Source organism: Peromyscus californicus, unplaced genomic scaffold, assembly GCF_007827085.1.
Source record: "Peromyscus californicus insignis strain IS unplaced genomic scaffold, ASM782708v3 Scaffold_4__1_contigs__length_199733344, whole genome shotgun sequence".
In the NCBI taxonomy this organism is placed as follows: Eukaryota; Metazoa; Chordata; class Mammalia; order Rodentia; family Cricetidae; genus Peromyscus; species Peromyscus californicus.
Genome location: NW_026294562.1, coordinates 18,354,206 through 18,619,248, shown reverse-complemented (window position 1 = coordinate 18,619,248; position 265,043 = coordinate 18,354,206). Strand labels below are relative to the sequence as shown.

The window sequence follows — 265,043 nt, the reverse complement described above, 5'->3', positions numbered from 1 at the left end:
TATGTTTAGTGTTTTGATTATAATGTGGTATAGGTATTTTCTTTTCTGATCCAATCTATTTGGTGTCCTGTAAGCTTCTTGGACCTTTATAGGCATGTCCTTCTTTAGATTGAGAAAATTTTCTTCTATGATTTTGTTAAATATCTTCTCTGGGTTTTTGAGCTGGGATTCTTCTCTTCCTATTTTTCTTAGGTTTGCTCTTTTCATAGTGTCCCAGATTTCCTGGATGTTTTGTGTTAGGAATTTTTAGTTTTAACATTTTCTTTGACCAATTAATCTATTTCCTCTATTTTGTATCTTCAACACCTGAGATTCTCTTGTTTTATATTGGTAATGCTTTGCATCTACAGTTCTTGTTCCCTTACCCAGATTTTCCATTTCCAAAATTCCCTTAGTTTGTGTTTTCTTTATTGCTTCTATTTCCATTTTCAGGTCTTGAACTGTTTCCTTCACCTGTTTGTTTTTTCTTGGCATTCTTTAAGGGATTTATTGATTTCTTCTTAATTTTTTTTGTTTGTCTTTTCCTCAATTTTTTTTTTCCGAGACAGGGTTTCTCTGTGTAGTTTTGATGCCTTTCCTGGAACTCACTCTGTAGCCCAGGCTGGCTTTGAACTCAGAGATCCACCTGCCTCTGCCTCTCGAGTACTGGGATTAAAGGTTGTGCTCCACCACCACCCGGCTTTCCTCGATTTCTTTAAGGGATTTTTTTCATTTCCTTTTTAAGGACCTCTATCATCTTCATAAAGTTGTTTTTAAGGTTGTTTTCTTGTGCTTCAGCTGCATTGGATTGTTCAGGTCTTGCTGTCATAGGATAGCTGGACTCTGGTGGTGCCATGTTGCCCTTTCTGTTATTGACTGCATTCTTACACTGGTGTTTAGGCATCTGGGTTTGGGATGATTATAGGTCTAGGTGTTGATTCCTGTGTTTGTCTTTATTGGATGGGTGTTTTGTCCCTTGGTTTGTGTTTCTTCTCTTGTCTTCTGGCCTAAGTGTCTAAGGAGTCTCATGAGTCTTCAGGTCCAGTAGGGTGTCTCCACTGGTGTTTTGGGGGCCTACAAAACCTCTGAGGTTTTGGGTGCCAATGTTGCCTTTTCCATTCCAAGTACCTGTGTGGCCTCTGGAGTTCTGGGTAACTGCTTGGCACCTGGGATTCCTAGTGTAGCATGACTTCCAGTACAGCATAAGTTTTCTGCTGGGGCTGGGTTCCCTAGATCCAGCCTGGCCTTCAGTAAAGCCAAAGTCTTCTTCCAAAGTTATAGGCCAGAATATGGAGCCCAGGGGAGGGAGTACAGTCTGGGGTTGTTGGGTGGGCTTAAAGGGGTATTAATGGGCTGTGGGTGGTGTCTTACCTGGGGTCCCTAAATCCAACCTGGCCTCCAGTAAAGCAGAAGTTGTGTGTGTTTGTGTGTGTATGTGTGTGTGTGTGTGTATGTGTGTGTTTTGATTTTTCAAGACAGGGTTTCTCTGTGCAGTAGTCCTATCTGTCCAGTACTGTCCTGGAACTTGCTTTGTAAACCAGGCTGGCCTTGAACTCACAAGAGATCCACCTGCCTCTGCCTCCCAAGGGCTGGGATTAAAGGTGTGCGTCCACCCACCCCCAGCAAAGCCAAAGTCTTTTTCTGAAGTTGTAGGCCAGAATATGGAGCTTCATGTCTATCCAGATTTTTAATCCATCAGTGGATTATTCCATTCATGAAGTCAGAGTCCTCATGGTACAGTCATTTCCCCAAAGTCTGTCAGGGGGCAACCAAGCCTGTGGGGGTCATTTCACATTCAAACCATAACATAAGGTTTGTCTTTTAGATAATTACTGATGCTCAATATTTTGTATTATTAAATCACTTCTGATAATGGTAGGTAAATATATTATTCTAAGTAATCTTTTATAGAAGGCCAAAAAGCATGATTATATTTATCTCTTTAAAATATTATTTGTCTTTATTTTGGAAAGCTTTCATTTGGAAGAAATAAATAAATGTGACTTTCCCCTCTCTAAAATCATTTCAACTTCTTAGATAGTGAATGTTTTATAGATGCTTCACCTTTACACATTTGAGAACATGATAAATCTTTGATCCAGTTAATTTTTCTAACAATTATTAATTTTGTGAAATAGCCCTCTTCCTCTCAGTCCGTATTTCATTACCTGACTATATTTTACCTTCATTGTATGTACTATCTGAAATTTATTATATAAATATTGTTTGTTACAGTCTTCTTTTAATGTTTAAGTTCCATGCAAGTAGGAACTTTCTCTTGTTCACCATGTCAAAGGGATAGATTTTTCTCTTCCCTCTTATGTTTAGTTCCTGGGGCATATAAACCAACAAAAGAATCTGTGCATAACTGTATATTCTTGTGTGTATGTTAGCAAAGAAATATAACTCAAAGAGATGCTTAGAATAGGGGCTTACATATGATTTTAATGGGTGGGGAGGAGGCTTGAGAAGGGCAACTATGGGAGAAAAAGGATTTTCCAGAAAGATAAATAGACTCTTAGGAGAATGGATAGGCCATATGATAATTTTATAATTTGTCCCTATCTTCCAAAATTATCAGAAATTAAATTGATTCTTACATTTTCAGTTAAATGAATGTATGGCTGTATTTTGTTGATATTTAGTTGAGGAGTCAAGATTGAATAGATTCCCATCTTCCCGTTCCCCTCACCATAATTTACAATTACGCTATATTGTCTTTTCTACTAAAATTTTACTTACATGCACCTATTTTCATTCACTGTGTACTACAAACTCAAAATTTCTGTGATTTTCCAGTAATATTTTTCTAAAGATGATACGATTATAAAGTATATTTTTCCACCAATTTTTTGTTTATAATATACATTCATAAGGCAATATAATAAAAAATCTTTCTGTAAAAAAATTATGATGCTGAACATCTTTCCTGCCCAATACCCTTTCCCTCAGAGAGAGAGAGAGAGAGAGAGAGAGAGAGAGAGAGCTATTGAAAAATTAAACATTAGCAGTAATTTAAATTTTTTAGTATACTTATTAATCTCAGTTGAGAGAAAGATACTAAAATTTCCTTTTTCTTCCCCGTTTTCAGGCCAAAGGCAGGATTGTGGTGATGCCAGGTATGTATCTCTGGTTTTTCTCATAACACTGAAATAAAGTGTTGGAAGAGCAAATGAGTCAAAAAAACAAAGGAGAAAGTGCCAGAATGTGGTACTTAGAGATAAAAATATATGGTTTGATTAAAATGTTTTAAGATTCGGGGGTCTCTGCTGAGATTTAAAAATAAAGAGCCTTCTAAGAGAAGTTGGCTCAAAGAGGAGCAAATTAGGAATTTTCTCCATGTTTGCATTCTCACCGTTGTAGAATGCTATGAACTTGAGTATTCATCTTGGTGAGGCAAAGCGGGGTTCAGTGCTGCTGTCCTATGATAAAACCAAATGTTAGGCAACATGCCTGAATAAAGGGACTATTCTGTCAGCTCATACAGTTGTATCAACAAACTTTAGGACATAAATCACATCTCAAAATCCAACTTCTTCATGATAAGTTCAGAAGAAAGTGGGGCTAGAAGGAACATATCTCAACATAAAAAGGCTGTATATGACAAACCTACATTTACAAAGCTCAAAGTATTTCCACTAAAATCAGTTGAGACTCAGTAATTTCAGTGAGATCACACAGCTTTTTACAGTTACCGTGGGAAAGCCCAGAATTCTACTCTAAATCTGACTTGTTGGCCTGTGTTCTTTCTGTTTTGTCTCATTCTGTTCTGCATTTTGTGTTGTGTTGGATTGTGTTTTGTTGTTGTTGTTCATTGTTTTATTGTTTTGTTTTGTGAGACAGGGTCTTGTTATGTAGCCCAGGCTGGTCAAACTTGAGATCATCCCACCTCAGCTTCATGTGCTGAGGTTAAAGACATTCACCACTATGCCCAGCTTGTTCTTTCCACTCTTAAGAGTTCAGCAGTGTGACTGTAGCACTAACAACAACCATAACAACAAAAAGCCAAGTTAATGAGTCTGAAGAAGTATATGAAAAACATAGCTTAAAGTACAAAGTACATAACTAATACTATCTTAAAATATTTGAATATATTTTCTATATCAGAATATGATGCTGAATAGTTTCATATTTATAATTACTGGTATCAGTTCAGAGTATGACTGTCATAAATATTTGGCTATGTAGTTTAAACTAAATAAGATTAGACTCGTCAGTGAAATGAAACAAGCAGTTATTCTTCGGATAAACAAGCTGGAAAGAGTTTGCTTCCTCTCATTGCCAGTACAGTCTGTACACTCTTCAAATCCTAGGCCAGAGCAAAACGTTACAGGTTCTCTGTTGAGGATAAGTTTCTGATGCTTTTGTAGCTTTTTCCTTGAACCTTTCTTGAACTTTCCATATATAAGTTAAGGGGAAAGCAATGATGAAGTGCTGAATGATTTTCCTTGTCCAGAATAGTCTTTTTAAATCCAAAGTTAGTAATGCATAGCATCGTGACATAAACCAATGGATAAGTGAGTTTCCTTTATAAGCTCTGTCCTTAAAAATTCTCCAGAGTCTGCCGGGCGGTGGTGGCGCACGCCTTTAATCCCAGCACTCGGGAGGCAGAGCCAGGCGGATCTCTGTGAGTTCGAGGCCAGCCTGGTCTCCAAAGCGAGTTCCAGGAAAGGCGCAAAGCTACACAGAGAAACCCTGTCTCGAAAAACCAAAAAAAAAAAAAAAAAAAAAAATTCTCCAGAGTCTGTAGCATAGGTCTTACTTGTTTTCTGATCCCATTTTAGCTTAGAGACAAAAATTCTTGAATCAGTGAAATTTTTAGAATGGAGATTTTATGTAGAAGAACGATTTATCTATATTTAAATTTTATGTGATATTCTGTCCCACTTAATGTATTACTTTTTCTTTGTAACAGGAGGTGGCATAACAGATAAAAATCTGCAAAGGATCCTTGAGGGTTCAGGTGCTACAGAATTCCACTGTTCTGCTCGGTCTTCTAGAGACTCAGGAATGAAGTTTCGGTACAAATACATTCTTTATATACAGGAGAGGATGAAATTAATCTTTGCTTGCTTAAATAAAAAAACTTGCCGGGTGGCGGTGGCGCATGCCTTTAATCCCAGCACTCGGGAGACAGAGGCAGGTGGATCTCTGTGAGTTCGAGGCCAGCCTGGTCTACAGAGCAAAATCCAGGACAGACAGCAAAACTACACAGAGAAACTCTGTCTTGAAAAACAAAAAATAAACAAACAAACAAACAAAAAAGAAAAAAAGAAAACTTTAGTTAATATCATTATTAAATAATGGAATGCTGTGATTAGTAAGTATTATGATTGGTTTTTCAGTTGAAAAATATTCCTAAAATGATTGTTGTTCTTCCCTAACTAAGCAGTAACTTCAGAGTATGAGTTAACCTTTATCTAGCCTTTGCTTAGTTTTGCTAGTTATAACCATTTTTAATGGGTATGTCTAGTCTGGGTCTACTAAGAGAGAGACTTAATTCAGTGGGAATGATTTCCTAATTCAAGCACTGCTGAATATAAGCACTTAATAAGTTAATTCAGCAGTAAAGGATCCAGTGAGTCAGATACTCACATGTACTCATCCTGTATGCTTTCCTTTTACAAAGTTAATAATTGGTATAAGGCAGCCTCAGTACCATTTTTATCTCTCCTACTGTAAATAGTCTTCCTTTACCTTTGCTCTCTAGTTGCAGTTGTTTTGAAATTTTATCACCATTAAGGACTTTAAACCACTGTGTTTTTTCAACACCTTAGAGGATTCCTACAATTTAATTGAATCATCTCATTTACTGGTGGGGGAGGGTTCAACATAAAAAAGGAAGACTTTATCATGTACATTTTCAGATACAAAATCCAATTTCCTGCCTGGTAGATTTAGCTACTAGATTTTTCAAGTAATTGATCAATGAAAATTGTGAGTATAGTAGTCCAGCATCTTTGACCTTCCTTTATTCTTGGGGCATGAATTAGTCTATAAAGTGAAGGAGAGTGTATTTAACAACTGATATGATTATCTATCTGTTCTTTGTTATTTCTATTGCAGAAATTCCTCTGTTGCAATGGGAGCTTCACTTGCTCATTCAGAATATTCTCTAAAGGTAACAGACGTGACAAAAGTAAGGACTTTGAATGCTATTGCAAAGGATGCCCTAGTTTAGTAAGGCTCCTCTGAGAGACATGGCTATCAGAGTGCAGGCAGAATTAGAACCTTCAGTTCTCCACGTGACCATGGAGTACCTTTCTAAGAAGGAAGAGGAATTGGAACGGCAATGCACTCATTTCCTTTGCTAGTCATTTCTGTCATCGTGGCTAAATTTGGTCTGTGCTTCTTCCTTGGAGAGAGGCTTAGTCAGTTTTCAGTGGAATTAACTGATAAACTGGCAAAGTTCAACTACAAGGTATGAAATCAGAGTTTGGGTTAGGATCAATTAGTACCACTTTTTTGCCTTTTCATTTGTAAAATAAAAATTCTTATTCTATTGTGTTATAGTCTCATATTCTTTCACTTAATATTTTCAGTAGCTTACTATGAAAGGAGATTGTTTGTTTTGCTTTTCTGTTTCTTTTAGTTTTTCTTTCTATCATGTACTCATTGGATTTGTTGCTCAGGGCAGGATGTAAAGGTTATAGTAAAATAGTCTAGTATAAAAATTCCCAGACTTGGACTTTTTTTCTTTCTCTTACATTCTGACATCCAAGTTAAGGCAGGGAGATGATGTGTCTTCCAATGTGAATTTTTAGATTTCTCTGGGCCTCCCAGTAGCCACAGTGAAAATGTGCTGACAACAACATAGGAGCCAGAAATCTGCATCTCTGTTGTAGGGGTCACGGTGCTGGGTGACATGGTGATGGCCACAGTTAAAGGCAAACCAGAACTCGAAAGAAAGTACAGCCAACAATGGGAACTGGGCAGTAAAGTCATACTGGAGCCAGGTACAGTGGTGTATGCCAGTAATTCCAACTCTAGAGAGACTGAAGCAGGAGGATGGCTTGAGTCAGGAGTTCTGGGCTGTAGTGTACTTTGTGACCATCAGGTTGCTATAGAGGGATGAACCAGTGAAGGTCAGAAAGTCATATTACTTTAAAGATAATGCAGGGATCATGGTAAATTATTTACAATAAAGGTGAGATGAAAGGTTCTGCCATTACAGGATCAGTTGCAAAGAAGTTTGCAGATTTGTGATTCAGGGATGCAGGCTGTACAGGTAGAATTGAATGATTCTGGGCATTTTGTTAAATCCCCAGACCTGGAAAGCAGGATTTAAAAGTTCCTAGAGTTAGTCAGTAATCCCAGCACTTAGGAGACTGAGGTAGAGGAATTGCCATGAGTTTGAGACCAGCCCCAGCTACAAACTGAGACCTTGTCTCAAAGATCAAATAGCAGGGCTGGAGAAATAACAGCAATTTAGAGTACTAGGTGCTCTTCCAGAGGACCCAGATTTAATTCCGAGCACCCACATAATGGCTCACAGTCATCTTTCACTAGAGTTCCAGGAGATCCAAAGCCTTCCTGTGACCTCTTTGGACACCAGGCATGCATGTGGCACACAGACTTTCATGCAGGCAAAACACCATATACATAAAATACACACAAAAAAGCAAAAACAAGTTTCAAGGACTCAGTACCATATGTGCTTTCAAAGAAATATAATTTAGTGTTTTAGCCTGACCCTCTCCCATGCTTGGACTGCCTAATCCTCAGAGATAAGAGTTGTTCTGTAGCCTCTGTTTTATTTAAATAAATTAACAAAGGATCTAAGAGGTGAAGTGAATTCCTTGAGATTTAATAACAAATCCAGGTTTTTTATAAGACCTGATCATTGGGCTCCTAACCTCCCAAGTCAAGTTGTCATCTTTAAGATGCTTTGAGTTGTTAATGTTGTACAAAGGACAACACTCCTGGGCAAATCAGACGTACTAGGGATCATATCTTATCTCATAATGTCATCAGAAGACAGCTAACTTTTTTTTTTTTTTTTTTTTGGTTTTTCGAGACAGGGTTTCTCTGTGTAGCTTTGCGCCTTTTCCTGGAACTCACTTGGTAGCCCAGGCTGGCCTCGAACTCACAGAGATGCGCCTGGCTCTGCCTCCCGAGTGCTGGGATTAAAGGCGTGCGCCACCACCCGCCTGGCAACAGCTAACTTTTTAAGCCTTAATTCCTTCATTCCTAAATATCCTAAGGAATAAAAACTAAAGCATGGTTTCTGGCTAAATGATACATTAAAGCACCAGACACTCGCCGTTTCTTTGTTTCTGCCATGTTAGCTTTCTAGTATCGGTCTTTGATAGTTGAAAGCTCTTTTGGGAGGCATAGAGTTTTGAAACCAGCACTTATTCTGTGTTCTCCACGATATGAGTATAAAAAAGAAAATAATATAAGGTAACCCTTTCCTTGGTTTTTCTACATTTTAGTCCTGTTTTAAAATACTTTTTGCCATCAGGCAGTGTGGCACAGGCCTTTAATCCCAGCACTTGGAGGCAGAGACAGGCAGATCTCTGTGAGTTCCCAGACAGCCAGGGCTACACGGAGAGACCCTGTCTTGAAAAAACAACAACAACAAAATAATAATAAATAAAATCCTTTTTGCCTTGGTCATTATATTTTGTCACAGCAATGGAAAAGTAACTAGTACAATAGGCTTCTAAGACAGGTCACTGGGAAATCTGTTTGTTTACAATAGTCTTAACAAATGATACTGGAAAAACTGAATATCCACATGCAAAAGATTGGAGCTAAGGCTTTATACCATGTACAAAAATAAAAGGAGTCCTAAACCTAAATATAAGGCCAATAGCACAAACCTTTTAGAAGAAAACAGTAGTAAGTCTGTGACCATAGATTAGGCAAAGAGCACGTGTGGCAAATGTAAAATAGGAATAAATTGGACTATATCAAAATAAAAACCTTATACTCCCAAGGATAACATCGATAAACAAATTAGGAGGACAGCCGGCACAGAGTGGGGAGGGAATCTTGACGATCGCATCTGATAGGGCATAGTAGCTAAAATACATAAAAACATTAAAACTCAGTCACGAAAACCAACCTAATTTTAAAATAGCAAATGATAAAGTTACAAATAGTTTCCATCTTTTTTAGTCACTAGGGAACTGCAAATCAAAACCACAATAAATTCCCTTTCTCTATGTACAAGGATGACTGTATTCCAAGTGCTGGCAAAGATATGGGGCAGCTAGAACCTTCAGATTCTGATAATGGGAGTGTAAAATGGTGCAGCTATTTTTGTACAACCGTCTGGGAATTCATCAGAGTGTTAAACACAGATGCAGTATGACTCAGCAATTATATACCCAAAGAACTAAAAGCATATGCGTGTCTATACAAAAACTTGATACATGAATATTCATGGTAATATTATCCTTTAGAGAATAATCATTTTACAGCTCCTAATGAAATAAGAGTTAAGGATGATCTGTGTTAATGTTGATTGGGAGATAAATTTTCTGCATGGTGCTGAAATGTTGATTTACAGATTACTAGTTATTAAAACGGAAACTTGGTCTTATATTTCACTATTTGGTTATAAACCACCATAACTCATCTATCAAACTTAAGTTACAAATAGTGGAAGACCATGGAAGGAACTACTTTTTTGCACAGGTTGGCAAATACCTGGATTGAATCAAGGAAGACCTTCTGAAGGATAGGATTTGAAGAGTTGGACACCTGGAAAGCAACTATAACAAAGTATGTAGTGATGGCCATTGGCCAAACAGAACTGAATTATGCATTTCATTATTTTATACAAATATGCACACTAACAAAATAAAGATGAATTACAGATTCAGCTCATAGGGTGACAACCATCTCAGAGTTTTTTTCAATTTTAGCCTCGACAAACGGAAAAATGACAATAGGAATGCCACCTTGTTCCCCAGTATTAGCTGGTTCTGGAAAGAAGGAGTGCTGAATTGGATATGAGGTTTATTTTTTTCTTTGGGGATTTTATTTTATTTTGTTTTAGGAGATGATAGAAGTGGTTCCCAAATTGATTGTGATGATGGTTATTATATACTTCTAAATAGGCTGAAAAATAATTTTCTCACAAAGTGATTGAATTATATATTTCAATAAAGTTGATTTTTTAAAAGAAATATGTGAGGAAGGTTTTTTTTTTTATTACATTGGACTACAACATTTCATATCTAAAACACCAAAAAGTGATAGTATCTGTCTGAAATGGAGTAAGGAATAGATAATATGTGTGAAAACACCAGTGAAAGCAAAATACTGTTTCTCATTCTCTTAATTTGTATCTCTCAGTAGTATGTTTTTGCTAAAACACAAAGAATATCCACGCCATCCTTCCCCTTAGAATGATTAAATTTAACCTTGGGTAATATCACAAAGAGTTGAACCTAGAACCACTTTCATCCCAGGCAAGCACTCTTATCACTGAGATGCGCACCAGTGTTCATCTGCTTTGTGTGTGTGTGTTGTATAGTTTTTCACATATTTATATATAACTTATTTTCTTCTTTGACAACTTCATACATGTATATAATGTACAGGTTACTCCCCTCTCCTCATCTCCTTCCCACAGTCATTTAACCTTCACCTCTTTGTAGATCTTACTTACAGTCTTGTCTTTGCTTTGTCTTGTGACTCACTGAGCTTAACCAGGAATATCTATGTGGTCATAGGTTTCAAACTATCCATTGGAGCCTGGTGGGCTCAACTTGTGGGTATGTAACTGAAGAAGATATTGCCTTTCCTCCAGAATCTACCCAGTTGTTCACCAGAAGTATGGTCCTGTGCTGTGGGATGTTCTGTATGGCAAATGTGTTGCTCTGATTGGTCAATAAATAAAACACTGATTGGCCAGTGGCTAGGCAGGAAGTATAGGTGGCACTAACAGAGAGGAGAAAAGAAAGAACAGGAAGGCAGAAGGAGTCACTGCCAGCCGCCACCAGGACAAGCAGCATGTGAAAATGCTGGTAAGCCATGAGCCGCGTGGCAGGGTATAGATTTGTGGAAATGGATTAATTTAAGCTATAAGAACAGTTAGCAAGAAGCCTGCCATGGCCATACAGTTTGTAAGCAATATAAGTCTCTGTGTTTACTTGTTTGGGTCTGACGGCTGTGGGATTGGCGGGTGACAAAGATTTGTCCTGACTGTGGGTAAGGCAGGAAAACTCTAGCTACAGTCCTGTGAATATTTCTTCTATCCATGATTGACTAATGACAGGCCCAGTTTTATGAAGGCCCAGTAGAAGCAACTTCAATTACTGTGAGATGATTGCAATAGCTGTGTGATGCCCAGAAGGTAGCACTTTATAGGCCTTCTTCCTATCTTCCAGATCTTACATTCTTTCTGTTTTCTCTACTGTGATGTTCCTTGAGGCTCAGAAAAGGTGGTATGAATTTCCTGTTTCAGACTGAGTTCTCATCCATCACTTAATACCCAATGCCTTGAGCAGCTGTGAGTCTGCCTCAGTGTAGTTCATTGCCAGGCATCGTAGTGGTCTAAGGGTATAAACATTAAATAGTTAGAAGTCAGTTTGGTGCCATGTCACTTTAGCTAAATAGTAGTTAAGTTTCCTATTAAAGTCTAAGAGCTCATCAGCTGTTTTTTGTTTTTGTTTTTTTTGTTTTTGTTTTTTTGTTTTTTTGGTTCTTGTTTTGTTTTGACTGAGTTTACAATGCCAGGCATGAATTCCCTCCTGTAGACTGGGCCTCAAATCAAAGCAGAGAAGTTAACTACTGCTCTAATAGCTGTGCCAGTTTTGTGCCTGTGGTACTTCTTGCCTGACAAGTTAGTATAATAACTAGGGTTCACAGCTAGGTAGGATCCATTGATGCCTGTTTTTGCCCCAACAGCAGCCTACATAGCAACTTTCAAGAGTCTTGGAATTTAACAATCCCAAGTCACCCGAGTAACAGTGACTACAGGCCTACATCACCAAATCTTGCAGGGACCATATTTAAATAACAACTGCAAATGTAATACATCCAATAACATACAACATTTCATTTGTGTTGTAGATCTTTTGGACTTCCTCTTGGGACTTCCAGCTCCCAAATAATTACAGCTCCCAAATAATTACAGCTCCCAAATAATTAGTTATGAAAGCTTGGCCTTAGCTTAGGCTTGTTTCTAGCTAGCTCTTACAACTTAAATTAACCAGTTTCTATTGATCTATGTTTTCCCACATGTCTCTTTACCTCTCCTCCACTCTGTACATCTGACTTCATCAGTGTCTCTCTGGCATTTCCCAAGAGCCTAAATTCTACACCTGAGTTCCTCTCTCCCCAAAAGTTCCACCTATTCTCTCCCTGCCTAGCTATTGGCTGTTCAGCTCTTTATTAAACCAATCAGATGCCTTAGCCAGGCAAGGTAAAACATAAGACATATCTTCATGCAGTGTAAACAAATACCCTGCAACACATTTGTATGAAATCTGGAATATTTTTGTCTCTGAAGCTGCCCTTGTATAATGATTTTTTTTGGTAACATTGTCAGCCATATAACTTCATTTCCCTTGCCTATAGGAGAGACCACATGACCCAAACCAGTCAGTCAGAATTCCTCATTTGTTTGTCTACATTTATTGGCCCAGAGATAGGAACATAGTACAAAAACAATCCTACCAAAGGTCCTTTTCTGGAACTATCAAAAAAGATTCCATCACCCACCCCCACCACCCAATGCCTTGCCCCATAGAATTAGTGACTATGAGACTTATTATGGTCTCATAGCCATAAATTTATGGTCATCTTTACTAGCAAATGAGAAAAGCACACAGAATCAAACTGGAAGAAACAAATATTGTAAAGACATTGTTTAAGCCTCTTGACCTGTCTCTAAATCCAGATCCATTCGTCAACTTTTCTATTAGATTTAGATTTATTAGGTTAAAAAAAATCCCAGTTTGATGTGGATCTCTGTTACTGGAAACCAAACAAAGCTTGACTAAATTACTAAGTTCCCCTCTCTTCATTGGCCGATGAGAACAGCAGAGTCAAATTTGCAGCATATGTGTAGATGGAAGCAGAAGGAGTGAATGTTGCACAAGTGACTTGTCCCTTGTTCAATCTGTTCGTTCTTTTTTCATTTGTATTTCTGTCATATTTTATGTAGTTTTAAAAACTGTTTTAAGACCCTTTCTGATATGAAACTGAATAGAGTTTGTTCCTGTATTACCTCGAGTCTGTACTAGAACAAAACTTTGCTCAGTCCTTTTCATGATGCATCAGTGCCTTAGAGAAGGCCATCTTCAGCCGCAGATTCAAGGATGAGCCTTTTAAAGGAGGAACTTGTATCATTCAACATGCCAGAAAAGTTGCTTCTACCTCTGGAAGCCCTTCTGAAAGCAGTCCTTTCTCTTAATATATGTTATATCTAGAGATGAGTCCTGAAGATACTGCAGTCATCTTACACCTGTTTAAGAGTAAAGCTGGGGGCTGGAGAGATGGCTCAGCAGTTAAGAGCACTGGCAGCCCTTCCAGAGGTCCTGAGTTCAATTCCCAGCAACCACATGGTGGCTCACAACCATCTGTAATGGGATCCAATGCCCTCTTCTGTCGTGCAGGCATACATGCAAGTAGAACACTCATATATAAAAAATACATTTTTAAAAAAGAAGCTTAAAATCAGAGAGAGAGGGGTATGAAATAGTCACTGGAATTAATTCTGTGAACTGTTACTTAGTTATAGTTACTTAGTTATATAAAACAAATTATTCAAGCCACTTTGATTTAGTCATAACCTATGCAAGGGGTCCTGAATTACTGGGGAAAAAAAAAAAAAAAAACAGTCAGATCCCAGTCTGGCTGTTGCTTCGGGCTGAGAAAACTAAAGCTATGTAATGTGTCAATAATTTGCAAGAGATAGCTTATCTTTGGAAATGCAATCTTACTAGTAAGGTAAGTCTCTTGGTTGACTTGAGTTCAAAGGCCTCAAAAGTTCGATGGAGTTTGTTGAAGCCACTCTGAGTTTAAGTCTTCTTCTCAGAGAATGTGCTTTATACCTGAGGTTGCTCAGAAGTCATGTTTCTGTGAAGCCAGGACACCATAAATCATCATGTTTGCTTATTTTGTAACTCATTCTCAAGGGTCTAATCACAAGATACTGAGGAGGTAGTCCTTTTGTCTTTGGAGGCCACAGGGAAAACAATCTCTTAAGGAAATGATGACACAGCACAGTTGTCTTTCATGTCAAAGTTACGATTTTGAGAACATTTTTTAGCCTGAATGTGTATGCCCATACTGTACCTGCTGCTCTTTAGATGCGTCCTCCATAGTAAAAGATTTAAAAATTAAATTATAAATTTTAAGGTATTTAAATAAAATATAGGCCTCATTTCAAATTCCTTAAAATTACTGATTGATAGACCTTCAAAGGTGTCTTCAAATAAAAGCTAACTACTAACAAAAGTACTTGCAGATTTTTTTCAGATTTTCTACATATATAAACGCACACAAGTATTTTGTAGGCTTAAAGATAATAGTCTAGCAAATTTTCTTGAGCCCCATAATTTGGCCATTTTTATGCTGTGAATTTGCATTACTGTCTATAATAAGTCTAGTCATCACCTATAAGAATGCATTTGATATTTTAAGATTAAACAAGTTCATAGGCATATGTCAAGGTAGTGCTTTTTGCTGGGATTTAACTTTGTCTAACAAGTATTTTACTTACCAGGTCACATTGATGATGACTTGGGGAGCTAATATTCTACAGTATTCAAATCTTATAGGCAGTATCATGCCATTTCCTTCAGTTGTCTAGTTCTCCTGAAATTAATGGTTATTAATTTCTTGCTAGGCAGTGGCTCATGCCTGTATTCCCATATACTTTGGAAACAGGCAGGAGAGTTGCTTGGACCCAGGAGTTGGAGGCTAGTCTTGGCAATATAGTGAGACCTTTTCTCAAGAAAAATTATACAATTTACTTGCACTTACAGCTAGTAAACTTATATGTTTCTCCATGATGTTATAGCTTAAAGTGCCCTCTCTGTATATTATTTATGTCAGATAAATTTTCCATCTGACTATTTCTTATCAGTATTTGTTTTAGAAATTCCCTTTTGGAAAATGATAAACTGTGTTTTCCCATTTCCTATATCACCTTCTGTTTTTCAGAACACCGATGAGCATCTTCCTTTCTCCTGAATATCTTTTCATGCTCGTCTGTCTGCTTCTGCTGTGTTGTGATTTGTCAAAAATATTTTATGGGATGGTGTGAAGGATCTAAAAAATTGTTGCTTTTCTATATCGATATCTTGCTGTCCAAAGAACACTGTATAGGACATTCCATTCTGACTTGTGTGTCAAAGGTTAAAAGCTGCTTGTAATCTCAGCCCTTACAGGAGGCTGAAGCTTGAAGATTGGAAGTCCCAGCTAGCCTGGGTTTGCAGTAAGACCTTACCTCAAACACACAACAGTCCCTCTCCCCAAAACCCACAATCTCTAAACAAAAGTATACTCTTTGAATCTACTAGGAATATGATTCTATGCCATTGATAACATTTATAATTTTATTGTTTTAATTTTGTGTGTGTGCCAGGGTGTGCCTCTACAGACCAGAGGACAACTGTGAAGTTGGTTCTCGCCTTTCACCATCCTGTGGGCTCCAGGGAAGGAACTCGGGCTTCCGGGCTCTTGTGGCGAGCACCTCTGTCCACTTGCTGGACCAACTTTTATGATTTATTAAAAGTATGAACTTAAAGACCACATAAGCTTTCATTTAGTAATTATCCTATTTGGGATGGGCTTTAAGTGTGATGAGTTCATTTATTATTTAAATATGTTCTCTGCAATTTTATCCCTTAGAAAGAATTTCACTATATTCTAGGTTTTCATAACTGAAAGGAAAATAATTTCACAGTAAAATATTAAAGTGATGTTAGTTATTACTTGTATATCTTTCTTTGATCCATAGATTTGTTTGTTGTTTTAAGTGCTGGACTTAAAACTCGGGGTCTTGCACATAGATAGGTGCTCTACCACTGAACTACACCCTAGCCCTTGGTTTCTGGATATTCTAAAACAAACAACAACAAAAAATCATTGTCACTTAGGCAGTATGAGAATAGCCAAATTGCCTTTGATGGGAGGAATTATTTTGCTATTTCATAATCATTTTTTTGATAGTCAAATTTTTTAACTTTTATGTAGGTACAAGATTACTATGGTAAATTTTAAACTATGAAGGTAAAAATAATCTTTTTACTGTTGCCATTTTACTCTGGGTGTCTGAGTATTACACAAGAAAGAAAACCTTCCTTAAATATATCTCTAATCATTAACCAAAGTGTACAATTCTTTTAGTTATCTTAGTCATTGAACTTCTGTAAATTTTTAAAGAGTTCTTTACCAACTTATTCAATTAATAACTTATTAATCAGACTTTGCTTGCTAAGTATGAATAATATAGTACATTTTTCCCTGAGTCATTATGATTAAACATTCCCTGTCACTTAATTATATCTGTGTGATTAGTTGTAGTAGTGCATCACTAAACGATGAAAAATGTGTCATAATGAAATTGCATTCTGCAGAAGTCACACAAATTAGTATTGCTCTGTCAGTGGACTATAGAACCTTATGAGACTACTATTGCTGTATACATCACTGTGTTGACTGAAACATCATGCTGTAAGGGTTTTCTATGTGCACACACTGAGCTGTTAAAAGGCTTTTTAGGAGACGCATAAGGGAAGATTTGGTGGCTTGGGCTATAGCTGGATGGTAGAGAGCTCTGGCCTAGCCTGAATAAAGTCCTAGGTTGTACCTCTACAATTAAAGAAGGAAAGAAATTAAGAAAATCCTCTTACATAAGACTAGCTTTCTGAATCCTTTATTATGTCTTACAGCCCTTTGTAGTACAGACTTTAAGTATGAGTGGTAGCTCTTAAAAGGGGGAAATTCACTAAGCTAATAAAAAACCTCTCTGATAGATTAGGAGCATTCCTAAAATTTTGCATATATTGGGCTTAGACCACACCTTCAAGGTCTAGGAGAGTTTGTAATTTAAAGAAAGCCTGCTGTTTGTCATTAGGTAAAAGAAATTGTCACACTATTTTTGTCTTTTGTGTAAATTTTATATTCATTGAATCATAAAAACTTACAGATTTTTTAGTTGAAACTTCTCCCCAAAGTAGGTATCCTTTCTTGTGTCTCCTACCTCATTTGGGAGTGGAAGACTTGTTGGTATTTCTGCCATATAGATATGTGTAGCTGAAGTTTTCTGTGGTCCTGCCCAGCCTCACAGACCCTGCAGCCACTTGTAAAATAATCACTCAGAAGTCTATATTAATTTAAACTGCTTGGCCATTAGCTCAGGCTAACTATTGACTAGCTCTTACACTTAAACTCAGCCCATTTCTGTTCATCTATATGTCACCACGTGTTTCCTGGCTTTACCTGTGTGCCATTACATGCTGCTACCCTGGACAGCAGGATGGTGTCTACCCTGACTCAGCCTTCCTCTTCCCACAATTCTCCTTGTCTGCTTATCATGCCTATACTTCCTGCCTGGCTACTGGCCAATCAGCATTTTATTTATTAACCAATCAGAGCGACACATTCACAGCATACAGAGCAGTATCCACAGCACTTCCCCTTTTTCTTTTCAAAAAGGAAGGTTTTAACTTTAACATAGTAAAATTCATATAACAAAACAACTATCAAGGGAGAATTATAGTTATATCTAGTCTATTTGTATTTGGCAAAATTAAAGAAGATATCCTAGTTATCCTATATTTGTGAGTCTAAGGTTTCATATCTACCTTATTTCTTATCATAACCAAGGAAAATTATAACTATCTTGTCTTCAACTACATCAGAGACCTCAGAAGGATATAATATTACCTAAGTAAACAGGAAATGCATTGTAAGCAACTTTCAAAACTCCAGAATGACAGAGACAGCTGCCTGCCTGGACAGTCATCCAAAGTTCCTCGGTAACATTGGGGCATGCATCTTCAGCCCATAGGTCTAGAGTCTCTCAGTTGCTTCTCTGTGTCCTATAGAATGTCTGGCAGTTTCCTCTGCGAAGCAGGAACCTGAAGGACCATCTTGCACCATCTTGCAAAGTTCAGTGGTCACCTTTCTATGGGTCCTGCATGTCCAGGCAACACAACATTTTGTCAAGCAGTCCAGGCAAGAACAGTTTCTTGCCCAAATGGCTATTTTTGCCAAGAGGAAGATAAACTCCATATGGAGTGTCTTCGATGCCCATCTTTCTCTTTGAAGTAAATCAACGCTGCCAGGAGCAGACGTGTCTCACTGTCCAGAAAGTCTAAGTTTTTAAAACATTTTAAATGCCATATTCTGTAGGTCTTTGAAGTGTTTGAAGATTACCTACCTAACTGAATTATTTCTATGTATACCTAGAAAACTTAACATGACTATAAGTTTGACTTTCATAGAAGACTAATTATTAATCTGTATTTCATAATTATCCATTACAATTTAAATGAGTTACATAAACATATACCTTAAACAAGAGTAGAAATATATATATAGTATAACAAAATCAACTCTAAATTTGTATCAATAAACTAAAATCCATAGCAATGTAAAACATTTTTAAACAAGTTGCTGCTCTTTAAAAGTAGGTTCATTAATCTACCATTTTATCCTATCATATCTATATTCTACATTTCTATACCATATCCCTCTTTCTTCTTTTAGAAAGATATTGACTATGACCAATAACAATTTGCAACCAACAATCTAAACAAAGACAAACATCCATAATCCACTTTTTGGAAATGTGGGCATAGTTTTCTAGGCTACTTCCTGCTGATAAAGGGTGTTAGTAATCTTATGGGGACACAAAGAAAATTTTAAGATTACAGTCAAGTCCTGACTGGAGTAGTCTGTGATGCTGTATTCTCTGAGCTAGTTTCTTTGAAATTGATTTTGGATGTTGGATGATCTGGGCCATGGTGTCATTGGTGACCTTTCAGGGGGTCTTGGTCAAACCTGATGTATCTTAATCTGGAACAAATCCATAGCCTCTTGCTTCCTGTGGAAAGAAAAGCAGAGCCTCCTTTCCAAAGTAACATATCCTTAGATCCAAATTTTGAAATCAAGATACCTTTAAAATAGACATATTGGTTTAATTTAGTAGCCTTTACAATCAAATGTCTTTCTGCAGTTAAAAATATCAAAGACAACACAATCCAGATTTTCTGTGTAATATCCATCTTTATATGGCTTATTTTTTTATATTACTTTTACTTCCTCTTAAATGCTTTATTTTTTAAAACTTTCTATTTCTTTATACAACTGCCTACATACATTTTTACACACATTGTAAACCATCTAAAGTCTTGTTCCACAGCCTTATTGTGTAACTATTGCTTTAAACTGCAGTGGCTAGTACTAAAGCAGAAGCCTTGGCTCCTGACCCTGCCCATTTCAGCTTCCCAACATGGTGGAGGTAATTCACCTCCATCTCTGGGCCATGTGTACCATCAACTCTCGAAGCAGTGGTTCTATGCTTTTTTTTTTTTTTTTTTGTACTAGCAAAAGCTACATCTACCACGCAGAATAGTGTGCAGCTTGGAGACACCTCTGTGTAACATGGCGTAGGTTACATCTCACTGCCCACATGAGACATGAAGGAGGAACATGATTTTGGCTCTGTTTAGAATTGGTTATTAAATATTCTCAGGTTTCAGGTGGAAACTCGAGCCGTTGGGCACAATTTGTAACTGAAGTTTTCTGTGGTCCTGCCCAGCCTCACAGACCCTGCAGCCACTTGTAAAATAATCACTCAGAAGTCTATATTAATTTAAACTGCTCAGCCATTAGCTCAGGCTAACTATTGACTAGCTCTTACACTTAAACTCAGCCCATTTCTGTTCATCTATATGTCACCACGTGTTTCCTGGCTTTACCTGTGTGCCATTACATGCTGCTCCCTGGACAGCAGGCTGGTGTCTAACCTGACTCAGCCTTCCTCTTCCCACAATTCTCCTTGTCTGCTTATCATGCCTATACTTCCTGCCTGGCTACTGGCCAATCAGCATTTTATTTATTAACCAATCAGAGCGACACATTCACAGAATTCAGAGCAATATCCACAGCAGATATGAAACATTATTCTTTGTAACTTGTTGGATGCAGAATAATTCTCTTAAGCTTTCTGGATCCCAGATTCCTAATAAAACAAGAATAAAAATATCTTCCTTTTAGAATTGTTGAAAGAAGTAAATGAAACAAAAAGGAGTGCCTAATGTAAAAATGTATTTATTGTTTAAGAAATCTATAATGGCCAGACATGATGGTGCATACTTGTTATGTCAGCACTTAGAAGGCTGAGGCAGGGGGCCATTTCTTGCTACATAGAGAGACTGTCCAAAAATCCTAGAAAAGAACATTGTAATGGTGATGACATGTTATAGATATCCATTAAATGCAAGTTCTCTTAATGCCTGCCAGCCATTGATGAAAACAGCGAAGATGGGCTGGAAAGATGGCTCAGAGGGTAAAAGTAAAACACAAGCCTCATGGCCTGAGTTCGAGCCCCAGAACGCCTAAAAGTTGTCCTCTGACCTCTGCTATATGTGTGCAGTGGCATACATATGCCCACACGCACACACATAACACACATCTCACATATGCACAGTACACATCCCTCACAAACAATAATACTAATTACAAAATGTTTTGAAACGATGAAGGTGACAAGAGCTTCTAAGAGCCTCGTAGAATACCTGTTACTTCATTATGTTAATTTCTTTGAATATGTAATTGTTCAACTAAAGATCCATGTTATCCAATCTTAAACTATTCAGAAAAGTCATGATATATTTTGTCAAATGCCTTACTGAGCTCTTGATATATGCCTGCTGGTCATTTAAATGCTCTCGAGGGTCAATGACCAGCACTAAAAAAAAAAAAACCTATAATAAGATATCAATGCAGAAAAGCTGTTTAATTATTTGGTGGTTTAAAACAACAATTCACTTTTCTTCATAATTATGTGTTCTGATTGGGTGATTCTTCTGGTTTTCTTTCCTGGGATTACCGCTGGGTCAGCATCCGCCTGGAAAGTCAACTGAGGTGGATTGTAGATGGAGTTTCTGTCCCGCCTGGTCCTGCAGCTGTTCAGTCCCAAATAGACACACAAAGGCTTATATTAATTATAAAGTCTTTGGCCTATTGCTCAGGCTTATAACTAATTAGCTCTTACACTTAAGTTAATCCAAGTTCTTGGAAATTGCCAGTCTTGTACCCCAGCCAGAGTATGAATGACCTAATCCCTCTCAATTTGACCTCTTTTCCACGGGCTATCTAATCTTTTAGTTAGGTCTTTGTCATAGTATAATATCTGAAGAAATGAAGAGAAAGTGAAAGAATTAATGAGCTCTTGGGCTTGGGCTTCATAACTTACCCAGCATCCTCCGGGCCACCTTGTCCTGATCAAAGCAAACTCAGTCACTCAAAAAATGGGAACGCAAGTTCTTCTTCTTGCTGGAAGAGTTGTGAAAATTTCGTGGCCATAATTTATCACAGCCATTCAGGCATCTCTTGACATACTCAGCTTTTTTTATCCAAATGCCATCCCTTTCATCAGAAACCAGCACCTTCTAAAGTCTAGTAGCTATTACTCTCACTTCAGTGGGACCGTCTCTGGATACCCACTTGGGTCCTTGTTGGATATCACAATGTCTGCTGAGCTTAACTGCTTCTGTTGATTACCACTGTTGTTTCCCGCTCAGGACTATGGCAAATGTAGCAAAGTCCCCAGTTTAAGGAAAAAAATGTATTTCCATTTTTGTGTTGTATTTCACTAGAAGAAAATGAAAATGATATATGCTGAATATCTTCTAAAATTTTAGACATTTTGTTTTGAAAACATTTACTATATACAAAGATGTCATTTTAATATAGAACATCCTAAATCAAGAATACCAAGACATACCTACTGACAAGGAAAACACCATACTTTAGAGGATTATGTAGAACTATTTTTGTTATCAACACAAGTGTAAACATAGTTCTGAAGTTGAATAGCAGAACTCGTTTGTAATGTCTTACTTCAATAAACAAGAATATAAGGTAGGTGTGGTGGCACTCAGGAGGCAGAGGTAGGCAGATCTCTGTGAGTTCTAGGCCAGCCTGACCTACAAAGTGAGTTCCAGGTCAGCCAAGGCTATACAGTGAGACCCTATCCCCAAAACAAAACAAAAACCAAGATATATTAAGGAATATATTAACTTGTTTTTATTATCATCAAAACAGCATGTGCTTTACATGGAGAGGGGACAATACAGAGTTGGCATAGAATTTCAGTTTTGCAAGGTAAAAAGTTCTAGAAATTGGTTAACAATGAGTCCACTTAGCACTGTTGAAGTACATACTTAGAACTGGTCATGTTGATAAATTTTGTTATGTACTTTTAAACATTATCATACAAATAATACTTAATAATTATGGAAAAATACAAACAAATAGAAAAGAAAAACTACCTATAATCCTATCAGCTAAGATAAATATTTTATTGCCTAAATTATATTTCTTGTTTCACAATGCTTTTTGCTCTTTTATATATCGTGACCTTTTCAAATAAGTTAACTTATTTATTTATTTTATTTATTTATTTATTTATTTTTTTTTTGGTTTTTCGAGACAGGGTTTCTCTGTGTAGCTTTGCGCCTGTCCTGGAACTCACTTGGTAGTCCAGGCTGGCCTCGAACTCACAGAGATCCACCTGGCTCTGCCTCCCGAGTGCTGGGATTAAAGGCGTGCGCCACCACCGCCCGGCAAGTTAACTTATTTAAACCATATTTTATGTTTGTTATATGTTCTTATTTGAAAATTCAGAAGAATGTATATTTAACATTTCTGTGAATTCTTGACAGTTCAAACAGAATTGAAGCTCCATGTGTAGAGATGTCTGTCCTTCAGTTGATGTTTTTGTAAGTAACTAAACTTGTAGTAGAATATTTTAAGGGGTGTTACTTTTGTTCATATTGCATTTGTTTAACTCTGGGAAGCTGTGTTACTGTGCCTGATGGTCTAATAAAGAGATGGCCAATAGCAAGGCAGGAGAAAGGATAGGCGGGATTGGCAGGCAGAGAGAATAAATAGAAGGAGAACTCTGGGAAGAGGGGTTGGAGATCTAAGATCAAGGAGCCAGAGGAGGAGGAGGAGGAGGACTGCAGGGACCAGCCACCCAGCTGCACAGCCAGCCAGGGAGCAAGAGTGAGATTACAGAAGTAAGAGAACAGGAAAAGCCCAGAGGCAAAAGATAGATGGGATAATTTAACATAAGGAAAGCTGGCTAGAAACTAAGCCAAGCTAAGGCCAGGCATTCATAAGTAAGAATAAGCCTCTGTGTGTGATTTATTTGGGAGCTGGGTGGTGGGCCCCCCAAAAGAGCCAAAAAACCAATAGCATAAACTCAGGAGAAGAAAAGCATGCTGGGCTCCTGACTTGCCAGCTGCACTAACACCTTTGATCGGTTCCTTCTGTATATGGCCACACTCCAGGGGCTTTGGGGAACCGGTAAGCCTCCCTGTACCTGGCGATGTACCTGCGATCCCAGCCACATGTTTATCCACTGGGATGACATCAGCAGACTTTCAGCAAAGTTAACTATTAAGTGGTTAGGATGAAAGGTCAGGAGCCCTGCCTTTAACTGGGACATGAGAATGGGAAAAGCACATTGCCCCTTAACATCTGCTTCCCTTGAGGAAAGGGTAAAGAAGAAACAACACAATCGTAGAAAAGTCTTCACTACAGGAGTGATCTGGAAGTCATTATGGAGGAGTACTGCAACTCTACTTTTTGGGTGAGAAATTACATTTATTCTCACGTTTCTTCTTCTCAAACTCATGGCCATCAGTATGAATCAGTAAATTTAGAAGTGTATTTGGCCTAAAGTTTAGTTTAAGAAAAAAAAATCCTAATTTCTCCACATGATTGAACCATCTGGGAAAGATATTACAGTTTATTCTTAAGCTGTTTGTTTGCAGGTGATTTTCTTGAACTGTCTAGCTACAGAAGCACCTTCTATCAGAAATGGTGAAAAATGCAGTATCTTCAGTCCTAGGAATGAAATTGTTATATTTCCACTTTTGTTGTAGGGTAGGAGGAAAAGGAGAAGGCGCCTGTCTGAGCCCTTTTGGAATGTACTGATGTTGATTGAGATGATAATTATGTGTTCTAGGGTGCTGTCAGCTGAGGGTATAGACTATGAATTGAGGCCAGAATCATAAATTTGGGCATTATGAGCACTGAAATAACTTTTGTCTTTTTTGAGACAAGGTCTCTCTATGTAGCTCTGCTGGCCTGGAGTGCTCTATGTAGACCAGGTTGGCCTTGAACTCACAGAGAATCCACCTGCCTCTCGAGTGCTGAGCTTAAAGGTGTGTGCCACCATCCCTGGCCCGGGATAATTTTCTAACTATTAGAAGTGTGTAGCACTGCCTTTAGAGAAGGAAGGAGCACTGGAGAAGGGCCGGTGTTTTGGAGGGGGAGGGTTAAATAAGAATAGCACAGTGTAGAGCCATGGAGAGCTGGGACTTTCAGGCCAGAGCACATTGCCAAATGGCTTGGTGGATGGAGAGTGAGATTCTAAGTGTTGCCTGCAAACCCTTTACACCATGTTCAAATATGTTAGGTGAGTTTTCAGAATTCTAAAGCTTGGGGACCTTCCATAGTGATGAGAGGAGCAGGAATGATATTGCAGACAGTCCTGAATATGTTAGGAAGAACTTGAGCCGCCAGGCCTCCATGGCCAGCACATGAAGACTATCAGAAGGTAGCAAACCATCTCTTGAGAACCTCCTCTGAGAATTAGTCAACAAATCATCTTGGCAGGCACTTTAACCTTTCCTTTAAAGCATCAGTACCAAGAGAGCTACAAAACCTTTGAAAGAATTGATGGAAAAAGAGAAATCTACCTTCTCCTGATTCCAATACAGGGACCTCGACCCAACTCCATCCCCAAAGACTCTTTCATTTATTACATGCAAAGTAAAAAACATGCTTCCTGTCCAAGAGTGCATTGTCACTCCTTCACCAAAATGTACCAGGTCCCCTTGGCTTTGATAGAAGCCTTCTCAGCCATAATAGTCTATGTCATAGTACGACTAAATATCCTGTCTATCTGCTATCTGCAGGTTAGATTATCTGCCACCAAGTAACATGCTCTTACACCTGGGAAACTATTCTCCCCTTTGGATAGAGGAATAGTCTTTCTTCTTCCTATAATTTGCTAAACATTTTAGCAAGTTTTACACAGACTAGTCAGTGTAGAAATCACTTAAAACTGCATGAAGGTACGTTTTTAGAGGTGGGATTGCCAGGAAAGGCCCTAAATGTTATTAAATGGTGACTTTGTATTAATGTAATGTATTATATTAAATGATGAGCACAAAAATACAGGTAGTTAAAAGGTAAAGCTTGCTGTAGACATGGAGTTGAATTCCAGTTGTTAGGAAGCATGTGGAGAACGCTGGGAGAATGGACATCTTTTAAAAAGTATGAATATGTGTTTAACAGTTTTTCCCTTTCGGTCCCCCAGAATTCCTCATTACTGGACAGACCAGATGCAGACCTGCCACTTTGTTTTGAACAAACTGTCCTCGTGTGGATTCCCCTGGGCTTTCTTTGGCTCTTGGCTCCTTGGCAGCTTTTCAGTGTCTATAGATCCAGAACCAAGAGGTCATCTCTAACTAAATTCTACCTTGCTAAGCAGGTACAGTAGCTCCACTATTTTCAAACTCTATTTCCTTGGTGTTGAGGTGAGGCATTTTGAGTGTGTGTGTTGGGGGCGGGGGGTTAGTGTCTTTGTCCAGTCTCTAAATGGTTTGCTGGGTAATAAATACTGTTTCAAGCAGAGCCATGCTGTAATCCTGCCCATGCCTCACCTTCCAGGCATTTGAGACGTGAACAATGGGTCACCCATCTTTAAGATGCTCTGATAAATCAGGGGGCTGTAATTCAGTTGGCACCTACCATGAGATGCAGATGAACTGTATAATGTATCTTTTGCACCAATCTAACAATCACTTATTTCCCAAAACTTAGATCTGAAATGGGTTTTTACATTTTTCTCAAGTAGTTCCCCAGTCAGGATGACCACGCAGGGTGGAAAAAAGAGGGTTAGTATGCATGGTGACAAGTCAGGGCAGGGAGTAATGTGAAGTGCATAGGCTCTAGCAGAGATCCCAGGAGGAAGGAGAGAAGGAGACCTCAGCCTGCTCCAGCAGCCGACTCAGTGAGTGGTCTTGTGATGCTGTAAAGTTTCCTTTAAATCTACCAGCTCCTTCTTTGACTGCTTCTCTTCTCTTTTTTCTTCTGTCTGTCCTCATTTTCAAAGAGGATTTTAGAAAAGCGAATTAGACTCCCTTGTTTAGCGAACTTCTATGCCTGTGGCCTATTGGAGACTGGGGCTTAAAGGCGAAGAAAGTTGGATTCATACTCTGTTTAAACATTCTGTTTAACTCGAAAGTGCACATCTCTACAGAGAAGAAAACACACACTCTTCTAGTCTACCCGTCTTAATCCAGTCTCTGGAGACCCGTTTAAAATGTGTGTTCTGGTTTTGGTCCCTATTCCAAGGGTGGCAGGCATAGCTTTAACTTCTTAAAAATGTCGGAATTGGTTCCTCCTCTCATCCGAAAGTAAAAATTCACGTTTTCTGTGAAAATCTCCCTTCCGACTTCAACTTGCTTTTCTTCTCAGCCTCTCTTCTCCCCACCTTTGGACTGTTTTGTTCTTTGACTTCCTGAGTTGGTGCTGCTCTAGTTGTTTGGTCACTAGTGTGGTGCTATCTCATCTGGACTTAGTCAGTCTGCCTGGTGCTATCTCATCTGGACTTAGTCAGTCTGCCTGGTGCTATCTCATCTGGACTTAGTCAGTCCGCTTGAGCAACATGAGACCAGCTGACTCCCCGGGTTGGTTTGTTTAAAGATTCACTTTAGTGAAGAACAAACTGAATTTTAAAACAAATAGTAATAGCTGTGGAAATGCTGAGTCGGATCCAGAGGTAGAGCAAAAACAAATGGGTTTAAACCAATAAGATATGGGGATAATTACAGAAGTATAAGCTAAAACATTGCCCAACTTGTCCTGAAAAGTTCCAGTAAGCAAGACCAAGATAAGAGAATGGAGTTATTCCAGGGTGGGAGGGTTTAGCTAAGTAAACAGAAAAAAAATCTAGTAAAAATGGCTAACTCATAATAGACAGGACTTCGGGGGGGGGATGTAATCCCTGACAGTGTTGAAAGTGAGATGTTCCATCTGTTCATGAAGTGGTAGAAGTGGCATCCTTAGTAATCAGTTGACTTAGCTACAGCACCTCATCATTCACAAAGCACCGAGAAAAAGTGGATCTTGCCTTGGGAGCCGTATTAAATATGAGTGAATAATATTCTCTTCTTTAATACCAATGAGATACATTGCCTTATAGAAAGTTGCATCTTACATACATACAAGTAATATTATATGGACTCAACAGGTTATGTTTAGGAATATAAATGTATGTACAAATACATATATGCACACAATAGTAATTAATGAAAAAAGAGGCCTTGACTTTGAAGAAGAGTTGAGAAGGGTAGATGGGAGAGTTTGGAGGGAAGAAAGGGAAGGGAGAAACATTGTAATTAAATTATAATCTCAAAAATAAACAATAACAAAAAAGGAAGTTGAGTTTTAGAAAGTTTTAAAGTCTGTCCTTGTCTGAATTCTGACAAATCAGACATCAGGATCCAAAAATATTAGGTGTTTAGTGAATCATTAAACCACCATGTGTTTTCCTGTTGCAAACTGAAGTGTGTGCATGTTTCTAATGATAAGAAGGAATATGTGGTTAATGTAGGAAGTGTGGGAACTCCAGAAAAACAGCAAGAAAATTAAATACATTGATAATATATCACTCTGATACATTCCAGGTTAATGCTGCCATATATTATCATCTATCTTTTAATGTTTTTTTAAATTTATTTTTATTTTGTATACATAGGTGTTTTGCCTGCATGTATGTCTGTGTGAGGTATTGGATCCTGGGAGTTACAGACAGTTGTAAGCTGCCATGTGGATGCTGGGAATTAAACCCGGATCCTCTGGAAGAGCAGTCTGTGCTCTTTTTTGTTCTAATTAAGAAATTTTTTTAATTCATTTTACACACCTATCACAGATCCCCCTCTTCCCTCCTCCCACCCCGCCAGCCTTCCCTGCTCCAACTCACCCCACTCCCCATTCCCTCCTACAGTAAGGTAAAACCTCCCATGGGGAGTCAGCAGAATCTGATACATTCAGTAGAGGCATGTCCAAGCCCCTCCCCCTGACTCAAGGCTCTGTGAGGTGTCCCACCATAGGTAATGGGCCCCAAAAAGTCAGCTCATGCACCAGGGATGGATCCTGATCCTACTGCCAGGGGGGCCCTTAAGCAGATCAAGCTACACAACTGTCTCGCTTATGCAGAGGGCCCCGTCCAGTCCCGTGGAGGCTCCACAGGTGTTGGTCTAAAGTTCCTGAGTTCCCACTAGCTTGGTTTGGTTGTCTCTGTAGGTTTCCCCATCATGATCTTGATGCCCCTTGTTCATAGCATCCCTCTTCTCTCTCTTTGAGTGGACTCCCGGAGCTCAGCCTGGTGTTTGGCTGTGGATCTCTGCATCTGCCTCCATCAGTTGCGGCCAGTGCTCTTAACCGCTGAGCCATCTCTCCAGCCCTATTCTTTTTTTTCAAGAGACGAAAATATACAAATCAAAAGCAAAAATTTCTTCTTCATCCTCCTACTTTGAAGTCCTGTTCTGTAGAGGCCTCAGTTATAATGATTTTGATGGTTATATCTGTATCTGCCAGTGATGTATTTGCATGTATATTTTTCATCTATCAAGTAATAAATGATGTACTTCTGCTTAGGAATTGGACATGGTGCTGTGGCAGGGGCTGGGGAGAAAGAAGTAACTGGCAGAGCTGCTATCCTCCCATGGGCGTGCAACACACACACACACACACACACACACACACACACACACACACACACACATGTGCTGAACACCAAGGTTCAGTCAAGTCTTCCAGTTCTGTCCTATCCTATTTTTTCTCATATTTCTGGTCTTTTTATTTTGGATTTTTTTCCAAAGTATTTTTTTACTTGTTACCTTCATACTTAAATTTAAATTCTACCTCCTGATGCACTTTTGGAAAACATTAGATGATTCGTGTTCTCAAATTTCTTAGATCCCTCTACAGGAGAACATTGTCAAATGAGGCTTTTAGAAAGGCCAGCTGTAAATCTCTAAATCTTTGCGTCTCTCAGGTGCTCATATGCTTAGGAAAGTCTAGCTCCACATTTTTGTTCAGCTCTGAAGAGTTTGCTATATTTTCCCTTAGAGTCTTGTGTTACTAACAATTCTTATTCCTGTGGTCCTCGCTAGATGCTTTTTATTCTTTCTAGTTTGAAATCTCATGAATCTGACTTCATACATCTTTACCTGTTCAGTGTGTCATTCAACCTAAAGACTCATAGCTTTCTTACCACTGAGAAATTTTTATGTTACTCTTTTACTTCCTTTCTTCCAACTTGGAAATTCTTTGTCTTCAGAGTTTCTTTTAGATAGATATTGAATTCTCTGATGGATTTTCCTCCCCAATTCTCTCTCTCTCTCTCTCTCTCTCTCTCTCTCTCTCTCTCTCTCTCTCTCTCTCTCTCTCTCTCAAATACTTTTTTCTCTTTTCCTCTATATGCTAGAAGATTTTTTTCAATGATTTCTTCCAGTTGTCCTAAGAATCTTTATTTTAATATTCAGCAATTGTTAAGAATTTTTCTTAATTTCTAAATATATCTTTTCTTAAAAAGCCACCTGTTTAAAAGATAGTGTCTTCTCAAATCTGTCTTAGAACATTAGTTTTAAAATTCTCTTCACTTGCTGTTTTCTGTTTGACCCCAGAATCAGTTCTTCTGTTTGACCTTGTCTGTCTTCTTTGCTTCCATTGTTTTCCACAATTTCCTAGCATCTCCCAACTTCATTTGCATTTATAAATGAAAGTCTTAGTTAACACAGACAGCTGGGTAGACCTCTTCTTTTTGTGTGTTAACCTCCACAGCTGGCCTCTCCCTGATGGGAAGCCTGATACTGAGCTCTGAGCCCTTGACAACTGTCTGGGTCCCCTCACCAGCTCCCCTTGAGGGAGAAACAGCCTAGACTGTACCTGTCTGCCCCATGTAGAGGAAGTGAAGATGAGTTTACTCTGGGTACCAGTAGTCCCACTATGTTCCAGGCCTCCCCACGACAGCATTCACGTTCTTTAGAGAGCACTTGGCTTGCTTTAGTGATTGATGTGTTCAGTGGGATCTAAGTCATGGAGTGGGCGTGTGGGAAGAAGGGAGCAGCTGGCATAACAGAACCAGTTGTGAACATGGAATGTCGGTTAAACATTTACCTTGTGTCCTGTTATCTGTCCTTTCTGGGGTAGTTTGGATCTTGAGTGTCTCCCAAAGGCCCATGTGTTAAAGGCTTAGTCATCAATGTGTGGTGTTACTGTGAGTTGGTAGAACCATTGGGGGTAATGTAAGGAGATCTGATCTTTAAAGACATGCCCTTGAAGGAGAAACAGGGATGTTGGCCCTTCCCCTAGCTTTCCTCTTTGCTTCTTATCTGTCATGATGTGATCAGACCTCTTCCACCAGGTGCTTCTATGGCATGTTCTCTGCTGCTACCAGCCCAAGTGACCACAAGCTGCAACCATGAGTTAAGATAAACTTTTCATTGTATAAGATGTTTGTCTTAGGTGTTTTATCATGGTGATGAAAAGATGACCAACAGAGCAGACTACAAAGAATATATTTGTGTCAGTTAGGGCTTCCACCGCAGCATTTCTGTTGAATTAAGTCCAGAAACAGCGACAGATGGCTGGTTGTTTTTATCAATTTTCTTGTAATGTCAGTGTATCAAGCCTCTTAAGCTAGTGTATGATTGTAAGATGGCTGCAATATCTCCATGCAAACCATCAAGTCAGTATCCAGAGGCTAATAAAGGTGTCAGGCAACTGTTGTGCATTGTTTAAAAAACATTACTGAGATTATAGTTCATGTGCTATAAAACTAACTAAGGTGTGAAATTTGATGACTTTTAGAGTATTTCCAAAATTATATGACCATCGTTACTGTCTAATTCCAGGATGATTCATCACTCTAAAACCAACCCTGAACCCAAGCTTCCTCCCGATTCCCATCTCACCCCCATCCCTGGTAACTGCTAACCTGTTTGCTGTTTATAGAATTTCCCTACTCAGGACATTTCCTATATGAAAAATCATATAATATGTAGTCTTTACTCTCTAATATTTTACTTAACAAAGTATTTTAGGTTTATCTATGTTGCAGCATGAATTAGTATTTCACGTCTTTGTAGATTTATTTTTATTATAGTAAGTACAAGGTTACTGTTCATTATTACTAGCTACTCTAGAACTTTTTCACCACCCCCAAATAGAAACTCAAGCGGTTTCTTCTTGCTGGCTATCTCCTGTCCGAGCCCCTGACAACAACAAACCTACTTCTAGTCTCTAGATGTACTTGATTTGTCAATTTCCTATATAAATGTAATTATATATCTATGTGACTTAGAATGTGTGCCCTTTTGTGTATGACTTCTTTCACACAGCATAACATTTTAAAGACGTATCCATGTTATAATGTACATCAACACATCATTCATTCTTATGACTGAAAAATATTATATGGCTAGACCACATTTTTTTTTTACCTGTTCATCAGTTGATAGACATTTGAGTTGTTTTCACTTTTGTCTATGTTAAATGATGCTGTTAGGAACATTTATATATTAGATTTTTAGTGAACAGAGGTTTCCAATTTCTTAGGTACATACTTAGAAATAGAATTACTGGGTCATCTCTTGAGGAACTTACAAAATTCCAAAACACCCATAACCTTTTATGTTCCATTAGCAATGTTGGATGTTTGTGATACTAATTTTCATCAGGACTTATTACTGTCCATCTTTTTCATTTTAGCTAGATGAGGTGATATCTTGTAGTTTTGTTGTTTTTATTAATTCTGTGTGGGTGAAAGAGAAAGTGAGTGTGTATGTACATGTGTATGCACATGTGTATGCAAGTACAGAAGCCAGAGGAGTATGTTGGGGTCTCTGCTCTGGGACTCTTTACCTCACTCCCTTGAGACAGGGTCTCTCACTCTAGTCGGAGCTAGACTGGCAACCAGAAGTCCCCACCAATCCTCCAGCTTCTCCCTCCCATCCCCACCATCAGGGATGGGGTTACAGACCCACACTGTAGCCATGGGATTTAGCATCTGTCAGCGGTGGCCACACTGTAGGCTGGAAGAAACGAGGTGTAAGGTGGATGCTGTAGGACAGGCAGAGACACCAGTGAGCTCAGCTCAGATTCAATGCTACCTTTTAAAGGTGCATTTTAAGCTTTAGTTTCTCTGCTATTTGCATCCAGACTTGCCTGTCGGCCTCCAGCCCCCAAATAATGATACGGAGACTTCTTATTAATTATGAAAGCTTGACCTTTAGCTTAGGTTTGTTCCCAGCTAGTTCTTATAACTTAAACTAACCTGCTTTTGTTAGCCTATGTTCTGCTACATGGCTTTTTTTTTCAACCTTTCCTCCATTCTGTATATCCAAGTTGGTCTGTGTCTTGCTAGTGTCTTGGTGAGCCTAGATTCATCTCCTTGAGTTCCTTTTTTCCCCTGGAAGTCCCGCCTATTTTCTCCTGCCTACGTATTGGCCATTCAGCTCTTTTTTAAACCAATCAGAAGGTGCCTTAAGCGGAGACACATCTTTCCAGTATACAAAAAGATTATCTTACAACAGCTATTGTATCTGCCACTATTAATAGTTTGTTTTTTACTTCTAAAGTACGCCTGATCTGCTGATGTCTTAGTTACATTTACTAATTGTTACCATGAAATAGCCTGAAAAAGTAACTTAAGGAAGAAAGAGTGTATTTTGTATTCACAGGTAAAATTGACCATGGCAGGGAACTCCTGGTCTCAGGAGCGTCAGGCAGCTGGTCACAGCAAATCTACAGTCACAAAGAAGAGAGTGATGATGCATGCATCTGTATCATTTGTATAAATACACATCGTATACACAAACACTTCATGGTCAAAACTAAGGCCACAGAACTTTTTCCTATATTTGTGGGAGGTGGGAGTAGAAAGGGATGTGGAAGGAGGGGAGATGAGAGTAGAAAAGGTCCTCGTGTGGAGATGGAGATACTTGTATAACTTCTCAAAACAAGCAGTAATCCCCATCGGTGCTGGGTGGGTCTCCAGTACAATGTGAATGATGTTTTAGGAGCTCATAGGACAAAAACACTGGGTGTTGGGGGTCAGGGCACCTGAGATGAAGTAATTGCAGTCTTTTGCAATATTAACTTCAAAGGTTTTGTGAGGCCGAGACCAAAGGCCCATGACCAAAGGAAAGAGTATCAAAAAGGTTGAAATGTTGAAATGGATTTTTTCAAGATGGAATCTGGTACTCACTCTGTAGCCTAGGCTGTCCTGAGACTCAGTCTTCCTTCCTCAGTTTCTGAGTGCTGAGATTACAGGCTCCTTCTAGGTTTGAATTCTCCTTTCATACTTAGTACATAACTTTCTGTTTCTGTGCAGCAAGTGGCCTCCCAGATTAACAGTTTAGAGAATAGGGGTGTGTGTGTGTGTGTGTGTGTGTGTGTGTGTGTGTGTGTGTGTGCATGTGGAGGTCGGAGGTCAACCTCTAGGGGTGTTCCTTGAGCCGTCCACCTTGCTTCTTTCAGAAACAGTCTCTCACTGGGACCTGGGGCTTACCAGCTGGACTAAGCTGTCTGTCTGAAAAGCCCCAGGGATCCTCCTGTTTCTGCCTTCCCAGAGCTGGGATTACAAGCGTGTAATATCAAGCTTTTTTTTTTTTTTTTTTAGACAGGGTCTCATTATGAATCCCTGGCTGTCCTAGAACTCACTCTGTAGACCAGGATGGCTTAAAACTCACAGAGATCCACCTACCTCTACCTCCTTGGTGCTGGGATTAAAGGGATGCACCACCATGACTGCCAATGCCTAGCTTTTCTGCATGACTACTGAGTATCAAACTCAAGTCCTCATGAATGGGTAGCAAGAACGTTACTGACTGAGCTCTCTCCCCAGCTCTCTCTCTCCATTTTTCTTTGACATATATATTTGTCTTCTATTTTTTTAAATTAAAAAGTATCGTATGTTGAACACATTCCTCCCAAGAATAAACATTTTTACCTTATATTTTCTATGGATCAGGAATTTATGAGCTAATTGCTTGACTCTATTTTAAGGTCTCTCATGAGGTTCTTGGCTAGAGGATCTGCTTCTAAGATGTTCATCCACTTGAGTGTTAGCAGAAGTCCTCGGTTTCTCAGTGGCTGTTACAAAACAGTCTCATTTCCTAATCAAGTGAACCTTTCCCTGGAGCACTTTGAACATCTTCATGACAGGGCTAGCAGGCTTCTTGAGAACTATTGCCCTGGGAATACCAAGACAGAGGGAAACCAAGACAGAGCAGCTGTGTGGCTTTCTATGACTTTTACCACTTTCTTTCTTAAGATTTTTCAAAATGTGTGTAAGTGTCTCTGCATGTACGACACACACTGCAGGTATCTTCAGAGGCCAGAAGAGGGCATCAAATCCAATGGAATTGGAGTTGCCCTTTTCATAGTTGTGAGCCATCTGTTGTGAAGAAAGGAGTAACAACAACAATAATCATTGACACATTTTTTTAAATCATCACATCAAAATACTTACCATGGCTTCTTTTGTTTTAAAACGTGTCCTCACTCCATAGCCCAGTCTGGCTTTGAACTCATGATCTTTCTCCCTCGACTTCCCATGTGCTGGGGTTACAGTTATTGTGGCACACTTTTAACTTGGTTCCTACTGAACTGTGTGTGGGTAGTTACACTGGCAATGTAACCTCGTAAGTGTGTTATTTGACTCACTGTGTACTCTTGCCCATCGCTGCAGACCATTCCATTGCGAGAGGTTCCGAGAGCCTCAACAGTAACGCGTCTTGTCTCTCCTCAGGTGCTCGTCCTGTTTCTTCTCATTGTAGCAGCCATAGACCTGGCTCTTGCACTCACAGAAGATTCTGGACAAGCCACAATTCCTCCTGTTAGATATACTAATCCAATCCTCTACATATGCACATGGGTAAGGTTCAGTACCACTTCCACCCCATTTATCTTCTCTTCACCCAGAAGCAGCTGAAATGCACTCTTTGGGTATTGAATTAAGTCCACTTTCACCTGTCTGTTACAAGAATTTACAGAGCAATATTGCTTAATTTTAAAGGAGGGAAACAAACTTCTTCTTGTTTTGAATTCTAATCTACAGAACCTTCTCCAATTTTACTCCCACATCTTGCCATCTAAGGACCACAGATGAGATCTAACTTTCATGATGTAAGATAATTTTTAAATGTTGTAAATATGATTTTTAATTGGCTGATGGATAATCAGATCACTGAGTCTAAAGCTGTGTATAAGTTTGATAACAGAAACTGCTAAACCAGGTGATACACTCCTGCAATCCCAGCGGGTGGTGTGTTCCACTCCAGCCTATCTCAAAACAGAGAGAAGAAAAAGAAAAGAAAGAAGGAAACTATTATCTCTCCTGCAGGCATATTTTATTTGGGGAGAGGAGCATATAGTATTTAAAAGAAACTATTGAATAGTTCCTATCATATTAAAAGAGGAAACTGTCACAAAACTATTTGGATTGACAAACTTTCTCAAAAAATGAGAAGCTTAGATTTTTCCGTGTTCAGTACAGTCTTGGAGCCCCCTTACCCTGCCTTCATTCAGTAACATGATCTGGCAGTTCTCCCCAGGAATCTTTGTGATCACTGCGCAGACAGTAGTGTTCTGGAGCTGGCTAATACAGCGCTGACTGGGTTGATACCCGCCCCCAACTCTTCATTTGGAAATTAAGTCTACCACAGCAGCAGGACAATCTTTACACCAGGACAATCGACCGTTGCTACAGATCATGGCTTCTCTCCCTCCAGAATAGTAATTTGCTAGAACAGCACTAGGTATAGGAACCAACATGTTTGTGTGAAATGATACAGGCAAGGCTTAGGGATTTTAAAGAAAAGTGAGTTTCTTAGACCAATATTACAGAATCAAGATGTAGTCGACCAGTACCTATTCACCAGAATCTGCCTCCTCAACCTGACTACTGCCTGCTGCTAATTTCCTGGTGTCCTGAAAAGGTTTTCATAACTCTTAAAGTAACTCCACTACAATTCAGTTGTAACATTCTGCTTTCTTGCTAACTTCTCACCAAAGTGTAGAGATGAAGTACTAGAAAGAGGATTCAATAGCATCAAGGAAGTAATGTAAATCTGACATTCATGTGTCCTCTGCCTGGCCAAATTAGCTTCAGGTCCCCTTTCTTCCGTGTTCCCTGACACTCTCCTCTTCTGTCCTTGGTGGTGACACTGTGCTTCAGAGTCTCATGTACATTTTCCTCTAGCTCCTGGTTCTGGTGATCCAACACAGCAGGCTGTGGTGCATACAGAAGAACTCATGGTTCCTGTCCCTATTCTGGATTCTCTCAATATTCTGTGGCACGTTCCAATTTCAAACTCTGATACGAGCCCTCCTGCAGGTAAGAAGAAAGGGAGGTGACGATAAGGTACTTCTGGGCATCTTCTGAGTCAAAGAAAATGGCCTCAGGTAATCTGAGTTCCAGGATAGAGTTGTATCAAAGAGTTTAATCATAAGCACTGGTGCACATGAATTGTTTAGACTGTGATTAAAAAAAAAAAAAACTCATTTTTTTTTTTTTGCCTCCTACCCTTAGGACAGCAAGTCTAACATGGCCTACTCCTGCCTGTTCTTCATCTCCTATGGGTTCCAGATCATCATCCTTATCCTTTCAGCCTTTTCAGAACAAAGTGACTTATCACATGTGAGACTAACTATATTCATTTCATATATTATTTAACTGGAGGATACCCGAGCATAAGTAGTTTGGAGATGTCTGAGTTTCATGGAGGTCTCATGAGCCCACAATAAGGGACAGATTGAATATCACTGATCCAAAAGTCTAATATCCAAAATTCCCCAAGTTTGAAGCTTTCAAAAAGACTGTACAATATTGCAAAATGGAAAAACTTCAAAACTTGAAACACGATTGGTCCCAAATTTTAGATAGTAGTATAGAATGTTTTATATATATGAAGAAACAGAGTGCTAAGTATATGGAAACACTGACTTCCATGTTCATCTGGAAATGTTCCACACAGACAGCTAATTCATATATCTATGCCGGAAAATCTGGTCTTTCAAGCCTCCAAATGCATGCTGACCAGCCAACATCAGCATAACAGCTAGACTCTAAAGCCATGTCTAGAAAAGCAGTTTCTGATTTTAGAGTCCCATAGAGTTCCTATTTCCAATTGATTCACTTTTCAACGTTTTATATTTTTCAGAATCCATCATCCACGGCTTCATTTCTGAGTAGCATTACGTTTAGTTGGTTTGACAGGTAGGCAGTGCCTGGATTATGGGTTATCTGTATCTTTATATGCTCAATTCTCTGAAAGCGAAGAAAAGCTCAGTTTTTTAAAAGTGCCTCCTGTGGCCTCCATTTTTCTTCTCTTAGAGAGTTTAGGTTAGTTTAATTCAGCCCCTTCATTGGATTGATTAGGATAAGGAGGAGAAACTGGGAGGTAATCATTTTTGGTAGCCTGAGAGTTCCATGGGAGAAACAGAAGGAGACAGCAAGACAGGAAAGGGGGGATGTGGAGGCAGGTGGTGTGGTACAGGCTTGCAGGGAAAGAAAACACAGCAGCCTGTGCTACCAGAGGGTCTAGAACAGGTATCTTTGGTCTTTGTAGTTTGTAGACCCTCTGAAAGGCTGGTGAGGTCCATAAGTGTTTTACGTACATTGAACACTGACTGTAAACACAGAATATTTAAAAAGCAAGTTTGTCGGGGTGGAGAGATGGCTCAACAGCTCAGATTCTTGCTATTCTTTCAGAGGACCTGAATTCAGTTCCCTGCACTCATATCAAGTGGCTCACTTACTACCTGTAACTCAGGCTCCAGCAGGATCTCATGCCTCCAGCATATACAGACACCTGTACACATGTACACATGCTCTCATACAGATACATACACATACACATAATGAACGCTTCAAATTAAATTATATTAAAATTAAAATAAAAAGACACATTTGTGATATAGTGTGAATATACTTTAAAATCAGTTCATTGAATTTAACCATCTAATGATAGATCTCATAAGGATCATAATTTGAAAGTAGCGATGAGTCTAGGTTAGCCATGAAAGCATCTATGGTTTCTCTTGGAAACAAAGACACCATATTCTGCTCAGATTAGGAGAAAAGGCTGGATTTCAGTTATGAGCTGTTACAAATAAAGATGTAATTAATGTTCCACTCATGTTCTCAAGCCCTGAGTTGGAGAGTCACAATCTAGAAATACAGTATGAAGGCAGCTGTGAGATTGGCTAAATTTCCTAAGGGCATCAGGGAGGTCCCTCAAGGAGATACCGGAGTGTAGAGAGAAGGAGCGAGAGCAGGAGGAGGTGACACCTTTGACTTGTGACCCAGTAGAGCCTCTCCCCTTCTCTTTTCCATGTTGTCTTCGAACACATTCTGTTGCCTCTGTGTTCTCCCCACTCTTCCGTTAGATTAAAGGGCCAGGAGATGGAGACAGCAGAGCAGTCGAGATGTCCAAAATGTCATCCCCCTCTCTCAGATCCGCAGGCTAGGTTCTGATAGAGGCGGGCTGATACAGCGCATAGGGTCTCAGCCTGGGGGTCATTCTTGTTCCAGCACTGTTCTGAAAGGTTACAAGCATCCGTTGACACTAGAAGATATCTTGGATGTTGATGAAGGGCTTCAAACCAAGTCGGTCGTAAGCAAGTTTGAAGCGTTCATGACAAAGGACCTGCAGAACGCCAAGCAGGCTCTTCAGAGGCGGCGGAAGAAGTCCCAGCGGAACCCTGATGCCGCACTACACGGTTTGGACAAGAACCAGAGTCAGAGCCAAGATGTTCTTGTCCTGGTAACTCTAACACACGTGTCTGTGTGAATGTGCTGTATGCCTCAGGCAAGAAGCAGTGTCATTTCTGACATTTTTTCGCATTTTCATACTATTCACTGCACAGTTCTTGTAATGCCTGAGTGATGGATGCATGGATGTATAATATACTGTTGTTTCTCCTTTGGGATATATTTGAAAATTTTCACAGTATAACAATGAAAATAATAATAATAATAATAATAATAATAATAACAACATTACTAGGGCTAGGGAGATGGATGGCTTAGAAGGTAAAAGCACTTTCCACATGAGCCTGGGGGCCTGACTTTGAATACCTAGAGCCTACATAAAAGCTAGACACAGTAGAATGTGCATCTATAATTCTAGGTACCTACAGGAAATGGGGAGTGGAGACAGGAAAATGTGCCGAAACTCTTAGGCCAGCTAGCCAGATTTAAGCAGCAGGGAAGGGACCCTATCTCAAATAAGGTAAGGCCAAGGCCAAGACCAACACATGAAGGTTGTCCTGACACCCAGGTGTACACTTTGGCACACCTACAACCTGTACTCCCGCACACAAACATTCTCTCTCTCTCTCTCTCTCTCTCTCTCTCTCTCTCTCTCTCTCTCTCTCTCTCTCTCCACACACACACACACACCACATACACACACACACACACACACACACACACACACACACACAATCATTACTTGAAACTGCACAGTATTAGAAGTCAGCATTAGTAGCTAACATATTGACTCATTTATTCAAACATATTTACTGAGCACAGATGTGTGTCTATTTGGGGTAATGGGTACAACAAACAAGTCTGATAGAAATCTCATCTTTAGAGAACCAGGGAAAAAAGCAGTAAGACAATCAATATGCTGAGGGAAATAAATGTGATTAATAAACTAAAAACAAGCATGGTACAGTGATTACTCAGGAAGCTCAGGCAGGAGCATCAGGTGTAGCTTAAGTTTTCCTGCCTGGCCCACAGTCAGGACAAATCTCTCTCACCTGCCAGTCCCACAGCCGCTCAGACCCGACCAAGTAAACACAGAGACTTATATTGCTTACAAACTGTATGGCCGTGGCAGGCTTCTTGCTAACTGTTCTTACAGCTTAAATTAATCCATTTCTATAAATCTATACCTTGCCACGTGGCTCGTGGCTTACCGGCATCTTCACATGCTGTTTCTCATCATGGTGGCTGGCAGTGTCTCTCTGACTCAGCCTTCCACTTCCCAGCTTTATTCTCCTTGTCCCACCTACACTTCCTGCTTGGCCACTGGCCAATCAGGGATTTATTTATTGACCAATCAGCAACACATTTGACATACAGAACATCCCACAGCAATCAGGAGCTTGAGAACAGCTAGGGTAGGATAGTGAGAGGAAGGGAAGGAAATGGGGGGTAGAGGAGAGAAGGAAGGATGATAGAGTGCTGGCTTCACATGTTGATGGCCCTGGCTTTGATTTCCAGGACCACAAACACACAGAGAAAGAGGAAGATGGTGTGTTGGAGTGGGAAGAGGAAGGGGGAGGTGTATCATCCCCAAGCACTGGAAGCTAGTAATCTGAATTGAGGTCACCAGTAGGGTCATTTTCTCCCTGAAACATGGAGGGAAGAATGATTTCTGCCTTTCCTACTTCTGTTTTGGGCTAGAAATCCTAAGCATTCCTTGGCTAGTGGGTGCATCATCCCATTCGCTGTTTCAATTGTCACCATCTTATCTCTGTCTCTTTTCCTCTTATAAGGACACCAGCCGTGCTGGATTACAGTCTAAGGACCAGTTTGCTTACACTCACACAGATCCTCTTTCCAAAGAAGGGCACATTCTAAGATCCTGAGAGTGGGACCTGGTATTACTTTGGGTTCTCTAGAGTATGAATCTCTCTCTACATATCTATCTATATATTGTGATCCCAGTGTGGCACTGAGCCTTCCTCAGGCTGAGCTTTTAAGCACAAAAACCATGCTCTGGGTTGACATACTTCAGTTAACAAGAACAGTTAGCCAGAAGTGGAAGTACAAAGGCTAAAATGTACATTTTAGAGACTTTCCCAGAACTATGGACTTGGATGAGTTAGGTCTTTGGTTCTGTTTTGGCAGGTGGTACTGCCTGCATGCTGAGTTTGAGGGACTGTATGGTACTCCCATCATAGAGACAGTTGTGCTAAGGGCTGGGGCCCTGTTACATACTGAGCTACAACTTCAGACCTTGGGTTTTTGAAACAGTCTTTTTATGTAGTTAAGGCTGGTCTTCAACTCACTGTGTAGCTCAGGCTGGCCTCAAATTAATAATCCGTAATCCTTCTGCTTTAGCCTCCTGAGTATGGGCATTCCCAGTGTCTGGGCTTGTCTTTATGATGTGTTCTCTCTAGTTTACTTGTCTGCTTTTCAACCCAAAGGCTATTATGGTGTGAGTTAGGTGGGGGAGAAAGAGGCCAGAAGGTGGGCAGCAATCAGGAGGTGAACAAAGATTACAACTGTCCGGAGAGGGTGGGGGGGTGAGGGGTGGGGGGGGTGAGGTGGGGGGGTGAGGGGAGGGCTCCTAGGCCCTGCTGGAGCCTGGAGCCGTTCAGAGCACAGTCTTATGAGGCTTACGCCGCACAATTTTGTGGACATGGTTGTCTTTGGTTTTGTACCTAGGAAGAAGCTAAAAAGAAGAAAAAGAAGTCTAGGACCACAAAAGACTATCCCAAATCCTGGCTGATCAAGTCCCTCTTCAAAACTTTCTATGTGGTGATCTTGAAATCATTTATATTGAAATTAATCCATGATATTCTTCTGTTTCTGAATCCTCAGATACTGAAGTGAGTGTCCAGGACTTGTTGTCCTGTCTGGCTGCCCCTGCTGCCCTCCCCTGCCCTGTGTCTATGTAGGCAAGAGTGGTCATTGCGTGCCTGTGTTTGAAAAGCACTCCTGTGTTTCTTCCACCTCCCAGCCTTGTGTACACGAAAAGCACAATGCCATTTTCAAGATCTAAGATGACACGTTAGCCCCTCTCTTTTCTGTGTCCCTCTCCTAAGGAGGCCACAGACTCGTTAGACTTCTTTGTTGTCAAACTGAACTAGTATGAACTGAGCCACATTTCAGAGATGGGCAGCATGCTTCAGGAGAGTGAATAAACTCATCTCTTCATAGCCAGCACCTTTTCTAGAGGTACAGGGTGCTCATGATGGGGCTTTGAATCTGCCACTGTATGGACCAGCTAGAGAGCCCTTTGCCTTGTCTGGGCATGAGCTTGCCTTGTCTAAAAATGAATTGACTGTTGCCACGCCCTGTGACAGGGCTGAAACATTACAGTAGCAGGTGTGTGAGAGAGAGAGAGAGACAGAGAGAGAGACAGAGACAGACAGAAAGGGATTTCTCTAAAGATCTATTTTTTTTTTTCATTTTTGGAGTCTCTCTATGTAGCCCAGGCTGACTGACATTAAATTCTTGGTTCTTCTCCCTTAGCCCCTGAGTTCTGGAATTGTATATCTTAGGGTTATTATTATTATTTTGATGAAATACCATGACCAAAAGCAAGTTGGGGACGAAAGAGTTTATTTGGCTCATGCTTCTAATCATACTCCAGCAGTGAAGGAAGTTGAAGCAAGAATTCAAACAGGGCAGGGATGTTGAGGCAGGAGCTGATGCAGAGGCCATCAAGGGGTGCTGCTTACTGGCTTGTTCCCCATGGCTTGCTTTCCTGTAGAACCCAGAACCACCAGCCCAGAGATGATACCACCCACAACAGGCTGGGCCTTCCCCTATCAATCACTAATTAAGAAAAATTCCCAGTCAGGCGTGGTGGCACACGCCTTTAATCCCAGCAGTTGGGAGGCAGAGGCAGGCGGATCTCTGTGAGTTCAAGCCAGCCTCGTCTACAAAGTGAGTTCCAGGATAGCCATGGCTGTCACACAGAGAAGCCCTGTCTCAAAAAGCCAAAAAATAAAAAATAAAAAAATAAATTCATAAGGCCCACCTACACCCTGATCTTATGGAAGCATTTTCTTCATTAAAGTTTGCTCCTGTCAGGTGACTTTAGCTCGTATTGGGGAAAATTTTGGTTGTTTTGTTACCTATAGAGCAAGAGTGAGGCTTTGGCTGTGCATAAGCAGAAGGAGGAGCCCTGGGACCTAATGAGTGAGTGTCACCTGGTTTGGTTTGGTTCCCGCAGATTCCTCATTGCCTTTGTGAGCGATCCTAACTCGTATGCGTGGCTTGGCTATGTCTCTGCGATCCTAATGTTTGCTGTGACGCTCATCCAGTCCTTCTGCCTCCAGTATTATTTTCAGTTGTGTTTCTTATTGGGAATGAGTGTACGGACAACGCTCATGGCTTCGGTATATAAGAAGGTAAGCAATTATGTCACGGATAGCCCAAAAAGAGAAAAGAAAAGAAAAGAATCAAACCAAAGAAAAAAACACTTAATAAATGTGAACATTTATTCCAAGATTGAGGAAACTTTAATAGAAATGAAAATTAATGTCAACACTTAGTTTTGATTAGTTATAAGGTTTCCTTAAGTCCTTCTTTGGAAATTAAAAAAATGAAGTGTGTTCATGCTACTGAGCATCCTGTGGAGAATCTAGCAAGCTGCCCAGGGTCTGCCTTCAGCCCTGAAGGCTCAGACACCATTCTCCTGCCTTTCCCGACCAAATGGAGAGCCTCAGAAAATAAGATAAAGTCGGAGAAGAAGGCGCTGAGGGTCACACTCTCAGAACCATCAACATCTCATTTGTAACCATTTTTGTTTTATTTTCTGTGCGTGGGTGTTTTATCTGTATGCACCTATGTTCACCATATGTGAGGTGAGGTGACGAGGGCATCAGATCCCCTGGAACTGGAGTTACAGACATTTGTGAGCCTCCATATGGATGGTGAGAATTGAACCCACGTCCTTAGGAAGAGCAGCCAGTGCCCTTAACCACTGAGCCATCTCTCTCTCCAGCCCCTGACCATCAGCATTTCATTCAAATACTTACTAGCATGGGTTTAAAGACCTGGTATATTTGTCCCAAATTATAATCTTAACAGTGGATTAAATTGCTGTGTGAGTCATGGCCCCATCACCCAAGAATATATTTTTTCCAGAAACTTATTTTTTGGTTCTTTCTTCTCATTGCGTTTGTTGTTTTGTTTTGGGGATGCTGCTGATCTAACTGAGTGCTACACAAGCGTGCTACCACTGAGCTACATCCCCAGCCTAGCCATCCCCTTTTCTGTCTTAGCAGCTACCAAACCTTCCTCTGCCTATTTATTTACTTACTTATTTCAACTACATTCTCTCATTACTGATCAGGTTCTGCAGGTTTGGGAGATGTTCTATTTGCTTGAGATGGTTTACATTTTTAAATTACATTTATTTGTGTGCATGTGTATGTATGTGTATATGTATGTATATGTGAGTAAATGTGTGTGAGTATGTGTGTAGATGTGGGGGTATGTGTGTGTGCATGTGTGTATAGGCATGTGTGTAGACATGTGTGTGTGTAGGTAGGTGGAGCCGAGAGAACAACTTGCAAGGGCTGGTTCTCTCCTCCCACCATGTGGGTTCTGAGGATCAAGCCCAGGTTGACGGACTTGGTAGCAAGTGTTTTTACCTCCTCAGTCATCTCCCTGGACCTGATATCAATCAAATAAAGCAACCAGGACAGTTATTCAGGACAGGCTCTCTACCTTTTTTAAAATTCTAATTTGTGGCAAGTTGACACTAAAACCAACCAATATATTGCATCTCACACTGTAGTTCAGGATGGCTTAGAACTTAGTATGTAGCCCAGTCTGGCTATTAGCTTCCAGCAATCCTCCTGCCTCAGTCTCCTGAGTGCTGAGATTACAGGTGTAAGCTACTCTAGCCAGTTCTGTAAGGCATAGTAAGGGGCAGAGGTGTGAGTATCAGTCTCCTGATCTCCCTAACGTGAAGGCAGAAAGTCTATATTGTGAGATTCAGGCGTGTAGAACTTGCCTGTGAACAGCAGAGAAAGCACGTTACTTCACATGTGTGACCTCTGCAGCTTTCCTCTCTATTCTGAAAATCCATGTCCTCCTTAATAACGCTTGCACTCTGTAAGACTGTGGCTAAATATAAGTTAGCTATATCAAAAGCCTAAAGGGGGCTGGTGAGGTGACTCAGCAGGTAAAGATGCCTGCCACCAAGCTGATGACTGAGGGACCCTTCCATTACACACACACAATAAATAAATAAAACATAATAAAAACGTTAAGTCTACAAGGCAAGAATCAACAATGCTGACTTACCCCTTCTCTTCTTCCATCTTTAATTTCCTCATTTTCTCCCATTCTCCAGGATTGAATTGTCTGTGATACCATAGTGAAATGGGTAAATGTAGACCTTGTCCTCACAGTTTACATCTGATAAATAAATAGAAAAATAAAATAACTATGATTCTTTATAATTAAGGGAAAGAAAGAGTTAACTACAGAATGGTATCGGGTACACAAAAGAGGTAACTCTTGTAAATTTGAGAGTCTGGGTTGTCATTTCGAAAGTTGCATTTAAGTTGATACCAAGGGATAGATGGGAATTTTCTGGGCAAAGCAGTGTATAGGTGGGTGGGATTTAATGAAAGTGAAAATGAGAGGCACAAGTGGTAGAAATGAGCTAACGCTGCTGTGCTAAGGTTCGGTCCCATAGAGCAGTTATGTCCGTATGGAGCCCATTCTTCTGCTGTTTTCTCATTTCCTGAGGCCCTCCTCTGCTCCCCACTGTCTTCTGTTTTATCTGCTGACCCCCAATCCTAATCTTTATCGTTAGGCACTGAGCCTGTCTAACTTGACCAGGAGGCAGTACACCGTTGGAGAAACAGTGAACTTGATGTCTGTGGATTCCCAGAAGCTAATGGATGTGACCAACTACATACACTTGGTGTGGTCAAGTGTTTTACAAATCGCCTTATCCATCTTCTTCCTGTGGAGAGAGTTGGGACCTTCAGTCTTAGCAGGTGTTGGGGTAATAGTTCTTCTAATCCCAGTGAATGCAGTACTGGCTACCAAGAACAGGAAGATTCAGGTAAAGGGATGGTCACCTGTGTGCATGCACCTCTTTAACATCTAAACTCTGCTATGCTACTAATTCTTAGAGGGAACTTGGGGAGGGAAAAGCTTATGGGAGACTTTCTACCACCCTAAATGTACTTGACTTTTTGTAACTTCCCTTTTGGCCTCCGACCACCCAGAATATAATTTTTCCCCAGCTCTGCTGAGCTTCCTTCAGAAGTGATTTTTAAAACCTTGTTCTCTATCATAGCAAAATAAAGCAACCACACTAGCCATCACCTGGGTAACCCCAACTTTCAGCTTTTGTCCTGACAGTTACTCTGCCATTACCAGGTGGTACCCTCCAAGCAGATGGTCATCCCAGGAATCGCGTATTCATTTAGTAGCAAATATTGTCTTAAAACTCTTGCATGTCTTGCCAAGAGCACAGCAAGAAGTCAGACAAGGATTCTACTCTCATGATACGGTGTTCTGCTTCCAGGGTAGAGACAGACAAAAATAATCAACTCCTGCTGAGAACTACACAGAGAACTGAGTGGAAAGTGGTAGTGGGGGGGTAGGTGTTTTCAATAGGAGGTCAAAGCAGTCCTCTGAGGTGCCGTTAAAGCCGAACTCTGAGTGACATGTCCTGACAATGAAGGTGTGAGCCTTGGGAAGAGCAGGGGAGAACTACCCGGGGATAGAGCACAGTCAGGCAAAGGCTGAAGGAGGGCAGGTAGGACGAGCTTGGCAGCTTCCAGGGTCAGAAAGAGGACAGGGACAGAAGGAACAGAACGGGAAACAGGAAGCGTTGGAGAGAAATCAGTGACATCACTGGGCACCTCAAGTTCTGGTAAAACGGCAGCCACTTCTTCCACTAGGGCCTGCCATTAGCAGCAAACCTGGGCCTTCTCTCATAGTTTTTTGCCTTTCTTTTTCTTGGCAGGTCCAAAATATGAAGTATAAAGACAAGCGGTTAAAAACCATGAATGAGATTCTCAGTGGAATTAAGGTAAAAAAAAAAAAAAAAAAAAAAAAAAAAAGCCAAGCAGAGGAAATCCTCTGGGTGCAGAGACAGAACAAGGGACTGACTCAGCTGCTGAGTGTCACATGACTGCTGATTCCTTTACCCACAAGTTTCTGTTTCCTCTTCCTGCCCCTTCCAGATACTCTTGAACCTTGATTTCTATTTATTTACCCTAAATGATTTGTCTTTACATTTTACTGTAGAAATATTTTAAAATAAATTTTTTATCTAACAATTTTATAAATAACAAAATTTGATTACACTTACACGTGCGCAGCGCGTGTGTGTGTGCACACACACACACACACCATCCCCTCTCTTATCCCCTACTACTCCCTCTGAACCCTTTCTTCTTCTAGACACACACCCCTCTAATTTTCTCTTATTAAAAAATATATAACCCACTGAGTTTAACTAGGATTATTTATATGTATGTGAGTGTAGAGTTATTTACTCAATGATGGAAATTTACCACCGGAAGAAAAATGATTCCCCTCCCCCAGGAGCCATTACCTACCTATAGCTCCTCCCCTACCCGTGGTGAGATGTTGCCAGGCTCAGTCGTAGATCATGACAGCTGTGTGAGTTCATGAGCTCAGTGTCCGTGTCGTGAACAGAAGGCCGTGTTTTGCGGTACCTTCCCATCCTCTGGCTCTGTCGCTGTTCTGGCCCATCTTCATGATGCTCCCTGGGCCTTGGGGTTGAGGGGCAGTGATTTGGAACCACTGTTTAGGGCTGAGCAGCACTCAGTGGTCACTTTTTCTTAGCTTGTTGATTAGTTGTGAGTCTCTGCAGTAACTGCCGCCTCCGGCAAAGAGAAGCTTCACTGGCCGAGGCTGAGAGCAGTGCCAGTGTGTGGGTGTGAGTGTAGCCCTAAGAAGGGCCAGTGTGTGGGTGTGAATGTAGCCCTAAGAAGGGGTTGACATGTCCATTAGCAAAACATCGGTAGTGGGTCCGCTAAGGCATGACCTCCACGGCCATTGGCTTTTTGTTTTTGTTTTGTTTGTTTTAAGAAAATATTTATTTTTATTTCTCTCTCCTTCCCTCTGTTTCTCCCTCCCTCTCCCTCTGTGTGTGTGTCTGTGTCTTGTATGTATGTATGTGTGTGTGGGGGGGGGGGGTGTGGGTGTGTCTGTGTGTGTGTGTGCATGTGATTGCAGGTGCCCATGGAGTCCAGTGGTGTCAGATCCATTGAAACTGTTCTGGTTTCTTCAAGATCAGACATTCTATCACCTCCTTGATCCATTCTGTTAGTGAAACCTTCCACAGAGCTTCTTTCTACCTGTTTTTTTTATTGCCTGAATGGAAACAATACTCTACAAAAGTGGGATGACTAGTTCACCTTGATTTGCTCAGAAATTTCCAAGCTTTAATATGGGAAGTTCTGTGTCTTGGCAAATTTATTTAGAAAGGCAAGCTAGGACAGTTTGTCAAAAAAAAAAATTAAGTGAAGTATGTGTGTGAAATGCTTTACATATAGCATGTTGTCAATAAACACAAGCTACTCTCTATAATCCAGATGTCTAGATTTACCCAAATTTTTGGTAACTTACCCTAAAATAAGGGTAGACCATATGTACTTGGTGCCCTTTCAGGCAATAATGTGAATTTTGCTGTTCTCTGACCCATTAGATCCTGAAGTATTTTGCCTGGGAACCTTCATTCAGAGACCAAGTCCATGGCCTTCGGAAGAAAGAACTCAAGAATTTGCTATTATACGGCCAGCTTCAGACTTTGATGGTATTCTTCTTGCAATTAACGCCAATCCTGGTGAGTAGAAGAGGCGTATGGACTGAGGTCACATTCTGAAAAGGGAAGTCTATTCCTAATAGATTCCAAGCACCTATCGAGTTGATCCCTAGATTCGGGGAATTTATTCCCCTTTCTCAAACTCCTATATCCCTCCAACCCCAACTCTAGTTCTGCCCTTTATGTACTGTTGGGTGATCTGGTAGCCACTAGTGAGGTTTCAGAACGTTCATTATGAATATGGTCTCCAAGAATGACTTGCATAGGAGGACTTGTCTTTATGGGGAAGCAATGTGGGTGTGGTCAAAGAGACAGAAGACCCAAGCTCTGACCTCAGCAAACCATTAATTGACTGTCACCTCGGAAGAGAGAGCTCTTCCTCTAATAGGACCAGTGTTCTTATGGGTAATCTGAAGAGATTGGGATAATCCCTAACATTCCTTCAACTCTTATATACAGTGTTCCTGAAACTTAGCGCAAAGGTGTTTGGACCATTTTAGTAGTGAATTTCTCACGGCCTTACTCTTCCTAGGTGTCTGTGATTACCTTTTCTGTTTACGTCCTGGTGGACAGCAACAACGTCTTGAATGCAGAGAAGGCTTTCACCTCCATCACCCTCTTCAATGTCCTGCGCTTTCCTCTCACCATGCTCCCCATGGTGACCTCTTCGATGCTCCAGGTACAGAAGAGCTTCACTGTTACCCGCTTACTTGCATTGTAGTGCAGATTACTAGCCTGCTGTATCTCATGTCCACCCTCTGGTAATTGTTAAATTAAAAGTTCGTCTAGTTTCTGGAGACCAGTGCATTGATCTTAGTAAAATCACAAGCTCTCTGAGCCCCAGTTTATTTGGCTCTCTTATTAAAATGTGGATAGTCATACTAACCTCATCCACTTTACAGGGAGACAGTCTGACAAAGGCGTTCAGTGCGACTGTTATGATTATGCCTGGCCAGAACCATTTTCCCAGACTAGCTTCTCTCTTGTTTTCCTACAGCTCTTGAGGTATTGACACAGCATTAGGTAAATATGGCATAAAAGAAAAGACCCTGTCTTTGCATGAACCTATGTAGTAATAAGTTTGGGAGCCTCAAGCTAACTTCAGTAAACTTGGGCCTGAGGCAATGTCTTATGCTCTGAAAATTGAACATAGTCACTGAGAACATAGTCGCCATGGACTAGACCTCAAGAGGAAGTCCAGAGGGCAGATGGCAGACTGATGACAGTACCAGAATGTTGGGGTGTGGAGCCAACCTGCATTCGTTTGAGAGGTAGCTGGGTTCAGACACCCCTGGCCATAAGAAGGACTGAGTGCAAAGAGAAGGCCTTCTGTCTTAGAGGGAATAAAGAAAGTGAGGAAACAGCACTCTCTTTTTAGATACAGTTTATTGCATACACAGCAAAAGTAAGATCAGTAAAGGTGCTCACTCCCTTCGGCTCCTTGTCACACAACGTTAACACCAAACCAAAAAGGGACTGATGGTGTTGTAGCATGGGCAGTGGGACATTCTGTTTCTGAGGTGTTGATCCATGAAGCAGCTGGATCCACAGTTGAGGTTTCATATTTCCTCAGAGGCTGGCTATCTGTGAGAAACAATCTCATGACAGCTCTCCTAGAAGATAGGAAGGACAATAAAAAACACCCAAGTGGGTGCCCCTTGGAAACCTCCCAAGTCCTTATGTTCTAGCAGTTTCAGAGTACTCTGCCAGTACTTAGACTAGCTGAAGTTTAATCTTTGGCCAGTTACTCTCTAGAGGATACTGTAGTAGACCAGCTATAATATTGGATGGATGATTCATCACGGCATAGACTCAATCAAATAGGGGCAAGACTGGGCCCTGTTATCAGAAGTAGGTAGAAGTTAGGGTTCTGTCATAGAAGAAGGTGGTAGTTTCTGAAATAAGAGCAAAGTTTGGAGAGAAATTGTCATATAGTTGAAAGCTGAGTCTATGAAGCTGAAATACTCTCTTTATATACTTCTGTCTGAGGTGTGGTGGGATGGCTTGCAGGGCTGAGGTGTGGTGGGTTGGCTTGCAGGGCTGAGGTGTGGTGGGTTGGCTTGCAGGGCTGAGGTGTGGGGGGATGGCTTGCAGGGCTGAGGTGTGGGGGGATGGCTTGCAGGGCTGAGGTGTGGGGGGATGGCTTGCAGGGCTGAGGTGTGGGGGGATGGCTTGCAGGGCTGAGGTGTGGGGGGATGGCTTGCAGGGCTGAGGTGTGGGGGGATGGCTTGCAGGGCTGAGGTGTAGGGGGATGGCTTGCAGGGCTGAGGTGTGGGGGGATGGCTTGCAGGGCTGAGGTGTGGGGGGATGGCTTGCAGGGCTGAGGTGTGGCTGAGTTTACAGCAGTGGTCAAGAGGTTCCATCTACAGCAAAGTCGTGGCTAATAACAAAGTCAGAATCTCTTTCCTGCTTGTGTTTTGTTAGTGAATTCTTTTTCTTCCCCCTAGTTTTATTTCCAGAAGGCCAACTCTTTTTCTTAATGATGTTTTTGTTTATTCTTTGATAATTTCATTCAGTAGATTTTGAGTACATCCTTTTCCTTTCCCCAGCTCCTTCCAGATTCTCGCCTATCTCCTTACCTACCCAACTTCATATTCTTCAAATTTCTCTTTAAAACAAAAACAAAACAAACAAAAAGCCAAAACAAAACAAAAAACAATGTGGGGCAGTGTTTTTAGTCCCAGCACTTAGGAGGCAGAGGCAGGCAGATCTCTGAGTTCAAGGCCAGCCTGATCTGCACAGTGAGTTCCAGGACTGCCGGGACTACACAGAGAAACTCTATCTTAAAAAACCAAACCAAACCAAATGAACCAACAAAACAACAAACAAACAAAAACTCTGGAGTCCAATTTGTGTGGGCTGTGTTACTGAGTGTTTCATTCTTAGAATCTCTGTGTCCGTCCTTCTTCTGTAGGCCAGTGTTTCTGTGGAACGGTTAGAGAAGTACTTGGGAGGGGATGACTTGGACACATCTGCCATTCGCCATGTCCGCAATTCTGGTAAACAAATTTTGAAATTATTTCCACAAGTTATTCATAGTGCTGACACCAGACTACTTATAGGCAGGAGCTTAACCACAGCAACTACTGAAAAGGAAGAGCTAGGGAATCCATCTTAAATTAATTAGGCTTGCGGGGTGGCGGTGGCACACACCTTTAATCCCAGCACTCGGGAGGCAGAGCCAGGTGGATCTCTGTGAGTTCTTCGAGGCCAGCCTGGTCTACAGAGTGAGATCCAGGACAGGAACCAAAACTACACAAAGAAACACTGTCTCCAAAAAAATTGATTAGGCTTGTATAACAAGCAGTGCATACTATGTTCTCACCTAAAGAAAAGTGCTTAGCCAGATTTCAAAGGAAAACACAGTTAGTTATTCTGAGATAAGCAGGGACTCCTGCAAGTGACCCAGAAAACAGAAGTCGGGCTGGAGTAGGGATTGGGAAGGTAGCTTGGGGGTGAAAGAACTCATGGGTTCTGAATCGGAGGCATCCATAGCCAGATGGAACAGTAGACCTGGAGTCCAAAATGGGGAGGGCTTAGATAAGAAAGTAGAACTCACAAAGAGGACTAGGTAACAGAGGGCCAAGGGTGTATGTGTGGAGTGGGGGTGCCAGGGCATCTGGAGGTCCAAAGGAATCTGAGATCAGGTTTGGGTCTCAATAGGCAGGCCACTTCCAGTCTTATCCTGGGAACTTTCCTTGCCTCCTGCTGGTGTAAGCTCAGCACCTAACCGAGGTGGTCTGGACTGATAGAAGAGACAGAGACACTGAGGGAAGGCTGACATGAGGCCTCATGGCCACATGAGGACCTACATGTAACTAAAAGAGGGCTTTTTCTCCACCTCTCAACAGATAAAGCTGTGCAGTTTTCAGACGCCTCTTTTACTTGGGACCGGGACTTGGACGCCACAATCCGGGAGTGAGTGTGTTCCCTTCCTTTATTCTAGCTTTCTTAGGACCCTCCTGCCCTACCTCATTGACAGAAGATCCTGTGCAGAGGAACACCAGAAAAGACTTTATGTTGTATTCACTTGGATGCTGGGTTGGAATATGCCCTGCAGGGATGAGCCGAGAGTAAAGGTCCTGAGCCTTTTCCCATGGTTATATTTTCCATCTGCTTTCATGCTGCGATTCTGTGTCCCTTTAGCTGTAGCTAGAGTTTTCCTGCCTGGCCCACAGTCAGGACAAATCTCTCTCACCTGCCTGTCCCACAGCCGCTCAGACCCAACCAAGTAAACACAGAGACTTACATTGCTTACAAACTGTATGGCCGTGGCAGGCTTCTTGCTAACTTTTCTTTCAGCTTAAATTAATCCATTTCCATTAATCTATACCTTGCCACATGGCTCGTGGCTTACCAGCATCTTCACATGCTGTTCGTCATCATGGCGGCTGGCAGTGTCTCTCTGACTCAGCCTTCCACTTCCCCGCTTTATTCTCCTCCTTGTCCCGCCTATACTTCCTGCCTGGCCACTGGCCAATCAGTGATTTATTTATTGACCAATCAGCAACATATTTGACATACAGAACATCCCACAGCACTAGCTGAGAATCCGTGAAGATATTTGTTCCCCCCAGATAACAGTGGAGAAAGTGCAAGTCCTGAACTTTAGAGTCTAGCTTTTCTCCCCAGACTAGATGATGGGAACTATTGCTATAGATTTCAGAGCTGTGTATGGCAGTACACACTGGCAGTCTTAGCGCCCCGGAGGTTCAAGCAAGAGGATCATGAGTTTGAGACCAGTCTGGGCCATCGGTGAGACTCTGTCTCAGGAAAAAAAGAGGTACTGTAGACTACTCCTGTCCAGCTAGTGCACTGTCGCATGTACAGTGCCTGTTAAGGCCGCCCCATTTTGGACTCCAGATTCTCTGTTCATTATGGCTATGGATGTCTTCCAGTTCATTCAGAACCTGTGTGTTCTTTCACCCCAAACAAAGAACTCCATGACTCCCCATCCTTCTCTCCTATCCTATAGCCTTGAAATGCACTCTGAGGTCGGCACCAGGATTAGTCAGAGCAGAGGCCATTGCTCTAAACCTCCCAGCCAGAGGCTTTCCTTTGTAGAGAGGAAACTGGACATGTTCACTGATGCAGTCCAGAGCAGGTTTGGAAAGACGATGTGTACGGTTCCTGATGTCCCAAGTGCTTTAGGAATTCAGTCAAACCAGTACAAAGATTTCCTGGGATTCTAGCCCAGTGTAGACCTCTCCCCATCCAGAGAAGCCAGGCCTTCAAGGTTAGGTTAGGGTTAGGTAAGAGACTTTTCTGTCAGCGAGTATCACTCATAGAATAAAGAAATCTGAGAAACATTAAGTAACAAGTTTAATTTAGAAGCAAAATCCAACTCAGTCCAGAGGAAGTGACCTTTCAAAATCACCCAACCTATCAATGTCAGAGTTGAGACCTGAACCAAATCAGGTGTCTAGGCTCCTGAGAGGGTGTTGTTCAACCTTTGGTCCTAAGAGAACCCCCCTCCTCAGGAGAACTTTTACTGTTTCAAATGCACCTTTGACACTGGCTGGTTGGATGAGTTTGATAACTAGAATTCATTCTTCAGTATCTTAGAACTTTACAATAATAATGAAGTACTCTAGGGTCTTCTATATCCATGGCAAAATTTCTAGTCTTGAGGGGGGAAATGACCTAAAAACAGATTTCATGTAGAAGTCAGAGAAGTGACTTAAACTACTACCCCCACCCACCCATTTCCTTCAGAAACATTTCTCTCTTTCAGTGTGAACCTGGATATAAAGCCAGGCCAGTTGGTGGCCGTGGTGGGCACTGTAGGCTCTGGGAAGTCCTCTTTGATAGCAGCCATGCTGGGAGAAATGGAAAACGTCCATGGGCACATCACTATCCAGGTGAGTGGAAATGTAGTAGAGAAGACTTCTGACCCCAACATGGGCCTTGGTGCTCTTTCCTCATTTGGGACAGTACACTAGTACACGAGGTCCTGGAGACATCTGGTGTGATCATGGACTATAGATTCTCTGCCTCTCCCATCTTATACAATCAGACTCTGGGTGTAGAACCTGAGAATCTGAAGTTTTAATGAGCTGTCCATGTGACTCCCATATGTTCACCAAATTATTGAAACTGTTGACTAAAGATGTCTTCCTTAACAGTATAGGCATTTTTGCTGTAAATTTCTGTGTGTGTCTGAAAACATCCCCATCTGCAAAATTGTACAATAAAAGTAAAAGGACCTAGGGAAAGGTTTTAATAGGTTACTGAAAGCTTGACTTTGTAGGACTGGAGAGATGGCTCAGCAGTTAAGAGCACTTGCTGCTTTTGCAGGGGACTGGGTTTGATTCCCAGAACCCACAGGGTGGCTCACAACTATAGACGAATTTCTAAACAGTCTTATTAAATAAGAAACACAGAGCCAAATACAGAGGTACAAGCCGTAGAGATCAGAGCAATAGCCGCCAACTAACCTTAGCTCACCACGTCACCATAGCTTCCCAAGAGAGCTTCTTCCTATCTAACCTGAACCTTTATTGCCTTCCTGTTCTGCCTTCTCATTGGCTCGAAGCCCAGCCACATCACTTCCTTGTCACTGCCTGTCTATACAGACCTCCAGGTCTCTATGATTGGTACTGGGATTAAAGGCGTGTGTCACCATGCTTGGCTGTGTCCTTGAACACACAGACACTGCCTGCCATGTGATCGGATTAAGGGCGTGTGCCACCACCACCTGACTTCTGTTTATGGCTCGCTTTGACCTCTGATCTCCAGGCAAACTTTATTTATTAACATACAAATAAAATATCACATTTCAGCACAAATAAAATATCACCACACACAACCATCTGTAACTCCAGTTCAAGGGGATCCAATACTCTCTTCTGGCTCTCTGGACATAAGACATACATGTGGTATACATACACACATGCAGGAAAAACACTTAAACACATAAAATAAAAATAAAATCTTTAATCTTTAAACAACAACAAACTTAACCAGAGTACCAACAATAAACAATAATCAAATCAGTAGTGGCTATAAAATCAACACTGGCATTTGTACCTAACATCATGATTAGTCTTGTGCCCTTACCATCCTCTGTCCCAAGTAATGGGAACTAAACCTTATACAGACCAGGCAAATCCTCTACCCTACATATTCCTGCTGTCTCTTTGCTTCAATCCTCAACCCCCACTCTTTGTGTGTGTGTGTATGTGTGTGTGTGTGTGTGTGTGTGTGTGTGTGTGTGTGTCTGTGTACTTGTGCCACAATGTGCATGTCACAGTCAGAAGATGACCTCAGATGTCTTTGTTGTTGTTTACTATGTATACCCGTTTAGCTGACCTACACATTTCCAGAAGGGATTCTACTGTCTCTGTCTCCCGGTTCCCCTTAGGAGCACTGATATCACAGACACACACTACTGTGTCCAGATTTACTTGGGTTCCTGGGATTAACCATCTCCACCATCCCCTTTTCTTGCTTTTTACTTTGAAATAGGTTGTAGCCTGTCTCAGTGTGTAGCCAAAGCCGGCCTTGCATTTGTGATCTACTGCCTCAGCCTCCTAAATAACTTTTATTACAGGCTTGTATCACAATGCCCAGCTCACCTCTTTCTTTGAGAGCTAGATCTTTAAATATATTCCCTCAAATACAATATTAAGTAAGTATGGTTTGTTGGTTTATTTGTTTGAAAACAGAGGAAAGTGATTTCATGGCATTTTCATCAACTCTCTAAACTTCTCAGAGTTAAATTTACAGGAAATTATAAGCAATTTTCAATTATTAAACCAGCCTATATGGACCACAAAGAACTTTTCAGCCTCTTCTAAAGCTTTCTTTTTATTATGAGAAAGTTTGTGCCTGATGGTTTATATTAACCTGTTTGGAAACATTGAAGAAACATTTCTTCTTCTACAGTATGCTGAGATTACTCCCTTATTTATCAGTCTCCAATGAGTCAATATATATTTTTTAAAAAACATGATCTATATATAGTAGAGACAACTTCAGATTTGACTGTCTCCTAATTCCTTTTGGGAGACGTTTTGTTGCTGACTCACAGCTCAGGTATTTCTCAACACGGGCATTGCTCAGTCTCTATCCCTTTGGTGTGTTAACTTCAGCCACATGGGTTTTCCTTCCTAAGGTGGCATCTATGCCATTTGAAAGTGTTAACATTGTATTAGTTCTAATCAAGTCATTGGATTTAACTAAAACCCTGTTCCTAGTAGCATGTACATTCCTTCTGATTTTCAGAACCAAGGGAAGAAAACGATGGTATAAAAAGCATACAGGGAGGAAGATGGTTTCATGGTAGAGCACTGGGTCTCACTTCCCAGTCAGCACATTAGTAAATACCAGATGCTTAGGGAGCCCATTGTACGGCTCTTCAGAACTAACTCTGCTTGTTCCTTGCCACTCGTGGTTCCATCCCCCATCTCTGTAAGCGTGACTGTCACATGGTTTGATCCTGTCCCGTTTAGGGCACCACAGCCTATGTCCCTCAGCAGTCCTGGATTCAGAATGGGACCATCAAAGACAACATCCTTTTTGGATCAGAATTCAATGAAAAGAAGTACCAGCAAGTTCTTGAAGCTTGTGCTCTCCTCCCAGACTTGGAAATATTGCCTGGAGGAGACATGGCTGAGATTGGAGAGAAGGTACTGGGGGCAAGGCACCTTGAAGGGTGCAGAAATAATTGAGAAAAACAGTGGGGATGGTAGTGAAAAAGTATGTGGACAAATCATGATAGTCACAAACGTGTGTGTACAGCTGCACACTTCATATAAATCATTCCAGTTTTGTTTGGTTTTTTGAGTCATGGTCTAACTGTATAGCCTTGACTAACCTGGAGCTGGCTATGTACTTCAGGCTAGCCTCAAACTCACAGAGATCCACCTGTCTCTGCTACCCAGGTCCTAGGATTAAAGGCGTGAGCTACCAGAACCAGCCTCCAACTTTTTTAACTGTGTACCTGAAAGCAAATACAAGAATTTATAATCTGAATCAAAGGTAATAAGGCAAAGGAACCAAGAGGTTAAGTTTATTATAATGGCCCAGAGTTAACTCATATCAATAAATATCTTTAATAAAAATTGATTTTACCCGGCGTGGTGCCACACACCCTTAATCCCAGCACTCGGGAGGCAGAGGCAGGCGGATCTCTGAGTTCGGGGCCAGCCTGGTCTACAGAGTGAGTTCCAGACAGCCAGGGTTATACAGAGAAACCCTAGTTTGAAAACAACAACAGAAACAACCTATTAAATAAAAAGAAAAAGTTGATTTGAATAAATATATTATATCCATTGGATAGATATACCATAATTTATTTAGAAAATTTTGATTGCTTCATGTTTAAAATATTTTAATCCTTTCTCCAGTTTTAAAAATGAGCATAACAGTCTTCTGGGGGCAAGAATCTTGAGACACTAGGAGACGGGTGAAAAAACAGCTCTAGAGTTATCTTTTCCTGTAAGTCAGAATCCATTGATTGAGCAACTAATAAGGGACAGAAACTCTGCCCTGGTGTTAGCTCTACTTTCTCACAGAGTGGAAAGTGTCAGAAGTATTAAATAAGTAAACTGCATGGTAGAAAATGGTAAGTTGGGCATGACTAATTATTTTGGGCTAAAGTTATTTGTTTGAATAGAAATTACTTATTTACATAAAGAAACATAACATTTGAAAGCCCTTAAAACCTTGTTGAGGCAAATGTCTCTCTTTTCCCCTCCTTATCAGACTGTGCGAACGGGGGACTCGGGCATGTTGCTTAATAGAAATTGTTTTCTTCTTCAGGGTATAAATCTCAGTGGCGGTCAGAAGCAGCGAGTCAGCCTGGCTAGAGCTACCTATCAAAACTCAGACATCTATATTCTGGATGACCCCCTGTCGGCTGTGGATGCTCACGTGGGGAAACACATTTTCAATAAGGTCGTGGGCCCCAATGGCCTGTTGCGTGGCAAGGTGAGAGGTTATTCAATGATAAAGGCGAAGGCCGGGGGTGGGGGAGGTAGAGGCCTGGGGGTGTTACCATACACATCTCTCAGAACAGTATTGTCCTAAAGAAGACTTTATTTATCATCTTCCTGTCAGACTGGTCTCATTAAAGTATGTCTCTTGAAGGCTCCCATTATGAAGTCATGGCCTATCCTGAAATTGGCTAATATGAGGCTTACTCTGTTGTTCTGATATTGAGTCTCTTAGTCTAATTGGGGAAAAATTTAGGCTCGTGGAGATATATATATATATATATATATATATATATATATATATATATATATATATATATTTATATTCTATGGGAAGTTTGTTGAAAAAACAAAAAAGAGCTTTAATGGTAGCCGTCACAAACTGCAGTGGAAACCTCGGAGGAATACCTATAAAGCTATGTCTTACCAAGGAACTTGGAAAAGGAACCAGGGATTTGCTCTGAGTGGAGACATAAAGGACGATATTCCCTAGCTATCTCAGTTGGGAAGACTCTAGATGCCACTGTTGGACTGTGAGGGAGAGGGCAAATACAGTGGCTTAGGTTATCTCTCGGAAGCCCATCACAGCCCCATGTGCTCTAATTCAGCTTCATTGGTGGTTGATCAGCCTTTCTGTGAGTGGAGTTCCTGTGTTAGTGATTGTCTTAGTTAGGGTTCCTATTGCTGTAAAGAGACACCAACACCATGGCAACTCTTACAAAGGAAAACATTTAACTGGGGTGGCTAGCTTACAATTCAGCCCATTATCATCATGGTGGAACATGGCAGCATGCAGGCAGACATGGTGCTGGAGAAGTAGCTGAGAGTCTTTCATCTTGCAGGCAACAGGAAGTGGCCTAGGACACTGGGCATGGCTTGAGCATATATGAGGCCTCAAAGCCTGCCTTTATAATGACACACTTCAACAAGAACACACCTACTCCAACAAAGCCACACCTCCCAATAGTGCCACTCCCTTTGGGGGCCATTTCTTTCAAACCATCACAGTAATCAATATAGGAATACAAGGTATGTCAAGTCTCTACTGCCAGGGATGCCTGGGTAAAAATAATGTTTCTTGTCCTATAGTATCCCTAACTTACTGAAAGATCTGGGCAGTTCTTTTTTGTACAGTTGATTAGCTGGTAAGTGAAAGTCTGGTAAGTGAAAAGAGACCATTAACCAGTTCTCTTTCTGTAAGGATAGGCACGGGTCCTAGGGACTCTCTTAGCTCAGTGTTGTTATTCAGGAACATGGAGGAGAGCATGTGTCCGGTAAACCTCACCGACACTATAGGAAAATAACTGTGAGTAGATCCATGACTCCAGGAGTCTCATTTCACATGTAGGGTAATGTTTAAAGATGAAATGCTGGGAAGAGAACATAGAGTAAAAGGAGCCAGGTAGTAGGCACTGCATTTGGAAGCAACGCCCCAGTGTGAATTGACACATCTGCTTGTCTCTTTACAAAGCCATCCAGGGAAGATGGTGGGCATGGACTCATCAAAATAATTCACTATTATTTTTACAGACTCGAATCTTGGTTACTCATAGCATTCACTTCCTTCCCCAAGTGGATGAGATTGTAGTTCTGGGGAACGGCACCATCTTAGAGAAAGGATCCTATCAGGATCTGCTGAGCAAGAAAGGAGTGTTTGCTAAGAATCTGAAAACATTCATGAAGCATTCAGGGCCAGAAGGAGAGGCCACAGGTATGTGAGCAAGGTTGGAACAGGATGGAACTTGGGGTCCTAGATGGAACCAGTATCTAGACCCTAAACTATTTAGCATCCAGTAAACTACATTAGGAGCATTGTTGGAGCCAACTAGGTTTCCTAGTGGTTATACTCAGCAGGTCTGGATAAAGAGGATAATTGGACCACAAGCCTGAGTATCAGGTGTTTATAAGGGTCTACACTTGGCTGTAACTAGCTAGAGGGAGTTCCTTTGACCCTTTCCTTGGCATTGTTATAAATAGACCTTTGGAATAAAGTTCTGGGCTGGGAGATAAACATTTTCAGAGGTTTAGTCCACTATCATCATGGTGGGACATGGTGGTGTGCAGGCAGACAAGGTGCTGTCACAGGAGCTGAGTCTTACATCTTGACCTTCAGGCAACAGGAAGTGGTCTGTCTCACTGGGTGTAGCTTGAGCATAGGAGACCTTAAAGACCACCCCCACAGTGACACACTTTCTCCAATAAGGCCACTGTAGCTAGAGTTTTCCTGCCTGGCCCACAGTCAGGACAAATCTCTCTCACCCGCCAGTCCCACAGCGGCTCAGACCCAACCAAGTAAACACAGAAACTTATATTGGTTACAAACTGTATGGCCTTGGCAGGCTTCTTGCTAACTGTTCTTACAGCTTAAATTAATCCATTTCCATTAATCTATACCTTGCCACGTGGTTCGTGGCTTACCAGCATCTTCACATGCTGTTTGTCATCGTGGCGGCTGGTAGTGTCTCTCTGACTCAGCCTTCCACTTCCCAGCTTTATTCTCCTCCTTGTCCTGCCTACACTTCCTGCCTAGCCAATGGCCAATCAGTGTTTTATTTATTGACTAATCAGAGCAACACATTTGCCATACGGACCATCCCACAGCAGGCCACACCTACTCCAACAAGGCCACGTCTCCCATTAGTGCCACTCCCTTTGGGGGCCATTTTCTTTTAAGCCACTACAACCCCCTTTGCTTTCTTTCAAATTCCTGGCCTCTTTTTAATTCTTGTTACATATATATATATACATACATATATATATATATATATATATGTGTGTGTATATATATATATTCCTAAATACATAAATAAAGCCTGTCTGCTCTATATAATATACATATATGTCTATAATCTCAGGTCTGACCACTTAGTATTAGATGATTGAATGGGGAGCTGTGGAAGACCGTTTCTCCCATTCTCAGCATTGCCTGTAGTTCTTTGTCTAGAGTTGAGGACCAATATCCATTGGTGGTGGTGGTCATTGGTGGTCATTGGTGGTCAGGTATTATGTAGGCAGCCATGTTCCTGAGACTTCATGGGTGTTTCTGTTCCTCTGGATCTTGCAATCTTTCTACTCCCTCTTCTGCAATAATCCTTGAGCCTTAGTTTCAGGAGTTGTGTTATAGATGTATCAATTGGAATGGGCACCACACAATCTTTTTTGTTCTCTACATTTTGATTGGTTGTGGTTTTCTCTAATGGCCTCCATCTATTATAACAAAGAAAAGCTTCTTTGATAAGGGGTAAGAACTATATTTATCTGTGGGTATAAAGATAAATATTTAGAATGCAGTTAGAGATTATGCTGGTTTAATAAAATTATGGTTGTAGGTTCTCCTGAAAGATCCATGACTTCACTAGCCCCAGGTGGATAGGTTTCCAGTACCCTCTTCTAGTTCCCTCTTATTGAATGGGCCTTAAGGCCAGTAAGAGAGCTGTTGGTGACGGCCAAAGGTGTACAAGCCACTGCTGCACCCTTAGGGTTATCATGCTGTGCTGATCATTGGTGTGTTTCATAGTCATCATAGCTGGGTAGGACTATTGGTTGCTTCCCTCCCTCGTAAGCTCACATGATGCCTTTTGGTGTCATGAAAGCCAGTCTTCAGGCAATTATCCTGGGATGGGGCTCTTGGGGGAGTGCTAAACCCACTTTGTCTCCTGAAGTGGCTGCTTGGCTACTAGTTTTCTTATCTATCATGATTCCTATGATTGGTTTAGGAGCTATATCAGGAGAGAGAGTTGGAAATGGAACACATTAAAATACTGCAAGGTTTTCAATTACCAAGATTCAGTCATTTAAAAAAAAAAAAGAGTTTTGAATTGTAATTGTGGCCAACCTCTGGTTGATTTCAGAGTCTTGACAGAGTTGTGTTTGGCACCTCCTCCCTGCCCCCGCCCCCACCCCCGCCCCCGCCCCTAGCGCTCTCATTATCAAGGAGGAGCAGATTTCTGGAGATCTTTGCTTCACTATTTCCACTGGTGCCCATGCTGTATTTTATATCTTATTTCATTTCATTTTCAAGTCTTTTGTAAGTCTTTCAGTTAATAAAAGTATGTTGAACTACTTGAATTTTAAGATTAGTGTTTATAATTCATATGACTCTCTTTAGTTGATTCCGTGGATGGTGACTGCTGTTTATTCCTGTATCTCTAGAAGGTTTTTCTTCTCCTAAGGAACTCAGAAAGCTCAGGAGGTTTTCTTCTCCTTTAGACCATTCTCTTCCAATGGGTTATTAACCCATCCCTTTTTTAGTCTAGCATTCTCAATGAGAATATGTACTAATAACTGATATTGATGGGGTTAAATATTCTAACCTGTGAATATATCTGAGCTCCCTTGATCAACAAGATACAGGACAGCTTTTCTCTCCTTCTTCATAGTGTTAGGCGTCCTGTGTTATTCCCTAACTTCTAACATGTCTCCTTAGTCAATGATGACAGTGAGGAAGATGATGATGAGTGTGGGCTGATGCCAACTATGGAGGAAATCCCTGAGGATGCAGCTTCCTTGACCATGAAAAGAGAAAACAGCCTTCGCCGAACACTGAGCCGCAGGTAGCCTGTGTATTCTGTTGGCAACTCTTACAGCTTCTTTAGTCCTTCTTGATCTTTCTTTTTTCTGTGTGGACCTTTCCCGAGAGAATCCATCTCATGAACACTCTCAGCTCTTTGTGGTTGGGGTGGGTGGGGGAAGGGCTATGGATGTGGCAGGTCACCTGAGGACACTTTGATGTCGCAGAGTGATTGTGACACCTGCTGTAAGACCTTTGGAAAGTGTCTACATGCTCAGGGTCTTTTGCCTTCTCTACCTCAGCTCCAGGTCCAGTGGCAGGCACAGGAAGTCCCTCAAAAACTCCTTGAAAATTAAGAATGTGAATGCCTTGAAGGAGAAGGAAGAACTAGTAAAAGGACAAAAACTAATTAAGAAGGAATTTGTGGAAACCGGGAAGGTAAACACCACACAGAAAGCTCTGCTTGAAGCGAAAGAGAGCTTGGAACTAAAGGACGTATCTACTGGGGCAACGTGTTCCGTTCCTTTGCAAATCTCCAAATTTATTATTTAAATGAGAACAGAACAAAGGCTTTCTAGATATCATGTCTCAGGGTGGGAGAGACGGCTTAGCAGTCAAGAACATTGGCTGTTCTTCCGAAGGTCCTGAGTTCAGTTCCAAGCACCCACATGGCAGCTCACAATCTGATGCTCTCTTGTGTGCCAGCATACATCCAGAGAAAGCACCTGTATACATAAAGAATAAATCTTTAGAAGGAAGGGGGAGGAAGGAAGGAGGAAGAAATAAAGAGAGAGAAAGAAAGAGAGAGAGAGAGAGAGAGAGAGAGAGAGAGAGAGAGAGAGAGAGAGAGAGAGAGAAAGAAAGCCATCTCTATGAAGGATGAATGTCTGATTCTACTCTGATGTGTGGAAAACAATGAAACTGCTTTGAAGGGCAACTGTAGGCACTAGGAGGCACTAATATATCAAACCCAAGCACACAACTCAAATTAATGAAACTCAAAACCACAAATCCCAAGGTCTTAGTAAATTCTGGCCTTTCTCAGTCTGTTTTATGCATTTTGTTCATCACATTTAAATGCTTATTAATAATCTGGTGACTGTTTACCTTGTGTTGTACTTAGCATTGACATATTCTGGCCAAGTGCAGAAAGGGTGATCACAGACTATTAAATTTTGCCACCCACTTTTCCAGAAGATGCTACTTCTTGACTGAGTTAGCCAAAACACCATAACCAAAAGCAACTTGTGGGGGAAAGGGTTCATTTTATCTTGCACTCCCAGGTAATAGTCCATCACTGAGGGAAGTCAAGGCAGGAACTCAAGAAGGGGAGAAATCTGGAGGCAGGAACTCAAGCAGAAGCCATGGAGGAAGTTTGCTGACTGGCTTGTGCTTCATGGCTTGCTCAGTCTGCTTTCTTATAGCACTCAGCACTATCAGCCCAGGGGTAGCACCACCCACAATGACCTGAGCCCTCCTACATCAATGGTCAACCAAAAAAAAAAAAAATACACAAGCTCCTCTGCAGGCCAATCTGGTAGGGGCATTTTCTCAATTGAGGTTCCCCTTTCCAGAATGATTCTAGCTCTATGTCTAGTAAAAAAAAAAAGAAGACAAACAAACAAACAACAACAACAACAACAAAAACTAGCCAGCAGAGTCCTCCTTATGGTTAGTTTTCTATAATTTCTTGCCCAAAGACCTGAGGGGTATTGATTCGGTCTTTGCAGGTAAAGTTCTCCATCTACCTGAAATATCTACAATCAATAGGATGGTGTTCAATAGCCTTCATCATCTTTTCCTATGCATTAAATTCTGTTGCTTTTATTGGATCTAATCTCTGGCTGAGTGCTTGGACCAGTGACTCTCAAAACTTCAATGGCACCGACTACCCAGCTTCTCAGAGAGACATGAGAATTGGCGTCTTTGGAGCTCTGGGATTGGCACAAGGTATGTCTATCTGATGGCTAGGATAGACCTCTTTATGGACCTTGTACATTTCCTACAACTGAGACAAGAATTTGCTCTTGTCTCCTAGGCACGTGTCTTCAGGGGTCTGTGACATGGGGCTGACGACACTGGTTCTCTTTCTAGGTATCTTTGTGCTTTCGGCGACTATCTGGAGTGTGTACGCTTGCAACCATTCATCAAAAACTTTGCACAAGCAACTCTTAACCAACATCCTTCGAGCACCCATGAGTTTTTTTGACACAACTCCCACAGGCCGGATTGTGAACAGATTTGCTGGTGTAAGTATCTCAACACCCTGGGTGCTTAGATGCTGAGGGTCTTTCTGATTTTGATAAGAGAGTCCTCACCCAACCCAACTCTGCAGTTTGGGCTCTTTGTCTACTTAGCATGCAAATATTTCTGGGGTACTTCCTGTGAGGTCTCAAGAATCCTAGAGGTGAACATCTCTGGCCTTTCAGGAGCTCACCATCTAGTTTGTTGTTGTTGTTTGAGACAGGGTCTCTCTGTGTAACAGTCCTACCTGTCCTGGATCTTGCTCTGTAGACCAAGCTGACCTCAAACTCACAGAGATCCTCCTGTCTCTGCCTCCCGAGTGCTGGGATTAAAGGTGTGTGCCACCACCGCCTGGCAGCTCACCATTTAGTGAAGGAGAAATCAAAGAAAAGAAGGATCATGATATGTCTAAAAAGAGCAATAGCATGTATGGAGATGTTCTGGGGGTACAAAGGAATGACAGAAACAGAGTACTAATTCAACCTGGATGGCCAGGATGGGAAATGTCAGAAAAGGTGAGACTTGAGTTAAATCACTAAAGTAAGAGAAATGGGATGGTAGTGGGGGAGGGGTGGGCAGTAGAAGCAGGGTGAGGAGGATTATTCTACCAAAAAGCATATGTAAAAACATATTCGCTGCTCTTAACAGTTAATGAAAGGAACTGCAGGAAAGATCTTTCCTTAACCTGTCTCCATTCCTACAACTTCTGCCTGTGGTGCTTTGAGAAGCACTGAGATGGGTCTGAGTTTTGGACTGGGACATCTGTGTGGTAAAGGTCTTCAAACATTGTTTCCATCTGCGGAGGCTCTGGGACCACATGCATTCGATCATTCATTTCCTACCATCAGTCGAGTACTTTCAGTGAGCCTAGTACCATTAGATGGGAAGATGGCTCCTTCCATGGGCTAGACCTCATTCACTGGTTATTTTAAATGCATCAGAAATGGAAGTTTCGGGAATAGAGGCAGAAGCCAGGCAATTCTGAGTGATTCTGAATTCTGTCAGCAAAGCTTTCAGCTCTCTGCTTATGGAGGAAAAACGAATTTTATAAGCTATACAAATAGCTCTGGGTGATTGTTTGATCTTGCATCAGATATATACAGGGTGCATCATCGCCTACAGTGAGGATCTGGGGACAGCGCAATTGCTTTGAAAGTAGACAGGTAACCGTTCCCATTTCTCCTCTTCCTAAAGGGTAGAAATAATGAACATGTCATTGGAGACCACTTACATAGGCTGTCTGCTAGTTAGTTGAAAGTATAGAATGCATACTTTTGGATTAAGATATTTCTCAGAAGAGGGGCTGGAGAGATGGCTCAGAAGTTAAGAGCACTGGCTGCTCTTCCAAAGGTCCTGAGTTCAATTCCCAGCAACCACATGTTGGCTCACAACCATCTGTAATGAGATCTGGTGCCCTCTTCTGGCCTGCAGGGATACAGGCAGACAGAGCACTGTATACATAATTAATAAATAAAATTGTTAAAAAAAAAGATATTTCTCAGAAGAATTTTATAAACGTTGTAGTCTTTCTAATGTCATTATACGTATGGTCCATCTTCTGGGAAAGGACACAGAGGTCTTCTTGGGAGTTAGTTGGGCTACAATCAGACTTGCTGACTGCTTCTACATGGAAGATAAAACTCATAATCATTTGTAAATTTTGTTGGAGAGGTGGCTCATGCCTATGAGGAAGTTTGGTGTGGGGTCTTCTAGAAATGTGACTGAGTCCTTAAGAGAAGAGAGAGTAGATGAGGGGAAAAAAGGTGTGCTAGGTAGGGATCAAAAGTAATCTTCACAGAACTGACAGCTAGTGAGCATTTGGTTTTCCTGCCAGCCCTGGGTGTAGTTCACATCTGCATGTTGATGTAACTTGGGAGAGGTAGATTAGACTCAGAAATCATGCTCAATTCAGAACTCTTCTGGGAGGCATCCTTGGCAAAATTTGGGGAATTTCTGAAATAATTTGGACTTGTCTTAGTGCTCACATATTTCTAACATATAGAATTAACATAATCCTCCAGGAAGGTTGGGTGGGCAAGGGCAACCCAAGATATAAGCTAGGCTTTCTGAGAGTGCTCCAAATCATCCACCCATCTGTTAATTTTCCCAATTTATTTCACATGACATAAGACAGTGTGGCAGTTAAACCCATCTTTCATCTTGAGTTCCTTGGTTGGGACAATGACAAGACAGGAGACACATTTAGTCCCTTTTTCATCTCCCCTTGAAACAACTTCCCAGTACATGATGGTTCCTTAAGTAACGGTGGAGACAAAGCTTGGGGGCCAGAGTTTAACTAACTGTATTCAAGGCCTGTTAATGTGCTGGACTCTCTCCTGGGCATTTACTAGAACCACAAGCTGTAACGAGTTGGTTTGGTTATGGGGGTTTCTCTGAATAGCTCTAGTAGTTTACAATGCATGGTTTAATGAAGATGAAGGAGAAGAGTGAAAATCCACCAAATCTACTGAAAAAGCTGAAGACTATTGCCACATATATTTGGAAGAATTGGAAAGATAAGGAATTCACAGAAATGTGATTAATTATTGGGCTGATCAGTATAATCTATTACAAGTGGATGGCTTGAGGAGGTTAAATGACAAAGGCCTAAATAACAACAACAACCAAAGTCACACATTCCAGGCTGGAAGCAGGAAGATGAGCCATGTCTTAGGAGTCCATTGGTTCACCTTCTCTCCTTCAATCACCAGGACATTTCTACTGTGGATGACATACTCCCCCAGACTCTGCGAAGCTGGGTTATGTGCTTTCTGGGCATAATTAGCACTCTGGTGATGATCTGCATGCCCACTCCGATCTTCGCTGTCATCATCATTCCTCTTGGCATTATTTATGTGTCTGTTCAGGTAAGTCTGGATATGGTTAGGTCTCCCTTCCTCTCTGCTTTTGAGATCTCTGAGACTCTTCTTTTGTGTTTACTCTTGGTCACTCTTCTCCAACATCCTTGCTATGCCCAGGAAAGCACAGGGACTATCCAAAGCTCAATTGTCAGTATCAGTTGGTGTGTGGGTCACAGCATATGTCACTCCAGAGAGCGTGAGTAGAAGACGTGTTTGGATTCAAGACCGTTTTGAGGGGTAGGAATATAGCTCAGTGGCAGAGCACTTGCCTAGCACTGAGAGGAAGGAGGGAAGGAGAAAGTGGGGGAGGGGGATGGGTTCAGGAGATGGGAGAGGGAGGGAGGGAGAGGGAGCGGGAGGGAGAGGGAGAGAGGGAGAGAGGGAGAGGGAGAGATTACTCTGTAAATGTTCACAGTTCCATAAGGTCCCCTGTCTTAGGGTTGTACTGCTGTGATAAACACCATGACCAAAACAACTTGGGGAGGAAAGAGTTTATTTCAGCTTACAATTCCCAGGTCACATCCATCACACTGAGGGAAGTCAGGACAGGAAATAAAACAAATGGGGCAGGAACCTGGAGGAGGGGACTGAAGCAGCCCTTCTAGCTTGTTCCTGGAGGCTTGCCCAGCTGCTTTCTTAGACGTCGAGGACCACCCGCTTAGGAGTGGTGCCAGCCACAGTAGGTAGGGCCCTTCTGCATCAATCATAAATCAGGAAAATGCCCTACTGACTTGCCCACAGGGTAATCTTATGGAGGCGTTTTCACAATTAAGATTCCCTCTTCCCAGATATGTTTGGGTTTGTGTCAAGTTGACAAAAAACAACCAGCACCCCACAAGAAAAACAACCAAAACACCCCCACATGAAAAACCAAACAACCACCACACCTGCACAAGGGTTAGGTCATTTCCAGAGAATGCATGGGGCTGCTGCTGCTTTTGTCTTTGAAAGGGATAACTCCCTGGGGATGTCCCTATGCAGGGGTTGGATCTCTTCACTTTAAGGCATATCTAGTTTCATTGACAAGTCTGTGAGTGTTTTAAGTTTAAACTCAACAGTCTTCCCAGAAGATTGGAATAAGTAGAAGGCTCCTCATGCCCACAATAAAAATTGATGAGAAAAAGGAAGCTATAAAGAGAATGCTTTCCTGCAAGTTGCCTTTATTCTTTAAAATAAAATCATTTTATTTGGTGTGTGTGTGTGTGTGTGTGTGTGTGTGTGTGTGTGTGTGTGTGTGTGTAAGGATGATAAATGGCGCTGGTGGTGGCACTAGTTACTGGCGGAAAAGTCACGAGCCACAGCCACAACTACCTAGTTACAGAGAGCTTTATTGGGAGGAAGAGGGGAGAGGAGAGAGGAGAGCCAGGCCTGGAGAGAGAGAAAAATGGTGGGGTGAGGGGAGAGGGGAACAGAGCAGAGAGAGCAGAGGGAGCATGGGGGCTGCATCTGGCTTTTAAGGCGTAGATTGTGTGACTACACCGCGCACACATAGTCATCAACACCCACTGATGACGTAAGATGCAAGACCGGAGCTGCGCATGTGCAGTCATGTAGCTGGAGTGAGGGCAGAATTCTAAGAGTGTGTCCAAGTGCACAGCACATGTGTGGAAGTCAGATGGCAGCTCTGAGGAGTCAGTTTTCTTCTTCCTTTTATGTGAATTCTGGGGATTAAACTCTGGTTGTCAAGTTTGCATGAGAAGAGCCTTTACCTGCTGAGCCTCTCACCAGCCCCCAGTTGCCTTTGTGATAACCCTAGAGGAACTCTGCAGTATGGTTGTATGGCCTTGTACCTGTGGTAAGAGAGTACCTCTTGTGCCTGGGTAGAGTTTTGCAGGTACACTTCCATGTCTACAGCAGCCTTTTAACTCTTCATAACAAATCAACAAGTAAGGCGGGGTTATGTGAAGAAACTCGGAGACATAGTATTTTGCACTCTGATTCTCAAATGCTCTGCTTTTCCTTACACTTCAGCAAGTTCTTGCAGCTTCCATTAGCGCCATGAACCTGTTCACCATTCCTGTCATCGTGATTTGCCTACATTCTCTTACAACCAGTCCAGTTCTTACACCCTCAACATTCTGCATACCTTCGGGACTGTCTTTAACAGCACACCATGGAGGCACAGTTTTGGTCACTCCAGTGGTCAATCTCCATTTTAATTCAAACTTCAGCATTCTCTACTATTTTTAAGAGTTTTATTTATCTTATTTTATGTGGATGCATGTTTTGCCTGAATTGTATGCATGTACACCAGCTGTATGTCTGGTGCCCACAGAACTGGAGTTACAGATGGTTGTGAAACACCATATGGGTGCTAGGAACCGAACCCAGGACCTCTGCAAAAAACGACAAGTTTTCTTAACTACTGAGCCATCTCTTCCCTACCTTATATACTCATTGGGTCCCAGCATCTTTTACAAAATCATCTTGGTGACCATTTCTGTAGCCAGTACAGAAACTTCCATATGGGTAACATATGATGGTCTAAGGAGAGAGATGGGTCTGACTGCAAAGCTCCTCCTGAGGGTTAGAAACTCAAATCGTCTCTCCCTGTTCCCCACCACTATAGTCTTCTTACTGTTCTCTTCCTTGTACCTCATCATTCTTCTAGCCAGACACAGTATTTCGGGCCTCTTTCCTGTTTGGATGTGAGCCATAGACATCAAGTAGCAAATGTTGGGTCATGGACAGAAAAAAAGAAGTACAGTGTATGCTTGATGGCTGTGTGACCAGCTGACTCTTGGTTTTTGTGTTCAGATGTTTTACGTGGCTACTTCCCGCCAGCTGAGACGGCTGGATTCTGTCACCAGATCCCCAATCTATTCTCACTTCAGTGAGACAGTTTCAGGCTTGCCTGTTATCCGTGCCTTTGAGCACCAGCAGCGATTTCTAACATGCAGTGAGGGACGGATTGATACCAACCAGAAATGTGTCTTTTCCTGGATTACCTCCAACAGGTGAGGCCCCCCTTAAGTATTTACTCAAAGGTATGTTTCAGGGTTCTGCGTGTTTGACATTTGGCATGGGAGGGCAGGCATAGCCAGTGGTATAAAATTCATTCTGAACACACACACACACACACACACACACACACACACACACACACACACCCCTGTCATGCAATTTAAGTAGAAAGAAGGGAGTATGGGCTTTGGAGTTGGAGACAGGTTCTCCATCCCAAGTTTCTGTTGACCAAGCTTGGCCTCTGTAAGAAAAATATCAATGTTTTTATTTTTCAGTGGTTAGAATACAATGTGTCTTACAGTTATGGTGAAAGTTATGTGACATTTGTGACTATTTGGAAACTCAAGTAGCAGACACATGCTAGGTAAATTGAACAATATCTGTTTGGTTTCCTGAGACTTGAGATGAGATTCTCCATAGGCATGGGATTCTTTTTAGGGTGACAGAAGAAACAGAGGTTGGAGTGAGGAGAGTTAGGAATTTTTAAGTAAAAACATAGATGACAAGAAATGAAAAGGTCACCTGAGTAATGTAGGTGGAACTTTCCTGCCACGGACTGGCCCATCGGGGGTACCACGACCGTAGGGGGACCAGAGCTTGGGTAGTCAGGAAGGCAAGGATTCGGCGACTGACAGACAGACAACACACTCAGAAGTGGTTTGAATCTGCTGCACTTTTACTTCTGCAAATCAGTAGTTTATATACAGAAAAGAAAACTATCAAGTCATACAAGGAGCAACAAGAGCTTGGCAATAGTTCAATTACATCATCTTTTAAAAACAGCAAGCACACAATTATTAATCGGCGCTAGACATATCCCTTTACCCACAAGAACTTTATGACCCAAAGAGCGGTCTGTGTTTTTTAAACTTAGTACAGTCCCTAGACTTGTGGAGGCTTCTTTGCGGCTGCAGCTGTGTCCTTCATCTTTATCTCAGCCGCTCGCTAGTTTATTATGCACTTCTACTTTCCTGGTTCTCATGACCCACTTAGCCAATTTGGATGCTGCAGATCCTCCCTAAGTCTTTCTTCAGTTCTTCCACCACATATCTCTTTACTATAAAACCTTTTTACCTGCTGAAATATGGACTCTTATACTTTTACGCCTGTAAGGGGAAGGGGTTCTGCTGTAGTCCTTAAATTTCCCGTATTGAACTTCCTCAATGGAGGGGCCCACCATCTGCCTCCTATGAGATAAGGTTTTCTGTCATAAATCACTTTAGTTGGGATTCCTAAAGGATTCCTAGTGGGTGAGTGTCCATTCCCTAGAAGTGCCTGAACTGTTACACTTTCTATTATCTAGCGGCTTGGGATCTTTAAGGAATAGCTCATTCTGCTGTATCTAAATAAGGTCCATGTCCAGCTTCCCCTTTCCTCCATAGTTCACAACCCAAGCATTCATTAATTTTGGCTGTGTTTTATAGATGAATTAGAACATTATCAGAAAAGCAGTTATACAGAACCCATAGCCCAGAGAGCTCATGATCTGTGAAGCACATCTCCTTCAAGAAGGAGGCATAACACGGGCACTCTGCCAGGGACCTCCAGGGAGCTTAGTCCCATGGGACACATATCTCCCGTCTGCTATTATTGACATAATTGTTTATGTCACATGGATGAAACTGGAGTTGGTGTGGCATTTTCCCATACTGGGAGCCACTTCCAAATTACCACACAGAGGCTTATATTAATAGTAAATGCTTGACTGATAGCTCAGGCTTATTACTAGCTAACTCTTACACTTAAATTAACCCATATTTCTATTTATGCTTTGTCATGTGGCTCGTGGCTTGTTACCTCATTTTTTACACATCCTGCTTGCTCAGCAGCTGGCTGGCATCTTCTAAGACTCCCCTGACTCCACCCCTCTTCTCCCCATCATTCTCAGTTTGGCTCTCCCACCTAACTTTATCCTGTTCATACTGGCCAGTCAGTTTGTTTATTAAACCAACCACAGTGGCATATCTTCACATAGTGTAAAGGAATATTCCACAGCAGAGTAGACTAGGAATCAGTAGACCATGGCAAGCAGTTAGGTATGTCATTAAAAGAGAAAGATTTGGGGGAGCGAAAATTCTTCAGTGGCTTTCAGAATACCTTGAGATGTTAAGGGCAGGCTAGTGGTGATCAGTAATTTGGAACACTGGTTTCAATTCTTAGAGACTTTCCAAGAAGGAAAGGCTTATGAGTAAAACCATTGGGTTCTTACTGTAATGTCTGCTAGAATTTAATTAAATATATTTTATTTGAGAAAGTTAACTTTTCTAAAGATTTATTTATTTATTATGTATAGTGTTCTGCCTGTGTGTATGCCTGCACACCAGAAGAGGGCACCTGATCTCATTATGGATGGTTGTGAGCCATGTGGGTGCTGGGAATTGAACTCACAATTCAATTCTGGAAGAGCAGCCAGTGCTCTTAACTGCTGAGTCATCTCTTCAGCTCGAGAAAGTTGACTTTTATGAATGATGTTAAACTATGTATTCCTTGTTCCCCCACACAGCCCAGTTCATCTCCCTGTAACCGATCCACACCTAACTGGTTTCTACTCCCAGTTTTTTTCCACTGCAAAGCAATATTATGACAGTGCAGTGGTGCCAGGGTCTCAGCTCTCCGGGTGGATTCACACTCCAGTGCTTCCTTATGGTTTCAGAAGAAATCACCAGTCATTTAAAATGCAGCTGCTTGCCAGTCTGCTGGCACATGACTTTAACCTCAGCAGAGGCAAGCAGATCTCTTAGAGGCTAACCTGGTCTATACAGCAAGCTCCAGGCCAGTCAAAGGCTCCATAGTGAGACCCTGTGTCAAAGAAATGTAAACACAACTCATATGTGGTCCTTGTATCAAAATCTCCTCCAAAATGCCTAAGAATGTTTGAGATTAATTTGTATGTTATATTTTCAGCACTTACCCTATGTAATTTTTATAACTTGGGACTTTGGGAAATATTGCATTGTAAGATTCCTTTAGTTTAGAAAACTCTTCTAGAACCTTTAAAATGCTACTCATTTCCCTCAAAAAATCAATTTAATGAGTTATTAAGAATTTAAGTATTTCTAAATCAAATTGAGGTAGCTCCTAAGAGCACAGTGTACCAGCTCAAGCCCTCTAAAAATGTTTTGCAGGCTCCCAAGTCCCTTGTTCAGATGAGGGAGTAGAGACTAATGACATCTCTCTTTCTGGTCTTGTTGCCCTGCAGGTGGCTTGCAGTTCGTCTGGAGCTGGTTGGAAACTTGATTGTCTTCTGTTCAGCCTTGCTTCTGGTTATTTATAAAAATTCCTTAACTGGGGACACTGTGGGCTTCGTTCTGTCCAATGCCCTCAATGTGAGTCTGAACACTAGGCTAAGTCAATTAATCTTTTGTTGTTTTGTGATGTTTTAAGATGGGGTTTCTCTGTGTAGCCCTGGCTAACTTGGAAATCACTCTGTAGACCTGGCTGGCCTCGAACTGAGAGATCCACCTGCCTCTGCCTCTAAGTGCTGGACTAAAAGTGTGAGCCACCACCACCCAGCAAGTCAATTAATTTTAAACTGAGTCTGAAGTATACTGAGGAGCCCATGTCCAATCCAAAAGGACTAGGAAGACTGAGTGCAAAGCCTGGCCCCACATCTTTGCACACAAATACAACCCTTATCTCATTTAAGTAGGCGCCAGTGCCATCTGGCAAAATGGGCATAACTCATACTGTTCTAATGACTCAAAAAGACAATTTTATATGTTTCTACTTAATGGTTTCTTATATTCTGCCTTCTTCATTGGTTCTAGTCAACAGAGATTATATATTCCTTCTCCAGGATATTAGGGTAATCAGAAAATCCTTTGGACGAACACCTTCCGAGTTTGCTTTTCTTACATCACAGAAGAAGTCAAACAAATTATAATAAGGAATGTGACAGAAACATATAATGAATCTCACTGCAGCACCCCAGCACAACTGGGGGATACATGCTGACGTCATTATTTCCCAGCATCCTAGGCAGTGCTAGCACCACAGCAGCTATTCAGGACATTTGGTCATCTCACTGTGCAGTTTTTCCGACTACTGTGCCAGAGGTTTGCATGGCCATCGTGTGCTTTATATAGTGCTGTCTTCATTAGAATTAATGAGGTTCATGATAGGGCACCCCAAAAGAGTGTCGTTCTCCAGAGTCACTTGGTTCTTTGTGCCGTTTCCCTTTATCTTCCAGGACAGTCAAGGCAGAGTCAGGACACCACTGGAGTGAACTAAAATTCAATAGTCAAATATCAGCAGTTACATGTGGTTCGAGCCATACAAAGTTGTTACTCTTAGTCACCACAGTCCTATCCTGTATCGTGCGCCTTCCTCTCTCTGACTTCCCTTCACTCCACAAAACTCCTGTGCAGATGTGCAAACTCCTGATTCCTTTCCTGAAGGAAGCTCCGACCTGAGTAATCCTTGAACTGTACTGGCCTGCGCCGTGACAGATCTTTATTAGATCTTTATTAATTGGATACATTGGTGTGGTAGCAGGGAGACATCCAGAGTTTGTTTGCGTAAAGGAGGATAAGGGTCCATATGGCTATCCCACCTTGATGGCTAAGAGTGGGTGAGATCAGGGAGGGAAGGCAGCCTTTTTGAAAGTCTGTTAATGCCCTGAGTCTCTTCTCGGGGTATCCGCCATTTGCAGAGTCCTACATACAACAATTCACAAATAGCATTAGGGTGGGAGACCTGAGCTCTGGTTCCACTTCGCCAGAGCCAGCCTTTTCAACCTGAACTTTGCCCTGAACTATTCAAAGTCCATGTTGCCCTTCATGTGAGCACCACACAGTTAAGCATCCAATTGTTACCCATTCAACCAGTGCACTGGTCTTATTTCTTGGCTAAGAAAATAAGAATTAAATAAGAATTATCTTTTTATACTACCAATCCTGAACCGAAAGTAACCACTCCGTTAACCTTGTGCTACAACTAATTAATTGAGCTGGTTTCTGAGCCTGAGGTTTTTGGGTTTTTTTTTTAATTGTTTTTGGGGTGTGTGTGTGTGTGTGTGTGTGTGTGTGTGTGTGTGTGTGTTTGTTTGTTATAATTTTCTTTTCCTCTATAGATCACACAAACCCTGAACTGGCTGGTAAGGATGACGTCAGAAGCAGAGACCAACATTGTGGCTGTTGAGCGAATAAATGAATACATGCATGTGGAAAATGAGGTGAGAATTGGTGAAACTCAGGAGGAGATCCATGAAATCATTTTGAGAGGACATCTTCGTTTTGTTTTTTTTTTTTTTTTTTTTTTTTGGTTTTTCGAGACAGGGTTTCTCTGTGTAGCTTTGCGCCTTTCCTGGGACTCGCTTGGTAGCCCAGGCTGGCCTCGAACTCACAGAGATCCGCCTGTCTCTGCCTCCCGAGTGCTGGGATTAAAGGCGTGTGCCACCACCGCCCGGCGACATCTTCGTTTTTAAAAACTATCTTGAGTAGGTTAATCATGTTCCCCCTTTTTTTTTTTAAAGATTATTTACTATGTATACAGTGTTCTGTGTGCATGTATACCTGCAGGCCAGAAGAGGGCATCAGATCTCATTACAGATGGTTGTGAGCCACCATGTAGTTGCTGGGAATTGAACTCAGGACCTCTGGAAGAGCAGCCAGTGCCCTTAACCTCTGAGTCATCTCTCCAGCCCCATCATGTCTAAGTCTCCCTTGCTCTAACTCAAAGGACTTAATTTCCTCAAACTTAAGACTAGGAGATGGTTTAATGAATGGTGGTGTCATTCTGGAAATCCATAGAGCCACCTTGTAGGATAGCATTTCTTTATTGATTAAAGTTAGAAACCTCTGGAAGAGAAAAGCCCAGCTCACTCAGTTAAGGGCCTGCTACCCTGCTGTCATGGGAGTGCTGGCTGAGTTACTACCGCACCCATCACTCCTCATCCTTTTGCCTTGCTAGGCACCCTGGGTGACAGATAAGAGGCCTCCAGCAGACTGGCCCAGCAAAGGTGAGATCCAGTTTAACAACTATCAAGTCCGATATCGGCCTGAGCTGGATCTGGTCCTGAGAGGGATCACTTGCCACATCAAGAGCACCGAGAAGGTGGGTGATAAAGAGTTCTGGAGACAGTTCTGGCTGTGAGGCCTTGTGACCAGAGAATGTCTGGCACGGAAGGAGGACACAAGGTCTCCATCATTTGGGTGCAGGGAGAGGATTAGGGTACTTACTGTAGTCTGGGAACATGTAAGGAATACAGCCAGAGGGCTGGATCCTGCCTCCCTGCTAGCCCACCCTGTGAGGAGATACTGTGTGTGAAGAACTCAGGAAAGAGATGGGGAGCATCAGGCTTGGAGGGGGAACTGTTGAGAATCATAGTGTCCCTAGGAAGGAAATGACCTTGTGTTTCTTCTGGTCTGTGAAGTGGAGTACTGTAGGTAGAGTTTTCCTGCCTGGCCCACAGTCAGGACAAATCTCTCTCACCCGCCAGTCCCACAGCCGCTCAGACCCGACCAAGTAAACACAGAGACTTATATTGGTTACAAATTGTATGGCCGTGGCAGGCTTCTTGCTAACTGTTCTTACAGCTTAAATTAATCCATTTCCATTAATCTATACCTTGCCACATGGCTCGTGGCTTACCGGCATCTTCACATGCTGTTTCTCATCATGGCGGCTGGCAGTGTCTCTCCGACTCAGCCTTCCACTTCCCAGATTTATTCTCCTCCTTGTCCCGCCTATACTTCCTGCCTAGCCAATGGCCAATCAGTGTTTTATTTTTTGACTAATTAGCAACACATTTGCCATACAGAACATCCCACAACAGAGTACCCTCCTGTAGAGGTCTTGTCCTCCGAGGTTTGGGGTCTGAGGTAGACAGATCAATCCACCAATCAACCAATCCAGGCAAGCAGGCTGAGGACCAGGTTTCTCACCTGGTGACAAACTTTTCCTTCTTTCTGCTAAAAAACAAACCAAACCAAACAAGTTCCCCCTTCAGCAGCACATATACTAAACTTGGAGCAGCACAGAAGAGATTAGCATGGCCCCTGAGCAGGGAGGACACAAAAATCTGTGATGTATTCCATGGTTTTGAACTACAGGCCGCTAAGGAAGGATGAGAATGGGAGGAATGGTCTTCCCCAGGGAAGAGCACACCAAAGGGTTATCCAATACCAAATGGTCAGCTCGGAAAATATACACACACGAGTAACATTATACAGACAGGGCAGGTTATATTTAGGAATATATGTGTGTCTCTGTGTGTGTATATATGTATATATATAGTCATATGTATATGTATATACATATGCATGTAACAATTAATGAAAAAGGCAATGGATTTGAGAAAGAGCAAGGAATGGTATATGGGAAGGTTTGGACAGAAGAAAGAAAAGGAGAAATGATGTAATTATATAACATTTCAAAAAAACAAAAGAAGTAATAAAAATGTAAATTAGTACATTTTTATTTATGTATGTGATGAGTGTGCATGCCCATGCCCATAAGTAAAGAGCAGTGGATAACTTGCTCCATCAGGTCATCTGACTTAGCAGCAAATGCCTTTACCTACCGAGTCACCCCAAAGGTCCCTTTCCCTCTACTTTTCAAACTAAAAAAAAAAAATTTTTTAAAGGAATAAATGTGTAATTGCCAAAATTAATTGTAACAACAGCCGAGAGGTCTCGTCCATTTCCACCAATCACTGTTTTCAGCCCACAGCCACTGAGGAGGGAGCGGGAGAGCCACTGTTTTCTGAAATCTGGGAAGGTGTTTTCTCTCAACCAAACTAAAATGTTTGCTATGAGGTGTTTGGTTTTATCACCTGTGACTATCACCTTGTGACTGTACAGGCTAGTTTTTTCCCTCCGAGAGTTGCATGTGAACTAGGTGTAAATGAACTCTGCTCACAGATCGGTGTGGTGGGCAGGACCGGAGCTGGGAAGTCGTCCCTCACAAACTGCCTCTTCAGAATCTTAGAGTCTGCAGGTGGCCAGATCATCGTGGATGGAGTGGATATTGCTTCTATTGGACTGCACGACCTTCGGGGAAAACTGACCATCATCCCGCAGGTTAGCCCAGAGCTTACTCCGGCACACACGGTAGAGAAGCACTGACATGAATTAACAGCACACCCCGGCAGTCCCGTTAGTCACTTCGCTTGTCGTTGTACCTGACAAGAAGCGACTTACAGGAGGAAGGGTGATTTGGGTTTGAGATGGGGCGTGGCCCATCGTGCTGGGAAGGATGGCAGCGTGAGTGGACCCTGGTACACTGCGTCTGCACTCACCAGGTAGAGATGAGTGCTGGCCCTCGCTGTGCTTTCTCTTTCTCCTCAGTTTAAGACCCCGCCTCGTGGAATAGTGCGGCCGGTGTTTAAGGTGTTTCCCGTCTCAGTTTACCCCGTCTAGATACTCCCTTGCAAACATGCCCAGGGCTCTGTCTCCTAGATGGTTCTAGACCCTGTCAAGTTGACTCTCAGGACCCACCTTCGCACGGGGATTCCAGACAAGTTCCCTAGAACACTGCTTTTAGAAGAGCTCTGGAATTTGTGCGTAACGTGTGGCTGCCGGGATTGACCAGTAGGTGGCAGCAACGCCACAGCAGTCAAATAGAGCAGATGATTATTTGGCGCTTCCGGAGCCCATCATGGTTTGCTGAGACCTTTGCAATTAGCAGTAGCAATTTTGCTGCTGAAGCTTGAAGCCATTAAGCTTTATATTCCCCATTTGATGTGACTAAAAGATAGAGGAGGGAATTTGCTGCAGGTTTCTGCCAGCAAGCGGAACATTTATTGTATCAGCAAGAAAGACCTCCCTTTGGCTTGCTCTATGGACCCTACCAAAGTAAGGATTGCCTTGGAGGCCTCTCCACGCTCAGGAGGTGTAGAACCATTGCTTCTCTCTGCACTGTGGCCGAGGGTCTGTGGAGGATTTGTTTGTCTGATGTTGACCGATGTGCGTCATCAGATGCCCCCTTCGGTCACATGCCCTCTTCAGTCACTCTCTCTCTCTCACTCCATTGAGACAGGGTCTTTCATGGAGCCTGAATGTTTTGGAGTTTTTGGTTGTTGTCTTTATTTTTATGTTGTGTGTTATGACTGTGTTGCCTGCGTGTATGTAAGTGTGCTGCTCACAGAGGCCAGAAGAGGGTGCCAGATCCTCTGGACAGTTAAGGGCAGTTGTGAGCTGCCGTGTGGGCACTGGGAACTGCACACAGGTCCTCTGCAAGGGCAGCAAGTGTTTTAACCACAGAGCCACCTCTCCAGTCTCTGGAGATGAGTGTTTTTGGCTAGGCCAGTGGTCAGTAACTCCAGATATCCTCTAGTCTCTGTTCCTCTTTCCCTTCAGCACATAGGCTCAGGATGCCACACTCAGCTGTTTTTCTTTTTAAAGATTTATTTGATGTATATGAGTGCTCTATTGACTTCAGGCCAGAAGAAGAGGGCATCAGATCCCATTATAGATGGTTGTGAGCCACCATGTGGTTGCTGGGATTTGAACTCAGGACCTCTGGAAGAGCAAGAGCAGCCAATGCTCTTTTTTTGTTTTTGTTTTTTTCAAGACAGGGTTTCTCTGTGTAGTTTTGGTGCCTGTCCTGGATCCTGTTCTGTAGTCCAGGCTGGCCTCGAACTCACAGAGATCTGCCTGGCTCTGCCTCTGAGTGCTGAGATTAAAGGCGTGCGCCGCCGCCGCCGCCGCCGCCGCCGCCACCACCACCACTGCTGCCCAGCCCAGTCAATGCTCTTAACTGCTGAGCCATCTCTCCAGCCCCCACACTCAACTTTCTATTGGATGCTGGGGATACAAACCCAAGTCCTCATGCTTGAGCATGAGACCTCTCTTCGGCCCCCATGTTTCCTTGGTTCGGTACATTCTCTTCTTTGTCCTCTTCAAAATGTAAGATCTTCTCGGACGACTACACCGTCTCTTCTTCTGTCTTCCTAGTCTATCTGTAAGCCAAGAGTTCTTGTTTCAGGAAGGGATATTCTCCTCACCTCCTAAAGAGATACGGCAGCAAATCTGGATGTCTACAGGAAGGTTCCAGAAGGGACCAGAGCAGGTGCAAACCAAGGACTCCGGTTACCCCTGTGCTTAGCTCCCTAGATGCAGACACTGCAGGGCTTCGGGGGTTTAGAGGAGGTCATCTCAGAGCGCTTCTTCTGGCACAAAGGGTGACTGAGTCCTTGGCTGACAGCTCCCCATTCTCTGACTTGCAGGACCCCATCCTGTTCTCTGGGAGTCTGAGGATGAATCTGGACCCTTTCAACAAACACTCAGATGAGGAGATTTGGAAGGCCTTGGAACTGGCTCACCTCAAATCCTTTGTAGAAGGCTTACAACTTGGGTTGTACCATGAAGTGGCAGAGGGTGGTGACAATCTGAGGTAATGTCTGGTAACCTACTTCTTCCACAGGCAGTGAGAGGATGTGAGGGAACTGTTCTTCGTGTTCCTATATTAGCTATGGTCTGGCATTAGGGATTTACACTGTATAGGTCTAATTCCTAATGTGTAAAACTATGATACAACAGCTGTAAAAGTGCTCAGAAACACTTGAAAGCCTTTGTTGTTAAATGTGCCCTTCATGTGGCATTATATCACGTGAGCTTACAAGTGCCAGGATTGTGGAGAATCATGGAACGCAGAGTCTCACAGTCTCAGCAGCAATAGCCAGCTCCCTGGTCCAGCCAGAGTCTGGTCTATCTGTTATGAAGCACAGACTGGACACAGGGCCATGAAGATCCCCACAGGCTATGGAAGGCATTCCAGTTTGAGAACCACCAATATAAAGGGTGCGTGGATGAGATTTACCACTGGAAAAGCCCTTGAGCATTGTGGAAACACCTGGAATTGATACAATGACTCTGAGTCATTACATTTTTAATATTCTGAAACCATTTCTGGTCCATTAATGTGGGTTCTGGCATTCTCCCTGTGAGCATTTGGGGTTTCCCTTCACATCCTGAATGTCAGCCCTTAGACAAAGCCCGCTGCTCGTGGACAGTTCTAGCTCTGACCCAGGTTCCTCAGGAGTGGAAGGCAGGACACAGACCAGTAGCAGTGAAACACAGGAAGGGAAACTCAGTAGCTCAAACAATGGGCTGGACGCTCTGGATGAACCTGGGAGCGTCATATGAACACAGAACCCCAGACCCTATGCCTACTAACCTGAACCTACTACATGTTAGCAACATTCCCAGGTGGCTCGTGTGCATGCTGCAACTGGAGAAGCCTGCTTAGAGCCCCAGTTTCTAACTAGACTGAGGAAGTCACCCAGGGAACTTAAGTCCTGGTGTCCAGACTGTTCCCCAGACCAACTGAACCCAGGACTAAGGTGACTTCACCCACGGGGGCACTTACATGGTTTGGTAGTGAATGTCATCCACCTTGCTTTCCCTTGGTAACAGACACAGGAGCCAGCAAGGCTCAAATTGCTGTTTAGCCTGATGTAAAAGACCATTTAAATATGCAGTCAATACATACATATTAACACCTACTGTGTGCCAGGACGGGGGCACAGAGGCAAACAACACAGATACAGCCCTGGGCCTCCGAGCACAGGAAACAGCGGGGGAGTAAATGGCCATGCTGTCAACATTGCAGAGGGCCAGTGAGACATTGTGGCAGGATGTGACAGTGATGTCCCTTCTCTTGTCTGCCTGGACTGACTTCGCTGGCGTTCCTAGTGCTTTGATTCAGACCTGTGTTGCAGACGGGTTTAGGGAATTGAACTGACATAGATTGGGAGGGAACAAACAGCTTCACTGCCTGTGGTGACCGACGTTTGGTAGAGGCGCACGAGAGAGCAGGTGAGGCTGGAGCGATCCCTGTTACTGTAAAGCAGAGCTGACCTAGGCAGAAGTCCGCTGCCAGCTAAGTTAATAATTCTGCAGTGTGCCTGAACTTACATTACAAATACTGGAAGTTCATCTTGGGTGACTTCTCATCTCCTGCAGAAATTTTCTTACAGAGAATTACAGAACATTAGTCTAGCTACCCCCTGTTTAATACAATCCCTAATGACCACAGCAGGGAGGAGTAATTAGCAGACTCCCAAATTTTTCCTTCACATCATTTCCCAAAGCTCCTTTATGTAAGTAAGAGGTCCAGCTTTCATTATCGGCTTTTACCAAATTAAGGCTATTTGCATTTTACAAGTATATTTGAATTCCACATACATTGCATCTCACACCAAGACACCAGGCTCATTAGATGGCTTTGTCTCTAATCAAGGCAGAAAGCCTTGAACAAATAATTAGCCTTGAAACTAGAATTACACATTAAAATAATGAATGCATTTGCTAAGGCCACAGATAAATGCCACTGGGACATCCTTCTGCAAAGCCACCCTGTATCAGCAGCGCCAGGCCACACGCTGCTGTAGTAAACTTGGGGGCATTCATGTTGGGTTGCAATTGTCGCTATCTCGATGGCCAAATACAAAGCACTGTTTCTGGGCCAATGTTTTTAAAATTTGCTTCAGCATGAACATTATCTGGAGTCCTTATTAAAAATGTACAACTCTAGGCCCTTCCCCAATCTGTGTAAAGGGAAACCCAGACACAAACTTCTTATCAAGATTCTCTGGTAAGTTTTCTAACTGAGGAAGTTTGAAAAACATTGGCTTTAACAGTGACCAATGGTAGGTTTGGAAGACTGATCTGGGTCATGAAACTGGGTCCTAGCCACAGGTTTTCCCCTAGTTTTCCCGGCTTGTATGTGACTTCTTCTGTTGGCTGCAGCATAGGGCAGAGGCAGCTCCTGTGCCTGGGCAGGGCTGTGCTGCGGAAATCCAAAATCCTGGTCCTGGACGAGGCCACAGCTGCGGTGGATTTAGGGACAGACAACCTTATTCAGACGACCATCCGCAACGAGTTCTCTGACTGCACGGTCATCACCATTGCCCACAGGCTGCACACCATCATGGACAGTGACAAGTGAGTGTGTGTGTGTGTGTGTGTGTATGTGTGTGTGTGTGTGTGTGTGTGTGTGTGTGTTTAGTTGGGGGGTGGACCTCACCATTGCCCACAGGCTGCACACCATCATGGACAGTGACAAGTGAGTGAGTGTGTGGGGGGGGGAGTGGGGGGGTGAACATCACCATTGCCCACAGGCTGCATACCATCATGGACAGTGACAAGTGAGTGTGTGTGTGTGTGTGTGTGTGTGGTGGGGGGTGAACATCACCATTGCCCACAGGCTGCACACCATCATGGACAGTGACAATTTAGTGTGGGGACAGAGCCTAGTCCAGGACAACAGTTACAGTGTCAGCTCGAAGCCCAGAGGCACTTTACAGCAGGGGGCTTAGCAGTGTCGTTTGGAGCCCTGAGGCCTTGCAGTTTTAATACTTTCAGCCAAAACTGTACATCAAGCTAATAGGAGCGAACGGGGGTAAGGATAAAATAGTGAACTCTATTGGCTGAGTATGCGAAGATCACATGTGGCAGATGTGGGCATTAGGCCGTCCTAACCACCACAGCCGCAGCCGTGCCTGCTCAGGCACTTGTAACTGTTTGGAGAGGAAGGAGCCCCTTTAACCCAGCACACACTTTGTAACACACACACACACACACACACACACACACACACACACACACACACGTGGTCTACTCCATCAGCCCCTTTCATCCAGCTTAGACACGAGTCATCTGGGCCCGTGCTCACTGCCGAAGTTGACCGGACTCAGTCCTGGCTGTTCTTACAGATGGTGAGCTTTGAGACACCACCCCCTAAAGCTTGTCTTTCTCCTGTTCCAGGATAATGGTCCTCGACAATGGGAAGATTGTGGAGTACGGCAGTCCTGAAGAACTGCTGTCCAAAACGGGTCCCTTTTATTCTATGGCCAAGGAAGCTGGCATTGAGAATGTGAACAACACAGAGCTCTAACAGCTGGTTCCACAGCTGGAGAACTATGAGGAGCCTCCTTATTTACTTGTGGGTTTTGTGACTACGTCATGGGTGCAAAGATACATATTTTGTTGCAGTTGCTCAGGTTGGCCTCAAACTCTTAGGCTCAAGCAATCTCTGGTCTCAGCCTCCCATGTAAAAATATACATTTAAAAGAGTATCATAAATGGATACTTAAATAATATTGTTAGGTACCTTAGAAAATCCTCAGCTGAGCTGGGGAAATGGCTCAGAGTGTTGCCTTGAAAGCATGAGGACCAGAGTTTGAGCCCCAGATTCATTTTTTTTCAAGTGGGCATGGTGGCACATGGTTATAATGCTAGTGCTGGAGAGCCAGAGATTGGCAGATCCTGGGGCTCAATGGCCAGTCAGCATCGCCTGCTTGGGAAATTCCAGGTCAGGAAGAGACCCTGTCTCAAAAAACCCAGGTGGACAGCGCCAAAGGAACAGCACTTGAGGTTGAACTCTGACCTCAACACACACATTTCCTACATATACAAACATGTGCATACGCATCTTAAAAAGAAGAACCCTCATTGCTCTGCCTTGCTTAGAATTTCTTGCTACCCCCCATTCCCAGAAATAACCGTTATCCTAAATTTCGTAATTTGTTTGCCTGTTGTTTTAACTTTTACCACCTTTGTATATTTAAGAAATGTATGCTGTCTATTCCGATGTAAATGGACTCATACTGCATGTATCATATGGCTATACCTTTGTTCAACAATACATTTGCAATTTGTCTGCATTGATGCACATGCGAGGTGCCTTCACTTCTACTGCTCTTCGGCAGGACAGCATTGTGTAGTGACTAGATCGTACTTAATCTACTTACGTATTGGTGAGTGGTAGGCTTATGTCCAGGGTTTCTCCTTTTCTATCATTAACATTAGTGCTATGAACATCCTGGGTTGCTGTGTTTGTTTCTCTAAAGCCTAGTTTGGAAATGGGGATTGTGCAATGTTTACATGTCCATCCTGAGCAGTTCCAGTTTAAACAGTGAGTACAACTACGACTTTATTTTGGGGTCATTGTGTATGTCCCTGGCTTCTGTGGAGGGGCAATATCTCTGTGTTTCTTGGAGGGGCATTCAGATTTATTATATAGTTTTTAAAAGGTTGTATCTCATTATTTCAATATCTGGATTCTTTCTCATCTATTGCTTTTAATGTTTATTTTTGCTTATTGATTTTTCATTTTTAAAAAATTTATTTATTTTATTGTATCATATGAATATTTTGCCTGCCTGCATGTATGTGGACCATGTGCATCAGAAGCTGGAAGAGGGCTCCAGAGCCCCTGGAGTCACAGACAGCTGTGAGCCACCATGTGGGTGCTGGAATCGAACCTAAGTCCTCTGCAAGAACAGCAAATGTTCTTGACCACAGCTATCTCTCCAACTCCCCCTGCTCCCATGCACTATTTTTTTTTTATTTTTGATGTCTTATTTTTTGTATGTCTTCTGAATTTTTTCTGTGAACTTCTTATCTCCCTTATGATTCGATCTGGGAATATTCTTTGAGGTTGGAGTTAAACCCAAATTCTTCCTAAGAAAATTTTTGAAGGCTTCTGCCAGCCACCTGGGATATCCCCCAGACCTCTTGGGACTAAATTCTCCACTAAGAGTCCAAACCAAGCAATTCAGGCAGCTTCAGATCAAAGTCATATATAAGCCCTGGTTTGTGATTTACACGTCTCAAGGAGAGTCTCTGCTTCATCGATAAGGTGGAGATGGGCATGGGCTTCTGCTGCTGTTGGTGGCATCTGGATTCTATGTGGCCAGCTCGAGAGTAGTTGTTTCAAGACTCAAGTTTATCAGAGGAGTCTGTATGGGTTTATCTTGGCTTTATCTCTTAGCTGGCACCCTCTATTAGCAACAGAAGTAGACTTAAGCTTTCTTTTTGGAAGTCTGCCTGCCCTTGTCTCAACCTCAAGATGCCTTTTTGTGTCACCTTGGAGGAGCATTGTATTCTTCCGATTGAGGATGTAATTATGAAGACTTTAATCTATCCAGCACATCACTGTTTAGTCAGGTTCTCAGAGGAAGGGTATAAAGCTAAAGTAGCCTCCGTCTCCTTGCTCTGGCAGTTACCAATTGCATCCTTTATCCAAATCATAGCTCTCCCCTACCCTCTAAAAGTAGCTCTGATTCGCTAACACTGTACAGGTTTCCAGGACATGAATGGTGACCAGCAAAGTTGTGTGGCTGTCAAACAGCTCGGGAACGTTATAAATAGTTCATAATTAGCAGCTAGCTTTCAAAGCTAACTTTTGAAATATTAACAACTTACTCAAAATGTAGCTCCTATAGCTGCAAATTAGTATATATGAATCAAAGACTCTATCAACTGTACCCATTGTCTTATGTACCCCCAGAAAGAGCATTCCTAGTTAAATTCCTAGTTAAATGTGCCTTGCATGAGATACATCCTTTTTTTTTTTTTTTTTTTTTTAGCAGAGGAATGGCATTTGAGGGTTGGTTAATATAGTGCTGTATCTCTAAAGCTCTGTCAGAGCGAAGTTGTATCTCTGCTATCACATTTGCTCCTTTGTGCCCCGCGCCCCGCCCCCTCCACAACCAGACTCTGTTGCTCCCTTATCACTACAACCATTATCTCCATCTTCTCCTCCTCCGCTCAATTTCGTTTTCACCACCAGATGATCAGTTTGCACCATTTTTTATCTCATCGCTGGAATTTTAAGAAATAGAACTTTCTTGTTCTATAATTTAAAAAAAAAAAATCCTTATTTTCTTCCCAAGCACATTCTAAACAAATACAATTCTCTAGTTTGCTTCTTTAAACAAGTTTCCAGGCACACAGCATTTGGAGAGGCAAGGGGAACTTTGGAAACCAGAGGAACAGTTTACACCTGCTGAGAGCTAACTGCCCAAACCAAGACATGCACCAGAATAAAGCACTGCAGATGGAGGAGGAGAGTCCTAGCAAGGTCCGCATTTACTTCCCAAACAGCCCAAGCTGAGCTTTGCATTCTTATCACCAGAGACTTAGACTAACAACCTGTTCTATTTATTTAGCATCTAGTAAATGTCTGGCATTTTAAAGCAATTTAATATAAATAAAACTATTTTATTTAAATAAATATTCAGTTCTGTTGTGTCATCAGTTAATATTCCTCTGCAAGTTTTATTTCAGCAAATTTATTTCTGGAACAATTTTAGATAAGTGCCAAGGACTAGAAATCCCTCCAAAATGCCACCATTATCTCCAGGGATCTTTTGGCTGCTTCCTGTGTCCTTGGGGACTGTTCTGTGTGCTGGGAATCATTGTGTTTCCAAATGAAGAAGCCCAGGCCATTATTAAGCTATTATTTTTCACTTTCAAATCTATCCTTCCTGATTTTGCTGTGTACAGTTGAGGCTGGGACTTACAAATCCTGGTTTTGTATTGCATCCTAGCCCTGTGAGTTTCCACCATCAGGAGCTGCTGGGGAGTGGCCTGGGGAAGGGAGAGTCTTGTCCCTGCCTGCTCTGAAAATGACATAAGAAAAAGACTATACAATTTTTTCAGAAGATCAAATGTAAGAATTATTCCATTTTCTTTTTTTTAAACATAAATTTTTATTGATTCTTTAGGAATTTCACATCATGCACCCTGAGCCCACTCACCTCCCAGTTCCTCTGTTTCCACCCTTCACCCTTGTAGCATCCCCCAAAAGGAAAATTTAAAAAAAATACTAATTAAAAAACAAACAGAAATCTACTTCATCCTCCATCTTCCACGCCTAGTGGCTGTGGGAGCTGCTGTGTGGGAGCTGTGGTGTGTCACCCAATATACCTTTTGTCCAAACAGCTTTATTTGTGAATATTCATTGTGTAATGAGTTGTTGGTCTGGCTCAAGGCCGCTGGCTTCTGGTACACTGTCAGTACTGGAACCTCATCAGAACTCCTCTCAGATATCCTGCTGTTGCCCTGAGTCATGGAGATGCTGTGGCTATGGTTCCACAGGATCAGGCCCTTCACATGCTCTAGCAGGTAGGTCATAGATGAGGTAGATGTTAGGGAGGGCCAACTCAGAGCTGTGGATATGTGCATGGGTGGTAACTGAGTTGGTCAGTCCAGGCCGCTGAGACCACACCCCTCAGGCGAGGGGTGGAGCCAGCTCTTCCACGGTGAAGGTGTAAGTGTTACAGCTCTGAAGGGAAAGGTATCCTGGTAGTCAGAAGCCAAGCTTGGAAGGGAAAGGTTGGGGGTTGGAAGGGGTGGTGTTATCATTAAACTACTTCCTGTTGAATGGGGACATCGAGGTTCTTGGGGCCATCCTGACCTTTATTGTCAGGATGTAATTGGGTGCTGCAGGTCTCTGGCTCCTTAGCTAGGGGCTGGTAATCCTGTAATCATAACTGCTTAAAAGTCTGGTTAGAAATCCTTTGGGTCTGTTGTTGAAGAAATCTAGACAGGAAGTTTATGAGGCGAGGGCAATTAGTAGGACTAGGAAAAAGAAGAGAAGAGGGATAAGAAGGGTAGCATCCAGTTCCAGATCTGACTATCAGTGATCCACTGGCCAGAGGTGTCAAGCTGTTTCTGTTTTTGAAGATCCATCTGGAGTTGTTGGATCTTGTCTTTCACTACACCTGATTGGTTGACATAGAAACAACATTCCTCCCCGAGGAAGAGACAAAGACCACCTCTCTCTGCTGTTAACAGGTCTAATCCTCTCCAATTTTGTAGTGCTACAGTGACCAGCAAGTCTATTTGACCCTGGAGGGTAAGGTTAGTTTAGCCACACATTGGAAATCCTGGAGGAATTTCGAGGCAAGCCGATGGGAAATAGCTAGGGAGGCAGTCAGTCCTGCTGTTCCAGTGGCGACACCAGCCCTGGCCAGGGCTGCTGCAGAGGGTCCGACCGAATTGCTTGTTTCTCATGCAGCTATGAGCCTAGTGATGGAACTGGCAAGGGTTCTTCACTGGGTACCACTCCTAATTTAGGAAAAAGGAACACCAGAGCACAAGTCCCAGACCACCCAGCAGGTAGGCAGCGAGAAACTTGAGGGCCACAGAGAATTGAGGCATTGTGAGTGTCTGGACATAGGGGCTGGGTGGTAGTACCAAGGGTTGTGGAATTATTGCAGTCTGTGGAGTCCAGGGTGTCCACAAGGTATGCTCCTGAGGCATTAAAGCAGTCTTTGATAGTGAAGAACGATGTGAGAGGGCTAAGGGGTGGCAGTGAATTTTGGCTCAGCGCAACTAACAAGCAGTGAGGTGAGGGAATCTAATAAGACAATGGCTGAGGCCACAAATGGTGGTTGCGAGTTTGACCCTGGAGGGACACACAACCGGCACTCCCCGAAGTGGTCAGGCAGGGCGTTATTCAATAGCTGATACACAGGGGTTAAGGTCTGAAACAAGAGATGATATGACAGGGAAGTGGAATCAATATCACCAAAAAGGGGTGATATTGGGGATGTAAGAGCCCTCAAGGAACTTTGGACCACTTCTACTGTGTCCATACCTGGGGCCGAGAGTGGGATGTACACCCTTTGTATTTTGAGTGTGTCCGATAGGCAGCTGTGAAAATGCTCTAGTAAAACCTACCAATGACTCCTGTCTCCCATCTGGGGTGCTATGGGGCCTTAATTAGGATATAAAAGATTCCCCATTCTTCATAAAAGGCAGCATGCCATCCTGAATATGTGTTATGTCTCCTACACGACCAATAAAGACAACCTCCATAAGTTTCTGGCCAGCACCGACAATAATCTCTAGTTTGATCATAGAGAAAGCGATCATAGGGACAGGTGTTTTAGGAATGGATTTTGGTGTTGTGAGTCGGTTGAGGAATTGAGATGGGTTTTCATGTCTTTCCTGGATGACCTCTTGGACCTTTTCATAATTTACTGCTTTAAGGATGGCCTTGTGAAGACCAGCCAGGAGGCAAGTTACAAATTGATCCCTAGCAAGGATGCCCCCTGGGATATTGTAATTCAATTCAGGGTCCTGGTTGAGGGAATGCCTAAGCCATGACTGGGTGGGCAGCCTGTCTCTGAGAAGGGAGAAAGGGAAACTAGAGAGGCTGGAGAGGAAGAGAGGGACTGTGGGTTGAAACTGATGAGGGGAAGGCTTGTTAGTGTGATTGAAAATAGTGGGAGGATCATCTGATTTGGGCCTCACAGCTACGAGGAGTTTAAGTCTTAGCTATAGACAGAGGACACTGTGGGAGGGAGCTGAGAGATGCGCCAGCCAGGGAAGAGTGTATGCAGGGTGTGTGCAGGGTGTGTGCAGGGTGTGTGCAGGGTGTGTGCAGGGTGTGTGCAGGGTGTGTGCTGGCTGCAATTGGCCTACTCCTTTGCTTTCTCCCCATCTTGCTCGCTCCAGCTCTTGGTGCCCACTTGACAACAAACTTACAGACCCATCAATGGTAACCTAAAAGACAGGGTATTCACACAGTGAACACGTGCGCGTGCATGTGTGCGTGCATGTGCGCGTGCATGTGCGCGTGCATGTGCGCGTGCGTGTGTGTGTGTGTGTGTGTGTGTGTGTGTGTGTGTGTGTGTGTAGACCAGACAAAAACAAACAGGGCTTGAAGTGGAGAAAAAAAGACATAGGGAATGGGGAATCTCTTATCATTTCCCTGATCACTTACAGTATTTGTAAAGGTCCCAAATAATACTAGGATTTAAGGTGCCATTAGGTGGCCCTTTGGATTGATTTTCTAAGGGGTATTAAGGCCAAATTTTATTGCAAAAGCAAACAAGTTTAGGGCCCTTCAAGTTGGGTATCAGATGTAGAGGCTGGAGGTTTTCTAAGAGGCATCCCAGTGGGGAATGGAGGGTATGGAAGACACCGTTCCCATGCGTGAGAGAGGCAAAGGAAAATGTCACTGCTGCCTGTAGTCACAGCATCCCCAGGACTCAGGGAGGACCAAATGAGGACCAAGTCATTCAGCAGGTCATCACCACACTCAACGGGAGTCAGGGGATCAGCCTGGCTAAGCCAGTGGAGAGACTGGGTGCCTGGTAACAGGCCTTTCATAGAGTCGAGAAGATAAGAAGGAAGACCGAGCTCTAGGAGGAGGGGTCTCATCCACAGGAAAGGGTTGGGGAAGGGGGTCACTAAAGCCCTGAGGGCCTAAAGGACTTACGGGCTTACAGGCAGCTCCGGGGGGAAGGCGAGAGAAGAGGGCAGGAAGGGGCTAACAATAACCCAGGTGAGCCTAAGGAAGCAGCTGGATTAAAGTTCCAAGGGTGGGGGATGGGGTCAGGTGAAGAGGGCCAGCTGTAGCCTTAGAGACTGTGGCTAGGGGTACATCTGCTTCCAAGAGTACTAGGGGGTGCCAGACACTCAATGGTCACTTCCTCAGACTCAGGGAAAAGTTGACCTTGACCAAAAGGGAAACTCATCTAATTGCTGCTGGTGGATGGGATGCTGAGCAATCAGTGAGCCTGAAGGTGAGTCCATTGCAGATGGACTGGAGATAAGGGATGGGGTCCCAGGGTGGCTCAGACCACATGGGGGAGCACAGGCACCGAGGGAATCTATCCCAGTTTGTCAGCATCAAACGTGTTACAGCTCTGAAGGGAAAGGTTACCTGACAGTGAGAAGCCAAGGAATACCCACATTTCTGAAGGGAAAGGTATCCCAACCGAAGTGTTACAGCTCTGTTCTGATGGGATTTTTTTTCTCCAGCAAAATGTTACAGTCCTTGATCTGGGAAAGATTTCCCTAATCCAAGTGTAACAACTCTGCTCCAGCAGAGGAAGGTTTCCCCAGCAAAATTGTTATAGCTCTGCTCCAGAGAAATGTTATAGCTCTACTCAGCTTCCTCAGAGTGTAACAATTCTGCCCCAGCAAAGGAAAGTTTCCCCAGCCAGTGTTACAGCTCTGCTCTGGTGAAAGTTGTTCAAGGTCTGATCTGCTAAGGGAGTTTCCCCACAGAAATGTAGCAGTTCTGTGGGGGCTTGGAAAGTTTGTTACATCTCTGCTCTACTCTGTCGTTACAACAAACCTCACTTGAGATTTATTGGGAGGGATGAATCTAGGAGAGTGACTGCTTCTGCCAGGGTGGAAAAGGGGCAGCCCCAAACTGATCAGGTACAGGGCTTATATAGGATGTGTTAGGGGTGAAGCTTTCCAAAGTGGAGACTTTCAGGGTGGGGTTTGGTAGGATCTCAATTCCTAAGTTTGGGACAAGCTCAGAGATTGGTTGGATTTCACGCTCAAGGATTGGTTAGTTTCGTACTCATGAATTGGTTGGTTTTCATGCTCTGGGATTGGTTGGATTTCAGTTCTTGAGTTGGTTAGGGGCAGGGTGTATTTCATTGGCTCTGGTCTCAGGGCTGGGGTATTCTTTCACTGGCCCTTTTTACTCCTCCCCTCCAAAAAAACCCAAATAAACAAAAACCAGTGGGGCCTGCTCTCCTGAGAGGGGGAGAGCTCTCCGCTGCGTGCCTGGGCCACTGGGGCTAGCTCTCCTGTGTAGGGTGGGACAGTTCTCTGAGGGCCAGCCCGAGGGCTTGACCAGCTTAGCACAGTCCTTAGATTTCAACATGCATGGTTTGCATGGGCCCCTGTAGCAATACCGGCAACAGACACCAACACAGACCCTCGCTGCAGCAGGACCACAGACCCAGACATGGCCCTCGGCAGCAGCTTGAGCCCGTACATCACTATGGCCCCGGTGGCAGCACAGGCCACTAAGATTGGCATGGCCCCAGCAGCGACACGGCCTTGGACACCAACATGACCATAGGTGGCAGCCCAACCTCTGGATGTATGGCTTTTGGTGGCAACATGGGCCATGGACATTAACACAGCCCCTGACTTTGGCAGTATCACAAACCTAGACACGGCCTTCAGCGGCGGCCCAGGCCTAGATGTCACCATGGCTCTGGGTGGCAGTGCAGGCCACTCAGATCTGTATCACCCCAGTGGCAGCATGACCCTCAGACACCAACATGGCCTCAGGTGTCAGCCCAGACTCTGGGCACCTGCACGGCCTTTGGTGGTAACAGGAATCACCCTGACTGCAATAGGGCCATGAAACCAGACATGGCCCTTGGCAGCAGCCTGGGTCCTGACATCACCATGGGCCTGGGTGGCAACCATGCCACCCACATCAGTTCCTGCCTTCGCCTTTTTGGATCAGCCTCTCTCCACAACACACGTACCATTCCCTTCTCTCTCTCATTTCACCACCATATCTTTGCTCATCATGATGGTGCCCGCCTGCCCAACACTGCAGGGCACCAGGCAAGCCTTTGGTTGTCTTCTACCCACCCAAGCCAAGCAGCACCAGCTGGGCCAGTGGGTGTCCTTCACCTGCTCCCCGCTGTGGGCCCCTGGTTGTCTGATTTATTCCATTTTCACACCCTTTCTTTTTACTTCCTATGTAAGTAATTGTTATGCTATAGAGTTTAATTCTTATAGAGAAAAAAAGAACCACTTAAAGAGGTAGGAAAGGTGAGATAAAAGAATGTACACTAGGCAGTATCTCATTTAGGTAAAATAAGCATGAAAATAGACCTTTAAAAAGAAAATAAAAATTACTCTAGGCTCATTTGAACCTTTACTTTTTAGAAAACAGCCTGGTGTTGTGTGTGTGTGTGTGTGTGTGTGTGTGTGTGTTTCCCAGACAGGGTCTTTACATAGCCCTGGCTGTCCTAGAACTCACTATGCAGACCAGGCTGGCCTTGAACTCACAGAGATCCTCCTGCCTTTGGATCCCACGTGCTGGGATAAAAGGTGTGCACCACCACTCCCTGCCTGTTCAACTTTTTTTTTTTTTCTTTTTAAAATTTTATTTACTTACATTTTATGTATGAGTGCTCTGTATATATACCTGCAGGCCAGAAGAGGGCACCAGATCCTATTAGAGATGGTTGTGAGCCACCATGTGGTTGCTGGGAATCGAACTCAGAACCTCTGGAAGACCAGCCAGTGCTCTTAAACCCTGAGCCATCTCTTCAGCTCCCTCAACTTTTTTTTTAACTGTTTTTTTTTCTGTAAACTATCTGGTTTTATTTATTTATTTATTTATTTATTTATTTATTTATTTTACAGGTATGAGTGTTTTGCGTGTATGTATGTATGTGTATCAAATGTGTCCTGTGGTGTGCTCTAGCCAGAAGGGGGCGTCAGATCCCCTAGAACTGGAGTTACCAGTTGTGAGCCACCACAGGGTGCTGGGAACTGAACCTGGATCCCCTGCAAGAGCAGTAAGTGCCTTTCACTGCTGAGCCATTTCCCTAGCCCCTCCTTCTTCAACTCTTAACAATCGAGGCTTTCCTTCCTATAGTGGTGGTTGGCTGAATGGAGCTCACCTCAATATCCAGATGATTGTATGCCTGATACACAGCACCATGTACTCAGATTCATCCCCCTGTTCCCTGGCTTCCCTCTGTTGGAGCAACCATCTTTGGGACATTTACTTTCTGCTCAGGGAAGAAATGCACACTGTTCTTCTCTGGGAAACTCCACGTTGGCTGGCATCATGAAGGGATTGCTGAGCCTTCCAAAGGATTAGCTCTGACCACAGGTTCTTTCCTGGCTTGGCACTGACACTGTTGCCTGCCTGCTGCCTTTGTTCATGCTCATCTGCAGGTAATTTACGGTCTGGTTCCTTAGGACCTGATCCCCACAGTGTCTCCCTAATCTCCCTAACATGTTCACTAAATCTTTTTTTTTTTTTTTTTTTTTTTTGGTTTTTCAAGACAGGGTTTCTCTGTGTAGCTTTGGGCCTTTCCTGGATCTCACTCTGTAGTCCAGGCTGGTCTTGAACTCACAGAGATCCACTTGCCTCTGCCTCCCGAGTGCTGGGATTAAAGTAATTCTTAATTGTAAACCAATTACAGCTTGTCTGTTTTTACTTTTCCTTCATAAAATGTCACCAGACTCTTTCTTGTTTTCGTGGGAGGGGGGTATAACTCAAGGGTCTACTTTGGCTTGCTTCTGTTTTATAAATAGTTTCATTTTTGTTTGTTTTTTGGCGCACAGTTCCGTTCCTTTATTTTTGTATTACTCATGCTTGCTTTCATGTTGCAATGCAGAGTTAAGTCAGAACAGAGTTTGTGGCCTTCATTCCCTAAAATATGTACTCTCTAGATCTTTGTAGAAAAGGTTTTCAGGCTTATTTCCATCATCAAAATGGTGATTTGCCTCAAAAATATTCTTACAATAGAGATGTTCACAATCAAACCTATTGAACCTGACAATAGGTCACATTCCATTACCAAAAAAAAAAAAAAAAAAAAAAAAAAAAAAGGATTTTGCCATTGTAATTAGGGTTTGGGGGTGGAAGAGTAGATCCTGGGTTACTCAGGTGTGCCCAGTGTAATCAGAGCATCTTTATAGGAATTCAGAACAAAAAGAAGGGGATATGAAGAGGATGCTGAGAGACTCATGAAGACACTACAACTTTCGCTTTGAAGTGAGAGGAAAAGGGGCCAAGCCAAGGAACAAAGGCAGAAAAGGTAAGGGGACACCCTCCCCCGGGGACCACAAAGAACGAGTCCTTGATTTGAAATTCTGATGTGTTTTAAGACACAGAATTCACGGTGATTTGTTATGTCAACAAGTGCTGAAACACCTGCCTCCATCTTAGGCGGGAAAACCATCTTAGAGTAAAGACAAACTAGACTCGTTCCTGTTTACGATTAAATCTGTGTCTCAAGGATTGAGCTGTGCCCACCTGTAATCTTAACTACAAATGGTTCTGTACCTCCTGTTCCAGCAAACAGCAGCCAGGTCTTCTGTTTCCAAAAGTTGTTAGGACCCCTTGCAAACCTACCTTTGTTTCAAAAGGTTATTATAACCACCTGTTGTGGGATAATCTTTTTGTAGACTGTAAAGATGTCTCTGCCTAAGGCACCTTCTGATTGGTTTAATAAAAAGCTGAATGGTCAACAGCTAGGCAGGAGAGACTAGGCAGGACTTCCGGGGAGAGAGAGGAACTAGAGAGGAATCTGGGCACTCAGAGAGATGCCAGTGAGACACAGAGGAAGTTGGATGTACAGAATGAAGGAGAGGTAAAAAGACAAGTGGCAGAACATAGATTAATAAAAACAGGTTAATTTCAGTTATAAGAGGTAGTGGGACAAGCCTAAGTTAAAGGCCAAGCTTTCATAATTAATAATAAGTTTCCGTGACATTATTTGGGGATTGGCAGTCCAAGTAAGTCTGACAAGAAAGACTCACTACAACTACCAGTTGTTATGACTACCTTGTTATGTCCGGCTTCTGTAACCTATTTGCCTGCCAACCCCTTCATTCGGAAACCTCCTACACCTGAGCTGTGTTTGTGCTGTCCGTATTATACTCATGAGGTTGGGGCCATCCATTGGAGTGTGATCAACCTACCCAGAGCCACAACCTTCAGGAAAACAGACTCCCTCTCCCAGGAGTCACTGTCCATAGTTCCTCGATCAGCGGTGGGGCTTGTGAAAGGCTTCCCACTCCATGCCAGAACGTTGACTGCCTTGGTCTTCTCACGAAGGCATTTTTCCTGGCATGTCTAGGAGTTTAACTCCAGCCTTCCCTGATCTCTGGCTCTTACAGTCTTCCTGCTCCCACTTCTTTGATGGTCTCTGAATCTCTGGGGAGGGGATGTGATGTTCCACATGTCCCAGTTGTGACTGAGGCATTCTCTGCACGTGGACCAGTGGTGAGTTTCTGTGTGAACCACCGTCCACTGTACAAAGAAACTTCTCTGGTGAGGTCTGAAGCTGCACTCATCATGGGTAGAGATAGAAATTTAGAGGGCAGCTTGACACTTCCTGCACTTAGCAAAATAATAGGAGTAAGTTCATCTGTGGGGCCCGTGAGCTGGTTTGTAGCCAGACTTCCGGCTTGTTTTCACAGTACTGGAAGGTGCTGTGCGGGCTGCTGTGGGAACAGCCTTACCCAACTGTGAACATGATTCTGTTATGGTGAGAACACTTGAAACACTCGAGCAAATGAAGGAAGGAAAGAACAAATTCAGAACTGCAACAAGGAATTCAACTCCTCGGATGAGAAATTCAATAACAGCTCCTTGATCAGAGGTGGGCAAAACTCAGCAAAGACATAGAAATTCGGAGAAAACAGAAATCCTAGAAATGAAAAACTAATCACTTAAAAACTCATTGGAGAGTGATGTGATCCTCTGGCCTCTGTCTCTCAAATGCTGGGGTTAAAGGTGTGTACCACATGCCAGACATCTTATACTGTATTTTTAAAAACCAAACTCAAAGCTGGCTGTTAGAGCATGCATACACTTGTGACCCCAACATCCAGGTGAGGCAAAAGGATCTCATTTGAAACCTGCCTGGTTTCATAACCCCAAAAGAGAGAAAGAAAAAAGCCTCAAAGTAGATTAAAGACCCAAATCTATGACCAGAAACTGTAGAGCAGTGCTTCTCAAACTTCCTAATGCTTCGACCCCTTAACACAGCTCCTCATGCTGTGGTGACCCCCAACCATAGTTATTTCATTGCTACTTCATAACTATAATTGGTTACTGTTATGAATTATAATATAAATATCTGATCCCCAAAGGGGTTACAACCCACAGGTTGAGAAACACTGCTGTAGAAGTATTGGGGGAAAAAAAACAAACCAGGGTCCCCTATGAATCAGTTGGGCAAGGATGAGAAAAAAGGTTCAGATTCAAGATGAAGAAAACACTTATGGCCAATAGAAATACTTTTATTTATAAAATAGCTACTTAAATATAAACATCTCTAAATATAAACACTTCATAAGAGGCCCGGACAAGTGGAGCAGAAGCTGTGGCTGGGGTGTCCACAGGCATGTCCTGATTCACCAGGATTTTAAGGCCGAATGGAGGAGCAGCGGCTGGAAGGGTGGTCCAGGCGGGCTCCCTATCTGGGGAAAACCTGGAGTTTGAGAGGCGCGCCGAGACAAGTCTCGGGCCGTTTCTTCACACAAGGCCCGGTAAAGGCCTCCCAGCCCTGGGTGTGAGGTCTCATTAGGCACTTCAGCATCTGTTTGGCTTTGAATACTGTGAAGTATGGCAGTTGGTGGTGAGAAAGAAAAATTCTATTTCCAAGTCTGAGACAAGCTGCTTCTGTGGCCGCTGGTCCTACCTACTTCAGATAAGCCACGACTGCTGTTATGAGCGTACGTGGGGCACAGATGGCAGCAGAGTGCTCGGGTGGAAGAGAAAGGCACCGGCTTCCCCCAGGCTTGACTGGTTGGAGATTACTGCAGAATTAATACTTTCAGGGGCCAGCTGGAGTGCTGACCCCGCGAGTCCTGGAGAGTGTCAGCTATTGCGTACAGGGAGAAAGGTTAGGAGCTGTCACACAGAGACCATATAAGGTCGATGAGTATCAGGGAGAGGCAGATGATCATGTCTGACAGGGAAAGAGAACCTTCCAGATGCAAGCTCAAAAGAAAAGGAGGACCGTAAACACCTAACAGAAAAGCAGTGAAAACAATAAGGTTAGCATTTTATGAACGAGGCGTCAGGAGCATGTCAGAGAGAGAAGGGGTGCCGGGGTGCCGGGCACTGGAGGTGTCGCAGACGTTTTGATGCACCAGGCTTTGACCTTGACAAAACCTTTACCTCGCATGGAGGCATGATGGCGGAGCTCGCTCCTCTTCCTCTCCGCTGACTACTCAGTGGACCACGGAGGATGCAACAACCAGGGCACAAGCTTCCTGCAGGCAACACTGCTTTTCTGATCGGAAACTTCTCGCTTCCCACAGCCGACGCCAGCACCTGGCCTGCTTCCTGTGGTCAGTGAATCATTGGCAAGCCTTGGGGTCCACTTCAAACTCTAGCGAGCATCAAGGTGTCCAACCCAATTGAGAACAAAGCTTATCTTGCACTCCACGTTATGGTAAGCAGTGTGGTGGGGCCTGTGCTCAGGAACAGGGGCCTGGAGCCCACCAGAACCTTTCAGCGGACTGAAAGTGAGCAAGGGAGGGTGGGGTAACCTGGGCTCAGGTGTACTCAGTTTTTCGGATATAATTGGAAGGGACATAGCCCTTCTTCCCATTAACTTCAGCCAACCACCACTCTGTATTGCCTGTGACATCTTTAAACTCAAGGATCCTGAGTCTCTGATTGGCTGACACACTCAGTTCATTTGGGTTTCGTGCCTTGAAGGTGTAGACGGCAAAATAGACCTATGTGAGGGAGAGAGAGGATTAGGAACCTGCTTGCAGCATGCTGTGAGGCCAACAGTCTGTACTGTGTCCACCGACCACCCATGGGCCTCAAAGTGGAACTTTCTTTCTTTCTTTTTTTGGTTTTTCATGACAGGGTTTCTCTGTGTAGCCCTGGCTGTCCTGGAACACTCTCTGTAGAGCAGGCTGGCCCCAAACTCAGAGATCTGCCTGCCTCTGCCTCCCAAGTGCTAAGATTAAAGACAGGCGTCACCACTGCCTGGCTGAAAGTTGAATTTCTAATCTGATTTAGAATTTAAATAGCTATATATGATTGGAGTAGTCCATAATGAACAGGGCAGAGGTAGGGGGAGTGCCCCCATCAGCAGGCCAGACTAGGATATGTGGTGAGACCCTGTCTCAAAACCAACCCCCCTCCCCCACAATGCAGACTTTTTCCCTGTTTCAGAACAGCCTTAAAGAACAGCAGGAACCTTTGGTCAATATGGAAGATGGATGAGCTGGGAGGGAACCTTTCTATCCCCAATTCTGTACTCCACCAGGAATTCTCAATTAAGATAGCTCAGAGCACAGGCTTAGCCTGATCCAAACCCTGGGCTCCATTCCCAGAACAGGAAAGAAAAACAAAACCCCAAACCAAACGAAAGTAATTACACGTGATTAATCTCAAAGCAAGAAAGGTCAATCTGTAAGTGCTGTAAAGAGGACACAGGGTACAGCATAGGGGTGTGGGATGCTCCCCGGTGATGGGAGAAGCCGTGAGGCCCCAGGGACCAGATACACACTCAAGGGCCATAGTTTCAGGACAGACAGGCTCAGGAGTTGATGAGGCTAGAACCGAGTTCCCTATCAGTAAGTCAAAAAATGCTGTCCACTCGGGTTCAGAACTGGGATACCTGCCCTAGGCTATTGGTAGAAAGAATCGCCCGCCACACAAAATCGAGCAGGCGCCACACTTGGCTGTGGCATGAAAGCGGAACTGGGAGACGAGAACTGGCTTTAGGAATCCAAACTCCAGCCTCAGCAACACAGCACAGACCACATCTCATAGGACTAACTCGGAAACCCACTGTGTGAGCCTCGGCCACAAAGGTGCAGCCTCCAATCAATGCGGGCGACCAAAGTATGTGACGGAAAGCCTGCCTGGCTCTCAAGGCAGGACAGGCCATCCCAAAACAGGAAAAGCTGAAACAGCACTGACTTTCATTTCTAAATTCTAGAAATAGCTGGGTGGACAAAAAAAAGCCTGAATGGGTGGGTTAAACAGCAGCCCCGGCACACACTGGAAGGATGCATGGGCTTGAAGAACAAAAGTAGATTTCATCGTGGCATCTTTTAATGCCCAGTGACACAGCAGAAGGGCCCTGGGGATGGCCGGAAGTGTCTGTGGAAGCTGCAGTACAGGAGGGGGGGCTGCTCCCGAGGACAGCAGGGTTCTGGGACATGGGACAGGCTCGAGTTACAGCCCCGGCCTGCCTGGCCCTCTCCTGTACTCACGCCACATCTGCCCATGCTGTGCAGCCACCCAGGGGCGGGGTCCGCGTACCTGGTTGCCTTCTGTCTCACTGCCTCCAAGCCCTCTGCTTCTGTCTTCGGGAGTCGGATAGGCTCTTGTGCCTCCTTTTATGGAGTCATTACCGTGTTCATGTCGCCCTGGTGCGGAGTAACCCACCACCTCTGGAAGCCTGGAGCTTCGCTGGCAGCCCCTCAGGGTTGAAGCAGGTTGGCTTATGTCTCTGGCGCCATCTGCAGAGTCCCCTGGCCTAAGCTGGCAGGCAGAGTCTGGGTCTGAAGAGCACCTGGAAGGTCCGGTTTCGGGACTCGTGGTGTTCAAGGCCACACCGGGAGTTCCTGGGTCACATTCCGTGAGTGAGGACGCATCCTGGGGCTGCTTCTGGGGAAGTCCTGAGGTGAAGGACACAGTCATGCTGTTGGAGTTGAAGGTCAAGGTGCTGTTGCTGTTCTGCCGCTGGACCCTGGGGGAGGAGCTACTGTGCTCCGACTCTGTGGAAGAGAGGCTGCCCACGGAGGCGTCTGAATGGCTGCGCCGAGGACTGTAGGGCTTCAGGAAGGAGCTGTACACGAAACCTTTGGTGACTGCAGAGGGAAAGAACGGCAGTGAGACCTGGAGCAGAGGGACGGGGGACGCGGGGGGATCAAGGAATCTACAAAGTGTAGTGTAAAAGCTAAGTCAGTGGGGTTGGACTGATAGCTGCTCTTCCAGGGGACCTGGGTTCGATGCCCAGCACCCACATGCCAGTCACAACTCTCCATAACTCCAGGAGGTCCAACACCACCTTCTGCCTCCACAGGCACCAGGCACATATGTGGTGCACAGACATACACAAACCCAAGTTGCCATACTCATAATAACTTAAAAAAGGACAGCTGGATCAAGGGAGACAAACCAAATGCTTAGTGACGCAACAGCCTGCAGCAGCTGGCCCCGGAAGATGCCCCACACCCGCAGCCACCTTCCAGGTCATGCTTATGGCTGCACAACACGAAAGTGACAAGGATGTCTGGGGACAATTGATAGGACAGTGGAAAGAACAAAACAAACCACATTTGTTTAAAAATAACTAATGACCAAAATTCAGTGGCTCACACTTGTGACCTCAGCACTCAGGAGACTGAAGCTGAAGGATTACTGCAAGTTCAAGGCCAGCCTTGTCACAAAGTGAGAACTTGCCTCAAAATAACAAGGCCAAAAACAAAGAGGAAACAAAACGATCCCATTTGGCAATGGGCACAGAAGACAATGTATCAGGCTGCCCAGACCACAGAAGAGGAGACTTGGGTAAGCTCAGGTTTAATACACCACCGTGTCTGGCAAAGCAGATTCAAGGCTGTCCTTGTACTGAGCCCCTCAGAAAGGCCATCTGCACCCGTCCCCTCCATACAGGAACCATCTTAGGGTCATGGAATGCTGTGCACTGATGAGTACTGTAACACAGGACGCTGTCCAGTGTGGGCATGTCAACAAATCGCCTATGATGACAGAGGGCTCTGGGCCACACATTTCAAACACAAAAACACTGCTCGTCATAAGAAAGAGAAATCTGAGGGGCACAGACTCTGGGCATGCAACTCCATGAGTGAGGAACATCTCCCTCATGGTTTCTTTTTAATTAAATGCTGGTATTTCAGCCTTATCACATTTTTCCTTGTTTCTGTCCCAGGACTCTGCTCACAAAGGAATTTCGGCTTTCTAGAATAGAGGGACGATTCTGGGTCCCCACAGAGCAGTCTGTCTTTGGACACAGCATGAGGTACGTCATCCGGCTTTTTACATGGATTCTGGAGTCTGAACTTTAAACCCCAGACCTGTAAAGTACTTCATCAACCTCCCCAGCCCACAAGATGCTTTTAAAGAAACCCCTAAAATGCTAAAATTGGCATATGCCCCCAAATTCTATCTAGAATACTTAGGCCAGGGGCTTTGGAACTCATAATTTTTTTGGTTTGAGGAACGTTGAATATTTATCTATTTCATAACCCTCCACAGCAAAATAGACAACAATTCTGCTTGGGAAAGGTAAGTTACGACTACAAACCTGCTGTGGGATGTTCTGCATGGCAAATGTGTTGCTGATTAGTCAATAAATAAAACACTGGCCATTGGCTAGGCAGGAAGTGTAGGCGGAACAAGGAGGAGAATAAAGCTGGGAAGTGGAAGGCTGAGTCAGAGACACTGCCAGCCACCACGATGAGAAACAGCACGTGAAGATGCCGGTAAGCCACGAGCCATGTGGCAAGGTATAGATTAATGGAAATGGATTAATTTAAGCTGTAAGAACAGTTAGCAAGAAGCCTGCCACGGCCATACAGTTTGTAAGCAATATAAGTCTCTGTGTTTACTTGGTCGGGTTTAAGCGGCTGTGGGACTGGCGGGTGAGAGAGGTTTGTCCTGACTGTGGGCCAGGCAGGAAAACTTTAGCTACACAAACCCTTTCCTGCCACTCTGTCCAGTTTGACAAGAGGGCTCTGAAAGGGCCCTGTTTTCTAAACTTGCTGGATTTGGGAATTGTGGCAAAAAGGATTATACGAAAGTCCATAATCTTCCTCCAAAAAGAGAAAGAAAGCGTGAGGTGTTTGATTTCAAATCCCTCTCTAAACAGCCATGAAGTAGTAACATTATGACAGGGGACACTAACAAGTCACAAGCTTTTAATTCATTCAGTTTACAGGCGGAGGGCAGCCGCCTCGGTGACTTGGAAAACATGGCAACAGTTCCAGGATAAACAGATGACAGAATCTCTCTGAAAGTTGTCCAAACAAAAGCAATCTGAAGCAGGCAGCTTCTCTATCAACCTGGGCACCACACACTCTAGAAATCAGGACAATTCTAAGATTACCTCCCCCCCCCAACACACACACACCTTAACCGAAGGCTCACATTCCTTTTTCCTCATTCAGAGTCATGTTTACCCAGAGCCTGGAATCCTCACCTCCATTGTCGATGAGCCAGCGGTTCTGACTGCCCATGGGGTCTTTCTTTTTTATCACACCCACCAGGTCGCCTTCCAAAAGGGAGACATCCAAGTCCTGAGTAGCATTGAAGTTCCGTTCCACCTGGAAAAGCTTTTCAGGTGGGTACCTTGCCAGCAGGGAGGCCCGCAGCTCTTCTGACTGCAGCATGTAGCTTGGCTGAGGAACAGGACCAATAAAAACCCCACTGTCACGCTAGCCCAGGACCAGTAAGAACCCTGCTGTCCCCCAGCACAGGACCATAAGAACCCCGCTGTCCCCCAGCACAGGACCATAAGACCCGCCATGGTCACCTTAGCAGTCATATGTAATCTCAGCCTGCCATCTCAGAAGTGAGGCACAACCCTCAGGCACCCAATTACCTACAAAAGACCCTTTCATAACCAAGTCAGGCTGTGTTAGGTAAAAATCGTGGTCCTTTAGGCAATGTTTTGATATCTCTGAAGCCATGAGGCAAGCTAACACCCTTATTTTATGAAAAAAAAAAGAAAATAAAAAGTAAGATTAAAATGCTGAACAGTCTAATACTGAGGCAGGGGGAGGGTGCAGTAGCCCAGTAGCAGAGCATATTCTTAGCATGCACAAGGCCTTGGGTTCAATTGCTAGTACCAAAATAAAATGAAATTTAAAATGGAAAAAAAAAAATTCAAATACCAAGTATATCACTAGATCTTACATATTGTTAGATAAACCTAAATAGTGAGAATTAAATTAAAGGTAGAGGCTGGAGAGATGGTTCAGAGGGCAAGGGAGCTCACTGCTCTTGTAGAAGACCCTAGCATCCACGTCAGATGGCTCACAACCATCTGTAACTGCAGCCCAGGGAATCCTATGCCTTCTTCAGGACTCTACAGGCACCAACATACATATACACGTAATCTAAAATAAAAATCTTAAAAATGAAAATCTAAAGGTAAAAATAAATCCAATTCTCCCCTGTATTGTAACCGACTGCTTGTGGGATTCTATGGAACAAATATCTAAGGAAGGAAGATCATGGGTCGGTCCTTCTGGCTAGGAGCCCACATGATCTGGTATATCTTTTTTTTTTTTTTTTTCTTTTTTAGGTTTTTCAAGACAGAGTTTCTCTGTGTAGTTTTGGTGCCTGTCCTGGATCTCACTCTATAGATCAGGCTGGCCTCAAACTCAGAGATCTCTGCCTCCCGAGTGCTGGGATTAAAGGCGTGCACCACTGCCGCCCAGCTGATCTGGTATATCTTACCGCTAATTTTAAAATATGAAAAAACTATGTTAAGAAACAAAACACCACAATGCTACTCCAGGTGAAAAAGTCATTAACAGTGTGGTTGTGCTAACAACTTCCCTAATACATGACCCAACACAGGCCTGAATGACTCTCTAGCTCATTTCCCTTAATTAACCCATCATGTATTAATGCTTTACTAAGATCCAAGAGTGATTTCAGAAGGCAACTTGAAATTCACATCAAAACTCCAGCTGGTCCCAGTCGGGTACCAGAGCCACATCAGTGATGCTCAGGAAACAGAGCCTGTGACGGAACAGGCCCGATAACCTCTTACTCTGCATTTATTATGAAAAGTCAAAACTCCCATAAGCTGTCCATATGCAGAAGCACACCGGGCTCTTCCATATTAATAACGTCTATCTGCACAGTGCTTATGTGCTGGGCAACCCCACACATTAACTCATTTAAATCTGGTAAGAGCCGTGATGGAGGGCTGGTAATCAACTACCATCTGGGTTAGAGATGATGAAGTGGCATGCTTAGATGCCGGGTGTGAACCTATCGGTCCTGGGAGCCACACCAGGTACCTACTCACCATGCCAAGGAGGGGCTTCCGGGACGACTGGCGGTCTGTGGTTTTCCTCTCAAAGGGCTTCCTGGGAGCAGGGAGCGACTCGGGGAAGAAGGTGAAGACCTGAAGCTGCTGTAGGATCCGGCTGTGCTCCTCATGGAAGATGGTGATCAAGTTGCCTTCTCGGTCAGTGGCTCTCAGTAACTGCGGACCGGAGGGAGTCCAGACAGGAAGAAGAAAACACAGATGAAAGGTCCCTGGGCCTGACAGTCTTCAGAGCCAACTACTCACTACAGTCAGCTGTAGTTGGCTGAATTAGGTACCAAAATGGCAGCCGACGCAAGAGACAAGGAACTCGGTCACTGCCTGCGAGCCAACCCATCTAGAAATGGCTCAAGATGGAAAGAGATGCTTGAACAACCTCAGGCTTCAAGACACTGAGAACGGACCAAGAGTCTCTGGTAGGCAGGACCTAATGACTCGACCAAGAATCTAGAAAGCACCAGCTGTACCTCACAGATGATTCGGCGCCAGCAGAGGGAAGGACTCACCGACAGCAGGGGCTGCAGCTGCTCCAGGGCCCGCTGCACGAAGTCACAGTGGGCTTCGGCGTAGCCGTGGATGCAGTTGGTGAAGAGGCCCTGGGCGTACTGCTGGAACTTGGGCAGCTCGTCCAGCAGCTGGGCGTTCAGGGCCTCGTAGTTGTTGCGGGCTGACTGCAGCTCCTCCAGAGTCTTCTTGTCCTTAAGCTTCTCCGCTCGCTCCGTGCAGTTGTAGAAGTCCAGGAGCTTGTCGAAGCGCTTCTGCACCAGCTTGTGGGGCCCCGTGAACATGCTCAACAACTGGTTTAAGGGGTTGATGACGAGCCGCTCAGTCCTCTCCTTCTGTGGGGACAAAGGCATGTCGCTGGTCGGTACCTCATTTTGTCTCCAAAGCACTTTAAAGTTGATCTGATCATGTCTTTTGTTTTTGTTTTTTAGAGACAGGGTTTCTCTGTGAAACAGTCCTGGAACTCACAGAGATCCGCCTGCCTCTGCCTCCAGAGTGCTGGGATTAAAGGCGTGCGCCACCACCGCCCAGCGATTTGGCCATGTCTTATACCCTCTTTGCTCTAAGGCCCAAGGTATCCTGTGCAGGCCCATTTCCATGCCCTACTGTGCTTCACCAGGCAATTCTCACAATCGGACCCTTGCCAGCCAGGCTCCCCCCTCGCTAGCTTCTTCGCTGATGAATAGTGAAGTATGCCTCAGTATGATGTGTGATTGGTCTGTGTGGCTACCCCGTGACATGCACTGGTCTACACAGCTTGATTTTAGCTGCAGATGAGTCCTGAAGTCTGGGATTACACCCCCTCACTCATTTTGAAGTCATCACTGCATGGTAATGCCCACTTTACTTTTCACAGGGTCTTTCTCTTATTCCTTCTAGAAAGACAGACAATGAGGGTATGCCGTTAAACACATAAACATATATGTAAGCACTCAGTAGTGTGTTAGCTGCATGTGTGCAGGAGTGTGTGTGCGCAGATGTCAGAGGACACCCTTGGTGTCGTGCTCAGGGGTCGTTTACCTAATTTCTGAGAAGAGGTCTCTTGCTGTCCTGAAATACACCAAGTAAGCTTGGCAGGCTGGCCAGTGAGCCACCTGTCCCTGCCTCCAGTGCTGAGATGACAAGAATGCGCCACCAAACCTGTTCTTTTTTAACAAGAGCACTGGAGCTAGAACTGAGGTCCTCAGGTCAGGCATGGTGGTGGCACGTGCCTTTGGGAGGCAGAGGCAGGAGGACTTCTGTGAGTTTGAGGCCAGCCTGATCTACAGAGCGAGATCCAGGACAGCCAGGGCTACACAGAGAAACCCTGTCTTGAAAGACCAAAAACAACACTAACAACAACAACAAAAGTGTTTGGGTCCCCAGCTCTTTGCCAGCTGGGCCACCCCAGCCCAGGAGCACATTACTAAAGCAATTTCCTGCTGGCGCCCCTGGAAGTTTCCTCGTGTGCACACCGCCCGCTTTAGCCTTACTCCGCCTGCAGAGAGCTCCAACAAACCCTAACCCTGCACGCACGGTCTACTGGCAATTAATGACCTCTTTAGAAGTTCCTCAGCAATCTGCCTGCAGCACTTTCTCTAAAAAGCCACTTACTGTATAAAAACCTATTTGATGATATTTTAACTGCAAAAGGAATATTTAGGAATAACTTGTTTTGAGATCAGAATGCTCAGTGACTATGCCAGACCGAATTTCCTAGCTTCTCTCCATAGTTTACCCTCTGAAAGGAAGAACCTAAGTTATGGGGAAACCCAGAACACTCACAGGTCCTCTTACCATCCCTCCACTGGTCACATTCTACCTTAAACTCGGATGTGGCACACGAAAGCTTGTGACTCTGGCCTCTGTGGAAGGGACTTCTGTGTGAGCTGCCTTTTGAGGGGACCCTAGGAAGGGAGCCAAGCCTTGAAAGGGGCTGGACGGTCACTTACAAAACGTGTGAAGAGCTGGTCACTGATGTAGCGATGCACCTTCTCGAACTGCTCCAGGTCGTGGTGGCCCCTCTCCATGCACAGATCCCACATGCTCATGGCGGCCACTACTTTCACACATGCAGACTCCTGGAGCCCGTGGGAAAGACACGAGTGAAAATACGAAGAACTTTCTGGTCTTCAACAGTCACCCTGAGCAGTAGCTTACCTACTTGAAATAAGCATGTCTTTATAAATGATGTTTGGGGCACAGAGAAAGGAACTGTAGTTACAGAAAAACTGGTGAATTTATCAGTTTAGCATTTTTCTATACCCCAGTAGGAGAAAGTTATTTTTTGTTATTATTAAGTTTTTTTTTTTTTTTTTAAAAAGCAGGCCAGTGATACTGCAGGGTTTGGGGGGGCAGATGGATCTCTGAGTTTGAGGCCAGCCTGGTCTACAGAGAGAGTTCCAGGGTAGCCAGGGCTACACAGAGAAACCCTGCCTTTAAAAAAACAAAGACAAACAAACAGAAAGATTGAAAAAATGTACATGGGTGCGCATGTGGGCCCCTGTGGAGCCCAGAGGAGGACATTATCCCCTGAAGCAGGAGTCACAGATGGTGAGCTGCCCATCCGATGTGGGTGCTGGGAATCAAACTTAAGTTCTTCAGAATGGACCTGAAAGAGCTTTTCTCTTTTGATTAGGGAGTCTTCATGAATGTGTGTGTCATTCCTGAGCAGGAGCCATGCTAATCTTGTCTGTATTGTCCTGATTTTAAGTGTATGAGCTGTCAAACCAAGTACCGAGAGTTTCTTAATTCACCGTAAGTTATTCAACTCGGAATCAGAGGATTCCTGCAGGATTAATGAGCAGTCCCCTCCCTGCTCAAGCCTTGGCGCACACTGTCCCTTCCCGAGGTCAGCTGCTTCAACCTCCCTCTTGAGAACCTGTCAACCCCCCCCCCCACCACCACCACTGCTGACTCTGGCTCCAGTGACGGCTTCCACCCTCCTCAGAATCTTCCCATCACTACAACAACAGCCTCTGTCAGATGATGCGGCTAAACCTTGTTCATGTCTCCTTGTCCACACCCACTGAGATGTGAGCTCCAAGAAGGCAGAGATCGGTTGTGTTTGCTGGCTCAATTATCACGTGCTGACGAAGTGAACCCCACGGGAGAGGGCCCTGACCCCCCATGACTATTTCTGAGTCCTCAGCTAGATTGTCTACTTGGCACAGTGATTGACGTTTTAAGTTTAGGGAATGCCTACTGTGTTGATATTAATGCAGATGAAATCCAAATACTTAAAATCTCCATGAGTACATTTCAAAGATCAACAAAAATCCCCTTAGCAAAAAACATCTTAAAATCTTAATATCATATACATACGGGGAGTCTGATATTTAAAAAAGCCTATACTTGGTCAGCAGGATAAACTGAAAAGAATCCCCAACTCTTCTCTAGAGGAGAACTAATACCAACGGTGATGGTTTTCTTATTTCCTCTTAAACAGCTGTTCGCAGGGTGTGGGGTGCAAAGCTGCAATCCCAGCATTCAAGAGTTAGAAGTGGGAGGAGCAGGAGTTCATGGTTATCCTTGGCTACATAGTGAGTCTGAGGCCAGCCTGGACTACCTAAGATTTACAAACAAAACTCCCGTGAAGTCCCATGTGTGATGAACACAGGGAAGTGCACAGCCAGCGGGCCTCCACACACGTGCAGCCATCTACTGCTGCTGGGAAGGACCTTTCAGCAGTGACAGAAGTGTCCCCTGCATGTCCCCTAACCTGCACTGCTGGTCAGAGCCACGCCCACCCATCAGTCAAATGACTGTTAGATAGATAGGCCCTGCCTTATCCCCTTTGTCACTTTTTACTGGAAAAAAAAAAACAAAACTGAGACAGTCTTGGCTGCAGCCCATCTGGCATCAAACCCACAGCAATCCCTCTGTCTCAGCCTCCTCAGACTGGGAGAACACTACCACGCTCACCTTACCCTTTGTTCTTTTATAGTAAACATTTTTTTCAAATCAAGAAATCTCTTTGAAAGGAAACAATACTCACTTATGGCGAGAATACAGCAGACACCCTACAGTGCCTACACACAGCGTTCTAGTCAAGAGAATTCCAAGAAAAACAGCAAGGACCCTGGCCCACCTGACCATCTGGCCTTTAGCTCCTCCTGTTCCCTAGGGTTCTTATGGTTCCGACAGCTCAACTTTACAAGGTGAAAGTTAAGATGGCTGATCATGGTGGCTCACACCTGAAATCCCAATACTCAGAAGATGGAAGAAGAATCAAATGTTCAAAGCCAGGGCTGGAGAGATGGCCCAGTGGCTCAGAGCACTTGCTGCTCTTCCAGAGGTCTGAGTTCAGTTCCTAGCCCCTGTGTGGGGCGGCTCACAACCACCTGTAACTCCAACTCCAGAGGATCTGGCATCCTTGGCAGGCACCCACATGTATGTCTGCACATCCCTCCACACAGACACACAAACAACAAGTCTTCAAAAAATGTTTAATTCCATCTTACGATACATAGACACAGCAAGTCTGAGACCAGCCTGGGCTACATGAAACAGTCCCAAACTCAGAAGGGCGTCTCCATAACTCTCCTACCTTTGTTCTGCCCACCTTTCGTTATCCCAGCCCCCAACTACGGCAGGCATTCCCTGGGAACCTACCAGCCAAGCCTGCCAGAGAAGTAAGTAGGCGAGCTTCAGATCTTCTCTCTCCCTTCTCCAAATCCAATCCCTCCTCTCATCCCCAACTCTGTTGCAGACTACCTGCTGTGGCCTCTCTTCAACATCCCACCCCCTTTTCACAGGGGATTAAGTAGATCCTGGTGGAACACTCTACTGTCCTTCTCTCCTGTGGACCCCCACTGCTCCCCTCCTTCTAGTCCATCCACACTCCAAAGTATTGGCTCCCAATACCTAGGAACACATTGTACCCAGAACCCCCAGGGGTCACACCCAGCAAGATCCCAGAAACATTTCCTACCAGGCAACAGCCTCCTAAGAACCAGAGAGGGCAACAAAAACCAAGGAACAAAATACCCACCCAATAAAGACAAGACCAGATATCAGCCTCTAGAATTACAATCATCCCAAATCCAGATGCCTAGATCCCAGCCCACACTACTATATGCAGTAAAACTTTCAATCACAAGATGGAGAAAGAAAGGTATTCCAAGACAAAACTCAATATAAGCAGTCAATATCTACAAATACAGAAAGTGCTAGAAGAAAAACTTCAACTGGAAGAGGTTAACCACAACCAAGAAAACACAGGAATAAGTAATCTCGGGCCAGCAAATCAAAATGGGTTGGGGGGAAAACACACCACAAGAATAAAATAACAGGAGTCAACAAACACTGCTCATTTACAGCTCTCAACGTTGATGGTCTCAACTCCCCAATAAAAAGACACAGACTAACAGAACGGATTCGAAAACAGGGTCTACCCTTCTGCTGCAGCCCAGAAATACACCTCAACATCAAGACAGACATCACCTCAGGTTAAAAGGATGGAAAAAGATCCAAGCAAATGGACCTAAGAAACAAGCTGGTGTAGCCATTTTAATATCTGACAAAACAGACTTCAAACCAAAACTAATCAGAAGAGATGGAAGGACACTAGATTCTCATCACAGGAAAAAGCCAAGAGGGCATTGCAATTCTTAACATCTATGCACTAAACACAAGGGCACCCACGTTAATAAAGGGAACACTACTCCAGCTGAAATCACATATTGACCCTCACACACTGAGAGTGGGAGCTTCGATACCCCACTCTCACCAGGGGATAGGTCATCCAGACAAAACTAAACAGAGAAATACTGCAGCTAACCGATGTCATAAACCAAACGACCTAACAGACATTTACAGGACATTTCAACTAAACATAAAAGAATATACCTTCTTCTCAGCAGCTCATGGGAACTTTCTCCAAATTGACCACATAATCAGATACAAAGCAAGTCTCAACAGCTACAAGAAAATTGAAAAAAAAAAAACAAAAAACAAAAAAACAAAACACAAACAAAAAAAACCCCTGCATCCTATCTGACCATGGATTAAAGCTGGATTTCAACAACTACAGAAACAGAAAGCCTACAAACTCCTGGAAACTGAACTCTCTACTGAATGAAAAATGGGTCAAGACAGAAATTAAGAAAGAAAAGCTTTCTAGAATTGAATGAAAATGAAAACATAACATCCCCAAACTTATGGGACACATGAGAGAGGTGCTAAGAGGCAAATTCATAGCACTAAGTGCCTACATAAAGAAACTGGAGAATTCTCATGTTAGCAACATAGCACATAGGAAAGATCTAGAACAAAAAGAAGAAATCACACCCAAAATGAGTAGACAGCAAGAAACAATCAAACTCAAGGCTGAAATCAATAAAATAGAAACAAATAAACAGTGCAAAGAATAAATGAAACCAACAAAGAGTTGGTTCTTTGAGAAAATCAGTAAGATTGATTGACAAACCCGTATCCAAATTAGCTGAAAGGAAGAGACTATCCAAATTAACAAAAGTAGAAATGAAAAGGGGGATATAACAGACACCAAGGAAATCCAAAAACTCCTAAGAACAGACTTTAAAACCCTGTACTCTACTGAACTGGAAAATCTAAAAGAAATGGATAATTTTCTTGATAGATTCCACTTACCATAGTTAAATCAAGATTAGATAAACAACTTAAACAGATCTATAAGCCCTAATGAAATAGAAGCAGTCTCCTAACCAAAAAAAGCCCAGGGCCAGATGGTTTTAGTGCAGCATTCTACCAGACTTTCAAAAAAGAGTTAATGCCAGGACTTCTCAAATTATTCAACAAAATAGAAACAGAAGGAACACTGCCCAATTCATTTTATGAGGCCACAGTTACCCTGATACCTAAACCTCATACATAGAGACCTAATAAATAAAATTACAGACCAGTTTCCCTCATGAACATAAATGCAAAAATTCTCATTAAGATACTTGTAAACTGGCCGGGCGGTGGTGGCACACGCCTTTAATCCCAGCACTCGGGAGGCAGAGCCAGGCGGATCTCTGTGAGTTCGAGGCCAGCCTGGGCTACCAAGTGAGTTCCAGGAAAGGCGCAAAGCTACACAGAGAAACCCTATCTCGAAAAACCAAAAAAAAAAAAAAAAAAAAAAAAAAAAGATACTTGTAAACTGAATCGAAGAACATGTTAAAAAGATCATTCACCATGATCAAGTAGGTTTCATCCCAGAGATGCAAGGATGGGGCAACATATGTAAATCAATAAATATAATCCACCATATAAACAAACTGAAAGACAAAACCCACATGATCATCTCATTAGATGCAGAAAAGGCCTTTGATAAAATCCAACACCCCTTCATGACAAAGTCCTGGGGAGATTAGGGATACATGGGACATACCTCAACATAATAAAGGCAGTTTATAGCAAGCCCACAGCCAACATCAACTTAAATGGAGAGAAACTCATAGCAATTCTGCTAAAATTAGGAACAAGACAAGGCTGCCCACTCTCTCCATACCCATTCAATAAGGTACTTGAGTCTCAGCCAGAGCAGTAAGACAACTGAAGGAGATCAAGGGGATACACATTAGAAAGAAGACAAAGTATCTTTATATGAAGATGATATGACAGTATACGTAAGGGACCCCAAAAATTCCACCTGATAAACATTTCAGCAAAGTAGCAGGATATAAAATTAACTCATGAAAATCAGTAGTCTTATACACAAATGACAATAGGCTAAGAAAGCAATCAGGGAAACAACACCCTTCACAATAATCTTAAAAAATATAAAAATAGAGTAACTCTAACCAAGCAAGTGAAAGACTTGTACGACTAAAATCTTTAAGACATTGAAGAAAGAAACTGAAGAAGATGTTAGCAGATGGAAAGATCTCATGGACCAGTAGGATTAATATAGTAAAAATGGTCATCCTGGGGCTGGAACTGGTTTAAGAACACTTGGCTGCTCTTCAGAGGACTCAGGCTTAATTCCATGGCTGCTCACCACTGCCTGTAACTCAAGCTCCAGGATATCGGACACCCTCACACAGACACACACACAGGCAAAATACCAATGCACATAAAAATAAAAATAAAAAAATCATTTTTTAAAAAAGGCCATCTTTACCATTCTACAGATTCAATGCAATCCCCATCAAAATTCCCACACAATTCTTCACAGATCTTGAAATGACAATTTTCAGATAAAATAATTCTGAATAATCAAAGAACTACTGGAGGTATCACCATTTCAGATTTCAAGTCATACTACAGAGCTATAGTAATAAAAACACCACAGTATTGGCACAAAAACAGACACATTGATCAATGGAATTGAACTGAAGACCCAGACATAAATCTACACACCTACGGACACCTGATTTTTTGATAAAGCCAGAACTACACACTGAAAAAAAGAAAGCATCTTCAACAAATGGTGCTGGTCTAATTGGATATCTACATGTGGAAGAATGCAAATAGATCCATGTCTATCACCCTGCACAAAACTCAAGTCCAAGTGGATCAAAGACTTCAACATATGACCAGACACACTGAACCTGATAGAAGTGAACGTGGGGAACAGCCTTGGCACAGGACAAGACTTTCTGAACTGAACACCATTAGCACAGGCACCAAGATCAACAATCAACCAATGGGACCTCATGAAATTGAGAAGCTTCTGCACAGCAAAGGACACATCATTTGAAAAGTGTCAGCCTACAGGATGGGAAAAGATTTCTCTAGCTCCACATCCGTTGGAGAGCTAATACCCAAAATATATAAAGAACTCAAAAAAACTAGACATCAAGAAAACAACCCAATTTAAAAATGGGCTGCAAATCTAAACAGAGAATTCTCAAAAGAGGAAACTCAAATGGCCAAGGAACATGCAAAGAAATGTTCAACATTCTTAGTCATCAGAGAATGCAATCCAAAACTACTTCGAGATTCCACCTTACACTAGTCAGAATGGCTAAGATCAATAACATGAGTGACAGCTCACAGTGGTGAAGATGTGGAGCAAGGGGAACGCTCCTCCACTGCTGGTGGGAGTGCAAACTCATACAGCCATTATGGAAATCAGTGTGGCAGTTCATCAGAAAGATAGGAATCGATCCAGCTACACCACTCTTGGGCCTACACACAAAGGATGCTTCATCCTATTACAGAGACGTTTGCTCAATCAGCTTCTCTATTCATAACAGCCAGAAACTGGAAATAACCTAGATGTCTACCAATGGATGAATGCATAAAAAATATGTGGTACATTTACAAAATGGAATATTACTCTGCTGTTAAAAAATGAAATTATGGAATTCACAGGTAAATGGATGGAACTAGAAAAAAAAATCATCCTGAGTGAGGTAACCCAGACCCAGAAAGACAAATATGGTATGCATTCGCTAATATGTGGATGTTTAGCTATTAAGTTAGATAAGCAAGCTAGACGGTAGAACCACAGAGGTTAGGTGTAGAGTAAGGGACTGGGGGGAAAGAAGGAAGGGGAAAAAGAATAGATAGTTACGAATAGACTGTGGTCGTGGGGAGGGTTGAGGGTAATGACAGAGACGGGGATGGACTGAACAGGAAGATCAAACAAGAAAGGGGAGGGGAGAGGGGGATGAAGGAGGGACAGTTAAGGGCCATTTGAGGGGTCATATAGAGACCCAATACAGTAGAAGCTTCCTAAATTATGTACACATAATGAAGGCAATCTGAATAAAATCGCCAAATAACAGGGGAAACAGCCCTGACTAGATATCTTTCATCACCAAATGAAGTTTCGGTACTGGGAGTGGGTTATATCTAATCAAGTTGTTGGAAAGGGGTCCTATGAGAACCCCCAAATAACCCAGGCTGTTGCAAAGGCTCTCCACAAACTGATGGTAAGACCTTATTGCTGAAAATAACACCCATACAACTCACTAAACGTGGAAAACCAAGCTGGAGCCTGCCTAGAGCCTTCACTCCTGCTGGCTCGTGTTCTTGGTACTGGAAAGGTACTCTGCATGCTACCAAAGGAGAAACGTACACACCATCCCAGCTACAAACCCTCCGATCTACAGTGTGTCCCCCCGAAAGATACCCTGGTGCAATGGTGGCACAAAGCTTGTGGGAGTCACCAACCACCCTCTGATTTGATCTAAGGCCCACTCCATGAGATGGAGCCCATACCTGATGCTGCCTGGGTGGCCAAGAACATGAGACTAGATAGCCCAGGGACCTAGGGGAATATGAGACTAGATAGTCCAGGGACCTAGGGGAATATGAGACTAGATAGCCCAGGGACCTAGGGGAAAACCAAATACTACTGTTCTACTAAAGGAACTTAGCAATAAAATGACTCCTGATGACACTCTGCTATCCTCATAGATCAGTGCCTTGCTCAGCCATCATCAGAGAAGCTTCTTCCTGCAGCAGATGGGAACAATACAGAGACCCACAGCCAGACATTATGCAGAGAGTGAGAAACCTTGAAAGACTCAGCCCTAACCCAGATGTCACCATCAAATCCCTCCCCTTAGGGCTCAGGGAATACTGAGGAAGAGAACTTGGAAAGAGTGTAAGAGCCAGAGGGGATAAAGGGACAGCAAGGAAACAAGGCCTTCTAACACAGCAGGACTGACCCTTGTGAACTCAGAGACTGAGGCAAGGGCCTGCATGGGTCAGTACGGAGGGGGTCCTAGAGAAGGGAACACATGTCCCCAGCCCTAACCCAGAAGCTATCCCCAGTTGATGACCCCCTTACAAATGAAAAATTGGTTTTCTCCAAGGGAGTCTCAGCAGGGAGACAAACTACTCTTAGGGTAGAGCGCATGCCCACCAGTAGATGGCCAAGAACAAGCAAACAAAGTGGCATGTTTGGGATTCCTAGTCTTAGAATGTCATGTCAGGGCTTTCTTTTTTTTTTTAATTTACTTTAATTTCTATTTTTACATTTATTTAATTATTTATTTTTAAGTTCTACAGATTTTGCGTTTTTATGGGATTCCTGGACGTGGGAACAAATATTTCTGTTTCTCGAGCCTTTTGTTTCCTCCTGTTCTGATTTGTCTGCTTTTGTTTTCTCGTACTACATTTTATTATTATCCCTAGGTGACTGTTTTCTAATGGGAGACAGAAAGAGGGCGGGTCCAGGTGGGTGGGAAGGAGGGGAGGACCTGGGAGAAGCAGAGAGTGTGGAAACCATAATCAGAATATATTGTATGGAAAAAGAAACTATTTTCAGTAAAAGAAAAGACTATAAAGTGCTTATCTTCTAAAGGTGGACGAGCGGTCATTTCAGTCCAGAGTGCTTTCATTAAACAGCATGCGGTGAACAGCTCAGAGGAGGAAGAGTGACCCTAACTGATACTCACCCGGATATGCTGGAGGTAGAGGGACAGGTCTCGGATAAAAGATTTAATCAATCTCTCCTGCATCCGGAAGTTCTTTTCTGTCTCTTCAAACACTTCATCTTTCAGCTGTTCAAAAGGAGTGCTTTTAGACATCTGGACTTCCTTTCAACAGGCCTTATTGGCAAAAATATCTTAGAAACATCTTTCACCAAAACAATGTAAACTTGCTGTTTCCTAAATCCTATCAAACTGAGTTTGGATGCCTGCCTCTATACTCTGAAATCTCAAACAGATGTGGACCTGCCTACTTCCAAACTGACACATTAACTGTCTCTCTGTCTCTCTCTCTCTCTGTCTCTCTGTCTCTCTGTCTCTCTCTCTCTCTCTCACACACACACACACACACACACACACACACATACACACACACACACACACAGCCCCTCCCCTGCTCTCCATGAAGGCTCAGATGAACTCAGGTTCAGAAGCATGCTTTCACTGAACTCCTGTTTAAGTACACGACGGTGTTCAGAAAGAAAATTCGAGACGGGGAGAGTGAGTCTCTTCTGCCATTTATTTTCCACTCCCGTTACCATCTGTATGTGACGCACAGGATGAAGCCTGGAGACTTCCAGGTCTGCAACTGCTGAGCTGTGGTTCGAATTGCTCAATCTCTTACTTTCACATTTCCCTCCTCCTAACAGAAGGCATCCATCTAGATGATCTCTTAATCCCTCCAGCTTGTACCCCTGCACTGGGGATCAGGTACTCCAAATAGATCGGAAGCGTCTTCGAGGCATGAAGACCACAATAACTATCACATGTTGGCCCAGCTGGCCTCCTAATTCGCCTCTGTGCACATTATAAGCAGCTTGGTGGCTGCAGGGCCCTATCTCCACTAACTGGCAAAACCAGAAGAGGCACCAAGAACGGTCCCGTGCCAACCCACGCCAGCTGTCCCCAGGGCCCTGCAGAGCTGTCAGACATGCTGGGCCTGCAAGCACGGGTCTCACCTGAGGAGCGAAGCCAGTGAGGTGTTTCAGGTGGCTGCTGACCCGGTTGGACTTCTTGATGATGGAGTGGATGTTCAGCTTGGAGATCTTCTCCATGAGGCTATCTTCGTCTCCTTTGCGGTACTTAAGTACTAGGATGCAAGTCAGGGCCACTGGTCAAAAAAAGCCCCCCTCTCAGCCGAACTCAGCAGGTCTACCAGCCCAGAAACACACAGGTTTTCAGTGAACATAAAATGAAATTAACCCAAACAGGAACGAGGGCTTGTCTCCAATAACTTAAAACTGAACAGACAAAATACTAGTGAAAACCCAGTCTGGACAGAGGCGTGGCTCCCCAGGCAGAGAGAGGCTGGCAGCCGGGGACATCTGTGAGTGCAATGCCCAGGTCTGCCACTAATCAAGGCTCAGCTTCAGAAAAGCCATCTTACCTCTTCGAGCTTAATATTTTTGAACCATCTAAGGTTAGTGTATGATGGTCGCATATACAAATGAGATATTGACAGACAACCATTTCACACAGGAAAGCCACTGGGTCATACTTTAGGCATATTCGCAGACAGAAGTCTGGAGGTTACAGTCGATGTGGAGCGGAAAGGCCACCCTGTCACCGTAGAAGAGGACACTGTATCAGGAGGCTGAACCCAAAGCAAGGCTCCAAGGCAGGGAGCTCCGGAAGCCACAGCGGAAGCCACAGCGGGCGAAGGCAGGGGGTGGGGGTTTCATGTGGATTACTCCAGCACAGTGCACAAAAGAGCCAGGAGAAGCCGAGAATTCTCCACGACGACGACCTCTGAACCCAGACTCAGTGCAATCACCACACTGCGCCTGTTGAGTATTCCGTCAGGACTGTGACAGAGAGTAAGAGCTCAGCTCCTTCTGTGGGGAGCGAGTGGGCATCCAGTCAGCTGACTGCACAGGGCTGGGGGGGAGCGGAGGGCGCTATCAGAAAGCAGGTCACTGGGCACAGGTGGTAACAAACAGGGTCTGGGGAGGGCGTGGTCGGGGGTTTTAAGACAAAAAGCCTGAATTTAGCAGGCAGCAGCAACACTCGAATTAGATGAGTCAGAAAATAACCTAAGCAGGTGTTGAAAAGGCCTGCTTTAGAGGACCTGACGGGACAGTGTGTGACAAAGACCCCTCATGTCACCACTGTCTAGTTCAGTGGCTCTCAACCTTCCTAATGCTGAGACCCTTTAATATAGTTCCTCACGTTGTGGTGACCCCAACCACAAAATTATTTCATTTCGACTCCATAACTACAATGTTGCTTCTGTTATGAATCACAATGTAAATATCTGATATGCAGGATATCTAATATGGGATACCCAAGGGGCTGTGCCCCACAGGTTGAGAACCACGTGTCTAGTCTGTCTCCACACCTCCTGCAGAGGCATTCTCTGTCCCACCACTTACTGCTTAATCATCCCGTCTCCACTTGTCCAGAGCGGAGGTTTGTTATCATCAGCCTGTGTTTCTCAGACCACAGCGGGCCCGAACCCCATCACCGTTTCCTCCTCCCGGCCCCATCACACCTGGCCCCCACCTTGTCTAACTCTTGGGAAGTAATTCTTTAGAGAACAGCCCTCTCGGAGGAGGGCCTGGCAGCCGGGAAAGCTCCTGCGCCTTTCTTACCTAGATCCTTCCGACGCTTGTATTCGTTAATGTTAACGTTGATTTCCTTCACGGCCAGCACTGCGCTGGTTAAGGGCACTTTATCCGGGTGGGACTCGGGGGTAGAATTCAGCAACTCCATTAGCAGCAGTGGGTAACGCATTATTCTCTGCACGGGCTTGATGAGGAAGGAGCCCAGGTTGATATAATTGGTGCATCCCCTGTAAAAGCAAGCAGAAAGGACTCCAGTCAACTGCCAATGCCACGGTGTTTCTGGGTATCACCTGCTACCCCTACAGACAGTTTGGTCTTTGACTCTGCCTTCTGTTTTCATTTATTCAATGAATGCAGTCCTGTACCGCAGAATGATGGCTGTACTCTGAGATATTTGACCTTAAGTGACTATGTTGTACTAATTCTACAAAATGTATACCCAGCAAGACAGCCAGGGTGCCCCCAGGGGATATGAGCTTCAGGGACCACTGCCACCATACAGGCGGCAAACCACTGACTGGAAAGTTGCCATATGGTGTGTGGCTACATTTACTGGGCACCTGATAATTATTAAGCACTATTATAGGTGCTTAACAGCAACCAAAAGTTATCCTTGCTGTGGTGGAAGAAAATAAGCACTAAGCAAATTAATAAAGTGGTATCTGGTGTAAGTGCTATGAAAAAACATGGCAAAGTAGGTCTAGATTTCTGTCTATAAAGAAACGAAAGCAGCCTTCCAGGGGCTTGAAGACCCCCCTGAATAAATGGTGTGTGCACTAGGCACCAAGTGGAGGGGACTTACCATTCGTTGTACAGGCTCCTACAGGGTGGAAGCAGGGGGAAAAAGAGTGTATTAGAGATGGCACTGATCTTCTCACTGTTCTAACAACAAGCCTACTCAGCAGACTAAAGCCCCACGGGACAGAAGAACACCATGAATGCCAACGGTGGGTATCCTTGTCTAGACAGACAGCCACCATCTTCCTGGCTGTTTTGTGTCTAAAAATTCCGACTCAGTTTGAGACACATACAATTCCTCCCTCCCTCCCTCCTTCCCTTCCTCCCTCCCTCCCTTCAGACAGGTCTCATTATGTAGCCTGGGCTGGCCTGAAAGTCACTGTGTAGACCATGTTGGTCTTGAACTCACTGTAATTGTGCCTCAGCCTCCCAGAACTGAAACTAGAGGCACGTGTCACCATCCCTGGCTTGCTAACTAAGCCATTACAACTGGGAAGTCACTTAAGATTTCCATGACATCATGGAAAGGAGCAAGATACAGCACAGGACACAGGATGATGAGTCACTCATGTGTAATATAAGGTTGGCAGGTAGATATCATAAGCACAGGGACCATCTAACAGGTGGGAGTGAGAGCAAGGGCAGAGGTGGACCCATCACATCTCCTACTTAAGATCTGCCAAGGAGTCCTGCAGATGCTTCTGGATCTTCTCGTCCTTCTCGTAGATTTCTAGCAACGAGATGGCTTCATCATGGTTCTGGCAGTAAACCCTGTACGTTCCCTCAAGTTCATCCCGGTGATCAAGAAACACGGGTCCTTTGGAGCACACACAAACATACACTAACTTAGTCAGGACTACTCTTGGTATCCTAAATCCAAAGCATATCTACAAATGCATGGTCATTCAAGTTCACCTGCTACAAGAAACAGTAAGATAATCTGTCAAGCTAATAGGTACTCTTGTAATAGAGTAAACTGGAAATCATTTAAGCTACAACTGAGAGAATTATGCTACCCATGTGTTTATTTTTGAGAACATGTATTTACACATTCTGCCTTAAGACAGTTTTCAGTCCTCTTCATGAAGACAGAGAATAGCATCCACAAACACTCCCCAAGTGGTCACGTGACCAGGCCACATGACCCTCTTGCTCTATACTCTCCAGGAACATCTGCCCAAGGATGAAGAATCCCTCCACAGCAGTGGTTTCAACCTTATATACAACATAAAAACATTAAGGGTACAAATACAATTTACTACACTACTTGAAATATCTGTGATTAAAAAGCCTCAACCTGTAATATGATGTGTTTTTCTTGTTCTTTGAAGTTTAAAATCTATTAAACTATTAAATAAAATTATTTATTTGTTTGTTTGTTTGTTTATTTATTTTTGAGACAAAGTTTCTCTGTGTAACAGTCCTGGCTGTCCTGGAACTCCCTCTGTAGACCAGGCTGGCCCTGAACTCACAGAGATCTGCCTGTTTCTGCCTTGCGAGTGCTGGGATTAAAAGCATGTGACACCATCGCCCAGCTTATTTTTTTCTTTTTAATTTGTGTTTGGCTGTATGTATGTATGTGCACCATGTATGTGCCTGGTGCCCATGGATGCCAGAAGAGAGAATCAGATCCCCGACAGTGGAGTTACAGACAGTTGTGAGTCATGATGTGGGTGCTGGGAATCAAACCCAGATCCTCTGTCTACAGAAGCAAGTGCTCGCTACCCGAGCCGCCACTCCGGCCCCTCACACGTGCTTCATTATGGATAACAGGGTGCAGCAATGAGCCTGGCCAGCCCCACATGTTCACTCTATGACAGAGGTAAGCAACTAAAACCAACATTTGCGTCTGGACGAGGGGGACTGAAACTCATGGTAAATGCAATAGTCTAAGGCGAAATGAACAGATGTGCCAGTGAGTGACAAAAGTCACAGGTGACTGCTTTCCCTATGGTCACACTGCAAGTGAATTTCAAAGTTCAGCAAGAAATCAGTAAAAGTAAATAAAGAGGCAATGTTTCTTTTCTCTCCAAATTCACAGACTCTAGGCAATCTATTCATAGGCCAAGTGGTCTACAGTCAGTTAGGCACAGCACTGACCCCGAAGTACATTTCTACACAACGATTTATTTTATTTTATTTATGTGTGTGGGCATTTTCTGGTGCTCACAGAAGACAGAAGAGGGCATCAGATCCCTGGAGCTGGAGTACAAGCAGTTGTGAGCCACCCGGGAGGAACGCTAGGAGCTGACAGCCAGGGATCCTGACTGTGAAGCCATCTCTGCCCCCACAGGCTTTTCAGAGCAGCCACCTCAACTCTGCATTAAAAGAAGTCTTTCCTCTTTCCTTCATTCCTTCTTCTGTGTGATTTGTTAATGGCTCACGAAGTTTAATTGACCTCTCTCAGCCTCAAAGATCCTCCCCTCATCGGATGCTCAGTCTCTTCCCACTTACTCCTTGTTGAAGACACAGGCCTGAGGTCAACCTGAGGCTGGCTTTGAGGGTGTCTGGATCGGAGCGGTACCAGTCACTGCCACCTTCCGCTCCCTCCCACGTCACTGCCACCTTCCGCAGACCCTCTTCCTAACTGAGGCTGAACCTCGTGCCTGGGTCTCAGCCTTTCTGTCTCTGAGGCCATACTGCTTTCCCACACATGCCTTCAGCATATCGAAGGCCGACACCTAACTTCATGGCTGATTTTCGGTGAGAATGAAAGAAAGAACTAAAAATAAACACAACACCGTATGACGGTGGGGCTGTGGCTGCTCTAATTCCTCACTTTGTTCTTATCTACTGTGCATACGCTAAGAGACAGTGTAGCTCTTAGACTAAGCGTAGCTCAGAGGTCCACTCAAACACCCTGTGGCGGCCAACACCTGCCACTTAAGAGTATGACATCCTGACCTGGAAAGTTCTGGGAGACAAAATTACCTCAGCCCAGAAGCAACTCTTACAAAACCTTAGAGCAAATCTCCCCCTTGTAAGAACTCCTTAAACGCCCCAATTCATGAAGGGAACACCCCACTGTCCTTGCCTTATGCAGCCAGGAAAGGGAGAAGACTCTCCACACTCTGAGATGCTACTTGTGTGGGGACCCTCTTGATCAGGTGGTCATCTGAGCCCTGACTGTGTCTGTCCATGTCATCACATGCTCCCATTATCCATCTTCTAAGAGTGCTACCCCTGAAGCCCCAAATACCAGCTGGTACCTAAGACACACCTTTTGTTATGGAATATTCCTTTACACTGTGTGAAGATGTATCACTGTAATTGGTTTAATAAAGAGCTGAATGGCCAATAGTTAGACAGAAAGAGGTTAGGCGGGACTTCTGGGGACAGAGGCCTGGGGAGGAAGAAAGGCGGGGTTGCAGCTGGACACAGAGGAAGCAGGACATGCAGGGGGAAAGTTAAAAGCCATGAGCCATGTGGCATCATATAGATGAACAGAAATGGATTAAGTTACAAGAGCTAGCTAGAAACAAGCCTAAGCAAAGGCCAAGCTTTCATAATTAAAGAAGTCTCCGTGTTGTTTGTTACTTGAGAGCCGGCTGGTGGGACAGAGAGAGACTCTCACAATCTTTGGCATAAAGAGGAGCAGAGCGGAAAGTCACTCTGGTGAAGTCAGGACCACCTGAGGGCCCAAACATAACACATAATGGAACAAAATGGGAGAAAAATGAGTGATTAATCCTCTTTAGATGTCAGCTAAATGTCTCATTTTTCCTCTAATTTAAATAAATCACCTGCAGGTACCTCAAATGCACGGCAAGATCTTAGACACTAGCCTCCACGCCTTATTACTGAATCCACGCTGGTTCACCAGGACGCCAACATGCGCTCCCTTCTCACCTCTCCCTAACAGCCGGGACCCAGCTTTCTAACTGCTCAACAACAACAACAGCAGCGCTAATCTGGAATATGACTGTACTGTGTGACAGAGTTTAACTGTGAGTCTGAAGGACCAAGACCCGAGTTTGAATTAAGAGCCATGTCACCCCGGGCAAACTTCCTTCCCATCATCTCTTTCCCATGTAAATAAGGTTAGAACAACTCACAGGAGGAAACCCCTGAGATCTGGCCAGGCTGCACATGCTCTGGCCTCACCTCACAGCCTGTGCCCTGCCTTGAGGAAGGCAGGCCCTGACTCTGCTTTGATGTCAGCCTTAGGGAGTCAGGTAAATGTGGCAGTAGGACCCCACTCTCTTTCTAGGAGTCAGTTTAGGCACAGGCATGGCAACTACCACCAGACAATGACAAGGAGAAACCAGAGGGAGTTCTGGAAAAGGTCTGCAAACGTAAAATGGCACTCTTATCTGTTTGAAACAGGGTCTCGCTATGTAGCTCTGGCTGGCCTGGAACTCACTATGTAGACCAGGCTGGCCCGAAACCTGCTTCAAGCCTCCTGCCTCTGCTTCCAAGTGCAAGGACTGCGGGTATGCACCCCATGCCCAGCTAAAACGACACTCTTAAACGACACAGGGGCCCCTTTGCTAGATGTTGAGTTTAACGGGACAGCTGAAACTGTGAAGAGCTTGTTTACATTTCTATTAAAATAGCAATATGATAGTATATCCCCGCTCATGACTTCCCACAGAGTATGGCACAAGGGATGGAGGGACCCTTCTCAGAGCCTCCTGTCCCAGGTTTTCTCTCACTCTTGGCTCCCCTCTGGTGACTCTGAACTCATCCATTATCAGAAGAGTCCACTGAGAACAGTTGGCCAGGCCAACAGCCCAGCTTCAATCCCAGGAGAACCCTAAGCTAGAGCTACCCGTCCTAGATCCTTCCAAGTCCCTACCCACAGAACCTAGAGATGTATGTTTACTGATTAAAGTTGCTAAGTGCCCACTTACATGGGACAATAGGTAATGAATGGATAAGTACCCTTGGCTATAAGAATCAGATGAATGTTCTTTGAATATTTTTTATAATTATCCACAAAAAGATTTAAAAATTTGAGACAGGGTCTCATGTAGCCCAGGGTGGCCTCCAACTTGCTATGTAGCTGAGGATGACCTTGAACTTCTGATCTTCCCATTACTACCACCTGTGCTTACAGGTGTGTGTGACATTCTAGCAGCAAACACACTGTAAATCACCACTGGGAGACATAACACAGAACTGAGATAAAAGCTTCTAAAAATAAATACTGAATGTTGATCCCCTAAGTTGATCTCATATTCCTCCAGCCAGAAAACCATCATATCTATGACACCCAAAATTTCTATGGCTAATACACTAACCACATTAAGATGGACTAAAGTAAGAGAGTAAGCAGGGCCTATACACCTCTGCACTGCAGAAAACATCATCCCCTTAGTACACCACCTGGCCACAGAAGGGCCCCCTCTCCCACCACCCCTGTGACCGAGACAACTGCATGAGCTCATACCTACAGCATCGCCGATTTCCAAGGCCGCCAACAATTGCTTTGAGACTTTAATCACCGTCTGCATATTTCCAAAAAGTCCCTCGAAATCAACGTTGGGTACCTGAGCAAGAGAAACAGCATCAAGATGCTCGGAGAGGAAGTGAAGGAAACATCACTCGCATTAGGAGTACTGCTCCAAGGTCATCCGCCTCACTCACTCCCACCCCGGCTCTCTAACAGGCACCCATCCTCATCTTCACTGTCATCCTTTGTCCCTAACTAAGGTGTGGTCTAGCTCCAGACTGTCCCCCTGCGGCTCATGTGTTAAAAGCCTGAGGTTACCAGGAAGTGGGTCTTTCAGCAGGTGAGGACTACCTGGAGGAAGTGAGGTCACTGAGGAGAGAGCTGAGGCCCCGCCCCTTCTCACTCTCTGCTTCTTGGGTGCCAGGAGGGAGCTTGTTCTACTGCATAATCCCTGCCGTGATACAGCAACAGCACCAACCAACCGCAGGCTAAAACCTGAAACTGTGCCATGGTAAGTCAGTCCTCCCACATGCTGATTCTTTACTCCTTCACCACTGAGCCACTCAGTCTGCACCTGTGGTACTCAGTAGGCATCAAAGCCTTGCTCCAATCCCAGCACTGCAGGCCTAAAGGACCACAATGTCAGGCCGACGCCCAACCCCACCTGTGCCTGCTGCAGCGGCACCATGACCCGCTCAATGCACATCTCCAGGTCCCGGATGTAGTCTTTTTCCGTCTGCACAAGTTCAGCCACCACCTTGGCTCTCTTCTCCAGCATCCTCTGCTCCGGCTTTTCAAGGGACACAGACCCAGAGGGCGCCGCCAGGGATGAAGACTGGGAAGAGAGGAGCGTCATGTCTGGAAGGGAAAGGAGGACCCGTTAGCATCTGTGTAAAAGGAGGACTCCCCAGCACTTGGAACCAGGAAGCAGCATTCCTGGAGGGCCAGAGCTTTCACAGTTGAGGACCACCAGGAGAGCTGATCAAACATCCACTGTAAACATGGATGGGGAGCTCGGCAAGCTATCTCCGCGGGGAACACTCCCAACAGTGCAGGATCCTTTTCACTTTGGTCCCCAAAGAAGCTTGGTCACAATAAGGGGACAATTCACTATCTACCGGTTCTTTGTGAAGTTGAAAGGACTGCCAGCCTTATCAAGAACTAATTTTATTTAATCAGATATAAAACTCCTTCGTAACCTCTGCAGCAAAAATGCCACGCTGGGAAAGGAGGACATCGATACTAACTTGGGTTAATCAGCTGGTAAACTCACTTGCTGCCAAGCCAGAGGTCCCGAGTTCATTCCCTGGGACCCACATGGTCCAAGGGAGAGACCTGACTCGCTCAGGTTGTCCTCAGACCTCTCTGTGTTGCTGCGATGGCACATGCACACCACATACATACACACACAAAGCAGATTAATAAAGTGATGAAATGTTTTAAACATGAAGAAATGGCAGGCAAAAAGTTAATTATAAAAAAAAGACTATTATGAGGAACACATAGCAATGGCAGATTGGACAGAGAAAGGACTCGCCTACCTGAGAATTGAGAACTACTGAGGATTTACCTCAGCATATTGTTAGGTATGTAAAGATCTGCCTCCCTAGTCAAACTGTAATCAAGATTCACAGAGGATTGGTTACTTCACACTGGTCCTAATAGACAGGTATAAAATACTACAGACATTAATTTCCTTAATCAAATTTCATTTTTTAACATCCTGCCAGGTGTGGTGACATACGCCATTAATCCCAATGCTCCAAGACAAAGGCAGGGGGATCTCTGGGAATTTAAACCCAGCCTGTCCAGTCAGCAAGTTCTAGCCCACCCAGGTCTCTCCACAGGGAGACCTTTTCTGAAGGAAAATAATCCTTGCCATGACCCCGACAATTCCTGTTAGTTGGGTGCACAGGGTGAGACTCATGGAGAAACTGAGAAGCATTTGCTCACTGAAACAAACTGAAGTAAAAATAAACAACTGAAGAAATACAACAGCAAGACAATCTCCAGCCGAATTTCCTTTAAACTCTAAGACCTATTTAAAAATTACCGATTTGCTAAGTAAATACAGTATGGAATGTGAGCGCAATTCAAAGCAACAAAAAGTGTCCACACTACTGGTCTTTCAGCAGACTTGATTTCTTCAAAACTCTTTTCTGCTGTCCCTAATCCTAAGGAGTTAGGAATGCCAGTGTTTACAGGCGGGGGCGGGAGACATCTTGCTCTGCAAAGCAAGGAGGTCCTGAACAAGGGGGAGGCGGAGGGGGAGATGCTAACAAAGACAGGGAGCAGGAGAGGGTAACGGGCCAACCAGGCATTTCAGTACCAAAAGTAAGTCAGCAGCACACCAACACATCATAATCCACTGGATCAAGCAAGAACTGGGAGCCCACAGCCCTAACACACATGAGGGGAAGAGGAGAAAGCTCTCTCTCGGAAGATATCAAATTGCGGAAGATATCAAATTGTAAGAACCAGAAAAATGACAGAGACATAAAAAAAAAAAAGCAGCAGCATTTTCAGATGTGGTGCTGCAGACCTCTAACCCCAGCCTGCACTACATGGAGAATTCCAGGCCAGCAGGGCTACAGAGTGAGACCCTGTCTCAAAAACAAACACAAAAAAATCAAATCAGTAGATAATGCTGGTGATGATGGTGAGATTGAGATGATCAGAATATTTGCATAGTTTTAAATTAATTATTAAACATTACATGTTAATTACAAAAATGTAAAAAAAAAAAAAAGTAGTGAATACACAGTAGAGAAAAGACATCCTGACCTTCAAAATCAAGGTCACCAGTAAGAGGCAAGCAAATGTCACAGATTTCTAAATACGCCTAGAAACACCATCCACTCTTTTTGCAGTATTCTAGTCACAAATGTTGGTTTTGAAATGAATCAGGGGGAAACAGCAAACTCAAATTGAGGCTTTATAGTCTTCAAAATGTCACTGTCATGGAAAGTCAAAATTGGAGAACAGTTCTCCAGCACATCAGGCTGGCCCGCCTGTGCTGGCTGCAAGCACACCGCCAGGTCATCTGCCGGGGCTGGAGAGCAGCTTCAGATTACAGGAATTATTCAAATTCCCTCAGGAGTGAATCCTTTCAGGTCACACAAGAAATACCCATACTCACTAGGCTGGTGGTTCACTTTTACCAGACCCCAAGTTCTCTCCCCTACACAGGAAACACACACAGAAGCCGACTAGGGGGACTAGGCATGCAATAAACTCTCAGGTGACTGAGAAGGAAGAGAAAACCAGAAAGAATGAAAGAACAGCACGCACAGGGAGTTCCTGGTACCATGGCAATTTTCTATCAACTGAACATTATCCAAAACACAGTTTAAAACTACAGCTAATATCTCTCCTGAACTTTCTTTTTGGCACCGTGAGTGGCAACATTTCAAGCATCTTTCTCATTGCATCACAGTGCTAAAGTACCATTCGGAAATCAGTTGGACCGTACACACAGCTCGTTTACTGCTGTACTGGAATGGAATCCATGGCCTGGCACGGGTTAGAGAAAATGCTTCTTTACCCCTAACCTTGGAAGAAAACCTTTCTAATGGAATTGTTTGTTTTAAGCTCCCCTTGGTGGTACTTGTCTATAATGCCACTTCGGAGGAGGCAGAAGGATCCTGAGTTCAAGGTCATCCACAACTACATTGTGAGTTCTCAGCTAGAGTAAGCCACATGAGACCCATCTTGAAAAACAGATAAACAAAAATAACAACAAAAACCTGCGATTTCAACTCATAGATTTCTGTTTTTTGGTTGTTTGTTTTTGAGACAGGGTTTCTCTGTACAGCCTTAGCTGTCCTGGAACTCGCTCTATAGACCAGGCTGGCCTCGAACTCACAGAGATCCATTTGCCTCTGCCTCCCAGTGCTGGGATTAAAGGCATGGGCCACCACCCCTCGGCTTCAAAGTGATTCCCAAATATCTTAGATCTTGTAGTGGCCAACTGACAAGAGAGACTCATTAATGTAAGACTATAAAACTCCAAAAAAGGGGGACATTTACTAATTCCAACCACACTCCAGCTAATTTACAGATTATATCCCTGAACTCACTGAGTATGCCAAAGCTTTAAAGCACACGATAGTTATTATTCCTACTTAACAGACCCAAACCTAAGATTTAGGAGGCTGACCGACTTGTCAAAGGTTCTGTGGCAAGCAGCAGCTCTGGAGGCACAGTCTCAAAAGATTAAGTTGGAACCCCGAGCATTTAGTCCAGTGCTGCTGGACTCTCAAGTGGAGAAGGCCACACTGCTTCAAGTCTGTAAAACGTCCTGGAAACGGTCTTCTGGGGACCAAAGATCTGTTAATGACAGTGACTGGAAGGACAACGCACCAGGTACGTTTTTACTCAACCAAAAGGCAGCTGCCCGTGCCAAGAGATTAGGCTTTTATTTATATTAAAAGTGAGAAAGATAGCCGGGCGGTGGTGGCGCACGCCTTTAATCCCAGCACTCGGGAGGCAGAGGCAGGCGGATCTCTGTGAGTTCGAGGCCAGCCTGGGCTACCAAGCGAGTTCCAGGAAAGGCGCAAAGCTACACAGAGAAACCCTGTCTCGAAAAACCAAAAAAAAAAAAAAAAAAAAGTGAGAAAGATGTATCCTAACCATTTTTTTCAAACTTCAATAATGGTTATGACACATTTTCCCCCAAACTTCCAGAGTGCAGTTTCTTTTTGTTTTTTTGTTTTGTTTTGTTTTGTTTTCAGACAGGCTCTTGGCTAGTCAAAACAACAACAAAAATACCAAACCTGTTGTTTAATAAGATAAAAGAAAGGCCCTATGTGGGGTACTGTTTGCAAGTCTGCAGTTTCCTGGGTACCACTCCTGGGAATCTGACTCAGCAGATGTAGGTGGGACCCAAGAATCTGCGTTTTAACAAATCCTTGGTGTTTCTGAACACCAAATGTAAAACTGATTCCCTTAACCTACATATCTGCTTTAAAAAAAAAAAAGTTTGATATGCCATTTTTAGGGTTGGAAGTGTCACTCGGGGGTTGAGCTTGGGGCTAGGGCTGGGGGGTCCAGAAGTTGGTCCTCAGCACCACAAAATGAACAAACAAAACTTTCAGTATTTGGAAAGCCAAGTGAGAAAAGACTTCACCTTCAACTAGTGGTGACAGACAGGTTTTGAATCTTACCCTGGGAGTCCTACAAAAGTTCACCTCTGGGCAAATTCCTCATCTGTAAAACGAGAAGAACACCTGTTTTGCTGAGTCCTTGGGGGAATTAAACATGATAACTCAACAAAAGGTAGTCCTTTTCCCACGGTGGGTGAGGCACTGCCCGAGCAGCAGACATAAGTTAGAAAAATGCCCTGTGCATTGGTTCAAAAGCCCTACTTTCCCAAAAGAACAAAATCTGGAGATGGGTAATCCCATCGAGGAAGCTGAGGCATCATCAGTTTACCAATAACCAGTGCAGGCCAGCGGGCGCTTTCTTCTCACAGGTATTAAGGACTTGGGGCTGACTGCACGAATTTGGTGATTTAAAGCAAAACAAAGCAAAGTATTTGTACGGTTTAGAGCCGTGGTCGCTCCACTTTCTGTTGCCCCGGAACCAAGGCCATTTCTCCGCAGGTCAGAGTGTTACCCTAGATTCATTTCCACCAGCGGGTGGACCCAGAGCTTCCTCTAACACTCACAAAGTCAGACGCAAAGCCAGGCCCTGTCCGCTTGCCTAGGGAGAGATCGGCTGTGCGCTGGAGAGAAAGCCCAGCAGGGAAAGCCCAGGGTCCCGCCCGGGTCCCACGCCACGCTCTCTGCACCCGCGGCTCCCATTGTACCTGCAGCCCCGAGGTCCCGCGCTGGTGTGCGAGCATCAGCGGAGGAGCTGAACCTTCCCAGCGCCTAGAAAGCGCCTGGGCCCCTTAGTGCCCGCCGAGTAGGGTCTGCCCATCCCCCGGCTTTCCGAATTTCCCTCTGAATCACCAAACGCATGCAGGCACCGCCGCGGGGCTGGCCGTAAAGGATGGAGCCGGACTTTATCCCTGCTGGACCAAGCACCAGCGCCTGCGCACAACCCTTTCCTTGCCGGTTGCTTTCGCTCTTAGTCCTAAACCCCTCAAAATTCCACCTCAGGGCACTATTAGCTCTTGTCTTTTCAGCCACAACCTAAACTTCGTTTGGGGAGGCTGTCCCTATCCCAGAGTGACGTGGGCATATGCCCGGGCGATGCCCTCACTTTGTCCTGGTCTTGCCTACTGTAGGTTCTACCCTCAGAAGACAGAGAGGTTTCAGGGTAGCAGGTCCAGTAGTCAGAATCCAGAACCAGGAGTGAGTGGCATCTGGAGCCCCTTCACAAACTGCAAACATTTACACTTCAAAGGAATCTGGGGAGAAGAAACCTTCAAAGTGTCGTTCTGTAAATAAATGGAAGAAAAAGAGGAATAAACGAAAGGAAAACTTGGAAACATTGCCATATATTTCTAAACACGTATACAATGTAAGCAGGCAGAGAAAGTTCTGGAAGAGGAACACACTAATTTCATCATTGAGTCAGCCTCGGGGGAAGCTGAGATCAAAGGGGATTTTAATCCAATGGGTACTTTTGAAATTTTGCTGAGTGCTCGGAATGGAACCCAGGGCCTTGTGCACCAGCTAAGCACTCCACCACCAAGTCACACTACCAGCTCCAAGTCGGGATTTTCTGGAGTCACAAAACAGCATAATGAATTTTAAGAAAAACAAAAACCAAAACGCGACATCCCAAGACAGGTGAAACTGTAAGCATTCCCAGAGAGAGACTCTACCTTTGGTGTGCCCTTCCCGCCGCTGAAAAGCACCGCCTCCAGAAGCTCGGGTTGGCTTTGGCTGCTTCCCTCCACCGTCAGAAGGCGCGCCTTTGAGTTTTTAGTTAATTTAAACAATATTTATATGGCACTTAGGATATGCGGCAAACATTGCTGCAGACGCCTCTTCCTAACAACCCCGCTGTCACCCCCGTTTTTACTAAAGACAGCGATAAATGGCTGACTAGACATTCTAGTCTCGGGGTCAGCTGGCTGTCTTGGTTCTACTGTTGGGCTTTTCCTGCCAACTGGGACCTAGATGCCACTTTTGGATTTTGGTAGCCATCCCGTGGCAAATGATGAAGTTAGTTCTACACGGTCTTTGCAGCCGCAGGTCAGCCATCATAACTGCATAGTGGCGCACTTGGTACAAAGGCTGTATTCAAACAACTGTCTACTAAACCCACTAAGTAGAGAGCAAATTATAAAGCCATCAGATAAAATCTGGCTCTTATCACACACAGTGAATGAATACTCAGTGGCATTCCAGAGATTAGGGCCGAAATGATGCAGGAGAAGCTTTCATTTTAAAAATTAAAAGACCAACAAAGGCATGGACAGCAGATAAAACTTCCAAATTTTCTACAGTTCTTACTTTAAAAAGACTTTTCGTGTATTTATAGAAGTATGGGGAATTGAACCCAGGACCTCAAACTCTACCTCTGAATGAAACAATCCCCCAAAGAGACCTTTTAAATCAAAGGTTCACTTTTAGGAATTTATTGTGTAAATAATTGGACAAATGTTCATACATCAGCGATTTAAGCAGTCAAGAGCACTTGCTGCTCTTGCACAGGACACAGGTTCCATTCCCAGCATTCACAGGGTACCTGACGACCCTCTGTAACTCCAGTTCCAGAGGGCTCTGACGCCCTCTTCTGGCCTCTGTGGGCACTGCATGCATGTGATACAGAGACATACTTTTTTTTTTTTTTACTAAATAAAAAACATAAAGCTTAAAAATAAGCTTAGAAATCATCTAAACAGAAACAACCAAATGTCCCTTCAAAGTAGGCTGTGTAAATAAATGATGACATGTCCATATAACAGAAATTATTATGGCCATTAAGATTTATGTAGGGGGCTGGAGAGAGGGCTCAGAGGTTAAAAGCACTGGCTGCTCTTCCAGAGGCCCTGAGTTTAATTCCCAGCAACCACATGATGACTCACAACCATCTATATGAGATCTGATGCCCTCTTCTGCATGCAGGTGTACATGCAGAGCATTCATATACATAAAATATAAATACAATTTTTACAAGATTTATGTAGGGGTGGGATGTGCCTCAGTTGGTAGAATGCTCGCTGAGCACACACAAGCCTTGAGTTTGATCACCAGCATGTCATAAAAACTGTCATGGTGGTATAGTCAGACTGTTTTTGGACTGCCAGCTCCCAAATAATGACATGGAGACTTCTTATTAATTATGAAAGCTTGGCCTTAGCTTAGGCTTGTTCCCATGTAGCTCTTAAAACTTAAATTAACCCATTTATATTAACCTATGTTCTGCCAAGTGTTACCTCTCCTCGGTACGAGCCGTCTGACTTCTTCTGTGTCTGGCTGGTGAATTCCCCTCGCCTCAGATTCCTCCCAGAGTTCCTTTCTCTGTCCGAAGTCCCGCCTCTCCTCTCCCGCCTAGCTATTGACCGTTCAGCTCCTCATTAACCCAATTAGAAGGTGCCTTAGGTAGGTGCAGAAGGACAGAGACACATCTTCACACGATGTGATCAAATATCCCACAACATGGTGGTGAGATGTAGATTCCAACACTTGGTAGGCAGAGGGTAGAGAATCAGCTCAGTCATCCTCAGCTACACAGTGAATCTGAAGCTAGCCTGGGATACGTGAGACTTTGTTGCAAAAGAAAAGGGGGGGTGGGGATATGGATGTATAGGTACCTATGTACTAATATGCAATGATATTTAATGTGTGTTATTGAAAACAATCAGTATACAAAAGTTTATGAAAGAGCTGTGGTTTTGTTTAAAAGGGAAGGTTTTGGTTTTTTTTCCCTAATTTTGTTGATTCTTATTTATCTGTATTTGTGTGTCTCGGGTGGTCTGCAGGTTACCATGTGCATGCAACTATACAGAGACCAGAAGAGGGCATCAGAACCTTGGAATCTGGTTACAGGTGGCTGGGAACCAACACCCCCTCCACCATCCCCCCCCCCACCCCCCACCCCCATCCCCCCACCCCCCCCCCCACCCCCCACCCCCGTCCTTCATGCTCTTAACCACTGAGTCATCCCACCAGCCCCTGGAAAGGCACTTTAAATACACATATTTGGAAAATGCTGAAGGTGTGGAAATTGTGACTTTTTGATGTATGTGTAATATTAATATCACACACATACACACACACACACACACACACACACACACACACACACACACACACACACACACGGTAGAGTGGGGGAAAGGATATTTGCTGTGACATAGCGTATTCACTTTTCAATGAATTCACCTTGTAAATCTATCTTAAACTCCTCACTTAACGACCTGAGGTCTCCTTCCTGACCTAATAATCTCTTTAAACTGATGATGAAAACAGGCAATAAAACACTGCTGAAATGACACCTTGTAAGAGAGAAAAGACAGTAGGAAGCCATGGCAGCCATCTGGCTTCCTTAACTGCTGTGTAGACGGAGTTAGTCTGTGCAGCAAGCCCCCAGAGGAGGCAGTCTCTGAATCTGCTCATCCTCACCCCAGATCCGCCTGGAGGAATCATGAATCCTGGTTTTCCGTGTTCCCGTGCCCCGGCCCCAGCCCACCTACCCAGCCCCCATTCTTTCCGTCTAGCGCCCACTTCACTTCTGTCTGGAGGCAGTTTGTCCTTTCTCCGCGAAACCCTCCCGCTGGGCTCATTGCCTTCTTCAGGGATCATGGGAAACTTGTAGATCGCTGAGCTTCAGTGCTGAATCCATTGCATCTCAGGCCCCTAAATCCCAACAGCATCAGAACAAACTTCCCCGTGACCTTTGCTCAGGGACTGCTTGCTTTGGCCTTTGGCTGGGAGACAATTCCTGCTGGGACAGAGTCTTAGAACTAGCTAGAGGCCACTCCCCCCCCCCCCTTTGTTCTCCAGGCCCCTTTTCCAGGTTCCTCTCCAGAACCCAGTGCCTAATCCTTAAGGCTGCAATTTATTACACCAAAGCATGCAAGGGGCAACTGAGACACCATTTCTGAACGTGCACCAAATAAACATAAACCCTGCAAAGGTGTCACCAGAGGCTTCGAACTCAGCTGTTGTCTTTTTCCAGTCTTTAGGTAGAAGTAAAATAAGGCAGGTAGACAATTAACTTGAAATATATTATCACTGCTTAATAAGAGGATTTTGAGGGCGGAGAGATGGCTCCATTAAGAGAAAGGACACCCACTGCTCTTCTAGAGAACTCGAATTTAGTTCCCAGCTCGAATTTAGTTCCCAGCACTCACTTCTGGTAGCTCACAGCTCCCTGAAACTCTAGCTCCAAGGGATCAGACACACTCTTGACCTCTGCTGGTACTGCGGTCATGAGCACAAGCCCACACACATACGCACATAATTTTAAAAGTACAAACAAGCCAGGCAGTGGTGACACACACCTTTACTCCCAGCACTAGGGAGGCAGAGGCGGATCTCTGTGAGTTTGAGGCTAGCCTGGTCTATACAGTGAGTTCCAGGACAGCCAGGGCTACACAGAGAAACCCTGTCTTGAAAAACCAATACACACACACAGACACACACACAATCTTTTCTTAAAGAGAATTTTTGTGTTAGCCAATAAAACTTTTTTCTTTCATTTTATTATTTTCGTTTTTGTTTGTTCTTTGTTTGACCAAGCCTCATGCAGCCTAGGCTGGCCTTGACTTTACTAAGTTGCTGAGGCTAGCTTTGAACTCCTTATCCTCTTGCTGTTACCTCCCAAGTGCTGGGATTACAGGCCTGTGGCGCTGTGCTAAACAAAACTCTTCCTGAAAAGTCTTGTTATGGAGCCCATCCTGGCCCGGAACCCAGAGCATCCTTTCTGCTTCAGCCTCGGAAGTGCTGAGATTACAGGCCTGTGCCACTCTTACCAAACTTTGCTGGGGGTCACGCCTGGCTTCTGGCTGCTTTCTATACTACCTGGTGAACCCATACTTCCTTCAGTTTCTATTAGGTGACTTGCTTTCTAGTCTTTCCACTTGGTCTCATAAATGTCTACCCCATGGCAGGGCTATCCAGGCAGAGGGATCTTAAAGCCGCTAGTCACATCACATCCGCAGTCAGGAAACAGAGACGATGAATGCATTTTACATTATGACATGGTCTGGAGACTATGGGGTGTGTGTAGGCTAGCTCAGTGGCTCAGTGGGAAAAAAGAAAAAGCATTTGTAACAGGAGCCTGAAACCTGAGTTGGCTCCCCAGGCTCCACAAAGAGGTGGCAGGAGAGAACCAGCCCCCCAGGTTGTTTTCTGACCTCCACCTGCCACCCCAATAATAAACTAAAAATTATAAAGATTATTAACCTTTAAAGAGGAGTGATACATTTGAGTGTTGAGTTGACAAGGGGTGGGGCTGTGATAGTTATTAGTGTTAATCACCAACTTAACAGAACACAGTGTGTTGGGAGACTAGGCCCCTGGGCATCTCAATTACATTCACTGATGTGGGAAGACCCACCTGAATTGTGGTTAGGACTATTCCCTGGGCTGGGAATTCTACAGTACATAAAATGGGGAAAGTGAGCTGAGCACTAGCATGCACACATCTCCCTCCCCTTCTGACTGAGGATGCAATGTGACCGTCTACTTCTAATGCTCCGCTGCCTCGATTTCCCTGTGCTGACAGCTGGGTGCCTTGAACTGTGAGTGAAATAAACCTTTCCTTCCTGAATTGGTTTTCTCAGCTTATTTTATCCGAGTAACAGGAAAAGGAGCTCACACTCTGTAACCTACGCCATGCCGCAGCCAGCCGTTCTGTGCCCCACCTGCTACCACGGGTGGCTCTCTCCGGGCACTGCCTCCCGGCCTCTGTGGGTGGCCTGTGTTCTCCCCGTTTGCAGCCCCGCTGACTTCCTAGTTCTCCCCTCTCTTCTAAGCTTGCTTATGCAGAAGGAATCCTCCGTCTTCTGGCTCCCACTCTGCTAATGTAGCTGAAGTGCTGCTCTGGGTGATGAGGCCACAGTCCCCTTCTGGTCTAGGCATGTCTAATTGCCTTGGACGTCTGTCAGTTTGTCTGTGCGCTCCTCACTCATCAATTAAGTAATCTGAATTTAAGTGCTTTTCAAACTTTTTAAAAATGTGGTCCACATTTTACTCAGTATGTGTATATATACATTTACAAAGTGTGTATGTGTGTATATATGTATGTATGTATACTCACACATACATAAGACATGATTTTTTACTATACTAGATGGGTTGGTGGAGTTTTTTGTTGTTGTTGTTGTTTTGTTTTTTTGGGTTGTTTTTGTTTTTTTTGTTTTTTTTTTTTCCCCGAGATAGTTTCTCTCTGTAGCCTTGACTGTCCTGGATCTCACTCTGTAGACCAGGCTGGCCTCACACTCACAGAGATTCGCCTGCTTCTGCCTCCTGAGTGCTGAGATTAAAGGTATGCACCACCATTGCCTGACTGATGGGTTTTTTAAATTCCTCATTAGCTTTTATTTTAACCAGATGTAGTAGTTCACAGCTGTAGCCCCAGCACTCGGGGTTTGGGGAGGGGGGCTGAGGTAGAAGGACCGCTCTGAGTTTAATGTGAGTCCAGCTATACAATGAGTTCTAGAGCGACCTAGCTTGAGAGTCTGAGAAGAGCGTCTCAAACAACAATAATCAAGAAACAACAAAAACAGGCCTGGAAAGTTGGCTCAGTGGTTAAGGCACTTGTTCTTGCCAAAAAGTCAGGTTTGATTCCCGGCAGCCACGTGGAGGCTCACCACCTCCTCACACACCGGGCACACGTTTGGTGCACAGATACACATGTGTGCAAAAAACACCCATACACACAAAATAATAAGTAAATCTAAAAAAATTTTTAAGTTGAATGTGATGGCGCACACCTTTGATCCCTCATGATGCAGAGGCAGCCAGGACTGTTACACAGAGAAACCCTGGGGTGGGGGAGGTAGCCAGGGGTAGTGGCATGAATTTAATCCTAGTACTCAGGAGGCAGAGGCAGATCTGTCAGTTCAAGAAGCCAGCCTCGGCTACATAGCAAGTTCCAGGCCAGCCAGGGCCACATAAAAAGGTTCTAGGGAGAGAGAGAGAGAAAAAGAGAGAGAGAGAGAGAGAGAGAGAGAGAGAGAGAGAGAGAGAGAGAGAGATCCTACAATTTTTATTTTTCAGAAATGCCATTTGCAACCCAGTAAATAAATACACTTTAAGACCCAATCATGGCCAGGCAGTGTGGCGCACACCTTTAATCCCAGCACTTGGGAGGCAGAGGCAGGTGGATCTCTGTGAGTTTGAGGCCAGCCTGGTCTACAAAGTGAGTTCCAGGACAGCCAAAGCTACACAGAGAAACCCTGTCTGAAAAACAAACAAACACCCAATCAAGAGGGCTGGAGAGATGGCTCAGTGGTTAAGAAAACTTGGTGCTCTAGCAAAGGACCTGGGTTTGGTTCCCAGCACCCACATGGTGGCTTCTAACCATCTGTAACTCCAGACCCAGGAGATCTGACAGCCTCTTCTGACCTTCATGGGTACCAGGCATGCCCATGGTTCACAGACACACATGCAGGCAAAACACTCACACACATAAAGTAATAAAATAAATTAATTCTTTAAAAAGACCCAATTACTATTCATTAAAAACATTAGATTTGTTGGCATGAAAGGTTCCTTCTAGAATTAATATAAAAAGATTCTGCCATGGGACCTTTCTGGCCTGGAACCCTGAGCCTTACCTCTCACCCGAATTCTGCTTTCAGATTTTTCTCTGTTAAGAATTCTTCATCTTAAGAGGTGGAGAGGTTAAGAGCACTGACTGATGTTTCAGAGGACCCAGGTTCAATTCCCAGGCCATCCAGTGTCTGATCATGCCAGGATTTAAAAAAAAAAAAAAAAAAGAGCCAGGCGGTGGTGGTACATGCCTTTAATCCCAGAGGAGGCAGAGGCAGGTGGATCTCGGTGAGTTCGAGGACAGCCTGGTCTACAGAGTGAGTTCCAGGACAAGTTCCAAAGCTACAAAGAGAAACCCTGTCTCAAATAAATAAATAAATAAATAAATCTTCATCTCCAGATCCTAATATCACTTTAATTCAACACAGGTGACAGGGGGTTTGGGACAAGGTCCCTTCCTGTCATAACCACTTACGTTCTTAGCAAGTGTAAAACTTTAATGATACCCGGTGGCTGATATCGTGTTGACCTCCCTACTGATAACTAATTAACAACTGCGGACATAGTATTAAAACGATAATTATATGTAGGCATTACGAAATAATCAAAAGCAGCAGAAACTGAAGGGGACGTGACTCACAACAAGAAAATGCAATTAGACCACATTAGTATTGACCCATTTTTCCCCTGAGGCAGTTTCTAGGCTTTTGACAAGTAAGGGAATAAAGTAGCAGAAGAGAGCCAGCCAGTCGCCAGCCAGGACTGAGAAGACAAGTTCAAGTCTCGGGCCAGGAAAGGGCTAGAAATGAGGGAGGAAGTCCTGCAGGGGAGCCATCGAGGGCAAGACCACAATCTATGGAGAAATCCCTTCAAATCCTTGAACAGACTATGCACATCAGTGATGGGACACCAAGGAAGCCACGAGAAAACAAGAGCAAGTGAGCTGAAGAGCCCTGAGTAGTCAGCAACTGAGAAGGGCTGGAAAACACTCCCATTAGAGCCCAGAGCAGGTTCACTCAGCATTTCCAGTGTTCACAGAAACCTGACACTTTAGGAGTGAAGGCCTCTTAGGTCCGTGGACCACACCCTAGGGCCAAGGTCCAAAACTATTAACAGACTTGTCCCAACTGCCCAAGATAGACAGAGGTACTTGGAGAAGGATCTGGTGAGGAGGGTGAAAGGAGGGAGGAAAGAGAGCTGGGGAAAGGCTTGGCTTCTGGCTTAGGAAGAGGCTGGGTGCAGCCATAGGGCAACTGTTTCTTGGATGGATGGAAGGATTTAAGGATGGATGGATGGATGGAAGAATGGAAGGATGGATAGATGGATGGATGGGTGGGTGGGTGGATGGGTGGATGGGTGGGTGGATGAGTGGGTGGATGGGTGGGTGGATGGATGGATGGATGGATGGGTGGGTGGGTGGATGGGTGGATGGGTGGGTGGGTGGGTGGATGGATGGGTGGGTGGGTGGATGGGTGGATGGGTGGGTGGATGGGTGGGTGGGTGGATGGGTGGGTGGATGGGTGGATGGGTGGATGGGTGGATGGGTGGATGGGTGGATGGGTGGGTGGATGGGTGGGTGGATGGGTGGGTGGATGGGTGGGTGGATGGGTGGGTGGAGGGATGGTTGGAGGGGTAGGAGGGATGAGGCAGGGGAAGGGAGAAAAAGATGGGATGTTTCACCATTAAAGCTCAAGTGTTCACAAATGTCCAACAGCAGCCATAACTATGAGTCTGTACCTCAGGGAACCATGGAGTGACAGTCTAGTGGGCAATTTGTAAAGGGAAAGAGAGTTAGGTGGATAACACACACACACACACACACACACACACACACACACACACACACACACACACACAGAGTAGTGTATGAACATTACTCTATTTACTCCAAACACGTGAGCAATATCTTTTTAAAACATTTTTTAAAATGTGTGTGCGTGCTTTGCTTGTATGTACATATATGTGTACCATGTGTGTGCCTGGTGCCCACAAAGGCCAGAAGTGGGTGTCAGATACTCTGGAAATGGAGTTACAGAAGGCTGTGAGCCACCATGTGAGTGCTGGGAACTAAAACTGAGTCTTCGGCAAGAACAGCAAAGAACTCTTAACCTTTCAACCAGCCCCATGGGTAATATCTTGACTTAGTCAATAGGGAATCTAAAGTTCAGAGAGGTTAAGTAATTTGCCCAAAACAGCACAGTTGGTAGACACCAGAGCTGAGATTTGAACCCAGGGCACACCCACTCTAACACTGTCTTCCTTCACAGTAAGTGCTGTTGCTGGGCAACACGCAGTAAAGGTCACGGCTACCAGCGCAATGGAAGCTCAGCGATTTCTAGTGAGGATGAGATTTGATGACTGGTTTGGGGGGGGGGGGGATCAGGAGCATAAGAACGCCAACAGCTCCATGAGGAACCCTCACTGTCCAGATACAAACACAGAGAGCTGTGAAAATGCCAATGATACGGTGGAACCAAGCTGGTTTCAGAGAGGTCACAGGGCACATTACAACACCCCACACAGAATAAACACCCTGGATAACAGTTAGGAGCTTCCAACAATAAGGAAGTGCAGGCTGGAAGCAAAGTTCACCAGGAAGAGGTGTGGGGGAGGGAAGAGAAGCCATATCCAAACCCACACAAGGAATCACGATCAGACTTCTCTGAGCTGAAAGGAATTTAGATGTCATCTAATCCCAGTCACTTCAGAGAGAAAAATGAATCCACGGATAGAAAAGAAGAAAGATTAGCTGCTAAATTCCTCAGCCTCCCAGCCGAAGCTGGGTTTGATCTCGTTTTTATCTTCAAGAGTGCAGGTACATGGAGCCAGCTTTGTCCAGCGACTTGGAAATGTTGAGTTATATCAGGCCAGTGCTAGAGGAGCATGGGATAAGACGCCAGCACGTCTGGGGGTGCAATGAGAATTTCTCTCTTCGGTCTTTGATGGCCCCAGTACAAACCTAAGCAGGCAGCCATTCTGTGGAAGCCCTCAGTGAGGAAGCTTCCTCCTGGGGGGAGGGTGTGAGGGGGTCTTCCAGATCATTCACTGTCTCCAGTTCCGACCCTGATCCTCTAGCCTTAACCCGGACGCCCATCCCCCACAACTGGCCAGAACAACAGAGGCTGTTAGCCTGGGGAGAACACAAATTACAACAAGACCATCAAAGCACTGAAGACAAACAAGAAAGAGTGGCATTCCCATTTTGCAGATCCCCGAGGGAAGGCTGTGGGGACAAAATGATTTACACCTAACCTAGCAGGTGCAAAGCCCAGTGACAAACTGCAAACAGCTCTGGATTCCACAGGAGTTCCGGGGCCCCATCTGCCAGTTAGACAAGAAAAGAACAGCAGCAACACAAGCCAACTCTTCCCCTGAAGTCTGGAGAAGAAGGTCACACTAACAATTGTGCTGTCCCCACAAGAACGAAAACATTAGCGTAAGGACAGAAAGAGGTTTGCAACTGAGGGCAGCTGATAATCAAGAGTGAAAGACAACTCCGGTGAGTGAGAGGCTTGTCTTGTTTGAGGGTCACAGCACATCATTTGTGACACTACTTGTACCTTTGCTCTGCAAAATGCCCCCCAACCATCGTGTCTCCAAATCAAGTGTCTTGTGCAAACACACTTGATAAGAACTTAAGGGGTCAGGGTTCAGAACACACATCAGCACATCTCATGACGATATTGCCATCCATGTCGCCTATTTTCAGGATGCATTTTTAACCTGCCGCAAGGCTGGCTGGATTCCTACCTTGGGGCTTCTTCCGTCTCTGCACAAACTCTGAGTGTCTCAGGGTGCTGGGAGCCGTGCGGCGGAAGCAGCTATTCCTGCTCCAGGTCTCTGAACCAGTTAACGTTCTCACCCCCCCTAAGTGCCAAGTGCTTTCTAATGCAGGGTCCCCAGGAATCCCAAAGTGATGTTCTTCTTGCTCTGCCCCAGAATGCTGCTGCAGACCTTCAGAGATGGCTCCTCTGGCACTAGGTGCCCTCATCCCCAGTCTGTCCATGTCATCATACTGCAAATCCTCCCCTCCGTACAAAGAATCCACTTGTCTGTAATCAGGAGACTCGGAGTTTGGAGAAAAACTACCATAGCTTTTATTTTCTGTATCAAAATTAGCTAGATCCATGGGATAAGTCTTTGCTTTGGGGTAGATTTTATTACTTTGGCAAACCTTCCTGTCTTCTTCATAGTATTGAACAAATTCCTCACCTTCGTTGATCCCATTCAAATCTGGAGGCTCCATAGACTCACCGTTGGTATGAGGCCCAGGAACATGATGTGCAGTGCCGTGATCTCTATAATCCAAGCTAATTCCTTTACAATCCTCAAGACTATAATTGAAATTCCCCAAGCCCCGGCACCAGTTGTGAGGTTGATGTAAATTCCCCAGAGAGTCACCCACGTCCCTGTAGCCATTCCTGTGTTTGACTTTTTGCAGGTCCTCAGGATTATAAGTCAGATCCTTACAATCTACACAGCCATTCACCACCCTACATCCTCCAGCTTCCAGGATCCCAGCCCGGCTTCCCAGAAACAAATGCTCCTCTGTCCCAGGCCTGAGATTCGTAGGGTCTATGTCTTCTGCATTCCTGTAACCAGGGTAGCCCTCTGGGAAGAGACTATTCCTTCCTCTTCCATTTGTATCCCCGGAGTCCATATAGTTTGGTTCACTCTGTTCAAAATCCCAGTACCCACAATCTCTTTTTCTGTAGGGCCGATTCCGCCCCTTGGCCCAGCGTGTGGAGTCCAAGTCATCTTCTGCCTGGAGCCCACCCGGCTCAGCAAGGCTCCTTTTCCGCAGGCTCCTGCAGTCTTCATACTCCCACCCGGAGCCCCAAGGCCCTTTCTGCTCAGCTCCTCTCTCCTTCCCAATCTCATGAGCTTCACTCATGTTCAATACGATCACCGGTTTTACTTCTCGGTTCCATGGGCCTGGGTCGGGCTGGAACTCGGACAGGACAGGTGTGGTCTAGCCTAAGGCTGTATCTGTCCTTAAAATGTCTCCCAGAGCACTGGAGTCTTCCTGCTGCTGTGGCCGGAGTGCAGAGCTATGTGGAGTCATTTCAACTTCAGGATCCAATCAGTGAGCTACTCTATCTTCTCCTCGGAGGCCAGGAGATAATTAGTAACTAGAATCCATGTGATTGGTGTTGGCAGCCTCATCGTCGGTGTTCCCCGGAGCTGGTCAGACTGGCTTGGCCGCTTTGTGTACTGAAGGTACAGGCACTCTGATGCCCTCAAGGTCTTGTAGAAAAAAACTTCCATGTGAAAGAGAAAGAACCCTTCAAAGCCCAGGCGAGGGTCTCAGTCAGCCTGCAGACTCACTGTCAGGAAGCCATGGGATGAGAAGAAACGCTGGCACAGGCAGCCGCCAAGGTTTCTAAGCCTGGGGCCTCTGAAGCTCTTCTCCCAGAAGCACAGCTCCCCTGCCCTGAGCGTTTTGCTCCTGAGATTCCAGTGACCAGTGCAGTGCACACTCAACCCCCCCACCCCCACCCACTGCACTCACCCCCCCCACCCCCTCCGCCACTCACGCTCTGACTGCCTGCACACCAGCGGCTCCACTGAAGGAAGACTAGGGATTCCTATTACTCCCTCTGTCATAGCAACCAATGGTGTGAAATGTCTTGTCTAGAGAACAGTCATGCTCCCTTTTCTTAGATACTCTTACCAGAAAACATCAAGACCATCCATTTTCTAAAACTATTTCCATCCAATTTATGCACTGTATTTAAGAACTAGAGAATGCGGCTAGAAATCATAAAGGCTGGTGTGAAAGTGCCTACGGGAATTCAGTAAGCTTCAGACAGACAGACAGACAGACAGACAGACAGACCGATCGATCCATCGGTCGATCTTGTACATGAGCACTGAGGAAGAGGAGATAAATGAGGGATGCTCACATGGACACCACAACTCCACACACTATAAAGTCACATGACAAGCGCTACGTAAAAAACAACAATTGGCAATGGCAAAGTCAAGTGTTGGGAGACGTTTCCCACGGTTCTCAATCACCCAGGCCTCAATCGGATCACTCTTCCAGCTCCTGCTCAGTCATTCGATGGACAGGGATAATCACTTCCACTTTTATCTAACTCGTAGTTTTGGAGTGGTGTAAAGAATGGAAAGACCGGAGTGATAGGCCCTGTCCACAATTCAGTGTTTATCCTACTACTTATAAAATGTATCTTCTCTCCAGGACTCAGCTGGCCCGTCTATAAGACGAGGCAGGTGACCTTGGTGACTTCTCTGAGTCTTCCAGCCCTAACAATCCTTGCTTCTATTTTTCCCTCACAGCTTCGTAGATGGGTTCTCGAAAACAGTGTTTCTTTCTTCGGTGGTCTGTGGTTTATTCTCAAACATGCTAGCACAGAGTCGTATGTCCAACGCTCTCTTTGCTTTTGTTATTGCTGTTTGAGACAGGTCTCTGTGTGGCCCTGGCTGGCCTGGAGCTCACTATGTAGACCAGGCTGGCCTTGAACTCACAGAGAAGCCTATCACCACCTCCTGAGATTAAAGGCGTTCACTATCATCCCTGCCTCCTCTCTGCAGCTTTTATTTTGAGAAAGGGCTCACTAAGTTGCTCAGGCTGGCCTTGAACTCACCCTGTAGCCTAGGCAGACTTTGAATTTGTGAGCCTCCTCCCTCACCTTCTTGAGTAAACTGCATTTTCAGGCCTGTGCCACCATGCTTGGATTTTGTCCACTTTGGGGATCCTCTTTACCTTGTCAAAATTTCTGATATTCCCCTGAGATTCAGCCCATGTATTCTGTTCTCATGAATCTTTCAATCAGAAGCAGCAGTGACAGTCCCAACCATTCTGGCTTCAGTGTGTGTGTGTGTGCGTGTGTGTGTGAGTGTGTGTGTGTGTGTGCTATGATTGGTGCTAGAAGTCAAGAAAGATGTCCTGTTTAATCTTCATTATCCTTCAAAGCAAGAAAGCAATTATTATTTTTACTACAGATAAAGAAATAATCCAGTTGAGTGGTGAGGAATGCTTTTAATTCCAGCACTTGGCAAGAAGATTGGGAGTTCAAGGTCATCCTCAGTATGAGCTCCAGAGACTCTGAGTGTTAGAATAACATCTAGGATCACATACACCGCTACATGAACCCGATCTGCTTGACCTCATGGCAGCAGACAAAGTGGACTATATTAAAACATAGTCCCATCTTAACCCGGCCATTCTACCCCGTTACCACGATAGCCTGGTGTAATTCAGAAGGAAACGTCTCCAGAGGTAGGGATATACCCACGCCTATGCTACCATTCTCACCTCACTGAGCTCCCCTCACCGGGCGTCTCCTCTCTCCCCAGTACACCAACATCCAGACCCCCTCAGGAGCACGTAAGAATATTTGTGCTGACCAAGTTGGCAATCTATAAAGACTGTGATTTGCTCTCTGAACAAACAGGCAATGATATTTGGAAGATGGATTTATGCAAAAGAGCAGCAAAATCTATAGAGAACTCGCCAGATAATGAAGCTGCTATTTATTTTTCTTTCTTTGTTTTTGAGACAGGCTCTCATTCTGTAGACTAGGCTAGTCTGAAACTCACAGAGACCCACCTGCCTCTGCCTCCTGAGTCCTGGGATTAAAGGTGTGGGCCACTATGCCTAGCTATTTTCTTTCTTTTTTCTTAAAGATTTACTTTATCTTTTAAATTCTGTACATTTGTGTGTGTGTGTGTGTGTGTGTGTGTGTGTGTGTGTGTGTGTGTGTGTACATGAGTGCTGGTGCCCATGGTTTTGAGCCTCCATGTGGGGGCTAAAAATGAAACCTGGATCCTCTGCCAGAGCAATCCATGTTCTTAATGCTAAGACATCTCTTTAGCCCTGGGTGTTATTTTCTTACGTTCGAAATGAGGAAGTTAATGGTCTCTCTGTTTTTAAGTCTAAAATTTGATGATCTTGCTTCTTTCTTTTTTTTTTTTTTTTTTTTGTTGTTGTTTTTTTTGTTTTTCGAGACAGGGTTTCTCTGTGTAGCTTTGCGCCTTTCCTGGAACTCACTTGGTAGCCCAGGCTGGCCTCGAACTCACAGAGATCCGCCTGGCTCTGCCTCCCGAGTGCTGGGATTAAAGGCCTGCGCCACCACCGCCCGGCCAATCTTGCTTATTTCTAATCCAACTGAAAACAAAGATTAATTTTCCGTGTTCAGGAAGGCAAAGGCCTTTAATTACAGCACTCAAGAGTTTGTGCCAGCCTGGTCTACACAGCAAATTCGAGGCCAGCCTGGTCTACACAGCAAATTCCAGGCCGGCCAGGACTACAGTGAGGTGAGACTCAGTCTCAAAAACAAAACCAAACAACAACAAAAAGATTAATCATCCTAGCTGAGTACCGTGCTACAAACCTATAATAATCTCAGGAAGTGGTGGAGGTGGGGGCGGGGGGGGGGGGGTGTCTCAAATTTGAGACCAGCTAGGTTTAAAAACTGGGGAGGGGCCGTGAGCTAGCTCAGCAGGTAAAGGCATCTGCCAAACCTGAGTTACCCGAGTTCAACTCTGGCACGGATGAAGGAGAGAACTGATTCCTGAAAGTTGTCCTCTGACTCCACCTACATGCCGGGGCACACATACAGAAATGTAATTTTAAATTTTCAGAAAACAGGGGGAGGGGCTGGGGAGCTGGCTCAGGTGGTAAAGGTGCTTGCCACTAATCCTGATAGGCTGGCTTCGGTCTCCCCAACCCACAGGCAGAAAGAGAAAAGAACTTCTCCAAGTTGTCCTGTCCTTTGACCTCTACACACACACACACACACACACACACACACACACACACACACACACACACACACACACACGAGAGGGAGAGAGGGGAGGGAGGAAACTGTTTTGGAAAACAAAGTTCTCTAGCAACCGCGTATCTTTGATAAAGCAAGCATGATAAGAAGCGCACCTGGTGAGCGGCCCAGAGAGAGACAGAAAGAGAAAACGAAATGCTAGGTCAGAAGACACTACGGATAAACTTTGATCAGGGGAAGAAGATACTGCGTGAGGGACTGAGGTGGAGTGAACTGCTGTCTGCGGTTTGTGCTGGGGTTTAACTCAGGGCTCCCCACTTCCCCCTCTACCACGGAGTGGTCTACACTCCCAGCCCTGTTTGTCACTTTTTATTTCTGAGACAGGGTCTTGCTAAGTTGTGTAGGCTGGCTTTGAACCCACTCTGTAACAGCCTGGGCAAGCCAGGAGCTCCTGCTGCCACTGCTTCACATCCGCGTCACTGAGGCCAGCAATTCCCCTTTCTCTGTTTGTGTTTAAATTCATGCTACTAAGGCCTTAAAGACACAGTTACAAACTGGTGGCGCACGCCTCTAATCCCAGCACTCGGGAGGCAGAGGCGGGAGGATCTCTGTGAGTTCGAGGCCAGCCTGGGCTATAGAATGAGTTCCAGGACAGGCTCCAAAGCTACACAGAGAAACCCTGTCTCAACAACCCCCCTTAAAAAAAAAGACAGCGTTTACAGAAGGATGTAAAGAACCGGGGCTTTTCCTGCCCTACTGCGACGCAGAAGCTTCCAGACTGAATGGCTGCTGCGAAAACTGAGAGCAGGGAAGACGGGAGTGCCGGTTTCTCCGCTGAACCGCTGCCAACGCACAAGCCTGAGACGGACACCCTCACACAGTCTTCTGCTCCCCATCCATTTCATGAGATAGGGTCTCAATACGTTTCCCTGGCTGACCTGGGACCCTCTGTAGCCTAGGTTAGCCCAGAACTCAGAGTTAAAGGTGTGAGCTGCCATGCCTGCCTTCCCAGCAGCTGTGACTGGGTAACTCTCTCCTTTTGAAACTTTCTTTACTTAGCTAACTTCCTTCTCCCCTAGTCCCTCCCCTGTGCTGGCTCACACCCTGGTGTCCCACACTGGGAGATCCTGATGCTAAGTTCGGGGTCACATTCTTCTCTAACCCAGTTAGTGCACCGTTAAGATTCCAGAAAGATGGAGGTAAGGGGTGCAAGAGACAGCCAGGAAAGTGCTTGCCAGGCGAGCAGGAGAACCAAGTTTGACCCCCCCAGAGCACACATCAAAAGCTGGTGCCACAGTGTGTGTGCATCTAAAACTGGATCAGGGAGGTGGAGGCAGGTGGTCACCTGCCAGTCCAGCCTAATTAGAAAGTCCAGGCCAGTGAGAGATGCTGTCTTGAAAAACAAGACAGAGCTCCTGAGGCACAGCACCGAAGATTGACCTTTGGCCTTCACATATATGCTCCTGCATGCACTGACATGCACTCACACAGACAGGCACTCACACAGACATGCACACACACAGACATGCACTCACACAAACAGGCACACACACAGACATGCACTCACACACACACAGGCACTCACACAGACAGGCACTCACACAGACAGGCACTCACACAGACATGCACTCACACAGACACAGACTCACACAGACATGCACACACATAGACATGCACTCATACAGACACAGACTCACACAGATACACAAACACACAGACACGCACACACACAGACAGGCACACACACAGACATGCACTCACAGACAAGCACTCACAGACATGCACTCATACAGACATGTATTCACACAAACATGCACTCACACAGGCACACACTCAAGAGGACACAGTCAGGAGTGTGTTTTCTCCTCTTGTTCAGCACAGCACCTCTAGGCTAAGGCTGAGAAGGAAACTTGAACAGCAGATCCAACTGTGTGGCTGACTTTAGCCCCTGGCTGCCAGGAGTCAGAATCTGGGAACGAAGGGGCAGAAAGGTGCTGGATCAAATGGGGTCTCCAGTGGAGGCAGAAAGGCACTGGATCAAATGGGGTCTCCAGTGGAGGCAGACTCTCAGTTCTGGGGAAGACACTGCTGACAGGGAACAGGAAGGGCAGGAAGAGAGAGTCGAGGAGCACTGGAACACAAGACGACTGGATATATTTGTCTACTGTGTGTGTGTGTGTGTGTGTGTGTGTGTGTGTGTGTGTGTGTGTGTGTGGCAGGTGTGCAACACATGCCTGCAGGTGCCTGTGGAGGCCAGAAGAGGCATCAGATCCCCTGGAACTGGAGTTACAGGCAGTTGTGAGCTGCCCAATTAAGAATTAGGAAACATATAAATGCTCAATTATTGCTTTTTCTCACCAAATCTCAGAAAGTCGGTGGTCCCTCTTTATGTCCGAACACAGTCTTTACTGCGGACCCAATAAAGCAATATGTAAAGACTGTGTAAGGCCATGGAGCCAGCTTTGAATTCGGCCCTATAATTTCCTCACTGGGAGACTCTGGGCAAATCTTGGCTGTCTAGTCTGTCAGTCATGGGCAGTTTGGAGGACTAGGTAAGTGTATGAAAGTACCTTGCACACTGCTTGAAAAGTGTAAGAGCACAGTTAGTTATGATTATCACTTTCTATGTAACCGGACAGCTAATCCACTAACGGGAAGGCTCGGTTCTTATTAGATGTCTCTTCTGTTTACCTGGACACTCTCTGTGCACTCGTATTCATTCATAGGTAACACTCCCACTAAAGGGCGTGGCTTTGAATGGCATCCCTGTGCTGCTCCAACCCTACAGCAGGCTTTGGACTTGCAATCCTCCTGTCTCACACCACTTAATCAGTACTTGAACCTGGGTTTCTTATAAATTCAGTCAAAACTGAGCCCCCGACTCTGTCTCTTCCTGTCATAGTTTGTTATCTTGACACAAACCTAGACGCATGTGGGAAGAGGGAATCTCAGTTGAGGAACTGATGGCATGATCGGCCTGTGGGCATGCCTGTGGGGGCTTTTTCTTAACTGTTAGTTATACAGGAGGACCCAGCCCTCGGTGGGCAGTGCCATGCCAGGACAGGTGAGCCTGGGATGTGTAAAAACAGTAGGTGAGAGGCCAAGGGAAGCCAGCCAGTAAGCAGTGTTCCTCATGGGCTCCACTTCAGTTCCTGCCTCGGCTTCCCTGGGTAATGGACTGTGACCTGTGAGCTAAAATAAACTCTCACTTCCCACGTTGCCTTTGGTCATGGTGTTTATCACAGCATCAGGAAGAGAATCAGGGCACTCCTCCCTCACCGCCCAGCTCAGCCTGAAGCCTCTTTACTATCCCAGCCGTCGTTGGCAAGTCAGTCCTGGCCACTGCTCAGCCTCGGGAGTCATCCCTCCTCTTCTCATTCTTCAGCCTCTCACGCCCAGTCCACTAGCAAGTCTCACTGGCTCAGATCCAAAATATCCCGGGCAAGTTGTCTGCCCCGTCTGCGCCTCCCTGGGCCAGCTTGCTGGCATTTCTTCTCTGGATCACAGCAGTGACCTCATAACTGGTCTCTGCCTCTAAGTCAAATCATATTATCCTGTGTCAAAAACACAGTGGCTTCCCTTACTCTGGATGAACTGCCAAACCCACCCCTACTTGAGCCAAAATGGCCTCCCTGCTGTTTCCTCTGTTTCATCCCTCCTCTTCAAAAACAGCCTTGCTGGCTCCCTGCCTGGCATCAACTATCACCTCCAGGACACCTCTGCTTGCTTCTTTCCTCAGGATCCTTTTCCTCTAAAATGCTACTTATATAAGTAAGTAACAATAAGGGCAGAAGGTCACTGCTGTCCTTCAGACGCCACCTTGAACATCACAGGAACTCAGTGGTTGAATAAAGGCTCTCCTGTCTTCTAGGGCCTGTGACATTGAGTAAATGGTAAAGCAGACAGCGGAGTGATGGCATGACCAGGGTCTCATTCCAGCTCAAGCTCCTTTGCTACATCCTGCAAAGCCTCCGTAAACTCTGAAGCGCTGGGTCTATGGCAGTTTCCCACCCTGTGCCTGGCCCTGAGCACGAGGAAATAAACGTTTGCAAAATCACCCTACAAACTGCAAAGAACCGTGACTCACAGATCAATCGTAACTAAGTAAACAATTGTAAGCGACATTAAACCATCAGCCCTAAAAGGAAAAACTAGTCACTGTTCGGAGTTAACAGACTATTCATGGGTTCAAACTGTGGTAGCAGCTTTGTACCAGGATAAAAGCCAGCTGAATTAACTGAGGTAATTTGTACTAAGACAGCACCCTGAAGCTGATGTCACAAGGTTAAGGAGACTTGCTTTTTCTCTGTGTGCCGACAAACCGGAAAAGGAAAAAGAGTATTATTGTCTTACAATCACTTCTTGGGGTGTCGGGGTGATTCTAGGATTGAACGAACGGTCTTGTAGAGCCTAAGCACACATTCTTCCCCGAACTACCCTGGCTCTACACAAACTTTCATTATCTTAAAAAAAAAAAATTTTTTTTGACTTTCTTTGTTTCATTCTTTTTTTTTTTTAGGCAGGGTCTCACTATGTAGCCCTGGCTAGCCTGGAACTCACTCTATAGACCAGGCTGGCCTCAAACTCAAGAGATCTGCCTGCCTCTGCCTCCTGAGTGCTGGGATTCTCTCCGGGTCTCACTACGTAACCCTGGCTGGCCTGGAACTCACTGAGCTCCCATTGCCTCTGCCTCCCCAGTGTTGAGACTACACACGTGTGCCCCCACAGCTGTCCCGGGCTTGTCTATTTTACCCATTCTACTACTGGAGGTGTACTGGAGAAAGACCTTATACCAGAGACATTTCAAGGAGTTTTCAGAATGAGAGTTTCTTCTGGAGAGAAAAAGACTGTATTTAACATTTGATCATCTGTCTAGAAGGTCATGGCCGGCTTTGGTGTAATATACTATTGTCCCCTATCAGCCATCTCCCACTGGTTAATCTGCTGGTTTTCTTCAGTGGATCTTAGATCCCACCCAATGTTTTGTTGAAAATGTTACTTTCCTTAAAAACATATTGTGATCTCATGTGTAAATCATCATTAAAAATTACTCTGAGAACTGGGTGTGGTAGCACACAGGGAGGCTAAGACAGGAGAATCAAAGTTCAAGGTCAGGGGAGCTGGTTCACTGGATAAGACAGCTTGCTGCAACAAACACAAGGACCATATTAAATAAACAAATGAACTTGCAATAGTTCCATGGGCCTGTAATCCCAGCACAGCATTTTTGTGTATATATGTGACCGGGACTTGGTGGACCGGGCGGATAGACAGAGGCAGGAAGATTGCTGGGGCCTGCTGGCCAGCTCGCCTAGCCAAACAACAGTGAGCTCCCTGTCTCAAGGGGGCAGTGAGAAACCCTGTCTCAAGGGAATAAAGCAGAAAGTGGCAGAGCCCCTGACATCCTCCTGTAATCTTGACAGGCATGTGCCCGGGCACCACATGTGCATACATACACCACACACACACACACACACACACACACACACACACACACACACACACAAACAAACACACATACACACAAACACACATACCACACACCACACACACATATACCACAAACACACACATACACACACACATATAACACACACACAAACACACACACACATACACACAAACACACACATACAAACACAAACACACACACACAAACACACATATCACACACCACACACAAATATACCACAAACACACATACACACACATGTAACACACACACACAAACACACACACACATACACACAAACACACACACGCCACACACACATATACCACAAACACACAAACACACACATACACACACACACATATAACACACACACACACATACACACGAACACACACACACACAAACACACATACCACACACCACACACACACCCCTTCGAAGCCAGCCTAGGTGATATAGTGAGACCCTATCTCAAATAAAAACTGAGTGCCTTCTGTTGCCCTCTTTCCTGGCCTTACCTTACAGCCTAGAATGACAAGCCAGAAGCCAGTTTGCAATGCATGGGAGGCTGACTCACTGTAGAGAGGGTGAACGTGGGGTTCTGGCGCTGACCCACACCGAGAGGAACTCTGTAGGCGTGATTCAAAGGCTGCAGGACAGAAAGTGTGATTAACTAGAGGCCAGTGTGAGCAGGCTCACTAGAGTTTCAAACATGCACATGTGAGCGATACCATGAGTGTGCCTTTCTTTCTGATCAATGTGAGCCCATGCTTGACTCCTACTGAATGCCAGCATTTGATGAATGAGGAATGCGTGCACACGGAGATTATGCATCAAAGTCAGGTATGTGAGCCTCACCTAGAGATGGAAAAGGACTATGACATACCACAGGCTCTCCCGGGGCAGCACTCAGTAGCTCTGACTGGGGCTTCTAATGTAGTAAGTTCTAAGAAACCCCAAGGTCTGAGGACTGACTAAATGTGTCTGCTGCCTAGAGAACCAACACATTCAAAGGCACAGTGCTTTAGATATGGCCCCTGACTTGTTGATCTCAACCCATTCAACTGGAAATTCCATAGCCAAACAGCACATCTAGAATGTTCATCACTCAATCCCTGCTCTCCGCATAATGCTAAAAATAAAGACGTTTTCTAGATGACATTGGCTTGACCTGAGCCCATACCAAATGACATGGCCCTTCCCTGACACGTGACCATCTATACATACCTTCTGGTGCTCTACCTTAACTCCATATAATAATTTGAAATTAAAACTCCCAATTCTCAGTCAGAGCCAAACACTGGTTACCTAACTTATGTATTTCCTATAATGAAGTCTAAGTTATTTGGGCCCTTTCACAGAAAAAAAAAAAAGCTAAAAAAATTAGACAAAATATATATCAAAAACATCTTAAAAACTATCAAAATGATGAGATAATAAAATAAAATTATAGGTCATCAAAGGCAACTCAGGCAGGAGAGGCACTTAGCAGTCCACTCTTGGAGAAACCCTGAGTTCAGTTCCCAGCACCCACTTCAGGGGGCTCACAAGTGCCTGAATCTCCAGCTTCAGGGGGTCTGAGACACATGCACATAGCTAAAAATAAAAATAAAATCTAAAACACAACAAAACAAAAACAAAGGAAAACTAGAATCATAAAAACAAGTGTAACGGTATTTGCCAATCTCCCCCCTAAGCCTGAACTCTGCCAATGACCTGAAGCAAAGGAGTCGGAAACACACACACAATAAATAAATGAATACAATAAAAAAGCCCAAGAAAATCAGGCGAGACACCTAGACAATGAGAGAAAAGACTAGAAATCTCCTGTGAGTATAAAGTCCTACAAGGAGTCCACCAACATCACCATAAAACAAAAGTGGGGAGCACTCCTCCACCGATGGAGAGACGGTGCCGACACCTCCAACCCTGGACGCGTGGTCAGGACAGCGAGACGTGGGCCGGACCCAAGCTTTGTTCAGAGCGGCTGTCATGAAGTGTGAGTTTGTGAGAACGTATGCTCATTACAGCAATTCACACTTACAGATCAAACACATCAGTAAGCTTAATTACACTCTATGATTTATACCAATTTTGTAACTGGTATACAACCACCTGTAACTCCAGCTCCAGGGGATCGAAGCCTCCTCTGACCTCCAAGAGCACCCACACCCATGGCATACATTCATTTTCTCTCTTCCTCTCTCTCTCTCTCTCTCTCTCTCTCTCTCTCTCTCTCTCTCTCTCTCTCTCTCTCTCTCTCTCACACACACACACACACACACACACACACACACACACACGAAGTACACATAAATAGAAATAAAAATACATCTTAAAAAAATAGTTCCGGCCGGGTGGTGGTGGCTCACGCCTTTCATCTCAGCACTTGGGAAGCAGAGGCAGGTGGATCTCTGTGAGTTTGAAGCCAGCCTGATCTGTGATCTCTGCTCTGTACCACCAGTCTTCTGCTATTTTCCTAAGACAGGGCCTTGTTATATAGCCAAGATAAGCTTTGAACTTGTGGCAATTCTCCTGCCTCAGCCTCATGAGTGCTCAGATTATAGGCAAGCACCACCAAGCCAGCTCCACTTTATATATTATTTCTCCTGTGAGTCTGATGAATAAGAACGCCCCAGAGAGAGCTGGGGAGATGGCTCAAAGAGCTTCCTGCACAGCACAGGACCCAAGTTCAATCCCCAGCACCCATGTATAACACCAGGTGTGGTGATACATGGTGGACCCTAATAAACTTGCCTGAGGCTCAGAGGACAGAGCCAGCCACTAGATTAGACACAGAGGGCAGGCAGTGGTGGCACACACCTTTTACCCCAGCACTTGAGATCTCATGCCTTTGCTTGGGAAGCACACACGTCTTTAATCCCAGGAAGTAATATGGCAGGGCAGAGAAAGGTATATAAGGCGTGAGGAAACAGGAACCCACTCTCTTTAGACGGAGGATTTCGTAGAGGTAAGAACCAGTGGCTGGCTGTTCCGTTTCTCTGATCTTTCAGCTTTCACCCTGATATCTGGCTTTCAGTTTTTTATTATAAGACCATCTAAGATTCAAACAACAGCCAGGTGTGGTAGTACATGCCTATAATCTCAGCACTGGGGAAGTAGAGACAGGTGGACCTCCTGGCCGGCCAGCCTAGCCTACCTGCAAGCTCTAGGGCAGTGCCTCTCAACCTGTAGGTTGCAACCCTGGAGGATATCTCCATTACAATTCATAACAGCAGCAACATTACAGTTATGATATAGCAACAAAATAATGTTATGGTAGGGGGTCACCACAACACGAGGAACTGTATTAAAGGTCACGGCATCAGGAAGGTTGAGAGCCACTACTCTAGGCCAATGAGAGACCCTGTCTCAAAAACACAACTGAGGAACAATACCCAAGGTTGACCTCTGACCTACAGACATGGAGACATATATGCATGCATACCTACACATATACCTGTATACGCCTGCATACACACACACACACACACACACCTCCGGAGACTAGCCACAGAATATGCATTTCTGCATGTACAAAGTGGGAAGTTAAAAGCTGTAGTAGTGAAAACATCAGTTTAAACCTCAGCTCTCGGCAAGTCACTTAACAGCTTGGTCTTAGTCCCTCCCTCTATAAAGTGGCCATCTGAACGATCCCTGTATGTACTTCCAGGACAGCCGTGAAGACGCTGTAAACGAACGGTAATAACAAATGCTAACAAGTAAGAAATACGGGATATTGCTGCTGAAATACGGCCCCTGATCACAAAGATATAAGTTCTAGTTTTCTCAGGAGATGTCTTGGCCTGGGAGACTTCAGTTTAGAAAGTCTCTTAGGGCCGGGAGGTGGTAGCGCACGCCTTTAATCCCAGCACTTGGGAGGCAGAGGCAGGTAGATCTCTGTGAGTTCGAGGCCCGCCTGGGCTACAGAGTGAGTACAAGGAAAGGCGCAAAACTACACAGAGAAACCCTGCCTCGAAAAACCAAAAAAAAAAAAAAAGAAAGAAAGAAAGAAAGTCTCTTAGGGACTTCCTATCTGCAATGCAGCATGGATACCACAGCGGCAGAGGGGGTACTGTGTCAAAAACACACACGTTTCTGAGGCTGGGCTTCTCTACTGGAGCAGTAAATGAAGTCAGAGGACCCAGTGGTCATAGATACAGCACAGCAGAGCAATCTAATCAGGTGACGGAAGGGGGTCCTGGGTAACAGACTTTAAATCTCCCTGTGTGGGCCAGGATGTTTCTCACATAGCGAGGCCCTCACTGAGCCTCAGCACAGGGGTCAGGGTCACACCGTTTCCTGTCACTTACCTCTCAGCTGCTGGAGCTCCAGGGTCAGACTCTGAATGGTGCTCTCATAGAACCTGAGATTCTCCAGAGTCTCTGCCCTCAACAGGTCATCCTGCTTTTCCTCTACCATCAAGCTCAGCTCTTCCTGAGCCCTGGTGTACATGTCCAAGTCGTGTTCCACGTCCTGAATCCTCGCCAGCACAGAGGGGCACGGAGAAGTCTGGTCTGGGCTCTGCTCCATGTGCTCAGGGCACTCCTTCTCTGGGGCCTCCCAACTGGGATGGGCACCGGAGGTGGGCTTGGGGGAGGCTGTGTTCATCCTCTGCTGTGTGGAAGGAGGCAGGGGAGCTGGGCGGGAGGGCCGCACAGCCAAAGGGGGTATGGGTTTTGGGCTCTGGTCAACCAGCAAGTGGGGAGAAATGGGTGTTGGGGTACAGGGTCTGGGCGGCGGCGGCCTCAGGGCCTTTCTCCTCTCGGGGAGATCCTGTGAGGACAGTAACTTTGAGGAGCCTCTGACAATATCCTTCTCGGAGTTAAAGTCCATGATTGAAAAGCGGCGTTCACTTTTATCCAGCTCTGTGCTGGGCCCCGACAGGCTCTTCTCAAATTCCATCAGCTGTTGGGTCAACTTGGAATCCAGGTCGATGCTGTCCCCCTGTGACGCTGTGGTTACCTCTGTGGTGGGCCCCTTGTCTGGTGGCCCAGGCCTCCTCTCTGATCTCCCTGGTGCAGAATAGAGGCTGGAGGCATTTTCTGCAGATGTTTGGTGCCTCTGAGCATAGCTGGTCATAACCGGATGGCAAAAGTAGCTAGGTTTGGCTATCCTTGAGGCCGAGAGGGAGGAGGCCCTGTGAAGTGGGGGTGCTGGCTTCTTGAGGGACCTACACTGGGCATATGTTCTCTTGGGAGGCAGGCTGGAGTAGTCTCTAGTCCAGGCTTCTAGAGGGACAAACTCAGAGAATGGGTCTGAGCTTTGGTGGCTCCCTCTTGCTGTTGAAGAACACTGACTTTTCTGCACTTTGGGGTGACAAGGTACCCAAGGCTGGGAAGAAATACCATTGACTATCTCTGAGGGGTCAGGTGTGGAAGAGTCTTTAACAAGAGGCCTTTCAGGATCCACACCTGGGGAGCTTCCTGAGGCGGCTTCACTTTGACCAGAGTCCTCACTTACAGCACATTCAGGAACCCCATGATCTGGGGGAACCTGGGGCTGTTCAGACAGACTCCAGTCACGCCTTTCTGCATCACACGTCTCTGGTTCAAGTCTTGCTTCCTCCACCACTGAGCTCCCCAACCCGTCCACAGAACTTTCAGAGTTCTTAGGGAGACTGTCTTCCTGGGGCAGACCCACGGTTTCTTCTGTCCTGGTGCTAGGACATAACTTCACGAAGCGATGAGGAAAGATACCTGTCCTGCCCTTCAAACGTCCTTCCAGCCAGCCATCCTCCAAGGTCCCCACAATTTGGATTTTATCCCCTACGTCAAAATCCAACTCATTCGGCTCCAGGGCTTGGAATCTGTAGAGGGCAAGTCCATAGGTCCCCGACGGGCGGTCAGCCTCGTCAGCCCCACTTTCTATTTCTCCTGTGGAGATGTCTACTTCGCCATTAGCAATACAGTCATCTCCACTTCCAGAATTTACCGACTCATCCACAATCCTCAGGGGCCCCAAAAGCTCTACAAAGCCTTCTGGGAAAATGCCTCTCCGACCCTCCAACTCTCCTTCAAACCAGCCTGGCTCAGGAACTCCAATAATGGTAATCACGTCTCCTTCCCTGAAGTCCAATTCCTCATCCAACTGGGCAGACAGCCCCATGAGGGCCCGTGCTTGTCCCATGGAGTATTCTGGAATCTGAAGCGATGCGCTTTGTGAGTGCCACTGCCGGCTTTGGGAGGAGAGGCAGAGCTCACGGACACAAGAAGACGGGAAGAAGCCCCGGGCCCCCCAGCAGCTTCGGCCCTGCAGCCATCCTGCAGTAGGGGTGCCATCAAGAATCACCAGGTCTCCTGAAGAAAGAAGCGAAAGTCAGAACCTGGCCAGAACCAGAGAATAACACTACGGCCAGCAGCGCCATCACCTTTTTGTCGTCGTTGAGACAGGACTGCACTGCGGAGCCCAGGCTGTTACCACAGTTCTGTCTCAGTCTCCTGAGTGCTAGGCTTGCATGTATATCCCCGAGAGTCTCTCCTCCTACCACGGGGGGCCTGCAGACAGAGCTCAGGTTGTTGGGTTTGGCAGCAAGCACCTTCACTGCCGGGCCGTCTTGCTGGCCCTATAAGAAGATTTAAAAATCCCAGGGACCTGATCTTCTGTTGTTGCAAATAACCAGTATTTCAGGTAGTTGTCACAAAATATACACCCCAAAATTGTATTTGTCCGAGTGTTTAGATTCACCACAGTTCTAAAAACACATTCCATACATAGTTCTATAATCAATTGCTTTATAACAAATGCTTGATTATGTAATTATGGACATTCATTTTGTGGATTACTAATTTTAATCTGACTTTGAGCTTTCCCTCTGGTCAGTGCATGGGCCAACTCTCCTGAGCAGAGCTGCTTGAGGGAGGCAGACCCTGCTCGAGGGAGGCAGACCCTGCTCGAGGGAGGCAGACCCTGCTCGAGGGAGGCAGACCCTGCTCGAGGGAGGCAGACCCTGCTCGAGGGAGGCAGACCCTGCCTGAGGGAGGCAGACCCTGCTCGAGGGAGGCAGACCCTGCCTGAGGGAGGCAGACCCTGCCTGAGGGAGGCAGACCCTGCTCGAGGGAGGCAGACCCTGCTCGAGGGAGGCAGACCCTGCTCGAGGGAGGCAGACCCTGCTCAAGGGAGGCAGACCCTGCCTGAGGGAGGCAGACCCTGCCTGAGGGAGGCAGACCCTGCTCGAGGGAGGCAGACCCTGCCTGAGGGAGGCAGGCCCTGCTCGAGGGAGGCAGACCCTGCTCGAGGGAGGCAGACCCTGCTCGAGGGAGGCAGACCCTGCTCGAGGGAGGCAGACCCTGCTCGAGGGAGGCAGACCCTGCTCGAGGGAGGCAGACCCTGCCTGAGGGAGGCAGACCCTGCTCGAGGGAGGCAGACCCTGCCTGAGGGAGGCAGACCCTGCCTGAGGAAGGCAGACCCTGCTCGAGGGAGGCAGACCCTGCTCGAGGGAGGCAGACCCTGCTCAAGGGAGGCAGACCCTGCCTGAGGGAGGCAGACCCTGCCTGAGGGAGGCAGACCCTGCTCGAGGGAGGCAGACCCTGCCTGAGGGAGGCAGGCCCTGCTCGAGGGAGGCAGGCCCTGCTCGAGGGAGGCAGACACTGCTCGAGGGAGGCAGACCCTGCTCAAGGGAGGCAGACCCTGCTCGAGGGAGGCAGACCCTGCCTGAGGAAGGCAGACCCTGCTCGAGGGAGGCAGACCCTGCTCGAGGGAGGCAGACCCTGCTCGAGGGAGGCAGACCCTGCTCGAGGGAGGCAGACACTGCTTGAGGGAGGCAGACCCTGCTCGAGGGAGGCAGACACTGCTTGAGGGAGGCAGACCCTGGCAATCGGTCAGGAGTGGCAAACAGTGCACGGTTCCCAGTCAAACGCACTGGGGAGGGGCTAGCTGTTACATTCTTGACTTTTATGCACTCCTGGGCAATTAAAGGAGATTGCTTTTATTTTATATGTATTGGTGTTTGTATCTGTGCACCAGGTGCATGCAGTGCCTGAGAAAGACAGAAGAGGGCGTCTGATCCCTTGGAACTAGAATTATAGGTGGTTGTGAGTCATTATGTAGGCGCTGAGAACAGAACCTGGGTCCTCTGCAAGAGAAGTCAGTACTCTTTTTTTTTTTTTTCCCCAAGAAAGGGTTTCTCTGTGTAGTTTTGGTGTCTATCCTGGAGCTCACTCTGTAAGACCAGGCTGGCCTCGAACTCACAGAGATCCTTCTGGCTCTGCCTCCCGAGTGCTGGCCACCACTGCCTGGCATCAGTCAGTACTCTTAACTTCTCAGCCATCTCTCAGCCTCTTTCCTGATTTTTAAAAAGATTGTGTGCCCTACCTTCCCAAGTGTGTGTAAGTGAGTTGGTGATGGGCACACTTCTGTTTTGTTATCTTAAGAGTCTGAGATGTTGCCTTTTGTGTGGTGAACATTAAGTAGCCATTTGTTAATAATTATTCTTTATTTAGCCTTAGCTCCCAAATTCATCATATTCTCCTGCATCTAAAATTGGCTCCCATTGCTAACTTCCTCGTTCCCTCTAATTTCTTCTTTCAAAACATTTCTTCCATTTATTAATTCTCTTTGCTAATGCCCTAGCCTAGGTTAATTCCCCGTCTTCCCTTTTAAATTCTACCCAGACATTATTTCTTCTAGCCCATGGAATGATTGTAAATGTGCCAATTTTACTGCATCCTTTTGCTTAAACTTTAGTCACGAGGTATGATGGCCTACTGCTCACCAGTTTCTTTCCTAATAACCTTTCTTTGTTTTCTGAGACACGGTCTCACTCCAGAGCACAGGCTGGTCTGAAACTTCTTCCAGTCCTCCTGCCTCAGACTCCCACGTGCTGGGAACAACCCTACTCTTATTGTGTGAATTCAATAAAACATATTTGTTCTGTACTCACTCTGAAGCGTCTCTTTACCTAGACAGCAGCAGGCTATTCTGTTTCCGCCCTGTTCGAGCTGTGCTCGGGTTTATCCAGTCACCTCTCTGTTCTCCATCCATCCATCATGATCTCACATATGATGTGAGACCCTGGGAAATCTCACACAAGGGGATTTTTGCTTTGTTTGCTTTTGAGACAGGGTCTCAGGACGGATCCCAGGCTGGCTTCAAACTTGCAACCCTCCTGCCTCAGCTTTTGAAGTGCTTGGATTAAGAGCACGCACCACCACATCCTGCTGAACTCCAAATCTTTATTACTGCTACTCTCTCTCCATTTGAAACCTTAGCAGGCCTTCTTAAAATCTCAGGAGCTCACAGCTGCTTGGCCATCTGTGGCCTACCAAAGCACCCCACTTCTCTTGCTTGGCCATCTGTGGCCTACCGAAGAACCCCACTTATCCCTTCAGTCCTGGCATTTGTATATCAGCACAGTGCATGGCACATACTATAACATTTTAGACTTAGTGTAGATACCCTGTATATTTCCTGACTTCATTTTATTGTGCTTAGAGTTTTATTTGGAGACACCTAAAAATAGTGTCTTGCTCCCATATTCCTGTAGTCCTTAATTTTGCACTGGCCAAAGCTCTGGGTCCTGAGAATTACAAGTTACTCCCCTCCCCCAGTGGCCCTGAGGCCTGCCATCCAGGCCACCGCGGGAATTCACTGGTGACATGACTGCTCAGACACAATGGGTCTCTTGGTGAATAGGAAAATCAAAGCATGCCCTAACTCCCACTCTGCTGGCTTTGAAACGCCTGGCTCACTTCAAGCTGCAGAATGACAGTGCTCTCTGTCTGGCCAGATCTCCATGATCTTGGACAATAGGGCTTGTTTTCCTGTCTATTCCAACAGTGGTTTTGATGAGCTTTGTTTCCGGGCAGACTGTAGCCCTGCTGGTTATCCACAGTTATAAAGGAGGGTTCTCAAAACAAGACAAGATGACGCCCCTCTCCCTTCAACACACACAATTTAGATGGCACTTTACTTTAGTTCAACATCCCCACCTTACGTTTTTGATTTTGTCCTTTGTTTTTTCCCCTTACTTGGTGACTACTTTTATTTTATAGGCCTAACTTCCCTGGGGTGGGTTTGTCGTTGTGGTGGTGGTGATGGTGGTGGTGGTTTCTCTGGTTTCTGTTTTCAAAAATCTCTTGTTTTAATTAGTCAGGCAAGCTATTTCCTGGAGCCTGGGAATTCTTTAGGAATGGAGGGTACCCAGTGATTCTAGACTTCAAAACACCAATATAAAGAACTCCTGGAACGGTGGGACCAGGTTTGGGAACGGGAAAGTAGAAACTGTGGTGGCCCTTGGGGTCGAATGTGACCACTCCCAGCCATACTGCTTGTTTCTTTGGTTGGAATTTTTCTCTGAACAGGAAGTGGATTGGAAGTGAGATTACAGGAAGGAATGTAGGTCTGGTTAGACTCTGATACAAGCAGCCTGACTCCGCAGGGCCAGCTTCATCCTTGACTCCACTCATGGTGCTAACTGCCCAGGGGACTGTGTGCCTTGTGCAGACCACATATTCCCTTTAATTTATAATTAGAGTTTATCCTAACACTTCATCTCACGGCATTAAAATCTAAGGTGCTTGTGCTTCGACTGATAAAGATCAGTCAGGAACCTATTTATAAATTATCATTTATGTTAGTGGCCTTTTGAGAGGAGGCTGCCTAGAAATGCGAGGTGTAGACAGCCATAAGCATTCTGTGTTGTGTGAGGAAATGACCTCCTGATCTTCTTGTCTCTCCCTTGACACATTCTTTTCCTTTTCTTCCTTTCTCTCTTTTCCTTTTTTCCCCTTCACTTTTTGTGTTCTATTCTTTATTTTTTGGACAGTTGGTAACTCTAGCCACTCATACTGACTCTTCCAGAAGACAGTTTTGTTTCTGAACCAAAACACAAAGCACAGTCCAAAACAACTGAGTGGCTTCAGGAAGTGGGGAGGGTGACACCTGCTGGCAGAATCAGTGATGACTCCAGGTAGCCTGGGGAAACATCCCGTACACAGCAACTTCACAGAATGAAGGCCTCAGGAGCCACAGAGCATGTCCCTCTGCCTGGTTTATACTACAACCTCATTGGTCCTAACAGCTACCCTGAGGTAGGTGTTGTCATCTCCAGCCTTTACATAAGGCTAGCAATGAGCTAGCCCAACATCACAGCTACTATGTGGCAAAGATGGATTTAAATCTAGGACCATTAGAATTCCTATCCTCTAAGCCATATTACCTAATTTTAACATACTAGTCATAACACAAATTACTCACACATACACACACACATACAATTTTTCTCTTTGGGTGACTTTATGTGTTTTTCTTTTGTGTGTATGGGTGTATTGTTTGCATGGATGTGTGTGTAATCCTGAAGAAGCCAGAAGTCAGAACCTCTAGAACTGGAGTTACAGATGGTTGTGAGCCTCTACATGGGTGCTGAGAATTGAACCTGGGTCCTCTGGAAAAGCAGAGTGCTCCTGACCACTGAGCCATCTCTCCAGTTGCTCTTATTAATCTTAATGATACTTCTTAAGTGTAATTTAATAATAACTAAACAGGCAGTGTGACAAGGCACAGCAGGGCTCTCATGTAGCCGAGGCTGGCAGTGTGGCGGAAGATGACTAAATTTCAGGCTGTTCTGCCTCTACATCCTAAAGGCTGGGATTACTGGCATGCACAACTATAGAGGTTGATGCATCGTAAGACTGGACCCAAGGCTTTGGGCATACTAGCCAAGCACTCTACCAACTGAACTATATTCTTAGCACCCCAATACTCCTAAAAGTCTCCAGGTCTCCTTCTGGTTTGCTTATTCATCACTCAAGTTTTGTGTGCACAGAAGAGAAGCTACCCCACTGCTGTGCTGGCTACTCTTACATCAACTTGTCACAAGCTAGAGTTACCCAAAGGAGGGAACCTCAATGGGGAAAATGCCTCCATAAGATCCTGCCGTAAACCGAACAGTGGTGGTGCACACCTTTAATCCCAGCACTCAGAGGCAAAGGCAGGCAGATCTCTCTGAGTTCAAAGCCAACCTGATCTATAGAGTGAGTTCCAGGACAGCCAGGGCTACACAAAGAAACCCTGTTCAAAACAAACAAACAAACAAACAAACAAACAAGATCTGGCTGTAAGGCATTTTCTTAAGTAGCGATTGATGGAATTTGTTTCCCAGCACCCACAAGGCAGTGCACAGCATCCATAACTCCAGTTCCAGGGGATCCAGTGCCCTCTTCAGGCTCCTGTGGGCACCAGGCATATGTGTGGTGCACAGACATAGACACGGACAAAACCACCCACACTCAGGGTTTTGATTTTTTAATGAAGATCTACAGATTCAAGGCTGGAGAAATAGCTTAGTAGTTAAGAGAGAGGTCCTCTCACTGTTCAGGCAGAGAACCAGAGTTCAGTTCCCAGTATCCACACAGAGTAACTCACAACCACCTGTAACCTCTGTGCCCAGGCACCGATGCCCTCCTCACAGGCACCTGTACACATGTGCGTGCGCGCACACACACATCAATGAAGACAAAGACCTGCCCACTGGAGCCCAGCCTGACCCTGGTTTACTCACTCTTGTCTCAGGTGACTCATGGCTAACAGGTCAGTGCTGGGGTCTTCCCGAGAACCTCTGGGGTTGTGGGGGCGGGGGCCTGAGTTCCTTAGGCGGATTTTAATTTCAGAGCCAGTTCAGAACACATCAGATGAGTCTTCTTGTTTAAAAAAAAAAAGTCTTGAATCCTAAGACTTGACCATACAACATACAGTATTGAAGCAAAACTAATTCTAGCAGCTATTCCCTCAAATTCTTCATAACACTAAATACACACTGTTTATTTCCACACAACACTCCTTCTATCCGCTGTTTTCAGCAGGAGCCAGGACTAGGAAAGAAAAGGCCCATGCTAAAGCTGGAGACGCGACTCAGTGGCAGAGTGCTTGTCTCACCGTCCAGGGTCCAGTGTGCTCACGGCCCGGGGTCAACCTCCAACACTGAAACAAACAAAGAAGCAGGCCATGCTGCTCACATCCTGTGCATGTCTCGCAGAGCCACCAACAGGCTCTTGTCCTTCTTCCACCCTACCTGGGGAGGCCTGCCCTGGACTCCAGACCGCCTCGGGATAGTGTGAGGGAGGACACAGATCGTGCCAGAGTCTCAGGTCTAGTTTCCACTGTCTTCCCAACCCTGATTAGCAAGAAGGCTCCAGACCAGAGGGAGAGGCAAAGACTGAGAACAGGCGAACATGCAGGAAACTCCCAAGACAGGTCTTGAGGATGAACATCAAAAAAACCAATATTCTTTTCCTCTCATTGACCAGGGCCTAGAGAAGTTTGCTAGCTCTCAATTTCCTACTGTGTGCGTGTGTGCCTCTGTATGTGTGTGTGTGTGTGTGTGTGTGTGTGTGTGTGTGTGTAAGAATGCCTGTGCCTTGAGTGTCATACTAAAAGAACAGTTACAATACAAACAACAGAGCTTCTAAGTAAGTTCTTCTATTTTGATACGTTGACTGGGACATCACAAAACTGGGTGGGTCACAAGCCTCAGGCTGCAGCACTACTGGTCTCTGTGTTTATGTAGAACAGCGTAGACTTAACCAAGCGGACGTGGAAATGGTTTCCTGTCCATCTCTGGAAGTTCATGCCTTTAGAGTACAATGGTGAGAAACACTTGAATCATCCTGGGGATGTGGCTAGCACCATCTGTTTAAACTGTTCCTTTCACACTACCCAATGGAAGCACAGTAATGGGCAGTCTTGCATCTATCTCTTCTTTTTTTTTTTTTTTTTTTTTTGGTTTTTTCGAGACAGGGTTTCTCTGTGTAGCTTTGCGCCTTTCCTGGGACTCACTTGGTAGCCCAGGCTGGCCTCGAACTCACAGAGATCCGCCTGGCTCTGCCTCCCGAGTGCTGGGATTAAAGGCGTGCGCCACCACCGCCCGCTATCTATCTCTTCTTTATCAAAGTTACTGTTTCCCTATCGTTCTTTAGTAAGTAGCAATGTTTTCAGCAAAATCATACAAGGCAGTATTTCTGAGGAAGAGATTAACACTGTCTAAAGTGTCTGCAGCATAGGGTATATCCTCAGTCCAGTGTTATCCTGAGGCCATACTTCTTACCTTGAGTGAATTGCCTTTGAACTACACTGTTATGTATAATGTACAGTTATTAATACTCCAATGTTGAAGATCCGTAAGAATACTTTTGTAGGAGCTGAAGAGATGGCTCAGCAGCTAAGAACATATACTACTATTGCAGAGCACAGGAGTTTGGTTCCCAGCACACATCAGGCAGCTCACAACCGCCTGTAACTCCAGCACCAGAGGATTCCTATACCCACTTCTCACCTCCCAGATACCTGCACTCATGTGTACATATTCATATCCCCCCCCCCATACACACACACATAATTTAAAATAAAAACGGATTGACATGGTGGCGCACGCCTTTAATCCCAGCACTCAGGAGGCAGAAGCAAGTGAATCTCTGTGAGTTTGAAGCCAGCCTGGTCTACATATGAAGTTCCATCCCAGCCAGGGAGATTTTATATATATATAAAAATAAAGACCCTGTCTCAAAAAAATAAAAATAAAATCTAAAACAATAAAAGAATACCTTTCTGAGAAAGTCCCGTGAAACTTACCACGCACTAAAGCATAAGGCCTTACTCTCGCCTGCATTACGTGAGTGCTGCAGGCTGCAGAGAGGAACTAACCAGTGTAAACGCCTCTACAGGACCCTGCTCTCAAGACTGCAGGTCTCTGCTGCTCTTACCCCGATGGAGAGAAAGACTGTTCAGCTCCCGAGATGTGAATTCGCAGGTGCAAACAAACAGATTCTCTCCTTCTTTCAGACTGGGGATTGTCACAATCTCCACGAAACTGCTGGGAAACTGTCCTGGAAAACAGAAGCGCACATTAAACACTGAGTGTTCTCTTGAGATTAGTTTTCTTCCTCTGTCTGTGTACAAGGGCAATTCTTTTTCTCAGTACAGTTGCAAATTCTGAATTGAAAATTGACCTAATGCTAATAATTAGAGAATTTACTACAGATAAAGTGCACAGTTCAGAACTAGATGTATGTATAGGGCAGAGAACACAACTCAAAAGCATTTATTGGGCCAGTGAGATAGTTGAGTGGGTAACTCTGACATGTGAGGCCATGCCTGATGACCTGAGTCAGATTCCCAGGTCCCCACAGTGAAGGAGAGAAATGAATCCTGCAAGCTGTCTTGTGCTCTCCACATGTCCCACACACACACACACACACACACACACACACACACACACACACACACTCAATAAGCATTAACCACTGGCACTCTAACAGGTTCACTGAAGAGGGAAATGTGAGTTGGGGGGTCTTGGCCTTCAAAGATCTGAAAGTTCACCTGGACAAAAAGGAAAATGGAATCCTGAACCCCCCCCCCCCCCCCCCCCCCCCCGCCACACACACACACACACACACACACACATACACACGCCATGGAGGTTCAGAGGAGGAACAGAGTTTTTTATGAAACAGCAGTTCAGTCTGAAGATGGGTGGAGTTTTACAGGTGGTGTAGGAAGACAGGGCCTGCCAGCTAGAGGAACAAAGAACAAGAGATATTTCCTGAACCTGCCCACATATCCCCAGACCCACCACTGTGGCATGAGCCATCATCACCTGCCTCCTGGGTAACAGTAAATCTCCTGCAACTCACCCTGTAGACCAGGCTGGCCTGGAACTCACCAAGTTCACCTGCCTCTGCCTCCCGAGTGCTGGGATTAAAGGCATGTGCCACCAGTGCCTGGCCTATCATTCTTTTCTTTTTTAATTATTGCTTTATTTTATGTGGATGTGTGTTTTGTCTGTACACCATGTGCAGGTCAGAAGAGGGTATTGGCTCCTCTGAAACTGGAGTTAGACAGTTGTGAGTTGTCATGTAGATGCTGGGACTCGAACCCGGGTCCTCTAGAAGGGCAGACAGTACTCTTAACCACTCAGCTCTCTCTCCAGTACCCTGTCCCATTTTCCTCAGACAACAGCAGCAGCATTTCAAAGACAGAGGTCTGATGATGTTGAAAGCCACAGTGTCTGGCCTCCTCAGCTTCTGACCTTGCACACCTTTGTCCTCTGGACCCCCAACCACTTGGTGTCCTACTGATGCTTCCTGGGTGCCCCTGTGTTTATGGCCACGTCAGGGCCTGAGCATGCAAGTCTCTCAGCCTTGCTAACACCTGCTCGTTGGTTTTATCTGAACAGAAGCACCACTTCTACTAGAAATAGTCTGCGTATCTCCCCACCGTTGGTTAGTGTTCACAGTACCTGCTCTCAGAACCACACTCCATACTCCAACCCAGATGCACACAAACATGAAAATTAAAGACGAAATTAGTATAACGGCTTGATGTGTGATGAAAAGGGCAGTTAATGGAAGAAATCCACGTTAATATGAATCTCAGAAATAGACGAAAGAGATAGCCGGAAGTACAAACATGGGAGACAGGAGCATCCAAGGTAGAAGGTAGCTTTAATTAATTTTTGCCGATGTAGCTTTAATTAATTTTTGCCGATGCAGATCCAGGAAGGACTGAGTGGGATAAGTGAGGCTCCCCTGAAGAGAATGGAAGACGGAACAGGAGCTGTAAAAGGCAGAAAGCCAGAGGGATGAGGTGGAGCGTACTTACATCCCACTCACCTGAGGCCAGCCCGCCTGCAGAGAGCAACAATAAACACCAAGAGTTCTGAAGAGAGGAATGATGCACAGTTTGAGGAGGGGAACAAGAGTACTAGACATGAAAGACAGAGCATTGGGAAGGGAAGAGAAAGACAGACAGAAACTAGGTTGGGGCAGCAGCTGTCTACCCATCCAGCCTCCACAAGGAATCAATACGGAGAGACGGGGCAGTGGCGGAACCTCTCCCCACAGGCCAGAGCCACGTGTGAGCGCAGAAGGAATACATGGGACAAGTGAAAGGACTCACTCACTCGGGCTGCGCATTTGACCTTTACCTTTAATGTGGAAGGAAGAGAGCAGGGAGTATCTCTTACCTGTAACATCCTCCTTCTTTCCTAGAAGCCAGAATTCATCCACCACAGCCAACACCTCAATAACATCTCCCACAAACAGTGGCAGTTCCTCTGAGACGCTAGGGCAGAAGTCAAAGATGGCTCGGACCACAGAGCCAGCCTCCATGGTTCACAACCTGGAAAGCCCAGAGTATGAGAAAACAAAGGTATTTAAGACATACTATACACCTGACTCTTAAAAACCTAAAACTTAAAATATGAAGATAATATAAATGCAATATAAAATATGTAAAATATAAAAATATAAAGTTGTTTCTTTAAAAATAATTTCCTCATGTATCTTCATCAGCTTCTCAGTGTAAGCCTAGAATCGGAAACAAACAACAATAACAACAAAAACCTAACAACTAGCCCAAACTGTAGAGATGAAAGATTCAAGTTGGGGAAGGCAGGTTTCTGAAGTGCCAGAGAGGGAGGTAAGGATATTACTATTTTACCGTGTCTAAAGTTCTAGGCAATACAGTACTTTTAAAATACAGTATTTAAAATCCGAAGACTTGAAATTACATACAGCATTTCGTCCATTTCTCACGACAATCATAAGACGAGGATGATGACAATCTGCAAGTTTAGATACTCTAATTTGTCCAAGTATACACACAGCATGGTCAGGACTCACACACCAAGATTTAAAACCCACAGAGAAAGGAAGTCTATGAAAAGAAAGAGAGGGCCGGAGATGGTGTCTCTGGGGGATATTTAGTACCAGCAGATCAGGCATTTCTTTCTGGTTTAAAGATGCCAGTGGCCCAGCCTGCACTGTTGTGCAATGCATGATGGGTCTGTTACTCTGGTGTGTAGGGCTAGCGAGCTAAGGATGTGTCTATACACTAGAAAATAAGGGCACGAGGGGCAGTGTGTGTTCACTTGGGAATGCCCAGCCATGATCGGATCTACATTCTCCACCTGCCTTCCCAGGGGCTGAACAGGGCGCAGCTCAAGCTCTCCATGCTGGCCAGGGCCCCATGCTTCTTTATTCTTCTCCAAGATTCATTCAGTGTTGTTGAAGGTGGAGATTTTTTTTTTCAGCTCACACATGACTAACTTCATCAAAAAGCACCAAGACAGGCCAGTGAAGTGGCTCAGCTAATAACCGTCATTGTCTCCAAGCCTGGCAACCTGAGTTTGATTCCCAGGACCTATGGCAGGGGAGAGAACCAGGGGCTGGAGGGATAGCTCAGCAGTTAAGAGAGCTTACTGCTCTTCTAGGGAAATGAGTTTGATTCCCAGCATCCATGTCAGGTGACTCACAACTGCCTATAATTCTAGCTCATGGGACTCCTAAGTCCTCTTCTGGCCTCTGGGGGCATGCATACACACACATGGTTCACACACACACACACACACACACACACACACACACACACACACACACACACACAGATAGAGAGAGCATGCAAGAGATAGTAAATAAGTGTATATAAATATTTATTTATCCATTCATTTATTCATTACAGTACTCTGTAATAAATTTGTATACAATGTTCTGCCTGCATGTGTCCCTGCAGGCCAGAAGAGGGCACCAGATCTCATTACAGATGGTTGTAAGCTACCATGTAGTTGCTGGGAATTGAACTCAGGACCTCTGGAAGAGCAGCCAGTGAGCTTAACCTTTGAGCTATCTCTCCAGCCCCCAGTATATAAATATTCAAAGAGAACTAAATGTCTAATGGGAAGAAAATGATAAGATAGCTATAACTGTAGTTTATGACTTTCACTGGTGTGAAAAAAAAGTAGGAAGCATCTAACAAATAGTTCAGTATATTGTCATTTTTAGCCATGCTCCATAATTAAATATTACGCATTTGATTTGGACTGTCAGGTCAAAGAAGCTTATTCTTGCATTACTGGGATTTTTTTTTTTCAATAATGAGATGACTGGGGCCACAGCAAAAACAGAGAAGTGGTCACTGCACTCCTCACCCTCCTCTACCGCAGGTTTTCTGCTTTCGGTTTCCTTTCACGGTGCTTTGCACAGAACCCAGGGCCTCATGCATGCTGGAGAAGCGTTCTACTACTGAGCATCTACTAAACACATCTCATCGGTTGTGCCTGGTGGTGCACACCTTCAATTCCAGCACTCAAGGGGCAGAGAGTCAAGCAGATCTCTGTGAGTAGGAGGCCAGACTGGTCTACATAATGAGCTCCAGGTAAGCCAGGGCTACATAGTGAGAACCTAAAACAGACAGACAAACAAACAAAAACCAAATCTAACATTTATATAAATAGACTCTGAAGAGATAGCGCAGTGTGCATGTAAAATACTAGGCTTCTTCAGTGACAAGGAGTGAAGTTCAATAACGCGAGAAATCCATGGAGTCTGCTTGAAGGGCAAGGGAATTTATTAGGGAAGGAAATCCACTAGACAGAACAGAGGAACTGTCGCAGGATCCTGGAAGGGTGAGGCACAGTCCCACGCTGTTCTTCCGCCTGAGAGCATCCCAGCTTCCAAGTCCCATGAGGGAGAGAAGAGAGCACTGCTTACATGCATCCCAGGTCTTCAGGGTCCCAAGCGGCCCCAGGGGCATGTACTTCAAGGTCATGGGCAGGTGTAACAGTTACCTGCTACCCCACTAGGGGCGGTGCTTCAAGTCATAGCTCGAACAGCTACCCACTATAGTTCAAATCCCAGCTTACTGCTCTTCAGCTTATTCACCCTGCACACATCACAGGGTAAACTCTCAGGTCTTTCATTTCCATGACCTGAGAAATGAAGATATTAATACTTTCACAGTTACCATCATGAGGATGACTATAATGATAAAGATCAATGACTAACATTTACACAGTGCTTCCTCCTTCCACACACTTCACTGTGTACCACATCAGTGAGTCCTCACAGTGACCTGCCCGTTTATTAGTAGTTCCCATTGGGCAGATAAGGACACAGGTTCAAAGATGATAAATTCTAAGGTCACATAGTAAGTGTAGGGTAAAAGGGCCAGCCAAGGAAACCCACCCTGGCCCTGAAACCCAAGCCAGTGAAAGAAATACAGTTTGGCCCTGAAACCCGAGCCAAATCTGCCCCTGACCAACTGAACACAAAACCAACCAATCCCTGAGCAAGAAAACCAACCAATTCCTGAGCAGGAAACCAACCAATCCCTGAGCACAAAATCTAGCACCCTGACCCTGAACCCAGTGCCAGTGAAAGAAACACTTTAGCCCTGAAACCAGAACCAAAGAAACACACTTTGGCCCTCAAACCAGAGCCAGTAAAAGAATTACGCCCTGGCCCTGAAACTAGAGCTAAATGGCTAAAAAGGGCCAGTGAAAGAAACCAGAGCCAACTCTGCCCCTAACCAACTAAACCAACCAATCCCTGAGCACAAAATCTAGCCAATTTGAGCTTGTCCAAGTTCAAGGGAATCAAAATCTGACCAATTCCCTTCTTGAAAACCTTCTCCCTGGAAAAACTCCGCCCCTAAGAAGCCCTACATAAGCCCCTCCGCCTGTTCAGGTATCAGCTGTCCTTCTCTAACCTAGCAGAGGCAGCCACTCTCCTGGATGCCTCCTTCCCAAATAAATCTCTTTCTTAACAGAGTTTTGAGTAAAGATCTTCTTTCGTGGGTGAGGAGCAGAGTCTCTGCTGGGAAGCTTAAGAGGAGGCAGAGCAGAGCTCAGCTGTAAGCTCTCGGAGAGAGAAGCAGGATTGCCACATCCTGCGGATAGACCATCCTCTACTGCCCCCCAGCTTCAGGTATAGCCTGACTTCCTGACAAGTCAGGATACCTTTCTCCTCACGGCTTCAGGAATAGCCTGACTTCCTGACAAGTCAGGATACCTTTCTCCTCACGGCTTCAGGAATAGCCTGACTTCCTGACAAGTCAGGATACCTTTCTCCTCACAGCTGCGGGTATCCAGAATATCTCCCTTCATAGCTTCAGGTACAGCCTGACTTCCTGACAAGTCAGGATACCATTCCCTCTGGAGCTGTAACACTTATAATAAGTCAGAGACAGAATGGGAATCCAAACCCATCTGCCACCAAGCCTTACCCTGCATGCTGTGTGGATGTGTTGAGGACATGACTGATGTAGTAGCTTCTCAAGAAACATTAGTGCCTATTATAAATCACTCCCGTAATTAACTACAAGTTCAAATCTGTGTCACTGATCACCGGAGAATGTACTGTCTTCAGGTAGATAAACACGTCAGTGCTTCCTATTTCAACAGGGTTAATTTAATTTTGACCATGTTTAAAAATAAGTATATACCCATAAAACCCAGAACTCAAAAGGCTGAGACAGGAGAACTTTGAGACCTAGATCACCCTGGGCTATGTAGTCAGATCTTGTACAAAAAAAAAAAAAAAAAAAAAGCAAAACAAGTCACATCTTGTGCCTTTCTGACGGCTCCAAAGGAGACACCAAATGAACACGGTTCACTCAGACTGCGGGAAGCAAGGTCATTACTTCAGCCATACAGTACTGTGCTGCATTAACCACAGCCGCAGTCCTAGGCAGTCACAAGTCCCCAGGCCTTCCTCCTCTGGTGCTAGCCAGCTTCTGCTTTCAGCTTCATCAGCTTCATTTTTTTTTTACATTTTTTTTATTTATCTATTTTTATTTTATGCATATAGGTGTTTTGTCTGTATGTATGTCCCTGCACCACACGTGTGCCTGGCGCCTACCAGAAGAGGATGTCAGATCCCCTGGAACTAGAGTTACAGTTGTGAGCTGACATGGAGGTGCTGGGAATTGAACCTGGGTCCTCTGGAAGAGCAGTCAGTGCTCTTAATCACTGAATTATCTTTTCAGCTACATCACCCTCCAATCAGCTTTTCCACCCTTTTTTAATTTTATCTTTTTCAAGACAGAGTCTTACTGTGTAGCCCTGGCTGGAACCTGCTACGTAGACAAGGCTGGCTTTGAACTTATAGAGATCCAACTGCTTCTGCCTCCCAAATATTGGGACTAAAGGTATGCGCTGCCATACCCAGTTCAACCCACTTTCTAGTTTGCTGTTTACAATCCAGAGCACCACCATTACTAAAAGTTCCCACATAACTAAAGTAGCCAAACTCCAGATGGCAGACTGACACTCCCACAGAGGTGAAGGACACATGTTGGCACTGGAGGTTTTCCAGTTTTCATGTGCTCTGAGGCCCCTTTCTTATTTTCTGGCAGTCTTCCAGGCACCTGAAGTTACCAGATGTCAGATTTCTGCAGAAGGGTAGTGTCTAAGAAATTTTTAGAAAACCAAGCATAATATTTGACAACTCTCTTAGCCATCTATGTTATTAAAACAAGTCCTCAGGGTTGGATCAAGATGGACATAATTTTCCAGTACATTTTCTCAGAGTTCTCACTGTCTGACTAAAAGTATGGCTTGTTCTCTGAAGTGTTAAGAAGCAGCCTCGGGCCCACTGATTTCTTGCACTTTAGTCCTGGGAGCTAAAAGAGTTAAACATTCCTCTTGGCCCCTTTTCACACTACCGGAACATGACTCACACGCAGAGGAGAATCTGGTTCAATAAAGTCTTTTACTAACTGACCTCCTACTCTGCTGGAGTGAGTGTGTAATCCCAAGAAACACACACCCTAGAAGGGCACAGAAGTCACAGCCTCCGTGATTCATGTGTGCAGCCAGAAGGTGGGGCTTGACGTCCCCCACTTTACGTAGGTGATAGACTTTTCCGGAGTTGTCCATGCCCTGTACATACTCTGAGAAGCACCTATTGTTACCCACACAAGGGCCATTTGAGAAGCCCAAGGGTATGCTTCAAAACTTAATCATTAGTGGTTTCTGTAAGCTGTTCTAACTCCAGATGGAAGTTTTCAGAAGAAACTACAAGGCAGATGGGCTGAGGGAAAGCTGGGGAAGTTATTGTGAACTACAGCATGGTGTCAGGGACATTGAAAAGATGCAGAACTCCGCCCCTTCCTACCGGTGAATACCTGTTTCCTCCTCTGAAGAGGTGCACTGCATTGCAAATACAAATATCCTTGGAAAGATGATTCTCCAAACCCTTTGGCAGGTGAACTCTGTGAAGGAAGCTGTTCTGTCTCTTTTTCTACAGGTCTGCAGCAATACCAGCATGGAACAGCTTAAGTGACAGACAGAACCTGGTGGGAATATCTGAAACTACTCATATCTGAGTCCACAGTTCTGTTCCCTGAAAGGTAAACCAACCATCTTGGGTGGAAATAGTTTCAGTGTCCAGTTTGACTAGGTTGGACTGGGGGAGCGGTGTGAGCCCTCCAGGTCAAGTGTGGGGAACCCAGGCTCCTTGGCTCGGAACAGTCCAAAGGACACTAAGAACAGCCACTGTCTGAGTGCCCACCATGCCACATGTTCCACGCTGATCCAGGAGCCTGTGCCATCCGCTGCACCGTGGGCAGCAAGGCTCAAAGCCCAGCGCCACACCTTAGCAATTCACCCAAACTCGACAGCTAGCAAACCGCTAACCCAGAACCAGAGTTCAAGCCTGGGGGCTGCTAAGCTCATGGCTTTGTTTTGTTTTGTTTTTTACTAAAAACATTGCTTTTCTTAAACCACAGCAGTCTGCTCTTCAAAACCCGACAAACCATCACTTTCCTTTTGTTTCTTCAACATGTTGTTAGGAAAAGTGTCAAGCATTGAGGTAGAAAGAATTCTACAATCACCGCCATAGTTTTACCATAACATCTGACCACAGCGGCTTTATCATATACTCTCTAGCTCCTTATCCATCTAGCCAAACAGAGTCAATCAAATTCAGTTCCCAGGCAACATAAAACTTTGTCTCCAGCCGGGCGGTGGTGGCGCACGCCTTTAATCCCAGCACTCGGGAGGCAGAGCCAGGCGGATCTCTGAGTTCGAGGCCAGCCTGGGCTACCAAGTGAGTCCCAGGAAAGGCACAAAGCTACACAGAGAAACCCTGTCTCGAAAAACCAAAAAAAAAAAAAAAAAAAAAAACCTTTGGCTCCAGTGGGCAGAGCAGTCACTGGACAGCCTTTTGACACAATCCTAGAAACAGTGCTCCTCCCCTCCCCCACCATGGCGGGACTGGCAGCAGCATGCAGACCGCTCCTCTCTGTTGTAGATGGCAGTCTAACCCCTGACCCAGAGCAGCTTCCCTGGGGAGAAGAACGGCGGAACTCTAGTAACCTAAGCACTAGCCTCGGAAGGAAAGAGCCTTATCCATCCAGGGGGAGGGTATGTCTTAAGTCTGCAGTGATTGTATGTGTATGTGTGTGACCGAGTGTCCATGTGTGTGTCTGTGTGTCCATGTGTGTGTGTCAGTGCGGGTGGGCGTGTGTGCATGTACCGGAGACAAGAGGTCGAAGTGAGGTGTCCTACTTTTTAGTGGTTTTTGCACATTATTTATTTGAGTGTGTATGTATGTGTGGTATGTGTGTGTGCATGTCACAGAGCACACTGAAGGTCAGAGGACAACCTGCAGGAATCACTCCTCTCCTTTCATCATGTTGGTTCTAGGGATCAAACTCAGGTCATCAGGCCTGGTGATGCACACCCTTACCCACTGGGCCATCTTGGGGACCCTCTAACCTTATCTTTTGAGACGAGGTTTCTCACTGAACCCGGAGCTCGCTGATTCAGCTGGACCAGCTGGCCAGCAAACCCGCTCCTCCCTCTCCCCAAGTGCTGAGGTTACAGGTGCACACCACCACCCTGGTTTTCTATGTGGTTGTTGAGGATCTGAACTCAGCTCAGTTTATCCCTCCCACAGCTGTCCCTTTCCAAACATGCTCTAAGGATGCTAATCTGGGTGATTCAAAATATAGTGCACTACAGTCATGAATTCAAGGAAGGCTATGAACCATAGTCCCCTCTTGAAGGGCCACAAATACTGGCACATTAACGACCACCACAGTCAGGCAAGAAGCTCTTTTACTTATATGTCTTTATACTTGCCTGGGGGCTGGAGTTGAAATGGCTCAGCAGTTGAAACCACCTGCTGCTCTTATAATGGACCAAAGTGAACATCCAGCACCCCTGTCAGGTGATTTATAGCCCCCAGTAATTCCAGATCCAGGGGTCCAACATGCTCTTCTGGCCTCTACAGACACTTACAAGAATGTATGCATGCATGTGTGCATGTATGCATACATACATACATACAAGTACATTTGGGCCAAGTGTGGTGGCACACCCCTTTAAACCCAGCAGACAGATCTCTGTGAGTTCGAGGTCAGCCTGGTATATATAACAAGTTCCGGGACAGCCAGGACTACATAGAAGAGACTCTATCTCAGAGACAAACAAAACAGGACCCTTGTCTGGCCACATTTAATTGTTTTAAACTTTGTCCCACCTTGCTCAGGTACTTAGTCCTATCCAACCCAAATAGTCCACCTGGGGCAGGGGTGTGGCTCAGCAAAGGAATGTAGGGCCCTGGGTTGGATTCTCCTGCCTAGACTCATTTCCTGTCTTGTTTACAAGCCATTTCTTTTATTCAAAGCAGGTTACACCTTGACACATATTTAAATACACATTTCCCATTACTATTTCCTCCAAATGGTGCCCATCTCTCCTCCATAAGACCACCTCTATCTTCTGTATTTCCATTCCCACAGACTTTTTGTATGTTATCTTGAAGACTGGGCATATAAAGCATTTTTAAGTATTTATTTTATATGTGTGGATGTTTTTGCTTGTATGTATATCTATGTACCACATGTATTCCTGGTGGCTGCAGAGCCCAGAAAAAAAGTGAATTTCCTGGAACTGGAGTTACAAATGGTTGTAAGTTGCCATGTGGGTGCTGGCAAGTGAACCTGGGTCTGGAAGAGCAGCCAGTGCTCTTAAACCACTGAGCCATGTCTCTAGCCCTGAACATGTGAAACTTAAAGCTATAAAAATAATGAAAATATTCAGAAATAAGATTTTACAACATGTCATGAAATCCAAGTGTCCATCAGAAGATGGATAAATGAAATGTGCTACACACATACAATTATTCCACCTTTTTAAAAAGGGAAAAAATGGTAACACATATCACAGCATGGATGAAACTTGAAGACATTATACTAAGTGAAATAAGTCAGGCCCAGGGACAAACACTGAAGGATTCCACTTAGATGAAGTACTCAGAGCAGCCAGAGCCATAGACACAGAAAGAATGGCAGTGTCCAGGGCCGGGAGACAGAGGGAATGGCCAGAGAGCTAGTGCTGAGTGGGTAGAGCTGTTCAGGTTGGGGAAACGAGCAAGTTCCGGAGGTGGACAATAGTGAATTAATGTCGCAAAACTGTACACTTAACAAGTTCAAAATGGTAAAGTTTACGTTATATTCATTTACCACAATAAAAAAAAAATCAATGTTTAACATCTTATAAAACATGGCAGAATGTGCCAGGTGGTGGTGGTGGTGGTGGTGGTGGTGGCGGCGGCGGTGGTGGTGGTGGCGGCGGCGGCGGCGGCGGCGCATGCCTTTAATCCCAGCACTCAGGAGGCAGAGGCAGGAGGATCTCTGTGAGTTCAAGGCCAGCCTGGTCACCAAGTTCCAGGAAAGGCACAAAAGCTACACAGAGAAACCCTGTCTCGAAAAACAAAAAACAAAACAAAACAACAACAACAATAACAAAAGGCAGAATGTAAAAGAAAGCCTGGGAGACTCTGATTATTTTTAATAAACAACATATCCACAAGCCTGGACACACGGTTAAAAATCTGAGATCATGAGCTGTAAACTTTTACCCCAATAGATAACTGATATCAACCAGCTTAATGAGTAATTTCCAACATGGCCTCTGGGGTAAAGGTCTGAACTTGGTACACACAGTGGATACAGAACATCAGCCCTTCCAGCTCTGTCCTCCAGTCTGCTCTATGCCCCAAGGCAACCTCAAGCTCCAAATCCAGGTGCTTGCCTCTGGATTCCTGCTGGGTTAGCTACTTGGTTAGCAGGGATCTAAAGGCAGAGGCAGAAGCTGGGGTTCCCTCCCTGCTGGGCTGAGGTGGTGATGTTGCCCCATCAAAGGCTATAGCCAAGAGGCTTTCTCCAAACAGCACTCTTGCCCAGTCAAGTAACTATTCCACCCCCCTGCCCTGGAGCTAAAGTATTAGCCTTGGTGTAAAGTATAATCCTTTACTATTTTCCCTAAGCCCTGTCCATTCTAAGCTGAACTCTTCAAATTCTCAGTAAGCTGCTCTGGAACAATATTTTTGTATACTGTAAATATGTATTGCTCTCACTAGTTAGTAAAGAGCTGATTGGCCGATGGCTAGGCAGGATTTTCAGGGCAGAGAGAATGCTGGGAGGAAGAAGGGTGGAGCCTTGGGAGTCTTGAGGAGATGAAGATGAATCGGGAGATGAACATGCTGTACTGAGATAAGGTATGAGCCACATGGTAGAACATAGATAAGTATGGGTTAATTTAAGATGTAAAAGCTAGTTAGTAACAAGCCTACGCTATCGACCAAGCATTTATAATTAATAATAAGTCTCTGTGTGGTTATTTGGGAGCATCTGGACGGACAGAGGTGACCAGCAGTCTCCACCTACAGTAAGCTCTCTGCTTCTGCTGGGTCCCAGGGTGATACAGGTCCAAAAGATTCCTAGAGCTCTATGCATTGGAAACAAAAAACAAACAAACAAACAAACAAACAAACAAAAAACCGGAAACCGAGAGTATAGGAAAACATGAGATAGTTTCACAATTCTATCGCAGTAAATCAAGTGAGAGACACAGAGGACATCAATTTTGAAGGTTTAGAAACACATTAGGGAGCTGGAGAGATGGCTCAGCAGTTAATGTTTGGGTGGGAGCTCCACCTCAACCCCTGGCACCCTGGCATCCCTATACCCAAAGAGTCTAGAATGTTTGGGTGAAAGATCCACCTCAACTCCCCTCCCCAATCCTGCCTCGTCAAAGCCCGCCAAACACCACTCTTGCCCCAAAGATGCTCAAGACCACTCCCATACGGTATATAAGCTGCATCCCAGAAAATAGACATGTGGTTTTCCGGTCTCTCAGCCCCATCTCCTGGGGGGTTGGGGGTGGCAGAGAATCACCCAGGAACGCTTTACCCATTAAACCAGGGCTTTTTCTAATTTGGTCTGATTTGGATTGCTGTGTCAGCAGAGAGGCTTATCGATGCAAAAACTTATCAGTTAAGAGCATTTGCTGCTCTTGCAGAGACCCAGGTTTGGTTCCTAGCACTCACATGGTGGTTCACAGCTGCCTGTCACTCTAGTTCCAGGAGATCCAATGCCCTCTTCTGGCTTCCATAGGTGACACACATGCACGTGGTTCATATATACACAAGCCGACAAAACACTCAGACACACAAAATTAAGGAAAACTGTAAAAAAATATTGTGCCTGGGCCCTTCCTCACTCGCCCCTCAAAACTTAGCCAGTATATTCTCTCGGAAAGCATGAAGACACTGTCTACATCCAGAACAAACTCTCTGAAGAGGTCTCCCTAACTGAAAGGCAGCAGCCTGCTGTTCCTCCGCCCTGCCTGGGGACGCTTTATGGAGATCTTGAGATTTCCCAAGTTTTATAACTGAATTCTCCAGAAAACAAGACCTCCAAGGAATCCATTTTAAAGATGCCGGTGCCCGCAGTGAGAAGTGTTCAGCTTCACAAGCAACAGCATGCTTCTCTTTCTGACAACACATTGACAAATGCGGTTTCTCCTCCGTGTGGAAGGATCGGGGGTGTCAGAACATGAAGTCTAAAGCAGCTTCAGGAAGGAAGGAAATGAGAGACTAGGAAAACGGCATTTCCTCCACTGCTCTGTGTCCCTGCCAGTTGACTTTGGACCGGAGGTCAGCAGTTGCTGTCAGGCGATTCCTCAACGAAAGTACCAAGGGATGAACAGGAAGCTTAAACGTTACAAACTGTGGGGAGCCCTTGGGCGGGCAGGGAGCGTCATAGGGCTTTTCCTCAGCACCACCCCCTCCTCACCACCCCCATCCAGTAGACTCTGGCTCTACAGCCTACAGAATGCTGGAACAAAGGAACCAACTCTGGCTTGGAGGGGATGATTAAGGAAACTAAGGCAGAAAAATAAAGGAGTTTGCAGCAACAACCTGTCTTAACATTTCACCTGCAACGGTTGTCACATCTCAAACTTGTCCTGAGGAGGAAGGCAGCACTCTCAGCTCATGGGAAGGGGTATGTGGCACAACTCCCGCCAATCAGGGAAGTTTCCTTTAGATGTGAAGTGAACACCATGCAGAAAGACGCCAAGGTCCTATAAACTGTCCCAGCAGCAGCTGGAACTAAGGCTTCCACCTCACACCCAGTGAGGGGACACTCCCTCTCTTTCTGGGTTTAATCTCTCTGTCTCTCTCTGTCTCTGTCTCTGTCTCTCTGTCTCTCTGTCTCTCTCTCTCTCTCTCTCTCTCTCTCTCTCTCTCTCTCTCTCTCCAGTTTAATCTCTTTAAAAAGAAAGAAAGGAAGAAAGAAAGAAAAAAGAAAGAAAGAAAGAAAAAAAGAAAGAAAGAAAGAAAGAAAGAAAGAAAGAAAGAAAGAAAGAAAGAAAGAAAGAAAGAAAGAAAGAAAGAAGAAATTGCCCATGCACCTTTACACCGATTTTCTCTTTTGAACAAAACTGTGTTTACAGAGGCAGGCCCCATGATTAATGTTTTGAGACCTACAACATTTTAAGGCATTTATGAGAGAATTTTTTTTCAAAAGACTTAACCTAGGAGTTCCTTAAAGTATGCTCTCAAACTGACATTTCTTAAATCATGCATGAATCTCATTTATGAGTGGAAATTTAAAAACCACTGACTCGTAACGAGATAAATGGGACATGTCTGAGCTGGGCAGCTTAATGACACATTAAAATCAACTGCCCCGCCACAGTACAGATGGAGCACGCACAGAATCTATACGATGGCAATTTGCACAAGCCGAGATTAAAGTGAAACTATAACGTGAAACTTCAGGGTGCGGCCGCAGATAACAGCGCAGCAAACAAGTGAAAACAGGCATCCTGGAGACGTTTTTCAGGAGAGGTTCAGAGAATTTCTTCCCACAGTGCTCCAAGCAAGGAGACACCTGCTACAGAGATCTGGGACACGGCATTGTGTTTCTTTTCTTATCTACTGGTTCAAGTAGGAGCTAGCCTTTCAGCCTCCGAAGATTTAAACAGACACAGGAATCCTTTATCCTCCAGCCCATGTTAGCCTGCAAAGCATTCTGGATGCTTTGGGAGAAATCATTGAGAAAGGAATTAAGGAAACTGAAGATTCGGAGAGAAAGAACGCGGAGACAACTACTGTCCGGCTGGAGTTAAAAATATCAGCAACCATCCCAGGGTAGGGAACTTGGGCCATTTTAAGGAGCACAATATCCAAGCACATGGAAAACAGGCTTGTAGCTTTTCACAAACGACAAAAATGACCAGGGGCCTCTTACAGAAGCTAGAGTCACCACACTAGGCAGAAGCCAGGAGTCCTCTGTAGCTCCTTTTCAATGTGAACAAGGGAATTCGTCAAGATGCAACATGCCCTGTGAGTGGTTTAGACGGTCAAACAAGGACTTGATGTCCTAACAGACACCAGGCCTTCCCCCTAAGCACAGGGGACCACACCTTCTCAGGCAGCGCATGGGAAAGTGAAGGAGTAGAGCTGTGGTAGTTCAGTCTTGACTCACATTCATTTATTACAATTTTGATTTAAGTTTTAGCTACTAGTAATAACTGAATAAAACACACCAGGAGTTAACAATATTCAATATGATTTGGTAAAGGGGTGCTGCTCCCCATAAGAGTTAAGGAAGGAGAAACGGTTATAATTACTACAAGCTAAATTTTAGTAAGAAAAGGACTAATACACACCCTCTGATAGAGAAATGCAGAGCGCATGCAGGACGGCATCTAATGGACACATTGCACATGGAGCTGGCCATACACACAGTAACAAGGCCTAGAGGATGAGCAGCAAAGTGTACCACTGACTACAAAACAATAAAGAAGGGACAGGCATGGTGGCATGTGCCTCATGAGTTCAAAGACAGCCTGGTCTACATAGTGAGTTCCAGACCAGCTAAGGCTGCATAGTGAGACCCTGTCTCAACCCACCCAACCCACCCCCACCAAAATAAATAAATAAATAAATAAATAAATAAATAAATAAATAAATAAATAAATAAATAAAAAGGAAGACAAATCTAATCCTCCTGGGGATGAGGGGATTCAAAAGTGGGAGGGGTCAGGGTCACGTCACATACATGGAAGTTTGAAAGTGAGCAACAATATGTGGGTAGCATGATTTTTTAAAATATTTTTTAGACCTTTATTTTTATTTCATGTGTTTGGGTGTCTAGCCTGCATGTAAGTCTGTGCATCACATGCATGCAGTGCCTACAGAGGCCAGAAGAGGGTGTTAGAGCCCTTGGGACTGGAATTACAAATTTGTAAACCACCATGGTGGTGCTGGGAATCGAACCCAGATCGTCTAGGAGAGAAGGGCAGACAGTGCTCTTTACTGCTGAGCCATCTTTCCAGCTACTACATGATTTTAATAGCAGTTGGGATAAGATCGAGCTGGAAAGAAACAGGGAAAGATTTATATCACAGACAGCCATGATGTAGAACAAAAACTGTGCTTTAATTATGGTGCAGATACTAATGGTAACGTCTGGCAGTTGACCTAAGCTGGAAAGCTAATTGACTTACAAATTGTAAAACCATATAATCACTGGCCAACTAATTAACTATGTCCTAGAGCAATGCTTCTCAACCTTCCTAATGCTGCGACCCTTTAATACAGATTCCTCGTGTTATGGTGACCCCAACCATAAAACTATTTTCATTGCTACTTCATAACTGTAAATTTGCTATTGCTAGGAATCGTAATGTAAATATCTGTATTTTCGGATGGTCTTAGGTGACACCTGTGGAAGGGTCATGACCCCCATGCTGAGAACCACTGACCTCTCAACTCCACAGTCCCGTGTTGGGCCAGCTAGCACTAAGATTCTTGTTCAGACATGGGGGTCAGAATTCATTGTTTTGTTCTGTCTGGTTCTACACACCATTCTGTTTTGCTTTCACAACAATAAGTAAGGGGGCTGGAGAGATGGCTCCAAGGTTAACGCACCAGCTGCTCTTGCAGAGGACCAGGGTTCGGCTCCCAGCACCCACATGGCAGCTCCTAACAGTCCTTAACTCAGTTCCAAGGGGTCCACCACCCTCTTCTGACCTCCAAAGGTACAGGCACGCACGCATATACATATACATGCATGAAGGCAAAGCTCTCATACACATAAAATAAAAACAATAAATAAATCTTTCAATAAAACTTTAAAAGATAAAAATGAATAAATAGTTGAAACTTAGCACATGTTTTTCTGTGTCCTTTGAGATGAGCACACGCCCCTCCTTCATTCTGGTACCGTGGTAATTACATTTTCAAACGTTAAACATTTTTAATCCTTGGGTTGGATGCTAGCCCTTTTTAAACTGAAGGTTTTGAGTTGCACCTATTCAGTTAGAGATTTCTATGCTGTGCTCCCGAGGAGTGATGATGCATAACCCATCTCTCCCCCTTTGCTCCCGAGGAGTGATGATGCATAACCCATCTCTCCCCCTTTGCTCCCGAGGAGTGATGATGCATAACCCATCTCTCCCCCTTTTCGCCCACAACACTGGGGTCAACCCTTGTATATGCGAGACCAGCACTCCCACCCACCAAGCTACACCCGCAGGCTGCGGCCTCTTCTCTTGCAAAGGACCGTGTCAGACTTAGCATGTGGAGCCTGCCTAGCCTCAGAAAATGAACTGGGAACTGTAGCTCTCTCCTCTTTTCCCTTCCCCCGCCCCTGCAGGCCCTCTCCCCTCTGACCCCTCCCTTCCCCCCCCTCTGCAGGCCCTCTCCCCTCTGACCCCTCCCTTCCCCCTCCTCTGCAGGCCCTCTCCCCTCTCCCCTCTGACCCCTCCCTTCCTCCCCTCTGCAGGCCCTCTCCCCTCTCCCCTCTGACCCCTCCCTTCCCCCCCTCTGCAGGCCCTCTCCCCTCTGACCCCTCCCTTCCCCCCCTCTGCAGGCCCTCTCCCCTCTCCCCTCTGGTCCCTCCCTTCCCCCTCCTCTGTAGGCCCTCTCCCCTCTCCCCTCTGGCCCCTCTCTTCCTCTCCCTCTTTCCTCTCCCCTCTGACCCCTCCCTTTCTCCCCTCTGCAGGCCCTCTCCCCTCTGACCCCTCCCTTTCCCCCCTCTGCAGGCCCTCTCCCCTCTCCCCTCTGGTCCCTCCCTTCCCCCTCTTCTGTAGGCCCTCTCCCCTCTCCCCTCTGGCCCCTCTCTTCCTCTCCCTCTTTCCTCTCCCCTCTGACCCCTCCCTTTCCCCCCTCTGCAGGCCCTCTCCCCTCTCCCCCCTAAACCCCCCAGCCCCTGGCAAACACTAGTCCAGTTTCTGTACAGCTTTGTCTCTTCTGGACATTTCAATTCTACTGATCTCATACAGTAGGAGGCTTGATGTCATTCCTTCAGCGAGAGTCATGCCATTTTCAAATAGAAACTATCAGTTTAAGGCATATGGAACCATTATGCACAGACTACAGGGCCAGGCAGCTGGATATGTGTCCCAGCTCCATCCCTCACTAGAATTTCAGGATTTAAAACAAACCACTAGGCTTTCTGTGTCCTAACTTTCCCCATGCATGACCAGTTTACTAGAACAGCTGTAGTGACATTGAAATGAATTAATAGATGTGAAGCACCCAGACCAGCACCTCATACAGATGCGATTATCTGCACAGAAGAGAGTCAGTTCTGGGATGATAGTCTCAAAATCTTCTTTTCTTTGTAAATACAGGGTCTTACCATGTAGCACTTGCTATACAGACCAGGCTGGCCTCCAACTCTGCCTGCTTCTGCCTCCTTAGTGCTGGGACTCAAGGCATGTGCCACCATACCTGGCCCTCACACTCTTTTTCATAGCACTGAGGTGTTACAAGGTTTTCAAATGAAGAGGCAGCTCAGTGACCAAGAGCACTGGCTTCTCTTGCAAAGGACCTGGGTTCAAGTACCAGCACCCATATGGCAGGCAGCTCACAACCGTTTTTAACTGGAGTCCCATGGGATCCAACATCCTCTTTTGACTTTCTTGGGTACTGCATCCACATAAAGTACAAAAATAAAAAAAAGACAAATCTTAAAAATAAAATTAGAGATCCTAAGGAAGAGGAATGGGGGAATGAGCTAATAAGTTCCCTTGGGGAATGAAAATGTTCTGGAATTAGTGATGACGGGGTTGGGAACACACTGAAAGCTACTGACTCATATACTTACTGGGATGTTTTTTATGAGATATGATTATTTTAATTTAAAAAATTAATGTCTCTTCTATTTCCGAAATCTCAGTTTACTCAAAATGTCAAAGGCTTGCATGAATGCTCTGCCTTGAAAACTGGCAGATACTTACACAGCTTAATCAGTCCCCATCTCTGAAGCTTTTCTGGAACTTCCTATTTCAGAAAGTATTTTATTCATGCAACTTCTACCTGCTCTAGTGTGGAAACAGGGGCAGCACGGTGCCTGGGTACTTGCACGTTCACTGGGTGGGAAAACATCAAAGAACAATTTGTTGAGCCAATGAGATAGCTCAGAAAGTAAAGGCACTCAACAGGTAACCTGAGTTCAATCCCTGGAACCCACACAGTGGGAGAGAACTGACTCCTGCAAGTTTTCTTCTGACCTCTACACATGCGCTATAGCAACACACACACACACACACACACACACACACACACACACACACACACACACACACTCCCACTCACACGTAAGTAAGTATTTTAAAAAGAACAATTGTGTGTGTGTGTGTGTGTGTGTGTGTGTGTGTGTGTGTGTGTGTGTGTTACCGAGTACTGACGTGCTGATGTGCCCAGAGCCTTATGTGCTGTGGAATAACCCCTCTGTACACTGTAAATATGCATTACTCTCATTGGTTAATAAAGAAGCTGGTTGGCCTATAGCAAGGCAGGATAAAGGTAGGCGGGACAATCAAACTGAGGTTACTGGGATGAAGAAGGACGGAGTCGGAGAAGACGCCAGGAGACACAGAGGGAGCAGGACATGCTGAAGGACAGGTAAAGCCACGAGCCACGTGACAGAATGTAGATTAATAAAAATTGGTTAATTTAAGTTGTAAGAGCTAGTTAGTAATAAACCTTAGCTATTGGCCGAGCATTTAGAACTCATATTCAGCCTCTGGGTCAGTTACCTGGGACCAGGCAGTTGGGACAGGAAAACTCTGTCTACACTTACGCATTCTATGCACATGCTCCACCCACAAAATAATGAGCAAATTTAAAATGGTAAATCATATTTACTACTAGGTTGAATTAATAACTATATAAATAACAGGATCTGACCCTTAAGTGAGAGAGCATGAGTTTCAATTTCCTCCTCCTTCTTTTTCGTGTGTGTGTGTGTGTGTGTGTGTGTGTGTGTGTTTTAGACAAGTCTTTTGTATCTCAGGCTGGCTTTGAACTCACTAATAGAGCTACAGATGGCCTTGAACACCTGATCCACTTGCCTCTACCTCCTAAGTGCTGAAATTTTTGGCATGTGTCTGCCAATATCTGCCATTATTTGTCACAGCACCTGGTATATGTGGTGTGAGCCAAACCAGGGCTCCACTTGTGCCTGGCAGACTCAACTAACTGAGCCCCAGCCCCAGCCCTAGCTTCAATTTCGGATTCCAATTGTCTAACTCTGTGACCTTGGGAAGGTCAACTGGAAATGCCTCTGAATCTTAGTTTCTTCATGTATAAATTGTCATCTACTTCACAGTGTACAGGAGTAAACCTGAAATGCCGCTAAACATCTGGAACACCTCCTGACACAAGGCAGGTACTCAGAAAAGCTGACTGTGATGATGACAGCCGTGGAGGGCCGGGGAGGTGGACCATCATCACCCCGACTGACGGCAGCACAGATACAGCCCAGGCAGCATTTTTGGGCGGAGCTAACTTCTCTACACTGCAACTGTGATCTGGAGAAGAGAGAGGAATGTGACACTGTGGTTACTGGTCGTGGGGAAAGAGCAGCGGACATCCCTTTCTGTGTACTCATAACACACCTACACGGGTTTGGCAGTCACAAAGGAGATCCCTACATATGGGTCCAAGAAAACCTTTGCCAAATGCCTTCTGGGGAGAAAAGGAGGATAGGAAATTAATTTATTTGCTTTTATTAAAAAACAACAAACCTGTATGTCTAGGAAACGCTCGCACTTCTCTGCCTGGGGCTCTTCCACCACTTGCAGTAAAACTCCTCTGCCGGGCAGACACGCCATGTTAAGATCTCATCCCCACCACAGGTTCGGCTGCATTTCCTGCCCCGTCCTTCTAACCATGCACCCCAAATCTCGCCAAATCAAATACCACGCCAGCAGTTCTCTGCAAGGCACATGTACCTGCGCACGCTTGTCCCTCTGCTCAGGTGGAAACACCACAGATAAATAGCTAAAACACAGCAAAGCAACTGTCTTCACTGCAGACCACAGTGTAATGCAGCATTACGGATCGCATCGCCAGCCTGCAATCGTAGGCGGCTTTCACCTCCGTTACCTTTTGTATACACTGCTGCTTCCCTTGCTTAGGCATGGATAATGAGTATTTGTTAATTTTTGGATTTTGATTTGAGATTTTTTTTTTTTAGAAAGGGTTTCAGTTTACCCCATGCTAGCCAGGAACTCACTGTGTAGCCTATACTGGCCTCAAACTTGTGGCAATCCTCCTGTATCAGTCTCCCAAGTCTTATGATTGCAAGCATGTGCCACCATGCCTCCCTGAAGTATTTTTTATTTCTCACTAATTGCCGCAAGAGGAAATAACAGTAAGGCAGCAGATCATCCCTGGTTAACATTTGACTTGCAAATGTTAATTTTAATTTAAGCATTTCAAGTCATAATAAGAGACAACTGATCCGGTTTGAATTTCCTCTATGGAATATAAGAGTAAACTTTGAACGTATTGGTCAAATTCGCTTGTAAGCTTTTCAGTGATTTTTTTTTTTTTTTTTTTTTTTTTGGTTTTTCGAGACAGGGTTTCTCTGTGTAGCTTTGCGCCTTTCCTGGAACTCACTTGGTAGCCCAGGCTGGCCTCGAACTCACAAGATCCGCCTGGCTCTGCCTCCCGAGTGCTGGGATTAAAGGCGTGCGCCACCACCGCCCGGCGCTTTTCAGTGATTTACTGTTAATTAACGCTTTAATCAAAGCAAACCTATTACTAACATGACCAGCCTCCTTAGAGCTATAATCAGTTTACTGAAAGTCTTTCTCTATGTCTTGGTTTATTAATTATTTGGCTTTAAATCTAGATGAAAATACTGACACTGAGATATTTTCTTCTTAGAACCTTTGAATCAGTGATAGATCAAACATAGCAAACTTCAACAGCATTCATCTGTGTTACTTAAACACTGGTTTGCTCTCCTACAGAACCATCAGGTGATGGACAAATGCAACAAACCCCTCAAAAATAAATAAAGAAAGAAAATGAACCTGGATTTCGTCATGTCCACAGTGATCCAGACACTGGAATTACTCAATCTAGACACTGGCAGGAAGAACCTGTGGCACTGACAGCTGTGGGTTCAGAATCTTCTGTCCTAGCACAATGAACCCCGACACACACACACACACACACACACACACACACACACACACACACACACACACACACCACCGCCAGCTCCAGGACCACTGCAGGCACCTGTAGAGTCTGGGTCCAAAGCAAACTCAGTCTCCCCGACCTGCCCCTCTCGGATCCTCAGTGTTTCCAATAACAGATCAACACCGTTAGAGGACAACATCCCAAAGAGGTTCTGCCACTGAGCTCTGGGAATCCTTAAAGCAACACACAGTCCCTGAAGAAGCAAGCTAGAGGCCCCCCATCTCTCCACCCACCCCCAGCGCTAGGTAATACGGAAACTGCCTTGCCAGATAGTCACAATGTGTTTAAATGGAAATGGTTGGCTGTAGATAACATCACTCCCTGAGACCCTGGAACACTCTAGAAGACTCCTCAGAAATGACCTCAGGGTGAAACCAAACTATACGGGCCAGTGATTTCTATTCATAGTGGCTGAGCAATTGGAGCCTTCTGCAATGGTCATCAGACGAAAGGGTGAGTTGTAAGCTAACACACTAAGAAAACAAGTGAAATTGTGCCAACCAAGCTCTTTTTTTTAAAAAAAAATCCATATTGTAGAAAATCTTAGGACAAATGATCAGTTTCTTCAACAAATGGATTAAGCAAAATATTTACATTTAAACTTAGAATAAACAAATTAAAGACTTTAAGAAATGGATGAACTGAAAACTGTGATTTTCTTGGATTTATTTTTTAAATTAATTATTTAAAAAAAATAATGGGGCTAGGGAAATGGCTCAGTTAGGCTGCACAAGACTGATGATGCCCAGAACCCACACAAAAGCTGGACTTAGCAGTACCCACAGCTGCATCCCAGCATGTCCCATCAGGAGGCAGCAGCACACACAGCTGCATTCCAGCATGTCCCATCAGGAGGAAACAGCACACACAGCTGCATCCCAGCATGTCCCATCAGGAGGAAGCAGCACACACAGCTGCATCCCAGCATGTCCCATCAGGAGGCAGCAGTACACATAGCTGCATCCCAGTATGTCCCATCAGGAGGAAGCAGCACACACAGCTGCATCCCAGCATGTCCCATCAGGAGGCAGCAGCACACACAGCTGCATCCCAGCATGTCCCATCAGGAGGCAGCAGCACACACAGCTGCATCCCAGAATGTCCCATCAGGAGGCAGCAGCACACACAGCTGCATCCCAGCATGTCCCATCAGGAGCCAGCAGTACACATAGCTGCATCCCAGCATGTCCCAACAGGAGGTAGAGGGCAGAGACAGGACAATCTCCAGAAGCTGGCCACACAGCTTGGTGTATACAGGAGACTCTGCCTTGAGCAAGATGGAAAGGCAAGGACCAACACCTGAAGGTTCTGAAGGTTGTATTGGACCTCCACAAGTGAACTGTAGTACATGTGAGCCCATGAGAGACACATATATGCAAATAAATACATATATTAAATTAATTAATTAAAATTGCTGTGGAATAATTCTCTTGTACATGGTAAAGATTTGTCACTCAAATTGGTTTAATAAAATGCTGATTTGCCAGTAGTCGGACAGGAAGTACAGGCGGGGTGACCAAACTAAGAATGCTGGGAAGAGGAAGGGTGGAATCAGGAGTCACCAGCCAGATGCAGAGGAAGCAAGATGTCAAGGCAGTACTGAGAAAAGGTACCAAGCCATATGGCTAAACATAGATAAGAATTATGGATTAATTTAAGTGTAAGAGCTAGTTAGTAATAAGCCTGAGCTACTGGCCAATCATTTATATTTGATATAAGCCTCTGTGTGGTAATTTGGGAAGCAGCTGCTGGGCATTTGGGAGTTGCCGGTGGGACAGAAATCTCCGCTTACAAAAAAATGGTGTGTCTGTAATCTTAGCACTTGGGAAGCTGAGACAGGATCACTATGAGTTTGAGGCTAGCCCTTGTTGGCCTTGGTGAACTACATCAAACAGCAGGGTCTTTGCAGATAAACTAATCTAAGCCTATGGGCAGAGATCTGTTATAGTCAGCAATAGAACTTAACAGAAGGTTCCTTACCAATATACACCAAGCTTCTCTACATGAAACAGAGGCCTAAAGCACTACCTTCCACATCATCATTCTGAAGATTAAATGAGCTGGGCATTTATGGAACTGGCTAACAAGCTCATTGATGGCACATTAAATTATATTATCATGTCATATTATATTGGAGATAAGGTCTCCCCACATAAACCAGGCTAGCCTTGAACTTGCAATCCTCCTTACCAGTGTGTGCCACCATCAGTTCTAGCTTTCTTTCATTTGAATTTGGACAGCTAATGAAACTCAGTAAATGGGATCGATGACATACCAATAACTAGAATAAGTCACTTACTGCTACATTTACTATTGCTTGGGAGAAAGTGAAGCCACAGAAAGAAATGAGTGTACAGGAGCAGATTTGGACGAGACCAGGGCAGCAGCGCTTGGGACCTGACCAAGACTGTAGCCGGAGTGCCGAGCACTGAGTAGGGGTCATACCCGCCCTGGCCTCGGGACAGCAGACAGAGTCCTTGCAGAAGCTGTCTGCTAATATCCCACACGGTGCTGTGAATGTGAGTTCTGGCCTGTGAGGCACAACGGCACAGAGTGAGATCCAGAACGATACTTATTGTTAGAAACAACAGAAAAGGCACAAAAAAAAAAAGTGTCTACTTTACTAGGGACGGGAGGAGAGAACAAACTAGAAAGGGAGGTCATGGGGTGTGAGGCTGGGGAGTGAAGGACAGCTCGGCACATCCATTGCAACTTTTTCTGCTGACAGGGCAGGCTCATTTATGCTAAGAGAATCAAGTCGTGAGAACAATGCCCAGTGTGCACGCGGCCCAGGACCCATGGCTGGAACGTCAGCACCAGCCATTCTCTCCTGGTCCCTCTCCCATCATGGCTGTCAGCACCACAAATCCTTACTCTGCTTTCAGGAAAAGGCAGCATGCCCTCCCCGCCCCCAGGGGAGGCTGGCACAACGGCAGTGCCTCTCTGGGTGGATGGCATGCTTCGCTCTGCTCACACTGTCAAGGAGCCATGGGATTCCACTACCTCGCCCCACCCTCACCTTAGAAGGAGGCTGAGAACTGTCTTTTTTCATCTCCTACCACTGTGTGTTTCCCGTGTCTAGGTCACAAGACAGATGCATTTGTAGGGGCATAGTGATGGAGGTGCCTGGGGTAACTTGGCAGAAAAAAAAAATCTTGTTTTGTCTGTCTGTCTGTCTCTCTCTCTCTCTCTCTATCTCTCTCTCTGTCTCTCTATCTCTGTCTCTCTGTCTCTCTGTCTCTCTCTCTCTCTCTCCCTCCGCTCCCCCCCCCCCCCCACGGAGATCAGCTGCATTCTGGAAAGAAGCAAGGGTTAATGCAAACTGGAAACAAACATTCCAGCAAATCAGGACCAAGGGATGGGCATGAGGAGGAAGTACATTTGTGTGGAATTGAACTTGCTGATGACAGGAATGTTAACTTAGGAATTTGCTCACTTCCTGCTATAGTCATGCGTCCGTATAGGACAGACCACAAGACAGAGATTAGGGGACAAAATGAGTGTATGGGGGTCTATTTTAGAGTCAAAAGAAAACAACAAAAAAAAAGCCAGGTGCAGTGATACTGCATACCTGTAATTCCAGCACTTGAGAGGCTGAGGCAGGAGGGTCCTTGCTAGTTCCAGGCTAGCCTGGTCTATACAGCAAGTCCAGGCCAGAGGCCAAGATTACACACTGAGATCTTGTCTTAAGGGGAAAAAAAAAAGACTTTATTTCATTTATTTTGTGAAAGGGGAAAATGTGATCTTAAGAGAGGAAGAACCAGGGTCTGAACAGACGCTAAAGGGTCAAATCATCAAACAGTACCTCCTGCCCCCGGGTTTGGGCCCCTCTCTGTTGGGATCCAGACCACGGATGCTCCGTGTTCAACTATGACACTGAGCGTGGGGCACAGTGCATGGTGGCTGGCTCCCTTGGGCTCAGGCAGGTCCAAGGGACCAGTGGACTTCTCCCCACACCTAAAGCTACCACAGCCTGTCACCCTCCTTGATCCTTCCCAGAGGACCAAGATGAGATCAAGGTGAGCTCAGCTCACCCCTGAAGCGGGAGGAAGGCTCTGAAACTCTGGTTTTAAGGGCATCCCTTCCTCCACAATAAGATGGGAGAGAAATAACCCGTTAACAGGTTGGCACCAAAGCCAGGATTATAGGGTTTTTTTTCTATATTTTACAGACTTTCTGTGTTGAATACAGACAGTTTTTTTTTTCTAATGGGGGAGGGGAATACCGATCTAAAGTGGGAGAGAGGAACAATGGTAACTAATTGCCCAGCAATTCACCAACCAGCATAACTGTCCCTGGAAAGCCACGTCTCTACCTGCTAAATAACCGCAGTTTTTCTTGAAATATCCTTAAGATTTACACCTGGAGTAGAAACTGACCCAGAGTTAGGACACTCGCTTTTCATGTCTTTGGTGATGATCACACTGACCACTACAGTTGTAATGCTCAACGTGACTCTTTCTCCTTCACTTGGCTATTTAAATTTTGACTCTCAACAGCAGAAGGAAGAATGTGCCCTCCTTGTGAAACAAGCTTATGTTAGACTCCTGAGATCTGACCACACATTAATGGATGCCACGTGCAGACACATGAAGGCTTCTAATTGATGTTCTGTCGTAACAACTCGCCGTAAGGCTTAGGATTTGGGCTTGCAGCCGGAGTGAAGCCATCTTATTTCCTGAGGAAAAATCCAGCAAAGTTTTCCATAAGGTTATCCAGCCATCCGTGATAGAAAAGCTCAATAAATTACAGGCAGGAGGAAACACCTGCCCCTGATAAAGGTACACAGACAAACCCACACGCCTCTATCCCAGCACTGGGAGGCAGGGGCAGGTGGATCTCTGTGAGTTTGAGGCCAGCCTGGTCCACACAGAGTTCCAGATCAGCCAAGGCTACATAGTGAGACCCCGTCTAAAACAAAACCAAACCTACCAAATATTAAACAAACGAACAAATGTTGCTCAAAATCGGAAAAATCTGTACTCATTCTTTTCAGCTTGTCAAGGATGCATCTGGCGGGACATTTTGACACAGTCCTGGAGGCCCTGGCCAACGCTCAAGAAAAGAACAAGAAATACGGTACAAGGATGGGAAAGAAGCCGCAAACCCACCACTGTTTTAAGGATGTGATTAACTCCTTGAGGGAAAAGCGAGAAGAAAAACTAAAAGACACAGTGAAGCAAGGCTGTTACATACAGGTCTGTCTAGAACAACCAGGAACCTCGAGAGCCTATAGCAGCAGATTCCACGACATCAGCCTACTTCTGCTAAGAGCCAGAGTTGATTATTACTCTTATTACTACTAATAGTTCTGGGATGTTGTTGATAGACTTGGTCAAGCAGCCACTGCACTTTTGCTGAGGGATTCCCTGCAGAGGCTTCATGGCATTTGAAGGCACATCCTTCATTGATCAGGATTGCACCAAGCCTGATTATGACTCTATTAATATAGTCATTAATATACAATTTGCACCAATTCAAATACATTTCAAGTATCATTCTAAATGTGCCTCAACTTCTCTGATTGGGGAAGCTAAGAGGGTTGGGATTGGTTAGTACTTGGATGGGTGCTGTTGGTTTAAAAAAGAAGAAAGAAAATACAGAACTGAGAAATACCAATTTCCTAATTTGTATATTTTGTAGCACCACAAAGTAGGCCAAGGTTCAGTATTAAGAAAAAAAATAGATATTGCTCCTAATAAAAATGTTCACAAGTTTCCCTACAGAAATACATTCATAAGGCTTTGCACTCAGTTTCAGAACAGGAGAGAGACAGAATTTAATATCTGGCTCAGAAGATGAGAGAAAAAGCCAGGCTAAGCATCTTAAAGTACTGATAGCCATCTAGAGAATAATGAGAAGAAATATGATTCACCATAGATCAAAACATAGAAGTATCAAGAACCTCCTTCTAGGGTTTCCTGAAGGAATTTAAGGTCTATAATAAAGGGGCTGAGGACAGCTCAGTGGTAGAGTACTCACCAAGCATGTGCAAGGCCTTGAGTTTGACTCCTGGGCCTGGGGAATAAAGGGCTTAAAAAATGAACCCTAGAGGTAAAAATTGATGGAGACTCCGCCCATCTCAAAAGGATCAGGGAGACACGGAGACACGCACAGAGGATGTAATAGAGCACCGATGGTCAGATGCTAACATCTGGTTATTCCAGGGAAAAAGCATACAGGAGCTCTTTGTACTATTCTTAGAACCCTTCTGTTAGTTTTAAATTATTTCCAAACTCTAATAAACTGCTAGAAAATAAGGTGAGTAAGTGGAAAGACATGTTACTGGCTTTCAGGTAGAACATGGTACCATTAAAAAGATGTCAAGCCTACTCAAAATAATTTACAAATTTAATATAATCCCAATAAAAATCTCTCAAAATATAATTTCTGAGTAACTTAATGAATTTACTCCAAATTTTATAAGGGAAGTAACCTTTGGTCCAGGAACAGTTACATAAACTTTAAAATGAATGAGTCGCTGTGCTGGTCATCACAAGATGACTATGACGTCATTGTAATAAAAAAGAAGAGCAACAAGACCTGGAGCAAGAGCTACAGACCAGTGGACAAAACATTCATGGAACTACAGAGCAGTGGACAAAACACACGTGGAACTACAGACCAGTGGACAAAACATTCATGGAACTACAGAGCAGTGGACAAAACACACGTGGAACTACAGACCAGTGGACAAAACACACGTGGAACTAACAGAGCAGTGGACAAAACACACGTGGAACTACAGACCAGTGGACAAAACATTCATGGAACTACAGACCAGTGGACAAAACACGCGTGGAACTACAGACCAGTGGACAAAACACACGTGGAACTACAGACCAGTGGACAAAACACGCGTGGAACTACAGACCAGTGGACAAAACACACGTGGAACTACAGACCAGTGGACAAAACATTCATGGAACTACAGAGCAGTGGACAAAACACACGTGGAACTACAGACCAGTGGACAAAACACACGTGGAACTAACAGAGCAGTGGACAAAACACACGTGGAACTACAGACCAGTGGACAAAACATTCATGGAACTACAGACCAGTGGACAAAACACGCGTGGAACTACAGACCAGTGGACAAAACACACGTGGAACTACAGACCAGTGGACAAAACACGCGTGGAACTACAGACCAGTGGACAAAACACACGTGGAACTACAGACCAGTGGACAAAACACACGTGGAACTACAGAGCAGTGGACAAAACACACGTGGAACTACAGAGCAGTGGACAAAACACACGTGGAACTACAGAGCAGTGGACAAAACACACGTGGAACTACAGAGCAGTGGACAAAACACACGTGGAACTACCAGACCAGTGGACAAAACACACGTGGAACAACAGACCAGTGGACAAAACACACGTGGAACTACCAGACCAGTGGACAAAACACACGTGGAACTACAGACCAGTGGACAAAACATTCATGGAACTACAGACCAGTGGACAAAACGCATGTGGAACTACAGACCAGTGGACAAAACATTCATGGAACTACAGACCAGGGGACAAAACACGTGTGGAACTACAGAGCAGTGGGATAGGCATTGAGCTATAGAACAGTGTGCCATGGAAATCACAGAGAAAGGGAAAGAGTGCCAAGGTTCAATAGAGAAAAGCATGGAATTTTCTTCTGCTGCTCTCTCTCTCTCTCTCTCTCTCTCTCTCTCTCTCTCTCTCTCTCTCTCTTTCTTTCCTTCTCTCCCTCCTTCTCTCCCCCTCTCCCCTCTCCCTTTCCCCTTCCCTGTCTGGCCCTGTGAGATGTTATTAGAAATCTTGGCTCATCAAATAGAGGAAAACAGGACAGGGCTGGATGCAATGTGGATAAAATGTCTATAAGAATTAAAGTCACAGAAGTGACCCAGAGATGGAGGTTTTAAATATTTAATATTCTCTCTCTCTCTCTCTCTCTCTCTCTCTCTCTCTCTCTCTCTCTCTGTGTGTGTGTGTGTGTGTGTGTGTGTGTGTGTGTGTGTGTGTGTGTGGTTTGTGCACGTCAGGGCACTGCCTGCGGAGGGCAGAAAAGGCATCAGATCCTCTGGTGCTTAGGGCCTGACATGGGTCCTGGGATCCGAGCTTGGGTCCTCTGGGAGAACAGCAAGTGCTCTTAATGACTGAACCATCTCTCCAGCCCAGGATCAAGTTTTTTCAAACAAAGTTTGAGATGCATAAACCTAGGTTAAATAACTTATTTAACAATATAAAATTAAGGATTTATCTTGACCAAAGAAAAACAAATGAAAACAGAATAGACCAGATGAGAAGATAGCCTCAAAGTATGGACATGCCAAGGAGTATCTCCACTATGATCACTTCTGTCATCAGGGACACCACAGACATCAGCGCCAACAGAATGACACAGAAAGAGCTCGCATTTACAGGAAGCTGTATGTCTAAGAGATGCTCAAAATGACTAGTAATACAAAGATACAAACTAAGATAACAGGCAGCCACTTCACTTACAAGATGAGCAAAAGGCGCACAGGCCGCATGCTGATGGAATACGAGGAGGCAATACTTCCGGCAGGACAGAGATGGGGACAGCTGTGAGTCTGGGGTCTTTTTAGCTTTGGAGCCTGTCCTGGATCTCACTCTGTAGACCAGCCTGGCCTCAAACTCACAGAGATCCACCTGGCTCTGCCTTCCAAGTGCTGGGATTAAAGGCATGCACCACCACCGCCCGGTGAGTCTGGGGTCTTTTATGACATCTCAATCCATGAAAGCTCATACACAAGAGTGTCCTTCTAAGTCCGCATCCCACAGAAAGGTGACGTGGCTTCATAAGCAGACATGTAGGAGAAGGTGGTCACTGCTGTAATTTTTGAGACAAGGTTTAACTACATAGCCCTGGCCAGCCTGAAACTCACTACATAGACCAGGCTGGCCTTGAACTCATGGATCTACCTCTCTCTGCCACCCCAGCACTGGGATTAAAGGCAGGTGTGTGCCACCATGCCCAGCTCTGCTTTTCATTCTTGTGGTCTGACTGAAAAGACCTGACCCAGTCTCTCTGGATTTGGGGTGATGCAGCTCCCTGTGGGTTTGTGGGTTGAGAACCTCCTGCAGCACGCTCTTCTTGCCTCCCTGAAGAGAAGTATTCCACATGACCCGAAATCTTAAAATTCTTGAGCTAGAGGGGACCCAATTATTCTGCAGAAGAGGAAATGAAAGCCCAGACAAGATTTCTGATTTAGGGCCACACAACTAATATAAAAAGGAAAGCCTCCAATTCTGCCCTTGTCCCCCACATTCCCCCCTCCCAACACACCCCTGCCCAGCATCTACTCTCAACCTGTAGTGGGCAGTTATTTGAGCCATGCCCTGAAGCACTGCCCCTAGTGAGGTAGCTGTAACGGTTACACCTGCCTATGACCTTGAAGTACCTGCCTCTGGGGCATGGCCACTGGGGGACCCTTAAGACCTGGGATGCACATACATGCTCTGGGATGCATGTATGCACTCTCTTCTTCGCTACCTCGTGGTTTTGGAGGCTGGACTGGACCAGGGCAGAGATTGCTAGAGAACAGCATTGGACCATGCCTCACCCTTCCAAGATCCTGGGACAAATTCCTTTTTTTCTGTCTTGTGAGTTAACCCCCAAATAAATTCCTTTGCTCATTAAATAGACTCCATGGATTAATCCCATGATCAATCTTTTTCAAACAACAAGAGGAAAACCCTGTAAAGGTTTCCCCCATACTCAGAGTTGATGCTGAATTTTTTACAATGGTCTATAGTGAGACTCCCTTTCCCACTCCACCACCCCTTAATCTGCCATTTCCCCACATCTGCCCTGCCCGGCCTCTGTGACCCTGCCAGCCCTCCCACCTACCCCGCTGTCTCCTGCTCCAGTGTTAGGCTGGGACTTGCTCCACCTCTGCCTCCCACTCTCTCAGTCAAGTCAGAGATCAGGAGACATCTCAGTAGAGGCCTTCTCCCATTATTCTGTAGAAAAAGTAACCCCCCCCACACACACACACACCCTTTCCTATCTACACTGCTTAGAATTTTCCGTGTATCCTGAGGACTGGATCCGCTATGCTTGCTTACACCCCCTGTCCCTCAGGGTCCCACTGGTTCACAAAGTGCTCCAAAAAATATTTGCTGAGTGAATGAATGAAGGAATGAATGGATGAGCCACTCGGGGTCAGAACACAACCCTCAGACTCCAACTCTTCGCACAACACCTTATTGTACTGTCAGTTCTCAGCCCCACGTGTCTTCACTGCAGAAAAGGCTTGCAAATCCAAAGATGAAATAACTCATTTTAGCTACTCTGCCTACTTGTTTCCTTGTGGCTGCTTTTTTTTTTTTTTTTTGAAGACAAGGTCTCACTGTGCAGCCTTGGCTGGCCAGAAACTCACTATGCAGAGGGTAGCCTTGAACTCGCAAAAACCCACTTGAAGAGTAAAGTCATGAGCCACCACACACCGCATCAGGCAGCATGGCTTTCTTTTTAACACCAAGGATTAACCACCTGAACAAAAGTTAGCACTCGGTGTATATATACAATTGCTCTTTCACGGGGGTTGGCGGGGGTAGGGGGGTAGGGGGGTAAGGGTGGAGTGTGCTGGCTATGGCTGGGACTTTCCATCTCCCTGTTCTCCAGGCGAGAGGCTACTTCATAATGAACTCCCAACAGCAAGACCCACTTAGCCAGTCTTGAAATTATTTTATTCAGATGCTTTCATAGCTGGGTCTAATAAGAAACTATTCCATATTCACTGGTGTGGAACTTTTGAGAACTATTCTGAATGAATTTTAAGAACACTTTAACAACAACAAAAAATGCTTGAGAATTTCACAGATGATTCTGTAATGGTGATAAGCTACAGGTGAGACATTAACTGACTTGAATTCAGTCCCAAAGGGCAGAATAATAAACCTGGAAAAATAGGCTGAGCTTTGCATCTGTCAACAGGTAGCAAGCCTCCACTTGTACTCATTGAATCATTTTTTAAAATCCGCCCTCAAATTTAAGACTAAGCGATCTGCCGCTTAAAATATTACTTTGCATTTATTTTAGCCCAGTACAGATCCAAGTGACCCAGAGGGACGGGAACGGTGATGAATTTGAAGCACTGGAATGCACCATGCAGAAAGGGTTTCCTTCTAAGGCAGAGGAAGAGTTCTGCTCTGGAGACATCCCATATAATAATCTGCACACGTGGAGAGTAAATATCCGAACGCTCTCTGCTCGGCCCTCTGGCAGGGGCGGAGCTGTCTACACTAACCATGAACAGCTCCCATTCGTTTTTTTGATCTTAAATGGTATCTTGGGATCCAGGACTTCTCCTGTCCTGAAGGAGAGGGCGTAAGCTCTCTGGGCGAGGCCCTGCCACATGGGTGAAGAGGATGTGAAGAGGGTCTCTGCAGGCAAAGGGGTGCTCAGAGAATAGGGCCAGAAACGAGGAGGTGAGTGGGAAGAAAAGGTTAGGAGGTCCTACTTTGAGGGTTAAAAGACAAATAACTCATACATATTCAGACAGCCTCTATAAAGATTACTATCAGATGTCAGCCAAAAACATACACAATGTGAATGTGGCACAAAAGTTACCAGTTTGAGTCAGAATGTTCTTGGCTTATTGGAAAAATCACTTGTGACATGTCCCCCATTCCCACGCCAGACTTGGAAGTTCTGCACCACACACCAAGCACTCGGTTCTAGACACTAACGCAGAAGTGTGAGTAATGTGAAAAAAAAAAACAACCAGGTTTCACTTATTTTAGCTCAATACTTAAAATGTGAGTGGAGAGGTGGGGGTAATAATAAACTTGAAGATCTGCTATACAATATGTAGAATTAATTCCCCCCCCCCCCAAGCTGTATTTGTTGTCACCAGGAGTGGGTGTTTCAAGTCAATGCACAAATTAAAAGACTTTAGCGGTGGAAGAGCGCCTGAGAGATCACCGTCACTCAGTAGTTGAGAGGAAGGAGTCCTGACGGATACACTAGCGTGCACATTATAGCGTGACTCTGCTTTTGTTTCCACCGTTTTATAAACGCAGCACTAACTGAGAAATTAGGTCTGGGTGTTGCAAACTTCGACTGTGGATTAAGCAGCTCCACTAGCATCGTGTAGCTCGACTAAGTAAAGTGGAGTCTAAACTATGCTCCAACCCGAGTACCAGTGTCATAATAGCTCGTCACATACCACACCATTACTAACTGGGAAGTTTCACGAGGTGCTCCGATGACTGTAAAAGAATTACTGTAAGACAGACCTAAAGGCAGGTTAGAGATTTCGAGAATGAAGAAACATTTACCATCCATTACTCTACCTACGAGGTTGCTTTTCGAGTTGGTTTTTACATTCAGTGCCCCAAACACTCTTCGAGGTTCTTAATACACATCAGATGCCGCCTGTTTGGTCATCCCAATAGCCCTTTTTTCCAGTGACAGATAGCACACCCTCCTTTGACACAAGGATGCCTTAGTGCAGGCGTCCTGGGTACCTAAAAACTCCACGTTTAACCAAAGCTGCCTCTCCAGCTAAATCGTCCCATAGGCTTGCTTCGGAAACCATCCCCGCCTGCCTGTCACGGAATCCCGGCCTCGCATGCCCACCGGCAACAGCAGCGACAAGGGACAGGTCTGGGGCTGAGTGCTTCGGCTCCAGCCTAGAGACAGGGCGGCGCAGTGACAGCGTCTCGGCCGGACACCTCGTCCCCGCGTCCGCGCCCGAGGACGGCCTCTAGGGCTGCGGGAGCCCCCGGGACCCCGCGGCCGTGCGTGAGGACAGCGAGGGCCCGTGGCGCCCCAGCCTCGCGTCCCGCTGAGCGCAACGCGACCCGGAGGGAGCCGCGCAGCAAGCCGGGCAAGGGACCGTCCCCGCCACCCCCGCCACCCCGCCACCCCGCCACCCCGCCACCCCCGCCACCCCGCCACCCCGCCACCCCGCCAGCGCGCGGCCCAGCACCGACCTGCTCTCGACGCCCGGCGTTCCCTCCGCGCACGGCCACTGGTGGCCCGGGCCGGCCGCGGTCACCTCCCCGCGGCGGCGGCGGCGGCGGCGGGCGGGACGATCCGGGTGACTCCGCGCCGCCCCGCCTCCCTCCGCGCCGCTTCCGCCCCGCGGCTCCCGGCTCCGCTTCCCGCGCTCGCGCCCCCTGGCGGCCGCCCCACCCGCCGCCCCGCCACGTCAGGCCCCCCCTCCTCCCCCCGCGCTCCCAGGGCCTCTCCGGGAAACTGAGGCACGGGCCGTGCGTTGCTCGGGCTAGGATCCACCCGTACCCCACCCCCACCCCGCGCACCCGCGCACCCGCGTCACCGCCAACCCAGAAAACTCAAATTCTCCGCTGCGCGAAGAACTTACTCCGTGGGGGAGGCTGGCCTCGAACCTCCGATCATCCTCCACTCCCCAAGTGCGGGATTGCGGGGCATGCGACACCAGGTCTCTCCCCTCTCCCCATCTTTTTTTTTCCCCCTCCTCCAGAGAAAAGTCTCACAGAACAATTTTGAGAATTTGAAAGCAAGGAATCACAGAATGCAGGAAGCAGACACCTCAGTTTCTCAGAGACCCCGCAGGATTTCTGCTGTATTAGAGATCTCAAATGCTGCGATTGCAGGGCTTCACCGTCAAGGGAGCTGCCTAACAGATTTGAGGAATGCAGGCATCTTCTATCACTATGCACAAATAGCAAAGATAAGCCTTTATTTCAAAATTGTCATTAGCTATAGCGTTCCTCGACTCCTCAACTCTTACAAGATCATAGTAAACTAGACATCGCTTGAAGTGTATGTATCCTTTGGATCACTTTTTAAGCGCGCATGTCATCGGCAGTAGGTACATTCACGTTGCTATGCAACCATCATCCTGTCCATCACCAGAACCTTTTAATCTTCCCACACTGAAGCTGCTCTCATCATGGAGGGACTCTCCACTCCCTAGCCCCAACAAGCCCTCTTCTCCTGTGTCCTTAATAATTCCTCCATTCTGGACGCGTTCATAAACGGAATCCAACATACTTGTCCTTTTGGTGTCTGGCTTATTTCAGATAGAGTAACGCCCTAAATTTCATCTGCGTTGTACTACGTGTCAGAATGTCCTTCCTTTTTGCTGCTGAATGTATCCCATCGTCTATACAGACTACGTTCTGTTTATGCGTTTGTCCTTCAGTGGGCAATTCATCGGAGTTTCCCTTTTGGCTATTGTGAATGACCAAAAGTGTACACATAACCACTGGAGTCATTTCCTCCGGTTCTTTGGGGCATGCATCTAGAAGTGAGACTGCTGGGTCACCTATATTATTCTCCTCCTTTGCCGTTTGAACATTGAGGGAAGAAGTTTTTGTAGTAAAACATAAATATTCCAGATTTTTGTCTTTAAAAAATTTAGCGAATGCTTCAGTCGCCTGTGGAACAAGGGCCTTCGCTCCCCCTTTTAAAGTAACATAGAACATCTATTACCTAGAGAGATGATAACAGTTATTTTTTTTTCTTTTTCTTTTTTTTGGGGGGGCGGGGAACAGGGTCTCTCTCTCTCTATTTTGTGTCTCTGGCTGTCTTAGAACTTACTATGTAGACCAGGCTGGCCTCAAACTCCCCGAGATCCACCTGCCTCTGCCTCTGCCGAGTGCTGGGGTTAAAGGTGTACCACCGTGCCCAGCTGATAATAGTTGCTATCGCTAACTAACCACAGTTTAGTTTCCTGTGTATATAGTTTTCTAATGTGGTTTAGAGCCAAGTATTCCTTATGAAAACCCGATGAACTAAAAGCAAAGATTTCATTTTGAAATGAAAACACTGGGATGTCTTAACTCAGCTCTATCTAAACTTCTCTCTTTTTTAGCATTGTTTATTTATTTATTTGCTGGGGCAGGGGACACTTGAGGCAGGGGTCTCATAAGGAGGTCAGAGGACAACTTCTGGGGGTCATCCTCTTCTACCATGTGGCTCTCAGGTTGGACCGCTGTCTTTCCCTCTGAGCTGTCTCTCCAGTCCCTAATCTAAACAGTTTCCTTTCACCCAAGAGTCCGGACCTGAAGAGCCAGGCTATTGACTCTCAGAGACTGGTTCTTTGGTTGAGACTAATTGCCTGAGAGCGTCACCAAGATCTCAGTTGTGATTGGCATAACACTTCTGAGGCAGGCAAGTGTGTAGGAACGGTTTAGTGCCCCGAGATTCCCATTTAGTTTGGGGCTCCACATCACCTTTTGTAATACCATCTCTCAACGATAGTATAAATTTCCAGACTTGGAACTGGGAACAATCAAATAGTTTCTGTTCAAGTATATTCCCAATATATTCACATATAAAGAAGAAAAAAAGGGGGTGCTGATCTGACTTGAATTGGTTTTGTATGAATTACCAGTAAGGCAAAGCAATGCCCTCCCTTTTAGAGAGAATCTCCTATTTACTAACTTGTGTCTATGCATAATTGGGTGTGTGTATGATTAAAATCAGATGAGTCCAGGAAGAGACAAGCAGGCACAGTAAGAAAAATGAATGTATGACCTAATATATCAGTCAAAATAGAGAACCACCCAAAATAACCCTTCGGTGACCAGCCCCTCCTTCCTTTAGGCCATGTGGAGAGCTCAGCTGCTGCCTGGGGCCCTTGAGTACTGTCTGTCCTGGGACCACTGAGAATCTTGGCAGGGTATCCCTCTCTAGTCTCTACTCTGAATAAAGTTATCTTGCTTCTTTTGCAAGCCCTTGTTTTCAGTCCTTTGGATAAGAGCCTGAGAACGCTGAAATACCCAGGGCACGGTGACTTTGCCTCTCATCAAGGGACACTCACTGTACTCTTGACACGGAACAGAGCTGTGCTGGACACTTGGGATTCAGCCTGCCCAACAGACAGCATGCTGTCTGCCATCGTGGAAGTCATACTCCACAATGATGTGACAGGAAATAAGATATTTGCTAGATCAGCATGGAGTGGAAAAAATAAGCCAGGGGACACAGATTAATGGCGAAGGATTAGCCCCTGATGCCCTGGGCACCCGCGGCATGGAAGAATTAACTTCTCTCAGCTGCAACGGGGCTGATAGGAGTTGCTTCAACAGTCCTTGAAGGAATGAAAAAGCAGTTACTCAACATGTTTCTTTTTCCTATTTGGTGGCTCAGACCAGGAATCTAGCTAAAACAAAGGGGGAGGTTTCTTTGACTCTAAAGGTGGTGGGGAAAGTCTCTCTTCCAATGTGATACTTTCTGAGACCAAAATGAGGAGGAAGACTCAGACTTGCAAAGAGCTAAGGCAGTGCCTTTCAGGCAGAAGAAACTGCAAAGCTCTGAAACCAAGAGCAACTTGGCAAATTTCAGAGCCACAAGAGGATCTGGTGTGAGTAAGCAAGTAGAGAATCATGAGATGGGACTAGAAGACACACAGAGGCTGGCAAGGTGGCTCAGTGGGTAGAGGTGCTTGCTGCCACCAAGTCTGAGGACCTGAGTTTGCTCCCAGAAAGTTGCCCTCTGACCTTTACATATGCACACGAACACTAAGTAAACAAATAGCAATAGGAAGTAAACAGGAGTGAGGGTCACCTGAGTCTAGCAGGCCACAACAGACTGAGTTTTATGATCAATATCCTCACTTGAGAGGACTGGAATAAAACTGATCAGAAGAGATCTATGTGAGGCCGGGATTTAGCTCAGTTGTTAGAGGGCCTGCCCAGCATGCATGAGGCCTTGGGTTCAAGGCCCAGCACCACACACTGGCCGAGGTGGTCCACACCTGCAATCTCAGCACTCAGGAGATGGAGGCAGGAGGATCAGAAGTTCAAGATCACCTTTGGCTACATAATGAGTTCAAAGCCAGCCTAGAGTACACAGGACCCTCCTGAAAGGGGGGGATAGATAGAGAGGGCTGTGGTCTGGCTGCCTTGTAAGACGGAAAGTTAGAATGCAACATTAAAACTTACAAACAGAGACTGGAGAGACTGTTCAGCTGGTAAGAGCACTGGCTGCTTTTCCAGAGGACCCAGGTTTTATTCCCAGCACCACATGGCAGCTCACAATCATCTGTAACTCCAGTTCCAGAGGATCAGATATGTCCTTCTGGCCCCTGCTCAAACAAGGCATGTACATGGAGCACAGACATACATACAGGCCAAACATCCATGCACATAAAAGAAAAACAAATAAATCTTTAAAAAAAATATAAATATCTGCTTCCTTCCACCCCCAGTAACTTTCAATAAACCAAAACACAGAATTCTTGTCGGCTTTGGTGACTCTTACCTGTCAGGATAGTCTGAGTCTGAATTTTCACTGTCATCACAGGAAACATTGCAAAGAGCAGCTGGTCAATGGCTTGGCCCTGCAGCTGAGCCTTTTCTTGAATGTACCATGTGGCAGCCATAAGCTGATTAGAGTAGCAGGCTGCTGAAGATGCCTCTCACAGGATATCAGGCAGACATTAATCCTGGAGCAGCCAGGGGCCCAGCTGTGGGTGAGAAGCCGTTCTTCCTCCTGATCCTAAGGAAAAGGTGGTCCAGAACTTGGTGGTGTAATACAGAAGACACAGGCTTGCATCTTCAAATGCCACGAAGGAAGAGGTATCATGTGGAGATTTTTGTGAACTATCCATAAAAAGGGGATCAGAACATGGAGGGGGGGTGTCCCAAGACAGACAGTGGAAGATGAGCCCTCGGAGAGGATGGGAATGGGAATAGGAAGGCAGTGCTCCCTAGAGAATGGAGGAGTCTAGGATGATTTAGACACAGCCACATCTGTGTGGAGGACCTGTGCAAGGGCGGGGCCAGCTCCTAGCAGTGGTTCTCAGCGTGTGGGGCGTGACCCCATCGGCAAACCTCTATCTCAAAAAACATTTGCGTTATGATTCATGACAGTAGCAAAATTACAGTTATGAAGTGTGCTGATACTTTATTTGTGCTCTAACAAATAAAGCTTGCCTGAAAATCAGGAGGAGCTAGCCACTAGTTAACCACAGAGATCTGGAGGTCTGTACAGACAGACAGACAGGAAGCGATAGAGCTGGGCAGAGAGAGGAGCTCACTCTCTTTCAGAGGAGGATTTCGGAGGGCTAAGAACTAGTGGCTTGCTGCTCTGTCTCTCGGATCTTTCAGCTTTTACCCCAATATCTGGCTCTGGATTTTTTTACTAATAAGACCGTTTAGCAATTCGTGTTACAATGCAGTCACAACAAGAACGATTTTAAGGCTGGGGATCACCACAATGTGAGGACCTGTACTGAAGGGTCTCAGCGTTGGGAAGCCTGAGAAACACTGCTGTCGAGGAACGTAACAGGATCCACTCCGGAACCCAGAGTGATGCCAGTTCCTCTCTTGTTCTTAGAAAAGTTCCCTGCAAGGAAGCTTTTAAGTTGTAAAGAACAAAACCAGGGCTGGAGAGATGGCTCAGAAGTTAAGAGCACTAACTGCTCTTCCAGAGGTCCTGAGTTCAATTCCCAGCAACCACATGGTGGCTCACGACCATCTACAATGAGATCTGGTGCCCTCTTCTAGTATGCAGGCAGAACACTGTATACATAATAAATAAATAAATTTTAAAAAAGAACAAAACAAACAAAATCTGCACCCCGTTTCTCTTTAGGGCCTCCTGGTGCTGTGCAGAAGGCCTGCTACCCGTGGAAGCTTCACCTGCCTTCATATTTCATCACAATCAAAAATAAAAACCAAGCCAGCGTGGTGGCACATACATATAATCCCAGCACTCGGAAGGTAGAGGCAGGTAGATCTCTGTGAGTCTGAGTCCAGGCTGGTCAAAATGCAGGGTCCCAGACAGCCTCAGCCATGTAGTGAGAAAACAAAGCAAGTCAAAAAACAAAACAGCAAACAAATGAATACCCTTGAATACAAATACCCACCACAACATACCAAGCCCACCTGACCGTATAAATGCTGAACTCAAGTAATAGTTTTAATTTTTTTTCATTTTATTTTTATGTGTATGGGTGTTTTGCCTGATTGTCAGTCTGGGTACCAAATATGTGCCCAATGCCTGTGGAAACTAACAGAGGGCATCAGGTCCCCTGAAATTGAAGTTATACAGTTGTGAGCTGCCATGTGGTAGCTGGGAATCAAACCCAAGTCCTCTGGGAAAGCAGTCAGTGCTCTTAACCACTAAGCTATCTCTCCAATCCCAGAAGTAATATTTCTTTTTTTTAAAAAAAACCCATCCATTTTATGTACCTGCCAAAGGTATATCACTTTCTAAAGAAGCATCTGGGAATGTAAAAGCTAAAATAGTTTTCTCTTTATTTTATGTGTATGAGTGTGTCGTCCGCACGCATGTCTGTGCATTACTTGTGTGCCTGGTTCTAAGAAGACCAGAAGAGGACGTTGAATCCCTTAGGACTGGAGTTAAAGATGGTTGTGAGCGGCCATGTAGGTACTGGAAATCGAACTCAAGTCCTTTGAAGAGCAGCCAGTGCTCTTAATTGCTGAGCCATTTCTCCAGCTCCTGAAGACAATTTTATAGAAAATGTTTATTATAACCTGGCCTTCTACAAAAACCATAGCATATATTTAGACCTTTAGGTTTTCTTCTTTATCAGTGAGAAAAAAAAATTTCTTCAAAAAACAGAACCAGGATTCTTCATTTGAGTAGAATTAATTTTTTTTAAAATCTTAACGGTTATTTATTTTGTGTGCGTGAACATTTGCCTGCCTGTGTGCACCACAGTGCTTCTGTGGACGTTAGAGAGCAACCTGCAAGAGTCAGCTCTCTCCTTCCACCATGTGGATTCCAAGAATGGAACTCTGGTTATTAGCAGGAGAATTCTGCAGGAGCGCCCATACCCACGGAGTCGTCTTGCTGGCTCCTAGAAGTAATTTTTAGAAATACGATGTAGCTGAGCATGGTGACTCACCACGGTAACCTTAGCACTTGGAAGACCAAGGCAAGAGGGTCTCGAGTTCAAGATTAACTTAGGCTACCTAGTGAGACACTGTCTCAAAACAACAGCAATAACAACAAAACCCCACAGAAATCCTTTAGGTCCTGTTTTCTTGTCTTGGTTGTTCACATTAATGGAGCAAGATAATAAAGTTTTCTTTTTCTCTCTAAATAACATTGGTTGTTCTCGGCACGTGTCATGATGACCCATAGAGGTGGTCACTGTCACCCTTAGCATATAAATGAGGAGCTGAGCCTCCATGAGGTTGGCTCATCTCATCTTCCCTATATTTTCCACAACTTAACCATTCTTACACTGTTTGTATCAGAAAACCATTATATATATGAGACAAGATGTCATGCATCCCAGGCTGGCCTTGAACTCACTATGTTCCTAAAGATGTGCTGTGGGATGTTCTGTATGGCAAATGTGTTGCTGATTAGTCAATAAATAAAACACTGATTGGCCATTGGCTAGGTAGGAAGTGTAGGCGGGACAAAGAGGAGGAGAATAAAGCTGGGAAGTGGAAGGCTGAGTCAGAGAGACACTGCCAGCCGCCACGATGACAAACAGCATGTGAAGATGCCGGTAAGCCACGAGCCATGTGGCAAGGTATAGATTAATGGAAATGGATTAATTTAAGCTATAAGAACAGTTAGCAAGAAGCCTGCCACGGCCATACAGTTTGTAACCAATATAAGTCTCTGTGTTTACTTGGTCGGGTCTGAGCGACTGTGGGACTGGCAGGTGATAGAGATTTGTCCTGACTGTGGGCCAGGCAGGAAAACTCAAGCTACAAAGATGCCCTTGAAAATTTGGTCCTCTTTCTTCCATCTCCTGAGCACTCAGGTTGTATGGATGTCGGGATCGAAGTCCTGCATGCTAGGCAAGCACTCTACCCACTGAGCTACACCCCAGCCCAATAACAGCTGACATGTGGCATGCCACCTTTCTGCTTTTTAAGTGTTTATTTAAATTCACTCACTTTTTTTTTAAGAAGGGAAAATTCATATGGACACCCCTAAGTGCAAAACCAGGCTGTAATCACAGGACATTATCATCAGAATAAATACAAAGAAACAAGGTTGATATGAAACTCTAGTTCTAAGAGTGAGGGCTACTCTTTCATGTGTTAAACAAATGAATAACGAATAAGCACAAAGCTATCCAGTGTCAGAGGGGAGGCTGCCCCGAGAGGCCATTCCCTGTTGTGTAAAACTGGCATTTTCGCCGGGCGGTGGTGGCGCACGCCTTTAATCCCAGCACTCGGGAGGCAGAGGCAGGCGGATCTCTGTGAGTTCGAGGCCAGCCTGGTCTACAGAGCGAGATCCAGGAAAGGTGCAAAGCTACACAGAGAAACCCTGTCTCGAAAAAACCAAAAAAAAAAAAACCTGGCATTTTCAGACGGTGCCTTGCCCTGGGAGGTTCCAGTATAGAAGCAGCAGTGACTCATTTTGGGAAAGGAGGATGACTCTGCACCTGGATGGACCAGCCAGGCAGTATAGACTAAAAAATGACTTGTTCCCCAAATCAGAAAGTGTGCCACCCTGTAAATTTATCAGGTTGGATTGGGACTATAGGGGGCAATGGGTGTATCAGGGAAAACAGGCCCAAGAACTTAGCAGCCACACCATCCCAAGAAAGAGTGTGACTCCCTCACTTGGACCACATAAAGAGGTGGACACCAAGCCACCTTGGTGACAGAGATGGCGGAGCGCTGGTCATCTGGTGTGTGCCAAGGACCTACCAGGAGAGAACGCCCAGCTATCTCCGGGCCTTAACTAGGCTTCCATCCTTGCAGTGGAAGCTGGTACTAACTGCTATGTGCCTATCCTCCAGTTCATCAGTCTGGACCGGCCATCCATCTGTCTGTCCATTCCTTCATCTGGACCTCGTCCTGCCCTTTTGCCTCTACAGTCAGACTCAACTTTGCAGCTTTGCTCTGACCTGCGGCCACTGCGCATCCCTGGCATCCCTGGCTTCTTCACGGTAGGGCCCATCAATACAGACTCTACTTCCATGTCCCTCAGCTCCTTCCTCACTGTACAGGACTTCAGAAACCTCCTGAACTCTGCTGTGGCCTCTTGACTCTTTACATCCATTCTGCAACCTACACTTATGCAGATGGATATAGATGTATTTACTCTGTGAAGTATATTGTGTCATCTGGAAGTTAATATTAATAATTAAAATTGGAGTAAAAGAACTTGTGTTGTTGTTTAATGATAACCAATGTTCTATGCTAACACACACACACACACACACACACACACACACACACACACACACACACACACAGAGAGCCTCCATCTTCCAGGAGTGGCAGATAACCACAAATTGACTAATAAGAGTCATTATTATAGTTTCTTAATTTGTGTTATTGGAAGTCACACCCAGGTAAGTATGTGTGTGACCCAAGTGTCAGATCTAGTCTGCTTCTAGGCTGGGAGAAGGTGAGCTGGTAGAACTGTTGGCACCTTCCCCCTCATGGGAGAACCCGAGGAAGAAGCTTTCAGCAAAGACAATGATACTAAAAAGTGGAGACAGATTTTAGACTACAGACTGGGGCACCTGATCCACCTCTTTGTGAAGTCCTCATGCATACATTTTTACTTACCAAAGACACTAATGCTAAGCAGAAATGAAACATTTACTGTAGCATAATGAGAAAAAAGGATGTATTATACTTTTAAAGATTACATTTTGTTTATTTATCTATTTAATTTTCATTTGAGACAGGCTCTTACTATGTAGCTCTGGCTGTCTGAAACTCCATTATCTAGACCAGGCTGGCCTCGAACTCACAGAGATCCACCTGGCTCTCAGTTGCTGGGATTAAAGGCAGGTGTCACCATGTCCAGCTGAAACATTTTGTTTTTATTTATGTGTCTGTATGGTGTGTGTGTGTGTGTGTGTGTGTGTGTGTGTGTGTGTGTGTGTGTGTATTCCCTGGAGCTGGAGTTACAGGTGAACTCCCTGTGTGAGTGCTGGGAAGTGAACCCATGTTCTCTGGAAGTACACAGCAAGCTCTCTTAACTGCTGAGCCATCTCTCCAGCCCTGGCTCATGACTTTCAATGTTAAGATTATAGATTTCCTAACTTGGGACATGAAAGCAATTATGAGTTCATGAAGGTGGAGGATAGCAGGTGTATTTTTTCTAATTGACCTTACTAGAAAATTAGTAAACTACTCCAAAATAGTTAGTGGATCCTTTAACTTGCCATTAAAATTTTTTTATTGGTCTGTAAAATAATAACGTAATTTTATTGGTTGACTATAAACTACAGTGTGTATAAACATTTAAGTATTTTGGAAAAGGAGTAGAATTGTCCTGTAATTTCTTAACTTGTTTTTGCTTGATCTGATTTCAGAAAGGATTTTAAGGAGGCTCATCAACCCCTTTGATCTCCCCTCAGCATGGTGTCTCCAGGCCCAAGGCCTGGCTGGGACAATCTATGGGAAATCAGAGAGGCCTTTTCCCTCCCCGTGAGGAGAACATGGAGCCAAGAAAGGGTTTTATTTGTCTGTTCCCAGGACTGTGTGTAGAAGGCCAGCAGGGTGTGAGCAGAAACAAGCAACAGCCCACCCTGCAGCTGCCCTCTGCTTTCGGAGCCTGGGCTGCTGGTGTCCTGGGCCGCAGCAGACTCTGTGTGCGGCCCAGCAGGGAGAACTTAGCCTGTGTGTCAGGGAAGGGAAAGTGGGGAAAGACCCAGGAAGGGAAGGGGTGTGGTGAGGATCCTTATAGGGAGGAGAGATGGCAGGTGAGGGGGAAGCCTTTCTAAACGGTGGAGTTTAACTTTTGGGTGGAGGGAGAGGACACGTACTTGCTTAGGCGTCTGTCCAACAATGTTCCTCAGGTTTAAGAGTCTGAATGAAACCAGTGTTTCAGCCACCCTGAAGTCAGACCCCAGGAGGGAGAGAGGCCCTGCATGCATGCGGGCTGTGTGTGTGGAGGCTGTGTGCATACAGGCTGTGTGTGTGCAGCCTGTGTGCATGCAGGCTGTGTGTGTGTGTGTGTGTGTGTGTGTGTGTGTGTGTGTGTGTGTGTGCATGCAGGCTGTGTGCATGCAGGCTTTGTGCATGTGTGTGCAGGCTGTGTGCATGCAGGCTTTGTGTGTGTGTGTGTGTGTGTGTGTGTGTGTGTGTGTGTGTGTGTGTATGCAGGCTGTGTGCATGCAGGCTGTGTGCATGCAGACTGTGTGTGTGTGTGTGTGTGTGTGTGTGTGTGTGTGTGTGTGTGTGTATGTGCATGCAGGCTGTGTGTGTGTGTGTGTATGCAGGCTGTGTGCATGCAGGCTGTGTGTATGCAGGCTGTGTGCATGCAGGCTGTGTGCCAGGAGCATGGTAGGACAGATGGTAGTACTGCATGTGGAAGATGATCCTTTCCACTCAGGGACTTCAGCTTCTCCTGGTCTGGTGCCAGATTTGCCCAGAGCCAAGTTGCCGCGTTTGCAGTACCTTGTTCTCGGGATGGTCGGGCTCATTGGTGTCTTCTGTTGCCGTGGAAAAAGGGAGTTTTACCAGCTCACTCCCGGCCAGACTCTGTGGTTTGGATGCTAGGTTAGACCCCCAGCAATATTGATACGGTAGGTGGGGAGACTTGAGAGCACATACCCTTCATACACCAGATACACGCATGTGTACACACATGTACCTTAGATCCAGGAGATGCAGCTGCTAGAGACAGACAGGTTGATCCCTGCTACAGGATCCTTGGCCTAATGACTCCTTCGGCCTGGGGTGCTTACTGCTCTGTTCTTGGAAGTCTTCCTGTTCTCCTTTCCAGATCAGCCCAGTGTCACCTGCTCAGATAAGTCTTCCTTCATCATCGGGCCTCTACACTTTCCTTTTCATCTCTGGGCTTCTCATTTCAGATACAAATCCTTTTTACATTTTTATGTAGTAAATTGTTTTAGTCTTTGTCTCCCCCTCCAAATGTATCCAACTCCAAAAACGTAGAAACCATGTCTGTCTGGTTTGTCCACTATCTCCCCGCCATCCAAACAGGGTCTGGCTTATGTGTGAGGCACAAATATCTACCAGATGAGCAGGTATACTAGCGGTTCTATCTCTGTCTCTGTCTACTATTTATTTACTATTTGTATGTGTATGGGTGTTTGGGGCCATGTATATGTCTGAACACCATGTCATGCAGTGCCCACGGAGACCAGAAGAGGGCACTAGATCATCTGGAGCTAGAGCTACAGATGGTTGTGAGCCACCACGTGGGTGCTGGGCACCAAAACCCAGGCCCCAGGGAAGAGCAACAAGTGCTCTTCCACCTCAGAATCATCTCTGCACCCTTCCCCCACACCCCTGACACCAAATATGTTGTTTTGGTTTTTTTTTTTCCACACTAACAACCGGTTCTTCAGCCCTATATACACTAACTGGGTCCCCAATAATTTGATTCTGTTACAACACTAACTTCTTGCTAGGAGCAAACGTGGGTCCTCTGGAAGAGCAGTAAGCTCGTCTACCCACTAAGCCATCTCTCTAGCTGTTCTTGGACTGAATGAAAGGGGGAAGAGAGTGAGCACACACATTCTCGGCTCTCCGCTCCTTGGCTACCAATTTGAGTGGCTGTCTCAAGCCCTGGCTGCTGTGACTTGAGCTGTGAGTCGGAATCACCGCCTTCTCCCTTAAGTTGCTTGAGTGAAAGGTATTTGTGTTTGTTTTGCTTTTTATTTAATCACAACAAGGGGAACAGAAACTAAGACACTCTTCCCTTGTCCTACCCTGGAGCAAAAGGTCAAAGGGCACACTGAAAGGACTGGAAAGATGGCTCAGCAGGTAAGAGCACATACCTGTAACCAGAGTTCAGTTCCCAGCACCCACAGCAGGTGGCTCACAACCACCTAACTTCACCTCTGGGGACAGGATGCCTTTAGCTTCCCTGGACACTATTGGTGTGTACACACACACACACACACACAGAGTCTGATGTAAAATCCTTTCAACTAGCAGGTAAAACCTTTAAGACAGCCGGGCGGTGGTGGCGCACGCCTTTAATCCCAGCACTCGGGAGGTAGAGGCAGGTGAATCTTTGTGAGTTCAAGGCCAGCCTGGTCTACAGAGCGAGATCCAGGAAAGGCACAAAGCTACACAGAGAAACCCTGTCTTGAAAAACCAAAAAAAAAAAAAAAAAAAAAAAAACCTTTAAGACATATTAACAAGCCAGGCAAGGTGGCATATGGCTTTAGTCCCAGCACCTGAAAGGCAGAGGCAGAAGAATTTCTGTAGGTAGTTTCTCTGCATCCCAGTAGCCACTTCCCAAATAACCACTCAGAGACTTATTAATTATAGATGTTCAACCAATAGCTCAGGTTTATTACTAACTAGCTCTTACAACTTAAATCAACCTATTTCTATTCATCTACATTCTGCCACGTGGCTCATGGCTTATTACCTCATTTTCTATATGTCCTGTTTCCTTGGCAGCTGGCTGGCATCTCCTCTTATTCTACCCTTCTACATCCCAGCATTCTCAGTTTGATTGTCCCGCCTAACTTTATCCTATGTTGCTATAGGCCAATCAGCTTCTTTATTAACCAATGGGAGTAATACATATTCACAGTGTACAAAAGGATTATTCCACAGCACATAAGGCTCTGGGCACATCAGCTCATCAGTACTCAGTAACACACACACACACACACACACACACACACACACACACACTGTTTTTTTTTTTTTTTTGAGACAGAGTTTCTTTTTGTAACTGCCCTGGCTGTCCTGGAACTCACTCTGTAGATCAAGCTGGCTTCAAACTCACAGAGATCCACCTGCCTCTGCCTCCCAGGTACTGGGATGAAAGGGATATACCACCATGCCTGGCTAAAACCAATTATCTTACTCTCAGAGGTAAAAACTGTGTTTGGCATTAACACACCCATCACTCAAAGTTGATGAGTTTTAGAAACCTGAGGCCAGGAGATCAAGGCCAGGTGCATATTTATCAGGTCCTGAGGTCACAGGCTGGATTAATATCCCAGATGTAACAGGAGTGAGTTTACACCACAGTAACAGGATCTTAGAGATGAGAACTGATTTTCAAGGTCGTTGGGTCATTCATTTTCCCTGCTCCACTTGGTCTTATAGATCTTGTAGGAAGAAATCAGATGCTACAGCATTTAGTGAGTTTGACACTTTGGGGAAAAGAGAAAAGCTCCCGTTGGAAGCCATGCAACACTGTCCACACCCTTGAAGTATTACACACTCACTGACAGGCAGTTTGGTGCAAATATGGGAACCACTGGCAGCAAATACAACAGCTGTTCAAAGGCTGAAGTCTCTGCTAACAGAGATAACCTCTGGGTAAAGTCTACTGAACTGATCTCTTAAAACCTGTCATACAGGGCTGTTGAGATGGCTCAGAGGGTAAAGGCAACTTGCCAACAAGCCTGATGACCTGAGTTCAAGTCCCGGGACCCACATGGTGGGAACAGTGAATCTCCAGCAAGTTGTCCTCTGATCTCACATGCATGCCACAGTATGTGCCAAACAATAACTAAATATTTTCTTAGATGTTGTATATTTTGTTTTCTGTGATTTGGGGGTGGTGGGGGTGGTGTGGTAGTGGCACTGGGATGTTACCCTGACTGAAAAGTGGGTGTCCATCTACCTCAAGTAGGAAGAGGAGTCACTTCACTTCATCAAAGAACTTTCAGTTTAGGAGGGAAAGTTCTAGCAAGTGAGGTTAATAACTGTTTTAGAGGCATGATGGCCTCAGCGCAGCTTGTCAGGAACTGCCCACTTCTAAGCCCCAACAACTTGTCAGTACCACCCCTCAAAGCCCCAATGCTTGTGCTGATGTGTTGGGTGGCATTCGACCAGCCTGAAGAGTGACAGTCCTCAGAGGAAGGGTAGGCAGGGGTTGCTTTCCCTCCTCACTGTTTGATGAGAAACTCACCTTTAGTATCCACAAACTCTGGGTGAGGCAGATAATATTTCTGTGTTTTGGGGTTTGGTTTTGTTGTTGTTTTGATGAATAATTATGACTCAGAGAAGTGAGATTTTTTTCCCCCAACATAATATTTTTATTAATTATTTGGTAATTTCTTATAATACACCATAGTCACACTCACTTCCCATTCCTCCTAGATCCATCTTCCCACCCTTGTGTGCCAACCCCCCCCAATAAATTAAAAGAAAAAGAAAAATACACAGTCTAATTTGTGTTGCCCATACACTCACTGGAGTGACCAACCCCTTAAAGATAACTGAGTCCTCCCCCACCCCACCCCCATAAGAAGCCACCAACTATGAGTATAGTAGAATATTATTTTAAGATGTGTTACTTTTGTTTATGTTCCATTTGTTTAACTCTGTGAAGCTGTGTAACTGTGCCTGTCTAAAACACCTGATGGTCAAATAAAGAACTGGCCATTAGCAAGGCAGGAGAAAGGACAGGCAGGGCTGGCAGGCAGAGAGAATATATAGAGGGAGAAATCTGGAAGAAAAGCATCAAGAATAAGCCAGAGAAGGGGAGGACATCAGAGGCCAGCCACCCAGCTACACAACCAGCAAGCCATGGCCTAAGAGTAAGATTTATGGAAGTAAGAGAAGGGGAAAAGCCCAGAGGCAAAAGGTAGATGGGATAATTTAAGATAAGGAAAGCTGGCTAGAAACTAAGCCAAGCTAAGGCTGGGCATTCATGAGTAATAATAAGCTTCTGTGAGTAAGTTATTTGGGAGCTAGCTGGCAGGCCCCCCAAAAGACCAAAAACCCCTAACAACTTAATGGCGCCCAACATGGGGCATGAGCCTATGACCCAGAGATTAAGAGTTTCATGTTCTACCAACTGAGCTAGCCAGGCATTTCCTGATGGCAAAGGGTTACCTTGCCTGTCCCTTGTTGATCTACATTCATCAGTCCAACGCCATTTTTTTTTTTTTTTTTTTTTGGTTTTTCGAGACAGGGTTTCTCTGTGTAGCTTTGCGCCTTTCCTGGAACTCACTCGGTAGCCCAGGCTGGCCTCGAACTCACAGAGATCCGCCTGGCTCTGCCTCCCGAGTGCTGGGATTAAAGGCGTGCGCCACCACCGCCCGGCCCCAACGCCATTTTTTGCCACACCTGTACACTCAAAATGCTAGGGCCTTCTGTTTTAATTATTTCTATAATAAACATTATTTCTTGGAGTAATTTGCCTATACCCCCTTTTCAAATGACCTTGTCTACCACAATTAAAACACCTAACAGTTTGATTTTTCTTCATATTTTTAGAAAGCAATACTCCTATCCAAGTATCATCATTATAAGTATGGGGGCCAATATCAATTATATATCTGATCCATTCTTCTATGGGTGCTGATCTTGCCCTTGAAGGCCTAATCACCTTTTACATTCCACATTAGCATTTTCAAAAGCCAAAGATTATATTAAAATTTGTCTAGTGTTTGGATCAGATACCATTCTATTTACAGCTGATGTTAATCTGAGCAAGAAATCAACGAAAGCTTCTTTGGGGCCTTGTATAATTTTAGTAAATGATTCAGTCCTCTTTCCTGGTATGTCAACCCTGTCCCAAGCATTCAAAGTTGCTATATGACATAGAACCAGGGTGTTATCATCCAACATGCACTGTCTTTGCAAATCAGCATACTGATCCTCACCAAGAATTTGGTCTTGGGAAATATCATGACCTCTAGCCCTACCTTGTTGTTCCAGGTCCCTGGCTTCCTCTCTCCACCAAGTTCTCCATTGTAATAGAGGACCAGCTTCTAATACTGCTGAAGCTAAATCCTTCCAGTCTTATGGAATAATTCTATTCTTAGTTGCCCATGAATTTAACATCTGTCTTACAAAGGGTGAATGCATACTACTACTTCCTTAACTCTCTTTAAGTTTAACATATCTACAGGATTCTAATTAATTTCTGCATAGCCTTGGGGATGCATATTATCTGGTGGTTGTTGTTTAACAGTAACTGGATATATTAAAGTTGGTGTTCTAATAATCTTAGGCTGTTCCTCTCCAGTTTCACAACACAATGGAGTGGCAAATTCTGCTCTAAATTCCTCTGTGTCTGAACATTTTTGTTTTTTTCACTAGTATATCTTTCTAAGTCATGCAATCTACTAATCAGCTTGTTATATTTAGCACAAAAAACTACCAAGGCTATTATTGGTAAGATATTAATTACCATACTGATAACAAGTATTATCAGTATTATATCAATGTAAGTTAAATCATCAGTCTTCCCATATTCTGCTTCTAACTTCAAGCCTTCTGAGGTAGAAGTATAGAGAGCCCTAGCACCCTGCATGGTTGTGTTTCCCATTTTTAACACAGAAAAAAAATTTCTTTTCAATATTATTTAATTCTCTCCTACTCTCCTAAAGGATTTCCCAAATCTCTTACCAATTCTGTTCATTTCTCTGGGCAAGCAGCAGCCCATTGCTAGCATGCAGAAGTTCAGGCGGCAGATGTAGCAGAGCCGGCTGGCAGAGAACCCCAGAGGGCAAATGCAGCAAAGCCAGCTGGAGTAACCCCTTTTTCTGTGTGGTTCTACCACCCACTGGTGCTCCAATTGTTGTCCTTTTTAAAAACGGTTGCTGCCTTTTAAGCCACAGCTGTCTGAATCAGCAACTACAACTCCACTGATACCACCAGTGGTTAGGCCGCAAGGGCTGTAGCTGGAGGGAAATCTGTTCCCTCTGGCTCCAACTCCTGCAAAGCTATGAAGGAAACTTAACTAAACCTCTCTCCCTCTAAAGAACTCAAGATTCAAAAGTTAATGTGGAATTCTGCTCTTCAGAGAGGCTGAATAGCAAGTAGCTCACCTCCTCTCCTTGCTCGAATCCTCAAAAAGCCCCTTTTCACCTGTCTCCTCCCTACCACTTCCTATCAGCTAGTTGCTGACTCAGCCTCCTGACCACAGGTGAATTTTATTTAATCAAACACATTTTTGAATCATTAAACAAACATTCCTCTTGTATATTATTAATGGACCAGCCTTAATAATATACTTCCCAGGGTGCCCAGGAGAGATGCTACCAACGGCGAGGGAATAATTTTCGGGAAAAGAGTCTAAGTACACCAAGCTCTTTGTCCATCTACTTTATTCCTCTGGGATAAAATCCTATCTACATAGCTTCAGTTCCGTCCTGACATTCAGTTCCTCTGTCCCTTCTTTTACCGACCCCTCACAGCTCTAGCAATAACTAAGCCCTTATGCCTTCAGCCTCATCTTCGTCTCCTGTTCCTTTGTCCTTAGCTCCTTCCTAGCTGCTTACTCCTGGCTCTCAGAAAACTCTACAAGAGATCTGCTTTACCCTCTGCTCAACCTCTGTTTTCCTCTCTTCTCCCTGGCCACGCGGTTCTGTCTCAGCTGTTCCTGCCTCACCCTTCACTCTTCCTCTCCTCTCTCTGGCCATGAGGTTCTGTGTCTCTGGAATTCTGTTCCAGTCCTTACTGCAGCTGGTTATGCAAAAAGCCCTACTGTTCTCAGTCCATTGCTCTGGAATGCCACTAGGCTTGAAAGCAAGGGATGGTATGAGCTTCATTTGCACAAGAAGCAAAACTGCATCTACAGCCTGCTTGTCTCCTAGGCTCAGTGGGGGAGTTAGTTACCTAGAAGTTCAGCAGGTCTGAGGAGCTGAACTGTTTGCCAAATGGTCTGGGAATATTTGGGCATGCAAGAATTTCATAGCAGAAGACAGCTGGAATATTAAAAACTGGATAGCATCAAATATTCCATGATAAATGGCTTGCCTTTTAACAGACCCTTGACTGGTCAAAGTATAGCTTTAATACACAGCTGAATCTCTATAATATATTCTTGTGGCCCACAAGACATTCTAGAGCATAAACAAAAGCAACACACCTTGAAATAATATTCTACAACAGTGAAGAGCTATACTTCAACATCTTTGTCACAATTTTTAAGGACTCTCTTCAATAGCTTCCTGTCTAGAGTGTTTCTTTGGGGTGGGGGGAGGTTGTCACAGAGGCCTCTCATTCAGTGTCTCTCATTCTCAGTTAGGAATCTGCAGTCATCGATATCACTGTAAAAGAAGCTTCCTTGTCCATAGCACTCTGTGGCAGCATGGAACACTGACTGACCTCACATGGTCTCTGGCAGTAACATGGACTGCAGATGGACTTTTCTTTGGGCAGCCAACTCACAAAATATGACATGGAGATGTATTATTTATGAAAGCCCTGCCTTAGCTTAGGCTTATAACTCTTATGACTTAAACTAACCCATTTATATTAATCTATGTTTTGCCTCATGGCTTTTTAACCTCTCTTCCATCTTTCACCTCCTGTTTCCTCTCCATGTCCTCAGGCTGGCATCTCTTCTGCGCCTAGATTCATCTCTTCTTCCCTCTCTGCCCAGAAGTGCTGCCTAATCTCTTCCTGTCTAGCTTTTGGCCATTCAGCTCTTTATTAAACTAAGCAGAAGGTGCCTTGGCAAAAACACATCTTCACAGTATACAAAAAAATCTTTACACCGTGGACCATGGACCTCAGCATGGTTTCCAGTAGCAGCAAAGATCACAAACACCAACAAGGTCTCCTGTGGCAGCCCTGATCATGGATATCAGCATGGTTTCTGTCCCAGCACTGATTGTGGTGATATTGTGTTCCCCAAAATATTGTGCACCCTAATAAACTTATCTGGGGTCAGAGAACAGAACAGCCACTAGATATAGAGGCCAGAAAATGGTGGCACACACGCCTTTAATCCTATCACTTGGGAGGCAGAGATCCGTCTGGATCTCTGTGAGTTTAAAGCCACACTGGAAACAGCCAAGCATGATGACTCACGCCTTTAATCCCAGGAAGTGAGCCTTTAATCCCAGGAAGTGATGGCAGAAAGCAGAAAGGTATATAAGGCATGAGGACCAGGAACTAGATATGGTTAGGCTTTTGAGCAGCACAGTTCAGCTGAGAGGCATTTGGATGAGGACACAGAGGCTCCCAGTCTGAGGAAACAGGACCAGCTGAGGAACTGGCAAGGTGAGGTAGCTGTGGCTTGTTCTGCTTCTTTGATCTTCCAGCATTCACCCCAATACCTGGCTCTGGTTTTGTTTTTATTAAAAAGACCATTTAAGATTCATGCTACAGCTGATTGTTAGAATTCCTAGCCACTTCCCCAGCTACATGACCACACATGTGCTGTCCGGTAGCCAGGCAAGATGCTTAATCATCCTAGGGCCTTACGTCCTGTGTAATCCGTGTGCTGTGTGATCATGTAATCTATGCACATGCATGGCGTAGCTATGTAAGCCCATATGCACATGTGTGGAGGGAACCTATAAAAGCAGGTTCCACCTATTCCTTTCCCCTCTTCCCGCACAGCTATCCCATAGGCCTATGCACACCCCTTCTGTTCCCTTCCCTTAATAAAGTCTTATAGTGGATTTTGTTGTACCTTGTGGCTTTTCTCCCATGGTAAACAGCACCGCTTAATGAATAACACTGATCCCAGACATCATCGCCTCTGGCAGCAGCAGGGACCACAGATACTAACACGGCCCCTCTTTGGAGGATGCTTAATCCAGAAACCAAACCATCTGCATCTCTGATATCTTGTTGCTCATAGTCAGGGTGACCATGCAGTTGGGTAGCGCCCTTAGACACAGTACCTGCAAGAGCTCCAGGCTGCTGTACATCACCCTGCCCTTTGTGCTGGCCACCCTGCAGCAGCAGCTGATCCATGCTGAGGGCCAGGCTTACAGGCCGAGCGGCGGTACTGTGGGCATCTGGGTGAGGTAAGCAGGGAGTGGCCCAAGCCCCCCAGCAGCCCAAAGACTGGCTCCTTTGTTTGCTGAGGTGCTCCCATACACACCACAGAGACTCTAGTTCTGAGTCTCTCTGCTGAGCGCCACTCCTTTCAGCCATCTTTTCCTCCAGTTCCATGACATCACTTTTTGAAAGCATCTTCCCGTAAGACCTCCTTTCTTTAGCTGTCCCAGAGACACTGTTTGCTCTGCAGGATCATCCGCCGCTGCCCAGTCTCCTCCGTGTGTCTCTCAGGATCCTTGGAGCCGCCGCACAGCCTCAAGGGTGCGCTTCTGCCATCTTTTGGTTTGTCTGTTTGCTTGTTTTTTTGTTTTTGTTTTAAATGGTCACACAGCAAATAAAGACCAGAGCTACAATCAAAACTCAGGTCTGTCAGAGTTCAAAACCCATGGCATTCACTATGATGTCCTTCAGCAACAGGAGACACCAGCCAGAGGCTGCTGCTCTATATGAAAGATTTCCTCTTAAAAACTCATTATAAAACAGAAAGGTGTGGGGGGCCCAAAACAGCTTGAACACGCAGCTGCCATGACAGGCTTAGAGGCCCAGACAGCTTCTGTGACAGGCTTACTGGCAGGCAACACCCAGACCCAGGAAAAGCCATAAGCTGACCCCACCCAGGGAGGCCTACATCTAAGGGAAAGTACCTGGTATCCCAAACATTCCAACTATTAGATAAGGTGGCCAGTTGTCCTTGAGTCTAGCACACACCTATTTCTGCTTTACAGATACCCCTAGACAAATGTCAGCCAATCAGGGTCCTGAATCCTGGAAATCCCCTCACCCCAACCTCTGCTATGATGAAAACTCTACCCCACCTGAGCTCAGGGCTCTCTGTGTGGGACAGACAGAGACCAAGCTCAGAGCTTGAAAATAAAGGCTCTTTGCTTTTACATTTGGGATTTGGTCTCTGTGGTGGTCTTTTGGGGGGCCCTGTGATCTGGGCATAACAAAAGGTATCGCCAGGTGGTAGTGGCATATTTTTAATCCCAGCACTCAGAAGGCAGGGACAGGTGGATCTCTGCGTTCAAGGCCAGCTGGGTCTACAGAGAGAGAGAGTTCCAGGACAGCCAGGGAAAACACAGAGGAACACAGGAAAAAAGAAAGGTATCAGTAAGGAAAATTCAAGGTCAAAGCCAGAAGACCTTTCTTGTGTCAACTCTATCCATTCCTACCCTCACGACTTCACATCAGTGTTTCTCTGTTTCACATTGTTATAACACAATCCCTGAAGCTGGATAACTTACAAAGTAAAGAGGTTTATCTGACTTACGATTCCAGTGGCTGAGAGTCTTACAGGCACCTGCATCCTGGCAAAGGCCTTATGCCTGCTCTCCTCATGGAGAAGTGGAAAGGAATCAGTCAGAAGCAGAAGGGGCTAACGGATGGCGTGGCTTTGCTTGGAAACAACCCACTCAAGTCCGTTGCTCCGGGAGATCAGCACTGATTTATTTGAAGGGCAGGAGTTCTTGACCTAATTATCTCGTATTAGGCCCCACCCCTTACAGTTTCCATTGCCCCAGTGCCACCCCCACCCCACCCCCGGACCAAGCTTCCAGTGCATGAACCTGTAGGGATATACATTCAACTGTATACAAACCACGATTTTCCGTCAGGATACGTGTTTTCGTGCCATGGCCAGAGCCCAGGTATTCTGTATAACGTTGTGGTTTAATCTCACATTTGCACTTGAGTGGGGTGCACTTAGGATAGGCCTTATGGCCAAGGTGAAGTGCTACAACAGCTTTAGTGTTTCAGCCTCAGGGTGGCAGGCGAAGAGATCTGAGTGAGGAGACTGGAAGTCTCTGGGAACATAGGGACGTCACAAGGAGCTGATGGGAAGTGCTCTCAGCTTGCAAGTATCTCTGCTACTGCCCCTCCAGGGCTGAGGCCATCTTCCCAGCTGGCTCCCTGCAGGCTCCTGTCTGCTGGCTCTTTAAGCAGCAGCCCTGGCTATCTATCGAGTTCAGCCCAGCCTTTGGAAGGACCCTTCAGTGGCTCCTGCGTCTTCTGGGGATAAAGGCCAAATGACCCTGTGTAATGGTCCCTCCCAGACACCCAGCCTAGTCTCTCAGCATCTCATGCAGTGTTCCTTGCAGTCCCCCCTTAGAGGGCCCAGGACCTTTGAAGAAGCTCCAGGCACCCGCACTTATCACCTTCTCAGACTAACCACACTCCTCCACTTCTTCACACCCTGCTCTGTCGGACTTCAGTATACCTTATCTTAGGCTTCACCATTGCTGGGACGGGCTCTTCTCATGGGCTCCCCAGGCCCACCTCAGAGTTATGGGGTCACAGTAATTATGACAACGTATTGTGATGTCCATGGGTCTTCCAAGCTACTTTGCCACACTGAGACCATGGGCCATGCTTTCTTCCTCTTTGTATTCTCTGCATGCTTTGTGAGCAAGGACTCAGTAAAGATCCTTAGTATGAAGGGAGGAAAGTCAGGGGCAATGCCAGCAAGCACTCTGTGACCCCATTTTGTAAACTTCAGTTCTGTCCAATGACTTAGTATTGGGGACCCTCAAGACAGAGTGATATTCAGACAGCCTAGGAAAATGTGGCACACACAACAAATGAAGGCATCATGTGTCACTGAGCTGAGTTGTGCCCTCTCAAAGCTGCGTCATTAGAAGGGATCCAAGGAATTAAGATCGGAAACTGCAAAGAAAGCATTAACCTTTTAGCCTGAGGAGAGACGTCTCCCAGAGGGAGAGGATACATCTTCGCCCCTTTTCCTTCTGGTCACAGACTGAGATGGCCCAAACACAGATCGAGAAAGAGTGTGTTAGTTCACAGGAAAGGGCACATCTTCACAGCTGCTGATGTGTGTGAGGCTATGCCCCAAGAGGAGAGAGGGGAATTGCTCATCCATAGGAAAAAGCTGGAGCAGCTGTGGAAACTGATCCCCAACACCCAGCACTGGGGACAGAGGACTTAGGACACCAGGCCGGTGAGGGTTCATCAGCTTGTATGCTAGTAGGCATGAGATGGAAGATGATATAATGTCTTCAGAAACATCTAGTTTCCTCAGTAATGCCTTCAGGACCAGTGGGTTCGGCGGGACTCAGCAAAGCCCAGAGCACTGCCCTGAAGGGCACGCTGCCAACACATGCCAGACTACAGGCATGCTATCTATGTCTCCTCCATACCCAGAAAACATTACAAAAGGTGGAAATTGTTGGCAGTGCTCCCAGGTGGGGGGCAGGGAGCAGGACCCTGTGGATCACATCCTTTCCTTACTAGGGAAGCATTGGCTATTGTGGAAACGGTCCCGGGCAATTCTGGACCCCCTCAGCACTACAGTCATTTGGATAGCTTCATGTAGCCCCAAGCTGTCACCAGCTCCATGCTAGACTCTGGAGACAGATGAACAACCAGCTGGAACCTGTCTCAGCATGCAGTGCACGCTGGCATGGGACCCGAACCAGACTCCCAGGAAGAAGATCTCCAGAACCCTGCTGGAGGCATGGACAGTGGGGCACCAGTTTCCAGAAGGTTCTGACTCCTTTAATGCTGGCCTAGAGAAGGCTTGCTCCAGGACAGACAGAAACACTCAGAACTCTTCTGCATGTGCCTGTGTCTGAATATGTCCCAGATAATAAAAGGAAAGTGTCGCCACAGGATCCAAGAGCAGGGACCCGGCCTTGCTGTGGGTGGCCCTGGGTGCTGGGCTTCAGGCAGGGCCACGATGTCGCTTTCCTGCCAGATCTTTCTTTCTGGATGTCCGGGGCTGCTTTGGCCTGCTTCCTTGTCCTCGGCCGGGAGCTTTCGGCACAGGGTACACCTGAGATGTGCTTCGACTGAGTTGGAAGTTAACCTGCAAGGGCGAGGCAGAAGCTGAGTGCCTGTTGGGACTTTCCCCTGTCACACCAGGTTCTAATGGTAGGGTACTCCAGACTCGGCAATTATCTCCCAAAAGAGTGGTACAGAATCAACCACTGATGACATGAAGTGTGTGGCTGGATGGACTAAATATTAGCAAAAAAAATTCTATTCTCACCTCCAATCACGCTTTTGCTTACACCCTGCTTAGGGCAAGAGTGATGAGTGGAGGGGTCTCCATCTCTATTTCCCTCCTAGTGGCTGTGTGAGTCACCGGTACCATGCCCGTACATGCCGAAGAGTGTCTCAACCTCCTGCCGCACCGCTTGGCAACCAGGATCGGAGAGACAACAGACATTGCCTGGCTAGTTCTTTTTTCTTCCTGAGATAGCATGTTACTGTGTAGCCCCAGCTACTTAGAACTTGCTTTGTAGCCCAGGCTGGCCTTGAAATCACAGAGATCCCCCTGCCTCTGTCTCCAGAGTGCTGGGATGAGAAGGTGGGCGCCACCACATCCTCCTGGATTTTTAAACCCAAGATTACATGGTGTGATGGAAGGGCTGTGTACAGCTGTCCTCTAGCCATAGGACACAAATGGGAAGATGCTGTGGACTGGGTGTTCGGGTGTGGGGCACTGGTGTGGGGCACTGGTGTGGCTACAGAGTCATCACCGGCAGCAGAAGAGGAGGGGGTGACACCATGTCCTAACTACACTCCCCAAAATCCCTTCCTGTAACAGTCTCAACTTCTGAAGCAGCAGGGAGTTAAAACCACGCCCTGAGTTTCCTGCCTCTTCCATAAAAATCCATAGCCAGATTTTCTGCTAGTTCTGTAAAAGGGGAGGGGAGTCGGAGCCAACTGTATGAGACCATTTCCTACTTTCCCTTTAGTAAACACACAAACCCAGGAAAGGAAGAGAGGAGACCTCAGGCAACAGGGGAGGAAAGGCAGAGGAAAGAGAAAGGCCCCAGCGTCTGCAGGGAGGTGGGGACAGCCGGGAAGTCTGGGCCCTGGGAGAGGTTTTAATCCTCTTAATTGTAAGATGAAAACCCTTGAGGAAACATCTTTTTTCTTTCCTCGGGAAAGTGGCTAACAGCTCTAAAATTAAAATGGAAGCCAAGCAGAGGGCAGTGCAATCAGTGAACAGACTGGTGGCTGCTACTGCCTCTGAATATCACATCCAAATGACAGACTGTGCCTCCGGGTTATACTTGACACAATGGATGGGTATGCTAGTTTATTTAAAGGATATGGTGGGGGGGGGGCAGGCGAACTACTTCAAAACAGGCGTAACTCAGGCTGTGGAGCTGTTTACATTTGGCAGTGAACAGGCTTGCCTACAGCACATGGTTTATGTATGTGGCTGCTGCTGGGCATTTGATTTTAGGGTGAAATGGGGAAGAAAGGGGATGGCTGGCTGGGAAACAGGGTTCTGCGTGATGGGGGGCTGTCTTCTCTTCCTGTCTGTCAGTATAAAGCATGTGCCATACAAGTGTGAAGATCCGAGTTTGAATCCCCACAAGCCACTTAAAGCAAGACACAACAGTGTGTGTGTTTCTGTCGTCCCAGTGACTCTGCAGCAAGATTGAAGGTAGAGATGGAGCATCCCTGGCAGCTCCCAGGCTAGCCAGTCTGGAGCACACACACTGTGCAGCAGACAACAGAGAGACCGGCCTCAAATAAGGTGGCAGGCAAGGACCGACACTTGAGATTGTCCTCAGACCTCCACACAAGTGCCATCATGACACGTCCATGCCCTATCCTCCCAACACATGCTCACACATTCATACACACACACACACACACACACACACACACACACACACACACAGACAGAGAGAGACAGAGAGACAGAGAGACAGAGACACAGAGACAGAGAGACAGAGAGACAAAGTATGTAGGAGGTGTTTGAGGGGGTGATGATCTGTAAGTTTCAGAGGAATTTTTAAAAGACCTGAAGCTCTCTTTGCTCTGTTGACTTACAGGGTTCTGCACACAGGCAGGGAGCACAGTGTGAGTCCCCGCGACACATTAGGAGGTGAATCCCAGCCCCACCATCCACCCACTGTGTGATACTGAACAGTTACTTACAGGTAGTTGTGAAGGTTAAAATGGGTAATTGTGGGAAGCTCTCCTACAGTATCTGATGCCCAGCAGCTACTCAAAAGGTACTGAGGACAGCATTCAAAAATAGGAGCTGCTTGAGAGCATGGAGGGCTGACAGCTGTGGTCCCTTTATGCTCTGAGGTTCTGACATAACATGATTTACAGTGAAAAGTTCCAGGCTGTAAGTCAATGGTTCTTCGCTTCTCGTCCTCTCTATAAAGGAGAGCTGTAGAGAGTTGAGCATCGGAGGGGGCTGGTCCTCGGTGGTGGCCGCAATGGGAAGTGAGCCTGAGACCACAGGGCACAGACGGCTTGCAGATCGCCACCTAGCGGTGGTCACTGTTCATGGTCTTGAAGAATGCAACCAGGGCAGCCTGGGGAATCGGCAAGGCCCCAGAGCTTACAAACTAGCCTTGTTGTGCACCTCTGTGGACCTGTGCTTTGTCTTTGCAATCCGTGAGAAGAAAGTGTTAGCACTAATGTACAAAGGAAGAAGCAGGATGAGAGAAACAGGCTGTGTCAAAGAGACGAATCAGGAAAGGTCAAGGGGAACCCAGCAACGGGGCTGTTCAAGACACTGCATGACATTTACAGAGCAGCTAAGGCTCAGCCAGACTCACCAGTGTTGGTTCTGCAGGCCCCACGGTCACAATCACTGTTTTTGGGTCATACCCTGGTGCCTTGGCGGTGACAGTGTAAGTTCCCGGAAGCAGCAGACGGAAGTAATCCCCGTGTTCACCTAGACGTCAGAAGGATGTAACTCAGCCAGCTGACTTCAAACCTACTTCATACAGAACCTGGCTATGAAAGTGATCTGGGGGTTTGAGCTGACCACAAGCCTGTTTTTGGTTTTGGTTTTTGTTTTTTTCTCCCTCACAGCATGACAAAACCCATAAACAGCTAAACCACTCAGAAGTAAGATCCTCCACAGGGGTCACTCCTGGGAAGGTTTCATTGTGCCTCAAACTACAGTCTGTTCCAGATCCCGGGTCTAAAACAGACTCGTGTCTAGTAAAAAATCGCTATGGAAGAGAAAAAGTGAACATGTCTGTTACTATTTTGCCTGCTAAGAAAACTTTGAGCCCTCTGATACTTGAAAAGCCTTTGCAAAGAAACAACTTCTGTTTGAAGAAATAGTATCCCAAGTCTAAAGTTATATGGAGGCAGACTTCAGAGAGAAGCAGAAACTACCGTGGTAAAGAGCTGTCAAAGAAAGAAATGGACTGCGTGTAGAACTGTGGGTACTCAGGAAGCTGAATGGAGTCCCTGGACAAGCTATCTAGCCGAGCAGTGCGCACTCTGTACTAACAATCCTGGAGATCCGGGTTGGACAACCAACACCCGGGAATGTTACACATGTGAGAATCAGACTAAATGATCACTAACGGTCTGGCTTGAAAATCTTGCTTTTCTCTTCTCCCCCCACCTCCTCTCTGTTTTGAGACAACAGGGTCTCATGTGACCCAAGCTAGCATCGAAGTCACTATGCAATCTGGCCTCGAACTCATGATCTTCCTACCTCAGCCTTCCGAGTGTTGGCATTACAGGGGTGTGCCACCATGCTGGCCAGAGAATATTATTTTTAATATATTTTTTAAAAGACAGGGTCTTAGCTGGGCGGTGGTGGCGCATGCCTGTAATCCCAGCACTCGGGAGGCAGAGGCAGGCAGATCTCTGTGAGTTCGAGGCCAGCCTGGTCTACAGAGCTAGTCTAGGACAGGCTCCAAAGCTACAGAGAAACCCTGTCTCGAAAAACCAAAAAAAAAAAAAAAAAAAAAAAAAGACAGGGTCTTATATGGCCCCAAACTTGCTATATTACCTAAGGATGGCCTCAAATGTATGATCTTTCTGCCTCAACCTCCCCAGTTTAGGGACTACAGGTGTGCATTACCATGCCTGATTTGTGTGTTGCTGGATCTCATGCATTCCAGTCTGGTCTCAACTTCGCAATGTAGCCAAGGATGACCTTGAGTGCTCCCGAATGCTAGGATTACAGGTGTGTGCCCCCGTGCCTAGCTCATTCAGTGCTGGGATTGGACCCAGAGCTTCTTGCACGTTAGGCAAGTATTTTACCAAGCTACACCCCAGCCCTGTAATTTACTTTAAAATACTTTAGCAATGCAGCGTGTTATTATGCACATATTGGACAGTTTAGGTTATATCCTGAAACTGTTATTATCTTAACTGGGCGCTCACACTCAGGGGTGATTAGCAATTGTGTTACAAAAGCTCCATTCTAGATGTTTCTTCAAAGAGGCTATCTTCACCTGTAACCAACAACAGGTGCCCTGCCAGGCAGTCCATCAATGTTGCTAAGGAGAGGAGTGACATCTATTTCACATAATGGATATTGAACACGGGGCCTATTCACGGTATCTGTTCTTAGGGGCTCTGACGTTTTAGAGACCTTCCCATCCTTGCTTAAATGGGTGAGAACCAAGCCCAGAAGCATGTGCTCTTGGGGAAGGTGCTGAGGTCCGAGCTCTGCATGGTCCCATGTGCAGCCACTGGGCTGGAAGGTTCCTGATTGTCGGTCAGACGGAGGTGACACAATTCTTTTAGAACATTGGCTTTTCCTTAAACAAGCCTGCCACTGAAGAGGCTCTGAGACCACCTTCAGGGACACGAAGCACAGATTTCATCCAGCCTGGACAGACAGCCATGAGCTATGAGATGCCCACTGGGTAGCAAACAAGGTTGTTTTGGGAAGTGAGTAGCTACGACATCCGTGAAAAGCCAACACATAGAAACTCCTACGAGTGGTGAGCAGTTGACTGGGGGGAGGGGGGGGACTTTGCAACACTGCTCTTCCATGAGATGACTCTGTTACCTGTTGGTGTTCACTGTCCCTTGACAGAGTCTAGAATCACCCAGAATGGGCTTCTGCATGCCTGTGAGGAATTACCTTGACTGTGTTGAATGGGGTGATACTGCTCACCCACTGTGGGCGGCACCACTCCCTGGCTGGGATCCTGGACTGTGCGAGTGAAGAAAAGAAGCTGAGTCCTAGCGTGTACACACTCATCAATCTGTTTCATGATTATTGATGTGGGTTGGCCAGATGCTCCAAGCTCCTGCCACCTCGACCCCTGACTATGATGGACTAGACCCTGGAAGTATGAGCCAGAACAAGCCCTTTCTCCCATAAGTTGCTTTTTATTTTCAGAGTACTTTATCAAAGCAAAAGCAAAAGAAACCAAGACAGTACCCTTCCAGCAGATTCTAGGTAATTCCAAGATTATCCTCTACTGCTGACCTTGCCTCAAATCAAGTCTATAGGAGGAATCTTGTTGTGGAATATTATTTTAAGGTGTTACATTTGTTTATGCTGTGGAACATTTGCTTTAATGATGCAAAGATGTGTTGCATTCTTTATGTTGCATTTGTTTAACTCTGTGAAGCTGTGTTACTGTGCCTGTCTAAAACACCTGATTGGTCTAATAAAGAGCTGAATGGCCAATAGCAAGGCAGGAGAGAGAAACAGATGGGGCTGGCAGGCAGAGAGAATAAATAGAATAAGAAGAACATTAGAGGAAGGAGGAGCAAGAAGAGAGATCAAGTAGCAAAAGAAGGAGGAGGATGCAAGGGGCCAGCCACCCAGCTACACAACCAGCAATGGAGAAAGAAAAGAAAGAAAGAAAGAAAGAAAGAAAGAAAGAAAGAAAGAAAGAAAGAAAGAAAGAAAGAAAGAAAGAAAGAAAATACAAAAAGGTGAAAGCCCAGAGGCAAAAGGTAGAAGGGCTAACTTAGGTTAAGAAAAGCTGGCAAGAAACAAGCCAAGCTAAGGCCAGACATTTATAAGTAAGAATGTATTCATTTGGGAGCTGGATAGTGCCACCGCCAAAAGAGGCAAAGAGTAAAACAACCAACTACACAATCTATCAGCTTTTCCTGAATGGACACGTGGGAAATGCCTGATACAGAGGGGAGACTAAACATGAGTGTTACTGTCCTTCTCGGTCCTATTCCATGCCATCATTATTAATTAATATCGCCAAGCCCAGAAACACTCCCAGTAAGACTATCTCCACAGTGGTACCTGGGCTCTGAGTAGGAGCTCCATCTGCATCAATGCTCCCTGCTCTCAGAGCCTGCTCACTCCAGAAGTGAAAGAATTTCCTCATCAACATCTGGCTGCTTGATGCCATGCTTCCTTTTTTGCTCCCATATCCGACACCCTTTCTTCCTCCAGTTCCTCACCCACAGCATCCTTGATGGCTGGTCGCTCTGGCTTACAAATGGTCCCCAGTTCTACTGAAGGCGACAAGGAGCAGAAACTCCCTTCCTGCCTACCTGAAGTGACATCGTGATTGATCCCAGTGACAGAAATGACAGCCCCTGTGAGGTTGTTAGAGTTCTCATCAAGCACCATTCCCTTGATGCCCTGGTGAACCTGCAGGAGACAGTGGCCGACAGCAAGTTAGAATCACAGAACAGCTGTGCAGTGGGAGAGCTCTGGCCTTTCTCATGGGTCGGCACAGTCCGCCTTCACTAACACCATGGCAGCAGCCTGCAAAGCTGTACTTCCCCGCTCTCCCAAACCCCAATTCCCTTCTCAGTAGATGGGGTGACCCTGCTAGAGACTCAGTCAAATCATACTGCCTTTCTTCTCAAAGCCCAACTCAGCAAGGCCTTAGGCTCCTGGGCTGGTCTGTAAGGCCTCAGTCCCCCAAAGCAGCCCAGGCTCATGACAGCTACCCTCTGCCTGGTTCCAAAGATCTGCTTCCATTCCAGCCGCGCTGCTCATCTCATCTTCTTAAAACTCTTACTAATTTTATGTGTTTGGGTATTTTACCTGCATGTGTGTCTGCACACCATGTGCATGCCTGGTGTGAGCCACCATGAGGGTGTTGGAGTCAAACCCAGGTCTTCTGAAAGAGCAGTCAGTACTCTCAACTGCCAAGCCATCTCTCCAGTTCCTCATGACCTAATCTTGAATTTTGCTTAAATTAAAGAACTTTAAGTTGTGATAAAGCTGTCGAGATGGTCTAGTGGATAAAGGTGTGTGCTGCCGAGCCCGGCAACTGAGTCTGACCCCGGGACCCAAACGGTGGAAGGAGAGACAATTGTCTTCTGTCCTACAAATTGTCTTCTGATCTCCAAACAAACACCACGGCATGGATGCACCTATACCTACACACACACACACACACACACACACACACACACACACACACACACACACACACTCTTTAAATTGTGATAAAATACTCATACTGTAAGTTGTACAGTCCAGTTTATCAGATACATTTGTAACGTGTGCCCAGCATAATGACTCATTTCTAGAACTCTCTTCATCCGATGACACTGAAACTGCTCTCCTTAAGTAGTAACTCCCCATCACTCACTTCTGGGTTTTGAAAACCCACCAATCCCTGGGCTTGCTCCAAGCTCAGGACTTGAGATCCCACCAATCCCCACCCTGGAAATCTCCACCCCCAAGAAACCCTGTACAAGTTTGCCTTTCAGTTCCCTGCTGCTTCTCGCCTGAGCAGAGGTGGCCACCCTCTTGGATCTTTCCCAATAAATCTCTTCTGTGAGGTGTGACTTGGTGGTATTCCTTGGCTCCCAAATGCCAGGAGACCTTTCCCCTCAGAGCTGCAACACTTGCACCCCCCACTTTCTACCCCACCTTCTGCTCCTGCAGCCCCAGCCGTCATCCTGCATTCTGTCTCTATGATTTTAAGAACTCTATCTAAACAAATGGAGTCACATAATATAGGTCTGTTTGTAACTGGCTTATTTCACTTAGCATAATGTCCTCAAGGTCCATCCGTGTCAGAGGGTACTTTGTTTTGAAGGCTGAATAATATTCCTTCCTTCCTTCCTTCCTGTCTGTCTGACTCCACTTCTTTGGAACAGAACAGTGCTGAGCAATATGATAATTTTCTTTTAATTGTTTCTTTTGCAGATTTGGAGACCCACGTTTGAGTCTCTCTCATGCCAAGCAAGTACTTTATCATCAAGCTAAACTTCAGGCTGATTTTTAATTTTTTGGAAGTGCTGTCCCATTGTTTCCCACTGCTGTGGGATGGTCTGTATGTCAAATGTGTTGCTGATTGGTCAATAAATAAATCACTGATTGGTCAGTGGCCAGGCAGGAAGTATAGGCGGGACTAACAGAGAAGAGAATTGAGAGAACAGGAAGCTGGGTGAGAGAGACACTGCCAGCCGCCATCAGGACAAGGAAGATGTAAAGTACCGGTAAGCCATGAGCCATGTGGCAAGGTATAGATTAATAGAAATGGATTAATTTAAGCTGTAAGAACAGTTAGCAAGAAGCCTGCCACGGCCATATAGTTTGTAACCAATATAAGTCTCTGTGTTTACTTGGTTGGGTCTGACGGCTGTGGGACTGGCAGGTGAGAGAGATTTGTCCTGACTGTGGGCCAGGCAGGAAAACTCTAGCTACATCCCACAGAAATGATACCACTTCTCATTCCCAGCAACAGAGCTCACGGAGTCCAGTTTCCCCCCTCCTCCTAAGCCTGATCATTCCTGTTTTTGGCAGAAGCCGCTCCAGTGCATGTGAGCGGCAGCTCCTTGGGGGTGGTGATGCGGGGCATGCTTTCAAATGGGCAGCTTGGCTTTTTTTCATATATCTATTTTGGAGGGCCCTGCCCCTGCTCTAGACACCTGGCGCCCCTGCTCTAGACACCTGGCCCGACTGCGCCCCTCTGATCTTTGGACTCCTTGTTTAAGAATCACTGTCACCATAAGGCTTTTTTCACAGCATTTCTCTTTTTAACACTTTACAGAGTTTACTTTCTTATTTTGTTTATTGTCTGTCCTGGTTAGAATGGCAGTTCTATAGAGACAGAGATATGCTTGTTTACCCAGAGTCCTCAGCTTATAGTTAAGTGTTTGACAGACAGTGATGCTCCAGGACACTGTAGGGAAAAAAAAAAATCCCACGAGTAGAGCATTTGTTGCACTGAGTCAGAGCCAGGGCCAGGCCTGAGTCCACGGGAACCCCAGCCACCACCGGAAGCTCCTCTCCTGCGCCTTACCTGTTCCAGGAACTGGATCAAGGCTTCCCGGTTACCCAGCCACTCCCGCTGCAGCTCCTCTTGAGGGGGAAACTTGTTGCAACTCAGCTCCAGTGTGATCTCAAAGCAGTTGGTGTGGAGATAATTGAAGTCTTGCATTCCTAGGGAAAGAGGCAGCAGCAGGTCTTCCGGTTGGGCACCCACCATCACCCCATCCCATCTTTCTCTTTATCACAATTTCTCCACTACAACCTCATCACCTTCTCTTCTACCTCCTGACATCTGTTAACTTTTATCTACACGCGGCTGTCCCCTAGTCTCAGGTGTGTCCCTTTCTCTCTTTGTGCTCATATCATCACCTGCATCCTTTATGTTCTGCTGCAAGCTGCAGGAAAATGTAACGGAATTCAGCTACTATCACAAAAGCTACTACCAGGAAAGGTCAAGGACTTTTCTGAAGGTCAAGCCATGGCTTAAGAGGTCTGGGTGGTATTTTATGTATCATATATATATATATATATATATATATATATATATATATATATATATATATATATATATGATTCCTGCAATGATTTCCTTTAGGCTATGCATGCTTCCAAGAACTCATAACAGTGTATTTTATCTGAAATACCTATCAAGCATCCAAGGCCAAACGATCTCCTGAATTAAGGCAAATTAAGCTCAGACCCTCCTTTCTTATACAGCCTTAGTAGTATTTGTACTAACATTTACCTAACCACTTCTAGGACTGTAGTTCGAGCACAAAATTCCCTTTTTCTGATATATTAACTGATTTTAGCTCTTAGTTGACCTCCTCCTTTACCACTCCCCTTTTGGGTTGTAAAAGAAAGCCTGACGGTCACTGCCCGAGGAAGACTCTTATCTTACCCTGTAAGAACTCAAGCCTGGTGACCTTGCTTTAGCTAGAGCACTGCTATTGCATGGGTATATAACTGTAAACCTCAGACTGAGAGAGGATTTTGAGGATTTTGACTGGACAACTAGATGGAGAACTAGAAGAATGAGATGGAAGATGAGGAAGAGCCAGATGAAGAAGAATGAGATGACAAAGACCAAGATGGGGCAGAACTACGATGATAGAATTAAGATAGAACCTAGAGGGGACAGCAGATAAAGGTAGAGAGAAATCAGGCAAGAGAGGAGCTAGGCATGAGAACAGAACTGAAGCTGTATAGACAGGATTTTATCCCAGAGGAATAAAGTAGACAGACAAAGAACTCGTTGTACTTAGATTCTTTTTATTCGAGCTGTTCGTAGCTTCTCTTCTGGGCCCCTGGGAAGAAGATTATTACGGCTGGACCATAATGATTTTCGAAAATGTTTCTTCCATTTCATGATTTGGTTCCCCTTCCGTGTGTGTGTGTGTGTGTGTGTGTGTGTGTGTGTGTGTGTGTGTGTGTGTGTGGCTTGAGGAAGGTATTGGATGTCCTGTTCTGTCACTCTCTGCCTTACTCCCTTGAGAGAATGTCTTCCTCTGAACCCAGAGCAAGCTCTCTACCAGCAAGCACAATAACACTCCTGTCTTCTCTCTCCAAGTCCCAAGGTGATGGGGATTTGAACCTGGGTCCTCACGTTTGTGCAGCAAAGGCTGGTGCTCACTGAGCCACCTCTACGGCCCCTGATTTCTCCTGTCCCTCTTACTCCTGTCTCCCACTGAGTGTGCCCAGGTGCTGCTTTCAGGAGAATGGCATTTCCTTTTGAGCTGTGGTGTTCTGCAGACCCAAGAGGCAAGAGGAGATGGACGTTTGCTTCATGTCTCCCACAACCATAACCAGATACACAACTGTAATCTGAAAAGTGGACTCATGGAAAAGTGGCAGACATCTGTATTTTATCTTTTTTTCTCTATCATATATGGCATCTTCTGAGTGTTAAAAGTTTTACTTAGTAGATTGGATCAATTGTTTCAGTATTTTTTGATTATTAGAATGATATTTATATTGTACATTCATTTGGATTAAAATTCATCAGTTCAAAGATGTCTATTCTACCAAGAGTGACCAACCAATTCACTGTAACTTCTGAGCATTTTTTACACCTGACATATACTCTTAAATTTACATATGAAGTGTCCTGACTCAATCTGTTGTCTGTTCAGATGCTTCTCAAGGTCTTCTACCCTCAACAGCCATATCTGCTTGGCAGCATATCTGGGATTTCTGTGACCCTGACCATGGTCCAGATGTATTAACCAAAATAATTACTAACTAACTGAAGAATAGAAGTAAAAAATAATTGTCATGTTATACCTGAAGTAACTATGTTCTGCCAAAAGCAGATGTTGCAAGGTTACTCTGTCCCTCATCCAACACTGATGCAATTCTAAGTTTTGTCTTTGAAAATGCTGTACACCATTGGGGCTTTGGCACCAAGAGACATCAGGCACGAACCGGCTCTTGGTCACCAGTCAAGATGAAAGGTTTCTTATTCTCTTAATTGACTTAATCAGTGTGGCTGCCCGTATCTTTCTCACATGGAATTATTACACATATAATCTTAAAATGATATGAAATCACAAAGGACCCACCTCCCCAAAAGCCAAAATAACTGTGGGGGAGAAAAAAGAATAAAGCTGGAGACCTCACCTCACTTCTGAGGTGATTGGGGTGATTTTGATTGAATTACACCAATCGAAACACTAAGTAAAAATAAAGTTAGATCCATGTATAATGCCACACAGAGAGATGGTCATGGTGGTTTATACCTGTAATCCCAGCACTCAGGAGGCTGGAAGATGAGGCAGGGGATCATAAGTTCCAGGTCAGCCTGGGCTACACAGCAAGACTCAAGTATAAAAAAATAAATAAGTGTCCAGCATGGTGATACATCCCTTTAATCTCAACACCTGGGAGGCAGAGGCAGGAGGATCTCTGTGGGTTTAAGGCCAGCCTGGTCTACAGAGCAAGTTCCAGGCCAGCCAGGGCCACATAATGAAGTTTTATCTCAAATGAATAAATGAAAGTCTTATCTCATAAATGAATGAAAGAATGGGTGAATAAACAAAGACTTCAATAGTTGCTGGTCTAAAGAAGATGTACAAATGGCTGGTAGGCACATGAAAAAGATATTCAACATCATTAATCTTTAGAGAAATGTAAATCAAGCTTCTGTATGATGCCAGCTTGCACCCACGAGCTGACTATTACAGAAAGAGGAATACAGACAGAAAATAATGAGTGCTAATAAAGGTGTTGAGAAATTGGAGCCAGTGTGCTGTTGATAAGACTATAAAATGGTACAGCTAACACAGGAGAGAATTACCACCTAATCCAACAATTCCAGCCCTAGAGATGGATCCAAGGGCACTGAAATCAAGATCTCGAAGAGATGTTTTTATAGCCATGCTCATAGCAGCTTATTCTCAGTAATCAGAAGGTAGACAGAACCCATGTTCCATTGATGGACAGTGTACAAACAAAAGGTGGTGGATGAATGTATTGGGATTCTGCCTTCCGAAGGCAATACCTTGATGAGGTGTGAGAATGCCACATTAAGTGCAATAAACGAGCCCAGACTCAAAAGACAAACACTGCATGATTCCAATATGAAATATCCAGAGTAGTCAAAATCATAGAGAAGTATGGCACTGGGGCAGGATGGGAAGAGTCTAGAGACAGGGCTGGTGCTAACGGCACAGTTAAAAGTGTGATCAACAAGCCTGATGTGGTGGTGCATGCCTATAATCTCTGTCCTCCAGAGCCAGAGACGGGAGGGCTTGATATGAGTTCAAGGCTAGCTGGACCATAGAATGAATGCTAGGCTAGCCAGGGCTACACAAAGAGAGACTCTGTCTCAAAAGACCAAAGTGGGGAAAGAAGCATGTATTTGTCATTGAATACCTCCATACCTGCATTGGGTCATATTTGCTCACTTTTGTATACACCCACCCACCACACAATACATGAATAAGTAATTTTAAAGGGTTACGATGGAGCTGGGTGGGTGGGATGCTCCTGTAGTCCCAGTTCCTGAGGGGGATGAGGTAGGAGAATCCCTTGAGCCCATGAGTTCAAGATCAGCCTAGACAACAGTGAGAACTAACCACAAGGAAAAGGATGGTAAGTTCTGTAGTACGTGTATTTTGTCACAATAAAAACTGAAAAGTAAGTATCCACTTCGTTAACTCCCACTTGTTCTTTGGGCTGATGAGAACAAGCTATTATAAAATGAAAGCAGAGGGCTGGAGAGATGGCTCAATGGTTGAGAGCATTGGCTGCTCCTCCAGAGGACCCAGGTTAGACTTCCAGCACCCACATGGTGGCTCACAACCATCTGTAACTCCAGTTCTAGGGGATCCAAAACCTTCTAGCCTCCTCAGGCATCAGACTCTTAAGGGTGCACAGACATACACGCAAGCAAAACACATGTACACATAAAATAAGAAAGAACGGAGGAAGTTGGAGACTGGTGGTCGGTCAGTTTTGGTTGTCAGCTCTGCTGGACCTGGATTCCACTAAGAGATACGCTGCTGGGAATATCTATGGGGGTCTTCTAGTCATCTGAAGTGGGAAGGCCCACCCTAAATATATAGGTGACATCCTCTGGCAGAAATCCAGAAAAAGGTGGTTCAAGGGAAAGCTTTGCATGTGGCCTGCTTGCCTTTGCGTCTTGCTGGTGAGCTCATCTACCCTGTTCTTAAGTTCATGTACTCTGTGGCTGCCATCCACCCCCGACACTGGAACCCAGCTTCGTTGGTCTTACAACATGGCCTAAAGACCATCCGCTCTTTAGGAACCCTCTAGGCCTTCAGCACCAGACTGGGGGTGCAAAGGGACCTAGCTTTGTGAGCTGAGCAGGTTCCAGGGCCTCGAATCTTCAGTGTGAAGACAGCCACTGTTGGATTACCCAGACTCTATCCTATAAGTGATTCTAATAAACTCCCCTTTTAACATACGTTCATTCTATGGATTATGTTCCTGTAGAGAACCCTGACTAATCCAGAGACCAATAACCATAACTCCATAAATGTTTTCCTCCCATGCACTAGAGTCCCCGGGAAGCCTGGGCCATTCAACTAAACACAGATAACTCTGGGCCTTACTCCCAGAGCTTCTGACTCAGGCAAAGGGTCTAACTTGCCAAGGGGTACTGTTGGTGCAGGGTCAGAGACCACGCACTAAGACAATCATTGTGACTGACTAATTAATCAAGTTATTCTTGGGATTGTGCCAGTTTGCTTTAGAGTGGAGATTTCTGAGCGGGCATGGGCCATGCTTTCTCAGAGGACAGGGAAGGTGGAGGAGAGAAAAAAAAAAAAAACAAGGACAATTTGAAAACACGTGTCTAACGATTCCAATTTGTGGGGTGGGGAGGCTGGTTTCCTAATACAAAGTTAAAGAAATTAGAATCTTACTGAATCTTCCTGCTTGTGTTCAAGTGGGTTTGGGGCCACAAGTCTTAACTTCTCAGTACACGGTGACACCATGGCTTTTCTCCCCTCCCCTCTCCCCAGGACCAAACATCAGCTCAACCCTTATCAATACTGGTGGTGAGAGTATGGGAAAAGATGGATGTGAACAGCTCCGGAGTGAACCCGGCCCCCTGCTCTAGCCTCTTCCCTGTCTTACAGAGGAAGGTTCACAGCACACATTTATCCTAAGCCTGTCCCAGGCAAGGTGCAGGGAAGGGTTGGAGACAGGGCTGGGCGGGGTGGGGGAATGGGGCAGGGTGCACCTGCTGCTAGAGTTCCCCGACCTTTGGTTATGAAAGGCCAATGCCCACGCAGGTTCCTGCTGTGGGGAGTTGGTAGCCCTAGTAGAGAGAGGCCAGCCCCTCTGCTCACCTGCTGCTGTCTGAAGCCTACCTCTGTGCTGCTTTTGAAAACAGAGCATTTAGGAGCCAGGCGTTTCAAGTGCTTTACTTAGAGCATCAAATCCATGAGTTGAGTGTGTTACCTGGCTTTAGCTAGAGATGGGAAAACCAAAGCGCAGAGGGGCCATGGGACTAGCCTGAAGCCACCTAGCTGGTACACAAGCAAGATGAACTCCAAGCTGATTGAATCTCAGAGACCACACCCTTCACCACTAGGTCTCGTTACTTTCTTCCTATGCCCCAGCAGATCAGGGCACAACACACTAGTTTTACAAGACCACACATGATCCCCCACCCGCCTTGGTCTTTTAGGATCACAAATAGGCTATTAAATGTCAGCTTGGGAGTTCTCCATTTCTCCATTTCCCCCGTGAGGTGCAAAATTCTATAGTATTCCCTGTGAGTCCCTGAGAAGGAGAAAAAACGGCCGTTCCCAGGACTCCGCTTACCCTTGCTGAGAGAGTACCAGGATGCCCCGTTGGTGATACCATCTGGGAAGTAATCGCCACAGTTCCAACCTTGGTGCATCCATCCGTGTGCATAGGAGTAGACCTTGGCCAGCTGGAGGAAAGACAGGAAATGACTGAGAGCAATCCCATCTCACACAGTGGCAGCTCAGACTCCGAACTAGGGGACGCCAAGGGGCAACGTGATACGCAGAGTGCATTATATGCTTCAGTGCAAGGAAGTGTGACCAGAGATAAAGGAGGAGGTGATGAGGTGGTGGTGGTGATAGTTTGTGTGTGTGTGTGTGTGTGTGTGTGTGTGTGCATGCGTTTATGTAAGCGAGCACGCACAATTCGGACTGCAGTTAGGAATTCTGGATTCACTCTTTTTTTTTTTTTTTTTTTTGGTTTTTCAAGACAGGATTTCTCTGTATAGTTTTGGTGCCTTTCCTGGATCTCACTCTGTAGCCCAGGCTGGCCTCGAACTCACAGAGATCCACCTGGCTCTGCCTTCCAAGTGCTGGGATTAAAGGCGTGCGCCACCACCAACTGGCCCCTGGAGTCACTCTTGACCTCCTTCTCTCTGCTGGGTTTTTAAAGACAGAGTCTCACTCTGTTGTCCAGGCTGGCTTTGAACTTAAACCTGCCTCAGCATCCCAGATGTTGTATTGCTATAGGAGCCCTATATTCTGGTGTTTCCACTTTCTCGGGGATAAGTCTGTCACGTGCAAAGAAATGGATGACAACAGATCACACAGAAGGTCTTTTTCAGTTAGGCCATTTTCTAGCTGACTTTAATGAAAGAAATCAAAGAATGAATAAAATAGAAAACGTATATTTTGACAGATGAAAGATACGTGTTGGGAAGAGAGGCACATGCTTAGACTCTATGATCCCCATTATTCTTTAATAATTTTTTGCGGTTTTTTTTTTTTTTGAGACATCTGTTGCACGAATCCTAAATATCCTTATAATAAAACCCGGAGCCAGATAGTGGGGTAAATGCTGAAGGATCAGAGGAAACAAGGCACAGCCACTTCTCACCTCGCCAACTCCTCAGCCGAAAAGAGAAGATCCTGTCTCCACAAATCCTCTGACTGAATGCCTCTGAGTCCTCAGCGGAAAGGCTCTCTAGCTCCTGTCTCCTCACGCCTTATATGCCTTTCTCCGCCCAGCCATTTTACTTCCTATCACAACCTTCCTAGTGCTGGGATTAATGGTGTATGTGTTTCCCAAGTACTGGGGTTAAAGGTGTGTGCCACCCTGCCTGGCCTCTGTGTTTAACTCTGTGACTGGCTCTGTCCTCTGATCTTCAGGCAAGCTTTATTAGAGTACAACAAAATATCACCACAACATCTTTCCTTGGCTGGCCTGGAAATGGCTCTATAGACCAGGCTGGCCTCAAACTCACAGAGATCCACCTGCCTCTGCCTTCTAAGTACTGGAATTAAAATACTTAGACCACCACCATGCCTGGTCATTATTTTTTTTTATAGTAGTAGACAAAATGTTATTACTGGAGAAAAATAAATTAATTTACTGCCTTTCCAAAGTAAATTGGGGTCCTTCTCTGTAACTCATTGATAAATTATAATAAATATTACTAATGTTTTATTATCTACAGATATATTCATATTTTGTAATTTCGTTAATAAATTTTATTACAAAAGATTATGAACTTACAAAATACATATTATGAATATATAACTCTCTATATTCATCTTTTTAAAAAAGATTTATATGTGTGTGTCTGTGTGTCTGTTGCGTGTGTGTGTGTGTGTGTGTGTGTGTGTGTGTGCGCGTGTGTGTGTGTGTGTGTGTGTGTGTGAGTGCAGTTGCCCTTGGAGCCCAGAGGCGTCAGATCCCCTGGAAGTGGTTTTGAGCTAACAAACATGGATGCTGGGAACAGAACCGGGGTCCTCTACAAAAGTAGCAAGAACTCTCAGCTGCGGACCCATCTCCCCAGCCCCTGTTCTACTGTTTTATATTACTATTTAAATCTTAATTTGCATGGCTCATTTTTCATTAAGATAGACCTATTATCATAAAAGTGTAAGTTAGGTTTTCTCAGAATTCACATTTCATTCCACTAACTCTTAGCTTAAGTGTCCTTTACATCATAGCAATTATAAAATGTCTTCCTTTCGATTTCGTCATGCCTGGACTTATGGCCTGTCATCTGAAATAAAATGTGACTTACTAGACAGCCTCTCCCAAGCAGACCCTGTTTCCTGTAACTGTCTGTGGACCTGTGTATCTCTGACATGAATCTCCTCTCCTGAGCCCAAGTTCCCCTGCTGGGATGAGCTGCCGTTCTGCATACCGTCTGGAAGAGCTGGTCATCTGGTGTGGGGGAACTGGAGGTGCGATGGTGAGGACTTCGGAACCGATGCTCCAGTGACTTGTCATACGGGTAATTGGCCACCACAGCCCCGCCATGCAGATTGGCTGAGAGAACGAAGTTTAAGGAGCGAATCCACTGGATCACCACCCGGGTCTCGGGTTCCACCTGTGAAGACATGAGAAGTTGGCAGCCAAGGTGTGGCTGAGCTGCCACAGGGTTCCTCAGAGAATCCTGTCAGGAAGGAGCCTGCAGGAATTGTGAATCCCACTCCCTCCACCTCAGATATGAGAACTGGAGCTGGGAAACTTTGACCTTGGTGGTAACGATTTCAAAATTAAGTATATGGGACCCCTTCCCAAAGTGAAATATGTGGATTATAATGCACAGAATAGGTGGAAAGAGAGCCTCCAGGTTAGGAAGACTCTTCAGTCCATGTGACAGTGATGGACACTTTCAGCATGTGCACCCACACCCACAGAACACCAAGGGTAATCTCTAGTGGGACTAGAGAGTTTAGATCCTGAGTGTTGGGTCAGGTCAATATAGGCGCATTGATTGCAATTAATGCACCACTCTGGAATACGATGTTGAAGGTGGGGTCAGTGTGGTAACAGGAAGTGTTGAGAACTCTATATTTTTTTACTTAATTTTGGGAGAGAAGAGAGGGAGCAGGAAAGGGCAAAGGGAGGGAGAAGGGATGGGGGAGAAGGAGAACAAGAGAGCAGAAGGTTTCCCAGTTTATCCAGTGTAGCAAGGGCGGGGCTTCTAAGACATCTTTGCAAAAATCTAGGGTTCTAATAATAGAAACCACTTGCTTGAAGTAATGATTTCGGCCTCCTCTTCCCAACACATCTGCTGTACCATTTTAATGACACTCTGATCATATCTACGTTTCATGGATTAGACACACTAATTTCTACTGAGTGTTACTTTGCCAGTGACTGGCAGGATTAAGAAAGCCATGAACCCACCGGACCTGCAGCACAAAAGTCCAGTGGCCGGTGCTGTTCTCCTCACACATGGGCCTGTTTGGTGATCTCTTGGGGTCAATGAGTTAACAGCTCTTCCTGGACCAAAGGTCAGTCCCAAAGGGGACTGGCTGAGGGGAACTGGATCTCACACAAGCAGGACAGACACATCATGTGTGGGTAGGTAAGTTCCCAGCAATGTTTGGTCATTTGGTCACTGTGCAAAGTCACAGTAAAGGGATCACTGCTGTACACGTGATCTCTGTTGGAGAAATTGTCATTTTGTGGCCTGTGGCTGCAGGACCAAGAACTCAGGCCCTTTGATGCTCCACGTTCCAACAAGCCAGCTTCTGGTCACTCCTTTCCCTCAGGGCTCTTCTATCAGGAGCACAAAGGAGTTCCCATGTCATTTTTCCTCTTCAGAGCTAGGCAGAGGACTGAGGAGGAGGCTCATCTTGTCTTACGCAGAGAAACAAGTTTAATAATCAAAGCATGGGGGGGGGGGTGCAGAGACAGCTCAGCAGTTCAGAGCACTTGCTGTTAGCAGAGGAGACCCAAGTTCGGTTCTCAGCACCCATGTCAGGTCACTGCCACCTGTAACTCCAGCTCCAGAGGATCTGACACCCTCTTCTGGACTCGGAGAACACCTGCAGCTAACATGGACACATCCCCACACAGACACACAGACACACAGACCCTCACATAATTACAAAAATACAAATAAAATAAACCTTTCAAGAATTCAGAACATGGCTCACAACAATAATCCCAGCACTCTGGAGGCAGAGCAGGAAGAACGGAAGTTCAAGGTCATCCTTGTAAGTAAGTTTGAGGCCTGCCTTGGCTACATGATACCTTGCCTCAGGAAATAAAAAAATTACCTATGATAGTCTTCTGCCTACATACACTGAGTAGGACCATGTTATTTTTTACTTACTAACTGAGCCAAAAGGACAGCTGTACCCAGAAATCCAACATGTCAATATGACTTTTACATCATTTTTCTAAAAAGATTTTATTTTATTTTAAATTATGTGTGGGTATGTGTGTCTGTGTGGGGGTATGTCCACAAGGATACAGGACATCAGATATTCCTGGAGCTGGTGTTACAGGCAATTGGGAGCTGTCTAATGTGGGTTCTCTGTAAGAACGGTAGACACTTTGAAGCACTGCGCCCTCTCTCCAGCCCCCATCATTTTCAAGGGGGAAATACTGACCCTATCCACCCAGGAACGTCCAATGGAGAGGCCTCCCCCTGCTTTGTGTTCCTCTCCCCAGTCTCTAAGCTTCGATGTTCACAGATGGAGTGTCGGAGCCCTCCCACCCAGGAGAAAAGTCGGGGCTGACAGGGATGCTCCGAGAAGGCAGGAGTTACTCTCACCAGCAGCAGGTCCACACAGGGTGGGGCCATTCACACTACAGGGCTTGCCAGATGCTGTCTCCAGTTAGAGCATGGGAAACAAGGGGGGCTTTAAGATGCAAAAGGTCACATAGGAGGAAAGAGGAGGAGCCACGGGTTAGACACCATTCTATAGCTAACACTGTGAACATCCGATTGATTCATCACAAGTAGGAGAAACTTGTCTATAGAAGGCTGGAGCTTCCTGTCAACAGTCCAGTATCAGCAGAAAGAACGTTGGAAACATGAGTCAGAAGGTCTGCCTCTGTTTGTGCACGTGAGTGTGTACATGCTGGTGTGTGCACGTGTGTAGGGAGATCAGAGGTTGAAGATGGATGGCTTTCTTTTTCACTCTCCACCATATATTTACATTTTAAAAATTGTACTTATTTTGCGTGCATATGTATGTGCATGAACACACATACATGACAGCCTGATGTCAAGGTCAGAGGACAACCTGCAGAAGTCAGTTCTCTCCTTCCATCATGTGGGTTCTGGGAATCAAACTCAGGTCTTCAGGCTTGGCAGCAAGTAACTACCCACTGGGCTGTCTTGCTGGCCCTACACCTAGCATTTTGGCATGGGTTCTGGGGTTCAAACTCAGGTCCCCATGCTTGTAGGACAAGAACTTTACCAACTGAGCCATCTCCCCAGTCCATGCCTAGGTTTCAATATTGATTCTTTCAGTTATTACTTATGTAAATTTAATTTGACCTATAAATGTAGTAACTGTCAAACAGGGCTAATATTGGCTACTATTGCCTGCTGTGGGATGTCTTTCTGTATGCTGTGAATATGTGTTGCTCTGATTGGTTGATAAATAAAGCTGCAATGGCCTATGGCAAGGCAGCTTAGAGGCAGGCGGGAAATCCAAGCAGATATACGGAAAGAAGAAAGGAGAGGAGGGAGAGATGCCTAGCTGCCACCCAAGGAGAAACAAGATGCCAGCAGACTGGTAATGCCACGGCCACATGGCAAAACATAGATGAATAGAAATGGGTTAATTTAAGATGAAAGAGCTAGCTAGCAAGAAGCCTGCCATAGGCCATACAGTTTGTAAATAATATTAAGCATCTGAATGATTATTTTATAGGTGGACAGTCAGTGAGGCCTTGCTGCCTGGAGGGCTCTCTCTGTGCTGCCAGAGGGAAGAGTACAAAGAAGTCTGAGAGCTAACATTCTTCTAGGTAGAGTAACTGAGGAAGGAGCTGATGTTCAATTCTTGACAGTTCTCTTGATGTGAAGAATGCTTAGCATCCCGCAAGCAACTCCAGGTGCCGAGTTACCAGCTTCTGTTGCCAATTTTCATCTCCTACCTGACTTTTCCAGTTGTCTGGGAGGGGTAAGTGGTGGTTGGGGCCACCGTACTTCTCGTTGTAGTAGAAATAGGTGTTGAGGTCGGGGAAGTTGCGGTTCAGGTCCACTCCATTGGCGTTGTTCCTACCAACCAGATACCCAGATGTGTTTGGGCCCTGGGAGAAATGGAGAAACAGAGAGAGGAAAAGATGAGCATTTAAGACAGAACCCTATATTTCAAGAGTGTCATGTAACTTTTAAAGGTACTAACTACATTAGTTACTTTTCTGTTTCTGTGATAAAATACCATGACCAAAATCAATTTAAGATAAAAACGTTTTATTTTAGATTATGGCTCCAGAAAGAGAGAGGTGAGCGGAGAGAGGGTGAGTTTATAAAAATGGGCCAGAAAGTAGGGCATGGTTGACATGCTACCATGATCAGGGCATGGTAGCAGGAGCAGGAGGTTGGCTGATCATGGTTAATCATAGGATGGAAACAGTGGAAGAGATCAGTGAGGCTGTAAATCCTCAAAGCACACCGACAGTAATGTACTTCCTCTAGCAAAGCTCAACCTCCTAAAGGTTCCAACCCCTTCTGCCCAAAGCACCACCAATGAGGGATCAAGTGTTCAAACACATGAGCCTATGGAGGGTATGTCTCATTCAAACCAACACACTAGCTTAATTTATGAAATGATGTAGCATTATTGCCTTTCATGTATCCAGTGTCCCCCTTGGGTGGTTCAAATGTAGACACCATGAAGTTCTAGGGGGTCCCAGGAGACTCCTAACATAGCTTTACAGAATTGCTTAAGAATACAATTCAAGGCCGGGCGGTCGTGGCGCACGCCTTTAATCCCAGCACTTGGGAGGCAGAGCCAGGTGGATCTCTGTGAGTTCGAGGCCAGCCTGGGCTACCAAGCGAGTCCCAGGAAAGGCGCAAAGCTACACAGAGAAACCCTGTCTTGAAAAATGAAAAAAAAGAAAATACAATTCAATACATTTTAATATGCCCACAGAGTGGGAAAAACAACACCACCATCACGGTTATTCTAAAATCATAATTTCAGGACATTTCTGTCCCTGTAAAAATAAACCTCATTCCCACTCATGGTTAATTTATGAAATGATGTAGCATTATTGCCTTTCATGTATCCAGTGTCCCCCTTGGGTGGTTCAAATGTAGACACCATGAAGTTCTAGGGGGTCCCAGGAGACTCCTAACATAGCTTTACAGAATTGCTTAAGAATACAATTCAAGGCCGGGCGGTCGTGGCCGAGTTCGAGGCCAGCCTGGGCTACCAAGCGAGTCCCAGGAAAGGCGCAAAGCTACACAGAGAAACCCTGTCTTGAAAAACGAAAAAAAAGAAAATACAATTCAATACATTTTAATATGCCCACAGAGTGGGAAAAACAACACCACCATCACGGTTATTCTAAAATCATAATTTCAGGACATTTCTGTCCCTGTAAAAATAAACCTCATTCCCACTCATGGTTGCTTCTTATTTTCACCCCAGTGCTGAAAAGTCATATTCTGTATCTGTGGAAACAAGATGTGTACAAAATGAGGTAACAAGCCATGAGCCACGTGGCAGGCAGCAAGTAAAGGGACAGAAATGGGTTAATTTAAAATGTAAGAGCTAGTTAGTAACAAGCCTAAGCTATCAGCCGAGCTTTTATAATTAATAATAAGTCTCTGCATGGTTATTAGGAGTGGCTAGCAGGACAGAGCTGATTGGTGGTCCAGGAAAAAAACTCTGCCTACATGATGTATAGCAGGACGTTTTCTTTCCGGCTCCCCTGACTTCCCCAATGTTTCTGTTTCTGCATATCTTTCCTTTCTTCTCTCTTCCCTCTATGGTGGCTGGAATGATCCCATAAGTCTCTGGCTTTTGAATACTTGGTTCCAGTGGTGGCTGTTTGGGGACTTCTGTGGCTGTTTGGGGCTGTTTGAGGTGTGACCTTGCTGGAGAGAGGATGTCCCTAGGGGTGAGCTTTGAGGCTTCAAAAGACCCGTACCATTCCCAGTGTCTCTCTGCCTTCTGCTCTCAGGTCAAGATGTGAGCCCTCAGCTAACCCTGCCACCACGCCTTTGCTCTGCCATTATGGGGATTCTAAGGCTCTGAAACTGCAAGCCCAATTAAATGCTTTCATAAGTTGCCTTGGCCATGGTGTTTTGTCACAATAACAGAAAAGCAACTAGTACATCTATCCCCCTGTCCTTCCCTCCCTCATGAGACAAGGTTTTATGTATTCCAGGCTGGTCTTAAACTAGCTATATAGCAAGGATGGCCATGAACTTTTGATCCATGAACCACTATACCTGGTTTTGTTCTCCTTATAAGGGAATCAATAAAACTGGCTTTTGATTATGATTGTCTATAGATCCGTGTTTTAGACAGGGAAGTATATTTTTACAGGGGGTAGCCATTACCACAGAGGTTCATAACCATTCAAAGCGCTAAGAATATGTGACTGTTGATGGCTTAGCCTTAGATGGGACACCTGCTCCCCTTCCAAGGCTCCAGGGACACCGTGGAAGAGGTGGTGGGATGGAGGAGTGCTGTGGAATGCTAGCTCCCAGGCCTGACAACAGTTGTTGAATTCATGGACTCACACCAGCTGTGATTCCCTGTGTAAAACCTGCACAAGGTTGGGCTCCTCAAAACTCCCTAGACCCCACCCTCTCTGAGGATTTACAGACAGTTAATGGTTGCTAGGGGGAAGGGCTCCCAAGGCCCTGCCCATCCCTGAAGAGCTATTGACGGTCAATGGATACTGGGGAGTTCTTCAGTGGTCTAGCCACAAGTAAAGTGCTCATGTTCCAGTAACTGACCCTTCACGCATGCTCACAAAAGCAACCTTAATTAAACTCTGGGTCACACGCAGGAGGTAGAAAGGATGACTTTATATACATGTATGAAAATGTCACCAAGAAACCCTTACGTATAATTAACATATGCTAATGAAACCAAATTATGGAATAATAGGATTCTTATCTTCTGAGTAGTCTTAACCTTCTGGATCCCTTAACTTCTCTGTTCATAGTTCAGATTTTATCTTTATTTGTTCATGAATTCCCTCACCCACCTTCTCATTCATCCATCTAGCCAACCGCCATTCACTTAATTCACTTACGAATTGTCAATCCAAGGCCCTCAGACACTGGGGAAAGAGCTAAGTGAGATATTACTCTAGCCTCCTAGGAATTCATAGCACACTTGGGGGGCTAGACACATACATAAATAAACAGAAAGTGGTAACAGAGATGGGTTAAGATTACCACTAGTAGCCGGGCCTCTGTTAAGAGCACTTGCCTGGCATTCACAAAGTGTTCTGTTCAGTCCCTGGCACTGGTAAATAAATACCAGGCACGGTGGCATATGTTCAGAAGTTCAAGGTAATGTTTTGCTTCCTAGCAAGTTCAAGGTCAGCCTGTGCTACATGAGATCCTGTTTCAGAGTGTGTGTGGCGGGGGGCAGGTCTGTGTGTGTGCGTGTGTGTGGGGAGGTCATCAGAATTATTTTTTGTGTCACTGGAGAAGGGGAATAGTGTACACTACAGCCCTACAGATGAAGTGGGTAAAGCTCAAATTCTTGGCTGTTCCCAGAAGTGAGGTGAACGAACCTCACTTCCTATTGGAAACTCAGAGATGCCATTCAAATTTTCCCTAAGAATCTTTATCATTCTCCGCGTTTCCCTTTTTACATGGGCATCCCACTCACATTTTATTCTTAGACTGCACTGAAAACACGACATTTTTAAAAGTTCTCTTCAGTTACCTACATAATTTCTGCTACAGTGCAAACATTTATGGACTTCGGAGTTTGGTATGCACTTCTAAGCAGGGCTTTTCTCACTACTTCTTGTTCTGAGCAATGTAGCTCTTTTTTGTTTTCTTTTCTCTGTGTAGCCCTGGCTGTCCTGGAACTCACTTTGTAGACCAGGCTGGCCTTGAACTCAGAGATCCACCTGAATCTGCCCCTCAAGGGCTGGGATTAAAGGTGTGCACCACCACTGCCCGGCGGCAATGTAGCTCTTAACTGTCGATATTAAGAGCAATGGGCTTTATCAGTTGATTTTGTACATAACTGGTCCTTAGTCAGGCTGGCAAGGAGGGGCTTTCTGAGCAGCAGGTTGTGGGTTGGTGTCAGAGTGTTTACTTAGTGTGTGTGTGAAACTTCTGGATTTCATCTCCAGCAGAGCCAAAAAAAAAAAAAAAAAAAAAAAAAGGAAGAGGAAGAAAAGGGGGGGTAGAGAACAGGAGGAAAGAGAGGAAGAGGAGGGAGGGGAAGAGGAGGAACATCACCTAGCTGAAGGCTCCTAGGTTCCCATAAACAGAGCAAATGGTGTAATAGATTTCTATTGCTAAGCTGGACGGCTCTATCTACAACCATAATTCTCTCTACCCAAGCAATATCACGTTTTTCATAGGTTTGGGGGTTAGGGCGTGAATCACCAGGGAACCTTTGATTCTGCTTCTCTGCACGTGGCTTTAAAGTCTGGCTAGGCATCTCCCCGGGCAGACAGCTTTTCTCTGGGCAGTAGTCCTGGAACCTGCTAGGTCCTCTCTCAGATTCAACCAAGTTCAAGACCTGCTCCCTCTGATTAGGAACACACCAGGCAGGCAGAGAAGGGGCCACAGGGGATTTCTGCTCCCCCTCCTTTGTCTGTTGCAAAGGATGTGGGCAGCACGGAGTTGCTTCTCCAGCTTCCCTGCTGTGCACAGAGGACGCTAATGCAGGACAGGAGCCCTTGCTGGAGTTCTCCCTCCTCAAGGCCGGAGGCCTGGCAGGGCTTTCCATCGGTTCTCTCTCCCTGTGTTCAGTCGCTTGTCAGCATCCTGGCTCGGACACCCATTCTGCCTCCACTCTCCCCGCCTCAAGCAGATTTAAAATATACTTTAACGTAACCCTCCTTCTGTAAAGACATTTAGATACAGCTTTTAAAAGAATGCATGTGCTGTGTGGACGGCAGCCTGATGCCCAGGCCTTTCTGTGACGTTAAGGAGACTGAACTGGGACCCGGAAGCCACATTTCAAAGATCTTCCCCTGTTATTCTGACACAGGTCCACGAAGCAGCACCAGGGTTTAAAGGGAGACTTGAAGGCATGCTGCATTTACGTTAGGGAACGAAGGGCAGAGCGATCAAGCACGTTCCTGTGCATCTCACTGCAAAAACAATTCCAGAATAACGAACTGGAACACTGAGCACTGCGCCAGCAGCAGCGTGGACCCAGCCTCCCGCGCCTGAGTCAGGCGGGGCCTGAGTTTGAGACCCGCTTCGGGAGGCTGGGGAATATAGTTCAGTTTATATTAACTCGGCTAGCATGTTTAGTTTAAAGCCTCGATGGGTTAAAGGGGTGGGAGGGAGAAGAATCATCTAGAATTAACCTCCCACCCCAATATCGGGGGAAAGTGTGTGCTCTTCTGCTAAAGGGACAGGAAGGTGGGTATGTGGTAACACCCTCGCACGTCTGCAGTGTTGTACTGGTTGGCGGGACTGGGACTGGCGTGGAGGGCTCTGAGGTTCAACCAGAGCCCACAGTGGGGCACTTCAGGGATGCTAACGTTTTAACCCTTTGCTTCTGCCTTTCCCTGCACCCCAGCTGTTTTACCCTTCTCTTCCCTCTCCCCCTTCCCTTTCCTCCCCTCCCTCTTTGTACTGACATTTACAAAGGGACATGGGACACACTGTCCACTGACTCATTTCACAAGACGCCGTTAGTCTCTTCTGTGCCTTGCCCTTGGACAGCGTACCTGCGCGGCAGCCACCTCGTAGCCGTCAGGGTTCATGGAAGGCAGGATGTGAATGCGCGTGTCCTGGATGAGGCGCAGGATCCGCTGGTTCCGGTTCCGGAACTCCTCGCAGAGGAACTCCGACAGCTGCAGGAGCAGCTCCCGGCCTAGCACCTCATTTCCGTGCATGTTCCCCACGTACTTGACTTCCGGTTCCACTGGAAACAGAAGCACAACCCAGCTCTTGAAGGGGCAGGCAGGAAGACCACGAGTTCAAGGCCAGCTTTAGCTTACATAGTGAGTTCCAGACTAACCTAAGACTCACAAGATTGTCTCACCCCACTCCACCATATCGTCCCCTCCTCCATAAATGAATGAATGAATGAATGAATGAATGAATGAATGAATGAATGAATAAATAAATAAATAAATAAATAAATAAATAAATAAATAAATAAATAAATGGAAAGAAAATTCAGGCTTTCCTTATGTCTTTAGGTCTTTCCCAGAAACCCCTGAACCCCTTCCGAATAAACTGCGATTGGAAAAGCTATAGAAATCCATGTCTGGGATAATAACACCACCATGTATTGACCCCCCAAGTGTACTAGCTGTTCATGTCATTATTGCTAACCTTCACAGAGAACTTGTGGAGCAGGTCCCACAGCCTCAGCGTGAAGGAGAGTGAGTGATAGAAGATGCTAAGTAACTTGTCTGAGGCTGCCTGTGTTAGAGGTCAAAGACCAGGGAGCACTCAGGACTATTTGGAGGAGCGCACGCATAAAGACACACCCAGAACACTGCTTGGACACCAGCCTTTCTGGGCCATGGCATTTCCCCAAAACCTGTCTCATAAAGTACTCTTGGTCCTAGAACAGGCTTCCCTGTTGAAGATGTAAGTTGTTTGGTCTATGGGGCTCTGGAATCCCTTCTTCAGAGCCAGAAAGGCATGTCTTGAGGCATGAGAGAAAGGAATCGCCTATTGCCTGGGTCCTTATTCTTCCCTTTGGCCACATTAGCTGTTAACAGACATCAGAAGTGAGAGTCTGTGAAAACCTCTAGAGCAGCGGTTCTCAACCTTCCTAATGCTGTGACCCTTTAAAATAGTTCCTTATGTTGTGGTGACCCCCAACCATAAAATTATTTTCATTGCTACTTCATAATTGTAATTTTGCTACCGTTATGAATTGTAGATATTGGCTATGCAGGATATCTGATATGCGACGCTGTGGGGCCTCAACCCCCAGGCTGAGAACCACTGCTCCAGTGTCACGTGAGACAGCTGTGCTGGGCTCTGAACAGAAGTTCCTGCTGATGCTGCCTTCTTTCCTCCACAGCACACTTCTGCTTCCCTGCTGGTCGACTCTTCCTCTGGGTCCCTTATTTCCTCGCTGTCCCCACAGTCCGGTTCAAACACGGTAAGTCCATGTCACCAGCTTAAGCTCTTCTTGCTAGAAGTGAGTCCTTTGTGGCCTTCCCTTTTATGGTACTTATTGTTCTGGGCTCTATCTACACAGGCACATACATGTCCTGCTTCCTTTATGGGACCTAGTATTAGCCAAGTAGATGATCTTAACACACCTTTAGAAAAAAAAATCCATCATTATTTATCTTAGTGTTCCTGTATATAACAAGCCTCTCTAAAAGAATGCCTTCAATCCACAATGATCATATTTTTAAAAATAATATGCAGGCCCAGTATAGTGGTGCTTGCCTTTAATCTCAGCACCTGGGTGTCAGACAGGCCGATCCCTGTGAGTTTGAGGCCAGCTTGGTCTACACAGCAAGTTCCAGGCCAGCAGGGCTACCTAGAGAAACCCATCTCAAGAAAAATATCATTTCATTTAATACGTATTCTATTGTTTTAATCTTTTTCTTTCTTTCTCTCTTTCTCTCTCCCTTCCTTCCTTCCTTCCTTCCTTTCTTTCTTTCTTCCTTCCTTCCTTCCTTTCTCTTTTTCTTTCTTGTTTGTGTTTATTTGTTTGTTTGTTTGCTTGAGACAGGGATCTATCTCTATGTAGCCTTGGACTGTCCTGGAACTTGCTATGTAGAGCAGGCTGGCCTCACAGAGCTCTTCCTGCTCCTGCTTCCGAGTGCTGGGAATAAAGGTGTGCACTGCCACTCGTAGCCTCTTCCTTCCTTCCTTTCTTTTTTTTTTTAAGGAAATGTTTGTGATAGTAAATAGCAGGTATTTGTCTTCGGGAAAACCAAATTTGGAGAATCTGTTTAGTCTCCTCTCTTAGTTATCCAAAGCAATGGGAGACTCGGGCAGAGGAGCCGCTGGTCTGGTTCACACAGCATTGTGCTGTGTGTTTAGTGGGAGCTCACCAGCAAGCCCTCTGCTTCTTATTTCCATAGAGACAGAATACAACCATTTCCCATAATAAGCACCGCACCGCCGGCGATTACTGTGGCTCGAACTCTCACACCTTCACACCTGCATCTTCATAACCCATCTCCCACTTAGTCAGTCTTCCTGCATCTGTGTGAATCCTTAGCAGCCATGCTCCCAATCAGGGGCTGATAAAACTTCTGTAAAGGGCAAGGAGGGGCTTTGTGGACAATGTTATCACTGTCACAACTACTCAACTCTTTCAGTAGAAGCCAGCACAGATAATTTGAGAGCAGATTGAATGTTATGGTGTTCCATGAAACTTCATTCACCCCGACAGGGAGATAAGTGGGATCAGAACATGATGTGATATCCACAAAGAACCAATAAAAGTTAAACAAACAAACAAACAAAATGAACTAAAAAGCCCATTCACCAGAGCAAGTGGCTGGTCCTGAGGCTGCGATTGTTGGCCTCCATCCCAAGTCATCTTTAAAGTCAGAGTGCATCACTTTTCTGTCTAAAACTCTACAGCAGTATCTCACTTTGCTCAAAGTAAAGGCCAAGATGGGTCCCCCTGCTTCTAAGTCCCGAACAAGCTCCCTGGTGCCCAGTGCTCTCAACCACCTGACTCTGACCTTGGTGCCAATTGTGCTCTGGCTCCTGGGGGCTGCATTTTCTTTTCCTTAGGCTGCCATGCCCTCCCCCTCAGAGACCTTCAGATCTCTGCTCAACACCACCTCTGCTAGAGAAGCCTGTGGGGCACCAGTGACCTCCTCTACTTCCCTCTCAATTGTCACATAGCAGGACCATCTCTCCTTCCTGTTTAAGTTCTTGCTACAGAACTTACTCCATCTGACATACCAAGCATTTGCCCAGTGCCCCATTTATTGATGGTCTTAGTCTGCTATAATTCAGGCCTAGTAAGGAAAAGCCTGTATTATTCTTTGCTGTATTTCTAAAGCCTATAAAAGTGCCAGCATGCCTGGCTGGAAGTTCTTTTTAATAAGCATCTCCCACTCTCTTTCCTTCTGGTTTATTATTTAATCATATGTGTGTATGTATGGGTGTTCCATAGAGCCCAGAAAAGGGTATCAGATCCCTTTGAACTGGAGTTACAGGTGGGTGATCTGCTGGGTGCTTGGAACCAAACTTGGGGCCTCTATAAGAACAGCAAGTGCTCTCTTGACAGCTGAGACATCCCTACATCCCCAACAAAAGTTCTTCTCTCTGGCAGGCAATGGGGAACTATTTGTGGAATGGAGGGATGTAAGGAGCAAATGAAAGAACTGCTGACTCAGGGGGAAAGAGGGATCCCTGAGAGCCAACATTGTCTGCAACAGCCTCAAGGAAGGCCTTGAGCCCTAGAGGTAGAGGAGCACCAGGAAGGGGCGTGGCCTGAAGGGGCGTGGCCTGAAGAGGCTAACCTCATAAAGTCCATCAACAGCCTTAAGCTTCCACAATATGCATGTGATCTGAGTAAAAGCAGGTGCTTGCTAGGCAAGACCCTAATCCCAGGGAACCACATCGTTCTTCTTGAGCTTTCTCTGTATAAAATTGGAAGCTCTCACTGTCAGTCTCCATTGCACCTGTAAAGCAGGAGTGCAAGAAGACTGTATGTGTAATGAAAGAAATGGTCTGGCCTCTCCCCGGCAAGTGAGAGGGTTCAGAGAATGGTCATCTTTGGATGGGAGACCCATTGGGAGTGTCGTGCAATGATTGAAAGCAAATTATAATGCAGAATGGAGCAGGGCTGGGGTATGGGAGGGAGAGACAGTCTGAAGGAGGAACGGACATAAGTCATGTGATTTAACTCAAATGTCACCATTGTTGGAAACAAAGCAACAAGAGACATTATCCAAGTTCATCAGTGTGTGAGCAGTTAATGAAGCCAGACAATAGCATGTCACACAACCAAGAATGCCATAGAGGGTCATTCATTGACACAGAGTGAAAAGACACTTGCCTTTGAGAGGTAGGATTGACTATCACGTCTGGAAGGAGCGATATCAAGCCATGTAAATAAGAGTTATCCTTGAGTGTTTGGACTGTGTTTCAGTTTGTTATTTTTTTCCTTATCTAATTTCTAGTTTTTTCAGTTGGTTGGTTGTGTTTCGAGATGGACTTTTTTTATGTTGCCTGGCTGGTCATGAACTATTTTTGAAGCAAACATGGATTGCTTGGATAACAGAAGCAAACTAACAAAAAAGAAAACGAATATCCCAGCCTCTAAACTCTCTCTAGGACACCATGTTGGATCACTGCCCTTCCTGGAAGAGATCTGCCTGGACCCTCGGGAGAATGAGGAGGTCAACCATTTCTGCTATGTTCACAAGCTATTGGATCCTGATAGAAGGAATAAGAGAAAAAGACCAGGGGTGTGAGGGAAGAGAGGGGAGGCTGGAGGGAACAGGAGGAAGACACCCTTTACCCCCGAAGTTTTGAGCAAACAGAACTCAGGAAGGAGGAATGCGCTGGAGCCTGAACTGGGGTTGCAGCTCCCCAGGTCCCAGAGAATCTTGAGAGCCAAGTAAGACGGCCTGCCTTCTCAGGTGGAGGAAGAGGTAATGCATTGTATATGGAGGTCTCTTGCTGCACCAACCACCACCTCTGGATTTGTAGAAGGTGTTAGTTTCTCAACACGCCCCAGAACCACTCAAGACTTACAGGCCTCATGGATCCCCGGGTGGTCGCTGAACTCCAGCACGTAGAGGTACCTCCCCTTCACGCTGCGCCCGATATTGTAGAGCCGCGTGATGTCCGGGCATTGGTTGTGCACCTTGTATAGCGTCCGCACGAGGTCATCATAGCGGTGGTGACGAAAGGTCACAGGGGCGACTAACTTGGAGAGAAGGAGGAGCGGCAGGAAGGCTGAAGGTAGATCTGGCATCTCACCGAGCTTCCCAGCGGCTCTGCAACGTGCCTTCCCGTCTCAGGATGCAGAGCCAAGAGCGGCCAGGCCTGGCCTCGCACCTGCCACACCTGCAGAAGACTGGGGACCGGCCTCTGTGACTCTGGGAATTATTTCTGAGGTCCTGGGATAGCCACGATGCTCCGCGGGCTCATGTCTCTTCCTCTCTTAAGCCTAGAAAACCTTTTGGGAGGTTTCTGCGCATCCCCACTTTGGGATTCTGGCTTACTGATTAACTGGACTGTAAACAGGCCTCAAGAAACAGCTGCTTATAACCCTTTGGTGCCCAGGGGCTTTTAAGAGATTCGGCATGTACTTGTTACAACTTACAAAAGGGGCTCTCTGTTCCCTTTGGCCGCACCCCACCCCCTGTGCCCCATTCTGAAGCACCGTTCTGTCTTGTCCTCCCCACTCAAAACCAAAACAAATTGAGAAAATGAGGCACATGCTTCGAGCAAGCAATTGGAGATCACATATTTGATAATGTGGCTATAATTAATACATTATGTATAACAAAACGATAGGAAGACAGTCCTATTTCAACACTGTCAAGGGACAGTGGCTTTCTGAATAGGACTCTGACAGCTGAGGAAATTAGAGTAATAATTGGCAGATGTGATTGCATCAAACTAAAAGATTTCGCCATAGCGAAGAGTATCGCCCACAGGGCAGGAGAAAATGTTTGCCAGATATTAATCTAATAGAAAATTAATATCCAAAATGTAAAGAACTTGGAAAATTAAACCCCTGCTGGAATGCACTGGTACACACCTATAATTCTAGTACACAGAAGCTGGAGGATTGCTGGAGTTTGAAGTCAGTCTGGTCTATGTAGTGACTTCCAGGCCAGCCAGGGCTAGCTGATCAGACCTTGTCTCAAAAACCCCAAATAGGGGCTAGAGAGATAGTTTAGCAGTTAAGAGCAAAGGCTACTTTCCAGAGGACCCAGGTTTGAGTCCTGCACCCACATGGTAGTTCATAACCGCCTATAACTCCAGTTCCAGGGGACCTGATAGCCTCCCCTGGCCTCCACAGGTATGGTACCACAGTCATGGTAACAGACAGACATGTGGGCAAAACACCCACACACATAAAATTTAAACAACAGTATCTTAGGGTTTCTATTGCTGTGAAGAGATACCATGACCATGACAACTCTTATAAAGGAAAACATTTAATTGGGGGCAGCTTACATTTTCAGAGGGTTCGTCATTATCATCATGGTGTGACATGGTGGCGTGCAGGCAGACATGGTGCTGGAGAAGGAGCTGAGAGTCCTATATCTTGACTCAAGGCAACAGGAAGTGGTCTAAGATACTGGGCATGGCTTGAGCATATAGGAGACCTCAAAGTCCACCTCCACAGTGACACACTTCTTCCTACAAGGCCATACTACTCCGACAAAGCCACACCTCCTAATAGTGCTACTCCCTATGAGCTTATGGGGATCAATTACATTCAAACTACCACAAACAGCAACAGTAAAATTAAACATAAGAACAAATAGTGTAATCAATGAGTAAACGAGCTGAATAGACACTTTTCAAATCAAGATGTTAACATCTTTAATCATGAGGAAAATGCAAATGAAAACAAGACGGAAAGTCTGTCTTGTAGATGTAACAGTCTTATTAAATAAGAAACACAGAGCCAAATGCAGAGTTAAAAGCCCAAGAGGTCAGAGCAGTAGCTAAGAGCTGAGACTAAAACCCTTTCTTACCCCTCGATGCTGCTGCCGTCCATCCCCTCTGAAAGAGACCTACTTCCTGTGTATGTCTTTTTATTGACTTTCTGTTCTGCCTTCTCATTGGTTGTAAACCCAACCACATGACCTCCTCATCATTGCCTGTCTTTATAGATCTCTAGGCCTTCTATGGTTAGTATTGAGATTAAAGGCGTGTGTCTCCATGCTGGTGGTGTCCTTGAACACACAGAGATCTGTCTGTCATGTGATCGGGATTAAGGGCATATGCTACCACAGCCAGACTTCTGCTATGGCTTGCTATTAGCTCTGACCCCCAGGCATTTTTATTTATTAACATACAAATAAAATCACACTTCAGCACAAATAAAATATCACCATACTGTCTCACTCCAGTCAGGATGACTAACATCAAGAAAAGAGCAATGCTGGTGATAACATAGAGAAATATAAATCAGTCCCCAGCCATTCTGGAGATAAGTATGTGTTTCTTACAAAAAATTAAAATCATGTCATATGACCTGGCTATCACACTTGGGTGTATGTCCAAAGGAGTCTAAGTCAGCCCAACAGGGTGAACCCTTTACACCTGTGTTCACTGTGGCTCTATTCACAACAGTCATGTGTGAATATTATTTATTTTTAAATCATGTGTAAAATCTTATTTTAAAAAAGACATTAAGCTGGGCAGTGGTGCCGCACGCCTTTAATCCCAAAACTCGGGAGGCAGAGCCAGGCGGATCTCTGTGAGTTTGAGGCCAGCATGGGCTACAGAGTGAGTTCCAGGACAGGCTCCCAAGCTACACAGAGAAACCCTGTTTCAAAAAACCAACCAACAAACAAACACATTAAGTAGAAGGAGGTTATTAGAGAATTGAAATAGACATTTTACCAAAGTATGTATGGTCAGTTTTTTAAAATGCTCAATATTATTAGTTATTAAAATCCAAGGTTAGACCAGATATCCCTTTACCTACCCCAGAATGACCCTAATATAGAGGAATGCTAACAGCATCGGTAAGGATAGGGACA

General features: G+C 45.1%; 4 protein-coding genes and 2 non-coding genes across 10 annotated transcripts; 3 read left to right on the top strand and 3 right to left on the bottom strand.

The window, feature by feature from the left end:
- Positions 1 to 2,995: 2,995 nt before the first annotated feature.
- Positions 2,996 to 6,486, top strand: Cutc (cutC copper transporter). The gene is made up of 3 exons (XM_052713209.1): positions 2,996 to 3,098; positions 4,895 to 5,000; positions 6,046 to 6,486. The coding sequence occupies exons 1-3, from the start codon at positions 3,092 to 3,094 to the stop codon at positions 6,158 to 6,160; spliced, it is 228 nt and encodes a 75-aa protein (XP_052569169.1). The 5' UTR covers positions 2,996 to 3,091; the 3' UTR covers positions 6,161 to 6,486.
- A 16,123-nt stretch (positions 6,487 to 22,609) lies between these two features.
- On the top strand, positions 22,610 to 88,270 carry Abcc2 (ATP binding cassette subfamily C member 2). 3 transcript variants are annotated; one of them, XM_052712859.1, is made up of 32 exons: positions 22,610 to 23,779; positions 25,517 to 25,690; positions 35,024 to 35,149; positions 36,476 to 36,610; positions 36,806 to 36,913; positions 37,437 to 37,492; positions 38,810 to 39,041; positions 41,678 to 41,841; positions 43,194 to 43,371; positions 45,795 to 46,049; positions 46,962 to 47,027; positions 48,675 to 48,812; positions 49,324 to 49,470; positions 51,706 to 51,790; positions 52,643 to 52,709; positions 54,526 to 54,652; positions 57,245 to 57,421; positions 58,557 to 58,724; positions 60,260 to 60,440; positions 63,156 to 63,282; positions 63,542 to 63,677; positions 64,970 to 65,189; positions 65,334 to 65,488; positions 68,195 to 68,350; positions 71,102 to 71,301; positions 74,508 to 74,634; positions 76,380 to 76,481; positions 77,219 to 77,362; positions 79,171 to 79,329; positions 81,477 to 81,643; positions 84,001 to 84,195; positions 85,018 to 88,270. In XM_052712859.1, exons 1-32 carry the CDS (start codon positions 23,750 to 23,752, stop codon positions 85,145 to 85,147), a joined length of 4,632 nt encoding a protein of 1,543 aa, XP_052568819.1. In that variant the 5' UTR covers positions 22,610 to 23,749; the 3' UTR covers positions 85,148 to 88,270. The 3 variants fall into 3 exon arrangements, with proteins under 3 accessions (XP_052568819.1, XP_052568818.1, XP_052568820.1); XM_052712858.1 differs by having other exon boundaries at positions 22,610 to 25,690; XM_052712860.1 differs by lacking the exons at positions 22,610 to 23,779; positions 25,517 to 25,690; positions 35,024 to 35,149; positions 37,437 to 37,492 and having other exon boundaries at positions 36,497 to 36,610.
- On the top strand, positions 78,245 to 78,351 carry LOC128095765 (U6 spliceosomal RNA). The gene has a single exon (XR_008213373.1). It is a non-coding gene; the product is annotated as a U6 spliceosomal RNA (small nuclear RNA).
- Positions 88,271 to 98,794: 10,524 nt separating the features above from the next.
- Dnmbp (dynamin binding protein) lies at positions 98,795 to 205,564 on the bottom strand. Of its 3 annotated transcripts, XM_052762336.1 has the most exons (17): positions 205,457 to 205,564; positions 171,887 to 172,041; positions 169,626 to 169,748; positions 159,243 to 161,228; positions 127,767 to 127,960; positions 127,100 to 127,199; positions 122,377 to 122,524; positions 121,772 to 121,789; positions 120,997 to 121,196; positions 119,365 to 119,495; positions 118,373 to 118,477; positions 109,007 to 109,135; positions 107,078 to 107,410; positions 106,551 to 106,730; positions 104,709 to 104,907; positions 101,804 to 102,354; positions 98,795 to 100,257 (listed from the first exon to the last, which is right to left on the bottom strand). In XM_052762336.1, the coding sequence occupies exons 2-17, from the start codon at positions 172,029 to 172,031 to the stop codon at positions 100,072 to 100,074; spliced, it is 4,728 nt and encodes a 1,575-aa protein (XP_052618296.1). In that variant the 5' UTR covers positions 172,032 to 172,041; positions 205,457 to 205,564; the 3' UTR covers positions 98,795 to 100,071. The 3 variants fall into 3 exon arrangements, with proteins under 3 accessions (XP_052618296.1, XP_052618297.1, XP_052618298.1); XM_052762337.1 differs by lacking the exons at positions 159,243 to 161,228; positions 169,626 to 169,748; positions 171,887 to 172,041; positions 205,457 to 205,564 and adding an exon at positions 144,475 to 146,155; XM_052762338.1 differs by lacking the exons at positions 159,243 to 161,228; positions 169,626 to 169,748; positions 171,887 to 172,041; positions 205,457 to 205,564 and adding an exon at positions 132,912 to 133,046.
- LOC128095774 (U6 spliceosomal RNA) lies at positions 109,684 to 109,791 on the bottom strand. The gene has a single exon (XR_008213378.1). It is a non-coding gene; the product is annotated as a U6 spliceosomal RNA (small nuclear RNA).
- Positions 205,565 to 227,679: 22,115 nt separating the features above from the next.
- Positions 227,680 to 264,227, bottom strand: Cpn1 (carboxypeptidase N subunit 1). The gene is made up of 9 exons (XM_052714027.1): positions 262,066 to 264,227; positions 257,088 to 257,284; positions 251,343 to 251,498; positions 247,639 to 247,824; positions 245,319 to 245,430; positions 239,056 to 239,195; positions 236,339 to 236,438; positions 232,666 to 232,784; positions 227,680 to 229,934 (listed from the first exon to the last, which is right to left on the bottom strand). Exons 1-9 carry the CDS (start codon positions 262,286 to 262,288, stop codon positions 229,791 to 229,793), a joined length of 1,377 nt encoding a protein of 458 aa, XP_052569987.1. The 5' UTR covers positions 262,289 to 264,227; the 3' UTR covers positions 227,680 to 229,790.
- Between the last annotated feature and the right edge of the window lie 816 nt (positions 264,228 to 265,043).

Excerpts from the sequence above, each read along its gene's own strand:
- Cutc (XM_052713209.1), top strand. Across the intron at positions 5,001-6,045 it reads GACTCAGGAATGAAGTTTCG|AAATTCCTCTGTTGCAATGG; the intron begins GTACAAATACAT and ends TTTCTATTGCAG.
- Abcc2 (XM_052712858.1), top strand. The coding sequence starts at position 25,436 with ATGTGGAGAACGCTGGGAGAATGGACATCTTTTAAAAAGTATGAATAT. Across the intron at positions 25,691-35,023 it reads AATTCTACCTTGCTAAGCAG|GTGCTCGTCCTGTTTCTTCT; the intron begins GTACAGTAGCTC and ends GTCTCTCCTCAG. Across the intron at positions 41,842-43,193 it reads CTGAATCCTCAGATACTGAA|ATTCCTCATTGCCTTTGTGA; the intron begins GTGAGTGTCCAG and ends TGGTTCCCGCAG.
- Dnmbp (XM_052762336.1), bottom strand. The coding sequence starts at position 172,031 with ATGGAGGCTGGCTCTGTGGTCCGAGCCATCTTTGACTTCTGCCCTAGC. Across the intron at positions 161,229-169,625 it reads CAGTCTTTCTCTCCATCGGG|GAGACCTGGTGATTCTTGAT; the intron begins GTAAGAGCAGCA and ends TTCTTTCTTCAG. Across the intron at positions 106,731-107,077 it reads AGCTGCAGCCCCTGCTGTCG|TTACTGAGAGCCACTGACCG; the intron begins GTGAGTCCTTCC and ends TCCGGTCCGCAG.
- Cpn1 (XM_052714027.1), bottom strand. The coding sequence starts at position 262,288 with ATGCCAGATCTACCTTCAGCCTTCCTGCCGCTCCTCCTTCTCTCCAAG. Across the intron at positions 247,825-251,342 it reads CAGACAACTGGAAAAGTCAG|GTGGAACCCGAGACCCGGGT; the intron begins GTAGGAGATGAA and ends ATGTCTTCACAG. Across the intron at positions 232,785-236,338 it reads CAATCACGATGTCACTTCAG|GTGAACACGGGGATTACTTC; the intron begins GTAGGCAGGAAG and ends TCTGACGTCTAG.